At 41.4% G+C, this 273,283-nt stretch overlaps 2 protein-coding genes, 1 long non-coding RNA gene and 2 pseudogenes across 3 annotated transcripts; 3 read left to right on the forward strand and 2 right to left on the reverse strand.

The window, feature by feature from the left end:
• Positions 1-7,877: 7,877 nt before the first annotated feature.
• LOC133258098 (small ribosomal subunit protein uS12-like) lies at positions 7,878-8,354 on the forward strand (annotated as a pseudogene).
• Positions 8,355-13,194: 4,840 nt separating this feature from the next.
• On the forward strand, positions 13,195-172,095 carry LOC133258040 (ATP-binding cassette sub-family C member 4-like). The gene is given in 33 exon segments (XM_061434375.1): positions 13,195-13,201; positions 14,114-14,417; positions 24,309-24,419; positions 24,978-25,098; positions 34,829-35,053; positions 39,156-39,245; positions 40,539-40,702; positions 41,830-41,955; positions 42,867-43,116; positions 45,349-45,450; positions 52,963-53,052; positions 55,466-55,657; positions 64,854-64,945; positions 65,167-65,253; positions 71,498-71,594; positions 75,360-75,557; positions 76,930-77,070; positions 77,997-78,034; positions 78,727-78,821; positions 81,147-81,293; positions 85,011-85,090; positions 98,162-98,249; positions 98,252-98,311; positions 104,410-104,529; positions 106,208-106,318; positions 113,524-113,624; positions 115,229-115,420; positions 128,575-128,730; positions 136,887-136,976; positions 149,359-149,531; positions 149,972-150,077; positions 159,647-159,781; positions 168,007-172,095. Coding segments are annotated over 33 exon segments (4,197 nt in total). The 3' UTR covers positions 168,115-172,095.
• Positions 49,005-52,219, reverse strand: LOC133258112 (sialomucin core protein 24-like; annotated as a pseudogene).
• LOC133258099 (small ribosomal subunit protein bS18m-like) lies at positions 54,618-55,053 on the reverse strand. The gene is made up of 2 exons (XM_061434405.1): positions 54,899-55,053; positions 54,618-54,813 (listed from the first exon to the last, which is right to left on the reverse strand). Exons 1-2 carry the CDS (start codon positions 55,051-55,053, stop codon positions 54,618-54,620), a joined length of 351 nt encoding a protein of 116 aa, XP_061290389.1.
• Positions 172,096-210,344: 38,249 nt separating the features above from the next.
• Positions 210,345-213,359, forward strand: LOC133258060 (uncharacterized). The gene is made up of 3 exons (XR_009739784.1): positions 210,345-211,905; positions 212,887-212,924; positions 213,311-213,359. It is a non-coding gene; the product is annotated as an uncharacterized LOC133258060 (long non-coding RNA).
• Positions 213,360-273,283: the final 59,924 nt, after the last annotated feature.

The raw sequence follows: 273,283 nt of genomic DNA on the forward strand, positions 1-273,283 counted from the left end.
CAGTACTTTTGCCTGGAAAGTCCCTTGGACAGAGGAGCCTGGTAGGCTGCAGTCCATGGGGTCGCTAGAGTCAGACAAGACTGAGGGACCTCACTTTTACTTTTCACTTTCATGCATTGGAGAAGGAAATGGCAACCCACTCCAGTGTTCTTACCTGGGGAATCCCAGGGACAGGGAAGCCTGGTGGGCTGCCGTCTATGGGGTCGCACAGAGTCGGACATGACTGAAGCGACTTAGCAGCAGCAGCAGCAGTGTTACAGTTTCTCCATTTCCTACTCCTTATTTTCAATACTTGTCAAGCAGAGTTTCTAAAACATAGGGATTACAACCTGATATTAACATCCAAATTTGTTGTGCTCATATTATGTGTGAAAATGAGAAACCCTTGGGCTGACAATATTAATAGATTTCCCAGCCTTTTTGTCACCCTGTGTTTATCTCCAGGCTTTGAGTTAGTAAAATGATTTTACTTATCAATTTGCTCTAGTGATAAAACTTATTTGTTAATCAGAATGATCAGAACTCTAGTGGATCTACAGGTTGTTTGGCATTAAGTTCAGCCCCACTGAAGGTTCTAATGGGGCTACTTCCTCCATAGAATAAACACACCCGTCATTTTAAATTGTGTCTCCAGTAGTAATATGATTTGCTTCAAATGAAGAAGTGGACCTAGAAATGTGTTGCCTTAGGAGAAGGACTTTAAAACTCTCAAACATTTTGTTTTTGGCTTTCCCCACCCCCAGGTGCATTTTGAAGGAAATAGCCAGATATCACTCACAGTGATTGTGTGGTTTTATGAATGTTATGAATGTCCAGTGGACAGCACTCAGCCTTAACAATTTTTTAAAATATAAATTTATTTATTTTAATTGGAGGCTAATTACTTTACAATATTGTATTGGTTTTGACATACATCAACATGAATCCACCATGGGTGTACACATGTTCCCCAACCTGAACCCGCCTCCCACCTCCCTCCCCATACCATCCCTCTGGGTCATCTCTGTGATTCTACCATGACTTCATGTCTATTCCAAAGGCATTTTTCCAATAGGTTTTTGCACTGCATAAATTATATTATACTTTTTTTTTTGCATTAGCAACAAATATTTACGTATCACAAGATGTTTATTTTTTTCTATATTTTTTTCCTCCACCTTCACTCAGTGATTTCAAGCTCTTGCAAACAGATTTATTATCTTTATTTATATCTTACAGTATTTTCTTTTTTATCCAAATCAGAGTGCAGGCCACCAATAAACCTGTCTCCCAGGTTTTGTGTCTTGAGAGACTCCAGAGCCAAACTCATTTTCTAAGATTTGAGAAAAAGTTGTCACAGATTTTTTTTTTTTTTTTTTTTACTGTTTCCAGAATTACATATTACTTTCCAATTATGTCAGGGCTTCTGTTTACTTGAAGACTGTGTGAAGTTGCTGTTTTGTGTCACTACTTCCTTTAACACTATGATCCATTTTTCCACTCAAAGATCTCTGGTTAAAATACTAGAGATAACTAATAGGAAAAACATACGATACGTGGAGTTTAAGTGACATTATAGGAAAGAGAGGTGTTGCCCTCCAAAAATAAAATATGGTTAAAATATAGAGCAATATTTTATGTTCGTCTCCTGTGTCCCCTGCATTGCAGGCAGATTCTTTACAATTGAGCCGCTTGGAAAGCCCTCTAAAAGAGAAGAAAGAGAAAATATGCTTTCTCAAAGTAGGAACCCTTCCTGGGATTTGCTCATGAAGCACAAACGTGTGCTAGACTGTCTTCTAGATACAAGATTTAATTTTTTTTTACATTAAAAAAAATGTGGTAAAACATATATAACATAAAATTTGCCATATAACCACTTTAAATCATACAATTCAGTGGCATTAATCATGTTTACAAGGTTTTGCAACCATCTTGTCTAGGTAACTTTTGGTAAAGGTTAGATTGAACCATGTGGAACTGCTAACATCCAGTCTTTTTATAAGCTATAAAATGGCACTTTCATATGGTTGAACATAATCATTTTCTTTTGTTATTAATATATAACAATTTCATTTTGGTCAGACCACATTAGATTGTGGATTTTAAACCAAAGGTAACCACATTCACACAAAAAGTCCTTGTTTCTACCATTTTGTATTTTATTTGGGGGTCTTATAATGTTATAAATATGTATGTAACCAGTAATTTTCAAATAAAAATGCTCCCCAAATACTGGAATGTTTTCTGATACATGCAGGTTAGTTCTCTAGGATGCAGACTCAGATGAAGTTTAGTGCTGGAATGTGTATCAGGGGTACCCTTGGGGTCAACACTGTGGAATCAGGAGGGACGAAACGGGATAGGGCAGAGGAACACTGGCCAGATGACCTTAGCTGACCACATAGGGGTCTGGAGTGATGATGGCTTTCCAGGGTTGTCCTGACACATCCGTTGGCCAGGCTGCCATACCGCTTCCTGTATGGGTAGTGCACATAGGCTGCTTCCAGAGGGGCTGGTGGTTTAAACTTGCCCACTGGCAGCACTTCAATGCTGGACAGTGAGTCCTTGAAGGGAGGTCAGGACAGAACATCTCCATGTTCCCCCCACAGCATGTATCACAGCTCAAGAGGTAGGTGATGAGGGTGTACTGTGGGGGAAACTCTTGATGACTGATATCTAAGTCAAACGGTGATTTAGTGATTCTCCTCAATACCCTCTGGTCTGAAAAATAGAGGAGAATGCCCATATAAGGGAGATATCCTCATTCTCTAGGGTCAGCCTAGTTGTCACCTCTTCTAGGAAGTCACCATCCTAGGTAGTTCGTATTTTCTTTCTTTTTTTTAAAAAATTTTTATTCCTTTATTTCTCATGTGTTCCCCATCCTGAACCCTCCTCCCTCCTCCCTCCCCATACCATCCCTCTGGGTCGTCCCAGTGCACCAGCCCCAAGCATCCAGCATCGTGCATTGAACCTGGACTGGCCTCTCGTTTCATACATGACATTTCACATGTTTCAATGCCATTCTCCCAACTAATCTCAAAAATATACTAGCAACTCCTACAGCTCAACTCCAGAAAAATAAATGACCCAATCGTATTTCCCTAGGACCCTGAGTGCCTCTCGTTTGTTAACCATGCTTGGTTAGCGTCCTGTTGTCTCCATCCTGAGACACTTCATCTGTAAACAAGGGGCCTGTTCTTTTCATTGTGCACTGCTTCTATATGATGTAGCCTAGAGGTTAAAGCGTCTGCCTCCAATGCAGGAGACCTGGGTTCGATCCCTGGGTCAGGAAGATCCCCTGGAGAAGGAAATGGCAGCCCACTTCAGTATTCTTGCCTGGAGAATCCCATGGGCGGTAGGCTACAGTCCACGGGGTCACAAAGAGTCGGACATAACTGAACGATTTCACTTTCACTTTCACCCTGATTGTGAGTGTTCACACGTGGTCTGTTTTCTCATTAAATCAAGTGAGAGTAAGACTTGGAATTATGCCCTATCCGCTTTTTAATTACATCTTCCAGCACAGTGCGCATCATGTAGGGGGTGCTCAGTAAATGGTTGTTGAATGAATAAATGTTGACTGAGAACAAACCTTCCTTTTCAAATTTATAATTTTGAAATTCTAAGAGGTAGCCTGGGATAACAGACAGCCCTGGTTTTAGAATCAGTCACACTGACCTACCTGTCAGGTCTTTCTCTGCTCTCACCAGCAGTGTGGGTGCCCAAAGAATGTACTGTCCAGAGTGGGACACTTGAGAGTGATGGGAAACCGATAACCAGCCAAGATTCCAGGGAAATAAACTGGCACCATCCTTAATAAAATGGGCTCTGGACACCCTACAGCCATGTAGACTTAGTTTCATGCTTGGGAGAGTATCTTAACCTCTGCCTCTCAGCTACTTTGTCTGGAAAATAAATATAATTCCTGCTCTTGAACCATTGCTTTGGTTGGGATGATGGATGGACCAGGAGCATCCAATGACACAGGGTGGAATCACTGACCTTGGTGATTCTTAATCACCACGAGAAAAGAGCAAAATGGGTGTGGATGAAGGAGGTTTGTGGACTGTAGAAGGTGTATTTGAGGAGGTCCTCTTCTGATGGGCTAAACAAGACTGTCCCTCTTGTTAAAATGACACCAGCACATGGGGAGGAGCACAAGCTCTGGAGTCAGCCTTCCAAGGACAAATCCGGGCTCCTCTGGACACTAACTGGGTTTAGATACGATGTCAGCTTCCTGCTAATCATGGGCTTTTAAGATTGGGAAGTCCACTGTGCTTCAGCGTCTTTGTCTGAAAGTTGAAGTGGGGATAGTATGATTCTCAGAGGGCTGATGCAAAGATTAACTATGACAGTGACACGCCCAATGTGCTCTGTGCACTAGTGCCACTCCGTTAACTGTTTGTAACCAGGTTAGAAGTACGCACAGGAAATTTAAGAAAGCTAGAAACTCAGAGCCATCAGCTATTGCTGTGACATCCACACTTAGGATGGTGGGATCCTGAACATCCCAGAGACCAGTGTGACTGTTGCACTTGCAGGGGGAGGGGCACAGGGCTGAGTTGCACACTAGCTGTGCACAGTGTTTCAGTGATTAGGTCGCAATGGACTGAAAATGTGAAATTAGATAAAACTGATGCTTAATCCCAGACAGGTGAGAAACACTGCTTTTGAACAATGCTGGATATGTGATTAGCTGTCGATCAGTACTACCCTCTCCAGCTCTACCCTTGTTATTAATTGTTATCATCTTACTTATGCTTAAAATGAGACCATATGGGCTTTCAAAAGGCCATATTGTACATTATCAATATTTTTAATAGCATTAAAAAGTTGGAAATAATTAAATTTCTCTTTACGTTTAGAGGTGCCCCCCCACCAAAGCTAATACTGTGCATGTATTTATACTGATGCTATTCTTGAATTTCCTTTCTTTGAATCAGCAACATTGTCCTAAAGTTGAAGAAGGTACCTGGAAACACAACAGGCTACTTTAAAACTCTTCAGAGTTTTTTAAACACAAGATTTTATGTGTGAGCTCTTAATTTTCCTTTAAAAACAGAAAGAATAGGGATTAACTGAGCTTTTGTTTTTTAAACCTAATGTTCTAAGGAATTTTTTTTTTCTGAAAACTAAAATAGCAATGTGTGTTGAAAGCTGGGATAAACATATATTTATTTGAATTTAGACCTAAAAAATAACATTACAAGAAGGAATAACATGCCCAGCACAATGAAACCTCCATCTGTACTCCAGACCCATCTGACTTGCTTTACGAGTCAAACTGGGATTGTGTGTTTGTGTGTATGTGTGTGACTGTGTGTTTTAAGAACCAAGGTTAAGACACACGAAGAATGTTTTACACAAAGTTTACATTGAATAGTTCTGACTAAATTCACTCTTTCACTCAACAACCATGCTCACAAGTATTCATCCCAATCGGTGGAAGCTTGGGGTATTCCAAAACAGTGTTTGATCCAAAATCTAATCATATTTAATTCTGGAGAACATTATGTGAAAAACATTTTTAAAATTACATTTTGCAGACTATCTAGACAAAGAATGAATCTCTTAGATGTAGTTTAAATCACATTAGAAATGTCATGAGTAATGATAAACAGAGGACTGAGGGTCTTTAAACCCTACATTTCACAACAATAAAAGTTTTTTTAAAATCTGAATTTATATTGATTCCAATAAGACAGAAAATAGGAGGAAGGGAAAGCTCTTTTTTTTGCAGTAGAATGCCAACTCACAAATCTAAACAGATTTACATAAAAGTACCATATGGCAGCTATCATTGTCATAAATAATTCAGGCAAATTTCATCATTGGCTGAATAGACAGTGAATGTTTGGGGGTTGGGGAAGACATGGCATTTTCAAGGACTCAAAATATTTTCTCAGATTAATTCTTTAGGGAAGAATTATATTTTTAAGTAGAAATATCTGGCAAACACCAGGCTAATCAAGTAACCAAAATAAACATTACTATAATGAACCTAATGACACCCTTAGCTTTTTTTTTGTTCGTATAAAAATTTATTTATGTATAGTTGACTTACAATGTGTTGATTTCTGCTGTACAGCAGTGATTCAGTTACACAGATACATACATTCTTTTTCATATAAATTAAATCAGGGTGACAATGTACAGCTTTGTCATACTCCTTTCCTAATTTTGACCCAGGCAGTTGTTCCATATCCGGCTCTAACTGTTGCTTCTTGACCTGCATACAGGTTCCTCAGGAGACAGATAAGGTGGTTTGGGATTCCCATCTCTTTAAGTTTTCCAGTTTGTTGTGACCCACAGAAAGGCTTTAGCATAGTCAATGAAGCAGAAGTAGATGTTTTCCTGAGTAGAGACCATAAGGCCCCCAAAAGCCTGGAAAAACACTTCTTGGTCCTTTACAGGAAAACTCTGCCCACCATGCTCCAGATCCCTGCTATTCTAAGCCAGGCCTGTGGACCAGCGTCCTTGGCCTGCCCTGGGAGGCTGTTAGAACACGGAATCTTGTCTCTAACCCAGACCCACTGACTCAGAATCTCCGGATCCCAGGTGACTCCTGCTCCCAGTACAGTCAGAGAAGTGCTGGTTTAGAAGCCCTGCTCCATCATTCTGTGGCTGCACCCTCCCCAGGGGCAGGCAGAGAGGACCAGGGGGTGTGGCCACCTGGAGCCCCAACCCCTCCAGGCCATACTCTGAGCACCTGGACCCCCAAATCCCTGCTCCCAGAGCCAGTGCCCGCCTCCCTCCCGGGGCCCATGTCCCAGCCCCCGACAGGAGGTAAAGATTCAGCTCTTTAAGGGGCAGAAGAGGGTGGTCTGAGCTTGGTCTTGAAGGCTGAGGGTGCTCTTTCTTGAGCAGCAGATTGTTCAGGGCACAAAGAGGGTCAGAGCCAGAGGTGGGAAGAACAGAGGGAGGGCTGGGGGCTGGGGCAGCCCCTCCCTCTGCTGTCCTGCCTTCTGGCTTGGAGCTCAGTGTCCAAAACCCCAGTCTGCCAGGTTTTAATAGTTAGGAAGGTGTACTTGACAACTTTGATTGACTGATTTATAACTTTTATCTGTTTAAACGTATAGTATGGGCTTCATCTGTACTCTTGACCTGGGGCCACGGATGTGAGTGACAGGTCTGTTAAATGCTTCTCAAAGTTTGTTTAGAGGACCCCCTGCATCAAAACCCACTGGGTTGTTGGTTAAAAATTCAAATTCCCAGGCCCCACTATGTGACCTCCTGGATCAGATCTTTGGGAGTAGAGCCCAGGAACCTGCATTCTGACCCCTCCTCTGGTGACTCTGATCCACAGCAGAGCTACAGGAGCACTTATAATGAAGGAGGGGGGGGTGGGCATGGAGGGGAGCTGCCACAAGTGGTGGGAAGTGTCAGGGAGAGAGAGGGAGTCCCAGGTCAGAGGTAAGTGCTGACCACGAGCTCACTCCCTTCCTTCTTCTCTCCTGATTCTCCTCACAACCTGGCCTGACCCCACCCCTGGGAGCTGGCTGCAGGGAGAAGCTACCAGAATGGGACAAGGGTGTCCTCCTGCCGACCATGGGGCTCTCGGGGGCTGCCCTGCAGAAGGAAGGACCCGAGTCAGGGGCAGTAGGAGCAAAGGGACTGTGAATGCCATGAGGGACCTCATGGGCCCACCCAGGGAGTCAGGCTGAAGCCGCTGAGCAGGTCTTTGGGCAGGGAGAACTCCTGGTCCCGCGGGACACACATGGAGTGGGGACAGAGTGTGGTCCCAGCTGCCTGGGCTCACAGGCTGCATCTGTCAGTTAGGAGTCCTATGACATTGATCAAGGTCTTAAAGTGCTGTGAAATGGGGCTTCTAATACCCTCAGAGCTTGTGTTAAAATTAAACATGATAGTCTTTTGTTCAGGCCCGTGACACTGGCAGAATGAGCAAGTGTCACGGTTTTCATACTGCCAGGAATTTCTGTAGCCACCGACAAGCCCAGAAGTGGCATGGTAAGTAGTACAAGAAAGCCCATTTGGGCACAGCCCTGAAGGCCAACCCTTTCGGAGGCGTTTCTCATGCCAAGAGAATTGTGCTCGAAAAAGTAGGAGTTGAAGCCAAACAACCAAATTCTGCCATCAGGAAATGTGTCAGGGTTCAGCTCATCAAGAATGGCAAAAAATCACAGCCTTTGTATCCAGTGATGGTTACTTGAATTCTATTGAGGAAAATGATGACATTCTGGTTGCTGGATTTGGTTGCAAAGGTCATGCCGTTGGTGACATTCCTGGAGTCCGCTTTAAGGTTGTCAAATTAGCCAGTGTCTCTCTTTTGGCCTTATACAAAGGCAAGAAGGAAAGACCAAGATCATAAATTTGGATGAAGAAAGCATGATAGTAATAACTTTTTATATACCAAAAAATAATTAAATGTGATAGTTAAGTAAAAACACATCCTGGCACACTGAGCAGAATAAGTGGTGGCTGCTGTTTATTGGGATGCTCATCACCTTACACCTTTGCACTTCTTGATGCTCGATATCATAGGCACTTGTTACTGGCTGTGCTCAGTCACATCTGACTCTTTGCAACCCTATGACTGTAGCCTGCCAGTCTCCTCTGTTCATGGGATTCTCTAGGCAAGAATACTGGAGTGGGATGCCATTTCCTCCTCCAGGGTGTCTTCCCAACCCAGACAAGGAACTTGCCTCTCCTGTGTCTCCTGCAGTGGCAGGCCGATTCTTTAACACTGAGGCTGGGAAGCACCTGTCACTGGCTGATAAAACCAATTTCCTCAACCCCTCCAGGGGTGCTTGTGGTAAGGTATCTGCCTGCAACTGTAGGAAACCCAAGAGATGCAGGTTTCATTCCTGGGTCAGGAAAATCCCCTGGAAGAGGAAATGGCAACCCACTCCAGTATTCCTGTCTGGGAAATCCCATCCTCTGCCATGGGGTCCCAAAGAGTCATCATGACTGAATACACACACCACTCAGACCCCAGGCACAGGAAGACTGCAGTCACAGCCCTGTTATAGACTTATGCTTGGCCAGTGGCCTGGAGCTCCTTGAGCTTCCCTATGCAGGAGAGACTCCTGAAGTTACTGCTGAGCTGCTCATCCTGTATGGCTCCTAAGATTTCCCTCCCAGCAAGCCACACCTTGGGACTCAGGCTCAGGTTTGTGGTGAACTAAGGCTGTGGTGGTTTGGTCGCTAAGTCACGTCCGACTCTTGTGAATCCATGGACTGTAGTCTGCTAGGCTCCTTTGTGCATATGGGATTCTCCAGACAAGAATACTGGAATAGGTTGCCATTTCCTTCTCTAGGGGATCTTCCCGAACCAGGGATTGAACCTTGCAGCTTCTGTACTGGCAGGGAGATTCTTCACCACCAGAGCCACCAGGGAAGGCCAACTAGGCTGGGCTCCTATAAAACTTCCAAGGACAACTGTGTTATACTAAACATCACCACCAGGGGGCAGAAGAATCCATGTATCCAGGTGAGCAGCTTGGAAAGGCCATGGAATGAGGGGCCAGTAAGACCTCTCAGCGGGCAACAGGTATCACAGACCCTCACCTCACCCACCTCATACACCCTAGACACAGAATCATCTGATTTGTTTACTCTGTTCCTCGTCCAGATAGAGTCCTTATAGCTAAACATGGCAAAGGCTTGTGGTTTGTAAAATCACGAGGGGAGCTCTGTAAATCCCAGTGCTGAAGCCTCATCTCAGTTACATCGGAATCTTGGGAGAGAGAAAGCAGGAGGCAACGCTTTTTAAAACCCCACAGGTAATTCCACCCTGCAGCCAAGAGAGGACCTCTGTTGGAAGCAAAAGATCTCATTTCTTCCCAAATGGCAGTAACTTTCATTGCTAGAAAATGTTACTCAGTCTTGTCTGACTCTTTGGAACTCCATGGGCTATTAGTTCAGTTTAGTTCAGTTTAGTTCATTTCAGTCACCCAGTCGTGTCTGACTCTTTGTGACCCCATGAATTGCGGCACGCCAGGCCTCCCTTCCATCCACCAGAATTCCATGGAATTCTCCACGTAAGAATACTGGAGTGGGTTGCCTATTCCCTTATCCAGGGGATCTTCCCAATCCAGGGATTAAACCCGGGTTTCCTCCATCGCAGGCACATTCTTTACCATCTGAGTCACCAGGAAAAACAGAGATGGTTTGATTTCTTCCTACTTTGCTACTGACCCTTCCCAGTCAGACCCAAAGTGGGGCTTGGAGTCCTTTAACCAGGTTGTGTGTGTGCTTAGTCACTCAGTCATGTCTGGCTCTTTGCCCTGCAGGCTCCTCTGTCAGTGGGATTTCCCAGGCATTTTTGGAATGGGTTGCCATTTTCAGTTCCAAGGGATCTTCCTGACCCAGGGATCAACGCGAGTCTCCTGCACTGGCAGGCAGGTTCTTTACTGCTGAGCCACCTGGGAAGCCCCTCTGCCAGGTGTGGCTTGTCCCAATAGAATGTGCTCTAGAGGACACACTCTCCTAAAAGCACTCCTGGGACTGCTGTGTGTGATTCCTGTCAGCTAGGGGATGGAGGGGTTCTCACAGGACTGGCTCAGCTGTGCTGCTCGTGGCTCCAGGTCGTAATGCTAGGTCAGCATTTCTGCACACGGCCCCCTTGCCGCCATTTGGAATCATAGATCTGGGCTCAGTCTCTGCATTCGGCCCTGGGGCCACCATCTTGAATCATAATGCTGGGCTCAGCATCTCTCCACATGGCCCCCTTGCTGCCATCTTGAATCACAGTGCCAGGCACAGAGACACACAGGGCCCTCAGACCTGAAGTGTCAGCGCAGCTGTTTCACACCAGGGAGTCTTGTCTGAAGGGCCAGGTGTGAGGCTTCTGCACGAGGTGCCCTGTGAGCAAGTGAAACAAGACTCAGCACAAAGGGAGAGAAAAAAAGTGACACTTTATTTCATTATCCAGATTCTACTTTTACTCCCGGGGAATTGTTGATAGGCTTTGTTGATGACTGTTCCATCACAGCCCAGCCTCCCTGAATATTAAGGTCCCCACCTTACCTTTAATGACTGTTTCCTTTGTTACCTGTGGAGATAATGTTGGTGAAGAGAAAGAGGCCAATTTCTCCCTATTCCTGAATGTTCAATAGGAAAGGTATTGATATAATCAGTTTTGTTTGTTTTGTTTTCTTTAATGCATAAGGTAACTCCCTCTTGGCTGGGGCTTGATATTGCTCCTGAAATAAGTGGGAGTCCCTGGTGCCCTTCATCTGAGGAAGACAACCTGGTATTGCTTAAATGGGAAAGGGAAGGACATAGGCATCAGGATACACAGAGAACCCTGTGTAACCCCATACACAGGTATGGTCTTCAAGATGACAGGCTAAGATGGCCTTGTCACTATGGAAACAATGTATCCATGCTTTTGAGACAGGAAGGAAGAGGGGCGCATATATTGAGAAAAATAGGATCCCACAGAAACTGGCTTGATCCAGCTAATCAAGATGGTGTTGAGCGTGGTCTGGTCTCTGATCCTGCATTATAACACTAAAAGTCACTCCCCTCTCACCATGGCTGGTGCTGTGATAGTTCAAAGGCTGACCATAGAAGGCCAAAAAGTGATACTGAAGGGGTGGGGGGCGTCTGGCTGCTCGGTGCTCAAAAGCCAATAAAGAGACCAGGTTGGTGGAAAAGAACTTTATTTTAGATGCCAGTATGTATGAGTGGGGAGAGGGTGGGCACCTGTCCAAAGGCTGACTGTCCCCACTGTTGACAATTAGTGGACAATAACTTTTATAGGCAGAGGGAGAGGGCTATGAGTATAAAGAGCAGAGTCAGCGCTACAGTCGTCTTGAAATTAGTCATGTTCGTCTGACCAGTGTCACCTTGATTGTTTTAAGTACAGCTAATCTTCAGTTTCTGTGATTGTGGTTTTCAGTCTGTCAGGATTGCTGGGTGAAATATCAATCACCTCAGATATGCAGATGACACCACCCTTATGGCAGAAAGTGAAGAACTAAAGAGCCTCTTGATGAAAGTGAATGAGGAGAGTGAAAAAGTTGACTTAAAGCTCAACATTCAGAAAACTAAGATCATGGCATCCAGTCCCATCACTTCATGGCAAATAGATGGGGAAACAGTGGAAACAGTGACAGATTTTATTTTCTTGGGCTCCAAAGTCACTGCAGATGGTGACTGTAGCCATTAAATTAAAAGACCCTTCCTCCTTGGAAGAAAAGTTATGACCAACCTAGACAGCTTATTATAAAGGAGAGACATTAATTTGCCAACAAAGGTCCATCTAGTCAAAGCTATGATTTTTCTAGTAGTTATGTATTGATGTGAGAGCTGGATTATACAGAAAGCTGAGTGCTGAAGAATTTAAGTTTTGAACTGTGGTGTTGGAGACGACTCTTCAGAGTCCCTTGGACAGCAAGTAGATTCAACCAGTCCATCCTAAAGGAAATTAGTCCTGAGTATTCATTGGAAGGACTGATGTTGAAGCTGAAACTCCAATACTTTGGCCAGCTGATGCAAAGAACTGACTCATTCGAAAAGACCCTGATGCTGGGAAAGATTGAAGGTGGGAGGAGAAGGGAATGACAGAGGATTAGATGGTTGGATGGCATCACCAACTCAATGGACATGAGTTTGAATAAACTCCGGGAGTAGGTGATGGACAGGAAGGCCTGGTGTGTTAGAGCCCAGGGGGTCACAAAGAGTCGGACACAACTGAGCAACTGAACTGAACCAGTTCTCAGACTATAAGACACAACTATGTCCCACAATTAAGTCAATTCTGACACTGTCTGCCTGGAGTTTTTGTTAGACCTTGTATAGGTCTAACAGTCCCACAATACTACCCCTTCTTCTCAACTTCAGAAGCCAGTGGTGAGTCTAGGTGGTTACCTGTTTTTCTTTCAGACTGATCATAAATCAGGATTCCCATAACCTCCTCCTTGGGTTTGTAATTTTCTAGAGTGGCTTACAGCTCAGGAAAACAGTTTACTCAACTAAATCACTAGTTTATTATAAAATGATTCAACTGCAGAACAGCCAGATGGAAGAGATGCAGAGAGCAAGGTAGGGGGGTGGAGCAGGGGCTTCCAGGCCTCTCCAGGTGAGTCGCTCTTCCTGCACCTGCACAGGTGCACTAGCCGGGAAGCTCTGTGAACCCCATCCTATTGGTTTTTTATTGAGGCTTCATAGAAGCATACTTTAGGCAAGACTGGTTAATGCATTGGCCATTGGTAATTCAACTGTTTCCAGTCCTTCTTCTCCCTAGACATGGAGGGTGTGGCTGAAAATGCCAACCCTTTAATCAGGTGTTTGGTTTTTCTGATAGATTAATTTACTAAAACTCAGGTGTAGTTGAAAGGGGCCTGTTATAATTATCAAAAGATACTTCTTCACGCTTACCTTAAAGCACCTAAGGGTGTTAGGAGTTCTGTGCCAGCAACATCATCAAGACTAAATACATATTCTAATTATAAGTCACAACATCACAGTCTTCAAGGTTCATCCACGCTGCGACATGTGTCAGAATTTCCTTCCTTTTTAAGGCTGAGTGATATGACATTGTATGTTTATAGCACACTTTGTTTTTTCATTCCAGAAATATTTCTTTGAATGCATTTATATTCTTCATATATATTCATATGAGGTTCATGTATGGGAAAAATGTCTGAAGTTACTCATTTCCCTCTTGAACTGATACCTGCTTATTGGCTGATTCAAAGTTTATTTATTTGAGGGATAAACAAAGTAAATGTTGACTTTTTGCTTATGTACTTTTCTCTGTGCATCAGTTTACTGCTGAGTAACTGTCCTTCATGTCAGGAGAAGGATGTGCTGTGGTCTTTCCTTTTCCTTCATCTTATCAAAACAGGATTCCTCAGGGCCAGCCTAGCAGTAGAACAGACACTGGGGAGCCTGGGGCTGTCATCTCAGTAGCCTGGCAGCTTTGTGCCCGTCATCTGTGCTCACCTCCACTGACCAGTACTGGCCACTAGTTCAGGGTATCTCGCAGCGGGGTGGGGTCTCTCCCAGGAAGGCCGCCCAGGTCCTGCTGCATTCCAGTTGGAGACCTTCCCACAGTGCCGTTGTTTGGTCCTGATGAGGGCAGCGTGCCCGGAGGGCGGGCTGCTATCTCCTTCTGCCAGCTTTCTCTGGTCTTCACCACAGCTGAGGGGTGTTTCTGCTGCAGCCTGCCCCTCCCTCTCCATCTTCTGGGTGGGGACCCGAGCTCAGAGCGCGCCATCTGGTATACTTGGCGGCCCAGTGCGGGAACGAGGGCGCCTGGGGTCCTGCGCCCCGCACCTTGCGGTTCCCCCACCGCCTCCATCAGCGGCGCCTGCGGCCTCGCCTCTCACCTGCTTGTGGCCCCCGGTTGCCCCCACCCCACGCCTCCGGCCCCCGCGGGTCCAAGCTGGCAAGATGCGGCAGGTGTCCCCGGAGGAGAAGCCCAACCCATTGCAGGACGCGAATTTCTGCTCCCGGCTGTTCTCCTGGTGAGAGCCCGCCTGGGCTGAGACACCGCGCCGCCTCAGGGCCAGTGCCTGACGCTGCTGCGCCTTGCAGGGGCTGAGGGTCGAGGGTCAGGGCGAGGGAGAGCTTTCCGATGGCTGCTTGTAGCGAGTGGGGTCTCCCCACGCCGGCCGCGGGGGTCCCTGTCTGTGCCCTCTGGGTGAGGAGGCGGGAAGGGGTAGCAGGAATGGGAAGAGGGACCTGGTAGGGGGGCGCAGGGTCTCCCTGCCTTGCAGCTCGCTGCCCAGTCAGCGTCCTTAGTCCCTGGAAGCAGGAGGGGTAGCAGGAGCAGGAGGCAGGGAGGCTGAGAACGCAGGCTGCCCAGGGGGGTCACCGCCAGCGGGAGAAGGACAGGACCCGGTCGCACGCCATCCTTAGCCGGCTTCCTCAGTACAGCTCTGGATTCATAGTTCTGAACTAATTCTTACTTTCCCCACTAAGCAAACAGCCCTGAACAGCTTCCTTTATCTAATTAGTGCTCTGCTCCTGTTGCCATCTTCCAATAATGTCCCCTCCTTTCCCCACATTCATAAGGTGACAGCTGAGTCCAACCGCACTGGGTTCCCTTGTCCCTGTGTCTGTGACCATGTCTCCCTGCCTCCCTCTTTCTTTCCGTGTGCATCTCTCACTGTACATCCTGGTATCTAGTTGTGACACATTTCATGTGTGTAAGAACACTTGTTTTTTATTTAATGAACAGGGACATGCTTATTAAACCCATTTTGCTTTTACCTGGGATACATTGAGAAGACTGGAGGATGTATTTGACCAGCCCCTTACCTAACTGTGAATGCCTTGAGAGTCACCCTGGGAATGGGGTCCCTGAAGCCTATGGGGTCTTATCTGCATCTCTAGCCTTTCCAGAAGCAGTGCATGGTCTTGATGCAGGTAGTCCTGCCCAGGAGTCCTCTGGTCCTGAAACCACTGAAGGGTCCCTGGGCTGGGAAGAAACTCACAGATGAGAAGGGACTCAGAGAGATGAAGCTCTTAACTGAAGTTTTCCATCTGGTAGCTGCTGCTGCTACTGCTGCTAAATTACTTCAGTCATGTCTGACTCTATGCGACCCCATAGACTGCAGCCCACCAGGCTCCCCAATTCCTGGGATTCTCCAGGCAAGAACTCTGGAGTGGGTTCCCATTTCTTTCTCCAATGCATCAAAGTGAAAAGTGAAACTGAAGTTGCTCAGTTGTGTCCGACTCTTAGCGACCCCATGGACTGCAGCCTACCAGGCTCCTCCATCCATGGGGTTTTCCAAGAGTACTGGAGTGGGGTGCCATTGCCTTCTCCACAATCTAGTAGCTGGGACCACTAAGTAGGTGGAACCTTTGGGTTTAATCACACTTGAGTGATTATTATATCTTTCGTTCCTGGACCCTAAACCTTCATCTTTCCCGCACATTCTGGTATTTCCTTTGTTGTTATGTGGGAGGGACTTGGGGATCCCTAGGAAACAGAAACTCCTGTGCATGTTTTGATGGTGGTGTATTCAGTGTGTGTGGTTACATCTCTTGGCCGTTTGGTAGCCCTTAAGGAAAGAGGGTCAAGAAGGAAAAATATGGGTGTGGGATTCCCTGTTGACTCAGTGGTAAAGAATTCACCTGCCATAAAAGGAGCCCAGGAGACATGGGTTTGATCTCTGGGTGGGGAAGATCCCTGGAGGAGGAAATGGCAATCCACTTTAGTATTCTTGCCTGAGAAATCCCATGGACAGAGGAGCCTGGCAAGCTATAGTCCATGGGGTTGCAAAAGAGTTGGATATGACTGAGTGACTAAATAACAACAACTGTAAATGATACCAAAGTAGAGACACCTCTCCTTAACTTCAGGCAGGGCAAGGAACTCTCCAGGGATGTTCTATTTGTGGATTTTCAAAAGGTGTGTATGTGGAAATGTGAAGATGAGGACTTCTCATTGATTTGGGTAGACCCCCCATTTCCAATTTTCCTGCTGAAATGGAAGGAGCTATTACCTCTTATTTTATATGTGAAGTCACTTAAGCAGAGAGTTTGAGTAATTTTTTTAAACTTAATTTTATATTGGAGTATAGCCAGTTTACAATGTTGTGAGTCTCATGTGGACAGGAAACGGACTCCGTCATAGTCGTTCAGTTGTGTCCGACTCTTCAGGACCCCATGGACTGCAGCCTACCAGGCTCTTCCATCAATGAGATTTTCCAGGCAAGAGTACTAGAGTGGGGTGGCATCACCTTCTCCGATACATGTATCCATTCTCTCCCAAATTCTAAGAGTTTGAGTAACTTGCCTGCATCACACAACTTAATAGTGAAAGTTGGACCCCAAATCAGGAGCCTGGCTCCCGAGTTTGTGTTGCCCTGTATATAATTGCTATTCTGAGCCACTTCTCTTTGGATACTTGTTCTTAAATGCAGGGAGAAAGCAAATGCAAACACACATTTGATCTTGTAGGCAGGAGTTTCTCAAGGGAAGTTCTTAAAGTTCTTGCTGTTGGAGATGATGCTCATGAAACATCTCTATAATCAAGCTTTAGGGCAGCTGTTCTCAGAGTATGGCTCTCAGACCTGCTGCATCCTTGTCACCTGGGAGCTTGTTAGAAATGCAAATCTCCCTATCAAGTCCTTTTAGACCAATTCTGTAAATTTAGAAATAATGGGGGTGGGGTTAAGCAAGCTCCAGGTGATTCTGATGGAAGGTGGAGGCTGGCTTCTGCTTTAAGCCTCTCCTCCCACTGGCATTGTTCCTTCAGTGCTAACTTTTAAAAGGGGTCCAGACTTTGTGAAGTTAGTTGGTGACCACAATTGCCATCCTGTTTGTGAAGTCTCAGGTACCCTTGTGATTTCCTCGTGTCCCCCACTCGCTGTCCTGGGAAAGTTGAAATGAGCCCAGGCAGGAAGTGCTGCCCAGAGACAAGGCCCAACTTGTAGAGAAAAACTGAATTTTCATCTTCTCATTGGTTGTTTGCTTTTCTTCTCACATTTCATCTGCTTTCTCAACTTGTAAATGATGCCATTAACTAGCTTACTGACTTATACAAATGACCACACTGAGGTTTTAGTGTTTTCACAGCACAGGTAGGACTGAGAGTCTAAGAGAAAGAATACATTTTGACTATTGGTAATTGTGAATTTTAGAAAAGAATATATATATTTTCTATTTCTATAAAAACTTAAAACTATAGAAGAAGGGCCTCCCAGATAGGTGGCACAGAGGTAAAGAATCTACCTGCCAGTGCAGGAGACACAAGAGACGCAGGTTTGATTCCTGGGTTAGAAAGATCCCCCTGTGTAAGAAATGGCAACCCACACTATTATTGTTGCATAGAGAATCCCATTGCAGAGAAGCCTGGTGGGCTACAGTCCATAGTGTCGCAAAGAGTTGGACATGACTGAGCACATACAAGAAGAAAGGAATAAGGATTTGTTTTTATTAACCAGGTCTACCTGCTGATATTTTGGTTATTTCTCAGTCTTTCCCCTAGAAACCTTTGCATATCTACACATACACAGATTTTTTTTAAATTAAAATTATAGCTCATGTTTTTTTAGTCTTGATTTTTATTGGGGTAAGTTGCTTAACCATGTGTTAGTTATGCACCACAATGAGACACCAGGTCACACATGGGGAAAAAAAGGAAGAAACAATAGTGTTGGCAAGGATGTGAAGAAACTGGAACCCTGCACACTGATGGCAGGCTTATAAAATGTGTATCACGAAGGACAAATATTTTATGATTTGATTTATGTGAAGTCCTCAGAGCAGTCAAATTCAAAGAGAAACAAAGTGACCTCATGGTTGCCAAGGGCTAGCGGTAAGGGAAGTAGAAAATTAGTGTTTGATGGCACACCAGTACAGGATGAAGAGAGTTCTGAAACTGGTTGTACAGTAATGTGAAGATAGTTACCAATAATGAACCGTGTGCTTGAAAAATTGCCAAGACGGTAAATTTTATGTTGTGTGCATTTTCCACAGTTTTAAAAAACTTAATGTGAAACAAAAATGGCACCTGATGTGCCTCATTTGGAAGTGTTCCTGTGTTATAGAGTCTAGACTTTGCCACTTCCTGGTTATATGACCGTGAACCAGCCACATAACCTCTCAGTACTGGCCTCAGGAAAGTGGGGAGAAGACCCGGAGAGAACACCTCCCTGGGATGCTGAGAGGATTGGTGATGCTCTGAACAGGACAAAGTCCCCCCAGACAAAGAGCAGTCATCACTACCACAGAGTGCATATCCCATGTGGTCCCCAGTAGAAAGCCTCTGATAACTTTGATAGATGAGGTTACAACAACAGCAGCCCCCAACAGGAAGAAGAGAGACTCCTGTCCTTTCCTGGTAAGGATGCAGGCAATGAAAAGCCATGGACTCTGTAGGAGCCCTCCCAACCTCCTCTTCCCCTCTGTAAAAGTGCTCTCCAGCCCTGGCACTTTGGGGACTTACACTTGGCTCTGCACAAATGCAGACCTCAAACTGCTATTCTCTGCTGATGCTGAATAAGCCCATCTTTGCTGAAGAAATATCTGACAGTCTATTTGTTTCAGGTCAACAGAGGGTAGGGAATCAACACAATGGGGGACCCATGAAAGACTCTGGGTGGAAAATTATCCACTTGATACCTCTGAAAGGATACTAGTCTCAGGCTGATCAGGTGCAGAACTACAAAGACCAAAAAAATCAAGAGTAAACTACAGAAAATAAATTTAAATTTGTTCGGCAGTTTGTTTTGTTGTAAGGACATACCAGTAAATTTGACCATACCTTTGGGGTGTTCTATTTCTTGCTTGAGGCTCTGGTTATTGTATAAAATTACCAAAACTCATCAAGCTAAACATTCACTGGGAACAGGTCAAGGTCAGAGAAAGAGCCCTGGAGAGCTCACTCAGCCTCCATCTACAGCATGTGGATTTCTGACTGTTAATGAACAATAACAGGTGGTATTCTGAAAATGGTGCAAAGAATCATAGTTTGAAATTAAACATTTCTGTCCATTCACAATTGATAGTTACTGAGGACCTAGCAGGACCAACCTCCCTAAATCATCTCAGCACTCGGCCAGTTCACATCCCCCCTCATGTCATCAGCTTCTCTGAAAAGTGTCTCCAGGGAGTCTGTCTTGATACCAGACAGTTTTCACATCCACACTCCCTTTGCAAGGGGACAGTTCACTGAGATGTGGCCAGTGTCAGGGGAGCAAGGATTTAACAGCTTCCTGATGGGCCAAGTGCATCTAGTCCAAGACCCTGCCCCATCCTCATCACTGGGGATAGGTCCTGCACTCACCCCCAACCTGCTGGCCTCTGGGACGAGGGTAGACAGAAATACAGAGCTCACCCCAGAGGCTGCAGTGAGGACAGAGTCTCAAGGGACTAGACAATCCAGTCCCCAGCTGGACACGCTTCATTAACTGTGCTTCTTATTTCCAATAGTGAGGAATAAGAAAAATTCAGTAAACCATAATTGGAGAATGGACTGTTTTAGGAAAAAATGGGGCCTATCCTATATCAAAAACTAAAAAAAAAAAAAAAAAAATTCTAGCTGCCTTTACTGTTAGAAATAAAATAAGAAAAAAGCTATAATAAAACAGAGATTTAGATGATGTTAGGATATACTACAGAAGACATACTACAAAAGCAGCAGGAGAAATGAAAAAGAAAAGCTTGATTTTATTTAATGATATACATAATTTTAAACATCTAAAGAACAAATGAAAATCTGAAAAAGTATTGAATGCACTATTACAAGTTATTTCAAAAATATACTCTATATAAAATATATTAATAGACATTTGAAGAAAGACAAATGATCAAGAGACATAAAAAGTGTTCCATCTTTATGAATCAAATGGCAACCCACTCTTGTATTCTTTCTTGGAAAATCCCAAGGACAGAGGAGTCCGACAGGCTACAGTCCATGGGTTTGCAAAGAGTCGGACAGGACTGAATGACTAAGCATGTATAAGTCAAAAAATTCAAATTAAAACCCTGAATTATTTTTAAATTTAGGCCCAGAAAAACTGTAATTCAGGTACTCAAAGGTTGCAATGAAATAAGCTCACAAACAGCTGTTAAGAGGGCAGATTGGTCTGAACCTAATGGAAAAGAATTCAGCCCTTCACTAATTATTCTACTTATGGGAATTTGGAAAAAGGAAAGATGCACTGAAATATATGGTCATAATATGCATCACATCCTAATTATACATTTCAATTAAATACCACATTTTGACAGAACCAGACTCTCAGACTTTAGAGAATGAACTTATGGTTGCCAGGGAGAGTGAAGGGGGAAAGGGATAGTTAGGGAGTTTGGTAAGGACGTGCACACACTGCTGTATTTAGGATGGATAACCAACAAGGACCTACTGTATAGCACAGGGAACTGCTCAATGTTATGTGGCAGCCTGAATAGGAGAGGGGTTTGAGGGAGAATGATACATGTGTATGTATGGCTCAGTCCCTTTGCTGTCCTCCTGAAACTATCATGTTGGCCATTGGATATACTCCTATACAAAATAAAAAGTTTAATTAAAAAATAAATGTCATGTTTTGCACATTAGATAATTCTCTAAATAAATGTTAAACTTTCCCATAGAAAGTTAGGAAGGAATCTGGATCCAAAGATATTTTGATGTTGAGTATGTTTTCCTCTTCAAGCAGAATTTTAAAGAGGGTCTTTTGTGGGCTTCCCTTGTGGCTCAGATAAAGGTAAAATAATCTGCCTGTAATGCAGGAGAATGTAGGTCAGAAAGATCCCCTGGAGAAGGGAATGGCTACCCACTCCAGTATTCTTTCCTAGAGAATTCTGTGGACAGACCATGGGGTCCCAAAGAGTCAGATGCAACTGAGTGACTAATGCTTTCACTTTGGGGGCAGGGTGTCATCATCTGGGTAAGTCCCAGTGCTAATTCCCTGAGCATTTTCTATAGTGGACAAGTGTGGAATAAATCACCCAACATGTTTCAAACATGCTTAGTGGTAAAGCTCCTAGATGTACACTGTTGTTTTGGAAGGAAACTGAGACCTAGAGATGTTAAAGGTCGTGGAGCTGCTGAACTGGAGTGGAGACGTGGAGCAGAGGACAGCTGAGGCCCTGGATGCTCAGCACCACTGCTGAGACTAGAGTCCAGTCTTCTGACCCCTGGACTGGGGTTCTTTAGGGGTGCCAAGTTACCCAGATTAGCAAAATCTGAAGTTCAGTCTATCTTATCGCTCCTTTAATGAGTCATGGATATTCATACATTCAACAAATAGTTCTTGAGCATCTGTACCTATGTTGTCCTGGGAATAAGAGGAGAGAAGAAATGTAATCTCTGTTGTTGCTATTATTCAGTCGTTCAGCCGTGTCTGACTCAGCGACCCTATGGACCAGCACACCGGGCTTCCTTGTCCTTTACTCTCTCCCATAGTTTGCTCAAGTTCATGTCCATTGAGTCGGTGGTGTCATCTAACCATCTCATCTTCTGCTCTCCTCTTCTCCTTTTGCCTTCAATCTTTCCCAGCATCTGGGTCTTTTCCAATCAGTCAGCTGTTTGCATCAGGTTGGCCAAAGTATTGGAACTTCAGATCAGGCCTTCCAATGAATGTTCAGGGTTGATTTCCTTTAGGAATGACTGGTTTGATCTCTATCCATGGGTTATTATGGTCTGGCCTTGGAATTTTCCTTACCCTGGCAAAATCAGTAAAATGGTATTTACCTATGTGCTGTCTCTGCATTCTAACTATTATCATTTAAATAATGCATAATTGATCTGAAGAGGTTTTTTTGTGGGATCATCTGTACAGTTAGTTTTTTCCCTTTATAATAAATAATTGCAGAGTGGTAAGTTGAGATTATGTAAATATCATCTTTTGCTTCAAACTTTCAGCCAGTTTTTAATTTTCATTGATGATTTTCTTGATCCTTTTTTATTTATTTTTTTGAATTGTTAAACATTTTTATTGTGCAGACTTATAACTTTACAGGACATGCAGGATAAAAAACTGTAAAATATCAGTAAGCATATAAAATTTCAGCAGTCTTTTGGACCAGCACTTGATTTGCACACGGGACTAAGCATCTATCTAGAATAGACATGTCTTGGGACACATAGTTTACAGATTGACTCACAAAACAATTTCCCAAGGGCTTTTCCTAATATAAAGATAAAAAATATCTTACACTTGAAAATTATTCAGTACAGTACATTTTCAGTTATGTACATAGCTTAAAATAACTGATTACTCCTTTTATGTTTGTTTGGATTTGTTTGCAAGAGCTTTCATTTCTCTCCTGTTTACGTAGCACTACGGATTCATGGATTCTTTCATTATTTACTGGGTTAAGGTTAATTGCCATTTGTTTGTTTTGATGCTCTAAGTATCTCAGATTTGTCTAGCAAGAGCCATTCAAGCTTCTCTGTCCTTCTACACATCCTCATGATTCCTTGAGCACTTTCTTATTTTATGGCACAGGATGTCCCAGACCCATCTTGGACTTTCTCTGCCTGTTGATCTTGGCCTGTAGACAGTGAGGCTTTTGCCGGGATTGCCTGGGGCTCTGCTCACCAGGGCTCATACTACTTATGAGCAGCCCCCACAGAAATTCTCCTTTTACAGTCAGTGTTGTGGCTGGACCGGCCCTTGTGGTTCTTAGGATTGTGAGACACATCTCAGCAACAACCAACCATCAGGGAACTTTGATATGCCAAGGTGTATCACTCACATGCCCTGGAGGGTACAAGGCACCCCTGGGGTGACACAGCAAGGTCCTGGGTGGAGAGAGAGAGAGAGCTCATGAGCAAGCTTGGACTTGGGATTCTGCCTTTTTGAGTTTGAGAGTGGGGTGTCTAGGATTTTAAAGGTTCACTCTTTATTAATGAATTTAAAAAATAAGAGCGGGAATTAAAGTGCAGGAAGGGAGAAGCAAGCAGTCAGTGAGATGGTCTGTTATCAGGTCAACCAGAGCTTTCTGAAAGAGGGAACTTCACGGGTGGGGTGGCCTGGCTCTTTATCTCATTGTGTAGCTGTCACATGTTCACCGGAGATGGATGTTTTTGACATGGATGTCTCCAAAGCTTCATGACATGCACTTATATTGCTGTTAAAAAAAAAAACAGAATTATCACATGCTGACACACACAGCCCCAACCTTGGAACCAGCATTTCTTCAGTTGGTTCCTTTTTGGGAAGAAGGATATTAAAAAGCCAAGACCTGGGTGAAGGGGGCCAAAAGACACAAACTTCCACTGTAAAATAAGTTATACAGTAGGATTAACTATAGTCACCAGACTGCACGTTACATCCTCATGAAAGTGAAAGTCCCTCGGTCATGTCTGACTCTTTGCGACCCCATGGACTATACAGTTCATGGAATTCCCACCTGCAATGTGAGAGACCTGAGTTTGATCGCTGGGGTTGGGAAGATCCCCTGGAGAAGGGAAAGGCTACCCACTCCAGTATTCTGGCCTAGAGAATTCCATGAACTCCATAGTCCACCGGGTCGCAAAGAGTTGGACATGACTGAGCAACTTTCACTTTCATGAAGGTGTAACATCCAGTCTGGTGACTATAGTTAATCCTACTGTATTGAATACTTGAAAGGTGATAAGAGAGTAGACCTTAAAAGTCCTTCCCACAAGAAAAAAATCGTAATTGTGTAGGTTAAACAAAACCCCAAGAAACTGGGGCTGGAATGCTCTTTGCTACCAGTGTGTTATTGCTTCTGGGGCTTCTCAGCCTACAGAATTAGGGATTGTGTATGTGTCTGTGTGTGAGTGTGTAAACACATGTCTAATTATCCCATCATATCTCTGTATATTTAAAATATAGTTTTGTTTTTTTTTAACAAAGCCCATCACTGTAGGATTCTAATTAGAGCTGTGTAATTTAGATATATGTCATTGTCCTCTTAATTTTTAACAGGTGGCTAAACCCCTTGTTTAAAATTGGTTACGAACGGAAATTAAAACAAGATGACTTGTACTCAGTGCTTCCAGAAGATCGCTCCCAGCGCCTTGGAGAAGAGCTGCAAGGGTGAGCACAGGCAGCAGGGAGAAGGGGAGGGAGAGGGAGAATTTCCACGTGGGGCTAAAGGTGTGTGTGTTGGGGGGTGTGCTTTGTCTTCCACTGTGTTCTCTGGAGCCTTCTTCCCTGACACTGCACACACACCACCTCAGGCTGACCCCAGGCTTAGCCCACTTTGGAGGCTGGGGGAGCCCATGTTCTCTGTGCATCTGTGGACGTGGAGGGAGCCCACAGCCACGGCCCTGGAGGCAGAGCTCTGTCCCTGGAGGTGGCGCCTCTGGAGGAGGGTGTCTGCACCCATGAGCTGCTCATGATCTGTGAGTCCAGCAAAGCTTGACAGGAACTTGTTTTCTGAGACTGGGACTTTTCCCTCAAAACCTGGTCTGGTGCTTTTACTGGTGCTTCAGTCTACACTGCTCACCCTTCAGGCGCCTTGTGACCCATTAGCCAGCATCTATGGGGCAGCCACAGAGCACTCTGTAGTGAAGGCTCGTCTTCTGCTCTGCCCTCTCCCCCATTTTACCTGTAGCAGGGCTCTTCTTCACTGTGCTCTGTTTCTCATCGCAGGTACTGGGATCAAGAAATTTTGAGAGCCCAGAAAGATGCACGGGAGCCTTCTTTAATGAAAACAATTGTCAAGTGTTACTGGAAATTCTATTTTGCTTTGGGACTACTTATATTTCTTGAGGTAAAAGTTTTTACTTAACTGTGCATTAACTTCTCAGTGTATGCAGATCAGTACTGAGATGGATGAGATGGGGACGAGAGAGGACAGAGCTTTCATGTCTGAAGTTAAAACTTCTCTGTGAATCAGGATGTAGTTCAGCGGTTGTATTTACTTTTAGAATGGACAGGTGCTTAAAGACAAATTCTCCAGGGGATTACTATTGGGTTGGCAGAAAAATTCTTTCAGATTTCCCATAACAGCTTTTGGCAAAACTTGAATGAACTTTTTGCTAAGGCAATATTTTTATTTTAACCAGTTAAAACATAGTATTGTGGAAGGATGGCACTGACATTTTATACCATACTAGGACACTGTTAGTGCTCAGTAAATGATATAAATGCTAAAAGTGATCCTTGAGAAAAAGAAGATCCTACAACCTCAAGGAATATTTGCCTCCTGGTTTGGAGGAAGTAAACTTGGACCTGAGCTGAAAACCTAAGACATTTTATAGTCACTCAGCAAGCAATTGTTAGCTTGCCCAGGACACATCTGAAAAATGCTCTCCCAAGAAGGGATCATTACCTCTCCCATTCCAGTGGAACAGGACCCGGGGCCCTTCATCTGGGCAGGAGCTGCCAGACCTCCAGGAGCACACCATTCCCTGGGCTGCTCCCTCCCCATGGGCCAAGTCATCCAGGCCAGAGACCCCTGTGGGGAGGAGCTCCAGCTTCACCATGAATCGTGGAGAATCCATGCACCATCTGTGCTGGTTTCAGTCCTGACTGTTGAGGTGGTTTGGTGTTTGAAAGGAGTGTCTTAGTATCCTGGCATTGGCAGAGGGTCTAGGAGAGGATGTGCAGGAGAAAACCCAAGGCAGAAAGCTGTGAGGTCAGTGACCTCCATGACCCTGAAGATCCTGGGTCGAGATCCCCCAGTGAGACAGTCCACCTGGGGACACAGTGCCATCAGCGCCCTGTTCTGGCTGAGCCTGCTGGGGGTCTGCTGCAGACCCCCCTGGGTGGCTTGTGCTTTCTGTGTCCCTTAGTGCTGCCTTAGGGACACGGGCGGCGTGTGAGTGTGTGAGGGCAGGAGGGATGGAAGATGCAGTTGCTGTGAAAGGGGTGTTTTAGGTGGAGAAGGTGGTGAGCTGTCCTCAGTCCATAGTGTTGGAGGTGAGGTGGGGGGGCCAGGTGGTTTAAAGGTGGGTGGCATGGCTCTTATTTAAAGGCTGTGTTGTACTGAAGGGCACTGCGGGCAGTGGGCAGGTGGGCAAGTGAAGTCTGACGCACACAACTGGAGAGACAGAATCTGGCAGCTCCCAGGTGACTGGGTGGTCCTGGGAGATGGAGTTCTTGTTGATGACAAAGGTGGGTTGACCATTGTGCCAGAGGGTGGGGCAGGTGTGTGGGGCAGAGTGCCACCTTAGACAGGGCTCTGGCCACCGAGATGCTGCAGTGCCTTGTGAAGGGCGGGCTGGAGTGTTTATTTCAAAGTTGTCCAGCCCTAGTAACACTTCCTGCTGCGGATCCAGGAACGCCAGGCCTGGGGCCTGTGTCAGGTGTCAGTTGGTAGAGCCCCAGCCCCTGGGGCTGGTTGTGGGGTGGTCATGGCAGAGAAGTGGGGAGTCGAGGACCTTGAAAACAAGGTCATTTCAAGGGAGCTCATTCTCTGTAGTACTAGAAGTTCCAGTAGCAGTAACAGAGGCTCCTACTCAGTAGTCAGGGTGGTGGCAGCAGCAGTACTATTAGTAGTGCAGTAGGAACAATGGTAAGTACTCAAAATACGTTATGTATCCGGAACTGCTGTGGGCACAGTATGTGTAATATCACTCTTATTCCTTGGGCTAACTCAATGAAGTTGTAGGTTTCATTTTACCCCCATTTTAGAAGAGAGGACTCTAAGTTCAAGTAGTTACATAGGATGCCCCTGGTCACACGGAGCATAAAGAACAAATTGAGGTTCCACTTCGGGTACTCTGACTTATGAGCCTGTTCACCTCAATGCCTGAGAGCTCATCCAGGGTCAGAAAGGCTTGTCTTTAGAGCTTTGTATTCATAGTGTCAGACACATGCATCCTGAATATTGTCTAAAGATAATAAATAGGATGCTAAGAACTTCCTGGAGCAGGAAGTCAGATTTGGGATCGTAAATGAGGGTAGAGTTCAGGTGACCGTGTCCCCTGGGTGCCAGATTTGACTAGAATATTGATGCTAGAAGCAACATCATGCTGTGTTCAGATAGACCAGGAGCCCTTTAACCTTGCCCTCATTACCATCCCTATGTGGTGACAATTTTAGATAGCAGAATATCTAAACTCAGCTCAGGACTCTCTAAAACATGGACACATTACTTTTGACCTCCTGCCCTCTTTTAATTCCTCTGGTGCACAGAATGACTCATGGGTCACCCATGGTTCCCAGACAGTGCTGTGACCCACCACAGTGCAGGCACTCCTGGCAGCACCAGTGGGAAGAGGCAGGGTGAAACCAGTCTAGGGTGAGGCTTTAAGGGTTAGGATTTCAAAGTGTGAAACCTCTGTCCTGTGAGAATTGAGGAGTGCCCATAATGCTTGGAGAAGCAAGTACCAGGCTAATGTTCAACCTGGAGCACGTGCAGGTCACCCCTAATTAGAACAGAACAGCCAGCGAGTTCCTAGCACGCCTGGCCCCTGTGTGTACTTTCATGGGGATCTTGGGTGAGGAGAAGGAGAACAGGTCTCTGCCTGCCTGGGGCCCTCAGGGTGGAGAGGAGGATCCTAAAGACTCTTCCTGGACCAGAGACACAGAGACCACCCCCCCAGGTCATCAGGGCTTCTCTCTGAGAGATGAGGTGTCCACTTGCTGGTGTGTAAATGGGGTTACCTTGAAGTGCCAACAAAGGTCCATCTAGTCAAGGCTATGGTTTTTCCAGTAGTCATGTATGGATGTGGGATTTGGATGGTGAAGAAAGCTGAGTGTCGAAGAATTGATGCTTTTGAACTGTGGTGTTGGAGAAGACTCTTGAGAGTCCCTTGGACTGCAAGAAGATCCAACCAGTCCATCCTAAAGGATATTAGTCTTAGGTATTCATTGGAAGGACTGATGTTGAAGCTGAAACTCTAGTACTTTGGCCACTCCATGTGAAGTTGACTCATTGGAAAAGACCCTAATGCTGGGAAGGATTGGGGGCAGGAGGAGAAGGGGATGACAGAGGATGAGATGGCTGGATGGCATCACTGACTCAATGGACATGGGTTTGGGTAAACTCCGGGAGTTGGTGATGAACAGGGAGGCCTGGCATGCTGCGGTCCATAGGGTTGCAAAGAGTCAGACAGGACTGAGTGACTGAACTGAACTGAAGAGCCTCAGTGGTTTCACTCACTCCCTACCCTGAGTGGGGAGGAGTGACCGGGGTTTATGTCCTCTTTGTGGGAACCTTAGAAATGGCTGGCCTTGTCTAATCACTGACCTTTGTCCAAGGCCACTTTTGCTGGTTGTGTCGGTTTTAGGTAGAGGCTATAGGAAGGCACATATTTGTATAAATCTTCACCTGGGAGCTCAACTGATGGGCAGGGAGTAAGCAGAATCCTCTGTGTTCCAAAGTGAGCTTTGTGCCTGGACTCAGGGCTGGTTCCCCCAAGAGCTGGGTGGTCTTTGCATTTATTTCCCAACCCTTTCTTCCATGTGTCCCTCACTTCTGCTTAACCCGGGAAGCTGAGGAGTGGCTGCTAGTGGCAGAGATACTGTGGGCTCAAAGCAACCACCAAGGATCACGCACCAAGGGAAAGGAGGAGGGGGCATTGAGCCAAGCAGACAGGGACCTGCAGAGCAGACCTGCTGTGTGCACCCTGCTGGTTCCTGAGAGCTTAGCATTAGCCATTAGGTGTCAGTAATATCCACAGTGACGACCTTGAGACGTATATGAGGGTGGTACTTTTCAATTCATTAAAAAAAAAAAAAAACACTGTATTTTTACTGTCTCATTGAAAACTTTTTTTAAAAAATTGAAGGATGATTGACTTAAAATATTATATTAGTTTCTAGTGTATAGCATAGTAATTCAATATTATTTTTACATTATAAAATGATCACCCTGATCAGTCTAGTTACCCTCTGTCACCATACAAAGTTATTCCAGTGTTATTGACTGTATTTCCTATGTTGTAAATTACATTCCCATAACTGGAAATTTGTGCCTCTTCATCTCCTTCACCTATTTCACTCATTCTCCAATCCCCCTCAATCCATTATCTTTAATAAGTCAAGGAAATAGGTGACTCCTTTAAAAAGATTACTTTCATAATGGTGACAAATTCAAAATTCTGCTTAGAAGTGAAACTTTTAATTACTGTCCAGGAAAGTTGGCTTCTAGAAGTGACTTTTCTTAAGAGTTCTTGTTCTGCCATGATGGCCTGTAAACAGCAGTGAGTTTTCTAAGCCCTTTGTGAAACAGCCTCTGCCATTAAGGATAGAATAGGTCTCGTCCCAGGACTCCTGTCTTTTGTGCAAACTGTAGAAATCATTGCTAATTTTTCACTTTCTGGTGTGATGAGAAGGTTCTGATTTATGGTTACACAAAAGAAGCTGTGCATCTTTAAGTACAAATTTGGCCCAGCCCTGAAATCTCCATTTCTCCAAGCAGCCATGGCTCCTTCTCATTGGAAATGGTATTTAGAGACTATGGTGTGGGCACCAGGGGTGTTCACTGCTGCTGAGTTGGCTATTGTTTCTCAGCTTTTTCACTGGACAAAGATATTATACATTTTTTGTAGTAAACAGACCTTGAGTTTATATGGATATTTCCAGTTGAAGTCAGATTCAGGGCAGTAGTGCTTGTACTTTATCTTTTTACGCTTAGATTGGTATCTCTTTTCCTCTCATCATCTTTTCTCTTTTCTGCCATGCCTAATGGTGGCTCAGATGGTAAAGAGTCTCCCTGCAGTGTGGGAGACCTAGGCTCTATCCTTGGGTTGGGAAGGTGCCCTTGAGGAGGGCATGGCAACCCACTCCAGTATTCTTGCCTGAAAAATTCCATGGATAGAGGAGTCTGGCAGGCTATAGTTCCTGGGGCCACAAAGAGTCAGACACGACTGAGAAACTTCAGCGAATCCCAGTTCTCAATGATACTGACATAATTATTCATTTAAAAATCTTATAATATCAACACTATTAACCATAATGTGACTTTTGAAAGCATATTGTTGTTGTTGTTGTTGCTGTTCATATTGTTCTTAGACAGGCATATCACACAGGGAATGTGTTTTCAATTTTTTTTTTTAAACCACTTTTAACAGTTCTTTATTGTATAACTGCCAGAGAAGGCAATGGCACCCCACTCCAGTACTCTTGCCTGGAAAATCCCATGGACAGAGGAGCCTGATGGGTTGCAGTCCATGGGGTCACTAAGAGTGAGACGTGACTGAGCGACTTCACTTTCACTTTTCACTTTTTTACTTTCATGCATTGGAGAAGGAAATGGCGACCCACTCCAGTGTTCTTGCCTGAAGATTGCCAGGGACGTAGGAGCCTGGTGGGCTGCCGTCTCTGGGGTCACACAGAGTCGGACACCACTGAAGTGACTTAGCAGCAGCAGCAGCATTGTATAACTGCCAACCTACTGGATGGATATAGTTTTTGTTTTATTTTACTCTGAAATTTTATGAATTGATTTTGAAAACTTCATTGTTCTATAATTATAATTCTGTATAATGTTTTCACAATTCCAAAGTCAAATCAACAGAAGAGGCTATTTTTAAAGAAGACTGGTATGCTTGTTCCATTCTAATTCTTCTCCCTCATTAGATATAACATTACAAATTTGATTCATATTTTAATTTTGTAAATACTGTATTTTATAAACATTTATTTTTTTCCCATGTTTCAAATGAAAGGTCTGAATTTCATATTTGGAGTCTCAAGAATTTGGGTTCCTAAGGAATTTTCTTAGAAGTATGATATGTAACACGGAACTCAGCATAAAACCTTCTGTGGTACTTGTAAGTCCTTCAAAGCAGGTTCATGGCTCCTCGAGGCCCAGATGCCATGATGATGCAGGATAATAGCAGATGTTTCCATGGGATGAGATTCTACATCCAGAATCTTCCAGGCAGAGGGAACTTCAGGGTCCATCCTTAATCAGTTGACCTAACCCAGTTTCTGGAGGCTTGGCTTTAGGCCTCAGAGTGCTCTTAACCCCTCCTAGGTGATGCTAAGGTACAGTCAGGATGAAGACCACTGTGTCAGGAGGAGTAAAGTTATATTTAGCATCCTAATGTTATTATTTTCCCAGATTCACTGATTTTCCTCCTTAGCTCTGGATCTGTCTCAGCTCTGCTGTTTGTCACCTGTTCTCCCATTTCTGAAGGTAAATTGCCCCTTCATTTTTCCCACAAGCTCATTTTTCCTGCTTATATATTTCACTCAAGCATTTTTTCTTTGTCTGATATAGCTTGTTTCTGTTTTCTGTGTTTTTTAATTTTTCTTGTGAAGCAGAATTGGTGGAGTTGGGTAAGAAACCTTTTAAGTATGTGTGGAAATGTAATGGAGAAACTATAATGAGTAGGGAAATTTTAGCACTTAATCCTGTGAGAAGTTCCCCTAAGAAGCAGGAAATGGGGCCCAAAGTCAAGTGCTTTCAGGAGGCTGAATACCAAGGACTCTACCAAGAAATGTCTGCCCCAGAGACTCTCAGATTCTTGTAGAAACTTGATCAAATGTTGTTGTATTATAATAGACTATTTTAGAAAATCTTTCATGGTTTCATAGTTGTGAAGAATTTCTATGAAGATGTAATAACTCTATTCTGAATTGGTTTGTGGAAAGAATATTCACAAATCAAACTTAGACTGACGTTAAAGATGAAGAGTTTGAGGGAACAACTTTTGATCTTGTGCCTGCTTATCCAGAATGTTTTAATTTGGTTAGTTTCAAGTTTGATAGGGAATATTTTCTCAGCTGTTTTATTCCTCACTAGTTGAGGATTAGTATCCAGAATAGACAGAAGAGTAGAAGCTATAGGCCATGGACTGGCATTACTCCTTAATGAGGCTGTTTGCTCACCTGGGTTATTAAAGACTGTCTCTCAGCAGATAAACCCAGACACTTAGGCGGTAATGACCTGCCTTTATTTTGCACTCTTTTTTTGCTGAATTTCTTGCATTTATTAGTATTCTTTTAGATGGGTGATATTACTCCTTACTCCTCCTGTAATTGAAATGATATTAGGATCAAATAGATGAGTAACAGACAGCTGAGTAACACCCAACAAAGGTCCATCTAGTCAAAGCTGTGGTTTTCCAGTAGTTATGTATGGATGTGAGAGTTGGACTATAAAGAAAGCTGAGCACTGAAGAATTGATGCTTTTGAACTGTGGTGTTGGAGAAGACTCTTGAGAGTCCCTTGGACTGCAAGGAGATCCAACCAGTCTATCCTAAAGGAAATCCATCCTGAATATTCATTGGAAGGACTGATGCTGAAGCTGAAACTCCAATATTTTGGCCACCTGTTACGAAGAACTGACTCATTTGAAAAGACCCTGATGCTGGGAAAGATTGAAGGCAGGAGGAGAAGGGGATGACAGAGGATGAGATAGGTGGATGACATCACTGACATCAGTTTGAGCAGGCTCAAGGGTTGGTGATAGAAAGGGAAGCCTGGCAAGCTGTAGTCCATGGGGTCACAAAGAGTTGGACATGACTGAGAGACTGAACTGAACAGACAGCAGTGATTTCCAAAGAGAATCACAGTTTTAGGGCATTTTGGGATGGCAGGTGTTACCACTGGGCTTCTGGTGGAGAGCCACAGGTTTGTAGCCTGCAGCACTGGGCTTCCCTTGATCATATCTGGGCTGGGACTGTCATGTGTAGTTTGAATTTTGCTTCTCTGTATAAGTCTCCAGACTTCTATCTCAGTAAACTGTATCAACAGTGTGTTTTACAATCTATGAGGGGCTCTTCTTAAGCTCTTAGTGCCTCCAGGGGTGAATGATGAGGCTTCCTAGAAATGTAACATTGAGCCTTTGTGTTCTTGAGAACTGGTCATGTTCCTCTGATATGGTCATCTTACTCATAATTCTTCCAATAAAGAGTCTTCTCTTCTCTGGAGTAGATGAAAGCTCCTATGACCTTGTGGGAGGTAAGGCAGGTGTTAAGGCCTGTGAACATGTGTGTGTAGAACAAGACAGACGTTTAGGACTTCAGTGTCACATCCTTTTGACAGATGGAGTCAGCTTTCTGTAAATAATCTGATCAGGCACTAGTTAGTTGAGCAGAAAATGCTTTTTAGTTATGCTTTGTGATTTGAGTTTGGGATTCTTCTCCTTCTCTTCCTCTTGTGGGTTCCTCAACATTTTACAGACAGAAGAGAGCTATCACAAACAAACCTGTCAGGGGACTTCCCTGGTGGTCCAGTGGTTAAGAGTCTGCCTTCCAATGCAGGGGTCACGGGTTTGATCCCTGGTCACGGAACTAAAATATCACATGCCTCAGGGCAACTATGCTGGCGCTTTCCAACTAGAGAAGCCTGCACACTGCAATGAAGACCCAACGCAGCAAAAAAAGAAAAAAAAATAGGTTTGTGTTGGAGATTTCTTGGTGGATGATGTTTTACTGTCGAGTAGACCAGTTAAAGTTGATAGAGATCAAATCTAGACATTAATTGAGATTGATTGAGAACAATCAATGTTATGTCCTGTGGGAGATAGCCAACATACTCAAAATATCAAAAAAAAAACAAAACCCTTGAAAGTCATTTCACCATCTTGGTTATATTAATCACTTTGATGCTTGGTTTCCACCTAAGTTAAGCGAGGGAAAAAAAGAAAAATCTTCTTGACTGTTATTTCTGCATGCAATTCTCTACTGAAATGTAACTATTAAAAAAATGCTCCTTTTTAAAAACAAATTGTAATGGGCAATGAAAAGTAGATACTGTACACTAATGTGGAATGAAAGATATCACTGGGTAAGTGAAATGAACCACCACCAACCACACCAAAGTACAGTCTTCATCAAGAGAAGGTGGTGTGTATATGGTGGGACTGGAAGGGAGTCCTCTATTATGACCTTCTTCCAGAAAACCAAACAGTTAATTCCAATGAGTACTTCTCCCAGTTAGGCGAACTTAAAGCAGCACTTGATGAAATGTGTTGGAATTATTCAACAGAAAGTGAATCATCTTCCATCAGGATAATGTAAGACCGCATGTTTCTTTGATGACCAGGCAAAAACTGTTACAGCTTGGCTTGGAAGTTCTGACTCAACTGCCATATTCACCAGACACTGCTCCTTCGGGTTTCTGTTTATTTTGTTTTTTACAAAATTCTCTTAATGAAAAAAGATTTAATTCCCAGGAAGACTGTAAAAGGCACCTGAAATCGTTCTTTGCTCAAAAAGATATAAAGTTTTGGGAAGATGGAATTATCAGGTTTCCTGAAAAATGGCAGGAGATAGTGGAACAGAATTTTGAATACGTTGTTCAACGAAGTTCTTGGTGAAAATGAAAAATGTGTCTTTTACTTAAAAACTGAAAGAACTTTTTGGGCAACCCAATACTAAGGCTTTATTGTCTTTGAATGTAAGATTTTGACTTATGTTAAAACTGTTGTCTGCTTGTCTTACTGGAGAGAGTAGATCTGTGTATTTTTCTTTTAGGTTAGCCATGAATGTAGCATTTTGTCAAGATGGCTTTTTAACATGCTAACAATAAAAGTACAGCTTGTGTTAAGAAAAACTGGCATGACTTGTATTTCTAATTAAGGCTTTTTTTCTTTCAGGAAGGCACCAAAGTAGTTCTGCCCATATTTTTGGGCAAAATTATTAGTTATGTCGAAAACTATGATCCCGACAATTCTGCCGCTTTGCATGAAGCCTACGGCTACGCGGCAGGGCTGAGCGCCTGCGTGCTCGTGTGGGCCGTTCTGCACCACTTGTGCTTCTACCACATGCAGCGCGTGGGCATGAGGCTGAGAGTAGCCATGTGCCACATGATCTACCGCAAGGTGAGTGTCACTCGGTACCACAGTATGTTCCTCTCCTGAAGCATCAGGAACATTTAGTTCTCTGTAAATTAAACATCTTGTAACTGGGATAATTTACACCTTCCTAGAGAAGCTTGCTATTTGCATCAGGCCAATTTTGTTGTTGTCATTTAAGTAAAATTTACCAGTAAATAATGAAAAGTTTTGTATTGAGATCGGGTCAGAGCTGCCTTTGATAAATTTTATCCACAGGTTTTTATGTAATATCCATGCAGCTTGTAATGGAATCTAATTAAAAAATAAGTATAAAAAGTGTCAAGTTGGTTTTCAGTGTTTTCATGCCTTAATCTTGTAGCTGTATTTGTGGCAATTTGTTGTTCATTAAGACCATCTTTTACATCAACTTTGTATTTAAAAGTAAACTTCATTGATCAGATTTATGAAATTAAATCTAGGAGCACAAAATGTATTTGAGAAAGGGAATGATTATATGTTTAAATGACCCATCTAGACATATTGAGTGTAATTGTGTGAACTAAAGAAAAATATAAATGGAATCCATGCCAAACATAGATTCTCTCGCTATATTCTATAGCTATGATTTTTTATAATGGTATTAAAGAATAGAGCTGAATGTTGGGATGAAACTTGAAATCTTATGCAGCTTTTAGTAATTTTGGTGGGAATTTGTTGCTATTCATTCAAGTTATTTTCTTAATTCAATATTTCCTTTTTCTTTAGTATGCATTTTAGCACTTTTAATAAGACCTGACTTGGTGTGTTCAGTGATTTTGTGTTGAGAATCGCCATGGAATTATTCTATAGTTTAACCTAGTCTTAAGTAGTTTAAAAGAATTAAGGATTTTAGCTGTTTTCACAAGGGAATTGCCACAGTGTTAAGAACTGAAGGGCTCTATATAAACTTGACCCTGCATATCTCTTTGCCCTGGGCTGTTCGTTTTTTTCTAGGAAAAAAATTTTATTTAGCTGTATTTTATTCTTGAAATTTGCTGAGAGAATAGATTTTAAGTGTTCTCACCACACACACAGAAGAATAACTATGTGCGATGATGGGTTCGTTCATTTGTTTTCCTACTGTAACCATTTCCCAATGTTTATTTACATCAAAACATCAAATTGCACATAGTAAATATATTTAATTTTATTACAAATGAGTAAAATCCTCAATGAAAGCTAAAACCAGGCGATTTAAATGAAAATTATTGATTCTTTTCCTATTTGTTACTTATCTAGAGCTCCTATTTCTTGGAAATACATTACTGGGGAAAATGTAGAATGTCTTCTCCCATCTTTGCTTGAGCAGACTCTTGTTAAATCTCGGGACTGTGTGGACTCGGAGGCCTGGCATCTCACTGTCTGTGTTTGGCACATGAGCCCAGTTTCTCCTTGGGTAACATATCTTCCAGTTAAGGGTCTTCATTGTCAGCCTTCATCATTTTTGTTATTCTCTTGCACCTTCTGCCATTTAGTAGACAAATACTCAGATGTCCCCACAAATTAGCTAGATGTTCATCTTTCCAGATCATACTTAGCTCCCATAAGTATGCAGGAAATTTCACCAGAACTGCAGTGTGAAAACCTTAAGTTAGATTTGAGATGATGGTTTAGTCAAACAAAGCTCTTTCTTTGCTGCACAAGTGAGCCACTGTTCTGGTTTTTTCCCTCTTCCCACTAACACTTTGGAATGTCTCCTTTGGGGAATCTGATCTGACCTTGTATGTTGCTTATGGGAATGTAAACATCTCCCAAAGTGTTCATTTACTGGCTTAATTAGCCTAAAACAATTGTTTCTTTACAAAGTCAGAAACTGTATACATAACCTGAAATTCCAGAAACATGGGAATTTCCTCGTGCACAGCCTTACATGTAGATTTTGTACTGAGATGCAGAAATAAGACACTTCTTGCAGGTCACAGGTGGACCAATTCCTTAGGGTAAACCTGGTGCTGCCGAGCGGCTCTGAAAGGCCCCTGTGAACATCTGTGGTTCATGCTGAGGCCCTGCCTCCTGATGCCTGGTCCTGAGGAGAAATCAGGTCGGGTGTTGGAAATGGAATGGCTGCTAAGCTCAAAGTCATAGTTTTTAATTTTGAACAGGTATCATGTATAGTGGAGAAGGAAATGGCAACCCACTCTAGTATTCTTGTTTGAGGACTTTCATAGACAGAGGAGCCTGGAGGGCTACAATCCATAGGGTCACAAAGAATCAAACGTGACTGAGCGACTAGTACACACATCATATATAAGATGACTTGTCATTTATTTACCTTTCTGCAGCTTTGATAAAATTGCTTTTGGCTTTGGTTCATTCATTTAAAAAAATTGTGGTAAAATATACACAACATAAAATTTACCATTTTAACTGTTTTTAAGTGCACCGTTTGGTGACATTAAGTACATTCACATTCTTGTGCAGCCATCACCACTCTGCATCTCCAGAATTTTTTCTCCTTCCCATACTGAACCTCTGCACTCATTAAACCCTAACTCCCCAGTCCCCTCCTCTTAGTCATTATCCTTCTACTGCTTCTTTCTATGAATTTTACTCCTCTAGGTCCCTCATATAAATGAAATCATACAATGTTTGTCATTTTGTTTATGCCATGTAAGTACACTGTCTTTAAGATTCATCTGTCTTGGAACAAATGTCAGAATTTAAGTCCTTTTTAAAGATCGAATCATATTCTTTTACATGTATATTCAACATTGTATGTATCCATTCATCTGTTAGTGGACATTTGAGTTGTTTCTACCTTTTGACTATTGTACATAGTGCTGCTATGAACATGGTGCACAAATAATCAGTTCAAGTTTATGCTTTAATTTGAGTACATTCTCAGAAGTGAAATTGCTTTACTATATGTTAATTTCATGTTTGGTCTTTTGAGGAACTGCCATAGTCTCTTCCATTGTGGCTATATCAATTTTAACTTGAGGACTAAATGGAACATTTTTATGAACCATGACATTTTGTTTGGATCGATGGCTACAGCTGGTGGTCTGTTGAAACAGCTCAAGGTGGTCTGTTCCGATTTCTCAGATCTCTAGGGAATTTTTCAGAGCCTTTTATCAAATGAAGGAATTATACAGCATAGGCTGTGCTTTTTGTCAAGTCAGCAGACTGGCGTTAAGAACACAGGTTCCTCACAGGATTAATGTTTTGAATATACGGTTAGTTTTAGAATGAGGAAATTAAGACCAAAGTGTTTAAATGATGTCACACCTCATATTAATCTCTTTCCTTGAGGCAGGCTCTCCACTCTCATCTTGTTGTTGTTGTTCAGGCACTCAGTCCTGTCCAGCTCTTTGTGACCCCGTGGACTGCAGCACACCACCCTTCCCTGTCCTTCAGTGTCTCCTGGAGTTTGCTCAAACTCATGTCCATTGAGTCAGGGATGCCATTCAACCATCTCATCCTCTGTTGTTCCCTCTTCTTCCTGCCCTCAATCTTTCCCAGCATCAGGGTCTTTTCCAGTTTGTCAACTCTTGGCATCAGTTGGCCAAAGTATTGGAGCTCCAGCTTCAGTATCTGTCCTTCCAGTGAATATTCAGGGTTGATTTTCTTTAGGATTGAGTGGTTGAATCTCCTAGCTATCCAAGGGACTCTCAAGAGTCTTCTCCAACACCACATTTCAAAAGCATTAATTCTTCGGTGCTCAGCCTTCTTTATGGTCCAACTGTCACATCTGTACAGGCCACTGAAAAGACCATAGCTTTGACTATATGGACCATTGTTGGCATAGTGATGTCTCCGCTTTTTAATATGCTGTCTAGTTTTTGGCTCAAAATTGCTTTGGTTGACCCCTAAGTCTATATCTATATTTCTTTATCCTTCAGGCAGGTCCAGGTTCACTGAGAAACAGGGTGGAGGGTTTTCCTTCTGTCTCCTGCTCCTCCCTTTGCTGTCCTTGTGGGCAGGGCTGGCGCCACATTGAATCATCAAAGGATGAACAAGGGTCCCTAGAGCCCTGCTTTCAGGCATCATACTGCTCATCCTGACACCACACAAGACCCCATGAAAATACAGTCCATTTTGCTATGTTCTCAGACTGACTTGGTATCACTGCAGAAATCCGATTCTCTATATCTTTCTCTCATTTCAGTCACTTCATCTGAGTAGCTCAGCCATGGGGAAGACCACCACAGGCCAAATAGTCAACCTGCTGTCCAACGATGTGAACAGGTTTGATCAGGTAAGCTGCCTGAGGGATCCTCTTCCATTCCCTATCGTTCTCACTGGATTTAGCTTATTGGGATGCCAGGTGCCAGGGTTTGGTGTCAGCCAGGGTTCAGTTGAGGACATAAAACAAGGGTTCTCTTTATCCAATGCTCATTTTCTGTGTGCAGCTTAGATGTGATAATATGTGTTGTCCTGTAGATGAGGGTTTTATTTTTCTGACATTGTCTGTAACATACCTTAGTAATAGACAGGCAACAGTGTTCTTGCCCAGCTTGGTTAGTGTTCCTAGGGGTCCTCCTGGAGTGGCCCTTCTTGGTACGTGGTGTTGGTGTTGTGGGATTGTCTTCCTCCTCCTCTGGATGATGTAGGCCTGGTGGGAAGGGATTGTTCTTTCTGTGTGCCCTGTACAGTGCCTGCTGCATAGGGAGCCTTTGAGGAATATGCCAAGTGTGTGGTCCCCAGTCAGACACAGCCTCCTCTCTGCTGTCCCATCGTACCCATTTCACACTTACTTTATGAATAAATCATGTTACCCAGAGTGTTGTAGCTGTTGGTCAGGTCTGTATAGACCACTTCTCTTTCCTGGATGATCCTGACCTTTAAGTTTGGGGGCTTCCCTTGTGGCTCAGGTGGTAAAGAGTCTGCCTGCAATGCAGGAGGCCTGGTTTCTATCTCTGGGTCAGGAGATTCCCTGGTGAAGGAAATGGCAATCCACTCTAGCATTCTTGACTGGGAAAATCCCATGGACAGAGAAGCTTGGTGGGCTACAATCCATGGAGTTGCAAATTGGGCATGACTAAGAGACTAACACTTTCACTTCTCCTTCAATTATTTATTCATTAAACATGATGTAAGGCCTCTACTTAATTTGAAGGTGAATAAGCCTTAATTTCTGCACTGGAAAGGCCACAGCCTGTCTGGAAGGTAAATGCACAAGTAGATATTGGAGAGTGTGGTAGGTACCATAATATAGGCTCTTCTATGGAGATGGGGGCTGAATTTTGGGACAGAGAGAGTTTGGGGAAGCCCTGAGCTCATCTGTGTTGTGGACAAAATCAACATCTTCCTTCAGTGCTACTGGTTGGGTTCTCCCTGGCACGTCCCTGAGGCTGGCCCTGTGCTGCCCCAGAACGGCATCATCTGGGGTGGACACTTGGATTTCTGCTTCATCATGAGGTATAAAACTCACTGATATCATTTCTGTTTAGATTCCTGCCTGTTTCTTTAGAACAGATTGTTCTACACTTTGTCCTTACTGGTTTTGATTTTATACAGTTCTAAGAAGGCTTTGTGTTTCTCTTTTAAGGTTACAATGTTCTTGCACTACCTGTGGGTTGGGCCACTGCAGGCTATTGCAGTGACCACCCTGCTCTGGATGGAAATAGGAATATCATGTCTTGCTGGGATGGCGGTTCTCATTATTCTTCTGCTTTTGCAAAGCTGTGTTGGAAATTCGTTCTCGTCACTCAGGTAAGAGAAACACTGGTTTAAAAACTAGGTGATATGTGCTTGGTAACATTCACCATTTGCTCGATGCTTTTCTTCAAAAACAAAACCAATCCTTTTTCTAGTCTCTTCTTTATGTGGATTGTAGGGCCTTCAGGCTTAGCCAGTGGAGGCTCCAGCCCTAAGCTGAAGGCTTATGGTGAAGAGGGAAAGGTGATGGTACTCACTGGCTCCTTCCAGCACCATACCTGAATAAGTCGAGTGTCCTTGAGCAGAAGTTACCTATATTGAAGTTATTTAAGTATTATTAAATAGTAACAATCCTATATGCTCAAGTTTAGCTGCATGTATTTTTGTTATGCAATTTTCAGGTATCTATGTTCATGTCTTGGTTTTAATTCAGTGTTTCCATTAACTTATATGTGCCTCAAAGAAAAAGTCAATCTTAATTTGTCTTTATACAACCGCACAGTCCCAGCAGCATATGTGATAGAACAGTGGCTGGTGATGAAGGGCCTAATGGTGATGAGATAGACCTGAAGCAGGTCCCAGAGGGTTGGAGGTGGGTCATTGTCCAGGTTGTCAGGTGATGGAGATATTGTGCTGTTTGAAGGTTTTTTTCCTTCTTTTTTTGGTGACTTTACATGTGATATTTTTTTCTATTTTAAATTCTCTTTCCTGTCTTGCTGTGGAGAGATGTTTCTTACCCTTCGAGGCCCTGTTGCAGTGCTGCCAGGTCTCTGAAGCTCTTGCTCTCCTTTCCCAGTGGAATTAACAGCCCGATCTTTTCTGCTCACCGGCACTTCATTCTTATTTTATCACCGCACAGACACTGTCTTCCCATTAGATTCAGTGTCTTTTTGCCTTCCTTGCCCAACTGCGACCTTAGGTGGAGAGTTTGTACCTGACTTACTTCAGGTCTTCCTCAGCCAGTACTGAGAGTTCTCCAAGTTACTCCTTGAATTGGGCTGAATGGTTGACTTCCTAGAAGTCTTTTTCTCCATTTGCACTTTGAGAAGGACCTGCCTGTGATGTCAGCACAGAAGAGCTGTAGGGTATCATGGATCCCTGGTCCCTCCCTGTGGCCCCTGCTGCTGCTGAGGAAAGTTGGGCTGTGGTCACTATGGCTCATCTCACGTCTGTCCCGTCAGGAGTAAGACTGCAGCTCTCACAGACGACAGGATCAGGACCATGAGCGAAGTCATAACTGGCATCAGAACAGTAAAGATGAATGCTTGGGAAAGGTCATTTATAGACCTTATTACCAGACTGAGAAGGTAAGTTTTTGTATGTATCACACCATATTTTTGTACTTTCCCCCCTGTTTTTACAGACGGAAATTAGAAGTCTTACCACTTTTCACATGAAGATGAGCTTAAATATTATGAATCCACACCTCACATGTGGCAGGCGGGTTAAGTGGAAGAGGGGAGATGTCATTTTAATCTGCTGTTCCATTTATGATCTTCTTAAAGGCAAAATTGTATATGCTTCTGAAGTCAAACAGTCAATAAACACATGAAAAAAATGTTCAACATCACTCTTTATTAGAGAAATGCAAATCAAAACTACAGTGAAGTATCACCTCACACTGGTAGGAGTGGCCATCAAGAAAACATCTACAAACAATACCCTTTTGCTCTGTGGTGGGAGTGCAAATTGGCACAGCTATTATGGACAACAGTATGGAGATTCCTTTGAAAACTAGGAATAAGGCTACGTATGACCCAGCCACCCCACTACTGGGCATATGCCCTGAAAAAAACCAGAATTCAAAAAGACACATGCACCTCAATGCTCATTGCAGCACTACTTACAATAGCCAGGACATGTGCTTCCAGAGGGGCCATGGTGCCTGCCTCTGTCTGATGTCTTGGTGTCTCACAATTTTGGGGTGTCTTATTCTCTTCCCCCACAAGTTCATGAGCTCCTGGAGGGGATGGACTGTGTCTTTCTGTCATCAGTGGGGAGCCCCGCCCAGGACTTGTGGTTATGAATGCTTGTTGAATGAATGTTCAAACCCAGTCTGATTGACCCACAGTGTTTAAAAGGGTGACAGGAAGCCTCTGCTTAGTTGGAAGAGTGAAGCAGTGATGAAGTGTGTGGTCCTGGTGTTGGGACAGAGCCCTCGAGGTGGACTTGGATATCAATGCTTCTTTTAAAACCTATTCCGTTCTCTCTTTTCCAGGAAGGAAATTTCCAAGATTCTGAAAAGTTCCTACCTTAGGGGCATGAATTTGGCATCATTTTTCGCTGTGAGCAAAATCATGATTTTTGTCACCTTCATCACCAATGAGCTCCTTGACAACCTGATCACAGCCAGCCAAGTGTTTGTGGTGGTGACGCTGTTCGAGGCTCTGCGGTTCTCGAGCACCCTCTACTTCCCCATGGCTGTTGAGAAGGTGTCAGAGGCCGTCGTCAGCATCCAAAGAATCAAGGTTTAGTGAAAAATAACTTTTTAAAGTTATAGGCAGATTTTACCTAAAATAGCTCCTTTATGTGGTCTCACTGTGTGCCAGTTAGGTGAGATTTAACTCTCCCAGTGCCAAAGCTGGCAGACTTCCCAGAATGTTGTAGGTATTCTCTTCTTTTATTAGGTAGAGTGTGTTACAGATATCCTAAAACTGGTTCTCATGTAGGGCCAGTAGTATATATAGATAGCAGTGGCACAGGGCTTTTGTGTAGTGATGCCTGCAGAGTGACTAAAATGTCTAAAAGCAAGAGAAGCAAACAGATTGCATCTCCTGTGCTGACTCCGATGACTAGGCAGTGACTGCACAGTCCTGGGGTACAGAGTTCCTCTCTGGACAGGGAGGGGAGGAACTTGCTGAGAGCTCTGTGCTGCTTGTACATGAAGAGTGGCCTCAGATTCACTTAATTCTCTGTGTTCAAAAATGAGTTCTTTCCTCCACAGATGTTTTGCTTGTTGGTATCTGAGCCTGCCTTTTGTATATCTGCCTTTTCATCCCTGCCCCCTTTTAATTACTGCTTAATCCTCTCTCTAACTGCCCTCTGCTTTTCAAATTTGTAATTCCCACCTTTATGTGAACTAAGAACTTCCACATGAACAAGATGGATTTAGAAAGGCATAGGAACCAGAGATCAAATTGCCAACATCCATTGGATCATAGGAAAAGCAATATAATTCCAGAAAAAGCATCTACTTCTCCTTCATTGAATACACTAAAGTCTTTGACTGTGTGGATCACAATGAACTGTGGACAATTCTGAAAGAGATGGGAATACCAGACCATCTTACCTGTCTCCTGAGAAAACTGTATTCAGTTCAAGAAACAACAGTTAGAACTGTTGCTGGAACAAGGAATGGAACAAAGACTGGTTTCAAATTGGTAAAGGAGTACCTTAAGGCTGTATATTGTCACCTTCCCTCAAGGCTCAGTCAATGAAGAATCTGCCTGCAATGTAGGAAGCCAGGGTTTGATCTCTGTGTTGGGAAGATCCCCTGGAGAAGGGCCTGACAACCCACTCCAGTGTTCTTGCCTGGAGAATTGCCATGGACAGAGGAGCCTGGAGGGCTACAATCCATGGGGTCCCTAAGAGTCAGACATGACCGAAGCAACCATGTGAAATGCCAGGCTGGATGATGCTCAAGTTGGAATCAAGATTGCCAGGAGAAATATCAATAACCTCAGATATGCAGATGACACCACTTTAATGGCAGAAAATGAAGACAAACTAAAAACCTCTTGATGAAAGTGAAAGAGGAAAGTGAAAAAGTTGGCTTAAAGCTCAACATTCAGAAAACTAAAATCATGACATCTGGTCCCATCACTTCATTGCAACATATGGGAAAACAATAGAAGCACTGACAGATTTTATTTCCTTGGGCTCCAAAATCACTGCAGACGGTGACTGCAGCCATGAAATCACAAGACGCTTGCTCCTTGGAAGAAAAGCTGTGACAAACCTAGACAGCATTATTAAAAACCAGAGGCATTACTTTGCTGACAAAGTCCATATAGTCAAAGCTATAATTTTTCCAATAGTAATGGACAGATGTGAGAGTTGGACCATAAAGAAGACTGAGCGCCAAATAATTGATGCTTTGGAATTGTGGTACTGGAGAAGACTCTTGAGAGTCCCTTGGGCTGCAAAGATTTCAAACCAGTCAATCCTAAAGTAAATCAAATCCTGAGTACTCAGTGGAAGGACTGATGCTGAAGCTGAAGCTCCAATACTTGGCCACCTAATGCCAAGAGCTGACTCATTGGAAAAGACCCTGATGCTTTTTGAAGATTGAAGGCAAGAGAAGGCAGCAACAGAGAATGAGATAGTTAGATAGCGTTACTGACTCAATCAGCATGAATTTGAGCAAACTCTTGGAAATAGTGAAAGACAGGGGAGCCTGGCGTGCTGCAGTCCACAGGGCTGCAAACAGTTAGACATTACTTGATGACTGAACCACAACAAATGCACTGTATTATATGATTTTATTGATATATACCATGAGCTGTAATAACAGTAAATATTATTCCATATGTTATTTAATATGTTCTGATGTGAACTAATGCTTTAAGTACAGTTGGTAAAACATTATTTAGATTGTACAAAGGTTTTTATTGCAAATCCCAGGAAAGCAGTTGTTTTTTGTTTGTGCTTTCTTCCACAGTTTAACAATATGTTTTGTTTGTTTGTTTTGTTTTCTGTAGAATTTTCTGTTACTTGATGAGATACCAGAGCTCCACCCTCAGCAGCCATCAGATGGTGAAAGGATAGTGGACATGCAAGATTTCACTGCTTTTTGGGATGAGGTAACAAGTCTTCCATTCCAGGATCCTGACTTCTAACAGCAACTGTGACATGGATTTACTGGAGAATTTTTAGATTTTATGTGTGGTGTAAACTGTGAGTTGCTCATTTACTGAAAGTATGTTCTAAAAATTCTCAAAATTGGGACTAAAGTTGTATCTAATGGAGATTAAGTATAAAATCAACCTAAGACCTTTGACTTATTGCTTGCTCTCTATCTCATTTTCAAGAGAGATTTAAAAGTATTAGCACCTTTTGAACTTAAAGTACATACATTTGTAATGTTAGCATTTATATAAATGGACAGACAAAATGCTGCAGTGTGGAATGGGTTAATTGCACAACTGGTTGTTTAAGAGGCTTTGGGGAGTTAGTGTACAATTTTGCCTTGATTATCAGATCACATTATTATACATAGAGTGAGGCTGTGATCTGGACTTTGGCTGGGGTAGGGTGGGGACTCCCCCATCCTGAGCTTCTGGATGGTTCTGTACACTTTGTTGGCAGCCAAGGGCAGGAGGAGACAGCCCATGGGCATAGTGAGCACCAGTGATTCCTAGTTAAAGATTGCACTTGATGACAAGTTAACAGCGTTGTTGACAAGTTGATGACAAGTTGGTGGTTTCCAAAACTTGGTTTATTTGTTAGTTGCAGGCAATGAAAAAAAAAAAAAGACCGGGTCTGGTTTCAAGAAGCTGTCAGTATTGCACACCCAGTGCAGGCCCTTTGCCAACGGAAATGCTCCCCCCACCCTAGGTTTCATGGTCCTCTGTGCTCACCCTCCTGCATCAGTGTGGATTAGTCAGGAAAATTGAATCCCACCATGGGAGAGGGAGTTCCATGCAGGAAGTTAGTTACGTAGGTGATAAAAGAGGGAGGAAAAATTAGAAAGGGTAAAACAGTAGTGCATGAGACAACCCGGAGATTAGCAATGGCAGGAAGCTGCCCTCACGTCCAGCGCTGGAGGGACTCAGGGAGGAGACACCTCCACCAGAGGGTCCACCGTCCAGAGCAGAGCCCAGGAACCGGGCTGTTAGAGTGGGGACCACAGAGCATGTGTCCTGACTGTAAAGTCACCCTGTCTTTAGTGCCTGTGACTCTGTGGTGCCACCTGCATTGTGTTCACCTGATTCTGACTCAGCACCTGCCTTCTCCACCGTCAACACAGTGGTTTGTTCCCAGATACATGAAACCACATCCCTGCACCTTCTGTACATGGAAACTCACACACGGTGCCTAACCTTCCCTGATGGTTTCTCCTACCTTAATATAGTAGATTTATCTCCTGCTTGGTGTTTCTCAGCATAATGCTCTTGAAGCATTTATAGAAAGCACCACTAAAATTCCATTTTAAAGGCCACTCTATGTGAATGCTAACATATCCTTTATATGACTCATTAGCAGATTTCTTTTTTTCCCAGTAAACACATAGATTTATCATTTATTTATTTTTTGTAGATTTATTTTAAAACAGTTTGATATATGATACAGATTGGTTCTGCAGTTTTTAATGAACTAAAATAAAAGTATCTATATACAACAGTATATGCCTGTGCAACAAATATCTGTAAGGTAAAATAAGGGATTTTAGTTGTACTACAGTCTATGTGAAAAAAATCATGTGAAAAATCTGAAAAGGTTTCTATATACCTTCTAGAGTAAAAAAAAAAATCAAACTATTAATAACTCAAGGTACTAAACTCCTAAAGGAAGAGGAACAAGGCTGTGAGGCGTTTCTTGTAAACTCTAATTCCATATTATGGTTTTGTTAGAGCAGCATTCAAAATTACAGGAGAGGCTTCATCAGCTACATTTTCATAGAAATAGCTACAGTGTTAACATTACTGTGTGGCAAGGTGTTCCTGTGTACCTAAATGACAATGATGCCATTGCAGCTAATATTTTCCACTTTGGGAGAATGGAAATTCTATGTATTCTCAACTAAATCTTGTATCTTATAGCACTCACTAAAAACTAACAGTCATGGCACTATTGTGAGGTACCTAGGTTGTTACTACTGGGGGAAACACAAAAATGTAAGCCTGCCTTTCCCCAGAAATCTCTGAAGCTAGAAATTTTAAACAATTAAGGCCCTTGAAAACACTAGGGATATGTACAGATTTGCAAGGAAAAGAAACTCTAGTTGTACCAGCAAGTTATGAAGAAACAGTTAATCTTCATTTTATGAACCTTTAATTATCTAAATGTAAGGAAATTTGGCTTAAAAAATGGACAAAAGCAATTTGTCATTTCTTGCCATAAAATATTTAAAACCAAGTACTAAATTCAACTACTATAGATTAAAGAAACTAAAACAAAAAAGCCTTAGTAATTGGAGCCTTAATGAGCAAAAGCTCATTTTAAATTGATTTGAACCCCTGAACTAATCCTGTGTGTCAAAGTCAGGGAAGAGGGATCCCTCTATACCTGAAAAAACTAGTGCTTCATAAGGAAACTAAAAAAATGAAAGTATGCATGTTATCACACCACAGGAATTGAAACTGGTAAAGGATGGGAGAGAAGAAAGAAAAAGTATGATCTGTTTATCCAGGGCAATCATCATTAAAAATCCACAGTAATCTGACCAACTAAATTTTTTTCTGAAATTACACTGCTCACATTTACTGTGTTAAAACTTAAAATGATTGTCTAATTAAAGAGTAAATGATTCTAAAACAACTTCTTTCTTGCCTCATAGAAGTTATTTTTCAAGAAAGCTTGGTGGAAATCTTTTTGAGGCACAACAGTGTTAGGATAATTTTTTAAAGTACAGAGGAAAATAAAATTAAATCAACTTTATACTTTTTATTAGCCATTAGAAAACTTTTGGGTGGTTCAATAGATGAAGGCTTTTGACTTTGTATAACATCGTTTAAGTCACTTGGGTTTTGAATAAAATAGGGATGTTTTCAATTAAATGCTAACACTTAAGTATCTTAAAGCAGGTTTTTTACTACCCACATCAACAGTTACATCCTCCAACCAACTTTTCCCTTCTTTAATGTGAAATGTCGAATCACCATTTGAGGCACTGTTTTTTAATTTCTCAAACATATAAGGTGCTTTACAAGTATGAACAATAAGCTGCTATACTTTACTATTTTTCTTGTTTCTATGTAGAAAGAATAACTGTTATTAAGCACAGAATTTTGCTCTAAGGCTACTAAATTTATAAATCTATTCCACTTTGGAAATGATAGCCAAAAATCCACCTGCTTGATGCTGCTTCAGCATATTCTTCTGAATTCTGATCACTAAACTACATCCTGAGTTTGCATAAAAATAATGCAGCTTTCAGGCTTTAAAATGACAACATTAAAACTGCCAAGAGAGTCATGGGGTTGTCTGCACAGGACAGTGTTTTCTGTCACTTACAGAGTCACAGCTGACATGTCAAGAAGAGAGAACTAATACCACAGCAACAGTCATTTAAGGTAAAAAAAGACACAAGGATTCATGCAGAATGTTTTAAATATTCCCTTGAACAAAGTGATTTAACTGATTCTTCTTCAAGGGCGATGCTTATAAGGGAACAATTAAGGGTCGTAGAATAACATCTTCCATGTGCGACATATTGAAAGAAAATATTGTTTCAGTTAGTTACACACCAGTACTTGTTAATTTAGCAGGTCTGTTTTCATAGTGTAGTAGTTTTGTTTTTTAGATCTGAAGAATTTATAGAGAAAGAAAATGACACCCTGCACACCCAAGACAAAGACATTTCTTCTAAAGAAGCTGGATGTGTCAAAGGCAGACTTTGGCACAGGTTGGGAGGTCGGAGTTAGAGTGGTGTTACTTGTACCTGACTTGGTCTCTGTGGTGGGAGCTGAGGAGGGGAAGGCAGAGTTGTGGATTTAGAATTGGTTGGTGTTGGTTGGCAGTGGGCACAGAACAGAATTCAGCACCTGACAGTCACTAATGTTGAGTTATCTGAATAGTAGCTTTTACCTTTCATTTTTTCCAAAAGAAGTTAGTATTAGCAACCTTAGCATCAAAACAGGAAACACAGCTGTTGTGGTTTCCCAGATTTCTGGTGCTGAAGAGGTGCCTCTGAGGAGTGGCGGCACTGGGGCTCTCATGGTGGTGCTCAGTAAAGCCGGGCTATAATCACATCAGGGCCAGGGTGGTGCCCTGAGCTGGTCATCACACAGAGCGTGGCCAGGCAGCCCACAGCCCAGGGCAGCGGGTGGGAGAGCCTGGACATCACGTCCTCCATGCAGGTGTTCAAGTGGACCCATCACTGCGTCTGTCCTTCTGTCCCCTGCACCCTCCCCCCCAGTGTGTGCAGGTGTCCATTGAATTGCTTCTGTACCAAACTATGTAGCATTTTAAAGTGAACTATCTTGTTTTCAAGAGCTTAATAACATGGTCACAGACTTCTGTGTAAATTGCACTGTAGTCCAGAACACCCTGTTCTGTTGTCCTGGCCTTGCCTATGGAAGCACTATGCCCCCTGTTGGGGTCATTAGTGATTAGGGCTGTCAGGTTAGGTCACGGATGAGAGAGCCCTAGGAGGGGAAGGGGAAGACATTTGGGTTTTGGAGAGAAGCTGAGTCTGAATGAAGCCCCTGCTGGGCTGGGAGGCAGGAGACAGACATGAGCTCAGTAACCTGCTCCCCTAGACAGCCAGGTGGGCAGGTGGGGAAGGTCTTGGGGACTCAGGTCTCATTCATGGAATGATGGGACTTGGTCACAATCTTTATGCTTTAAAATAAATGGTTCCAGGACTTCTCTGGTGGTCCAGTGGTTAAGAATCCACCTGCTAGTACAGGGGATGTGGGTTCCACCCCTGGTGAAGAACTAAGATCTCAACATGCTATGCAGCAATTAAGCCCACACACTGCAACAAAGACCCAGAGCAGCCAAAATAAGAAAAATAGTCCTGTGGGAGCCTGCAGATCTCACGGGACCGGGGTTTCAAACTGCGTCTGCACAGAGTTGGGGCTCAGATGATAATCCTTGAGTCAGTGTCCCCCAGCCTGGTTAACCAGTGGGGGAGGGGACCCAGCAGCCATGGACTGTTGAGTGCTGCCCCTTTCTGGTCACCGCAGAGCAGTGTCGGATCCTGAAGCCTAAACAGGGAGGGAACCCTGCCTGGCCCTGACAGAAGGTTCAATTCAGTTCAGTCGCTCAGTTGTGTCCAACTCTTTGCAACCCCATGGACTGCAGCACACCAGGCTTCCCTGTCTATCACCGACTTCCAGAGCTTACTCAAACTCATGTCCATCAAGTCAATGATGCCCTCCAACCATCTCATCCTCTGTCATCCCCCTTCTCTGCCCACCTTCAATCTTTCCCAGCCATCAGGGTCTTCTCAAATGATTCATTTCTTTGCATCAGGTGGCCAAACTATTGGAGTTTCAGCTTCAGCATGAGTCCTTCCAGTGAATATTCAGGGCTGATTTCCTTTAGGACGGACTGGTTGGATCTCTGTGCTGTCCAAAGGACTCTCAAGAGTCTTCTCCAACACCACAGTTCAAAAGCATCAATTCTTTGGTGCTCAGCTTTCTTTTCTCACATCCATACATGACTCCTGGAAAAATCATAGCTTTGATTAGGTGGACCTTTGTTAGTAAAGTAATGTCTCTGCTTTTTAATATGTTGTGTAGGTCGGTCATAGCTTTTCTTTGAAAGAACAAGCATCTTTTAATTTCATGGCTGCAGTCACCATCTGCAGTGATTTTGGAGCTCCAAAAATAAAGTCTGTCACTCTTTCCATCGTTTCCCCATCTACTTGCCATGAAGTGATGGGACTGGATGCCATGATCTTAGTTTTCTGAGTGTTGAGTTTTTTGTTTTTTGTTTTGAGTGTTGAGTTTTAAGCCAGCTTTTTCACTCTCCTCTTTCACTTTCATCAAGAGGTTCTTTAGTTCTTCACTTTCTGCCTTAAGGGTGGTGTCATCTGCATATCTGAGGTTATTGATATTTCTCCCGGCAGTCTTGATTCCAGCTTGTGCTTCATCCAGCCTGGCATTTGGCTTGAAATGACAGACTGAGGGGCTGCAATAGGAGGCTGATGTCTGCAGGTGGTTCACTATTTTGTAGTCATAACGGAATGAAAAGTAGTAAAATAGGAATTCCAAGCATCAGGCAGGAGAGAGGAGTGGAGAAGCTTAAAAAGCTTAAAAAATATTTCTTGTGTATTAAAATCTAGCTTCCTATTGATAATTTGTCATTCCCCAAATCTGAAACTAGTTTTTTTTGGTGATGAAAAATCATTGTCATTATTTTAGTATGTGAGTATTATATAATCAGTTCAATTCTTTCCAGAAAATATTTTCAGTTTGAAGAGTATCCAGACTTTTAATCCAGACTCTGTGCTTTTAGTCTTTAGGGTATTTTACTGAATCACATGTAACCACTATTTTTTTTTTTTTCTTGACACAGCAGTTACTGGCAATTTTATTAACACTTTGAATATGTAGAGACACACACATACCCTTAAGTCTACCAGGAATACAACCTGTGATTGGCTTGATGAGTACTTTGTCCTCCCTCACATTGGAATGTGCACTGTTGCGTGTACCTTCACGTTTTGTTTTTCTTACAGTACAAATACTTTATTGCTCCTATTTAACCAGGACAGGTAATGAATGTAAGACATAGGAAATTGAGGCTTTATCACTTTATCCCATAATGGCATAATTAATTTCTTTATTCCCCAATTGTTGTTGTGTTTGTGCTACAGTATAGCTCTCATTAAATGAGAGCTTTGACTGTTACTTATAAGAATTAATTTACCAAGAGTGACTTCTTCATATAAAGTGCCATTTTGCTTGCTGAACATTATTGAGGTTCATTCTATATTGAATGAAAATGGAGACATTTGTGGATATTTCAAATTATTTATTGAAGGGCCAGGCACACCAGGTACTTATGCTGCCACCTTGTGGATTAATGAGACAGTTAAAACCAAGGGTCATGATGAAAACTTGAAAAGGAAGTGCAAGTGTTAGCCCCTCAGTCGTGTCCAACTTTTTGTGACCCCACCGACTGTAGCCCGCCAGGCTCCTCTGTCCCTGATATTCTTCAGGCAAGAATACTGGAGTAGGTTTCCATTCTCTTCTCCAGGGGATCTTCCTGACCCAGGGATCGAACCCAGATCTCCTACATTGCTGGAAGATTCTTTACCATCTGAGCCACATGATTAAAAACCTCCCACACTGAATATTGTATTAAGTACATTATTTTAATAAACTAGTGTGCATGCTTCAGTTTGCATTTCAGGTAGGTGCCTTGTCATCTCTGCTATTTAAAATCTGTGGGTGTCTAGAGCTGTGTCCAGAAATCTGGTAAAAGAAGGAGCCTTCCTAAAGGCAGCTAAAACTTCTTCAACACCCTAAAGATATAGGATTGGATGAAAAGGCCTTTTGAGCACAGTATATTGAAATAGGAAGGAGAAAATGTTGGTTAATGTGAGCATATCAATAACTATTACATTTTTTCTATTTTCTAAAGTAAGGTGTATGTTACTTTATTGAAATGGGTACATTTTTATAAACTTTAATTTGCAGGAATCAGAAACCCCAACTCTACGAGGCCTTTCCTTTACTGTCAGACCCGGTGAACTGTTAGCTGTGGTTGGACCTGTGGGAGCAGGAAAGGTAAGTTGTGATGCCCTTGATGCAACACCACAGCCCTTGTTAAATTCTCAAGAGTGAAACCCGGAGCTGAGTGTGACACAGTTTGAATTGGCTGTATTTAGAACGGTGTTTCTCTATGTGTGTTCCATGCAATATTAGTTTGTGAGAAGGTTTCGTGGCCACATAAACCTAGATAAATGCACACTGTGTTTTCCTTCTTGGTGCTTTACGTGGCACAGTTGTGAATTGGTGTCAGGAATTTGGACATCTCAGTGAAGGGGATTATCTATGTGACAGCTGTTCAGGTTGGATAGAGACAATGGGGGCTTCTTTTTGTCACAGTGGCCCCTCCAGGAATTCTGGAGGTGGTAAAGGCTCTTCTAGGAAGCTCTGAGCATTTCTTTACGTGACTTGACTTGGTCCCATCGGTACACATGCAGTGAAGGTGCAGCCACGTGCTGGAGATAAAGGTACAGACTTGAGCAAGATCCCGACTCTGCCTTTCAGAGGCAACCAAGTTCCAGGGCAAGACAGATATGCAGGCAGGTTATTTCAGCCCAGTGTGGTGAGCACTCTGATGGTATGGACACGGATATGTCATTTCTGTGTGTTACAGGAGATTTGAAGGGCATGTGTAGATGCACTTAGTGTCCTGTGTTTTGTATGACAAAATGCAGAAACCCAAATGTGGGATGTGTACAGGACAGGGTGATGATTTCCTCCATGAAGGGCTTTTAAAATTTTTATTTTTTAAAATTGGAGAATAATCGCCATACATCAACATGAATCAACAGCCATAGGTATACAGATGTCTCCTCTCTCTTGAATATTTTTCCCACCTCTCACCCTGTCCTACCACCCTAGGTTGTCGCAGAGCACAGAATTTTGAGCTCCCTGGGCATGATGGACTTCTATTCTTCAAATGCAACTAGCTCAGAGTTCTTTTAAATAATAATCTTTGGATATATTCTTCACACAAAGCTTTAAAAATTTTTTAAAATATATTTTAAAATTTATTTGGTTGCATTGGGTCTTGGTTGCAGTGCCTGGGGTCTCTAATTGTGGTATGTGGGCTGAGTTACCCAGGGCCACATGGGATCTTAGTTCTCTGACCACAGAACTGACCACAGGGGACCACAGGGGACCACAGATCTGACCAGAGCCTCTGTCATTGGAAGATGGATTCTTCTTTTTTTTTTCAGTGTTTATATTCTGAATGTAGTTATTATTTTTTTAACTTTTTGTTTTATATTGGGTTGTAGCCAGTTAACAATGTACTGATAGTTTCAGGTGAACAGTGAAGGGTGTATGTCAGCCATATATATACATGTATCCATTCTCCCCCAAACTCCCCTCCCATCCAGACTGCCATGTAACATTGACTAGAGTTCCATGAGCGATAGAGTAGGTCCCTGCTGGTGATCCATTTCAAATATAGCAGTGTGTACCTGTCCATCCTGAACTCCCAAACTATGCCTTCCACCCATCCTGGAAGGCGGATTCTTAACCACTGGACCACCAGGGAAATACCCACATAACTTTTTTTCTTGTTGCAAATTATGTTTATTGATGATAGCTTTATATAATTACTCCCTATATTCGATGTTACAAACTTTAGGGTCTTTGAGATAGGCAGGATACTTGTATGTAACTGGTATAAACCCCCAAATTTGAGCTCTCTTAATTGCTTTTGTGATTTCCTTTTGTTTGTTCCCACAAACACCTGTTATGTGCCTTCCATAAATGCATCCAGTAAATGGAGAAATAAACTGGGATAAAAGCTGTAGATTCTTATAATCTACACATTTTTAATACAAGATACATTTTTTTCAGAGGCTCCTTATAAGGATTTTCCATTGGAATAGGCAGGTCCCTGTTGCTGGTTACCTGTTTACATTGTGAACAACTTCTTCTCCACAGCACTGCATGAATCCCAGGATTTATGAGGCAGACAACAGCTGTTGTAAAATGCGTCAACTTTCTCTTCCCTAGCCCACTGCAAAGAGCTACCATAGTGGCCATGGTTCTTTGCTCCTCTCCTCCCCACATAGTTTTTTAAGAAAAAGTATTTGTCAAGAAAAAGATAACAAATGCAAGAACAACTGCATTACACATCAGATACAGAAAGTACACATCATGCTGGTCTGCTCTGCTAGTGAAGGATGTTAAGCATTCTTAGTCTTTGCTGAGTAGAGCACTTCATTTGGGGGAAACTCTGGCAGAGTGGATTGTTACAGTATTAACATTCCTTACCAACCTTTAGTCTACGTTGACCAATAGTGCTGTTTTCCATTTTTTTCTGCAACTTCCAGAGCTGTACTTTATCCTGTTCTGATATCATTTATCAAGCACCAGGGTGGGGTTGGCTATGCTGTGGGGTGTGTTCCGTCCTGAGTGCTGCCTGTTCACGCATGTGTGTTGCCTTCTGTTTCAGTCATCACTGTTACGTGCTGTCCTCGGGGAGCTGCCCCCAAGACAGGGGAAGGTCAGAGTGCATGGGAAGATCGCGTATGTTTCTCAGCAGCCCTGGGTGTTTCCAGGAACTGTGAGGAGTAATATTTTATTTGGGAAGAAATATGAAAAAGACCGATATGAAAAAGTAATAAGGGCTTGTGCTTTGGAAAAGGTGAGTAATGACTCTTGAGTTGCATGTACTCAAATTTCAAATAATGATAATATTGGTTTAAGCTCTAAGATTTGTTGAAAGTTCTTTTTATTTGATTTTGAAAGGTCTTTTATTTGTTGCTTTAAGCTGGACTTCTGCGTAAGTATGCAGTCATATGCATTGTTGTTTTAATTCTGGTGTGATAATGATGGTCACAGAATGCCTTTGTTTCATTTGGTGGTTTCATTCACTTTTAGATTCTTTTTTTAATGGACAATTAACAAAAATTTGTAAGAATAGAGAGCACTGTGTAATGAACCCTCATGTTCCTACCCCCAGGTTCAGCTGGGGTCAGCTGGTGGCCAGTCTTGCTGGGTCATTACCCCTGCCCTGGGCCACCCCTCCACCTAACACCCCACCCCATCCCCCAGTATTCCAGAGCATATACTAGACCTCAGGTTAGTTCATCTGTAGACATTGTTGTTCAGTCACTAAATCCTGTCCAGCTCTTTTTGACCCTATGGAGTACAGCACTCCAGGCTTCCCCATCCTTCACCATCTCCTGGAGCTTGCTCAAACTCATGTCCACCGAGTCAGTGAGGCCATCCAACCATCTCATTCTCTGTCATCCCCTTCTCCTCCTGCCTGCAGTCTTTTCCAGTGTCAGGGTCTTTTCCAATGAGTTGGCAGTTCATACAAGTGGCCAAATTATTGGAGCTTCAGCTTTAGCATCAGTCTTTCCAATGAATATTTAGGGTTAATGTCCTTTAGGATTGACTGGTTTAATCTCCTTGCAGTCCAAGGGACTCTCAAGAGACTTCTCTAGAACCATAATTCAAAAGTATCAATTCTTTGGCACTCAGCCTTCTTTATGCTCCAACTCTAACATTCATACATGACTACTGGAAAAAACCATAGCTTTGACTATATGGACCCTTGTCAGCAAAGTGATGTCTCTGCTTTTTAATATGCTGTCTAGGTTGGTCATAGCTTTTCTTCCAAAAGAGCAAGCATCTTTTAATTTCATGGCTTCAGTCACCATCTGCAGTGATTTTTCTTTTTTTCATCTGCAGTGATTTTTGAGCCCAAGAAAATAAAATCTGTCACTGTTTCCACCTTTTCCTCACCTATTTTCTGGGAATTAACTTATATGCAGAGTACATCATGAGAAACGCTGGACTGGAGGAAACACAAACTGAAATCAAGATTGCCGGAAGAAATATCAATAACCTCAGATATGCAGATGACACCACCCTTATGGCAGAAAGTGAAGAGGAACTCAAAAACCTCTTGATGAAAGTGAAAGTGGAGAGTGAAAAAGTTGGCTTAAAGCTCAACATTCAGAAAACGAATATCATGGCATCCGGTCCCACCACTTCATGGGAAATAGATGGGGAAACAGTGGAAACAGTGTCAGACTTTATTTTTCTGGACTCCAAAATCACTGCAGCCATGAAATTAAAAGACGCTTACTCCTTGGAAGGAAAGTTATGAACAACCTAGACAGCATGTTCAAAAGCAGAGACATTACTTTGCCAACAAAGGTTCGTCTAGTCAAGGCTATGGTTTTTCCTGTGGTCATGTATGGATGTGAGAGTTGGACTGTGAAGAAGGCTAAGCACCGAAGAATTGATGCTTTTGAACTGTGGTGTTGGAGAAGACTCTTGAGAGTCCCTTGGACTGCAAGGAGATCCAACCAGTCCATTCTGAAGGAGATCAGCCCTGGGATTTCTTTGGAAGCAATGATGCTAAAGCTGAAACTCCAGCACTTTGGCCACCTCATGCGAAGAGTTGATTCATTGGAAAAGACTCTGATGCTGGGAGGGATTGGGGGCAGGAAGAGAAGGGGACGACAGAGGATGAGATGGCTGGACGGCATCACTGACTCAATGGACATGAGTCTGAGTGAACTCCGGGAGATGGTGATGGACAGGGAGGCGTGATGTGCTGTGATTCATGGGGTCACAAAGAGTCGGACACGACTGAGCGACTGATCTGATCTGATCTGAATGGGACCAGATGCCACATAAATCAACAGTAAACATATTCTGTTACCATAAGCAATATAGTATGTAACATTTGACTGTCTATTATCCTTAACCACTTTTAAAAACTTAAAAAAATTTTTTTATAAAAAGCTTTTAAGGATTTTAAAAAATTTTAGGCATTACATTGAGGTATCATGCTGATAAATTCTAGTTTGATATTTTCCCACATAGATTGCTTGACCTTACAAATCCGTCTTGTATGCCTGTAAGTTTGTACTTTCATCTTATATTTACACATTCCTGCCAACTTGGACATTTTCTTTTCAGACTGCCTTAACAATCATAGGATAACAAGTTAACTGATCATTCTGTGTCTAGGTATAGATGCCTTTGACACTTGAGTTATTTTAGCGTTGCCTTCATTTCAAATATAATCTTTGGTTACCACCTGGGCATCATGGTGTGAAAGAGCATAAGGCTATGAACTGGTTCAAAAGGACATGATCTGGTTCAGATTCCAGCTCTTCTGTTTAGCAGTTGACCATCCTCAGACCAGTGATATGGCATTACTTTGTCTAAGTTTCCTCATCTGTGAAATGGGGCCAGGACTTCCCGTGAGGTTGTTGTGAGGATTAGAAATAATAAGTGTCAGGGTCCAGCACAGAGCTTGGTGCACAGATCTTACTCCCCAGGAGCTGAGAGAAGCTGTGTGCACGTGTACAAATGATGAAGCAGAAAAAGACGGTCCTTCGTGAGAGATGAGAGATGTAAACAGAGCCTTAGGAACCCAGCAGGAAGGGATGAGTCCAGGATAGTTCCATGGGAGAGGGTGCTTGGGATGAGCCTGGGAAAATGGGCAGAATATTGACAGGCCGTGAGAGGAGGGGCGATTCCACATGGGAAAAAAGCTGTGAAGGAAGACAGGGCTCCTGCTGCTCGACTCTAGAGTCCATCCCTCCTTAGCCAGGGCCTCATGTCCGGACCCACATTTACCATTTCAGCAGTCTTCTCCGTGGTGCTTCTACTGTAAGTCTCCACCACTGCTGAAGGGCCCTAGATGTGCTTCTGGATGGATGGCACCAAACCAGCATCGCCATTTCCTAGTTTGCCTCTAGTTTGTGTGTCTGCTGTTCAGTAAGAATTGGGGAAACTTAGCTTAAAGGAAAATAACGTGAATAAGAACACCTTTCTGTCAGTGGGGGGAATTGTAGTCTATACTCAAGTCAGGCTTTTCCCTTTAACCTAATCAGAAAATAGTGGCTGGGAAATTAGCCTGACTTGGATTTTATTTCAAATCCTGTGAAATGTTTTTCCCATTTGCGGCCGGTCCATAAATAATCGTCAGAGTCAACAACACACTTACAGTACTGCTACCAGACTCAGAGAGCCTGTTTCTTGTGCCCTAACTGTGCTAAGTGAATGAGTGGATTTAGGTGCCTTTTCTAGAACATGGTTAAGATTGCTGTGCTATGATGTGTTACTATTTTGAGAAACAAAATGAAAGAACATAGAATCAAAGCATAAAAACTAAGTGGAATAGTTTGCAAGGATTTGAACAGTGAAATACAGGCCAACAACTCTGTGTGCGTGTGCGTGTGAGTGTGTGTGTGCGTGTGTGTGTGTGTAGGGCTGGGAACCTGTCTTAAAATGGCTCACTGTTGTTCATGAAAACCAAAGCAATGGATGGTAATAACTTCTGAACTCAACAAAGAAAGAAGGTGAAATAATGATGAATTTTCATGACAGACCAATTGCTGCCTTTCATTGGATGTACCCCAGTTAAGCTTTGAGTGAGCAGGGAACCTGTGTGTCTGTGTGCCTGTCAGGGAGGGTTACGATGAAGACACCTTCTTTCTTCTCTTTATCGTCATGTGCTTTGCATGTTATGACCCACACTGTGAATGTGGTCCCACTGTTGGTTTGATGGGAAAATAGGCATCAGCCACCAGTAGCAAGTTATAATCAATTTCAGTCCTTTTCCCATTGATAGAGGTTGTTCTCACTTTTGAATTTAGTGACTTGTTTTTGTAGCACATTCTGTAGAAGAGGAATGTGGGACTTAGGGAGATCAAAGGACTTGTTTATCATGGAGACTCTAGTGTGCTACCCACTTTCTCCCCAAATTTGCTAAAGTAGAGACAGAGAGTGAGGGCATCATCTGCAGAAAAGTACTGCTATGTATCTTAGGTTGATGCCTGAGGGGTTTAGTAGATAATTCAAAGATTTCTGACATAATGATCTCTGTTCGTTTCCAAGGCAAACCATTCAATATCACTGTAATCCAAGTCTATGCCCTAACCAGTAATGCTGAAGAAGCTGAAGTTGAATGGTTCTATGAAGACCTACAAGACCTTTTAGTAACACCCAAAAAAGATACCCTTTTTATTATAGGGGACTGGAATGCAAAAGTAGGAAGTCAAGAAACACCTGGAGTAACAGGCAAATTTGGCATTGGAATATGGAATGAAACAGGTCAAAGACTAATAGAATTTTGCCAAGAAAATGCACTGATCATAGCAAACAGCCTCTTCCAACAACACAAGAGAAGACTCTATGCATGGACATCACCAGATAGTCAACACCAAAATCAGATCCATTATATTCTTTGTGGGCAAAGATGGAGAAGCTCTATACAGTCAATAAAAACAAGACCAGGAGCTGACTGTGACTCAGATCATGAACTCCTTATTGCCAAATTCAGACTGACATTGAAGAAAGTAGGGAAACCACTAGACCATTCAGGTATGACCTAAATCAAATTCCTTATGATTATACCGTGGAAGTGAGAAATAGGTTTAAGGGACTAGATCTGATAGATAGAGTGCCCGATGAATTATGGACAGAGGTTCATGACATTGTACAGGAAACAGGGATCAAGAACATTCCCATGGAAAAGAAATGGCAAAAAGCAAAATGGCTGTCTGAGGAGGCCTTAGAAATAGCTGTGAAAAGAAGAGAAGTGAAAAGCAAAGGAGAAAGCATCTGAATTCAGAATTCTGAAGAATAGCAAGAAGAGATAAGAAAGCCTTCTTCAGCGATCAATGCAAAGAAATAGAGGCAAACAACAGAATGGGAAAGACTACAGATCTCTTCAAGAAAACTAGAGATACCAAGGGAACATTTCATGCAAAGATGGGCTCAATAAAGGACAGAAATGGTATGGACCTAACAGAAGCAGAAGATAAGAAGAGGTGGCAAGAATACACAGAAGAACTGTACAAAAAGATCTTCACGACCAAGGTAATCATGATGGTGTGATCACTCACCTAGAGCCAGACATCCTGGAATGTGAAGTCAAGTGGGCCTTAGAAAGCATCACTATGAACAAAGCTAGTGGAGGTGATGGAATTCCATTTGAGCTATTTCAAATCCTGAAAGATGATGCTGTGAAAGTGCTGCACTCAATATGCCAGCAAATTTGGAAAACTCAGCAGTGGCCACAGGATTGGAAAAGTTCAGTTTTCATTCCAATCCCAAATAAAGGCAATGCTAAAGAATGCTCAAACTACTGCACAATTGCACTCATCTCACACACTAGTAAAGTAATTCTCAAAATTCTCCAAGCTAGGCTTCAGCAATATGTGAACCATGAACTTCCAGATGTTCAAGCTGGTTTTAGAAAAGGAACTGCCAACATCTGCTGGATCATGGCTAAAGCAAGAGAGTTCCAGAAAAACATCTATTTCTTCTTTATTGACTATGCCAAAGCCTTTGACTGTGTGGATCACAATAAACTGTGGAAAATAAACACCAATACAGTATACTAACGCATATATATGGAATTTAGAAAGATGGTAGCAATAACCCTGTGTACGAGACAGCAAAAGAGACACTGATGTATAGAACAGTCTTATGGACTCTGTGGGAGAGGGAGAGGGTGGGAAGATTTGGGAGAATGGCATTGAAACATGTAAAATATCATGTATGAAACGAGATGCCAGTCCAGGTTCGATGCACGATACTGGATGCTTGGGGCTAGTGCACTGGGACGACCCAGAGGGATGGTATGGGGAGGGAGGAGGGAGGAGGGTTCAGGATGGGGAACACATGTATACCTGTGGCGGATTCATTTTGATATTTGGCAAAACTAATACAATTATGTAAAGTTTAAAAATAAAATAAAATTAAAAAAAAATTCTGAAAGAGATGGGAATACCAGACCACCTGACCTGCCTCTTGAGAAACCTATATGCAGGTCAGGAAGCAACAGTTAGAACTGGACATGGAACAACAGACTGGTTCCAAATAGGAAAAGGAGTACGTCAAGGCTGTATATTGTCACCCTGCTTATTTAACTTATGTGCAGAGTACATCATGAGAAACGCTGGGCTGGAAGAAGCACAAGCTGGGTCAAGATTGCCGGGAGAAATATCAATAACCTCAGATATGCAGATGACACCACCCTTGTGACAGAAAGTGAAGAGGAACTAAAAAGCCTCTTGATGAAACTGAAAGTGGAAAGTGAAAAAGTTGACTTAAAGCTAAACATTCAGAAAACGAAGATCATGGCATCTGGTCCCATCACTTCATGGGAAATAGATGGGGAAACAGTGGAAACAGTGTCAGACTTTATTTTTTTGTACTCCAAAATCACTTCGGATGGTGATTGCAGCCATGAAATTAAAAGACACTTACTCCTTGGAAGAAAAGTTATAACCAACCTAGATAGCATGTTGAAAAGCAGAGACATTACTTTGCCAACAAAGGTCCATCTAGTCAAGGCTATGGTTTTTCCAGTGATCATGTATGGATATGAGAGTTGGACTATGAAGAAAGCTGAGCACCGAAGAATTGATGCTTTTGAACTGTGGTGTTGGAGAAGACTCTTGAGAGTCCCTTGGACTACAAGGAGATCCAACCAGTCCATTCTGAAGGAGATCAGCTCTTGGATTTCTTTGGAAGCAATGATGCTAAAGCTGAAACTCCAGTACTTTGGCCACCTCATGCAAAGAGTTGACTCATTGGAAAAGACTCTGATGCTGGGAGGGATTGGGGGCAGGAGGAGAAGGGGATGACGGAGGATGAGATGGCTGGATGGCATCACTGACTCAATGGGTGTGAGTCTGAGTGAACTCTGGGAGTTGGTGATGGACAGGGAGGCCTGGCGTGCTGCGATTCTTGGGGTCGCCAAGAGTTGAACACGACTGAGCGACTGAACTGACTAACTGAACTGAAACCTGATTTTTATCTTGTCATTTGGGGGATATTGTTGTCATTTTTTTTTTAATTTCCCCAGATGCTCTGGGGAAAATAGACTGATTTGTCTATTTACTTCTTAAATAGCATTCAAATATAACTTATGGTAGATTCCCAGATCCTCAAGTCAAAGCTTCATATCCTTCTTAACTTTGAGTTTTTCCTGCTTTCACAGACAAGCATCTACTTAGTCCAGCTGATCTGCTTGGTGTACTTCAAGCACACTGTTTCCTTCCTTTTGGTTTTCCTGCCCAGCCTACTCTTTCTGGTCCCATTTCTTGTACGGACCTCATCTATCAAACTCGACTTGCCTTAAGTATTACTGTGAAGACATTGGTCAGGTGTTATCCCTTCTCTGAAAGTGGGAAGCAGAGACCAAGATCAGCAAAAGTGATAATTTAAGATACAATAAGTCCTGTGCCTTCACCAGCCTGGGCCACCAGCTCTCACACCTGTGTCGCTGGCACAGACCTTCACACCTGCATGTCCAGCTGCACTGGTGGCACTCGGTGGCATCACCAAGAGGTCATCTCAGCTTGTCCACAAGAAAAGCCTCCTAAACCTGCATCTGCTATCTTCCTCAAGTCAGTAAATGGAGACCCTGTCTTTCCCCTTCTTCAACCCAAACACCACAGTCCTCTTCTCTTAGAGCCAACACCCATCCTGTCAGTAGGTCTTACAGACTCTGCCTTCCAAATATCTCTGCAGTGTGACCCTGTCTCTCCATTCCCACTGTTTTCTAGCTTATTCCAGTAATGTTCTCACTTGTATCTGCCTTCATCCTTCCCCACTTACTTCCTGGTTTCTGCAAAGCACAGGAGTTTCCTTGTAAACCTCAGACAATGTCAATCCTCCCCTCCCCTCCTCCTCTTATTGGAGTGCCCCTAGGCTCCTCCTGCTCTGTCTCTGCCCTCACTCCCCTCATTCTTATTCTGATCTGCTCTCCTGGCCTCCTTGCTTGTCCTGAACCCCTTGTGAATCTCCCTGTGGCCCCTGCACCCTGTGTGGAGCAGCCTCTCCAGGTCTGCCTGAGGCCCTCCGCTTCCCCAGATCTGCTCACAGCTCCTCTGAGCAGAGCCCTCACACCCCAGTGTGGACTCACTTCCTCCTTCACTCTCCATCCCCCTGAGCCGGTTTGCTTTTCCTTCTTGTCCTCAGTTCTTGTGCTCGGGTTAATTTTCCATATCATCATCGCCCACCATGGAAAGAAATTCTAGGGGTCTGTTTCCTCGTGGCTGAATTCATTGTGCCCAGAACAATGCCTGGTGTGTAGTCAGTCCTCAATAAATACCTGTTAAAGTGGTCAAATGCATAAATGCTTCGAAAAAATACAGAATGAAAACAAATGAAAAGCCCTAAGACGTTTTTTTAATTTTCCTGGTTACAGTTTCAAAGTCAAGTTGCTCAGTCGTGTCTGACTCTTCGCGACCCCATGGACTGCAGCCTACCAGGCTCCTCCATCCATGGGGTTTTCTAGGCAAGAGTACTGGAGTGGGGTGCCATTGCCTTCTCAGATTTTGTAGGAATAGCAGAAAAAAGCATCTCTAATAATAGTTTTATATATATATATATATATATATATATATATGTGTGTGTGTATGTGTGTGTGTGTGTATGTGTGTGTGTGTATCTGTGTGTGTGTGTGTATGAAAGTTGACTTAAAGGTCATTAAATTGAAATGATTCAAAACCTTTGAATCAGGAGTGAACTGAAGAGAGGGAAAGAGGTTTTTCTCACAATCCACTTCTAAGAATGAAATTTTTTGTGTGTTTTTGAGGAGAAAAAATAAAAGGTCATGAAATTTTTTGTGTGTTTTTGAGGAGAAAAAATAAAAGGTCATCCTTACAGTCTCTGGACTGGGATGGGTTCCTTGGATCATACATAAAAGCACAAGTTACAGTTTAGTCACTATGAAATAAGCCCATTGCTGTTGATTAAATACTTGTATGAAGAAATGATGCTAAAATGTTAGGATGACAGGAGAAGAGCACGTTTTAAGTCTTTTTCTTTTTTCCTTTTCTATCTCCATGCAGGATTTGCAGAATTTGAAGGAAGATGTAATTGTGAGAGGAGATGGAGGAACCCCGCTGAGTGAAGGAGAGAAAGCCCGGGTCAGCCTCGCCAGGTAAGTGGGGTTTCAGTTGTCATCCTGCCCCTCCTCCTCCGTGGCTCCTAGTGGACATGAGCATGCAGACCCCGCTCACCGGGTGGGCCTGTGTGAAGCAGGGTCTTGGTCTTTCCCTTGGGTTCTTGGAATGAACATGGAGTTGTTGGATGCCATAATGATTCAGAGACGAGACATAGGGAGTGTGAAGTGTCCTCTCCTGACGTGTCTCTGTTTCCTAGAGCCGTGTATCAGGATGCAGACGTTTACCTCCTGGACGATCCGCTCAGCGCAGTGGATGCAGGAGTCAGCAGGCACTTGTTCGAACAGTGAGTTTGCTTCTGTTTTCTATCATTTCTGCTTTCCAAGAACACTGTAGAGAAGGGAGCTCAGGAAAGCCTTTGTGCTTTAGGAGTCTCAGCTCGCTCTGCCTTGGTGTTCCACCCTCCCCTCCCTTCCCTCCACACAAGATCCATCATAGAGATGTTTTGCATCATGATGAGGTCAGGACAGGAAAATACAGCAGATGCTTCCAATGTGTGAAGGACATTGGGGTCTGTGCTTTAGGGAGTGAGGGATAGATGGCTGATTGCCCCATGACTTGCAGGTAATGGATCCAAACCCTAGGGATAAGAATAATGTAAAAATTTTAAATCAAAGAGTAGGCCTTGGGAACCTAATAACTGAATGCCAATCCTTTTCCTCCATCATGTGTTGAAGAAACATTAGAAGTGAAGTTTTCAGTACCAACATAGGGCTTCCGTGGAAAGACTGTTGGTTTATTAATCCATTGGTTTGGAAATACTTAACAAAGTCTAGAATTTACAAATGATTTATTTCACATCTGAGTATGACTCAGGTGTTTAACATTGCTTCATGGATCCTTACTAGAATTAATTCTTAGACCCTCATGTAGGGTTACCTTGAATTTGAAACTCGGTATCTTGGTTGAAGTCCTGACTCTCACTTTGTTCTGCAATTTGTTGTCAGTGGCTCTTTCTTGGCCACAGAACTCCTGAAAGTGGACAGCTCTGATGCCTCTCTGTCCTAACACATGCTGACCGAGGCCTCTGGTGGAGTCTAGACTGACCTCTTTGAAAGCCTCATGAATTTGCTCTTTCTGAAGCAGCCTCCACATCTACCCCACAGTTAGTTCTCTTGCAATTGTTCACCTTGTTAAAGCCAATGAGCCTTCCAGCTGCACTTATTAACACCCTACTGTGTACACTGAGATTGATGCCCTTACAGATGTTACTGCACAAAACCTCTCAGTTTACAAGGAGGACAGTGAGCCAGGAGAGAGGAAGGACCACACACCGAACAAGGGAGACTAGGATGCCCAGCTGTTATTCCTGCCTCTGAGGAACCTGTCTCTATGTGGCGCTTGATAAGACAGATGCCTGGGGAAAGGTCAGCTGAGTCAAGGTTTAGAGAGTTTCCATACAAGGTAGGAAATAACAAATGGAAGTGTCAGCTGGAGGCTTTCACTGAAGTTGGAAAGCTCCTTGTGCTGGGGCTGGGCGAGCAGTGCCCTGGGGCCCTGCAGGCTGGGCAGGTGTGTGGAGGCTGAGAAGAGGACCCAGTTCTTTGCTGAAGGAAGGGTAGAAGCTCAGGTGTGGAGGGAGGAGGAAGCAGGGCTGTGAGGAGGACAGCAGGCACGTCCTCCCTGGAGGAGGTGGGGTGTTTGGCAGAGAGAAGCTGTTTGGAAATTCTCGCTGTCTTGTGTCAATTTGCTGGGGCTGTGTCCGTCCAGGCTGCTCTCACAGGAGACCAGAGCCTGGGCGGCTTAGAAAGAATGGAAGTTTATCTCTCTTGGTTCTGGAGGCTGAGAAAGTCCAAGGTCAGGGTGCTGAGAGATTCAGCGTCTGGTGAGGGTCTGATTCCTGTGTCCTCACGTGGTTGAAGGGTGAGGGAGTCAGGTAGTTCCTATCAGTACACCAATCCCATGTATGCAGGTTCCACCCTCATGACCTAATCCTCCCGATGGCCCCACCTCCTAATACCAACACAGTGGGAATAGCTTTTAATGCATTAATTTTGAGGACAAAAAACATTCAGTCTATAGCAAGTTGTCACAGATGGGAGTGCTTGAAGAATAGAAATTGATTCTCTCACGGTTCTCGAGGCTGGGAGTTCAGCGTGCAGGCAGCTTTGGTCTCTGCTGAGCATGCTGTCCTTGCTCACTGGCAGAGGCCACCGCGTGGTGTCCTCAGGCGATCTCCCCTCTGTCCTCGAGTGCCCCCATGTCTTTGTCCCTTTGTTTTAAAGTTTCTATTGAGATATAGTTGATATTATGTTAATTTCTTTGTACAGCAAAGTGGCTCAGTTATACACATATATACATTCTTTTTAATACTCTTTCATTCTGGTTTATCTCAGGATATTGAATATAGTTCGCTGCACTATACTGTAGGACCTTGTCCATTATACACGTAACAGGTTGCATCTGCTAACCTCAAATTCCTAGTCCATCCCTCCCCTCCACCCCCTCCATCCATGCAACCCCACGTCTGTTCACTATGTCTGTGAGTCTGTTTCTGTTTTGTAGATAGGTTCATTTTTGCCTTATTTTACATTCCACGTATAAGTGATATATGATATTTGTCTTTCTCTTTCTGACTTACTTCACTTAGTATGATAAAGTCTAGGTCCATCCACATTTCTGCAAATGGTATTCTTTCTTTCTTTGTATTTTATGACTGAGTGGTGTTACATTGTCTATATGTATCATATCTTCTTTATCCATTCATTTGTCTATGGACATTTAGGTTATTTCCATGTTTTGGTTGTTGTGAATAGTTTTGCTATGAACATAGGGGTGCATGTATCTTTTTGATTTATAGTTTCCTCCAGATATATGCTCAGGAGTGGGATTACTGGATTATAAGGTAATTCTGTTTTTAGTTTTCTGAGGAACCTCCATAGTGTTTTCCATAATGCCTGCGACAACTGATATTCCCACCAGCAGTGTAGGAGGGTTCCTTTTACCCCACTCTCCCTCAGCCACTGTTATTTTAATAATGACCATTCTGATTGGCATGAGGTGACACCTCATTGCAGTTTTGATTTGCATTCTTCTAATAATTCAAAATGGTGAGCTTCTTTTCATGTGCCTATTCGCCATCTGTATGTGTCCTTTGGCGAAATGTCCATTTAGTTCCTTTGCCCATTTTTTGATTGGATTTTGTTGTTGTTGTTGCTGTTAAGTTGTATGAACTGTTTGTATATTTTAGAAATTAAGCTCCTGTTGGTCACATCATTTGTAGTATTTTCTCCCATTTTGTAAGTTGTCTCTTCATTGTGTTTATGGTTTCCTTTGCTGTGAAAAGCTTGTAAGTTTGATTACATCCCATTTGTTTACTTTTTTAATTAAAAATAATTATTTGTTTATGGCTGTGCTGGCTCTTTGTTGGTGGGGGTTTCTCTCTGTTGTGATGAGCAGGGGTTTCTCTCTAGTTGCAGTGTGTGGGCTTCTCATTTCAGTGGCTCCTCTTGAGCAGAGCACCGGCTCTAGGGTGTGTGGGCTCAGTAGCTGAGGCTCCTGGGCCCCAGAGCACAGGCCCAGTAGTTGTGGTGCATGGACTTAGTTGCTCTGTGGCATATGGGACCCTCCTGGACCAGGGATCGAAATCATGTCCCCTGCATTGGCACACGGGTTCTTTACCAGTGCAACACTAGGGAGGCCCCCATTTGTATATTTTTACTTTTATTTCTATTGCCTTAGGAGACTGACCTAAGAAAACATTGGTATAATTTTGTCAGAGAAAGTTTACCTCTAATCTCTTCTGGAGTTTTATAGTGTCACATCTTGTGATTAAGTCTTTAAACCGTTTTGAGTTTATTTTTGTGCATGGTGAGAGGGTGTGTTCTAACTTCACTGATTTACATGCCTGTGTCCATGTCCTTATGTCTTAGTCTCCTCTTCATCTAAGCACACCAGTCAGATTAAATTAGGTCCAGTATAATTAAGGGTAATGGTTACCTTTTAAAAGTCTCTGTCACTGAATTCTACAGTACTGATGGTTAAAGTGTCAAATGAATTTGAGGGGACTTATTTACAGCAGGTCCAGAATATCAAAGTGAAGAGACTTCAGCAGAGTCCAGTGTGTGAGAGGAAGATGTGTGAGGAGCTCTGAGCTCTGGAATCGAGGAGCTGGGATTCCACGTCCACTAAACAGGGGTCGTTAGTCTTTGATGGGACCTGTCCGTATGTAAAATGTGCTGAGTGTTGAGGTGATGAAAGAGTTGTGGAGATGGATGGTGGTGATGGCTGCACAACTATGTGAATGTACTTAATGCCACTATCTTAATGTCTTCCCATCTAAGACAGCAGCCCCCCTTGCTTTTTTTTAGAGCACACATCACGGCCCATTAGTGCATTTTCAGTGGTCCCCCTATGCACGGTGCAGAGTATTGTCTTCTATCTTGACTTCAGTGTATCTTCAGCACCTAAGACAGTGCTTGGCTCCTCAACAAACCTCTGCCCATTGAATGAATGGAGGTGGGGCCTCTGTCTGTTTCATTTGTGTCCCCTCCACCACAGGATGTGTCCTGTCTTAAAGTGAAAGTTGCTCAGTCGTGTCTGACACTTTGCGACCCCATGGACTGTAGGAATTCTTCAGGCCAGAATACTAGAGTGGGTAGCCTTTCCCTTCTTCAAGGGATCTTCCCAACCCAGGGATCAAACCAAGGTCTCCCTCATTGCAGGCAGACTTTTTACCAACTGAGCTATCAGGGGCCAGCCCTTATATATGATTATATGTAAGGTTATAGGATTAACACAGTCTTTATATCAGAATAACAGCTAAACAACTGGTTGCTGACTCAGTAATATCTATGTCATGACTAGGAAATTTTTAATCTACAAACTTGGAAAATAGTGTATCTTCCTAATGATTTGGATAAAAGCATTTTTTTAGGAAAAAATATAAAGCCACCAATTGATCACTTCATTAAAATTATGTAACCTCATCTGTGATGGGCTGTTGAGAAAACATTTTAAAACTTTTGTGTTGGTCCATCTTGGACGTAACAGCCCATTGGATTTGATTAACAAATCCAATCTTCTAACAATTAACGAATCATCTGAGACTGCTGGCAAGTAATTATGAATTAAGGAGAAAAAATTCTATTTAAATGCTTTAGTACAATATCTGAAAAAAGTGTTAGTCAAGAAACTTAGTATGAACGCTGAACTAACACATGTTAAAGGGTAAAAATGAATCCTTTTGGACTTAATGAAGCAATGGTTTGTGTGTCTGAGTCCTGGGGTCCTGATTCTGATCATAGACCCAGTGTCCAGAGCGTCCCCTTAGGAATCCTCTGTACTGAATCCAAAGCACGGGACCACTTTTGGTTAGGGAAGAGCAGAGAAGGGGGCTGACGTTTACTGAGTGTGTTGGTGGTTTGATTTCTCAGAACGTGTGGATGACGTTATCATTGACATTCTGAGATGAAGAAACTGAGGTTTAGTCTCTTGTCTGATGTTGTCAGGCTCCGGAGAGGGACTGAGCTGCAGTCTGCTGCCTCCAGACTCTCCATCTGACTCACTCACAGGCTGAGCTCTGGCCCAGGTTCCTGAGATTTTCTCTATGAGGGGATGGGGCACTCAGACCTGCCTGGGATCACTTGGGCCTGGACCTGGGGCACTCAGACCTGCCTGTGATCACTTGGGCACTTGCTTCCCTAGAGGGGTTGTTGTGGACGCTTTGGGGTTAGGCTGGGCTGAGTTCCTAGGGGTCTGCATTTAAAATGTAGGAGGAAGGTTTTTTTTTTTTTTTTCTCCTGTAAAAAAAATTTAAGGTTGAGTAGTAAGGGGGATCTTGACTATAGAGAACTGGCACGTGCTCTGAGACCTTGGGTGATTTCCACTGTGATTCGGGCCATTTGGATTCCGTTCTTTTATGTTCATGTTTGGAAAGTGTTCAGTCCTAATGGAAGAAGACTTGCTTCCTGGATGGAATATTCCTCTGGAATATTGCAGAGACTAATGGAAGCCACGCTGGCATTCATTTTTTATCTAACATTCTTTGGGAACAAGTGTCTAGCAAATGCATTGTGGCAAAGATTACTTAGAATCTATTAGTTTTTTTTTTTTATTGTTGTTAATATTTACATCATTAATTATAATCACCTAGAAAGCTGTCTAAGAATGTACACATTTTTATATTACATAGATCCCTCTCCTCCCATTCCTACATAACAATAGAATAGTGTTTTAGTTCAGTAGAATTCGGAATCTCAGTATTACTCAATTGTTTTTCTTTATGAAACATGTATATAATTGTTAAGCTGAATTTTATTAAAAAACTGTAGCTGTTTGTGCCTCCTTCAGTGGACTGCTTTTTAAAATTTTTTAAGCAGAGTTAGGTTCAAATTTCCTGCTGATAAATTTAAGACCCTAGTCGGATTAATGGATTTATGTTTACTTAATATTTATTATCGATTAGGTATTTAAACTGCAGATCTTTGACTGCTGTGTGGTCTTTGTCTTATTCTTTTCAAAATATAAGTTTCCAGTTTGAACCACCCCCATTAACGTGCTTTTGCATACTGTACCTTTTACATTTGTAGGTGTATTCGTCAGGCCTTGAAGGAGAAGATCACAATCTTAGTGACTCATCAGCTGCAGTACCTAAAAGATGCAAGTCAGATTCTGATACTGAGAGATGTAAGTAGTTTATAGAAGTCTGTGGAATTGCTAGCACTCAGGTGTGTCCAAGGACAGACATCCCCGCAACTCACTTTCCTCGCATTCATGGTAAACACCCTCTTCTCGATGAGTTTTATGCCCTCTTCTCCCTGAGTTTTATGCCCTCTTCTTCTCAGAGCTGCTGTTCATGCCTTGAAGGATGAATCCAAAGACCTGTAGCCCACCTGGCTCTTCTGTTCTTGGGATTTCCCTGGCGTGAATACTGGAAGGGGTTGCCATGCCCTCCTCCAGTGGATTTTCCCGACTCAGAAACTGAAACTGAGTCTCTTATCATCAAACACTGTCTCACTGGCAGGCAGGTTCTTTACCACTAATGCCACCTGGAAAGCCCAGAAATATCACTACTACACTCTAAGCCTACACTCTAGGGCTTCCCTTGTGGCTCAGTTGGTAAGTAATCCTCCTGCAATGTAGGAGACCTGGGTTTGATCCCTGGGTTGGGAAGGTCCCCTGGAGAAAGGAAAGGCTACCCACTCTAGTACTTTGGCCTGGAGAATTTCATGGACTGTATAGTCCATGGCGTCGCAAAGAGTTGGACATGACTGAACGACTTTCACTTTATTTCACACTCTAAGCCACATAAACCCTAGGTTACTAAATCATCACTCTTCTAATGAAATCTGTTAAGTGTAATGTTTATTTAGAATTTTTTATTTTCTTCTTCCATGACTTAAGTCAAAGTGTATTACTTATAAATTAGAGATACTAATACCTGTTTGTATCTAGGTGATTGTTATACCTAGTTTGCTTCAAGAGCATCTACCATTAACACGAGAAGCGAGCTTGGGCCCAGATCAGAGACGCCCACTCTGCTGGTGTCTCCATTGCTGGTCTCCCTGCCCAGGTCTCTATGTGTCCAATATGTGTGGGAATCTGTGCAGCAGGAGGACAAGGCCCTACCTTCACAAGGCTTATGGGGAGGATGAGACAGAGAGAGAGGTGGGTGGGCTGACATCCTGGCTGCCTCCCTGAGGAGCTGATGCCTCATGGGGTCTGAGTAACATGAAGGTAGGGGGACCATGCAGTCACCTGGGGGAGGGGGTCTGAGGCAGGGGGTCCTCAGGAAGGAGTGACCTGGCAGGTTTGAGGAACAACAGGAAGACCAGTGTGTCTGACGAGAGTGAGCCGAGGAGCAAAAGGGAGGTGGTCTCCAGGCAGGGAGCAGGGACCAGAAGTAGGATGAAAGCCTTGCACAGTCCGGAGCAGAAAAGGGATGTGGTCTGATGTGGGAGTTATGAGATTCCTCTGATGCACTGGAGGGGCAACAGAAGAAGCAGTTAGGAATCTTAGTAAAGCTGAGAAGACAGAAGTGTGGGCTCAGGCTAGAGTATCAGTTTTTAGAACTACTGTAACCTAGTACTGCAAATTGAGTGACTTATAATAGCAGAAGTTTATTGTCTCCCTGTTCTGGAGGCTACAGATCCCAAATCCAGGTGCTGGCAGGGCCGTGCTCTCCCTGAAGGCTTTAGGGGACAATCCTTCCTTCCAGCCTCTGGTGTTCACGGGCCTTGCTTGGTGTTCCTTGTCTTCCAGTTGCAGCACTGTGGTCTCTGCCTCTGATGTCACATGGTCATTGTCCCTGTGTCAGTCTGGGTCTCTTCTCATAAGAACATCAGTCATATTGGATGTAAGGTCACTCTGCTCCAGTGTGACCTCATCTTAACTTGATTACATTTGCAGAGACCCTGCTTCCAAATAAGGTCACATTCACAGGTGTCATGTCTGAACATATCCTTTTGAGGAGGGAGCACCATCCAACCCACAGCTCCTAGCATGGTTGAGAGTGGGGTGGAGATTAGTGAGAAGTGTTCAGACTTAGTGGTCGTTTGATGCTTCACTCCTTGGCTTTTTTACTTCTAGGTCTCAGCACCTTTGTTGTTAACCCCTGAGTGCTCCACAGGCCCTTGGTCAGATCCCTGACTTTTGAAATGAATCTCTGCTCCAAGAAAGATTATTGAAATACAGAACCCCTGCCTCTCTGGAAGCAGTTCCATGTGTCAACTCTTTCTCCACTCCTCTAGAAGGGGCTAAGGTTTGCAAGGTTGAGAGCAGTTGATTTCATGTGCAGAGGGGGCGACTCTAGTGTGTAAACCCCAATGTTGACAGTGTTATGAACATAGGATCAATAAGGAGGAGTATAACCTATTTACCCTGTCCCTAGATGTTTTGGGGCCCCCTTATTGCTTCCTTTGAGGACACTACCCCCCAATTTTAGTACTAATAAAACAACTATTTGTCCACTGGTGAGCACTCCTGGATGAGTTGGGAACCATCTTTAAGGAATGATGCTAAAGCTGAAACTCCAGTGTCATGTTGACTCATGGGAACTGCATCTTCACTGTTGGTCCCTCTCACAGCAGAGCAGGTCAGGTCCAGCTCTCACAGCAGAGAGGGGTCCTCTCTCACAGCGATGGCTGCCCCCTTGTCCCTTGGAATTGCCAGCGCTTGACTGCTGAGAGAAATTGCTGTCTTTGTACTACCAGTCACTTAATTGTGCATATTACAGATTTGATGTGGTGAGTGGTGATTTCATTAAAGAGGTGTGTGAATTTTGCCTCCCAAGTGGAACAAGACACAGTACATTCTGCATCATTTTCTAGTTCTCCAGTATCAGATGGTACTCAGATGCTTCTCTGCATTTCTCCCAGTGGACCCCTTTGGGGAGAGGGTGAAAGGGGTCCCAGCAAGAGTCCTGGGCCAGCTCCCTCCACCTGAGGTGCCTCAATCAGAGCTCCTCTCATTTGATGAGTTTTGCATCCTGACATTTTTTTCCTCTGATGTTTTATTTGCTACTAAATGAATCAGCTGAGTTTGGTTTCATGGGGTCAGAAAATAGCAAAAAATTTTCACATTATTTTATATGACTTTGGAAGGGAGGGAAACTGTGCAAGGATGTGTCACATGTGTTCAAAGAAAGTGATTTGGTTAGCTGTAGCTTAAGCAGTTGCCTGATTTGGGGAAACCTGGTTGGCTGCTTGTGGTTGGTTGTTCCTAAGTTTTTTCTTGGATCTGAGTGCATTGATTCTGGCTGAGGTTTTGGTTTGTGGGCACAGACTGCCAAGGCTTTAGAGCCACTCCAGCCCCATGGCCTCCTTGTTTAATTACTTTATCAGGTGGAATATTGACTTTTCAGTTGGGAACTTGCTGAGTGTGTGGGGGAAGTTGTAGACCAAGGAGAGGCCTCTCATGGATTTTCTGTCCGGGGCTGGCTCCTATTATCGCAGCCGGGCACATGATAGTGTGACAGTGACAGTGGTCAGTGAAGATTTAATGAGTGACTCTTACCCATATGCAGATGTGCTTGTGCCCACCTCTGGGTTAAGTTTAAATTCCTTTCCTGGAATTGCCACATGAGGCTTCTCTCAATTCCCATGTTGTCTAAAAAGACTGTGCCGATCCTCCCACCAACCTCTGTACTTCTTGCTTTCCTAAGTGCCCAGGGTAGTTGTGTCAGTGGCCTCCATTTTAACACATGAGAACACGTTTCTTTCACATCCCCCAGCACCTGACACAGGGACAGGGTTTGGCAGAGAATACAATGCTCAGTTGTGTACTGAGCTGAGTGAACTAGATTTCTTAACAAGAATTCTAGACCCAGGCATCATTTTTTTTTTCTTCAAAAATCATAATTTAAGACCAGATAACTTTTCTTGATTAGTATTTAGGTTGGTTTAATATTATCAAATATAAATTAATTTCTCTCAATTTTTTTTTTAATTTTAGGGCAAAATGGTGGAAAGAGGAACTTACTCTGAATTCCTGAAATCCGGGGTAGATATTTTTTCCCTTTTTGAGAAGGGGAATGAGCAGTCTGAACCATCTCCAGTTCCAGGAGCTCCCACTGTGATCTCTGAGTCTTTGGTTCAGTCTCTCCAGTCTCCCAGACCCTCATTGAAAGATGCAGCTCCAGAGGACCAAGATGTGAGTTTCTCATCCTGCAGTGTGCCCGGGTCTGTGTGCTCTTGGTGGCCTCATGGACCTTCAGTCTGCTTGTGACATCTTCATTTGTCCCAAAGTAGACCCTAAGTTCCCAAAGTCTTGTTCAATGGAATTAGTAGAGTTAGAAGAGCATGAGGGGAGCAAGCCTGCTTGGGGTTCCCCTTTGGGTGTAGGATGGAGAATCTTATGGAGAGTAGTAGCAGGTGCTGTGCTATGAATTTCGGAGTGCATGTGGCTCACACTGATTGTAAGCCACTTCAGTTTACCTTAGTAAAGGTATCCTAGTCATGCTGGTGGCCCCTGGCTTCCCTTATGTATCCAGAGGCTTAATGTGAAGACCCTCTTAGACTGAGTCCTGCTGTTGCCATGTTAAATTAGCTACTTTTCCTATATGTTGGAATGTTCTGGCACTGCAGGTGACTGATGGTAGTGTTTTGCCTCAATGTCAGATGGTTTGTGATAGGTCAGAGGTAATGTGGGCAAAGGACCTGACACATGGTAAACACTTTGGTGTTAGTTCCCATCCTCCTTTCTTACCCTTCATGACTAAGAATCACGTCTTATCAGCCTTGAACCCCAGTGGCCAGGGCAGAGCCGAGGACACACTAGGCTCCTGTGATGTTGTAATGCATTCTAAGTCCTCCAGACAGAGATGAGGAAATGCACTAGATCTCCCATAAAAACATACACAGATATTCCCTTGATAGCCAAACTCTCAACATCCAAACCCAGGAGCCTTGAATGGTTCTATAAGTATTCAGATTAGCTGTTCACTTTCTAAACTCAGGAATCACTCTCTGAAACTTAGGAACCAAATAGATTCAGATCATATGCTTGCAATGTGCTATCCAAACTCATATTACTCCAGCTCTCTCTGTGAACTCAGTTTACTGTACTTGGCTAGTATTTTGAGCCCCAAGAGTATTTTATGTTTCTATCATTGAATGACACAAGTCATCTAGAGGGATACATTAGCTCCATATCATTTTGTGTGTTATCTTAGATCAAACTTCTGCATTTATATGTTAATTGATTTTGTTGTGTGTTAGTTGAGAGTCATGATGTATTTTAAGCAAAACTACCCAACGCTGAATGAATGAACTCATGCGAATGACATTTCCTTATTTCTAACAGATTCCTAGAAGTAGGATGGCTGAGTCCAAGTGTAAACACATATGTGGTTTGGCCAGATAGCCCCCCACCTTTCTCTGTAGGAGGTGGACCATCCTGCACTCCTACCAGTGTATGAGATGTGTGTTTCCCACAGCTTTGCAGTGGAGGACATTGCTGAGCTCTAAAATTTGGGATTCATTTTTTAAAATTTCATCTCTTACTGCCATTTTTTCCATTCTAGACTGAGAATATACAGGTTACACTACCTCTGGAGGACCATTTGGAAGGAAAAGTTGATTTTAAGACATATGTGAATTACTTCACAGCTGGTGCTGGCTGGCCTGTCATCATCTTCCTTATGCTAGTCAACATCACAGCTCAGGTACATAAGGGTGTTTATTTTGGTTTGTGCACTCAGCTTGATATTTATGTACTATTTATACTGTGTTTTATAATTATTTATTTATATACAATGGGGAACATGTGTGCACCCATGGCGGATGTGTGTTGATGTATGGCAAAACCAATACAATATTGTAAAGTAAAAAAATAATAATAATAATAAATAAATAAATAATTTTAAAAAAACACAAAAACAAACAAAAAAATAAAATAAAATGTAATTATTTTTAAATATATATATTAAGAGATTTATCTCGAAGACTTTGCTCATGCAGTTCTGGGCCTATCTGGGCGAATGTGAAATATGAAAGGCAGGCCTGCAGACTGAAACCTTAGAAAGGAGCTGACCCTGATGTCTTGAGACAGAATTTCTTCCTCCTCTAGGAAGCCTCAGGGTTTGCTCTTCAAGCCTTCATCTGACTGGATGAGGCCACCACAGTGTTGAGGGTGGTCTCCTCTCCTGAAGTTCTGATGATGGATGTGAACCACATCCACAAAATACCTTCACAGCAACATCTAGAAGAGTGTTTGGTTGATCACTGGAGACTGACCTAGCCAAGCTGACACCCAGAACTCACCATCAATGTACCTGTCAAGCTTTTTCTTTGAAAAAAATCTGAACATATGTACTGTTATTACTGCCTTTTGCAGTCCACTTGGATGTGCATTGATGTACATTATATTTGGGGAACAAAGTCTTCTAGGGAAAAGGAGATTTCTTTTAAAGATATTAACATGTAAGATGCCCTCCCCTGACCTGTGGTCATCTGGGGTGTGGGGTTTGGTGGAGACCTGAGGTGGAAGGACCGTCTCAGTGTTCTGGAGCCTTTCCATCCCCCATCCTAGTGAGCAGGGTGTGAGGCTCAGTGACGTCAGTGTGTGAGTGACCGCTGTTTCCTGCTCCAGGTTGCCTACGTCCTGCAGGACTGGTGGCTTTCCTACTGGTGAGTGATTCCTGGTCTGACCCAAAGTGCTGCGAAATCTACACAAAGCCCCCTTTCCCACAGAGTCAGGGGGAGAGATGGGGCAAGTTCAGCCTCCTCTTCTGACCCTCACTTAGTTTCCCTGAAGAAAGATAAAAGTTCCTGTGGGTGGTGTGTGATCCCCTCATGGTCTCTCCCTATGTCCCTCCCTTTAGCAGCTTCTTTACAGACAATTCTTTTTCTTTTTTTGATCTTTTAATATTGTATTGGGACATGGCTGATCAACAATGTTATGATAGTTTTATATGAACAGTCAAGGGACGCAGCCATACATATATAAGTACCCATTCTCCCCCAAACTTCCCTCCAATCCATGCTGCCGCATAACATTGGGCAGAGTTCCATGTGCTATACAATAAGCCCTCATTGGTTACCTGTTTTAAACAGCAGTATGTGCATGAACATCCAAACATTCTATCTATCCTTCCCTTCAGCAACCATAAGTTCATTTTCTAAGTCTGTCTTCACAGATAATTTTGAAAACTGAAAGTCATGATTCAGATTTTTAAAAGGGAGACACACAGAGGGCCTTGTGAGCTGGGAAACACTTTCCAGTATAAAATACATTTCTTGAATTGAGGTAATTTTTTGTGATACTTTTATAAATTCTATGTATATCTATAGTGTAATATTTTTTATTTCCTGTTCTATAGGGCGAATCTACAAAGTGACCTGTATTCTAGGGCATTAGTAAAAGAAGATGAAGATGTAGTGTTTGTTCTGAACTGGTACTTAGGAGTTTATTCAGGTAAAGTTGAGTCATCTGCTCTATAATACCAGAGTTTAAGGTGATTACAATGAGTCTGCGTGAGCAAGAGGGCTTCCAGAGTAATTCAGTAATGTCTTAATAGATTAAGTATATGAATCATGTTTACTCTGTGAATTAATTAGAATAGCTATTTTAAAGATCTACTAGAAGAAAAGAGGTTGAATGGAGACTCTTAAGTTGGTCCATACTGGATTTTGGTAGTTAAACCAGGATTGAATATTGAGAAAATCAGCCACTGGAAATATGTAGCTACTGTGTATTCTAATAGGTGCTTTAACTAAATCTTATATCACTGTATGGATGGATAAGGGGATTAGAAATGGATCCCCATCCCATGGTTCACGTTGTTCTGATTCTGTCTGAATAAACCTTGGCTTTTATTGATGTTGGATGAAATCCTCTGGCAGCAAGGACCCCAGGTAAAAGCATTATTCCCTCCCAGGTATGCAAAGCTCCCATTTGCACACTGCTCATCTCCTGGGCTTCACTAATAACTTGAGAAGCTAAACAGGAGAAGTCCAGTGTCTGGAATTAGGATTCCTTCTCTTTCTTACCCTGAGATCACAGTGTTATCTCCTCCCCAACTGTGTGATTAATTCAAAATTTGGCTTGCCAGACTAATATTATCATGACTGTCTCTATTCACAAGAGTATTTAGAATATATATAGCATAGCATTCAGTTCAGTTCAGTTCAGTTCAGTTGCTCAGCTGTGTCTGACTCTTTGTGACCCCATGAATCGCAGCACGCCAGGCCTCCCTGTCCATCACCAACTCCTGGAGTTCACTCAAACTCACGTCCTTCGAGTTGGTGATGCCATCCACCCATCTCACCCTCTGTCATCCCCTTTTTCTCCTGCCCCCAATCCCTCCAAGCATCAGAGTCTTTTCCAATGAGTCAACTCTTCACATGAGGTGGCCAAAGTACTGGAGTTTCAGCTTTAACATCATTCCTTCCAAAGAACACCCAGGGCTGATCTCCTTTAGAATGGACTGGTTAGATCTCCTTGCAGTCCAAGGGGCTCTCAGGAGTCTTCTCCACCAACACAATTCAAAAGCATCAATTCTTCAGCACTCAGCTTTCTTCACAGTCCAACTCTCACATCCATACATGGCCACTGGAAAAACCATAGCTTTGATTAGATGGACCTTTGTTGGCAAAGTAATCTCTCTGCTTTTGAATATGCTATCTAGGTTGGTCATAACTTTTCTTCCAAGGAGTAAGTGTCTTTTAGTTTCATGGCTGTAGTCACCATCTGCAGTGATTTTGGAGCCCAGAAAAATGAAGTCTGACACTGTTTCCACTGTTTCTCCATCTATTTCCAATGAAATGATGGGACCACATGCCATGATCTTAGTTTTCTGAATGTTGAGCTTTAAGCCAACTTTTTCACTCTCCACTTTCACTTTCATCAAGCGGCTTTTTACTTCCTCTTCACTTTCTGCCATAAGGGTGGTATCATCTGCATATCTGAGGTTATTGATATTTCTTCTGGCAATCTTGATTCCAGCTTGTGCTTCTTCCAGCCCAGCATTTCTCATGATGTATTCTGCATAGAAGTTAAATAAGCAGGGTGACAATATACAGCCTTGACATACTCCTTTTCCTATTTGGAACCAGTCTGTTGTTCCATGTCCAGTTCTAACTGTTGCTTCTTGACCTGCATATAGGTTTCTCAAAAGGAAGGTCAGGTGGTCTGGTATTCCCATCTCTTTCAGAATTTTCCACAGTTTATTGTGATCCACACAGTCAGAGGCTTTGGCATAGTCAAAAAAGCAGAAATAGATGTTTTTTGGAAGTCTCTTGCCTTTTCCATGATCCAGTGGATGTTCGCAATTTGATTCCTCTGCCTTTTCTAAAACCAGCTTGAACATCTGGAAGTTCATGGTTCACGTAGTGCTGAAGCCTGGTTTGAAGAATTTTGAGCATTACTTAAATTAGCTACTTGTATAATTATCTGTCTTATAAGTTTTATTAGAACTTGTAATTGAATTAGGCAAGCCTAGAAGGAAGCTGTAGTTTACACTTATTTACCCCCCACCCCGTGTTATTTCTATTTAGTGAGAGGAAAACAGTGATTTTTACAATTTTCTTCAGAAATGTATTTTTTGAAAGCATTGAACTCTTAGAGAATCTACTTTATATATATATATGTTTTTTATTCTGTATTTTATATATGTAACCCTCTATACAAATTTGATTTATAGAATAAAATACACAGTATATTTTTAAACTGCCTGCCATGCTTTACCATGGTTGAGGATCAGACAGAGATCTTGTGCTGAGTGATGTTTCTTTATTTCAGGGTTAACTGTGTCTACTGTCCTTTTTGGCATCACACGGTCTCTGTTGATATTCTACATCCTTGTTTATTCTTCACAAACTTTGCACAACAAAATGTTGGAGACCATTTTAAGAACTCCGGTATTTTTCTTCAATAGAAATCCAATAGGTAAGTCAGACACCAAATTTTTTAGTGAATATATCTTGTTAACACATTAAGTGCCTGGTTACATTTTCATATTTGAAAATGGAAGAGATGCTTGGAAGAAAATCACTGTGTATGTTTATTCATTTTCTACAAAAAGCTTCACTGATAATTTTTCCTGCCAGAGAAAATCTGAATATAGGAGCATATAAGCTTTTATTCCAATTTATACATGTCTATAAAAATACATGAATGTTTACTTTGCAGGATGATTTAGAAGTCCATTTGTTATGTGGCATGTGAAACACCTAAAGGATGATGCAAATGTGTTGAAATGTTTTTGATTCATTGTTGAAACATTGGCTGTGTTACATAGTGTTAAGCTAACTAGGAAGGACCTACTTCCAGGAAAATCTCTACTGAAGACAAGCTGTGTGTTTCTTTCTTTCATTGTCCATCCATTTCTGGGACCACAGAACTCTGACATGTGCCCATATTTTGAGTTTTACCTAAATGGTAATGTAAGATTAATTAAAATACAAGATCAGTGAAATATAAACATCCTCTTTAATAAAATCAATCCTCTAGTTTTACAATGGACTTTTGGTTACGTTTAAGAGGTCTTGTGGTTTATAGCAGGTGGATCCTCAGTATTGAGTGTCCCTGAAGGTTTCACAGTGATTGCTTCCTCCTCCCTGAGGCCTTCAACCTGTCTTGCTTCTGAAGGTAGTCTCGTGACCTAGGTTCCAATGAAGAGTTAGTTCATCAGCCTACATGCCCACTCTGTTCATTTGGTTAGACTTGTGCTGAGGCCCAAGGAGGCTTTGTTTTTGCAAGTGATGATTGACAGGACCTGTTGAGGCAGGGATGTGACTGGAGAGAGGACAGGAGTAGCCTTGGCCTGGCCATCAACTAGCTGTGTGATCAAGGCCAAAGTAGGTGGATACTACTGGGCAGGCAAATCTCCAGGCAGGATGTTGTCATGGTTATAAGTATGGACCCTGGAGCCAACTTCTGGGTTCAATCCTAGTGCTAGTTATTAATAGTGGTAGCCAATTATAGTTATGTTAATACTTATATGCTAGTTATTTAATTTCTCTGTGTTTCAATATTTTTACCTATAAAATGATGATACTATTCACACACTTACCAATATCTTGACGTTGTGGGCATTAAGCAAGTTAATACATTCACAGCACTTAGCACAGGGTCAGTGCATAATGAACCTTAGTGAGGATGATGGCATGGTGTCTGGGAACTTCTCTCCTGTGAAATGGGAATAATTGGTGCCCTTCCTGTTTCACAAGACTGTTGTGAGGATTAAATAAGACTGTTTAATTCAGCATCTTGTGCAGATTTATTCAACACATGTTCCTTAGTCCAGGCGTTGTGAGGAGCACAGCATGGTAAACTGCAGAGGCCCACAGAATCTCATCTTATAGTGAAGCTGGAGTGAGGAAGTGATTGGAAGAGTCTTTGCTATTACAGCTGTGAGGTCTCTCTACTTTGCCTGTTAACATGAAAACTACAGTCATAAATTTGCGAGCATCAAGTGTGACTGAATTTCTGTTATCACAGCCTCTGAGTGGTTGTGACCACTGTTAACCAGGCTCTTAATGACCTGTAGGCTTCTCCAGATGCTGATTTATTTTTCAAGGATTTGGAACCAAGTTTAAATCTTTAAGATCACTAATCCTAGAGCAGCAGGCATACCAGTGTGTATCTTGTTTCCCCCTCCTGTGTCTATTATCAGAAATTCATTCCTTCAAGAAAATAGAAGCCCAAATAAGTATTGCAAAGATAGGACCAAAGGTTTAGGGGCATCAGTTATTTACTCTTTTAGAAGTATATTAAATTGAACTCTTCTCTGTGTTTATTTTCAAAAGTAGAATTTTTAGTAAATGATTTATGGTGGTCTTTGTTTCTGGTATGTGATGTCAAGAAGAGAAAAACCACATATAGTGGTATTACTTGTTACCAAGTTCAAGCTTGCTCTGCTTGTCTCACAATGCCAATAAGTCTTATAGACGACATGTTAAGGCAAAGAATAATGACTTTATTTGGAAACCTGGCAGACTGAGAAGATGACAGACTGATGTCTCAAAATAACCATCTTACTGGAGTCTGGATGCCTGGTTCTTTTACAGAACATAGGGGAGAGGAAGCGAACGAGGAAGTGAAGTCAAAAGGCCAGTTATCTTGTACAATAAGAGGGCAGTTTTTCTGCAGCCATTCACAGGTGGTGAGAGTCAGATTGTCTCCCTGTGAGCTGATAAAAGCCAATTTAGTTTAACATTCAGGCAGGAGGGCAGGGTTCCCTGACAAAAACAATGCATAGCAATGGTCAAAGAAACAGATCCAGCATGGAGTCAAAATTGGCTCCTCCCTGCTACAGTTCCTTTGGTGTGGCCCTCCCCTGTCTGGGGCCAGTGTCCTGCTCTTTCTCATCCTGAGTCTCCTCATGGTGCACCATCCTTGAAGGGGTGGCTGCAGAGTCCTGATGGCTGCAGCATCCTTTGTTTAATGATGTAACAGGTGACATTTTTAGTTCACACGAGATATTTACCAGAAATTCTCATATTCTATCCTGCAGCCTTAAGGATATACTATTATTGTGGATTCTGAGAAGAGAAGTAAAATCAATGATAAGTGACTCTTGGTCATTTAGTAATATTTTAGTTTTCCTGCCTACATCCCTCTGGTCTTCTTAGATGCTTATTCATAAGTCTGTGCTTGTCACATCTGGTATACCTCTGAAAATAGCAGCTTATTATCCCAGTAGTAAACTTACAACTTGGAAATGGCCACAAGCCATAATTTCCCAACATGTGAGCTGCTGTGAGCCATCTGGAGGGGAAAAAAATTGCAGAGAGGTTATAATTATGTTTATTTAAAAAGTATCACTTGGCAAAATTAATCTTGATAATTAAAGCAAAATTGGTATAACAATTAGGATTAACTTAGGTATTTTGCAACTATTTATTTACCAATTTAGCACTCGGAGTAAGTCTTAGATGGGTTGGATCTAAAGGGAGGGAACATTCTCAAATCCACCAACCCTTCCTGTTACTGCCACAAGATTCCCCCATTATTGTAGAAATCAGGACTCAATTTCAATTCCCCATCCACTGCCATTTGGTCATATTTTTGTTTCTCTTTAGGTATCATCCTGTTTTGTCTTTATTTTTACCACTGACATTGGCTTATTTCATATGAATTTGTAATATATTTAATTTGTTGTTGTGTTACCACTAAGTCATGTCTGACTCTTTTATAGTCCCATGGACTGTAGCCTGCCAGGCTCCTCTGTCCATGGGATTTCCTAGGTTAGAATACTGGAGGGGGTTGCCATTTCCAACTCCAGGGCATCTTTCTGACCCAGAAATTGAACCCCTGTCTCTTATGTCTTCTGCACTGGCAGGTGGACTTTTAAAAAAATATTTATTTATTTTTAGGTGCATGGGTCTTTGTTGCTGCACATTGTTGTCGCTTTTTCTGTTGCAGAGCTCAGGCTCTAGGCACATGGACTTCAGTAGTTGTGGTGCACAGGCTTAGTTGCTCTGTGGCATGTGAAATCTTCCTGCACCAGGGGTCAAACCCATGTGCCCTGCACTGGGGACATTGTATTACCAGGAAAGTAAATACAATACTTCAAAAATATTGTTTTGATCTGTTCATGAATTATTTCTCTTAAAACTCCTATCTGAGGAAATGAGTAATTTTTGTATCCTATTCTTGCAGGAAGAATTTTAAATCGTTTCTTCAAAGACATTGGGCATATGGATGACTTGCTGCCCCTGATATTTCAAGATTTCATCCAGGTAATGTACCAGTCCTGCTGTACCAGTCCAGAGTTCTCACAGGGAAGAGCAGAGTGCCTGTTTCTCAAGGATTTTTCACAGGGACTGGAGGTGGGCCTTTCACCCTGGTAATGTGTCCTGTTATCTTCTGTAAGAGGCTGTGTTTTTGAGAGAGAGGTGTGGCTGTGATTGGGAGGCTGAGTTAACATGAGTAACCCCTGGGGCAGGAGTGGCTACACAATCATGTCAATGTTCCTCTGAAGCAGCGACATGCTGGGTAAATGGTTCTCCCTCTGCCTTCCAGGTGTCTGGTGTGGATTCCCTTTACTGTGAGCACATTTCATAACAGAGAGACAGTCACTCACCTCTCATGGAAAGATAACCTAGATTAACTAAATTATGCACTGTATTGGGCTTCCCAAGTGGCTCAGTGGTAAAGGATTTACCTGCAAATGCAGGAGATGCAAGAGACATGGGTTCAATTCCTGGGTTGGGAAGATGCCCTGGAGAATAGAATGGCAACCCACTTCAGTATTATTGCCCAGAAAATTCCACAGACAGAGAAGCCTGGCAGTCTATAGTCCATGGGGCTGCAAAGAGTTGGACACCATTGAGCACGAGCATGATGCGTTGTAGTCCCACAGGGGACAAATATCTGCTGCACCATTTTATTTGGATAAAGCCAGGTGTGGTTACTTACAAATAAAAGATTGGTTAAAAATAAGGTGAAAATAATACTTTAACAAGGACAATGTTGTTTAGTTGCTAAGTTGTGTCCGACTCTTCTGTGACACCATAGACTGCAGCCCACCAGGCATCTCCATCCATGGGATTTCTCAGGGAAGAATCCTGGAGTGGGTTGCCATTTCCTTGTCCAGGGAATATTCCTGACCCAGAGATCAGACTTGTGTCTCCTGCAGTGTAGGCAGATTCTTACCACTGAGCCACCTGAGAAGTCCAACAAGTTTAACAGCGAGAAGCTTTGAAGATATGAAGGCTTTTAAGCCAGTAATTCGATTATGGGATCAAAGTCATCTCAGAAAATGTCTTTTGTTTTTGTAGACAGTTTTTCTTTTCATAGGCTGATTGCTCTGTGCTAAGGTGTCTTATTGCCAAATTCAGACTTAAATTGAAGAAAGTTGGGAAAACCACTAGACCATTCAGGTATGACCTAAATCAAATGCCTTATGATTATATAGTAGAAGTGAGAAGTAGATTTAAGGGACTAGATCTGATGGACAGAGTGCCTGATGAACTATGGATGGAGGTTCGTGACATTGTACAGGAGACAGGGATAAAAACTATCCCCAAGAAAAAGAAATGCAAAAAAGCAAAGATATCTTACAAATAGCTGTGAATAGAAGAGAAGTGAAAAGCAAAGGAGAAAAGGAAAGATGCACCCATTTGAATGCAGAGTTCCAAAGAATAGCAAGGAGACATAAGATAGCCTTCCTCAGTGATCAGTGCAAAGAAATAGAGGAAAACAATAGAATGGGAAAGACTAGAGATCGCTTCAAGAAAATTAGAGATCCCAAGGGAACATTTCATGCAAAGATGGGCTCAATAAAGGACAGAAATGGTATGGACCTAACAGAAGCAGAAGATATTAAGAAGAGGTGGCAAGAATACACATAACTGTACAAAAAAGATCTTCGCGACCCAGATAATTACAATGGTGTGATCACTCACCTAGAGCCAGACATCCTGGAATGTGAAGTCAAGTGGGCCTTAGGAAGCATCACTACGAACAAAAATAGTGGAAGTGATGGAATTCCAGGTGAACTATTTCAAATCCTAAAAGATGATTCTGTGAAAGTGCTGCACTGAATATGCCAGCTGTAGCCACAGGACTAGAAAAGGTCAGTTTTTATTCCAATCCCTAAGAAAGGCAATGACAAAGAATGCTCAAACTACCGCACAATTGCACTCATCTCACACGCTAGTAAAGTAATTCTCAAAATTTTCCAAGCTAGGCTTCAACAATACGTGAACTGTGAACTTCCAGATGTTCAAGCTGGTTTTAGAAAAGGCAGAGGAACCAGAGATCAAATTGCCAACATCCGCTGGATCATCCAAAAAGCAAGAGAGTTCCAGAAAAGACATCTATTTCTGCTTTATTGACTATGCCAAAGCCTTTGACTGTGTGGATCACAATGAACTGTGGAAAATTCTTCAAGAGATGGGAATACCAGGCCACCTGACCTGCCTCTTGAGAAATCTGTATGCAGATCAGGAAGCAACAGTTGGAACTGGACATGGAACAACCAACTGGTTCCAAATATAAAAGGGACTATATCCAGGCTGTATATTGTCACCCTGCTTATTTAACTTCTATGCAGAGTACATCATGAGAAAGGCTGGGCTAGATGAAGCACAAGCTGCAATCAAGATTGCCAGGAGAAATATCAATAACTTCAGATATGCAGATGACACCACCCTTATGGCAGAAAGTGAAAAAGAACTAAAGAGCCTCTTGATGAAAGTGAAAAAGGAAAGTGAAAAAGTTGGCTTAAAGCTCAACATTCAGAAAACTAAGATCATGGCATCTGGTCCCATCACTTCATGGGAAATAGATGGGGAAACAGTGGAAATGGTGTCAGATATGTTTTTTGGAGCTCCAATATCACTGCAGATGGTGATTGCAGCCATGAAATTAAAAGACACTTACTCCTTGGAAGGAAAGTTATGAACAACCTAGATAGCATATTCAAAAGCAGAGACATTACTTTGCCAACAAAGGTCCGTCTAGTCAAGGCTATGGTTTTTCCAGTGGTCATGTATGGATGTGAGAGTTGGACTGTGAAGAAGGCTGAGCACCGAAGAATTGATGCTTTTGAACTGTGGTGTTGGAGAAGACTCTTGAGAGTCCCTTGGACTGCAAGGAGATCCAACCAGTCTATCCTAAAGGAAATCAGTCCTGAATGTTCATTGGAAGGAATGATGTTGAAGCTGAAACTCCAATATTTTGTCTACCTGATGCAAAGAGCTGACTCCTGGTTCAGGAGGTGGAAGAAGCTTTTAGGAGGTGACCTTTGATCCCAGATGAGAGGGAAAGGCCGCTGTGAATGGTGGGGCAAAAGGTGCTGGTGGAAGCCAAATTTCTGTGTGGGACCCAGTCTTTCTTTCTATCACCAGCTCAGGGGGGAAAGGGAAGGGGCTGGAAGGTCCTTTTTCAGCTATGTTAGCATACTTGTGTTCAAACTCATTTTTTATGATTTTGCTTATCCCTGTTGTATTTGATAAACCTTAGAAGATTCTTGATCATTTTTGTTTTTATGAGATGGCTGGATGGCATCACCGACTTGTTGGACGTGAATTTGAGTGAACTCCGGGAGTTGGGATGGAAACGGAGGCCTGGCATGCTGCAATTTATGGGGTTGCAAAGAGTTGGACATGACTGAGCGACTGAACTGAACTGAACTGAAAGTGTTTACTCCATACAGTTTCCCTCATCTAATTCCTTCTCATTCCCTTAAATGAAATTTCAGATAATTTATTTAATATTTGGTGATAGTGATGCCACCTGTGGCTAAGGAAAACCCTGGACTCTGAGTAGTGGTCTACACTGCAGGACAGTCCACCCCCTCAGGTGATTTCACTCAGAGACCACATTCCAACAGACAGACGATCATGAGTTTGTGCACCATCCTGTGCCCTGACTCGTAACAGCCACCAGCCTGTTCAGTCACATTATATAAGTGGTTGGGCAAATTGGATCTGTCCACCATTTCAAAGGATGAAGGAGAGCAGCATAAAAAAGTCAATTTATGTGGTGTGATTGTACCTGATAATTATTCATTATGTCAACAGCCTTAAAGTGTGGCAGTGCAGAGCCCCACAGTCTCCCTTTCCAAGCCTCCATCCGAGCTCTCCCTCTTACCATCTCTGCCCCACAAAGCCACACTGTCCTTTCTGTAAAATGGAGAAAATAACATCCACTTCCTAAGTTTGTTGGAAAGATAAAATGAAATTCATTTTAATATTATTTTTTGCATAACATCTAAATGCATGTTGAGCACTAAGTATCTATTTTTAAAATACCACATGTGTGTTTTAGGTAAGAGAAATAGTCTGATGACAGTGGTATTTGCTGTAGTTCAGTTGCTAAGTCATGTTCAACTCTTTGTGATCCCGTGAACTGCAACACACCAGGTCTTCCTGTCCCTCACTATCTCTTGGAGTTTGCCCAAGTTCAGTGTCATTGAATCAGTGATGTTATCCAACCATCTCATTCTCTGCTACCCTCTTCTCCTTTCGCCTTTGGCAAAGTGGCATTATTTTGCATTAAAGTTATTATCAGAGACAGTTTCAAGGCCCATAAATATCATCTCATGAATTTGTATCACAGAGATTCCAGGTTTGTAATCCTTGAAGATATTGATGGATACTTTCTTATATAGACTCACAAAATAAAAATAAGTTGTTTTCAAGATAGACCATTGAGCATTAACTATTTCAGAGTAATGTAATTTTCAAACAATTTGCCAAAGTCCCAAAAAAACACTGAGTAAGAAGTCTAAATTATCTACAATTCTTGTCATTGAAATCATCATCTCCAAGGAGTCTTCCTACTGCTAAAACAAGTGAAAATGAAGGTGAGATGTGGAAGTTAGGCTTAGGCATTGTAATTTTCCAAAGAAAAGGTTTAGGACTGCTCTGAGCATGTGAACTTGCACACAGCTGCTCTCAGCAAAATACTGTAATTTATTGAGGAAAACTAAGTTGCAAAACGCTTATTCCCCACACATCCCTCATTCAGGAAAAAAAAAAAAAAATCAGCAGCTTGGCAGAGCTGAACTAGTCTTCACGTCCTTGCATGGTCACAAAGGGCTAATCCTGAGGGCACTTGGGTGACCAATGGCGGCCATGGTGGGACCACCAGGGACCGTGTCATTCCCTCCTCAGCACACACAGAATGCACTGACTGCAGTTTTATAAAGTGAAAATGCCCAAGAAAAATAAAATGTGAAGGAGGTATCCTCAGTCATTTCTTTCCAGAGAGGGGAGTTCAAAACAACAGGCCACTGCATCTGGATATTGAGAATGAAGCCTGAGACTCAGTGTAATAGGTTATTATGGGTCACTTGCTTTTGCAGCCTTTACTTGTCTCAGCACCACTGACCCTTGCATTTCATTGTGTGGAGATGTCAGGGAAAGTGTGTACAGAGTATCCAGCCTCTCCCACTGAACAATGAGTTTGTCATTTTGAGATCTCTGTGGGTGTTGATCCCTTTCCCAACCCCTTCCTCAAATTCCCCTTGGGGATGTTTATTTTTAATATATATTTAATGCTAGTCCTTTGTGGATATTTTATTCCTGTCAGTGGCTTGCCATTTATATCCTTAGTGGAGATCAAGGTTTAATTTTGATGAAGTCTAATGTTTACCTTTTTTTTTCTTTCGTAGTTGGTGTTTTTGTATCCTAAGAAATCTTTGCATATCCTTAGGAGTGTGAAGATAATTTTCTGTGTTCTAACTTTTTCGATATTGATGCATCTTGCACTAATTTTTATATGTGAAAGAGTAATTAGTGGTTGAGTTTTATTTTTTCCAATTATTCTGGACATGTTTGCTAAAGACTTTTATGCATTGGATTAAGGAAATCTGCATCTGTATAATTTATTTTGTTCCTCAGTAGTTGCAGGTTATGCCAATATTTTGATCCTTATACCAATACTGCATTCTTAGTTACTGTACATTTTAATAAGAGATGAAACCTGTAGTTTAAATTGTCTAACTTTGTGCTTCTTTGTCAAGTTTGCTTTGATCATTCTGGATTCTTTACTTTTATGTGTCAGTTTTAGAAGTCTTTCAATTTGTTTTTAAATAAAAGCCTGAAAATTTTATTAATGTTTCCTTTTAGCTATAGAATATTCAAGAAGTCTGAGTCTTAACAATGTTGGATCTGCAATTACTAGTATTTGTCTCTCTCTGCTTATTTAGGTCTTCTTTAATTTTAGAAATATTTTGTAATTTTTAGTATAGACATATTACACTTCTCTGGTTAAATTTATTCATGCATATTTGTTTTTCATAGTATTATTGGATTGTTTTTTTTAATTATTTATTCATTTATTTTGGATGCACTGGGCCTTCTTTGCTATGTATGGGCTTTCTCTAGTTGCGGTGAATGGGGGTGACTAGTTGCTGTGGGTGAGCTTCTCATTTAGCTTTTCCTATTGCAGAGTATGGGCTCTAGGGTGCATGGGTTTCAGTAATTGTGGCACATGGGCTTGGTAGGTGCAGCTGTCTGGTTCTAAAGCCTGGGCTCAGTGACTGTGGCACATGGGCTTAGCTGCTCTGCACATGTGGTTCCCAAACCAGGGATCAATCCCATGTTCCCTGCATTGGCAGGTGGATTCTTAACCACTTGGACCACTAGGGAAGTCTTGTTTCTGATACCATTATTCACTTGCTTGTTGCTAGTCTATAGAAATATAGTTGATTTATTTGTGAATTAACTTTGCATTGCCTGGAGTCAATAGTGGCATGTTTTTTATTTTTTTTAATTCTATAGGATTTTGTCCATATGCAATCATGTCAGCTGTAAATAATGGCAGTTTTGTATCTTCATTTCCAATATCTATGACTTCTATTTCCTTTTCTTGACTTGTTGTGGCTAGAGTTTCCAGTTAGTGTTAAAGAGAATTGGTTAGATAAGATAATCTTGTATTCTTAGGGCAAAATCTTTCAGTAAATTTTTCATTACAAATAATATTGATTGCAATTTTTAGGTAGGTATCTGTTATCAGATTGAAAATGTTTCTTTTAATTTCTCAATTGTCAAGAATTTTACTTTTTTAAAAAAATGAAAATAGGTATTGAATTTTAACAAATATTTCTTCTACATCTCTTCAGCTGGTCATACAATTATTTATCTTTACTCTTTTAATGTGAATTATAGTGATTGGTATTTGAAAGTTAAACTTAACATTCCTGGAAAAGAGTTTACTTGGTCATAATGCAGCATCTTTTTTTCTGTATTGCTGTATGTAGTTTGTCAAGAATTTCTGGACCTGTTGTTCATGAAGGATATTGGTCTATAATTTGCTTTACTTAAAATATTTTGTCAGCTTTTGTTATCAGAAGTATGTCAGTCAGTTCAGTCGCTCAGTCATGTCCAACTCTTTATGACCCCATGTACTGCAGCATGCCAGACTTCCCTGTCCATCACCAACTCCCGGAGCTTATTCAAACTCATGTCAATCGAGTCAGTGATGCTATCCAACCATCTCATCCTCTGTCATCCCCTTCTCCTCCTGCCTTCAATCTTTCCCAGTATCAGGGTCTTCTCTAATGAGTTAGTGCTTTGCATCAGGTGGCCAAAGTATTGGAGTTTCAACTTCAACATCAGTCCTTCCAATGAATATTCAGGACTGATTTCCTTTAGGATGGACTGGTTGGATCTCCTTGCAGTTCAAGGGACTCTCAAGAGTCTTCTCCAACACCACAGTTCAAAAGCATCATTTCTTATGTATCTTCATGAAAATACATGGGAAATATTTCCATTTTTAATGGTAAGTTTAATGTCAGCTTGACCAGACTACATTCCTCAGTTATTCAGTCAAAAGGTGATCTGTGTGTTGCTCTGTAGGTATTTTGTAGATGTTTTGGAAGTCCATAATTAGTTGATTTTAAGTAGGGACAAAGCCTCCCTGAAATAAAAAGAAATTCTGCTTGTAGAGAACAGTATCAGCTCCTGCCCAAGGGTTCCACCCTGTCCTTTGTTACAGGAGACCCTGAGTATTTTGGACTTGCCCAGTCAAGTTAGATTGTGGAATATTACCTTTTTATATTGCTAGATTCAGTTCATTGGTATGTCATTTAATATTCCAAGACAGTTTGGTTTGCAATTTTTCTTTCTTTTAATGTCTTTATCTGGTTTTTATATCATGATAATGCTGGACCCTGGAAAAGTACCGGGAAAAGTTTGGTAAAACTTTTCTGCACAGTGTTTTTGTGAAGCCCTCTGAACTTACAGTCTTTTCTTTGAGAAATTTAAAAATTATGTATTCAGGGAATTCTGTGGTAGCCCAGTGGTCACGACTTGGTGCTTTCACTGCTGCGGGCCTGAGTTCGATTGCTGGTAGGAAAACTAAGATCCCACAAGCTGCATGGAATGGCCAAAACAATAAAATAAAGTAAAATTTTAAAAAAGAATTCAAATTCTTAGATCAATATGCATTTATTATGATTTTCTATATCATTATGTTAGTTTTATATGTCATTTTTTAAGACATTTGTCCTTTACATTAAAATTTAAAAGTTTATCTGCACAATGTTTATTATAGTCTCTTTGTAATGCTTATGTTATCTTTTGTATTAAAATGAAAGCTGAAGTGTTAGTTCCTCAGTCATGTCTGACTCTTTGTAACCCCATGGACTGTAACCTGTCAGGCTCCTCTGTCCATGGGATTCTCCAGGCAAGAATACTGCTATAGGTTGCTATTCCTTTTCCAGGAGATCTTCCCAACCCAGGGATCAAATGTGGATCTCCCCTATTGCAAGCAGATTCTTTACCATCTGAGCCACCAGGGAAGCCCAATCTTTTGTGTTATCTTCTTTTAATTCGTGTGAATTGTAAATTTTCTCTCTCTCTTTTTTTTTTTTTCCTTTTGCATTTTGTGGTGATTTCAAAGAACCACGCTTTGTGTTTGTCGATTTTTCTGCTTAGTTTTCTTTTTCATTCAGGTCTTTTGTCATTTAGTTGCTTAGTTGTGTCTGATTTTTTGTGACCTCATGGACTGCAGCACGCCAGGCTTGCCTGTCCTTCACTATCTCCCAGAGTTTGTTCAAACTCGTGTCCATTGAGTTGATGATGCCGTCCAACCATCTCATCCTCAGTCGCTCCCTTCTCTTCCTGCCCTCAGTCTTTCCCAGCATCAGGGTCTTTTCCAGTGAGTCAGTGCTTCACATCAGGTGGCCAAAGTATTGGAGCTTCAGCATCCAATCTTTCCAGTGAAAAATCACCATTGATTTCCTTTGAGATTGACTGGTTTGATCTCTTTGCTGTACCAGGGACTCTCAAGAGTCTATTTTTTTTTTTTCTATTTTCATTCTTCTACATACTTTAATATGCTGTTTTCTTTCTTTTATTTATAAGATGGATTTCAAAACCCTTGATTTTAACTTTTTTTAAAGACTTTTTTCTTTTTTAAAAATTATTTTAATTTTATTGGAATATGGTTGATTTACAATGTTGTATTTGTTTCAGATGTACAGCAAAGTGATTTAGTTATACATGTACCTATATTCATTCTTTCTTAGGTTCTTTTCTCATATAGGTTATCACAGAATGTTAAATAGATTTCCCTGTGATATACTTTTATAGTGCTCTTCTTTTTAAGGTGTACCATGATAAATTATAAAATAAGAGGACTCCAGTCTTAAATTTTGTAATATCGTTGAACTCTGACAAAAGTAGAAAGGAATCTATTGATCAGTGAGATACACTAAACATGAGGGAAGAGATACACCATGTTTCCCTAAAGCTTCCTATCATGCTGGTTAGCAAACTGTGAACCAAACCCCACTACTCACTCTTCAGTGGAGTTAGCTATGACTCTAAGTTGGGAGTGAATTGAAGGATATCCAGGTCCCAGAGCTTACGTGGTTGTGAAAAGACCCAAGGCAGTCAAATGAGGGATGAAGAATGTGATTAATATATCCCAAGCAAAGGCCAGGTTTAGAAAAGCTTGGTCTTAGGGTTTGTACGTGGGTGTGTACGCTTGTTAGTCATTCAGTTGTGTCCGATTCTTTGCAGTCTCATGGACTAAACTGCCAGCCTCCTTTGTCCATGGAATTCTCCAGGCAAGAATTATGGAGTGGTGTGCCATTCTTTTTTCTAGGGGATCTTCCCAACCCAGGGATTTTGTGTGAATTTTTCTGAATTATGAAAAATCACCATTTTCTCTCAAGTGAAAGATTTCGTCTAAGAATTTTTTATTTGATTATGTGGATTCATAGACTTTGGATAGAATTTCCCAAATGGTGTAGTCCAAATGGGAAATATATAAAAATAATGATTCTCCTTATCTGGGGAATATCAGGACTTGGGTCACTTGCTTCTGGGTCAATATGCTTCTTTCTATATACTCATCACTGTCTCTGTTCCATAGTCTGACAGAGGTACAGAAGCACAGGCCATGGTGATGTGGTCCATCAGATGGGCCTGGAATCCAACCAGGTGGGGGTAACTGTGTGTGTAGCTTGAACTGGGCTTTTTGGCATTCCCGAGAATGTAGGAGAAAGAAATGAGGTTGGCTACAAGGAAGGGATTTATTGTGTGTTTATTGTACACTAGGATCTTTTGTTTCCTTCTTCAGATGTTAACTTCTTGCTTAGATATTATTTTCATCTTCTATAAACTTCTATAAAGGGTTTGAGATGGCTGGCAATAAAAGATTCACAAATGTACATAAATATAAAAGTAAAAGTTCTCAGTCATGTCCAACTCTTTGGGACCCCATGGACTGTAGCCTGCCAGGCTCCTCTGTCCATGGGATTTTCCAGGCAGGAATACTGGAGTGGGTTGCCCATCCCTTCTCCAGGGGATCTTCCAAACCCAGGGATCAAACCTGGGTCTCCTGCATTGCAGGCAGATTCTTTACCATCTGAGCCACTTGGGAAACCAATACATTGTGTGTGTGTGTATGTATAATAAAGCTGTTAGAGGCACCCTCCTTGAATTGCTTTAGAATTTAGGGCCATGAAATCTGAACCTAACTCCAGAGTTTCTGAGAGCATTAGTAATGGGTCTTCAGTGGGTACCTAAGGAAAAAGCATTGGCACAGCTTCCATGGAGCCCTTCATTTTCATCTTACCTCTGCTTCCCAGGCTACGTGCCAGGCTGGGTTAGTCATAAAAGGCCCTCACCTGGAGTGGTTTAGTCACTCAGTCTTGTCTGACTCTTTTTGACCTCATGGACTCTAGCATGCCAGGTTCCTCTGTCCATGGGATGTCCCAGGCAAGAATACTGGAGTCAGTTTCCATTTCCTTCTCCAGGGGAACTTCCTCACCCAGGGACCAAACCTGGGTCTCCTGCATAGCAGTCAGATTCTTTAATGACTGATCCACCAGGGAAGACACCTGGGGAGAGCCAGATTATTGAAACGGATGAATGTTGTTCATCAAATGATGCAAATCTGCTAAAAACCAGTAATTTGGATTTTTTTCTTTTAATAATTAACACTTTAGGTGTAGTTTTTTGTTTTTGACAAAAAACAATGCAAGTCAAGTGACCTAAAGGCTAGACATAGAAGGAGCTGGAAGGACCCCTCCATATGAACATGAAGGTTGTAGCCTGGTAGGATGCACAGTCAAGCCAGTGGCTGAAAGAAATTGTTTTCTGTAGGTCTAATAGGAGGGCGGTCAGACAGCCCTATTTTTCTCCACTTATGATTAGCATTTATTCATTCAGAACTCCATGCTCTTCACTCTGAGTTTTCTTTTGATACCACAGCAGAGACAGGGAGAAACAGGAAAAGCACATGGGTCTCTATCCAGATCATGCAGTTTGGTTCCCAAGGGCTCCTGGCCAAAGAGTCACAGTTCTGGTTGTTTGTTCCTCCTACCTGCAGCTGTGGCTCTGGGATTCCCTGATTACAAACTGCTCCTCTCTTTCTCCAGGATAAGCAATACCTTACTGGGAAACTTTAGGACAACCACTTACCCTCCCAACTTCATCATTTCTTATCTTAAAGAATAGCCAGTGTTAACTCAGACAAGCATCTCAGCCTTCTCATTCCAGCTCCTTTTTTGTCAAAATTTCCATCAACTGTGATTACTGCCTGCAAGTCATTCATGCCATTCTTTCTATTTGTTAAAGAAGCCTATAAAATCAGTCATGAGTCTTAGAATTGTCTAAAAATATTGAGGTATTCTTCGCTGTATTTCCCCATCCCCCTGTGCAGATCACCATGAATTTGTATCCACCTGAGACAAACTTCAGAGACCCTGGCCCAGACTGGGTGAATCTGCATGCCCCCACTACCTCACCTCACTTTTGTAGCAGGCAGATGCTAAATGTTGATTGCATTCTTATTGCCTGATACTGTCCTCCAGAGTATCATCATACTTTTCCTGATAAAGATGGATGCTTAAATCAGCATCAACCAATGATTTCATTTATTGTTCTACCTGCTGTCTTTTTTAGACCTAGATCATTTCCTATGAGAAAATCATCTCAGGGGATATTTTTGTGATGATTAAGAGAATGCTCATGGAACTCAGCACAGGGCCTTACACACAGTACACACACTGTAAATGGAATCTGGTGTTGTTATAATAGTTAACCTTTGGAATGGGCATTTTAAATACTTAGTATAATGATAGAAAGATGGCTGTATGTTGGGGGCAAGCTTAAATATGTCATAATGGCTCATGACATGGGGTTCCCAGCTCCGTGACTTAGGCTTTGCAGTTTCCATCAAGTTACTTTTCCTCTCCCTGTGCCTCACTGTCTCCATTTGTAAAATTAGATAATACTGTTACTAGATACATTACACTGAATTTGTAATTTGTAATTGCTGCTGCTGCTGCTAAGTCACTTCAGTCGTGTCTGACTCTGTGCAACCCCATAGATGGCAGCCCACCAGGCTCCCCCGTCCCTGGGATTCTCCAGGCAAGAACACTGGAGTGGGTTGCCATTTCCTTCTCCAATGCATGAAAGTGAAAAGTCAAAGTGATTAACCACTTCTTTATCCCTACATGGATAGCTGAAGCATCTGGATTCCTCATCTGTAATGCTTGCTCACTCCTCTCTCTAGTAACACCCGCTGACTCCTGATAGTTTGAGATGCAGCTCCTACTCTCTGAGCCTCAAATAGTCTCATCTGTTAAAAATAATAATTCCTGCCTCAAAAGGCTACTGAGTGTATCACAAGAGCTGATACCTAGAAAGTTCTTATCAGAGTGTTTGGTGCATGCAATAAACATCATGAGGACCACCTATACTTCTATTTCTTTGGAAGGGAAAGCATTCCCTGCTGTTTCAACAAGTTTCAAGGAAAGGAGTTTAATCCTAACAGATCAATAAAATTTATCTTTGAAAAGTATCCTTGACATGAAGGCCTCTGTATTTTCTCTATTTCAGACATTTCTACTTGTGATTGGTGTGGTGGGCGTGATGGTGGCTGCAATTCCTTGGACTGCTATACCTGTGATTCCCCTTGGCATCATTTTCTTTTTCTTCGGCGATATTTCTTAGAGACATCACGAGATGTGAAACGCCTGGAATGTACAAGTGAGTACCAGGGCTCTCAGGTTGGGATGGCAGTGCAGTCTATCTTCCATTTATGCCTCAATTAACCAGACCCCTGAAACTCTGCAGACTGTTCTATGGTATTTCTCACTGTTAACATTAGGTGATTGAAAGTTATGGACCCTGAGAGTAGGTTTGGCCCTTAAGGCAAATGGAGCTGGCAGCGGGTCAGCTGCCCTTTGCATTTTATCCCAAGGAGGATGGATGTGAGCACCATGAGGACAGGAACCATTTCTGTCTTGTTCATGACCTATGTCCTAACACAGAGTATCCACTCTGTTAATACTATTCTTGAAAGTATTTAATCATGTTGGAACTAATGTAGAAGGAAAATAGAGAATTGTTCTTCAAAAGAAAGTTGAGCGCTGAAGAATTGATGCTTTTGAACCATGGCGTTGGAGAGCAGACTCTTGAGAGTCCCTTGGACTGCAAAGAAATCTAACCAGGCCATCCTAAAGGAGATCAGTCCTGAGTGTTCATTGGAAGGACTGATGTTGAAGCTGAAACTCCAATACTTTGGCCACCTGATATGAATAGCTGACTCATTTGAAAAGACCCTGATGCTGGGAAAGATTGAAGGCGGGAGGAGAAGGGGATGATAGAGGATGAGATGGTTGGATGGCATCACTGACTCAATGGACATGAGTTTAGGTAAACTCTGGGAATTGGTGGTGGGCAGGGAGGCCTGGCGTGCTGTGGTTCATGGAGTCGCAAAGAGTCAGACACAACTGAGCGACTGAACTGAACTGAACTGAAAGTTACCAGAAATGACAAGGAAAGGAAAAGATTAGGGAAAGGAAAGGAGACCTCAGGAAACATATGTCAAAAGTGATATATTTGAAAAAAATATTCTTTCACATGTTCTAGTAAGTTGCAGTTGTTAAAAGTATTGGAAAGATGTGTGATAGTCGCTTAATCACGTCTGACTCTTTGAGACTGCATGGTTTGTAGCCCATGAGGCTCTTCTGTCCATGGAATTCCCCAGGTAAGAATATTGGAGTGGATAGCCATTCCCTTCTCCAGAGGATCTTCCTGACCCAGGGGTTGAACCCAGCTCTCCTGCATTGCTGGTGGACTCTGATATCTAAGTCACCAGGGGAGCCCTATTGAAAAGATAAGCCCTTTTATTTTCATGTCTGCTCTTTGTCATTTTCAGTATTTGGGGTGATAACCACACTGTTTGAAAGCTGAGTGGTGAAGAATTGATGCTTTTGAACTATGGTGTTGGAGAAGACTCTTGAGAGTCCCTTGGACTGCATGGAGATACAACCAGTCCATCCTAAAGGAGATCAGTCCTGGGTGTTCATTGGTAGGACTGATTTTGAAGCGTTTGAAACTCCAATACTTTGGCCACCTGATGCGGAGAGCTGACTCATTTGAAAAGACCTTGATGCTGGGAAAGATTGAGGGCAGGAGGAGAAGGGGACGACAGAGGATGAGATGGTTGGATGGCATCACCGACTCAATGGACATGGGTTTGGGTGGACTTCGCGAGTTGGTGATGGACAGGGAGGGCTGGCGTGCTGCGGTTCATGGGGTCACACAGAGTTTGACACAACTGAGCGACTGAACTGAATTGAACCACACTGTTTGTGTTCCCCTTTCTGAAAGCTATTCATAGAAGTGATGCTGAAAATAATCCCCTAGGAGAACTCAGGAGGGGGATCGGTTCAGTATGTATTTAGTTGATAACTCCATTCACCTTCCTAGTTTTAGAATAATGGGGAACAGAGGCATCCTTGGTGGTCCTGTGGTTAAGACTCTGTGCTTCCACTGTGGGGGCAACCAGTTTAGTCCTGGTTGGGAAACCACATCCTGCAAGGTGCAGCAAAAAACAGAATAATGGGGAACACATTTTATGATTCATTAGTCTATTCTACAGGTAATCACAGATGATGAAATAATCAAATTTTTCTCTTATTATTGCACACATTTCATAAGTATTAAAACAAAAATAAGGAAAATAGATTGTTATATATTTTTAAAAGTTATAAAAATAACCAAAAAGTAAGGAGAGAATATGTTTGCATCAGAGACCTCAACCTTGAATAATTATTGGAGATTAATACCAACTTAACCTTCTAGAAACCAAGCCAAGAACAGACGCATGTTGAGTCTCATGCTTCTCTGTATCTACTAAGTGGAAAAAAATCTCAGTTCATCCAGTCAGAGGAGTTTTATTGTGGCATTTGTATGTTTTGTTTTTAATAATAAACACTTGAGGTACTTACCTTTATTTGCAAAAAGAATAGTGATCATCAGTTTCATAAAATCTGTAGAAGACATTTTCACTCATCAAGAGAAGCAGCTAACGTCCTGTGAGGTCGAGTTTGGCGAGGTGTTTGGATGGATGGGGAGCAGTAGAGTCCAGGTGTGTGTGCAGTTCTACCTATATGACTCAGTGGGATGGTAGGACCTGGGGAGGCAGAAGAGGAAGTGATGAGCTCCATCCAGTCTTCTGTGTAGACAGGGTTCAGACGTTTTATGGTTTGAGGCCACTCATGAGATGGAGTCATTCAATAGTCTTGTCACAAAGCAGGTTCTCTGGCACATTGAGAGAGAGGTTGTTCCAGAAAGAATATTTGACAGAATTTTTGCATGGGGCAAGGGCTATTTCCCATTCACATGGAAGTGGAGAAATGGGCTCCTTCTGAGGCTTTTGTCAAGAAGGAGTACACGATTTTCCCAGTATTTGATCTGGAGAGTCTGAGAACTTTGGCACCATCACTGTGGATTATTTGGATTTTTTGCACCGAGTAGGCTGAAACAAGTTAAGTTCAGTTCATTTCAGTGGCTCAGACGTGTCCGACTCTTTGCGACCCCATAAATTGCAGCACGGCAGGCGTCCCTGTCCATCACCAACTCCTGGAGTTCACTCAAACTCACGTCCATCGAGTTGGTGATGCCATCCAGCCATCTCATCCTCTGTCGTCCCCTTCTCCTTCTGCCCCCAATCCCTCCCAGCATCAGAGTCTTTTCCAGTGACTCAACTCTTCGCATGAGGTGGCCAAAGTACCGGAGTTTCAGCTTTAGCATCATTCCTTCCAAAGAACACCCAGGGCTGATCTCCTTTAGAATGGACTGGTTGGATCTCCTTGCAGTCCAAGGGACTCTCAAGAGTCTTCTCCAACACCACAGTCCAAACACATCAATTCTTTGGTGCTTAGCTTTCTTCACAGTCCAACTCTTACATCCATACATGACTACTGGAAAAACCATAGCCTTGACTAGACGGACCTTTGTTGGCAAAGTAATGTCTCTGCTTTTTAATATGCTATCTAAGTTGGTCATAGCTTTCCTTCCAGGGAGTAAGCATCTTTTAATTTCATGGCTGCAGTCACCATCTGCAGTGATTTTGGAGCCCAGAAAAATAAAGTCTGTCACTGTTTCCACTGTTTCCCCATCTATTTCCCATGAAGTGATGGGATCAGATGCCATAATCTTCATTTTCTGAATGTTGAGCTTTGAGCCAACTTTTTCACTCTCTTCTTTCACTTTCATCAAGAGGCTTTTTAGTTCCTCTTCACTTTCTGCCATAAGGGTGGTGTCATCTGCATATCTGAGGTTATTGATATTTCTCCCAGCAATCTTGATTCCAGCTTGTGCTTCATCCAGCCCAGCATTTGTCATGATGTACTCTGCATATAAGTTAAATAAGCAGGGTGACAATATACAGCCTTGATGTACTCCTTTTCCTGTTTGGAACCAGTCAGTTGTTCCATGTTCAGTTCTAAGTGTTGCTTCCTGACCTGCATACAGGTTTCTCAAGCGGCAGGTCAGGTGGTCTGGTATTCCTATCTCTTTCAGAATTTTCCATAGTTTATTGTGATCCACAAAATCAAAGGCTTTGGAATATATAGTCAATAAAACAAGTTAGACAATACATTTAATCCAGGTACCCCATCCTGCATACCTCAGATAACCATATGCGGTAGCCAGTTGATTAGAATGTTTATGTTCTCTATCTAGGTGGTGGTGGTGGTTGTGTTCAGTCCCTCAGTCGTGTCTGACTCTTTGACCCCAGGGACTACATGCAGCATGGCAGGCTTCTCTGTCCTTCACCATCTCCCAGAGTTTGCTCAAACTCATCATGTCCATTGAGTTGGTGATGCCATCCAACCATCTCATCCTAGGGCTGAGTGGATTGTCACCTGGCCCCTAGCCCATGCTGTCCTCCCCCAGCCGAGGGTCTCCCATTCTCTCTTAGCCCCAGTGTCTCACAGAAGGAAGCCTGCCTCTTCCTTCCTTATAGAATTGGGAACACTAAACACAAGAGGAGGTTCTGTGTCTTTACCTATTTGTACCTCAACCCCTCTAAATGTGCAGTGCCCAGATGCATGTTGGTACTGGCTGAACTGTCATCAGACAGGCATTCAGATACTGGACTAAAGAGTGAGAACCTGAAAACAGTTTGGAGTTTCACCCTTGATTCTTTCCCCATAATTTTATAAAATCTCTGAAGCCTCCTGTAAGATGCATTACTAACTTCCCATAAACAACCTAATTGTACTAACAGGTCTTCTCTAGGAGACACACAGGTAACAAAGTGATGTCAGTATTTCCTGCTGATACAGCACAAGTTATCATTCACCCCCAGACAGGGGTCACAGGCTCACTATGTGTCCCTGACAACAGCAAGTTACAGCCTCATTCATTGGAGGAATGAAAACCCCACCAGAAGTGTCCTCCCTGCTTGGCAGCCTGCAGCCCACCTGTTCCCTGATGTGCAGGAGCCTGACCTTGATGCTTGTGGTCAGTGTGCTCTTAGAAAAGAAGGCAGGAAATGAATGGTCAGTCATGTGACACTAGGCCCAAACCCACATGTAGTCACTCAAAAGAGAATGGCCACTAAGGCCACTGTCAGATTCTAAAAGATTGATGTGGATGTCACACGCCGCAGTGACCTCAGAACACCAGGACAGGTATCTAGCAGGCAGTTAATAAAATGTCCATCAGGTTCCTGGAATGGAAGTCAAGACTGTTCAAAGGCTCCTCGTCTGCCAGGTCCTGTGGGCACAAAGGTGGTGCAGCACCGGGTGATCCGTGACCCGCACAGAGGTTTCTGGCGCAGGTGCAGGGAGAGGCCCAGGACAGGGGAGGCAGCAGACTGTCCACTCCCCTTACTCGTCTCACCCTGTCCTGTGTCTGGCTCTGGTGCAGGGTTGGGGATGTACTGACTCTATCCCAGCCCTTATGTTACTCATCTGAGGTGGAGACGGCCCACAGGTTACTCAACAAAATTCAGTGTGGTGAGGACTCTAATTAGGAATTAAATTTTAAAAGGCTACTGATTCAAAAATTAGTGAATGGTAATTCACTACCATTATTCTTCACTTCACTACCCAATAGTGAAGGGTAATTACTCACCCATGAAAAAGAATGAAATATTAGCATTTGCAGCAGCATTGATGGACTTAGGGAATATTATTATTTGTAAACTAAGTCAGAGGAAGATAAATACGACATCACTTATATATGGATCTGTATACAAAATAGAAATAGACTCAGAGACATAAAAAACAAACTTACAGTTGGCAGAGGGGATTGGGAAAGAGGGAAGAACAAGTTAGAAGTATGGGATTAATAGACATACTGCTATTAATGTGTCAAATAGACAACAACAGGGAATTACTGCAAAGCACAGGGAATTTTATTCAGTATCTTGTATTAACCTGTAATAAAAATATAATCTGAAAAAAAATAACTGAATGACTATACTATATACCTTAAACTAGCACATTATTGTAAATCAACTGTACTTCAATATATTTTTTAAAAATTGTCAACAATTTCCACCTGGTGAGATGCCAGAAAAGTTTGGAGGGAGGCGTGTGTGAGAGGGTCTTGATGAAAGAACAAGAATTTCTTTATCTAAATCTAGCTGTGGTTTGAATTTGATCAAAAATAGTTTCAAGGAGAATCTTTCATTCCCAGGTCATTAAAGTGAGGCTTGGTGTGGGCAGGAATTTGAGGGTCACATGGAGGATTCCCTTTGATGGGATGTGTGACCACAGAGCCCGGGAGGCAGTGGGTTTCCTTGCATCCAGCCTTCTTGACCTTCTCTGTCTCTGCTTCCCCAGCACGGAGCCCGGTATTTTCCCACTTAGCATCTTCTCTCCGGGGACTCTGGACCATCCGGGCGTATAAAGCTGAACAGAAGTTTCAGGAACTGTTTGATGCACACCAGGATTTGCACTCAGGTCTGTAAGTTTCTGGAGATGGTTTCAAAGGATGGGATGTGCTCCCTTCTGAGGCTGGCCTCCCTCTCAGGTGGCCTGGCTGCCCACACCTCTCTCTGTGTCACCCCTCATCCCCCTCTGCACACCTGCCTCCCCCACCCCTTCCTCTCAGCATCCCCTTAGTGCTCCCTTCTTCCCTGTCATCCCCTGCTTTTCTCCCCTGACTGGCTCGCATTGTCCTTGCATCACTGTGCCCTGTAGACTTCTGTCTCTTTAGGGTAAGAGTCAGCAAACTTCTTTTTTGTGAAGATCCAGATAGAAAATATTGTAGGCTTGTGTGCTGTACTGTGTCTGTTGCAACTACTCACCTTTGCTGTTGTAGCACAAAGACAGGCAAAGATAATACATCAGAAAATGGCAGTTTCTGTGTTCCAATAAAACTTTATTTACAGAACCAGGTGGTAGCTGTTCTCACCCTCCAGACTGCGGTTTGCTGACTCTCTTCAGAGAGTGGAGGGTGGCAGATGTGATTGAGGAAATAATTTCCTGATTTGCCACCCACTTGATTATGTTTTTATCAGTGAATTTTTTTCCCTAGGTAGAAAATTCAGAATTTCCTCTAAGTCTATAAAATCCAAGCTAAACTTTCCAATAATTATTGTATTTTGAAGATAAAAATGGCATTTTGAAAGTCACATGCAGGTACATATACACAATGGAGTATTACTCAGCCATTAAAAAGAATACATTTGAATCAGTTCTAATGAGGTGGATGAAACTGGAGCCTATTATACAGAGTGAAGTAAGCAAGAAAGAAAAACACCAATATAGTATACTAACGCGTACATATGGAATTTAGAAAGATGGTAACAATAACCCTGTATGCGAGACAGCAAAAGAGACACAGATGTATAAAACAGTTTTTTGGACTTTGTGGGAGAGGGAGAGGGTGGGATGATTTGGGAAAATGGCATTGAAATATGTATAATATCATATATGAAATGAGTCGCCAGTCCAGGTTCAATGCATGATACTGGATCCTTGGGGCTGGCGCAATGGGACGACCCAGAGGGATGATATGGGGAGGGAGGAGGGAGGAGGGTTCAGGATGGGGAACACATGTATACCTGTGGCAGATTCATTTCGATATATGGCAAAACCAATACAATATTGTAAAGTTAAAAAATAAAATTAAATTAAAAAAAAAAAGAAAGTCACATGCAGTTCCTGTTAGCTGATGGTCACATAGACATTCTCTCCTAAGAATAAACACTGCAGGGCCCTGTGGTGAGGGCAGAAGGTGCTGGAAACAGTGTGAGCTGTGCTCTCTGCTGTGTGAGAGCTGGGAGCAGTTGACCCTGTGAGAGGATGATCTTCACGCTGAGGCCCAGCACTGCAGAGAATGCACAGATGAGATGATTTTCCATCTTCCTTCTTGTGATCTTATTTCTGTTGATAACCTGTGGGTTGAAATTTTCAATGCATGCTTCCTGGACTGATTCCTGTGTGTCCCATACATTCATTGTCTTGTGTTAGAACCTAGTTTTATAGAATCTTCAGGTTCCTTGGGTATGTAACTTTGCTGTCCTACCTGTGTAAAATCTTCTGTAGCTCAACTGAGAAAATATTCTCCCTCATGAGAAGCAGCTAACATGGTTTTTCTGTTTATATATTACACTTATTATGGTTCCAAATCCAGAGGCTTGGTTCCTGCTTTTGACGACGTCCCGATGGCTCGCTGTGTATCTGGATGTCATCTGTGCCATCTTTGTCACTGTTGTTGCTTTCGGGGCCCTGATTCTGGTAGAAAGTAAGTACAGATATGAATACTTGTGGTATGTTTACACTTTTTAGCTTTTTTTTTTGTAGTTATTAAACTCTTGTCATCTATACTCTTTATAGATGTCTAATACATACTCTTTGATTCTAATGAATTGTATTAAAGTGTCTGCAGTATGTGACTCTACAGTGTGGTCCATGAGAAGTTGTTTGTGTCTTAATGAGAACTTTTATCTTTTTTTTTTTTTTTTTACTTATTTATTTACAGTAGGTCTTTTTGAGGCCATTAAAAAAAAAAAAAAAGATTGGCATGTGGTTGATTTACAATGTGTTAGCTTCAGGTGTACAGCCAAGTGACTCTGTTATACATATATCCACTTTTTAAAGATTCTTTTTCCATACCCCATGAACATTGGGGTGAATGTATATTTTTTTAAGTAATTTGCATTTTGATTACTACTTCAAATGAACTATCTTTTAGAAAAGAATTTCTATTTTTCACTTTCAGAATCCTTAGGAGCAAAGTCCAGGTATGACGTGCCTGCTCCAGCAGACCTTTGGTGCCTTGGGCCCCTGCTTTGGCTCGCTCAGGACATTCTTTCATTTTTATTTTAAGTTTTATTGGGGTATAGTTCATTTACACTGTTGTCTTAGTTTCCAATGTACAGCAAAGTCAATCTGCTATGCATATACATATATCCACTCTTTTTTAGGTTCTTTCTCATGTAGATCATTACTGAGTTCTCTGTACTTTACAGTAGTTTCTTATTAGTTATCTATTTTAATATTTTATATATAGTAGTATTTATGTGTCAATCCCAGTCTTCCAATTTATCCCTCCCCTCCCTTATCCCCTGTTAACCGTAAGTTTATTTTCTACATCTGTTACTCTACTTCTGTTTTGTAGATAAGTTCATTTGTAGCCTTTTGTTATATTCCATATATAAGCAATATCATATTCTCTTTGTCTGACTTACTTCACTCAGTATGAAAATCTCTAGGTCCAGCCATGTTGCTGCAAATGGTATTATTTCACTCTTTTTTATGGCTGAGTAATATTATACTATATGTATAATAGCGCATCTTCCTTATCCATTGCTCTGTTGATGGACATTTAGGTTGCTTCTATGTCCCGGCTATTGTAAATAGTGCTACAGTGAACATAAGAGTGGATGTATCTTTTGGAATTATGGTTTTCTCTGGATATATGCCCAGGAGTGGGATTGCAGGATCATATGGTAGCTCTCTTTTTAGTTTTTAAAGGAAACTCCATATTGTTCTCCATAGTGGCTTTACCAGTTTACATTCCCACCAACAATGTTGGAGGGTTCCCTTTTCTCCACATCCTCTCCAGTATTTATTGTTTTGATGATGGTCATTCTGACTGGTGTGAGGTGAAACCTCACTGTAGATTTTTGCTTTTTTTTTTTTTTTCATTTTTTTTCACTGTAGTTTTGATATACATTTTCCTAATAATTAGAGATGTTGACCATCTTTTCATGCATTTTTTTTTTTTTTTTGCCATCTGTGTTTCTTCTTTGGAGACATCCTCTTTTAATCTTCTGCCCATTTTTTGGATTTTTTGTTTATTTATTTATTTATTTTATATTGAACTGCATGGGCTGTTTGTATATTTTGGAGAGTCATCCCTTGTAAGTCACTTTGTTTGCAAATATTTCTCCCCATTCTGCAGATTATCTTTGGTATTTTTTATGGATTTCTTTGCTGTGCAAAAGCTTTTAAGATTAATTGGGTCCCATTTGTTTATGTTTTATTTATTTTCATTACTCTAGGAGGTCCTTCAATTTATGTCAGAGAGAGTTCTCCCTATGTTTTCATCTAAAAGTTTTGTAGTGTCTGGTCTTACATTTATGTCTTTAATCCATTTTGAGTTTATTTTTGTGTATGGTGTTAGGGAAAGTTCTAATTTTATTATTTTACATGTAGCTGTCCAGTTTTCCCAGCACCAGTTATTGAAGAAAGTCTTTTCTCTGTTGTATATTCTTGCTTACTTTGTCATAAGTGATCATAGATGCCTGGTGGTTATCTCTGGACTTTCTGTCCTGTTCTGTTGATCTGTATTTCTGATTTTGGTGCCACTTAGCATTTGGTACCACTTTCAGTTACTGTAGCTTTGTAATACAGAGAAGGCAATGGCACCCAACTCCAGTACTCTTGCCTGGGAAAGTCCCATGGACGGAGGAGCCTGGAAAGCTACAGTCCATGGGGTCTCTGAGGGTCGGACACGACTGAGTGACTTCACTTTCATTTTTCACTTTCATGCATTGGAGAAGGAAATGGCAACCCACTCCAGTGTTCTTGCCTGGAGAATCCCACGGATGGGGGAGCCTGGTGGGCTGCTGTCTATGGGGTCGCACAGAGTCTGACACAACTGAAGCGACTTAGCAGCAGCAGCAGCAGCAGCTTTGTAATATAGTCTAAAGACAGGGAGCGTGATTCCTCCTAGCTTCATTTTTCTTCTTTGTTTTTCTCAAGATTACATTGGCTATTCATGGTATTTTGTATTTCCATACAAAATGTAGATATTTTTGTTCTAATTCTGTGAAAAATGCCATTGGCAATTTGATAGGGATTACATTGAATCTGTAGATTGCTTTTGAGTAGTTTGCTTGTTTGTTTACAGTAGGTCATCATGGAGATCTTTTATCTTTTTATCTTTCTTTGAATGGGTTGAGGTCTATATAACTGTAGAAGGATGACTTCTGAACATCCCAGGTAGTGTCCTGTAGTTGGATAGAGAGAACCAAGTTTACTATTAAGCTTTCTGTACAGCTTAGAAAAGGCTGAGGAACTAGAGATCAAATTGCCAACATCCGCTGGATCATGGATAAAGGAAGAGAGTTCCAGAAAAACATCTACTTCTGCTTTATTGACTATGCCAAAGCCTTTGATTGTGTGGATCACAGTAAACTGTGGAAAATTCTGAAAGAGATGGGAATACCAGACCACCTGACCTGCCTCCTGAGAAACCTATATGCAGGTCAGGAAGCAACAGTTAGAACTGGACATGGAACAGACTGGCTCCAAATAGGAAAAGGAATACATCAAGGCTGTATACTGTCACCCTGCTTATTTAACTTCTATGCAGAGTACATCATGAGAAACGCTGGGCTGGAGGAAGCACAAGCTGGAATCAAGACTGCTGGGAGAAATATCAATAATCTCAGATATGCAGATGACTCCAACCTTACAGCAGAAAGTTCAGTTCAGTTCAGTCGCTCAGTCGTGTCTGACTCTTCGCGACCCCATGAATTGCAGCACGCCAGGCCTCCCGGTCCATCACCAACTCCCAGAGTTGACTCAGACTCACGTCCATCGAGTCAGTGATGCCATCCCACCATCTCATCCTCTGTCGTCCCCTTCTCCTCCTCCCCCCAATCCCTCCCAGCATCAGAGTCTTTTCCAGTGACTCAACTCTTCGCATGAAGTGGCCAAAGTACTGGAGTTTCAGCTTTAGCATCATTCCTTCCAAAGAAATCCCAGGGCTGATCTCCTTCAGAATGGACTGGTTGGATCTCCTTGCAGTCCAAGGGACTCTCAAGAGTCTTCTCCAACACCACAGTTCAAACACGTCAATTCTTCGGTGCTCAGCCTTCTTCACAGTCCAACTCTCATATCCATACAAAAAACCTCTTGATGAAAGCGAAAGAGGAGAGTGAAAAAGTTAGCTTAAAGGTCAACTTTCAGAAAACGAAGATCATGGCATCTGGTCTCATCACTTCATGGGAAATAGATGGGGAAACAATGGAAACAGTGTCAGACTATCTTTTTGGGCTCCAAGATCACTGCAGATGGTGATTGCAGCCATGAAATTAAAAGACGCTTACTCCTTGGAAGGGAAGTTATGACCAACCTAGATAGCATATTCAAAAGCAGTGACATTACTTTGCCAACAAAGTTCTGGCTAGTCAAGGCTATAGTTTTTCCAGTGGTCATGTAGGGATGTGAAAGTTGGACTGTGAAGAAAGCTGAGCACCAAAGAATTGATGTGTTTGAACTGTGGTGTTGGAGAAGACTCTTGAGAGTCCCTTGGACTGCAAGGAGATCCAACCAGTCCATTCTAAAGGAGATCAGTCCTGGGATTTCTTTGGAAGGACTGATGCTGAAGCTGAAACTCCAGTATTTTGGCCACCTCATGCGAAGAGTTGACTCACTGGAAAAGACTCTGATGCTGGGAGGGATTGGGGGCAGTAGGAGAAGGGGACGACAGAGGATGAGATGGCTGGATAGCATCACTGACTCGATGGACGTGAGTCTGAGTGAACTCCAGGAGTTCGTGATGGACAGGGAGGCCTAGCATGCTGCAATTCATGGGGTCACAAAGAGTCAGACAGGACTGAGCAACTGAGCTGAACTGACTGTTTAGGTTATAGATTTTAGCCTTAGGGCTACTTGGATCTCTTGGTTGTAGGGGTCTGGTGTGCTGGTGTTAGAAAGAGTCTCTGTAGCAAAAACAGTATCCTCACTGCTGTGTGCGTCACAAATGAGCAGTTGTTGGAATGTGTGTCATGAATTCACCATCCCTCACTATTCCATAACAATAACCCTGAATCACAGTCTTTAATGCAAAAATGAGATTAATTTGTTAGATTTAAAAGCATTGCCTAGTTTTGCAAAACCCATTGTCTTGTTTTTGTGATTTCAATAGCAGATACATTGAACATACTGAAATTACATAATGATAATTGAAGTATAAGGATAAAAATCTGAGCAATGGCATCCTCACCTATGTTATACTGTCAAGTGTATCTCAATCCAGGTGGGATTAATATGATAAAGGATGAAAATGGTAAGGATCTAAGAGAAGCAGAAGAGATTAGGAAGAGATGGCATGAATACACAGAATAACTGTACAAAAAAGATCTTAATGACCTGGATAACCATGATGATGTGGTCACTCATCTAAGCCCAGACGTCCTGGACTGTGAAGTCAAGTGGACCTTAACTTCAAAGCTTTACTACGAACAAAGCTAGTGAAGGTAATGGAATTCTAGCTGAGCAGTTTAATCTCCTAAAAGATGATTCAGTTGAAGTGCGGCACTTAATATACCAGCTAATTTGGAAAATTCAACAGTGGCCACAGGATTGGAAAAGGTTAGTTTTCATTCCAATCCTAAAGAAAGGCAATCCCAGAGAATGTTCAAACTATGATACATTTGCACTCATTTTGCATGCTAGTAAGGTTATATACAAATTCCTTCAAACAAGACTTAAGCAGTGCATGAACCAGAAACTTCCAGCTGGACAAGCTGGGTTTACCAAAGGTAGAGGAACCAGAGATGAAATTGCCAGTATCCCCTGGATCATAGAGAAATGAAGGGAATTCCAGAAAAACATCAGCTTCATTGACTATGTGAAAGGCTTTGACTGTGTAGATCACAACAAACTGTGAAAAATTCTGAAAGAGATAGGAATACCAGACCATCTTACCTGTATCCTGAGAAACCTGTATGCAAGTCAAGAAGAAACAGTTAGAACTGGACAAGGAACAATGGAGTGCTTCAAAACTGGAGAAGGAGAATGACAAGGCTGTATATTGTCACTATGTTTATTTAACTTATATGCAGAATACATCATGCAAAATGCTGGGCTGGATGAAGCACGAGCTGGAATCAAGATTTCTGGGAGAAATATCAATAACCACAGATATGTAGATGATACCATTCTAATGACAGAAAGTGAGAAGCCTCTTGATGAAAGTGACAGAGCAGAGTGGAAAAGCTGGCTTGAAACTCAACATTCAAAAAACTAAGATCATGATATCTGGTCCCATCTGGGGAAAAATTAAAAACAGTAACAGATTTTATTTTCTTAGGTTCCAAAAATCACTTCAAACTGACTGTAGCCATGAATGAAAAGATGTTTGCTTCTTGGAAAGAAAGTTATGACAAATCTAGACAGACTATTACAAAGCAGAGACATCACTTTGCCAACAAAGATCCACGTAGTGAAGGTATATTTTTTCCAGTAGTCATGTAAGAGTTGTCAACAGATGTATGAGCTGGGCCATTAAAAAAGGCTGAGGACCAAAGAATTGATGCTTTCAAGCTGTGGTTTTGAGAAGACTCTTGAGAGTCCTTTGAACTGTAAGGAGATCAAACCAGTCAATCCTAAAGGAAATCAACCCTGAATATTCACTGGAAGGACTGATGCTGAAGGCGAAGCTCCAATACTTTGAGCACCTGATGAGAAGCGCTGACTCATTAGAGAAGACCCTGATACTGAGAAAGATTGAAGGCAGGAGAAGAGGGGAGTGGCGGAAGATGAGATGGTTGGATGGTATCACTGACTTGATGGACATGAGTTTGAGCAAACACCAGGAGATAACGAAGGACAGGAAGCCTGGTGTGCTGCAGTCCATGGTGACACAGAGTCAGACATGACTTAGTGACTGAACAACAACTTTGTTCAGTTCAATTGCTGAGTCGTGTCTGACTCTTTGTGACGCCATGGACTGCAGCACACCAGGTCTCCCTGTCCATCACCAACTCCCGGAGTTTTCTCAAACTCATGTCCATTGAGTTGGTGATGCCATACAACTATTTCATCCTCTGTGGTTTAACAGCTTTGTTAGTTCTTTCTAAATTCATAATATTCTTAAAAAATTACTTATTTATTTGGCTGTACTGGGTCTTAGTTGGGGCATGCAGGATCTTCAGTCTTAGTTGTAACAGGCAGGACTTTAGTTGCAGCATGTGAACTCTTAGTTGTGGCATGTGGAGTCTATCTAGTTCCCTGACCAGGGATTGAACCTGGACCCCCTGCATTGGGAGCTCGGAGTCATAGCTATTGGACCACCAGGAAAGTCCCTCATAGAGTTTTTTTTGTTTTTTTTTTAACTTTATTATTGTCTCATACAACAGAAGTAATATTATGAGTAATACTATCATTACATGCAAATGATTTAAATATTATAAAGGAGTCTTCTCACTACTATATATAAAATAAATAACTAAAAAAGACCTACTGTATAGCACAGGGAACTCTATTTAGTACTCTGTAATGATGTATGTTGGAAAATAATTTTTAAAGAGCAGATTACATATGTCTGGCTAATTCACTTTATTGTATACCTGAAACTAACACAACTTTGTAAATCAACTACACTCAAATAAAAATCATAAAAATAAAGGAGTCTTCTTTGTAGAGTGACAGAAGGACCTGTGTGAAGGGTTGAGAAGGAGACTGACTTTCTTCTTCTTCTTCCTCATTTAGCTTTGGATGCTGGGCATGTTGGCCTCGTCTTGTCACTAACCATCACACTTATCAGTATCTTCCAGTGGTGTGTCAGGCAAAGTGCGGAAGTTGAGAACACGGTGATGTTTATTTTTCTGTTCTTAGCCTTTTCAGGTCTCCTTGCTGTTATATGACATAAAAGCAATTCTTACGTAAAATAATAAAAGTGTTATTTTTACATCATTTTACGAAGTTTTTTTACATTCTCCTCCATCTTTTTAAGGGCTTCTCTGGTGGCTCAGAAGGTAAAGAATCCTCCTGCAATGCAGGAGCCACAGGAGACTCAGGTTCAATACCTTGGTTGGGAAGATCCCATGGAAAAGGGAACAGCTACTCCAGTATTCTTGCCTGGAGAATCCCCATGGACAGAGGAGCCTGGCAGGCTACAGTCCATGGGGTTGCAAAGAGTTGGGCATGACTGAGCAAGTTTCACTTTCACTTTCCATGTGCTTAAAGTTAATGTAAAATAAAATATATACATATTTTTCTCAGTCATGTGTATGCCATGTCAGAAGGTTTTGTATTCATCACAAACTGTCTCCAAATACAACCTCCTGTAGGAGGGAGGTTCTGAAATTCTGGAGACAATATAAGCTCATTTCTTAGCAGCCTGTTTACATTTGTTTCTTAATGGGTAATTCCTCATTTTTGGTAAAATAAAATAATCCAATATTTTGAGGTTTATTTAATTACTATGTTCCCCCACCCATCCCCCATTTTATCATTTATTTGTGTGTGTGTTGAACACCGAACGAATTTGCTGGTGGCCCTTCTTCCTGGTAGGATAGGCTCCCTCTCAGAATATGCTTTCTAAGGTGTGGAGTCATCGTTCTTTAGAAGAAACATTATACACTTTTGAATATTTGTACCTTTTCCTAAAGGGAGAAAAACAATAAAAATGAAATTTTTCCATATCTTTCTTCTAACAGAGTAGAAATAGTGAAAGTCGCTCAGTTGTGTCTGACTCTTTGCGACCCCATGGACTATATAGTCCATGGAATTCTCCAGGCCAGAATACTGGAGTGGATAGCCTTTCCTTTCTCTAGGGGTTTTCCCAACCCAGGGATCAAACCCAGGTCACCTGCATTGCAGGAGGATTCTTTACCAGCTGAGCCACAAGACAAGGCCAAGAATACTGGAGTGGTTAGCTTATCCCTTCTTCAGGGGAACTTCCCAACCCAGGAACTGAACCAGGGTCTCCTGCATTGCAGGCAAATTCTTTACAAACTGAGCTATCAGGAAAGCTCATAACAGAGTAGAAAATTACTGATTATTAAAATGAGGTTTGATGACCATCCAGTTCTGTTCATCTATAACACGTGGCCCTTCTGTGGCCACACATTACTAGTTGGTGTCCAAAAGTATTATTTTCTTTGAAAATATTCTTTTTTTTTTTTTAATTCAGATGTGAAAGGAGGATCAATAAAATTTTACCATGCATTTCTTTAATTTTTTAGCTTTAATATAAAATTGAAGGAAATAGTCATATGTGAAAGAGTTGAAGATGATGAACAAGTTTTTAAATCATCCAAGGCCTTATCAGACTCCTACTTCTGTCCTTTGTGGATGCTGAGATCTAGGTTGTTCTGAACTATATAGAAGCAGAAGGTTTCATTTACAATCTCTGAACATCCATAAACAAGACCCTCTGATACTAACTCATGAGATGTCATACATGTTTCAGATGATTTCAGTAGAAAGGGTGATTGAATACACAGACCTTGTGAAAGAAGCATCCTGGGAACTTGAGTATCGTCCACCACCATCCTGGCCCAACGAAGGAATGATTTCCTTTTACGATGTGAACTTCAGGCATACGTCGGACAGGCCTCTGGTATTGAAGAATCTGTATCCAGACTTTCACCCAAGACAAAAGGTTAGTTTAAGCCATTTGCCTTTTTAAAATCTGGCTAAAGATTTAGCACCACATCTGCTCTTGACTTCTTTGGCAGTGTGTCAGGGGGACTGTTTCCTCCTAATGGATGCAGATTAGATCAGTGACATTGTAGGTGAATCTTTCTTGGAAATTGACCATGGAATGGGGATACCAGGAAACTTCTTCTCTGTGTTGTAAGTTCCCTCATAATGGTTGATGGGCCTTGGGATCCAGGGCTCCATCTTAACCTGACTCAGGACACTATATGTGACATCTGATTATTCATACAAAGTCTGGGACGTCAGCCTTGTCTTCCTGGCCCTAACTCTCCAATATCTCATTCCTTTCCATCTTTTCTTGTTTGTATTTCTGAGATCTCCTCCTCCTCCCATGGTGCCCTGTGGTTGCAGCCTCCCTCTCTGTCCCTTAGCCCTTCCTGTAGCCTTGTCCTCCACTCACCCACACTGAGCTGCCATCCCCCTGCCCTCCCCCCACAGACTGCTTCTTTCTTTAGCACAGATCTGATCCTTACTGGGCTGTGTGAGCTGCTGCTGGAACCATAGCATAGCTTCAAGTCCACTCCAGCAGGGGCCATGGGGTGAGCTTGTGTCCACCAGAGAAGAGCCTCAATAATGACCCAGTCAGGAGTGAGGAACCAGGGCCTCAGATAGAGGTAGGGTCTAGAGACTGGCTCAAAGTCAAAAGCAAATTGATGGGAGCAGAGAAGATCCATGTGGGAGACGGCAGAGAAGCTTGTGACCTGGACCTGTCAGCATCCATGTCTGCTGGTGATGTTCCTTCCACACTCAGCTTGAGGCCCTCAGCTGGGACCAGGACAGAGTCTTGAAGAAGACACTAAACCAGAACAGACAAGGTGTTAGGAGCTCTTCCCCACCTCTCTGCAGCCAGTTTGTCTGACACACACACACCCCTGAACTCGGATTGTGTGTAGTTTCTCCCAAAGCACCACGTCCTCCCTGTTCCCAGTGCACATGCTGCCCCTCAGCCTCAGAGACCCAGGCCCTCTGTCATCTGGATGGTGAAAATCTCCTCATTTTCGGAGTCAACCCTAATGCATCTTTGAGACTCTCAGTTCTTCCTTAGTGTCTTATATATTCTTTCAAGATAGCATTTATGGTACAGCTATATTTATAGCAGCCAAAAGTTGGAAGGAACTAAATACTTATGTAAAGTATTATTCAGCCTAAAAAAGGAAGAAAATTCTGACCTGTGGATAAACCTTGATGACATCTTGCTAAATGAAATAAGCCAGACACAAAAGAAATGAATACTCTCATTCCATTTATGTGAGATTCCTAGAGAGTCAAATCCAAGAAGACAGGAAGTAGGATGGTGGTCTCCAGCGACTGGGGGAGGGGAAATGGGGAGCTGTTTATTTAATGGGTATGAATTTCAGTTTTACAACGCCGAAAAAAATTCTCAAGCTTGGTTGCACAGGAATGTGAATGTACTGAACACCGAACTATCCACTTAAAAATCGTCAAATAGTTAAATTTCATGTTATGTGAATTTTATCATAATTAAAAGAAAAGATAGCACCTGTGGCATGCTTTGTAATTTGGGATCTGCATCTCACAGTACTTTGAGGCTTTTTATAATCAGGGAGCATCTTGTTTTCATATTTGTTCCCAGAAAGTAGCATTTTGCAAGGCACAGAGAGGGTGCTGAGGGACTGCTGGTTGTGAGGGTGAGTGAGTTACACAGGTGTGAGCAAGCAGGAACCAGCACACACACATGACAACTCTGTAAATAACTGAAAGAACTGCTCTTTAAAACTCTTACCACCCCACAGACCCATCTAGTGGAAAATAGCTATAATTTAATGCATTATTGATTATTGCAACGCCTTTGACTGTGTGGATCACAATAAACTGTGGAAAATTCTGAAGGAGATGGGAATACCAGACCACCTGACCTTCCTCTTGAGAAACCTATATGCAGGGCAGGAACCAACAGTTAGAACTGGACATGGAACAATAGACTGGTTCCAAATAGGAAAAGGAGTACATCAAGGCTGTATATTGTCACCCTGCTTATTTAACTTATATGCAGAGTACATCATGACAAATGCTGGGCTGGAAGAAGTGCAAGCTGGAATCAAGATTGCAGGGAGAAATATCAATAACCTCAGATATGCAGATGACACCACCCTTATGGCAGAAAGTGAAGAGGAACTCAAAAGCCTCTTGATGAAAGTGAAAGAGGAGAGTGAAAAAGTTGGCTTAAAGCTCAACATTCAGAAAATGAAGATCATGGCATCTGGTCCCATCACTTCATGGGAAATAGATGGGGAAACAGCAGAAACAGTATCAGGCTTTATTTTTTGGGGCTCCAAAATCACTGCAGATGGTGATTGCAGCCATGAAATTAAAAGACGCTTACTTCTTGGAAGGAAAGTTATGACCAACCTCAGTTCTGTTCAGTTCAGTTGCTCAGTTGTGTCTGACTCTTTGTGACCCCATGAATTGCAGCACACTAGGCCTCCCTGTCCGACCAACTTGATAGCATATTAAAAAGCAGAGACATTACTTTGTCAACAAAGGTCCGTCTAGTCAAGGCTATGATTTTCCAGTGGTCATGTATGGATGTGAGATTTGGACTATGAAGAAAGCTGAGCACCGAAGAATTGGTGCTTTTGAACTGTAGTGTTGGAGAAGACTCTTGAGAGTCCCTTAGACTGCAAGGAGATCCAACCAGTCCATCCTAAAGGAGATTAGTCCTGGGTGTTCATTGGAAGGACTGATGTTGAAGCTGAAACTCCAATACTTTGACCACCTCATGTGAAGGATTGACTCATTGGGAAAGACCCTGATGCTGGGAAGGACTGGGGGCAGGAGGAGAAGGGGATGACAGAGGATGAGATGGCTGGATGGCATCACCAACTCCATGGACATGAGTTTGGGTAGACTCCGGGAGTTGGTGATGGACAGGGAGGCCTGGTGTGCTGCGATTCACGGGGTCACAAAGAGTTGGACACAACTGAGTGACTGAACTGAACTGAACTGAATGAATGAAACCCTTTTAACATAATAGAATATTCAACTTAATGCCTAAATGTTACCCAGGGAGCAGCTTCAGTTAGTCACAGGGCAAAAGCTGGTCCTAATTATTTCCAGTTCCATTGTAGGTCAGGAAAAAGGTGAACTACTGTGTTGGGAAAATATTAATCACAGCTCTTGATACAATCTTGTCCCTCGGAGCACTGTGTGTGATGGTTGCTTATACTCAGACAATGTGTCTGTCAGATTTTCTGTTGTAAATGTAATTTTGTTAACCTCTACTTGTCTTAAATTTTCCCCAAAGCCATAAAATATGAATTATCTAAGAAACTCTGTAGGACAACTTAGAAACATAACAGATTCTTCTTCTTCCTTCTTAAAACCTGTAAATCATAGGATCATTAAGATTCTAAAATGTTTGAGGGAAAATTGAATTTGGAGACTGAATTAATAAATTCAGTAACTTGACTTTTGATCTGTGCCTTGGTCCACTCTCAGTATCACTATTAGCTTCATTTCTGTTTTTGGAGATGACACCCAGGCAGCGTGTTCATGAATTGATTTCACTCTGCCTGTGTACATCCCAGGCTCCGTCTCCTGTTCACCTGTCCCAGCCCTAGTCACTCCAGGACCCCCTTTTGGTATTGGATTTGATTGAGAGAGGCTGTTGTCGGAGGGTTGGGGATGGGGACATGGGAGTGAGCCAGCCCAGCAGAAGGGGGGCTTTATTTTCTTTCCCCCATTTCTTCTTCTATCCCAATTCCTAGAAGTTACAGTCAGTAGGAGAGTATGTTAGGTACTATGCAGAATTTTAATTCACAGAAGAAATAGCAAGTGAAAATAAAGAACTAGGACTTCCCTGGTGGTGCAGTAGATAAAAATTTGCCTGCCAGGGCAGGAGACACTGGTTTAATCCCTGGTCTGGGAAGATTCCACATGCCACTGAGCAACTAAGCCCTGCACCACAACTACTGAGCCTACATATCACAACTACTGAAGTCTTTGCTCAGCAACAACAGAAGCCCCCTCAGTGAGGAGCCTGTGCACTGCAGGAGTAGCCCCCACTCATCACAACTAGAGACAGCTCGTGCAAAGCAATCAGGACCCAGCACAGCCAAACAGAAAAAAAATCAACATGAGGTAAATAGCACCCTAGACTTCCTAGGTTAGAGTCTGAACATGGGCTGCATTTTTCATTTAGATGATTTTGTGGTTGATTTGATCATTTTACAGAGTCCTGAACAATAAAGTATTGTCCAGTTCTTGAGGTAGATTAATTTTGCTTTGTTTTTGCTCACAGCTATTATTTGGATGATACAGTTTTACAGATGCTTAGTAGAACATGCTATAATGTGCAAAATTATTAGTTTCTTACATTTTCTCCTTTTTTACATAATATTTTCTTAAAAGCCACTCTCCTTACTCCCAGATTGTCCCCCTTCCCCTGCTGCTTCCTAATTCCTTGTGACTCAAACTGTGGTGCCAGAGCCAGCAGCACCTACATCTCCTAGAGCTTCTTAGAAATGCAGAGTCTCAGGATCACCCAGACCTCTTGACTCAGATTCGTATCTGAACATGACCTCTTCCTTTCTCTCCCATGGACAGTTTTTAATGAGTGATAACCTGTGATTCTCAAGAAATGTTCTTTGACAGTTTGAAATTGAACTCAAGAATTCCTAAATCTCTGTTGTGACTGAGCAGGAGGCTCTAGAATATTCTGTGCCACTAGATTTTCTTACCTTTATGCTCTATAAATTTCACTTTTACATTATAATCTAATTCTGTGTGATTCCACTGCATTATTTGTGTCTTTCCAGTGGAGTCTGTCTTCATTACAGGCAGTTTTCATCCTGCTGTCTGTCCTTCCCCACACCAGCCTCCTGCAGGGACTGGAGGGATTTCCCACAGGCTCAGCCCTGTCTGGACCTGGAGTCAGAGACAGCCCAGTGCAGCAGCGTATGTGTGGCTGTTTCACCATCTGATGGGATAAAAAATGAGTCTTGCTGCCCCTAGCAGGGCATGAGGTCTGTTTGACCTGTTCCCCAGGTACCATGTGTCCCACTTATGCAGATTTCTCTCTCAGCCCGGCTGTGGGTGCCGGTTCTTCCTGCTAATGGCTGGTCCACCTGCCCACAGGTACCCTCTTCGCTCTCACTCACCACATATATGCCTGTGTCCACATTATGCTTTAACTCTCCGACCGTAAGATCTCTATGGTAGGCCTGTTCCTTTAACTACAACTATACCTCTCCCCACTTTCTCTGTTCTGTCTACACAGAGGGGCATGATAAGTTGTCAGGCCATCCAGGGGATAAGGAGGCCCATCAGCAGATGGAAAAGAGGCCAACATATGTGGATTTGAGTCACATCCTGCTACTTATTAGCTCTGATATTCAGACAGACTAATTTATCTAAGCCTAAATCTTTTCTTATGCAAAATGGAAGTCAAAGGATGTAACCTGTAGGCCTGATGTACAATTTAAGATAAGACATGTAAAGCACCAAGAGTAAATACTTGGACAAAAATGGTCATCATTTTCATAGGGTGTAAAATGACCATAACCACTTGCATTGCAGAAAGTGTTGTCTGTCCCATGAAAATGAGCTGTTGGCCATTTGAAATTCTATTTATGGCTATAGGATCCATCTGCTGTATCTGTCTCTGTCTGATTTATCTTATACCTAAATAAAATGGTAATAGATTTTTTCCATAAATTTCTCTGGCCTGAGTTAAAAATCTCAGCTCCCAGTGGAAGTTTCTTTGTCTCAGGACACCACAGGTAATACAAATAAGAAAAAGTCAAATCCAATACAGATTCTGATGTCAATGTATACAGTCTAGTTGAAGAAACAAGAAAATGACTATATTAACTTTGTAAGCTAGAAGGAGGTCATGATTTTTATAGACATTTATATAAAATGACATAACATCAGCTAGAGTTGGAACAAGCCCACATCAGGAGACAGGGAGAGCATTTTCAAGGAATTAGACATGTGAGACAGACTTAGTGATGTGTGGTTAGGGTTTCAGCAGGTGGGAATGCATGTGAAAGGCATTCCAGGAGGTGGGACCAGCATAAGCAAAAGTATGATGTCCTGATACAGTGAATGAAGACCTAGACACCTGCAAAGCACTCAGGAAAATGAACTACAGAGTGTGTAACACACATTTTTACATTCAACCCTCAACACTACCTACTGGTGCCAAGGAAGCTGACTCGTGTACATGAAGAATGGAGAGGTTAGAGAGGACAGTTTTGTAGAAGAGACATCCTAGGGTGGAGTGTTGAGTGCTAAGCTGGAATTCAGAAGTTTAATCTGAGAAGTGAGAGCACATGGACCAGAGTAGGCAGGTGCAGGGGACGCAGAGCCAGGAGCTGTTATGCCTCCAGCAAGACATCCTGGAAATGTAATTCCACTTCTTGGAATCAAATTGATGTCGATTAAAACAAAACTATATCACCTGGATTTGTGAACATGCAGGGAAATGGGTGGGAGCAGAAAATGGTATTATACTTCTGCGAGTAGGTTAGCAGTTTAACAGCTTCCTCCTGAAAATGTTCATACCTTGTTGTTGTTCAGTCACCTAGTCATGCCTGACTCTTCATGACCCCATGGACTGATACACACCAGGCTTCTCTATCCCTCACCATCTCCTGCAGTTCGCCCAAATTCATGTTCTTTGTATCAGTGATGCCATCCAACCATTTCATCCTTTGTCCCCTTCTCCTCCTGCTTTCAATCTTTCCCAGAATCAGGGTCTTTTCCAATGACTTGACTCTCTGTGTCAGGTGGCCAAAGTATTGGAGCTTCTGCATCAGTCCTTCCAATGAATATTCAGGATTGATTTCCTTTAGGATTGACTGATTTGATCTCCTTGCTGTCCAAGGGATTCATACTTGCTGTCCAAGGGGTTCATACTTGACTCTCAGCAGTTCCAAATCTGAGAATTTATGTGAAGGAAATGCTTAAGGTTGTTTGCAAAGATTTAGCTTCAGGGATATTTAAGACAGTTATTTATAATAGCTAACTGTTTGATGCTGCATAAATATCAAGCAGTAGCTGCTGCTGCTGCTGCTAAGTCGCTTCAGTCGTGTCCAACTCTGTGTGACCCCATAGATGGCAGCCCACCAGGCTCCCCTGTCCCTGGGATTCTCCAGGCAAGAATACTGGAGTGGGTTGCCATTTCCTTCTCCAGTGCATGAAGGTGAAAAATGAAAGTGAAGTCGCTCAGTCCTGTCCGGCTCTGAGCGACCCCATGGACTGCAGCCTACTGTGCTCCTCCGTCCATGGGATTTTCCAGGCAAGAGTACTGGAGTGGGGCGCCATTGCCTTCTCCGACCAAGCAGTAGAGGATTTGTTAAATAAATGATCACATGTACTACAATATTATGAAAGCATTACAAAATACTAAATGAAAACACATATAACAGTATGTTCACATCAATCCCATTTTGCTTAAATATGTGAACTGTGTCTTTAAGAACACATACAAAAAAATACAGAAACAACAAAAAGAACACATGCAGCAGCCTAGAAAGTAAAAATATAATTTTAAGAATTTTTTTCAGAGTGCTGGGCTATAGCTAGTATTTATTTACTTTTCAAATTCATTTGCACTGATTGTGATTAAGGAAAGAGTTTATTTTGTTTTTTAAACACTGTGAGCCTGGGAAAAATGTAATGAGAGTAAGTGGGGGAGACAGATGAAGGAGTGGTTTTGTGTGGAGCATTGGGTGTTGATTATGTTGAGTTTGGTGTGTGAAGAGAGATCCAAAAGCAAGTGTGTAATAAGTTGTGTCATCATCAGAGACCAACCTGGTTGGAAAAACAGAAAGGGGCCACTGCAAGCAAATAACAGAAGATTTTCTTTAAGAGTCTTTATAATTGTATCTATTTCTTTATTTTTGGCTGGGCTGGGTCTCTGCTGCTACTCGGGCTCCTCTCTAGTTACTGTGTGTGGGCTTCTCACTGTGCTGTCTTCTCTTGTTAAGAGCATGGGCTATAGGGTGAGAGGGCTTCAATAGTTGTGGCACATAGGCTCAATGGTTGTGGTTCATGGATTCTAGAGTGCAGGCTTAATAGTTGTGGCGCACGGGCTTAGTTGCTTTGCAGCATGTGGGATTCTCCTGGACTAGGGATTGAACCCACGTCTCCTGCATTGGCAGGCAGTTTCTTTACCACTGAGCCATCAGGGAAGACACCAAGTGTCTTTAGATTGAAGAATGTAAGCTTACTGATACTGGTGACACTCTTCATGGGCAATTGGTAGAACCCTTTGGTTACTCAGAAAAGACATTCAGACTATAGCTTTGAAGACTGAACTCTGGAATAATTAGAGTCAGGTTTTCTGTGAGTTGCTTTTTTCTTTTTGGGGTGTTTGGGGCCATGCAGCATGTGTGATCTTAGTTCTCTGACCAGGGATCGAATCCATGTCTCCAGCAGTAGAAGCACAGACTCTTAACCCCTGGAATGCCAGGGAAGTCCCCTGGTTTTTTAGTCCTCTTCACTGGAGTTTGGAACTCACAGTCCTGTGGTAATGAACAGCCCTCGGTGCCCTACATATCTCAGTCCATTTACGCCAAGTTTACAGATGTTCCCATTTGCACAGATGGATCAGTTTTGGTGGAGCTGATACCATGAGAATATACACACATTCTCACAGATCAGTTCTCACCTGTGTTCTGATGTGTGTTGATTTATGTATGAGAACACACAGAAATATAGGCACACCTGTTTAACTGTGCTTCACAGATAATGCTTTAAAAAAAATGGACATTTATGGCAACGCTGTGTCAGGCAAGTACACTGGCACCGTTTTCCCTATAGCATTTGCTCACTTCATGTCTCTGTCTCATTTTGATAATTTTTGCAATATTTCAAACCATTTCATTATTATTATATTTATTATTCTGATCTGTGATCAGTGGTTTTTAATGTTACCCTATAAATGCTCAGATGGTTAGCATTCTTTTAGCAATAAAGTATTGGAAATTAAGGTATGTACTATTACCTTATATAATGCTATTGTACCTCATTAGACTACAATATAGTATAAACATAACTTTTATTTGCACAGAGAAACAAAACATTCATATAACTTGGTTTATTTTGATATTCAAAATATCTTTGAGGCCTGCTTGTACACAGAACAGATGAGCCACATATATATACACTACAACCTGCCTGCATGCAGAGAATGGCACATCTATATTATATGAATTAGGGTTTAACATAAGGTACAAAATGTCCTGATAAGCCTGTATGCAGATCAAGAAGCAACAGTTAGAACCGGACATGGAGCAATGGACTGGTTCAAAATTGGGAAAGGAGTACCTCAAGGGTGTATATCATCACCCTGCTTATTCATCTTAATGCAGAGTACAGCATGTGAAATGCTGGGCTGGATGAAGCACAAGCTGGAATCAAGACTGCCAGAAGAAATATCGGTAACTTCAGATAAGCAGATGATACCACCCGAATGGCAGAAAGCAAAGAGGAACTAAAGAGCCTTTTGATGAAAGTGAAAGAGGAGAGTGAAAAGTCTGGCTTAAAGCTCAACATGCAAAAAACTAAGATCACAGCATCTGGTTCCATCACTTCATGTCAAATAGATGGAGAAACAATGAAAAGAGTGATAGACTTTATTTTCTTAGGCTCAGAAACTCACTGTGGATGGTGACTGCAGCCATGAAATTAGAAGACACTTGCTCCTTAGAAGAAAAGCTATAACAAATCTAGACAGAATATTAAAAAGCAGAGACATTACTTTGCTGAACAAATGTGCGTATAGTCAAAGCGATGGTTTTTCCAGTAGTCATGTACGGATATAAGGGTTGGGTCATAAAGAAGGCTGAGCACTGAAGAATTTATATTTTTGAACTCGGGTGCTGGAGAAGACTCTTGAGAGAGTCCCTTGAACAACAAGGAGATCAAACCAGTCAATCCTAAAGGCAATCAGTCCTGAATATTCATTGGAAGAACTGATGCTGAAGTTCCAATACTTTGGCTACCTGACACAAAGAGCCAACTCATTGGAAAAGACCCTGATACTGGGAAAGACTGAAGGCAGGAGGAGAAGGTGACAACAAAGGATGAAATGGTTGGGTGGCATCACAATTCAATGGACATGAGTTTGAGCAAACTCCAGGAGATAGGGAAGGACAGGGAAACCTGGCATGCTGCAGTCCATGGGGTTGCAAAGGGTTGCACTACTGAACAATATCAAAATATCTTATAGTCATTGCATTATCTTTATCAGATCAGATCAGATCCATCGCTCAGTCGTGTCCAACTCTTGCAACCCCATGAATTGCAGCACGCCAGGCCTCCCTGTCCATCACCAACTCCCGGAGTTCACTCACCTCACGTCCATCGAGTCAGTGATGCCATCCAGCCATCTCATCCTCTGTCGTCCCTTCTCCTCCTGCCCCCAATCCTCCCAGCATCAGTCTTTCCAATGAGTCAACTCTTCACATGAGGTGGCCAAAGTACTGAGTTTCAGCTTAGCGTCATTCTTTCCAAAGAAATCCCAGGGCTGATCTCCTTCAGAAAGGACTGGTTGATCTCCTTGCAGTCAAGGACTCTCAAAGTCTTCTCCAACACCACAGTTCAAAAGCATCAATTCTTCGGCGCTCAGCCTCTTCACAGTCCAACTCTCACATCCATACATGATCACAGGAAAAACCACAGCCTTGACTAGACGAACCTTGTTGGCAAAGTAATGTCTCTGCTTTTGAATATGCTATTTAGGTTGGTCATAACTTTCCTTCAAGGAGTAAGTGTCTTTTAATTTCATGGCTGCAGTCACCATCTGTAGTGATTTTGGAGCCCAGAAAAATAAAGTATGACACTATTTCCACTGTTTCCCCATCTATTTCCCATGAAGTGGTGGGACCAGATGCCATGATCTTCATTTTCTGAATGTTGAGCTTTAAGCCAACTTTTTCACTCTCCACTTTCATCAAGAGGCTTTTTAGTTCCTCTTCACTTTCTGCCATAAGGGTGATGTCATCTGCATATCTGAGGTTATTGAGATTTCTCCCGGCAATCTTGATTCCAGCTTGTGTTTCTTCCAGTCCAGCGTTTCTCATGATGTACTCTGCATATAAGTTAAATCAACAGAGTGACAATATACAGCCTTGACAAAGTCCTTTTCCTATTTGGAACCTGTTGTTCCATGTCCAGTTCTAACTGTTGCTTCCTGACCTGCATACAAATTTCACAAGGGGCAGATCAGATGGTCTGGTATTCCCATCTCTTTCAGAATTTTCCACAGTTTATTGTGATCCACACAGTCAAAGGCTTTGGCATACTCAGATGATAAAATTAGCTGAACCCACTTTTCTTACGTTTAATCTCTATAAAGATAAATTCTTTTTTGAAGTGCCATGATTGTTTTTACAGACTAAGATGTGAAACTTCAGAGGTTTTCAAATCAGGAAACATGAAAAGTTCTAAGCATTCTGATTATATTACTCAGAAAGATTTATTTCTTCTTTATTTAAAGCCAGAAGTTTTAAAACTTTACTGATTTACAAATGATTCAAGCATATCTTACACTCTCATCAATTCCAGATTTTACATAGAGATGAAATCATCTCTTGGAAAGCTTCCTTCAGAAAATTTGCAGTTGGGCTTCCTGGGTGGCTCAGACAGTAGAGAATCTTCCTGCAAAATAGGAGATCTGGGTTCCATCCCTGAATCAGAAAGATCCCCTGGAGTATGAAATGGCAACCTACTCTAGTATTCTTTCTTGGAGAATTCCATGGACAGAGGAGCCTGGCAGTCTACAGTCCAGGGGGTCGCAAAGAGTTGGACACAAGTGATTAATACTTTTTTTCACTTAAAAATTCATTGGTAAAAAAGGCCAGTTTCTGCATATATATTTGAATGCAGTTTTATTCCTCACCAGCATTTTACATGGGAGAAGGAAATGGCAACCCACTCCAGTATTCTTGCCTGGAGAATCCCATGGACAGAGGAGTCTGGCAGGTGACAGTCCATGGGTCGCAAGAGTCAGACACGACTTAGCGACTAAACCACCAGCCACCAGCATTTTACCTACTCTGTACTGATTCTTGAATCTTACTGTTAGTGCGTTTAATTTCTCTCTGCTCTGGTTTTAGTAAATAGACTGACACCTGACATGTGTTTTTCCAAGGTTCAATTTTAAGTATTAATGTATTAATAAAATGCCTTTTGACCTGCTCCGATGAAAGGTCCCATGTAAATAGCAAACATTATTTATATCATTGTTGATCTCATTATGGAAATTTTGTCTACTGGCCTCTTTCAAGACTGAGACCTGCATTTTATATTTGAAGATGTTTCCTTTCAAGATAAAATGTAATTAAGGTATTTAATATCAGGAAGTGATTTCATTTTTCTACCGAAGAATAATTCCTCTTAAATAAATAAATACCCCTGAGAAAGTGAATACTTGTTGTTGTATAATCCTTCTGACTTGACTTGTTGATATCTCTGTAAAATTACCCATGTAATTCTCAAGGTCAAATTACACAGGGAGTAGGAATAAAACTAATTTAAAATTGACTTCTTATGGACTACTTAGGAGACTGCTGGGTTTTCACTACAGTCAGGTTATTTAAGTCATCTTCTTCCTTTATTTATGGATGTTAGTTACATACATACACACACACACATATATAACACATACACATACATGTCTCCCCCTCTAACATACCACATAATGGATACTATGTGATAATTATAGAAAACAAACAATTTTCTGCATATTAAGCATTTACTCAGGAAATCTGAGTAGAAGACATAAAAGTCACTATACTTTATATTGTGTATTCTAGAGATGATGGTGGTCTCATTCAGGGACATTTGTGAATTTCTGTCATTTTGGTTACCACAGTTTTGAGTGTTGCATCTGGTATCTAGTGGGTTCATAACTACTGTTACTCATCCTACAATATACAGGACAGGCCCCTGAGCCTCAACAATGAATTATCTGGTCCAAAATGTCAGCAGGGCCTTGCTTGAGAAACTTATAGACTATTCTTTACATATAATAGAACTATTAAAATTCATCTTCAACAATCAGGGTTCTCCTCGGTTTTGTGCATCCTGTTAATTCTTCATCCCCCCTGGGTCTCTTTACAGATTGGCATTGTGGGAAGAACAGGAGCTGGAAAAAGTTCCCTCATTGCTGCCCTTTTTCGATTGTCAGAACCTGAAGGTGGCATTTATATTGATGGAATCTTGACAACCAGTATTGGACTGCACGATTTAAGGAAGAAATTGTCAGTTGCACTTCAGGTACGCACAGCAGAGCACTCTCACATGTTCTTTTCATAAGGTGTCTAAAGTTTAAGTGCTTTTAATTTGATTGTTTTTTTCAAATTAAGTGAATGAGTTGATCCTTTTTTACCCAATAGAGCATATTTTTAGCAGGAGGTATTTTCAACAAACACTTTCATTGGATACCAGGTTTTGTTTTGTTTTGTTTTCATCTGTTAGTTTTGTGTATGTGTGATTTAATAACTTACTGAGATAGATTTCTGGACTCAGACTTCCTCAGTTTCCACAATGTTATCCACTGATAATCACATAATTCTGAGAACAGAAGGATAAATTGTTTAGCGCTGGAGAGGTTCCTATAGGGAAACATGAATTTTGTTAATAAGTGTCTTACAGATGTAATTTTGTTGTGGGAAACCAGGACATCTTTTAAAAAGTGATATCTCCTTGGAGAACTTTCTGTGAAATTGTGGGGCTTTGAGAATTATAGGATATATAGAAGCTTTGGGGAGACTGACAATTTAGCCATTAATGAATAATTTTCACCAGGGAGGCAGTACAGAATAATAAGGAAGAGCAGGGGACTCAGAATTCTGTCTCCGTGTATCTTGGTTTTCTCTGTCTTACAAGGCAGATAACAGGACCAACCCCTCAATCTGTTGTGAGGATAAAATAGGTCAATGAGTGTGAAGTGTTTCATGTAGACCCATATGTGCCTGCTGTGATGGTGGGGTGTTGAGTTGGCCATCTCTTCCTGGGCTCTGATTCTGTTCTCTTTTCTTCTTCTTTGTAAAGTAATATAACTTTCAGGGAGAGTTTTGGAGACTGGATTATATGGATGGGTAGACACTCCTGTCTTTCCTTGTGGTTCATTCACTCAACATAATTCTGTGATATTTACTGAGAGATTACTATCCTCCAGGTATATAGCCAAGCGCAACCTTGATCCTGTGTCCTCATCTATCATCCTGCCCTCTGCTTTTACAGACTTGCTTATTAAAAAAAAATTGAGTTTTTTATTTATATACTTAGTAATCATTTGCCCATCAAAGGAAGCTCAGAAAAATACCCTCTTGAGATGAGAAACAGAGAGGAGAGGAGAGAGAATGAGCCAGGCAAATGTGCTTCCTGGAATGTGGGTGTAATGTGTCCTGAAATACCTGTTTATCAGGAAGCATGTACAACATGGCACCCAAAGGACGGTGAATGTGGACTTGGGGACAGCTGTTGCTACCTGCCCGTGACCTCAAAAATACCTGGAATTACTCTAAATAATTTTAAAACCAAGATATTCTTTTCAGACTCTAGTGAAATGCCACCTCACACCCCTTAAGATGTCTGCTATCAAAGAAAAGAGAGAGAAAAATGAAAATGATAAGTATTGTCAAGGATGTAGAGAAATTAGAACCCATGTTTATTGCTGATAGGAATGTAAAATAGTCCAGCTACTATGGAAATCAACTTGGTGGTTGCTCCGAAAAGTTAATGATGGAATTATCATCAGTTCAGTTCAGTTCAGTCTCTCAGTTGTGTCCGACTATTTGCGATCCCATGAATCACAGCAGGCTAGGCCTCCCTGTCCATCACTGACTCCCACAGTTTACTCAAACTCTTGTCCATCGAGTTGGTGATGCCATCCAGCCATCTCATCCTCTGTCGTCCCCTCCTCCTCCTTCCCCCAATCCCTCCCAGCATCAGGGCCTTTTCCAATGAGTCAACTCTTCGCATAAGGTGGCCAAAGTATTGGAGTTTCAGCTTCAGCATCAGTCCTTCCAATGAATACCCAGGACTGATCTCCTTTAGAATGGACTGGTTGGATCTCCTTGCAGTCCAAGGGACTCTCTCAAGAGTCTTCTCCAACACCACAGTTCAAAAGTACCAATTTTTCAGTGCTCAGCTTTCTTCACAGTCCAACTCTCACATCCATACATGACCACTGGAAAAACCATAGTCTATTACCTAGCGATTCTCCTTTAGAGTATAAACCCAAAAGAATTGGAAGAAAGGTCTTGAAGAGATACTGGGACATGCATGTTATAGCAGAATTCTCAACAGCAAAAAGGTGGAGGCACCCAAGGGCCCATTGACAGATGAATCAACAATCAAAACGTGGTGTGCATACATACAGTAGAATATTACTCAGCCTTAATAAAGAAGAAAATTCTGACACATGCTACAGCACAGATGAACCTTGAAAAAATTAAGCTAAGTGAAATAAGTCATTAACAAAGGACAAATACTGTATGATTCTACTAATAGGAGTTACCTAGAGTAGTAAATTCATGGATACAGGATGTAGAATGGTGGGTGCCAGGAGTGGCCAGGAGAGGGGAGTTGTTGTTTAATGGGTACAGAGTTTCAGTTCTTCAAGATGAAAGGAGATCTACAGCTGGATGGTGGTGATGGCTGTACAACAATATGAATGTATTTAGCATCACTGGACTGTGCACTTAAAGTGGTTAATCCAGCAAATTTTATGTATATTTTTTCACAATTGAAAAAATTTTTTTCAAAGGTATCCCTTTCAGGAAAAATGGGAAGAACGTTTCAGCACATTCAGTCCCCATATTTAAAGATTTCCTCTGGCTATTAGATTTATGACTTATGGTTACAGTAGAAAATAAATGAGCTTAAATTCCCAAGTTTTATGTTTTGATAGTACTCATTGCTGAAATGTTCATGTGACATTAGTTAGTAGAAATAAAGGGCATGTCTGTAAAGTCCTTTCATATCCTTGAATGCAAAGCTTTAGAAACATGCCCTGTGTTATTTTTAATGCTTCTTAATAGGAAAAAGTTGCATGCTTGTATACATAAAATAACTCTGTAAATAAATAACATTAGTTGATTCTTGGCTCTGCCAATAATGTTTGGAAGCACATCTGAGCAAGGACTAAACATGCCTTGACCTCAGCATGTTTTGGTTCTGTTCTGTTGGTTTCCATCCTTCCTTGGAGCATGTTCTAGGTATACACTCCAGAGAGTGTGTTTACAGAATAGTTGCTAAGCTTTGTATCCACATAGATTCCACGTTATATGCCTTTGTCTCCAAGGTGCAGTGTTGGTTGATTAAAGAAAAAGAATCTGGAGAGAACTTGCAATGTGTAAAGATTCCCAGGAAGCCATTCAGGAGGCAGATGGGGCTAGAATGGTTAAGAGTGTAGACCCAGTGTCAGTGTGACCCACAGTTTATTCCTGCTCTGCCTCTTCGACTGTGGGGCCTTGATGATGTAACTTGGCTGCCAAGCGTCAACATCCTTGTCCTTAAACCCGGTCTGGAAATTATTGACCCACAGATTTGTGAAGATGTAACTTAGTGAGATAGTGTTTGTGCCCATGTCTCATTCTTAGGAGTGCTCAGTCATCAGGAACTGTTATTATTCTTAAGAATAAGGGCACTGGCCTTTTGGGCATTGTTTCTACTTAAGTACAAAGAGTAACACCTTCTGAAATGAGTTTTCTCTTTAATTTCTGTTTATGTGTTCATGGTCTTTGGTGATTTTCTTTATATTTATTGCTTAATAATAAAAACTAAATTGTTACATAAAAATTAATAGTAAGGCAAAGAAACAAAAACAAACAAAAAGACACAATAGGAATTTTGGGGAAAAGCATAACAGAGAAATGCATCTAACATTTTCCACCAAGAGCAAGAAATAAGACTAAAATTTTTTTGTATTTTGATTTCTGGCTTTCCTCCCACCAGCTTCTTTCCTGACTATCACCTTATACATGCTCTTACTTTCCAATCCCCCACCAAGACCTCCAGCCTTTTTCTCAGCCCTCCTCACACTCTGGACTATTTTCTTTCTCTCTTTGAGGACAGGGCCTATATCTCTCATTTCTGTTCCTCTAGTGCTTGTTACAGTCCCTGACAAGTTACAAGAATATTAATAATAATTCCTAATGATTATGGAATTGTTAATGCATTTTAGTTTCTTATCCCATCATTTCCTGCTTAATCCTCACAATTTGTTGTTATCTTTATCTGACAGATTTAAAAACTGAGTTACTGGGAGCTTATCCTATTTTTCAAGTAAGGGGCAGAACCAGGATTCAAATTTTATGCGTGACTATTTTTTTTAATTGAAGTATAGTTGATTCACAGTGTTTCAGTTATATAGCGAAGAGTTTCAGTTTTATCTCCAAAGACTCCCATTGCAGCAGAGTAAAATCCAAAGTACTAGTCATATAACAGAGACCTACGCTCTCCAGTCTCCACCTTGTCCACTTCTCAGTCATGTCCGACTCTTTGTGACCCCATGGACTGCAACACACCAGGATTCCCTGTCCATCACCAACTCTTGGAGCTTGCTCGAACTCATGTCTATCGAGTTGGTGATGCCATCCAACCATCCCCCTCTCCTCCTGTCTTCAATCTTTCCCAGAATCAGGGTCTTTTCCAGTGAGTCAGCTCTTCACATCAGATGGCCAAAGTTTTGAAGCTTCAGCTTCAGTATCAGTCCTTCCAGTGAATATTCAAGGTTGATTTCCTTTAGGATTGACTGGTTTGATTTCCTTTCAGTCCAAAGGCCTCTCAAGAATCTTCTCCAACACCACAATTAAAAGCATCAATTCTTCAGCTGTCTTGTACTCATCAGATATTTTTGCCATTTTCCTACCATCCCACTTGAAAGGACTCCCCAAACCATAGCAAGAGTGAATAAGCATAGAACAAAGCCAGAAGATACTACTCCTATTGCTCTGTCCCTCATTTGGAAATATCAGTTTAGAAATGGGTTTATGCACTTGTATGTCATGGGTTGATATGTGTCAGGAGAAGATACTCAAAATCTTATCCCTCCCCAACCAAGAGCCCTTTGTCTTTACAGTGTCTTGCTAGCTGCAGAGGTGGAGATCATCTGTTAGTTTGGTTGCCTGAATTTACTTGTCTAAGTGCAAAAACTTACATTCCTCTCCCCCCCAAATGAGTAGGAAGCATTGATGCTTGTGTCCCAACACCCCAATTTAGGGAATTTAGGAAGCTGAGAGCAGACTCTGCAGAAGAGGAGCCCAGTGCTGTTTCTTTGAGTTGCCTCTCTTAGGTGAGCCAGGCCCACACCATCTTCCTTGGATCCCTGGTCCCTGTGATCCTGGAAGTAGCAGGGAGCTTCCATGGTGTTCTCTCTTCCTCCCAGGCTCATCCCTGTCACTGCTTACCCTGCATGAACAGGTCAGAACTGGGGAAGATGTGATGATAACAAGGACCTGGGTAGGAGCAGAGACAGGGGAGTGGGGACATAGACCATCAGTCCTGGGGGGAACTTTCAAAGATGAATACTGTGTTATTAAGAAGGTACTCCTCAACTTCTGTTCAAAATTTTAGGAATAATCTAAAACGAAAGTTCTTCTTAACAAATTTCCAGAAACACAACAGGTAGCTGAAGTATGTGTGTTCTTTATGCTTAGGATCTGAAGTAGTTAAATATGTCCCCCAGAAAGACCACCGGTTGAGATTATATGCAGGGAGTAGCCTGCTTACTTGAAAGAACCTAGAAAATGGAGGGAAGATGGAGAAGGGAAGGAAGAAGAATATTGGGGACCAGCCTCCCCTCGCCTGGCTATGTCGCTTGTGTAAACCCCATGGAGACATGCAGAAGATACCTGCATGTGGGAATCTTAAGGTTGATAATTACAAGAAGTAACAAGTTTTTATAAAAATCTGAAGTAGAATTATGGTTATTCCCATGAAAAGGAACATGTTTATTTCAAGGTCCAGGTTCTCTTTTATACTTTGACAAAAGCATTAGGTCAGAGGTTTGACATTTTCAGTTCCCCCTCACCCAGATTAATTGTCTCATTGTTGCCCTTCAAACAGAGTTCCTGCCTCAGTGATTCTCTCAGAATGGTGTTTATTTGTGATTGCATTGTAACTCATGCTTGTGTCTGGGTTGCATACCACATTCCTCAGTTTATTTCTTATCTTTCTAAATCCTGCTTGCCCCTAATTTCCTAAGCTCACTATCTCCTATAATGGCTTCTAGCTATTAATATCTCTAAAATTCCTAATCCCTAAAAGCTATAGTAAAATATGCTAACACTACAACATTTCTAAACTTTTAGCTTCTAACTATTCTTAACTATTCCTAAACCCTAAACTCAGCAAACTTCCTTTACCATAAACATTTCCCTCACAAACAGGTCTCAGATAACAATCCTTCCCATGGCCTCAAGCTGCGGCCTACATGCTCATCCTGGAATGCTCTTTGTAAAGGTCCTTGAACAAATGTCAGTGGTTAACTTTATGGATTATTCTCTGGGCACAACTGCAGAAGGCTTTGTGCCTTCTCACGCTCCTCTCAAGAACAATAACCACCTTAACATTCTTTCCAGCCAAGTCAACCGAAGAAAGGAAAAAACAAGTCAGAATCACAGGACCTAACTCCTTCATCCAAGGCCATACCTGCATGGTGAGGATGAGAGGGGGTTGGGGCCGTGCCTCCATTTTGTTAGCAATGCCTAATGCGGCTCCCAACAAGTACTCATTCTGAAATATTGTATGACTAGTGATATTCAGTGCTTTGGAGGCATATTGGCTACTTAATCAACTTTGTGCGAATAAATCTCCCTTTATAATGTCTTTTTAATTGTGGATTTGCTCAGATATATCTCTTTTTTGGTGGCACATCCTGAGTTTTCTGTATTCTTTCCTCTCTCACCAGACTTAAAACTGAGACGATATTGAAGGAAGGTTTGGAAGGCTTCCTGAGTATCATTCTTCCTCATGATTAGGGAAAAGAAATGTCTGTCTTCTTCATCTTTCCTCTCAGGCTTTTGTGAAGTGATGAGGAAAGTCCAGCCCCAAGTCTGCGCAGGATTTGAACATGGTGATTCTGAGCAGTTCTGGGCATTTGTGGAAGAGTCAGGTCTCCTCTTGTTCCCACACATGTGCCTCCCCTTGTCCTGCCCCCTTCACTGAAAGGAGCCAATTGGGCTCTTCTCTTCTGCCCATATTCTTATGACCTGGCTTACTGAGCCTTCCAGAAGAAAATGTAAATGGCCTACATGAGCTTATGTACAGGATTCTCTCTTGAGGCCAAGAAGAAACATATATTCCCAGATTAATTTACTTGTGGCTCCTCCTGAAGCAGAGGAATAGGAAGACCTATTTAAATTAAAGTATCATGACACAGCAGAAAAGGCAATGGCACCCCACTCCAGTACTCTTGCCTGGAAAATCCCATGGATGGAGGAGCCTGGTAGGCTGCAGTCCATGGGGTCGCGAAGAGTCCAACACGATTGAGTGACTTCACTTTCATTGTTCACTTTCATGCATTGGAGAAGGAAATGGCAACCCACTCCAGTGTTCTTGCCTGGAGAATCCCAGGGACGGGGGAGCATGGTGGGCTGCCCTCTATGGGGTCGCACAGAGTCGGACACAACTGAAGTGACTTAGCATAGCATAGCATAGCATCATGACAGAGGTCACAGTGGGTTTCAGGTCCTCCTGGCCTTGCAGTTAATAATGAAGTTCTGTGAGGCAGGCCATCCTAACACACATGTGAGAGAATGTGGGGGCCAGCTGATGCCAAAATCAGAGGTGATCTCTCCATGGACAGAGATGCTGCAGACCCCAGGAGCTGATGTTCCCCTTGCACATGTGGATTTCATGTGCTGTTCATTTCACACATGTGGAGAGATTCCAGATCCTAGAAGACAGTCTGACCAACGGAGAAAATAGCCTAGTTTAGTCTTTGGTGCTAATGTGTAAATATTTAATGGTTTGCTTTGAGGCACAAACCTGTACTAATCATGCTGTTGGTATTTCCCAGTAACACCAGAATTGACAGTTAATTTATGTAGATCTTGATGTTAAGTTTCTCATGTAATTATTTCCTCAGTTTGTGTGAGTCTTTAAACAGATATTTATTATCAGAGTGGTATTTTTTTTTTAATCAAATATTCCTTTGTCTTCAGTTTTTTCCTTTAGATGAAAAAAACTTCTTCAACACTTTCTTCTGTTAGTGTTCAGTAGTTCAGAAGATATTTTGTAGCACACTTTGTACAATGGAAAATTATTTTAGAGATGCTTTTTTGTAATCATACATTTGCAACTATGTTATTAATAATTAATGAATTTAGATGTTTCTGCATTTTAATTTTGACATTCTGTACACATTAGAATAAAATGAAAACAGGTTAAGGTAATAACATTCACTGTTTTGGGGTATTTAGGAACCTGTTTTATTCACTGGAACAATGAGGGAAAATCTGGATCCCTTTAATGAGCATACGGATAATGAACTGTGGAATGCCTTAGAAGAGGTAATTTATTAATAGTAACTGTAATTAACTTGTTAGCATCTGTATATGTGTGTTTACATTTAGAGCTTTGCAGATAATTAAGGGGAGCGTGTCAGTTTCAGTGACTTGGTAATAGGAAAACACTGATGACATGGGTGTGCTTAAAAATGTGTGTATTGATGATGATGAAAATCAACAATATAATGCAACATGTTTTCATTTTAGCTGTTTTCCTAGAACCCTGAACAAATTAAATACATTATCTTTTCCTTAGCAGAGTACTCAATTAGATGTTAAAACTGTGGGATCAAATTCTACTAGTGACCTAGTGAATTAATTACTCCATTACACTCCAATATTCATTTTATTCCTCTGGTCTTAGGAAACATCTCCTAAGTGGAGACAATAGTAGTTTTTTCTTATTAAAACTAAAAGATATAAATAAGATCATACTAATAAAATGTAGAAGTTTCATAGGAAAGTGTTTATAAAGGCAAATTATATAGTCAGAATTAATGATGATTATTTATTGGCAATTATGTCATTTTAATGCTGTAGCATGAATGCAGATAACAGAACCCTGGAACATCTGCTCAGTTTTTACATGGGAGGTTCATTTCTAGAGAATTTTCTGTTATTTGTGTCATGTTTTCCCTTGCTCCACTTCTTTGAATTTCCTCACCCTTGCATGAAAAAAATTTTGACTATTAAGTTGCTGTCAGTTTGTATTTTAATACAGACTATTTTGTGATTTTGCATTCCTTTTACAAATCAGTTCTACTGATGGCAGAAACCCTAGACTTCTTTTTTGTAATTTATTTATTTTAATTGGAGGCTAATTACTTTACAATATTGCAGTGGTTTTTCCATACGTAGTCTTTTGCTTTTAAAAAGTAAGAATGAGCATTCCTATACACTAATGATGAAAGATCAGAAAGAGGAATTAAGAAAACAATCTCATTTATCATTGCAACAAAAATAATAAAATACCTAGGAATAAACCTACCCAAGGAGACAAAAGACCTGTGCTCATAAAACTACAAGATACTAACAAAAGAAATCAAAGATGACACAAAACAGATGGAGAGATATACCATGTTCTTGGATTGGAAGAAACAATATTGTGAAAATTACTATATATCCAAAGAATCCACAGATTCAGTACAATCCCTGTCAAACAACCAGTGGCATTTATCATAGAATTAGAGCCAAAAAATTTACAGTTTTAATGGAAACACAAAAGAATCCAAGTAGCCAAAGCAGTCTTAAGAAATAAAAACAAAGCTGGAGAAATTAGATTCCCTGACTTCAGAATATATTATTGAGTTGGCTGAAAAGTTTGTTACATAAGATTTTATGGAAAAACTTAAATGAACTTTTTCACTAGTTTAATACAGAGCTAGAGTAATCAAGATGGTATGGCACTGGCACAAAAACAGAAATATAGATCAATGTAATAGGATGGAAAGCTCAGAGATGAACTCACATACCTGTGGTCACCTAACCTATGACAAAGGAAGCACGAATATACAATGGAGAAAAGGCAGTCTCTTCAGTAAGTGGTGCTGGGAAAACTGGACAGCTATGTGTAAAAGAATAAAATTAGAACACTCCCTGATACCATATACAAACCTAAACTTTGAAAATCTAAATGGAAGACCAGATACTATAACACTCTTAGAGCACAACACAGGGAAAATACTCTACCTAAACAACTACGAAGTGTTTGATTGATCTTTTCATTTCAGAGAAGTGTGGCATATATATTTTTTAATCTTTGTTGTTGTGGTTGTTACACAAATCTGAGAGATTGATTGTTCATGTTGGTTTGAATTGGTGTGTTTATCATTTAGTGTCACCCTTCCAGGGAAGCTCTGAAATCTGTAATATGCAGATGAGCCTTGACTGTAAGCAGGCAGATTTGGAGGTATGACCATTTCCAGCCAGTAATTCTGGTTTCTGAAGGATGTCACCACTGAGTCTTTATATACCCACCCTGCTTTTCAGCAGCATGTGGATTTTGTTTTCTTAAATTGGGTCAATTGCTTCACCTTCTCTTGCCTGAAAAACAGTGTACCTCTGATTTCCTTTAAGTTTGTGAGTCTTTTATGCTGGAGTCCAGCTCCAGCAACCAGGGATTCAACCTGAAGGGGTGAGCGGTGTCAGCGAGAAATGATGCAGCCTCTCAATTTTCTTGGACTGCGTATTTATTTCAAACTTATGATTCTCTTTTGTACTTTTACAAAAGCATTAGTTTGGAGGTTTGACATTTTCTATTTCCCCTCACCCAGATTTGTTATCTCCATAAATCACTGTTGCCCTTCAAACACAGTTCCTGCTTCAGTGATTCTCTCAGAATCAACTTTACTTCTATTATCTACTTCCTTTTATATGTCCTATAGTTAACTTGTGATTACATTGTAACTCATGCTACATTCCTCAGTTTATTTCTTATCTTTCTAAATCCTGTTTGCCCCTAACATCCTGAGCTCACTATCTCTTAAAAAGACTTCTATTAGTATCTCTAAAATTCTTAACCTCTATAAGCTATAATAAAATATGCTAACATTACATTTCTTAAATCTTTAACTTCTATTTTAATTATTCCTAAGCCATAAATTCAGTAAACTCCTTTGCCATAAACATTTTCCTCACAAATAGGCTTCAGATAGCAATCGATCCCATGGCCTCAAGCTGTAGCCTATGTGCTCATCCTGGAATACTCTTTTGTAAAAGTCCTTGAACAAATGTCAGTGATTAACTTTATGAATTATTCTCTGAGCACAGCTGCAGAAGGCTTTGTGCCTTCTCATGCTCCTCTCAAGAACAATAAGAAGCTTAATATTCCTTTTCAGTCAACTCAGCCAAGTAGAGGAAAAAACAAGTCAGAATCACAAGGCCTAACTCCTTCATCCCAGGTCTGTGCGTATGGGACAAGGAGAGGGGGTTGGGGCCATGCCTCCATTTTGTCAGTAATGCCTAACACAGCTCCCGACACTTTTGCAGTAAATTCTACAAGAGAAGAGGTGTGTAGAGCATTTAACCATTACATGCAAAGAACGATAGGATGATCCATTATTCTTGAATTCATAGGACAAATTTAATGGTGAAATTGGGACACATCTTAAAAAAGTAACTGGAAGTACTGGTAAATTATTTTTTTTAATTTGTTTCCCAGATTGAGACGTTTTTTCACAGATTCACAGGTAGCATTACTCTAGAATTTTAGAACACATTGTTCCATGGACAGAGAGGCAATCTAAATTGTAAAAATGCTTAAGTACTAGATAATACTAAGATCTACTTCTATTTAAACTACATTTGGAACTCTCTATAAAAAAAAGAAATGTGAGTTTATTTCACTAAGTGAAGTGTGTGGTTTCCATGTATTGCTTCTGGAATTAACCCTGTTAATTTTGATGATATCACTTAAAGAAATCATCCCATTATTATTCTTCTCTAGGAATTGATTCCTTATGACTATTTTAAAAGAAACCTTACCAAATCATTCATTGAAAAACATACAAATGTGATAAAGAAATAATTCCTAGAGGATCTGGATAAAGGGGTGATTTATCATTCTAAGTTATTGTTGTTCAGTTGCTAAGTCACCTCTGACTCTTTGTGACCTCATGGATTGCAGCATGCCAGGCTTTCCTGTCCCTCACCATCTCCTGGAACTTGCCCAAGTTCATGTCCATTGAGTCGATGATGCCATCCAGGCATTTGATCATGATCCCTCTTCTCCTTCTGCCTTCAATGTTTCCCAGCATCAGAGTCTTTTCCAAAGAGTCAACTGTTTGCATCAGGTGGCCAAAATATTGGAACTGCAGCTTCAGCATCAGTCTTTCCAGAGAATATTCAGGGTTGATTTCCTTTAAGACTGACTAGTTTGATCTCCTTGTTTTCCAAGGGACTATGAATAGTGTTCTACAGTACCACAGTTCAAAAGCATCGATTCTTCAGCTCAGTTCAGTTTAGTCATTCAGTTGTGTCTGACTCTTTGCAACCCCATGAATTGCAGCACTGAATTTCAGCACGCCAGGCCTCCCTGTCCATCACCAACTCCCGGAGTTCACACAAACTCATGTCCATAGAGTCAGTGATGCCGTCCAGCCATCTCATCCTCTGTTGTCCCTTTCTCCTCCTGCCCCCAATCCCTCCCAGCATCAGAGTCTTTTTCAATGAGTCTGTTCACATGAGGTGGCCAAAGTACTGGAGTTTCAGCTTTAGCTTCATACCTTCCAAAGAACACCCAGGACTGATATTCTTTAGAATGGACTGGTTGGATCTCCTTGCAGACCAAGGGACCCCCAAGAGTCTTCTCCAACACGACAGTTCAAAACCGTCAATTCTTCAGTGCTCAGCCTTCTTCACAGTCCAACTCTCACACCGATATATGACCACAGGAAAAACCATAGCCTTGACTAGATGAACCATTGTTGGCAAAGTAATGTTTCTGCTTTTGAATATGCTATCTAGGTTGGTCATAACTTTCCTTCCAAGGAGTAAGCGTCTTTTAATTTCATGGCTGCAGTCACCATCTTCAGTGATTTTGGAGCCCAAAAAAATAAAGTCTGACACTGTTTCCACTGTTTCCCCGTCTATTTCCCATGAAGTGATAGGACCAGATGCCATGATATTCGTTTTCTGAATGTTGAGCTTTAAGCCAACTTTTTCACTCTCCTCTTTCACTTTCATCAAGAGGCTTTTTAGTTCCTCTTCACTTTCTTCCATAAGGGTGGTGTCATCTGCATGTCCGAGGTTATTGATATTTCTCACAGCAATCTTGATTTCAGCTTGTGCTTCTTCCAGCCCAGCGTTTCACATGATATACTCTGTATATAAGTTAAGTAAGCAGGCTGACAATATACATTCTTGACATACTCCTTTCCCTGTATGGAATCAGTCTATTGTTCCATGTCCAGTTCTAACTCTTGCTTCCTGACCTCTATATATGTTTCTCAAGAGGTAGGTCAGGTGGTCTGGTATTCCCATCTCTTTCAGAATTTTCCACAGTTTATTAATGTGATCCACACAGTCAAAGGCTTTGGCATAGTCAATAAACAGAAGTAGATGTTTTTGTGGAACTCTCTTGCTTTTTCCATGATCCAGCGGATGTTCGGAATTTGATCTCTGGTTCCTCTGCCCCTTCTAAAACCAGCTTGAACATCTGGAAGTTCATGGTTCATGTACTGCTGAAGCCTGGCTTGAACACTTTTGAGCATTACTTTACTAGCGTGTGAGATGAGTGCAATTGTGCAGAAGTTTGAGCATTCTTTGGCATTGCCTTTCTTTGGGAGTGGAGTGAAAACTGACCTTTTCCAGTCCTGTGGCCACTGCTGAGTTTTCCAAATTTGCTGGCATATTGAGTGCAGCACTTTCACAGCATCATCTTTCAGTATTTGAAATAGCTCAACTGGAAATCCATCACCTCCACTAGCTTTGTTCGTAGTGATGCTTTCTAAGGCCCACTTGACTTCACATTCCAGGATGTCTGGCTCTAGGTGAGTGATCACACCATCGTGATTATCTTGGTCATGAAGATCTTTTTTGTTCAGTCCTTCTGTATATTTTTGCCACCTCTTCTTAATATCTTCTGCTTCTGTAGGTCCATACCATTTCTGTCCTTTATCAAGCCCAATCTTTGCATGAAATGTTCCCTTGGTATCTCTAATTTTCTTGAAGAGATCTCTAGTCTTTCCCATTCTGTTGTTTTCCTCTATTTCTTTGCATTGATCACTTAGGAAGGCTTTCTTATCTGTCCTTGCTATTCTTTGAAACTCTGCATTCAGATGCTTATATCTTTCCTTTACTCCTTTGTTTTTCACTTCTCTTCCTTTCACAGCTGTTTGTAAGGCCTCTCCAGACAGCCATTTTGCTTTTTTTCATTTCTTTTCCATGGGGATGGTCTTGATTCCTGTCTCCTGTTCAGTGTCACAAACCTCCGTCCATACTTCATCAGGCACTCTATCAGATCTAGTCCCTTAAATCTATTTCTCACTTCCACTGTATACTCATATATGAATTTGATTTAGGTCATACTTGAATGGTCTAGTGGTTTTCCCTACTTTCTTCAATTTAAGTCGGAATTTGCCATTAAGGAGTTCATGATCTGAGCCACAGTCAGCTCCTGACCTTTTTTTTTTTTTTTTTTCTGACTGTATAGAACTTCTCCCTCTTTGACTGCAAAGAATATAATCAATCTGATTTCAGTGTTGACCATCTGTTGATATCCATGTGTAGAGTCTTCTCTTGTGTTGTTGGAAGAAGGTGTTTGCTATGACCAGTGTGTTCTCTTGGCAAAACTCTATTAGCCTTTTCCCTGCTTCATTCTATATTCCAAGGCCAAATTTGCCTGTTACCCCAGGTGTTTCTTGACTTCCTAATTTTGCATTCCAGTCCCCTATAATTAAAAGGACATCTTTTGGGGGTGTTAGTTCTAAAAGGTCTTGTAGGTCTTCATAGAACTGTTTAACTTCAGCTTCTTCAGCGTTACTGGTTGGGGCATAGACTTGGATTACTGTGATATTGAATGGTTTGCCTTGGAAATGAACAGAGATCATTCTGTTGTTTTTGAGATTGCATCCAAGTACTATAGATTGCACCCAAGGACTATACAGTCCATGGAATTCTCCAGGCCTGAATACTGGAGTGGATAGCCATCCCCTTCTCCAGGGGATCTCCCCAACCCAGAGATGGAACAGTCCATAGTCTAATCGATTCTTCAGTGCTCTGTTGTCCAGCTCTTGCATCTGTAGATGACTATTGGAAAGACCATAGGTTTGATTATCCAGACCTTTGTCAGCAAAGTGATATCTTTGCTTTTTAACACACTGTCTAGTTTTGTCATAGCTTTCCTGCCAAGAAGAAATCATCTTCTAATTTCAAGGCTACAGTTACCATTTGCACTGAATTTAGAGTCCAAGAAAAGGAAATCTGTCACTGCTTCTATCTTTTCCCCTTCTGTTTGCCATGAAATAATGGGACTGAATGCCATGATCTTAGTTTTATTAATGTTGAGTTTTAAGCCACTTTTTTCACTCTCCTCCTTCACCCTCATCAGAGGTATCACTCAATCAATGAAGTCAGTTTTTAAGTGAACCAAAACCCCTAGTTATTAATTTGTAAATGATGCCTAACTGGATATGTGAACCCAAACTCACAGAGTTAACCTGAGAATGAGTAGGCGAGAACCACTATATTTTCCCCTTTATGAACTTCAGTTAAAAGGAAAATATGGCTTAAAATTTTTTTAATGTCCTCTAGTTCTCTTTCTTCCTTTTTCCTTGGCAGAGATGGACAATCAGAAGGAAGACAGTCCTATGGATGCTGCCTGTCTCATTTTGTTTATTTTTCTAAATATGCTGAAAATACATTTTTCCTGTACTGAAAACTTGCCAAATTGCTGAAAACTGATAAAAGTTCATCAGAAATTAGTGCTATTGGGGTGCTAAAAAGCAAAGGCAGCTCCAAAAATATAACATGAGTAGTGCCTGAAGATGAAGCACTGTATCATTCAGAGGTTAAAAGGTCATAGTAGATAAATCTCTGGAAGTGAATCATTGATGTGTTGCTTCCATTAAAAAGCAAAAATGAAACACCTTAGATACTGGGATTTGGAATTAAGAGTAGAGTATGGGGGCTTCCACAGTTGCTGAGTGATGAAGAGTCTGCGTGCAATGGAGGAGAAGTGGGATTGATCCCTGAGTTGGGCGAATTACCTAGAAGAGCAAATGGTAACCTGCTCCAATATTATTGCCTGGGAAATCCCATGGACAGAGGAACCTGGTGGGCTATAGTCCATAAGTTTCACAACTTAGCAACTAAACAATAACAAAAATGTCCTGTCAAAACTGGGAAGAAATAGTACAGGTAAATGTCTGACATTGATAGTGTCTCTGTTAGGACACAAGTGTGTCACATCACACAGGAAACCGAGATACAGAAATCTGGGCGTCAGCAGCCGATACATCAGGAACCATGTGGTTCAGTCCTTGAGGTGGCAATAGGTCACATGTCCATTTCCCCGGACCTTGTGTTAGGTGAACTTCCTTTACTGCTGGCCCTGCTCTGGTAAAAGCTCTTCCCCATCTGTTGATTGCATTTCAGTGTCTCCTTCTGAGCCACACCAGATTTTCTTCTTGAAAAGTAAGAAAGTTCCACAAAATGTGGAAACCACCTGACCTCTGTGTTCCCCTCCTGTGAGGGGTGACAGCACCTACTACACAGAGTGCACACAGCGATGATGGAGACAGGATGCCTTAAAGTCCAGTTTATTATTCTTCAGTTTTGCTATATTCTATTATTTTCCCAAGCTCAAAAACAATCTGAAGTATTCTATATTGAGATGTATAGTTTTGAATAGTAGTTATTTGTTCTATTTTCCTTAAATTATAACTTTTTCAGTGCTTTCCTTTATTTAAAGTGTGATATGATATCTTGGAGCCAGTTAATTGTTATAAGAATATATCCTTTTTACAATTACACTTACTAAGGAAACAGTGTTAGAATACTGGAGTGGATTGTGATTTCCTTAGCCAGGGGATCTCACCCAGAATCGAGCCCAAGTCTCCTGTTTGGCAGGTGGATTCTTTACCACTGAGCCACCAGGGAAGCCCACCTTCATCCAGCCAACAAATATCTACTGAGAGCTTGTTAGGCAATGTTGCAGGTTCTGGGGCTGTCACAGTCATCAAGAGACAAAATGTCTGTCCTTCTGGAGCTGAAATTCTCCTGGAGAAGTTGAAAATCAAGCCAATCATATGTAACAAAATGTACATATGTAACAAAATCTCAGTGCTGATACATGCAAAGTAGAAAAGTGAAGCAGAACTTGAGGAAGGGTGAGCTGATAGCATTATTAATAATGGGCAATATATATTGATCTGTTACAAATTCTGCATGTACTGACTGACTTAATATTCTTAACACTGTTAGGAGGTACACACCTTCATAATTATGATATTATAGTCTTACTTAGAGTTTAGGAAGATAAGATAGAGTAGGTTCAGGAACTTACCCAGTTGGCACAGCCAGGTAAGACTTATCCCCAGGCTGCCTGGCTTCAAGTCTCCAATTTATTTTTGTTTGGCTGGAAAAATAATATTCAACAAAAGTCTAAAATGTGGTATTTTGGTGCAATCACAAAAATTACAGAGTGTTCTCAGTTCATTTCCAAGGGAAACCATTCAGTATCGCAGTAATCCAAGTCTATGCCCCAACCACTAATGCTAAAAAAGCTGAAGTTGAACAGCTCAATGAAGAGCTAGAAGACTTTCTAGAACTAAAACCAAAAAAGATGTCTTCTTAATCATAGGGAACTGAAATGTGAAAGTAGGAAGTCAAGAGATACCTGGAGTAACAGGCAAGTTTGGCCTTGTAGTACAAAATGAAGCAGGACAAAGGCTAACAGAGTTTTGTCAAGAGAACGTTCTGGTCATAGCAAATACCCTCTTCCAACAACACAAGAGACAACTCTACACATGGACGTCACCAGATGGTCAATACTGAAATCAGATTGATTATATTCATTGCAGCCAAAGACGGAAAAGCTCTATACAGTCAGCAAAAACAAGATGGCAGCTGACTATGGCTCAGATCATGAACTCCTTGTTACAAAACTCAGGCATAAATTGAAGAAAGTAGGGGAAACCACAAGGCAATTCCGACATGACCTAAAATAAATCCCTTACAAATTATACAGTGGAAGTGACAAGTAGATTCAAGGGATTAGTTCTGAAGTGCCTGAAGATCTATGGACAGAGGTTTGTAACACTCTACAGGAGGTGGTGAACAAAACCATCCCCAAGAAAAAGAAATGCAACAAGGCAAAATGGTTGTCTGAGAAGGCCTTACAAATAGCTGAGAAAAGAAGAGAAGCTAAAGGCAAAGGAGAAAAGGAAAGATATATCCATCTCAATATTGACTTCCAAAGAATAGCACAGAGAGATAAGACAGCCTTTCTAAGTGATCAATGCAAAGAAATAGAGGAAAACAATAGAAAAGGAAAGACCAGAGATTCCTTCAATAAAATTAGCAATACCAAGAGAACATTTCCTGCAAGGATGGGCACAATAAAGGACAGAAACAGTATGGACCTAACAGAAGCAAAAGAGATTAAGAAGTGGTGGCAAGAATACAGGGAAGAACTATTTCTAAAAAAGGTCTTAATGACCCAAATAGCTACAATGATGTGATCACTCACTTAAAGACAGACATCCTGGAACACAAAGTCAAGTGGGCTTTAGAAAGCATCATAATGAAGAAAGCTAGTGGTGACAGAATTCTAGCTGATCTATTTCAAATCCTAAAAGATGATGCTGTGAAAGTGTTGCACTCAATATGCCAGCAAATTTGGAAGACTCAGCAGTGTCCACAGGACTGGAAAAATGTCAGTCTTCATTTCCATCCTAAAGAAGGCCAGTACTAAAGAATGTTTAAATTACCACACAATTGCACTCATTTCACATGCTAGCAAAGCAATACTCAAAATCCTTCACGCTAGGCTTCAATAGTACATGAAGCAAGAACTTCCAAATGTACAAACTGTATTTAGAAAAGCCAGAGGAACCAGAGATCAAATTGCCAACATCCATTGTGTCATCAAAAAAGCAACAGAATTCCATAAAAAAAAATCTACTTCATAGACTATACTAAAGCCTTTCACTGTGTGGATCACAACAAATTGTGGAAAATTCTTTAAGAGATAGGAATACCAGACCACCTTACCTGCATCCTGTGAAACCTATATGCTGGCCAAGATGCAACAGTTAGAACCGGACATGGAACAGCTGTTCCAAAGCAACAATTTGGACTGGTTCCAAATTGGGAAAGGAGTACGTCAAGGCTATATGTTGTCACCTTGCTTATGTGACTTATATGCAGAGTACATCATGCAAAATGCCAGGCTGGATGAAGCACAAGCTGGCATCAAGATTTCTGGGAGAAATATCAATAACCTCAGATATGCATCTGATACCACCCTAATCACAGAAAGTGAAGAGGACTAAAGAGCCTCTTGATAAAAGTGAAAGAAGAGTGTGAAAAACCTGGCTTAAAACTCAACATTCAAGAAACTAAGATCATGCCATCCTGTCTCATCACTACATTGCAGTAGATGGGGAAACAGTGGAAACAACGACAGACTTTATTTCCAAAATCACTGCAGATGGTGACTGCAGCCATGAAATTAAAAGATGCTTGCTCCTGGGAAGAGGAGTTGCAAGAAACCTAGACAGAATATTAAAAAGTAGAGACATCACTTTACCGACAAAGTCCATATAGTCAAATCTATGGTTTTCCCAGTAGTCATGTACCAATGTGAGGGTTGGACCATAAAGAAGGCTGAGTATTGAAGAACTGATGCTTTTGAACTGTGGTTCTGGAGAAAATTGTTGAGTCCCTTGGACAGCAAGGAGATGAAACCAGTCAATCCTAAAGGAAATCAACCCTGAATTTTCCTTGGATGGACTGATGATGAAGCTGAAGCTCCAATACTTTGGCCACCTGATGTGAAGAGCCAACTCATTGAAAAAGACCCTGATGCTGGGAAAGATGGAAGGCAGGTGGATAAGGGTACAAAAAGAAGACAAGGTGGGTGGATGGCATCACCAACTTAATGGACCTGAGTTTGAGCAAACTCCAGGCAATAGTGAAGGACTGGGAACACTGGTGTGCTGCTGTCCATGGGGTTGCAAAGTGTTGGGCATGACTCAGCGACTGGATGACAATAACCTCTATCCATATGCTTTGGGAAATAAGATGTTGTGTTTTCTTTTTCATGTGTTTTCATTCACAAACAATGCATTTAAGACACTGAAGAAAATGCACTTGACTGGTCCACTATTTGTAGGATTAAACTTGGGAAAGAACCATCATCAGAATGGGCTCCAGGATTACTAATGTATAAGTGGCAGTTTGCTATTGCTGGAACTTGCATATATTAAACTTTAGAAAATAGTAAAGGGCCAATAAGCTTATATCTTCAGAGAACCAGATTTTCTGTAAAATTTTTGAAAACTTTTCTCTAGTGTACGAATTCTTATGCAAAATGTACTTTAGGAAGCTTGACTCAACCATAAAGATCCTTTTAACTTTTCTGTTTCAATCATATTGGGAGAAATAGCTTCACTTTTTGAGAAACTTCCTTAACTAACCCCTGGGGGGGGTGGTTTGGTGGATGTCCTGTGGTGGGAAAGGGGGACACTGAGATCTTTTTGTCCTGAGTTGACTCCACAATCTTTCTCAGTGAACACTCATTGGAAGGAGCTCTCCCCATCACCTGGCTGTACATGTAAGATACGTAAGAAGTCCTGAGGATGTCAAAGCTCTAATGTCTAAAAGGCATGTCTACTTCAGTAGCAGTTTGCTTAGAAAAATGTCATTCTTTCTGTATCCACAGGTACAACTCAAAGAATCCATCGAAGGTCTTCCTGCTAAAATGAATACTGAATTAGCAGAATCTGGATTGAACTTGAGTGCTGGTCAGAAACAACTGGTGTGCCTTGCCAGGGCTCTTCTCAGGAAGAATCAGATATTGATTCTTGACAAAGCCACATCATACGTGGATCCAAGGTGTGGAGCTGAGCCCCAGGAAATCTTAAACTGACTTGTAAATGTGGTAAATGGAAAACATTTAGTGAATCTTAGAAATGTTTCTAAGTGCTCTTTTGGCCTCATGGATATCTGTTGATAATATTAATTCCAGAAAATAAACATAAAAACCAAGACATGTTATATGGTGTTAATATTGTTATGAAGCACCCTAAGAAAGCTGAATTCCTAAATCCAGCTCCTGATAGTTTCAAGCAATTTTGAGGGAAGACTAATTTTCCATCATTTTATGAAAAATAGTAAATTTCTAAGTAGACTTTTTATACTTAGTTTTTTAGGAACAAGACTATATGTTAAAGTATTGATTTTTAAAAACATTGTAAAAATATCATAGAATATTTTTAAGTCTTAAGTCTGCTTTTCCTGTCTTTACTGAATTAAATCAACTTCTTTGTTTCTAGAACTGATGAGTTCATACAAAAAAGAATTCGTGAGAGATTTGCCCAGTGCACTGTGCTGACCATTGCACACAGGTTGAGTACTGTTATTGACTGTGAACGGATAATGGTAAGACCCTCTCCATTTTAGCTGTTTCCATTTATGTTCAATTTTCAATATATCCTTCCATGTAAAATTTGATAGGAACGTCCATTAATTTTTCTCTTAGTTTCTTCTCTCATTCCTGAAAATTACTCAAGTACTTAACTATACTTTTAGAATGCACTATTAAGTAATATATCCAATAATCTTATATTTTCATATTAAAAGTTTATTTGAATTGTCATTTTTTTATGATCACCAACCATTAAAATATTTCAAACCTAAGTTATAACTCCATATTTTAGTGGGGCAGAACACCACCATTTTCACTGTATCATAGAAATTTCAGCATTTTTGGATTCTCTTATCAAAAAATTTGGCTCTAATTTAGACTGCCAGGAGGTTGATGGCTAAAGTTGTAGAATTTCTCAGGAGTCCATGAGAAGAAAAAGCCTAGTGAGAAAAACAGTACTTTAACTGAAAGGATTTCATATAAGAAATGTATTACATATGGATTAGAGGGCTAGAAAAATGAAACACTGGGGTAATGATTTTAGAAAGCAGCTACCATATACTCGGACAGATCTCCAGACCTGAGAATTCAGAAGAGAGGCCCTAAAATATTGATGCTCAGACCTCCAAGGAGAGGTCACTGCCCGGTTGCTGGTCATATTTGTGAGGGGGCAAGATGGGACTGGTTCTCCAGGTGCTAATAGCTGGGAGCTGGAGTCAGGTCCCAGTGCTGAGGTGACGCTATCAAGTAGAACATTAGCGGTGTTTCCCACCTTCAGTCTCCCTCTAGTGCCCCCTACTGGCAACCTAACAAAGGCCACCTGGCAAAATAGTCTGAACTGCTGCAGTGACTTGCAGAGACCCAGCTTCTGCATCACAGATGAGAGTTTGGAAAGAAAGGCAAATCAGGGATGAGAGACTAATTAAACAACCAGCGAGTTTCTTACACAATAGCTCTGTTCTGCACACATGGCAAGTTCTAGGCTTTGGTCTCTGGTTATCTGTCTAGTATATTCTTTCCAGGTTTGGTTGGCTCTTTCTTCCTTAGTAATTTAATATTTCCTTCCTTAGCTTCATTTCCTTCCTCCATCTATTCCTTTTCTCTCTCTTTTTCATTTTCTATCTTTCTTTGTCCTTTTCCTCTGTTGCTTGCTCAGTTTCAATACATGTTAGGATGTGCCTTTATAAAACAAGAAAAGCATTCTTCAAAGGATAAACTTTGGCAGCAAATAATCTCAAGGAATGCAAGATACTTTGAGGTATTTTGATGGTCCATACAAAACAAGTAATAATCACTAATGAGTGGTCAGTAATACCCACAGTTCCTTATGTCTAAGGATAATAGTACCATCTCTTTTGACTTCTTGGGCAGCTTCTGGAATATCACCTCCTATCCTACTTCACGTGCATTGTCAGATGGGATCATCAGTGGGACACTGAGAAGATACCAGGCTGTCAGCATTGAGGCAGTACCTGTAGCCTCACACCCCAAGCTGGATGTGCTCAGGAGTGAGCTCTGGGGAGGCAGATGAAAGGAGTGGGACATCCTGTTGTCTAGGCTCCAAGCAGTGTGTCTGGTCATGTGGACTAGATATCACAGTAGGAAGTGGGCTCTACCTGCAGACTTTCATGAGGCATGGGGTGACATTCAAGACTACCCAACAGTGACTCTTAATTTCTAGAAATGTTTTGTGTCAGTCCTTCATTTTGTGTTCTTGAATGCTAATTGGAAAAGTAACCTTTTGTTTCTAGTTTTTACCTGTCACTTTGTTGTTCTTACCTCTCAACACTGTATTTCAAAGACTGTCCCCCAAAGCACCATTTTTCCATAATAAATAAATGATGCTGTGAAATGTACCTGTTTTAAGCCCTTTGTCAGGCTTTAGACATAGCAGCAGAAAGATGGCTTGATCTCCAGCTCAGTTAAGGGTCTGTTCAATTAAATTCTTTGCTCCTAAATGTACCCTAAAGATTTATTTTTGGGTTTTGGTATTATAGCATTAATGGTAGCAGATTCTTTTTATTTTCTAATTCTTAGAAATACTGTCACCTTGGAGTGTGTGGTTGGTTAGGGAAACTGAAGAGGCACAGAAATGGAGGACATGTCTCCTGATCAGTCCTAAACTGTTATCACTCAGCACCTGATCTGCAGATGTGAACATATGTATCCTCTGAACAAAGCAGCTTTGTTGCTATTATCAAAATATGTTCATTTATTTAATGCTTTACTTACCGATTTGTTGTTTAGTCACTCAGTCATTTCCACCTCTTTGTGACCCTATGGACTGCAGCATGCCAGGCTTCCCTGTCCTTCACTATCTCCCAGAGCCTACTCAAACCCATGTCCATTGAGTCGGTGATGCCATCCAACCATCTCATCCTCTGTCATCCCCTTCTCCTCCTGCCCTCAATCTTTCCCATCATCAGGGTCTTTTCCAGTGAGTTGGCTCTTCACATCAGGTGGCCAAAGTATTGGGGCTTCAGCTTCACCATCAGTCCTTCCAGTGAATATACAGGGTTGATTTCCTTTGGGATTGACTGTTTGATCTCCTTGCTGTCCAGGGAACTCTCAAAAGTCTTCTCCATCACCATAATTCAAAAGCATCAATTCATTGGCTGGCACTCAGCCTTCTTTATGGTCCAAATCTCATATCTATACATGACTTCTGGAAAAATCATAGCTTTGACTATATAGGCCTTTGTCAGCAAAGCAATGTGTCTCCTTTTTAATACATTCTCTAGGTTTGTCATAACTTTTTTTTCCAAGGAATAAGCATCTTGGAATATCTTATCAATATCTCCTGGTAAATTTCCATAATCTCAAATTTTTCTCTCTTGATGAATGCCTATGAACAAATTAAAGAACTTTTATGAAACAATGTCTGGCCAGTCCCTCCCCAACTTTCTAGTTTTGTCCCACTCTGCTCACCCTCCTTCCTTTACAGCTAAAATCACACTGATGGTCTTTCAGTTCTACAAATTCAGTATTCACTATCTTACAGTGTGCCCTCTCTAGACTTTTGGATTAGTCTAAGATGACTGTGGTGGAAATGGTGAGATGGTGGGGCTTGGGGTAGATAAGGAAGTGGAGCCAAGTGGACTGTGTGATGGATTGAACATGGGATCTGAGGAGAGAGAAAGAAATTGATGTTGGTTTCTGGGTACAGAGACTGAGCATCTGGGTGAGTAGGGAAGACAGAGGGAGAAGGGAGATGCTAGGGTTCTCTTTGGAGCCTGTCACCTTTGTGATGAATGACCTTGTTTCCAGAAAGGATCTTACCCTTCACTGTGGAGCTTCCCTTCTCACTCCTGTGTTGGGAGACCTTCAGTGTAGGACTCCCTGGTTGCGTTCATCATTGATGTCACAGGGAGGTCCCACCAGGAGATGTAAGCTTGGCCCTGTGTTTACATCTCAGTCTGAGCTGGTTGTAGTTGCTGACTCCTCTGGTAGGAATAACAGGATTAGACCTCAGGGCACCAAGAGACAGGCATCCCCCAGCTTCAGGGTTGCGGATTGTCCTCTGTGCTCCATTCACCCCAGGTGTAAAGCCTGTATGTTATTCTAGAGCTTCTAATTACCAGTTGGCTTTCAATGTAGTGAAAACATCACAAATAATGTTCTCTCTCAAACCTTCAATTTTTGAGGCAATCTCATTTTTATTGCTTGCTTTAGAACTGTAGACATATTTTGTTTTATTGTGCTTCCCAGATACTGCATTTTTTACAAATTGAGAGCTTGTCATAAACCTGCATTGAGCAAGTCTATAGGCACCGTTTTTCCATCAGTATCTGCTTATTCCATGTCTCTATGTCACCTTTTGGTAATTCTCACAATATATCAGACATTTTCACTATCAGTGCTGTTGCTTTGGTGATCTGTAACATCAACAATCTTTGATATTACTACTGTGACTTACTGAAGTCTCTGATGATGGTTAATATTTTTTGGCAATGCCTTATTTTTAAGTTCTGTACTTTTTTTTTTTTCAGACATAATGCTATTGCACACATGCTTGGGTACACAATAATGTAAACAAAGCTTCTATGTGCCCTGGGAAACCAGAAAATTCACATGACTCACTTTACTGCAGTATTCAGTGTATTCTGGTGTTCTGAAACTGAAGCTGCAATAGCTCAGAGGGATGCCTATACCAGTTCCTTTCTGGAAAGCAAGTGATTGTTTGTTCTTAAAGCTTTAAGGATATAAAGACAAGTCAGAGTCAATCTGCTACAAAGCGTGATGCTTCACAGGGAGGGCTGCTAGCCTGGGGGAGAGGCTTGGGGAAGTGACAGATGCTGATGAAGGGCATAACCAACAGTGCTGTCACCATAAAGTCCTGTCACTGCAAGTGTTAAGGTGTAATAATTACATATTGTTGTACTGATGAACACTTCGGCACAAAAATAGATGGATATTTTCTTTTATTCTGTTTTTTAAAATGAAGAGCCTAACTCATAAAAACATATATTTTGTTACAAAAAGGCAATAAATGTGCAAGGTACAAATAAGAAAATTTTTTTAAATCTCATAAAGGGAAGATTACAAAATACGCACCACCAGAAAGTAACAGTTGTATAGTGCTATAATATTATTTGGATAAAATTAGAACTATTAATAGTTTGGTAATTAGTCTTATGCAAAACAGAGTATTTCATCAGCAGAATTTTTATAGCAACAATATATTCTTAAAATCCCCCATGTCATTAATTAATTTTCTATAGCACAGTTTTAATAGCTGCCTAAAATTCCATCTTAGAGATCAAGTATAATTAATCTGAAACTTTGACATAATATGGGCTTCCCTGTAGTTTCAGACTGTTAAGAATCTGCCTGCAATGCAGGAGACCCAGGTTTGATCCCTGGATCAGGAAGATCCCCTGCAGAAGGGAAGGCTACCCACTCCAGTATTCTTGCCTGGAAAATTCCATGGACAGAGGAACCTAGCAGGCTACAGTCCATGGGGTCACAAAGAGTCGGACATGACTGAGCAACTAACACTTTCACTTTAGAGATTATATATTTTTTAAATTGTCACTTTTATTCAAAAATCTTGAAATGATTAGATGTATATGGTTTTGCTTAGTGTAAGTGAACAAGAGAAAAGGCTTGTTGGGAAACAACTGTGACCTAGTTAATAGCTTTGTGTATGTGTTGGCTCTCTGAAGGGATTTACCTAGTTTTGGTTCGTTAAACCATTTCAGAATTTTATTTTCCAAAGAAATTTTATGAATTTTAAGTATCTTAAAGATGTCATAACAGCATCTAAGTTATGATTAAGCATAAAAGTCATAACAGCAACTAAATTAATCATCCTCATTTGCTCCAAAATAGTGGAGTGAGACAGATAAATTAGAAATCCTTTTTCTCCTTATACTCACTTCTGTCTATATTAGAGGGTTCTTCCTATAGATTTTAGGATTAGCTGGGTGCTTGTGACCTGCTTTCTCTGCAGCCAATAGCACAGCTGTTGCCTCTAATTCCTGAACATTTCAGTCTTCATGTCACCTGAATCCTCCCTAGAACCATGAACAGAGAAGCATGTGACAATCTGCACTTGCATTAACAGTATTGTTGTCTGTGGTCAACATTTTCACTGTCTGCAGTTAGAGAATTCTTTGGAAATGAATGATGAAGAACCAAAACCAGGGACAGGAAACTCAGATTCCACCTCTTTTGTTTACAGTCAATCTTATGATTTTGTTTTCTGTTTCTTCCTCAACACAAATCTCTTCTCAGTAGAATTTTCCCCAGGGAAATCAAAACCAGAAACTGTTGTAACATCCCCACCTGGAAAGCACAAAACAGCTCATGTCTAACTAGACTTTTACTTAAATTCTGTTTTTCACCTTCATGGAACATTTCTTTCAGAAGCCTACATGGCTGTAATTAGAATATTTCAGAAGAGAAAACTCCTTCAAAAACTCCAAAAGATTTCACTCAAGTTTTCAAAGGAAAATAACTAATATGGATGTAGAAAGCACAGTTGGGAAGAAGAGATACTTTAAGAGGGGAGCGCTTATAAGCAAAGGCAGCAGATTTGGGAAAGTGACTATGGAAGTGACTATAACCCAGCCTTCATCACCCCCCTGGTGAGAAACTAATTTATTATTTAATGGTCTAGGAAAGGATTTTGAATTAATACTTGCCATGTTGCCCAGTCACTGAGAAAATCACGGGCACCCATTTTACCAATGAGGGACCCACTATGCAAGTTTGGACAACTGTCCCTTTGTCATCACCTGGCGACCAGAAACAGAGATATGACACAGACCTTCCCCTTGCAACTCTACTTGTCGCTAAGTGGAGGTCTATCTCTATTGTTGCCATCATTTCTTATAGGGCTTTAACTCCATCCTCTCCTGCCCCCCACCTCTCCAGGCACTCACCCACCTCTCCTTGCATTCCTCTTTTTCACTGATGGCATCTTGCCAATGAATGGATCAAGTTATCTTGCAGTGGGTCCATTTAATTTTTATGTCTAGACAGCTACCAGGAATATCTGCACATAAACAGGTTTGATAAACACATCTTCATTGAGCTTATGTAACTCACTTACTTGTCCAACATAATGTTTTTTTACTTAACCTACTAGAGCTTGATAAGTAATTCAAGGTTGGGGGTTCCTGGAGAGATCCTGGGGTTCAGGGATTATTATCACACCAATTTGAATGTGTGATTTAGTATATAGTTTAACTAGTGTTACAGCAAGGGTGGGGACATAGTGGAAAATGTTACAACGTTATTTTTATAAGGGATGTTAAAAATCTAAAACTATACCTATTTTTCTGAACACAAAGAGAATTTAGATTTGCTTTATGTTTATTTATTCTGAAATATCTAAAATGTTTGATCAAGCCAGTAAATATAAAGGCTAAGTTGGTAAAATTCTGTTTCCGGCCATTTTTCAGTCTATGTCCCATCTTAGCTCTTGAATCCCCTAATGTGAGTCTTGCCTTTTAGGTTTAATTAGATCCAGTTTATTTTTGCTTTTATTTCTTTGCTTTGGGAGACTGATAAAAGAAAATATTGCTGCATTTTATGTCAAAGAGTTTTTTGCCTGTGTTTTCCTTTTTGTTTATAATGCCCAGTCTTATCTTAGGTCTTTAAACTATTTTGAGTTTATTTTTATGTGTGCTATGAGGGAGTTTTCTAATTTCATTCATTTCCAGGTATGAAGCTTTCCCAGTACTACCTAGCAAAGAGACTGTCTTTTGTTCAATATATACTCTTACCTAATCTTTCATAGATTAATTGAACATAGATATTTTGAAACCTGTGTTTTAAAACTGCAGTTTTTCTTCTTCAACTTCAGGAGGAGCAGTTATGTTCTATTATACTATGCTTAAGTAAAATTGCACATTCAGGGCATCTAAATTGGCATGCTCAATTGGCATACAGAAAATTAATTATGTAGATGAGACATTCAATTATTCTTGGACTCTTTTGAGATAGCTGCTCTTAACAATGATTCACAGTATAAATAAAAGATTAATAGAAATATGCCCTTTGTGAGACTTAAAAAATGTTTCCAATTAAATAAAAAGGATGAAGTTAACTGTAATACCTACGTGTGGAAAAAATAACTTGTGTCTTGTTTAGAGTTCCAGCATATTCTCTTCTTTTTTAAAAAAATAATTTTATTAATTTATTTTTGGCTGTGCTGGGTCTTTGACGCTGTGTGAGCTTTTCTCTAGTTGCGACAAATGTGCAGACTTCTCCTTGCAGAGGCTTCTGTTGTTGTGGAGCACAGGCTCTAGGCGCTCAGGCTTCAGTAGTTGTGACATGTGGGTTCAGTAGTTGTGGTGCATGAACTTATTTGCTCCACAGCATGTGGTGTCTTCTTGGATTAGGGATCAAACCTGTGACTCCTACATTGGCAGGCGGACTCTTTTACCATTGAGCCACCAGGTAAGCCCATAACACATATTCTCTTTAGATGCATTTACTTTAAATATGACCTAAATGAATAATTAAATTCCACTTAACATCAGAACCGGAGAAGGCAATGGCACCCCACTCCAGTACTCTTGCCTGGAAAATCCCATGGATGGAGGAGGCTGGTTGGCTGCAGTCCATGGGGTTGTGAAGAGTTGGACACGCCTGAGTGACTTCACTTTCACTTTTCACTTTCATGGTTTGGAGATGGAAATGGAACACCCACTCCAGTGTTCTTGCCTGGAAAATCCCAGGAATGGCAGAGCCTGGTGGGCTGCCATCTATGGGGTCGCACAGAGTCGGACAGGACTGAAGCGACTTAGCAGCAGCATCAGTAACATCAGAACTGTTTTTGTAGTTCTATTATTTGGATCAATTATTTCAGGTACTTTTTCCTCCTCCATAACCATTAACCAAGGCATAAGTAGAAAGGCAAACTTAAGAGCCCCTTCCTCTCCCTTTCAGTTTCCAATTAGCAGGTTTATTGATGAGCAATAAAAGGGGTGAAAGACAGGCAGCTTAACAAAGCAAGAGAAAGAAGCAAATGAAAGTAATTTGTGAAAACAGATTCAGGTCCTAGGCAGTTCAGGTTGGGCTGCTCTATGTGCTGTGCAGGCTGTGATTGCTTCAGTTTGGAGCTCAATTTCTTATGTGGTTTTATAGTCTTACCCAAAAGAAAACTGCATTTCTAGAAATGCCTTCTGTGCAGAGCAATTCTGCAAAAGCTGCTTATATAACAGCTCTTTTTGCTAGCCTTCCACTCTCATAATAATAAACTACAACCACAGCCAACGTCAAGAAGCATCTTAACCTCTTGGACAAGGGATTCTGCCCCTCTTGTTGTTCAGTCGCTCAGTCTGTCAGTTTCCGACTCTTTGCAACCCCATGGACTGCAGCATTCCAGACTTCCCTGTCCTTCACTACTTACTGGAATTTGCTCAAACTCATGTCCATTGAATTGCTGATGTCATCCAACCGTCTCATCCTCTGTTGTCCCCTTGTCCTCCTGCCTTCAGTCTTTCCCAGCATCAGGGTCTTTTGCAGTGAGTCAGCTCTTCCCATTAGATGGCCAAAGTAATGGAGTTTCAGCCTCACATTTAGTCCGTCTAGTAGGGGCTGACGTTATCCAGGACCCTAAAGAAATTCCGGAAGCATTTACTTTTTCCCCCTGAAATATTGCTCAGATTGTCAAATCAACTTGATGATTAATTTGTTGTCAGTACATTGCCATGTGATTTGTATGGTGTCAACCTACTTTTTAGATAAATGCAGTCTGATTTTCTTGAATCAAGACATTTCCCAACTCTGTATATCTGTATAAATAGCCCTCAAAGCTCAGAGTCTGAGAGCTAAAAGCACTAACTAATGATAACAACCCCAAAGGCCCTGGGCAGAATATAAAACGCTACAGAGTGTTCAGTTCCAGTAATCATATTCTAAAATTTTCATTTTCTTCCTTTCCTATAACCATATAATAATGAAAGGTCGGGTTGGGCCATTGTCTACCTAGTAAAACAGAATAATCAAACCATTTAATTATCAGTCCTACCACCCAAATTCTCCCCGACCTGCCCCCTTTTGAAATATTGTCTGAGTTATGTTACTGGGGTATACTATGTGCTAATGGGTTTCTTTCTGCTGTTAACAGGTTTTGGATTCAGGAAGACAGAAAGAATATGATTGGACACATAATTTGTTGCGAGATAGAAACAGCTTATTTTACAAGATGGTGCAACAACTGGGCGAGGCGGAGGCTGCTGTCCTCACCAATAGGGCAACATAGGTGAGCCTGCTGTGGGGAGCTGTAATTAAAATTCGCCTCCAGGGTTCACTGTTCACAACATCTCCACCAAGGATCTGGGAATAAGCACTCTGTGCTCTTTTCAATTAGTAGCCACCAGAGAGGAAGTTTCATGACTGGGTCTTAACAACATGTGGCAGGTGGAAGGCAGGTCTGCTGAGAATCTGCAGCAGTGCTGGGAGTGGGGTTGGGATGTTGTGAACCCTTCTGTGTGCACACACATGTGCCTGAGACAGAGATTTTGGATTCAACTTTCCACATGTTTGGACTCTGAGTTGAGATTCTCATGGAGCACTGAACAACCTCATTTTGAAGACCTTTTACATTCATTCTGATTGGTGTTCAGCACATTTGTGATACAAGTTCTGTTGAGGAATATCCAGGAAATTTGAGAGTTTAAGGGGAAAAATCTTGAAATATTTTGATTCTAGGTAGATCTTCCAGAGAAAGGTGTAGGTCTCTTCTGTTTCCTAGTCTGTAAAGAAAATTCTTACCTGAAATTATCACTTTCTACCTAATTCTTTGTTGTTTAGAGTTAGGTCCATTTACGCCCCCCTCCACATTTCCTCTACCTTCTGGACGATGAAATTGTCAACAGGACAAATCAAGAACTCACAATAGCTTCACACTGTAGTCTGAATGGTGCCTGAAGGTTTACAGAGCACTTTCTCATAGATGAGGTGTGTGAGGCACTAAGCACTGTGTGTGGTGTGAGGAAGGGGCTCAGTGAGTAACATGCAGGTCACGTGGTATCTTTCTAACAGAGGTGTACTGGTAACCAAGGTCTGGTTTAAGAGGCTTAGCCATTGTCATGCAGCCAGCTGTAAGTCTTTCTGGGACCAGGTGGGAGTGGGATTGGGGTTGATGGGAAGATAGAGGAAGGGAAGGAAGGTCTGGTGTTCTTGTCCCTTAACATGTGTGACTCAGGGTGGGATGTGGCTTCCCCATCGAAAATTTATCTCTGGGTGTTAAATTATAGATGTATATTCCATTCTTCATACTTTTCTATCTTCCCAAGATTTTCACTTTTAAACAGAATAAGATTATTTGTATAATATTTAAAATGCCTTAAAGAAAACATGTTCCAGTATCTTAAGTACTTGTATATGAAAGATTTATCTAAAATGTGGCCTGAGTTCATCACTGTCTCCTCTCAATCCTCTGTAGAAATGAGGAAATGCAGAGCAGGACCTTCCGCTGCTCATCGGGTAGACTTCCTGGGTCCCAGAGCTGGCTGAAGAGTTGACAGAACTGGAGTTCATGCTTAGGTTTAGGGAAAAGGAAGTCTGTGTTTTGAACTTTTCATGAGTACTTACATTGTGTGCAAATGTTAAGAAGCTGAACAAGGGACTCTGTAATTTTTTTATGCCTGAAATTCACAGAGTGCTTTGATCCACTAGAGTGTCTCCCATTCGGACCATCCCTCCTGAGACCTAGAGAGCCAGGAATCTCCCAAACTCTTTTGCTGTTTTGTCCTTAGGCATTTCACATCAAAAAGTGGTGTTCCCACCTGTATGTCAAAGTCTTCATTTTAAAACTATATTATCATGACATTGAGTAATGAGAAATAGAACACAGAATTTTAGATTGGTCCAGATAATAAGATAATAGGATTCAACCCTCTCTTTGTACAGGTAAGGAAACTAAGGTGCTTTAGAAGGAAGGTGGCCCTATGTATGTAACTGGTGTTAAGCTAGTGCAGCAGACACAGAATTATAAATTTGTTCTTTCAGTAAATATTTTAAATCAAGTGTAACATACATAATGAAGCAGACATAGGTCATAGAATTAGAAATCTTGTGATTTCAGGTCTAGTAATCCTGCACCTACTCTAACAATATTAATGGTAAGTTACATTTGTGTAGTTCTTCATAATTTATTTTATATAGTTCTCTCATGTATGATTTCACTTACTCTCCTGATGGTCCATTTTTATTCCATGTCATGAATGAGGAGAGTGTGTTCTGAGTGCACCCAAGGTCACAGAGCTGGTCCAGGGAGCACAGAGCGGGAATTGCTGGGAGGCTGGGTGCTGTCCTAGGTACTGCACTCTGTGTTGAGCCTGAGAACACTGCTCCTGTCACCTGGTAGCCAAGGTAGGGCCAGTCACCGAAGTTCATGGTGACAGAACCTCTCTCTTGGATTTCATTCCTGCCACTGGCTCAGGTCCCTCTACAGAAAAAAATACATTTCTGAATTCTCATGCCATCTTGACATTATTTCTGCATACTCTGCATCCTCTTAGGAGTATAAACTATCAGATTATCAGTTTTTTGAGTGTGCAAGAGTCAGATATCAATGCATTGTTCAGAGCTATAACATGGGGAGCATTAGCCTAAGTCATAAGGTTTTCACTAATAAAACAGAATTCATTCATCTGAAAAGAAAACCCAATATCTGGGAGAAGGTGCTTCCACATCACAGTTTGTTGAACTCGTAGCTCAGGTGAGCTTATCACTGTCTGACCGACCCTTTTGGATGATCCATGAAGTAGAGAAAGTACCTTTTAGATACATAAAGCTAGAGGGGGCTGTAGTTTGCAAGGGCTGCCATACAAAGACCAAAAAGAAGGAGACTTAAACAGCAGAAACATATATCCTCACAGCCCTAGAGGTTGGAAGTCAGAGGTGAAGGTGTCAGTACGGTTGATTTCCTCTGGGGTCTCTCTCCTTGCCTTGTAGATACCATCTTCTATCTGTGACCTCACATGCTCTTCCCTCTGTGTGAGCCTGTGTCCTGGTCTCTTCTTATAAAAACTCTAGTCTGTTAGATTAGGACTCACTTGTATGATTTCATTTTAACTTTATTGCCTCTTTAAAGATGCTATCTCCAAATACAGTCAAATTCTGTTGTACTGGGGGGCTTAGGACTTCAACATGTAAAATTGGAAGTAAGAGGGTAACAGGCAAGAAGACCAGGGGGCTCCAAATGGAGGGAGTTGGTTGCAAGTATCAGACATTTTTTATCTCTCTCTTAAGCTGCAGGAGGAAACAAACTACTAGTGATATATTTTTTCCCCTTGTCTATACAAATTTATATCCACAGAAAAAGAAATGCAAAAAGGTGAAATGGGTGTCTGAGGAAGCCTAACAAATAGCTGAGAAAAGAAGAGAAGTTAAAGGCAAAGGGAAAAAGGAAAGATATACCCATTTGAATGCAGAGTTCCGAAGAATAGAAAAGAGAGATAAGAAAGCCTTCCTCAGTGATCAGTGCAAAGAAATAGAGGAAAACAATAGAATGGGAAAGACTAGAGATATCTTCAAGAAAATTAGAGATACCAAGGGAACATTTCATGCAAAGATGGGCTCAATAAAGGACAGAAATGGTATGGACCTAACAGAAGCAGATATATTAAGAAGAGGTGGCAAGAATACACAGAAGAACTATACAAAAAAGATATTCGACACCAAGATAATCATGATGGTGTGATCACTTACCTAGAGCCAGACATCCTAGAATGTAAAGTCAAGTGGGCCTTAGGAAGCATCAGTAGGAACAAAGCTAGTGGAGGTGATAGAATTCCAGTTGAGCTAATTCAAATCCTAAAAGATGATGCTGTGAAAGTGCTGCACTCAATATGCCAGCAAATTTGGAAAACTCAGCAGTGGCCACAGGACTGGTAAATGTCAGTTTTCATTCAAATCCCAAAGAAAGGCAATGCCAAAGAATACTCTAACTTCCGCACAACAGTACTCATCTTACAGGCTAGCAAAGTAATGCTCAAAATTCTCCAAGCCGGGCTTCAACAGTATGTTAAACATGAACTCCCAGATGTTTAAGCAGCTGGATTTAGAAAAGGTGTAGGAACCAGAGATCAAATTGCCAACATCCGCTGGATCATCAAAAAAAGCAAGGAAGTTCCAGGAAAACATCTACTTCTGCTTTATTGACTATGCCAAAGCCTTTGACTCTGTGGATTACAACAAACTGTGGAAAATCCTTCAAGTGATGGGAATACCAGACCACCTTATCTGCCTCCTGAGAAATCTATATGCAGGTCAGGAAGCAGCAGTGAAAACTGGACATGAAACAACAGGCTGGTTCCAAATCAGGAAAGGAGTACATCAAAGCTGTATATTGCCACCCTGCTTATTTAACTTATATGCAGAATATGTCGTGAGAAACCCTGGGTGGATGAAGCACAAGCTGGGATCAAGATTGCTGGGAGAAATATCAATAACTTCAGATATGCAGATGACACCAGCCTTATGGCAGAAAGTGAAGAACTAAAGAGCCTCTTGATGAAAGTGAATGAGGAGAGCTAAAAAGTTGGCTTAAAGCTGAACATTCAGAAAACTAAGATCATGGCCTTTGGTCCCATCACTTCATGGCAAATAGATGGGGAAACAGTGGAAATAATGATAGGCTTTATGTTTTTGGGCTCCAAAATCACTGCAGATAGTGACTGCAGCCATGAAATTAAAAGACACTTTGCTCCTTGGAAGAAAAGTTATGACCAACCTAGACAGCATATTAAAAAGCAAAGACATTGCTTTGACAACAAAGGTCCATCTAGTCAAAGCTATGGTTTTTCCAGTAATCATTTATGGATGTGAGAAATGGACAATAAAGAAAGCTGAGCACTGAAGAATTGATGCTTTTGAACTGTGGTGTTGGAGAAGACTCTTGAGAGTCTCTTGGACAGCAAGGAGATCAAATCAGTCAATCCTAAAGGAAATCAGTCCTGAATATTCATTGGAAGGACTGATGCTGAAGGTGAAACTCCAATATTTTGGCCTCCTGATGCGAAGAACTGACCCATTTGAAAACTCCCTGATGCTGGGCATTATTGAAGGCAGGAGGAGAAGGGGATGGCAGAGGATAAGAGATGGTTGGATGGCATCAGTGACTCAATGGACATGAGTTTGAGTAAGCTCTGGGAGTTGGTGGTGGACAGGGAACCCTGGCATACTGTAGTCCATGGGGATGCAGAGTAGGATAGGACTGAGCGACTGAACTGAACTGATACAAATTTAAAAAGAGGTTTCTTTTAAAATTCTGTTTGCCATGAAGATACCTCGTTCCACCTGAAGTTAACTTTTCTCAAACTTTGAGCTAACCAATGTGTTTTTCCTATTGAAATGTTTATCTTAAGCTATGTTAAGGAACTATGCATTTACCCTAGACTCTGTCTTCAAGTGGGCTCCCCCTAAGACTCAGAACAGACTTGACAAACCAGTATGTTTTACTCATACAAATGTTCTCTTAAGCTATGTCAGTGAGACTATATTTGCTTGGAAACCTGAGTTTCCTCAAGATTCATGTCAATCATCTTATGGCCAGGGACAATTCACTTTGTGCCAATGTTATCTCAAAATTCACATTGTTTGTGAGGGGCCTGGTGCCAGTCTCTGAGTTCTGAGACATTTCCTTTCTCTAATTAGCAGACTGCTAGCAGCTATATGGCTCTTCCCTGTAGCTCAGACGGTAAAGAATCTGCCTGCAATGCAGGAGACCTGGGTTAGATCCCTGGGTTGGAAAGATTCTCTGGAAAAGGGAATGACAATCCACTCCAGTATTCTTGCCTGGAGAATCCCTTGGACAGAGAAGCCTGGCAAGCCATAGTCCATGTGGTCGCAAAGAGCCAGACACAACTGACTGACTAACACTGCTACTACTAGTAGCTATATAACATCCACCTAAAGACTAGCAGGGGGCACTCTTTCTGTCCCCTTCTGATGTCTATGTCAGAAGCTTTCTCTATCTCTTTTTTTTTATACTTTAAAAAAACTTTATTACACAAAATCTCTGAATGATTAAGCCTCGTCACTAGCCCCAGATTGAATTCTTCTCTTCTGGATGCCAAGAATCTCAGTGTCTTTCATGATTCAGCAACAGCCTTTCAGAAGGGACACAGTTCGGCTCCAAGAATAAATACCTATCATCCATTCTGTTCTGTGATGAAACAGATGTGGTTGAGGATTTTTAAAGTTTCTTTGTTCCCGGTGTGTAACAGAGGTGTCATTTTGTCTATATGAAATCACCTAATACAGCCCAGAAGTTATAAAATTCTCACATCCTAGCTCTAGGCACCTGGCCCAGTTGGATAGATGGAGCAGGCACTTAGCATCCATGTGGCCTTGTGTCCCCCAGGGCCTCTGAGCCTCAGGTCCTCACCTGTGTGTAGAGCAAGATTACAGCCCTGCTAGCTTCTTCACACTTATCACAGGGATCAGATGAGAGAGCACATGCTTAAGTGCTTGAAGAATATAGAGCATTTTACGGTATAAAAGTGGGGTCATTTTGTTAAAGGCTGTAGGTAGAAACCTTGCCTCCCAATAATAAAACAAATATACCCATAGTTCTTCTAGGTCGCTTTTAAGACTCTAAATCAGGGGTCCCCAACTGCTGAAGATCCTTTGCAGTATTCAGGTATTTCAGACCATGAACCAAAGTCCTTTTCAGTTAAAAGTTGCTAAAAACAATATTTTCTTTATAAAAAAATTGTATTGAGAAGGGTTATAGAGAAAGGAACCAGATGATTTTGGAAAGAATATTAAGCAGTAGAAAATGAATTTTCTTTTGTTCCTTTAACTCTTTTTAGTTTCACCAAAAGAGTACATACATATATAATCACAAAATATGTCTAGCTTAAGAAAATGGAGGGTTATGATATGCAATTAACCACCCTCCCCACTCCCACCAAAGGTTTTATTACTAAATGCTTCCATTACAATGGAAATAGCCTCAGATTTCAGCCAGTGCAGCCAGTGGCCCCAAGCATTCTTGGAGGGTTTATTTTTCTCCTTAAGTGACATTTAAATATATAGCATTTCATGTGCAGAGCAGGATATGTTAGCAACAAGAGAGTAAGAAAGTGCACTTACTATGAAGGTGGGTGTCCTAGTGCTTTTATGTTCATTTTTTTAGTTCATTCCATCTCATGATAACTTTGTTTACAGCACCCAGAAATGCACTTGCGGTCAGGTTTTATGAAAGAGATCTGGGATCATATGAGTCGGACACGACTGAGCAACTAAACTAAACTGAACTGAAGCAACCCGGTTTGTGAAAGGAGTCAGCCTCTGATAGATGATACATTTTCTGTTTTAAAAACTCAAATGAAACTTTCACATTCTTCTTTGAGGATACAGAGTTACACTTGAAGTAGTTTTTTTGGCCAAACATGTTTAGAGATAAGGCTTCACAAGCCCTGACATTATTTTATTTTGTTATGGGCACTGTAAAGAACCGAGATACAATATAGCTACTAAAAACTGATGATTGTGGAACTTGACAGCACTTCCTTTCCTTTGTGTTCTGATTATACACTGAGAAGACCTGTATCTCTTCCAGTTCAGCTAGAATCTGGTAGAATTCAAGAGCTCAAAGGTCTGGCACAGATCTGTCCTGTTATTGGGTATCATCTTACATTTTAGAGAAGTCTCTTTGTTGAGTCATTGTTAGCACTTTTGATTCTCTTTTCATTCTTGGCACCCACTATCCACAGATCACATCTCTACAGGCTCTATAACTGCTTTGCCACATAAATTAAACACCAGGATATTTCATACATATATGCCAGTGTTTCAGTGCCTGTCAATCAGAGTTTATAAAATATAAAGATAATAACCCAATATTAATATCCAAATCTGTTATGCTCCTTTTATGTGTGAAAATGACAAACCCTGTTCAGATACTAGATTTCCTATCCTCTTTGTTACTGTCTTTAATTTATTTCAGGGAATAAAATGATTTTTCTTATCAATTTATTGTAGTGATAAAGCATATCTGTGAATCAGAATGATCAGAAATCTAGTAGATCTACAGGTTATTTGGCATTACGTCCAGCCCCACTGAGGGTTTTAATGGGGCTGCTTCCTCCATAGAATAAATACAGCCCTGGTTTTCTTTTTTTTTTTTCTTTAATTTTATTTTATTTTTAAACTTTACATAATTGTATTAGTTTTGCCAAATATCAAAATGAATCCGCCACAGGTATACATGTGTTCCCCATCCTGAACCCTCCTCCCTCCTCCCTCCCCATACCATCCTTCTGGGTAGTCCCAGTGCACTAGCCCCAAGCATCCAGTATGGTGCATCGAACCTGGACTGGCATCTCATTTCATACATGATATTTTACATGTTTCAATACCATTCTAGTGATATGATTGCTTCACATGAAGAAGGAAACCTAGAAATCTGTTGCCTTAGGAGGAGGACTTTAAAACTTTTAAACATGTTGTTTTTGTCTTTTTCTCCCTCAGGTGTACTTCAAAAGGAGACAGCCAGATATCACTCACAGTGACCATGTGGTTATGAATGTTTCCAGTGGACAGTCCTCAGCCTTCACAATTTTTGAGTCAACACTGTGATTCTACCATGAGTTCATGTCTATTCCAAAGGCTTTTTTCCAATAGGTTTTGCACTGCATAAACTATATTCTACTTGTTTTACACCAGCAACACATATTTACACATTACAAAATGTGAGTTCTCCAACTTCACTCAATGATTTCAAGCTCTTGAAAAAGGATTTATTATGTTTACTTAAATGTTATATTACTTTCTTTCTTATCCAAATTAGAGGTGCAGGCCACCAATAATAGCCATCTCCCAGGTTTTGTGTCTTGAAAGACTCCAGAGCCAAACTCATTTTCTAAGTTTTGAGACAAAGTTGTCACAGGTGTTTTTTTGTTTGTTTGTTTGTTTGTTTTTTTACTGTTTCCAGAATTACATATTACTTTCCAGTTATATCAGGGATTCTGTTTACTTGAAGACTGTGTGAAGTTGCTGTTTTGTGTCACCACTTCCTTTAACATGACTAGGATCCATTTTTCCACCAAAAGACCTCTGGTTAAAATACTATAGAGAAAACTGATAGGAAAACATACAATATACTATAGTTTAAGTGAAAGAAAGTGAAAGTGAAAGAAAGAAAGTGAAAGTGAAAGTGAAGTCCTCAGTTGTGTCTGACTCTTTGCAACCCCATGGACTGTAGCCCACCAGGCTCCTCTGTCCATGGGATTCTCCAGGCAAGAATACTGGAGTGGGTTGCCATGCCCTCCTCCAGGGGATCTTCCCAACCCAGGGATCGAACCCAGGTATCCTGCATTGCAGGCAGACGCTTTACCCCCTGAGCCACCAGGGAAGCCCTGGTTTAAGCCTAGTTTAAGTAACAAAAAAAATTAAAAAAAAGTAGATATATGGTTAAATACAGAAGGACAATATCATATGTTCTGAAAGAGAAGAAAGAGAAAATACGCTTTCTTAAAATAGGAGCCCTTCTAGGGGATTTGCTAATGAAGGACAGACATGTGCTAGACTGTCTTCTAGATAGAGGATTTTAGTTTTTTTTTTTTTTTTTTACATTACAAATGATGGTAAAGTATATATAACATAAAATTTACCATATAATCATTTTTAGTCACATAATCCAGTGGCATTAATCACATTGACAGTATTGTGAAGCCACATTGTCTGGGTAACTTTTGGTAATTATGTTTTTTCCTATTCAGTGTGTTATTTTGCAGAGTCATTTTGATAACTTATTTCCTGTGAGTTTTTCTTGATTGGCATACATTTATTCACAATGTCTTATATGTTTAATCTCTGCAGCATCTCTAACTGTGTTCTTTTGGCTTTTTAATTTTATTTTAGCCTTCTTTTTTATGAATTATCTTGTATAACTTTTTCATGTTTTCAAAGAATCAACTTTCTCCTTGATTGATACTCTCTTTTTTCCCCAGTTCATCATATCATTCTTTCCTTCAACTTTTCGTTAACTTTGAGGTTTTTCCTCTAAATTCTTAAATTGAAAAGCGATTACTAACACCATTATTTTTCTAATATAAATATATAAAGCTGACTTTTCCCCCCTAAAATCCACTTTAGCTACAATCTGCAAGTTTTGGTACTCACCACCGTCAATAGCCATAGTATTATGTATTTTCTAATTCCTAATTTAATTCATTAACTATATCTTTTACCCATGAGTTATTCATAAGTTTAATGTTCTCTAAATTTTAAATTCGAATGGATATTTTTAATTAGATTCAGCCATGTGGAACTGCTAACATTCAGTCTTTTTTATAAGTGATAAAGTGGCAGTTTCATATGGTTCAACATATAGTTTTCTTTTGTTATTAATATATAACTTAATTTCATTTGGTCAGACAACATTAGATTGTGAATTTTAAACCAAAGGTAACCACATTCACACTAAAGGTCCTTGTTTCTACCATTTTGTGTTTTATTGGGGGGTTTTAAAATGTTATAAATACATGTGTAACCAGTAATTTTCAATAAAAATCCTCCCCAAATACTGGAATGTTTTCTGATACGTGTTGCAGGCTGGCTTTCTGGGATGCAGACTCGGATGGAGTTTAGTGCTGGGATGTGTATCAGGGGTGCCCTTGGGGTCAACACTGTGGAATCAGGAGGGAAGAAACAGGGTAAAGCAGAGGGAAGGATCAGGCTGGATCACTGGCCAGACGACCTGAGCTCACCCCATGAGAGTTTGGAGTGATGCTGACCTTTCAGGGTTGTCCTGACACATTCAATGACCAGGCCTTTATACCTCCATCTGGATGGATCATTGCACTTAGGCTGCCCCCACAGGGGCTAGTGGTTTAAGGTTACCCACTGGCAGCACTAACAGCTGCTGGATAACAAGTCCTTGAAGGGAGGTCAGGACAGTATGTCTTCATGTTCTCCCTGGGCATGTATCACAGCTCCAGAGGTAGGTGATGAGGGTGTACTGTGGGGGAGACACTTGATGACTGATGTTTAAGGCAAAATGATGACTCAGTGATTCTCCTGAATACCCTCTGGTCTAAAAAATAGAGGAGAAGGTCCATGTAGGGGAGATATCCTCATTCTCCCAGGTCAGCCCAGTTGTCACCGCTTCTAGGAAGTCATGTTATGATCAGTAGTCATCCTAAGTAACTCGGACTTATGTATTACCCTGAGCACCTCTCGTGTTAAACTGAACCATACTTGGTTAGTGTCCTGTTGTCACCATCTTGAGATACTTTATTTTTAAACAAGGGGCCTGTTCTTTCTGTTATGCATGTAGCCTGCCCTGAGTGTGAGTGTTCACACGTGGTCTTTTTCTCACTAAACTAAATGAGAAAAAGACTTGAAACTGTGCCCTGTTCACTGATTATGGCTTCCAGCAGACTGTCTATGCACAGAGGGTGCTCAGTAAATGTTTGTTGAATGAATAAATGATAACCTAGAGCAAGCCTTCCTTCTCAATTTTATAATTTTGAGCTTTTAAGAGGTAGCCTGGGATAACAGAAAGCCCTGGTTTTGGAGTCAGCCACACTGATCTGTCCTTTCTCTACTACTCACTAGCACTGTGGGTGTGGGAAAGCAGTAACCAGCCAAGGAGCCAGGACATTAGAATGGCACCATCCTTGACAAAATAGGCTCTGGACAGCCTACAGCCACGTAGTCTTAGTTGAGATGCTCAGTTAAGCATCTCAACCTCTGAATCTCAGCTTCTTTGTCTGGAAAATGAACAGTTCCTGCTCTTGAACCATTGCTTTGGTTGGGATGATGGATGGACTAAGAGCATCTAAAGACACAAGGTGCAGTCATTGACCTCGGAGATTCTTATCACCAGGAGAGGAGAACAGAATGGGTATGGATGAGGGAGGTTTGTGGAATGTAGAAGGTGTATTTGAGGAGGTCCTCATCTGATGGCCTAAACCAAACTGTTCTTCCTTCACATGTAGTTAAAATGACACAAGCACACGGGGAGAAGCACAAACTCTGGAGTCAGGGACGAATACTGGCTCCTCTGGGCACTGACTGGGTTTGGATTCAAGTTCTGCTACCTGGTGAGTGTGGGCTGTTAAGGTTGGAAAGCCCACTGTGCTTCATAGTCTTTGTCTGAAAGGTGAGGTGGGAATAGCCTTCTTGATTCTCATAAGGCTGCTGCAAAGATTAACTGTGACAGTGATCCTCACAGTGTGGACTGTGCACTAGTGCCAGTTCATGACCTGTTTGTAACCCAGTTAGAAGTAAGTACAGGAAATTCAAGAAAGCTAGAAACTCAAAACCATCTGTATTGCTGTGATATCCACCCTCATGATGGGTGGGATCCTGAACACCCTGGGGACCAATGTGAGGGTTGCACAATGGGGGTAAGGGCCCATGGCTGAGCTGCACATTAGCCGTGCACAGTGGATCATTGATTAGGTAGCAATGGGCTGAAAATGTAAAATTAGATAAAACTGTTATTTAATACCAGACAGGTAAGAAACAATGCTAGATATGTTCAATGCTTTTGAACAATGCTGTATATATGATGAGCTGTCAATCAGTACTACCCTTTATAGCACTATCCACTTTATTAATTGTTACCATCATATTGAACTTAAAATTAGAGCACACAGGCTTTCAAAAGGCCCTACAATACATTATCAATATGTTCAGTTCAGTTCAGTCACTCAGTCGTGTCCAATTTTTTGTGACCCTATGATCCGCAGCATGTCAGGCCTCTCAGTCCATCACCAACTCCCAGAGTTTACTCAAACCCATGTCCATTGAGTCAGTGATGCCCTACAACCATATCATCCTCTGTCGTCCCCACCTCCTCCTGCCTTCAATATTTCCCAGCATCAGGGTCTCTGCAAATGAGTCATCTCTTCTCATCAAGCATTGGAGTTTCAGCTTCAACATCAGTCCTTCCAAAAAACACCCAGGACTGATCTCCTTTAGGATGGACTGATTTTATCTCCTTGCAGTCCAAGGGACTCTCAAGAGTCTTCTCCAACACCACAGTTCAGAAACATCAATTCTTTGGTGCTCAGCCTTCTTTCTAGTCCAACTTTCACATCCATACATGACTACTGGAAAAACCATAGCCTTGACTATATGGACCTTTGTTGACAAAGTAATGTCTCTGCTTTTTAATATGCTGTCTAGGTTGGTCATAACTTTCCTTCCAAGGAGTAAGTGTCTTTTAATTTCATGGCTGCAATCACCATCTGCAGTGATTTTGGAGCCCCCAAAAATAAAGTCAGCCACTGCTTCCACTGTTTCCCCATCTATTTGCCATGAAGTGATGGAACTGGATGCCATGATCTTCGTTTTCTGAATGTTGAGATTTAAGCCAACTTTTTCACTCTCTCAGTTTCATCAAAAGTCTCTTTAGTTCTTCTTCATTTTCTGCCATAAGGATAGTGTCATCTGCAGATCTGAGGTTATTGATATTTCTCCAGGCAATCTTGATTCCAGCCTGTGCTTCCTCCAGCCCAGCGTTTCTCATGATGTACTCTGCATATAAGTTAAATAAGCTTGGTGAGAATATACAGCCTTGACGTGCTCCTTTTCCTATTTGGAACCAGTCTGTTGTTCCATGTCCAGCTCTAACTGTTGCTTCCTGACCTGCATACAGGTTTGTCAAGAGGTAGGTCACGTGGTCTGGTATTCCCATATCCTTCAGAATTTTCCACAGTTTATTGTGGTCCACACAGTCAAAGGCTTTGGCATAATCAATAAAGCAGAAATAGTTTTGCTTTGTTTTGTTTTGTTTTCTGGGGCTCTCTTGCTTTTTCGATGATCCAGAGGATGTAGGCAATTTGATCTCTGGTTCCTCTGCCTTTTCTAAAACCAGCTTGAACATCAGGAAGTTCACGGTTCACATGTTGCTGAAGCCTGGCTTGGAGAATTTTGAGCATTATTTTTCTACCCTGTGAGATGAGTACAATTGTGCAGTTGTTTGAGCATTCTTTGGCATTGCCTTTCTTTGGGATTGGAATGAAAACTAACCTTTTCCAGTCCTGTGGCCACTGCTGAGTTTTCCAAATTTGCTGACGTAACAGCATCGTCTTTTAGGATTTGAAATAGCTCAGCTGGAATCCCATCATCTCCACTAGCTTTGTTCATAGTGATGCTTCCTAAGGTCCACTTGACTTCACATTCCAGGGTGTCTGGCTCTAGATGAGTGTTAGTGATTACACCTTTGTGATTATCTGGGTTGTGAAGATATTTTTTGTATAGTTCTTCTGTGTATTCTTGCCACCTCTTTTTAATATCTTCTGTTTCTGTTAGGTCCATACCGTTTTTGTTCTTTATTGCACCCGTCTTTGCATGAAATTTTCCCTTGGTATCTCTAATTTTCTTGAAGAAATCTCTAGTCTTTCCCATTCTATTGTTTTCCTCTATTTCTTTTCATTGATCGCTGAGGAAGGGTTTCTTATCTCTCCTTGCTATTCTTTGGAACTCGGCATTCAAATGGGTATATCTTTCCTTTTCTCCTTTGCTTTTCACTTCTCTTCATTTCACAGCTATTTGTAAGGCCTCCTGAGACATCCATTTTGCTTTTTTGCATTTCTTTTTCTTTGGGTTGGTTTTGATTCCTGTCTCCTGTACAGTGTCATGGACCTCCGTCCATAGTTCATCAGGCACTCTGTCTATCAGATCTAATCCCTTAAATCTATTTCTCACTTCCACTCTATAGTCATAAGGGATTTGATTTAAGTCATACCTGAATGGTCTAGTGGTTCTCCCCACTTTCTTCAATTTAAGTCTAAATTTGGCAATAAGGAGTTCTTGATCTGAGCCACAGTCAGCTCCCAGTCTTGTTTTTGCTGACTGTATAGAGCTTCTCTATCTTTGGCTGCAAATAATAGTAAAGCATCTGTCTACGATGTGAGAGACTTGGGTTTGATCCCTGAGTAGGGAAGATCCGCTGGAGAAGGAAATGGCAACCCACTCCAGTACTATTGCCTGGAAAATCCCATGGACAGAGGAGCCTAGTAGGCTACAGTCCATCGGGATGCAAAGAGTTGGACACGACTGAGCGACTTCACATTCACATTCAATATAATCAATCTGATTTCCATGTTGACCATCTGGTGATGTCCATGTGTAGAGTCTTCTCTTGTGCTGTTGGAAGAGGGTGTTTGCTATGACCAGTGTGTTCTCTTGGCAAAATTCTACTACACTTTGCTCTGCTTCATTCTGTACTTCAAGGCCAAATCTGCCTGTTACTTATTCCAGGTGTTTCTTGACTTCCTACTTTTGCATTCAGTCCCCTATAATGAAAAGGACATCTTTTTTGGGTGTTAGTTCTAAAAGGTCTTGTAGGTCTTCAAAGAACCATTCAACTTCAGCTTCTTCAGTGTTACTGGTTGGGGCATAGACTTGGATTACTGTGATATTGAATGGTTGCCTAGGAAACAAACAGAGATTCCTCTGTCGTTTTTGAGATTGCATCCAAGTACTGCATTTCAGACTATTTTGTTGACCACGATGCCTATTCCATTTCTTCTAAGGGATTCCTGCCCACAGTAGTAGATATAATGGTCATCTGAGTTAAATTCATCCATTCCAGTCCATTTTAGTTCTCTGAGTTCTAGAATGTCAACGTTCACTCTTGCCATCTCTTGTTTGACCACTTCCAATTTGCCTTGAATCATGGAACTGACATTCCATGTTCCTATGCAATATTGCTCTTTACAGCATCAGACCTTGCTTCTACCAGCAGTCACATCCACAGCTGGGTATTCTTTTTGCTTTGGCTCCATCCCTTCATTCTTTCTGGAGTTATTTCTCCACTGATCTCCAGTAGCATATTGGGCACCTACTAACCTGGGGAGTTTCTCTTTCAGTATCCTATCATTTTGCCTTTTAATATTGTTCATGGGGTTCTCAAGGGAAGAATACTGAAGTGGTGTGCCATTCTCTTCTCCAGTGGACCACCTTCTGTCAGACCTCTCCACCATGACCCGCCCATCTTAGGTTGCCCCACGGGCATGGCTTAGTTTCATTGAGTTAGACAAGGCTATGGTACTAGTGGGAGTGGTCTAAGTTGATTGTTCAATTCTCTATTGATCTAGCTTTTCTCATTGAATTATATCTAGCATTTTCAAGGCAAGATGGAGTTTTCTTGTATGTGTTTGTCAGCTTTGTAGCAATTTATAAGACTTTGTTTTCTTCAACTACGACTCTTTGCAACCCCATGAATCGCAGCACGCCAGGCCTCCCTGTCCATCACCAACTCCCAGAGTTCACTCAGACTCACGTCCATTGAGTCAGTGATGCCATCCAGCCATTTCAATCTCTGTCGTCCCCTTCTCCTCTTGCCCCCAATCCATCCCAGCATCAGAGTCTTTTCCAATGAGTCAACTCTTCGCATGAGGTGGCCAAAGTACTGGAGTTTCAGCTTTAGCATCATTCCTTCCAAAGAAATCCCAGGGCTGATCTCCTCCAGAATGGACTGGTTGGATCTCCTTGCAGTCCAAGGGACTCTCAAGAGTCTTCTCCAACACCACAGTTCAAAAGCATCAATTCTTCGGCGCTCAGCCTTCTTCACAGTCCAACTCTCACATCCATACATGACCACAGGAAAAACCATAGCCTTGACTAGATGAACCTTTTTTGGCAAAGTAATGTTTCTGCTTTTGAATATGCTATCTAGGTTGGTCATAACTTTCCTTCCAAGTAGAAAGCGTCTTTTAATTTCATGGCTGCAGTCACCATCTGTAGTGATTTTGGAGCCCAGAAAAATAAAGTCTGACACTGTTTCCACTGTTTCCCCATCTATTTCCCATAAAGTGATGGGACTGGATGCCATGATCTATGTTTTCTGAATGTTGAGCTTTAAGCCAACTTTTTCACTCTCCACTTTCACTTTCATCAAGAGGCTTTTGAGTTCCTCTTCACTTTCTGCCATAAGGGTGGTGTCATCTGCATATCTGAGGTAATTGATATTTCTCCTGGCGATCTTGATTCCAGCTTGTGTTTCTTCCAGTCCAGTGTTTCTCCCAGTCCAGTGTTTCTCATGATGTACTCTGCATATAAGTTAAATAAACAGGGTGACAATATACAGCCTTGACGTACTCATTTTCTTATTTGGAACCAGTCTGTTGTTCCATGTTCAGTTCTAACTGTTGCTTCCTGACCTGCATACAAATTTCTCAAGAGGCAGATCAGGTGGTCTGGTATTCCCATCTCTTTCAGAATTTTCCACAGTTTATTATGATCTACACAATCAAAGGCTTTGGCATAGTCAATAAAGCAGAAATAGATGTTTTTCTGAAACTCTCTTGCTTTTTCCATGATCCAGTGGATGTTCGGAATTTGATCTCTGGTTCCTCTGCCTTTTCTAAAACCAGCTTGAACATCAGGAAGTTCACGGTTCACATATTGCTGAAGTCTGGCTTGGAGAATTTTGAGCATTACTTTACTAGCGTGTGAGATGAGTGCAATTGTGTGGTAGTTTGAGCATTCTTTGGCATTGCCTTTCTTTGGGATTGGAATGAAAACTGACATTTTCCAGTCCTGTGGCCACTGCTGAGTTTTCCAAATTTGCTTACATATTGACTGCAGCACTTTCACAGCATCACCTTTCAGGATTTGGAGTAGCTCAACTGGAATTCTATCACCTCCACTAGCTTTGTTCATAGTGAAGCTTTCTAAGGCCCACATGACATCACATTCCAGGATGTCTGGCTCTAGGTCAGTGATCACACCATCATGATTATCTGGGTCATGAAGATCTTTTTTGTACAGTTCTTCTGTGTATTCTTGGCATCTCTTCTTAATATCTTCTGCTTCTGTTAGGTCCATACCATTTCTGTCCTTTATCGAGCCCATCTTTGCATGAAATGTTCCTTTGGTATCTCTGATTTTCTTGAAGAGATCCCTAGTCTTTCCCATTCTATTGTTTTCCTCTATTTCTTTGCATTGTTCACTGAGGAAGGCTTTCTTATTTCTTCTTGCTATTCTTTGGAATTCTTCATTCAGATGCTTATATCTTTCCTTTTCTCCTTTGCTTTTAACTTCTCTTCTTTTCACAGCTATTTGTAAGGCCTCCCCAGACAGCCATTTGCTTTTTTGCATTTCTTTTCCATGGGGATCGTCTTGATCCCTGTCTCCTGTAGAATGTCATGAACCTCATTCCATAGTTCATTAGGCACTCTGTCTATCATATCTAGGCCCTTAAATCTATTTCTCACTTCCATTGTATAATCATAAGGGATTTGATTTAGGTCATACCTGAATGGTCTAGTGGTGTTCCCTACTTTCTTCAATTTAAGTCTGAATTTGGCAATAAGGAGTTCATGGTCTGAGCCACAGTCAGCTCCTGGTCTTGTTTTTGCTGACTGTATAGAGTTTCTCCATCTTTGGCTGCAAAGAATATAATCAATCTGATTTCAGTGTTGACCATCTCTTGATGTCCATGTGTAGAGCCTTCTCTTGTGTTGTTGGAAGAGGGTGTTTGCTATGACCAGTGCATTTTCTTGGCAAAACTCTATTAGTCTTTGCCCTGCTTCTTCCCGTATTCCAAGGCCAAATTTCCTGTTACTCCAGGTGTTTCTTGACTTCCTACTTTTGCATTCCAGTCCCCTATAATGAAAAGGACATCTTTTTTGCGTGTTAGTTCTAAAAGTTCTCGTAAGTCTTCATACAACTGTTCAACTTCAGCTTCTTCAGCGTTACTGGTTGGGGCATAGACTTGGATTACTGTGATATTGAATGGTTTGCCTTCGAAACAAACAGAGATCATTCTGTCGTTTTCAAGATTGCATCCAAGTACTGCATTTTGGACTCTTTTGTTGACCATGATGGCTACTCCATTTCTTCTGAGGGATTCCTGCCCGCAGTAGTAGATATAATGGTCATCTGAGTTAAATTCACCCGTTCCAGTCCATTTCATTTGGCTGATTCCTAGAATGTTGACATTCACTCTTGCTATCTCTTGTTTGACCACTTCCAATTTGACTTGATTCATGGGCCTGACATTCCAGGTTCCTATACAATATTGCTCTTTACAGCATCGGACCTTGCTTCTATCACCAGTCACATCCACAGCTGGGTATTCTTTTTGCTTTGGCTCCATCCCTTCATTCTTTCTGGAGTTATTTCTCCACTGATCTCCAGTAGCATATTAGCTACAAAGTGGTGTAGAAGATAACAAGAATTTAGAGGTGGGTGCAGCTATTCCTGCTGTGGAGGAAAGAGGGCATGGACTAAGAAGAGGCAGTGCTTCTGAAAAGTTGCTTGTGAAATATTTTTTAAGACATAGAAACAACACATTTTAATTTTTAGAATGATGACTTAGTAATAGTTAATGACGAGCAGTGATGTGGTATTGACACACACGAGGGGGAAAGCAGAGTATACATGGTTTGCACTCAGAATCTCTGTCGTTGGTCTTGTGTTCTCAGCCTGTCCTGTGCCACCTGCTTCCTGATGGCCTGGGGAGGGCCTTCCTCTCTGTGTTCTAGCAGTGTTGCATGGTGCTTGGCACATGGTGGGATTCAGTTAGTATTTATGAAATAATTTTCTACCAGCTCACCTATTTATTGTTGGTAACACAAAAGTAAAACAATAAAAATGTCCAGTTTCTAAATGTATTAGAGTTTAAAGCCATATTTTCTTCTTAGAGAGGAACCAGTACACTTGTTGAGAAAGTAATAAAGATAGCCTCATGGCCAGGAATTCTTATTTATTTATTTTATACACACACACAGACACACACACATACATACTCTATATATGTGTGTATATGCTATGTTTTATATATATATATATATATATATATATATATATATATGCTATACTCTATTATATACTTAGTTGTACATATAATAATGATATATTATATACTATATACTATTTAATATTTCTCATGTGAACCAAGACCTAATAAAATACAGTTGTAAAATGATAGGTAGGTATAAATGATAGATATAAAATTTTTTATTACCAATTTCACAGAAGCAGTTGTTTCGTTTGTGCTTTGTTCCTGCAGTATAAACAATCTATGTTTTGCCTTTTTTCTGTAGAACTTTTTGTTACTTGATGAGATAACACAGTGCTACCCTCTGCTGCCATCAGATGGTAAAACAATCGTGGATGTGCAAGCTTTTACAGTTTCTTGGGAGAAGGTAAGAAACTTTGCTTTCTAAAATTATGACTGCTAAAAGATAACTGTGACATAGATTTATTGGAGAATTTTGAGATTTTACATATACTGTAAAATGTGACTTGCTCATTTACTTAGAATATATTATAAAAATTCTTGGAATCAGGGATGAGGTTTGCAATGAATGGAGATTAAGTGTAAAATCAGCCTGAGGCATTTGACATGTTACTCTTTTCTCATTTTCAAGAGAGCTTTCAGTGTATTAGCACATGTTGAACTTAAAGTATATAAATTCTTCTGTTAAATTTTAGTTTATTTTTCATCATGTTTTATTACAGAGTATTTAATATAATTCCCTGTGCTATACAATAGGATCACCTTAAACAAAAGATATAGAGCACAAATAGCTTTTCTTGAAAACCCAGATCTAATATTTTGAGATGAAGTGTGAAGTGTCAGTTGCTTCACTTGTCTCTGAGTCTTTGTGACCCTATGGACTGTAACCCACCAGGCCCCTCTGTCCATGGGGATGGATGCCTACTCCAGCATTTCTGTTGTTGTTGTTCAGTCGCTCAGTCATGTCCAAATCGTATCGACTCCATAAACTTCAGCATGCTAGACTCCCTTGTGCATCACCAACTCAAGGAGCTTGCTCAAACTCATGTCCATTGAGTCAGTGATGCCATCCAACCATCTCATCTTCTGTTGTCCCCTTCTTCTCCTGCCTTCAGTCTCTCCCAGCATCAGTGTCTCCCAGCATCAGAGTCTTTTCTAATGAGTCTACTCTTCGCATAAGGTGGCTGAAGTATTAGAGTTTCAGCTTCAGCATTTGTCCTTCCAATGAATATGCAAGATTGATTTCCTTCAGGATTGACTTGTTTGATCTCCTTGCTGTTCAAGGGACTCTCAAGAGTCTTCTCTAACACCACAGTTCAAAAGCATCAATTCTTCAGTGCTCAACCTTCTTTATGGTGAAAACTGTCACATCCATACATGACTACGGGAAAAACCATAGCTTTGACTAGATGGGCCTTTATCAGCAAAGTAATGTCTTTGCTTTTTAACACACAGTCTAGGTTTGTCATAGCTCTTGTGCCAAGGAGCAAGCATCTTTGAATTTCATGGCTGCAGTCACTGTCTGAAGTGATTTTGGAGCACAAGAAAATAAAATCTGTCACTGTTTCCACTTTCTATTTGCCATGAAGTGATGGGACCAGATGCCATGATCTTAGTTGTTCGAATGTTGAGTTTTAAGCCAACATTCACTCTCTTTCACTCTCCTCTTTCACCTTCATCAAGAGGCTCTTTATTTCCTCTTCATTCTCTGTCATTAAGTGGCATCATCTGCATGTTTGAGATTATTGATATTCTATCAGAATTATAGATTCCATTTTGTGATCATCTAGCCGTTTTGCATCATATAATCTGTATAAAAGTTAAACAAGTAGGGTGACCATATACAGCTTTGACATACTCCTTTCCTGGTTTTGAACCAGTCTGTTGTTGCATGTCCAGTTCTAACTGTTGCTTCTTGACCTGAATTCAGGTTTCTCAGGAGGCAAGTAATGCGGTCTGGTATTCCTATCTCTAGAAGAATTTTCCACAGTTTGTTGTGATCCACACAGTCAAAGGCTTTAGTCAATGAAGCAGAAGTAGATGATTTCCTGGAATTACCTTGCTTTTCTGTGATTCAACAGATGTCGGCAATGTGATCTCTGGTTCCTCTGCCTTTTCTAATTCCGGCTTATACATCTGAAAGTTCTCAGTTTACACACTGCTGAAGCCTAGCTTGAAGAATTTTGAGCGATAGTTTGCTAGGACATGAAATTAGTGCAATTGTGTGGTAGTTGGAAAAAAGAAGGAAACTTCATAAAGTGAGTTAAGCTACCTCAAATCCCCAAAGAGATAAAATTTCATGAAGAGGTCTCCAGGACACAATATCTTAAAATAGGAAAGAGAAAAATATGGGTTATATTTTGCATATCAATTATGTTGATTATTGTTATATTTTCCACTTTCTAAAAAAATTGTGTTACTTTATTAAAATGGGTAAACAGGTTCGATGCATGATGCTGGATGCTGGGGGCTGGTGCACTGGGACGGCCCAGAGGGATGGTATGGGGAGGGAGGAGGGAGGAGGGTTCGGGATGGGGAGCACATGTATACCTGTGGCGGATTCATTTTGATATTTGGCAAAACTAATACAATTATGTAAAGTTTAAAAATAAAATAAAATTAGAGAAAAAAAAATTTTAATTTGTAGGAATCAGAGATCCCAACCCTACAAGGACTTTCCTTTACTGTCAGACCTGGTGAACTGTTAGCTGTGGTCGGACCTGTGGGAGCAGGAAAGTTAAGTGAATGATGTCTTTTGTCAGCTTGATGCAACACCACAGCTCCTGTTAAATTCTCAGAATAGAGCCCAGATCTGTGTGTGACTCAGTTTGAATTGAGTGTATCTAGAACAGTGTCTCTCTAGGTGTGTTCATGGAGCATTCATTTTACAACAATGTTTCATGACGAAATAAATCAGGATAAATGCACACTATCTTTTTGTCCTTAGTGCTTCCTGTTTCCCAGTTAGGAACTGCCTGTGTGGAATTTGGATGTCTCAGTGAAGGAAATTATTTATGTGACAGCTGTTCTGGATTAAATTAAATTAAATCAGACTTAAATTGAAGAAAGTGGGGGAAACCAATAGACCATTCAGGTATGACCTAAATCAAATCTCTTATGGAAGTGGAAGTGAGAAATAGATTTAAGGGACTAGATCTGACAGAGTGCCTGATGAACTATGGATGGAGGTTCATGACTTTGTACAGGAGACAGGGATCAAGATCATCCCCATGGAAAAGAAATGCAAAAAGGCAAAATGGCTGTCTGAGGAGGGCTTACAAATAGCTGTGAAAAGAAGAGAAGCAAAAAGCAAAGGAGAAAAGGAAAGATATACCCATTTGAATGCAGAGTTCCAAAGAATAGCAAGGAGAGATAAGAAAGCCTTCCTCAGCAATCAATGCAAACAAATAGAGGAAAACAATAGAATGGGAAATAATAGAGATCTCTTCAAGAAAATTAGAGATACCAAGGGAACATTTTGTTCAAAGATGGGAACAATAAAGGACAGAAATGGTAGGGATCTAACAGAAGCAGAAGATATTAAGATGAGATGGCAAGGATACACAGAAGAACTGTACAAAAAAGATCTTCATGATCCAGATAATCATGATGGTGTGATCACTCACCTAGAGCCAGACATCCTGGAATGTGAAGCCAAGTGGGCCTTACGAAGCATTATTATGAACAAAGCTAGTGGCGGTTTTGGAATTCCAGTAGAGCTTTTTCAAATCCTAAAAGATGATGCTGTGAAAGTGCTGCAGTCAATATGTAAGCAAATTTGGAAAACTCAGCAGTGGCCACAGGACTGGAAAAGGTCAGTTTTCATTCCAATCCCAAAGAAAGGCAATGCCAAAGAATGCTCAAACTACCGCACAATTGCACTCATCTCACATGCTAGTAAAGTAATGCTCCCAATTCTCCAAGCCAGGCTTCAGCAATATGTGAACTGTGAACTTCCAGATGTTCACGCTGGTTTTAGAAAAGGCAGAGGAACCAGAGATCAAATTGCCAACATCTGCTGGATCATCAAAAAAGCAAGAGAGTTCCAGAAAAATATCTACTTCTGGTTTATTGACTATGCCAAAGCCTTTGACTTTGTGGATCACAATAAACTGTGGAAAATTCTTCAAGAGATGGGAATACCAGACCACCTGACATGCCTCCTGAGAAACCTGTATCCAGGTCAGGAGGCAACAGTTGAAACTGGACATGGAACAACAGACTGGTTCCAAATCATAAAAGGAGTACTTCAAGGCTGTATATTGTCACCCTGCTTATTTAACTTGTATGTAGAGTACATCATGAGAAATGTTGGGCTGGAAGAAGCACAAGCTGGAATCAAGATTGCTGGAAGAAATGTCAATAATCTCAGATATGCAGATGACACCACCCTTATTGCAGAAAGTGAAGAAGAACTGAAGAGCCTCTTGATGAAAGTGGAAGAGGAGAGTGAAAAGTTGGCTTAAAACTCAGCATACAGAAAACTAAGATCATGGCATCCAGTACCATCACTTCATGGGAAATAGATGGGGAAACAGTGGAAACAGTGGCTGAGTTTATTTTTGGGGCTCCAAAATCACTGCAGATGGTGATTGCAGCCATGAAATTAAAAGATGCTTACTCCTTGGTAAGAAAATTATGACCAACCTAGACAGCAGATTAAAAAGCAGAGACATTACTTTGTCAACAAAATTCCATATAGTCAAGGCTATGGTTTTACTAGGGATCATGTATGAATATGAGAGTTGGACTATAAAGAAAGCTGAGTGCCGAAGAATTGATGCTTTTGAACTGTGGTGTTGGAGAAGACTCTTGAGAGTCCCTTGGACTGCAAGGAGGTCCAACCAGTCCATCCTAAAGGAGATCAGTCCTGGATGTTCATTGGAAGGACTGATGTTGAAGCTGAAACTCTAATACTTTGGCCACCTTATGGGGAGAGCTGACTCATTGGAAAAGACCCTGATGCTGGGAAAGATTGAAGGCAGGCGGAGAAGTGGATGACAGAGGATGAGATGGTTGGATGGCATCACCGACTCAATTGACATCAGTTTGGGTAAACTCTGGGAGTTGGTGATGGACAGGCAGGCCTAATGTACTGTGGTTCATGGGGTTACAAAGAGTCAGACATGACTGAGCAACTAAACTGATACTGTTCAGGATAGACAGAGAGAATGGGGACTTCTTTTCATCTTAGTGGCCCTTCCAGGATATCTGGAGATCTTAAAGGCTCTTCTCGGAAGCTTTGAGCATTTCCTCCTATGACTTGACATGATCCCATCAGTGCATGTGTAGTGAATGTGCAGCCATGTGCTGGAGATAAAGGTACAGAAGTGAGCAAGACCCTGAATCTCTGCCTTTCAGAGGCAATCAGGTTGTGGGGTGAGACAGATATGCAGTCATATTATTTCAGCCCAGTGTCATGAGCACTCTGATGGTGTGGATACACACATGCCACATCTGTGTGATGTTGAAGATTGAAAGAAAAGGTGCACATACCCTTGGTCTGAAACAACAAAATACAGAAACCTAATGTGGGATGTGGGCTTCCCTGATGGCTCAGTGGTAGAATAATCCCCTGCTAATGCAGGAGACACAGGTTCGGTCCCTAGTCTGGGAAGTTCCCACCTCCCAGTTGTGGAGCAACTAATCCCATGCACCACAACTGTTGGGCCTCTGCTCTGGGGCCTGGAGCTGCAACAACTGAGCCCACGGGCCACAACTGCTGAAGCCTACCCACTAGAGCCTCAACAAGAAAACCCCCATGCACTGCAATGACGACCCAGTGCAAGCAAAAATAAATAAAATTAGAATTGTGGTATGGCAGAAACCGACACAACACTGTAAAAAAAATAAATGAAAAAGGTAAAAGAACTAAAAATAAATACAATTATTTTTTTAAATGTGGGATGTGTATATGAAAGGGTGCTGATTTCCTCTGTCATGGACTTTTGCTCTGCAGACACAACTTACTTGAGAGTTCTTTCAGTTGGCTATATTCTTCACACATAGCTTTTTAAGAACAAGTGTTTGTCAAGTAAAGGATACCAGATGCAGGAACAATTGCACTGAACATCAGATATATCAAATACACATCCTGCTGGGCTCTGCTAGAGAAGGATGTTGCTACTGCTGCTAAGTTGCTTCAGTCATGTCCAAATCTGTGTGACCTCATAGACAGCAGCCCACCAGTCTCCCCAGTCCCTGGGATTCTCCAGGCAAGAAAACTGGAGTGGGTTGCCATTTCCTTCTCCAATGCATGAAAGTGAAAAGTGACAGTGAAGTCACTCAGTCATGTCCAACTCTTAGCAACCCCATGGACTGCAGCCTACCAGGCTCCTCCATCCATGGAGTTTTCCAGGCAAGAGTACTGGAGTGGGTTGGCATTGCCTTCTCTGACAGAAGGATGTTAAACAGTCTCAATTATTCTTTGCTGAGTAGAATTTCATCTGGGGGTATACTCGGGCAGAGTAGACTGTTTATACTATTAATACATTCCTTATCAGTCATTTTCATTGACCATTTGTGTTATTTTTACTTTTTTTTTTTTTGTTTGTTTTGGTCTCAACTGTGAGGGCTGTACTTTATCCTGTTGAAGGAAAGGGTTCTATCATGTATCAAGAGCCAAGGTAGGGTCAGCTGTGCTGCGGGGCGTCTTCCATCCTGAGTGCACCCTGTTCACGTGTGTGTGTTGCCCTCTCTTTCAGTCGTCACTGCTAAACGCTCTGGGGGAGCTGCCCCCAAGCCAGGGACAGGTCAGCATGCACGGGAGGATCGCATATGATTCTCAGTAGCCCTGGGTGTTTCCAGGGACTGTAAAGAGTAACATTTTATTGGGGAAGAAATATAAAGAAGACAGATATGAAGAAGTAATAAGAGCTTGTGCTTTGGAAGCGGTGAGTAATGACTTCTGAGTTGCATATACTTGAATTTCATTTTTTAAATATAAATCTATTTATTTTAATTGGAGGTTAATTACTTTACAATATTGTATTGGTTTTGCCATACATCAACCTGAATCCATCACGGGTATACACGTGGTCCCCATCCCAAACCCCCCTCCCACCTCCCTCCCCGTACCATCCCTCTGGGTCATCTCAGTGCACCAGCCCCAAGCAACCAGTATCATGCATCAAACCTGGACTGGCAATTCATTTCATATATGATATTACACATGTTTCAATGCCATTCTCCCAAATCATCCCACCCTCGCCCTCTCCCACAGAGTCCAAAAGACTGTTCTATACATCTGTGTCTCTTTTGCTGTCTCGCATACAGGGTTATCGTTACCATCTTTCTAAATTCCATATATATGCGTTAGTATACTGTATTGGTGTTTTTCTTTCTGACTTACTTCACTCTGTATAATAGGCTCCAGTTTCATCCACCTCATTAGAACTGATTCAAATGTATTCTTTTTAATGGCTGAGTAATACTCCATTGTGTAAATGTACTACAGCTTTCTTATCCATTCATCTGCTGATGGGCATCTAGGTTGCTTCCATGTCCTGGCTATTATAAACAGTGCTGCGATGAACACTGGGGTACATGTGTCTCTTTCAATTCTGGTTTTCTCGGTGTGTATGCCCAGCAGTGGGATTGCTGGGTCATAAGGCGGTTCTATTTCCATTTTTTTAAGGGATCTCCACAGTGTTCTCCATAGTGGCTGTACTAGTTTGCATTGCCACCAACAGTGTAAGAGGGTTCCCTATGATAGTAGTTTACACTATAAGGTTTGTTAAAAGTTCTTTTTAAAAAATAGATTTTTGAATGTTGCTTAACATTTAAGTTGGTCTTCTGGATAAATTAGGTGCTGCTGCTGCTGCTGCTAAATCACTTCAGTCGTGTCCGACTCTGTGCTACCTCATGGACTGCAGCCTAGCAGGCTTCTTCGTCCATGGGATTTTCCAGGCAACAGTACTGGAGTGGGGTACCATTGCCTTCTCTGGATAAATCAGCAGGCTTACATAAATAAGCATATGTATTTACATATTCTGTCATTTTAATTCTTATAGGTTAGTAACACAGAATACATTATCTGGAGGGGGGATTGTTTCATTCTGTGAAGTTTTCATTCACTTTCAACATTTTTTAATGGAAAGTTATAAATATTTACAAAAACAGAGAGCATGGTGTAATGAACCCTCATGTACCCACCCCCAGCTTCAGCCAGAATCAGCTGGTGGCCAGTCTTGCTGCATCTTTACCCCTTCCAGCCCCATCCCAACCCGAGTATTGTGGAGCCGATCCTAGACCTCAGATCAGTTCATCTGTAAACATTTCATTATTTTTCTCTAAAAGATAGGAAAGCTTTGGGGGAAAAAATCACTACTTTATTTCATCTGAAAAATACCTCAAATTCCTGAATATCACCCACCTGCTAGTCTGTGTTTACATGCTGCTGATCATCTCACTGGGCAGTCTTCACCATTGTTGGAAGCCACACAAGGTCTGCCCCCTGCACTTGGCTGATGCCTCCTTGATCCCATTTAGTCTGTGAGGTTCTCTCACCACTTCATTTTTGACTTGTAATTTATTATTTAAGGAAACCAGAATGGTTTAAAATTTCTTTTTAATACTGCGTGATTTCACTGAGGGAGATTGTTTTCAGAAATGGCATTGAGTTTCACAGAGAATGGTAAGATGAAAGGTTTAACTGTATTTTGGGAATTAAATAAGATTAGTGAGTAAACGATGAGACCTAAACTTAAGTGATAGGAGAATACAATTGACAAAAAGCAAGGAAAAAGAGTAAATAATGTTAAATACTATGTTACTCTCTTGGGTTGTAAAAAGCAGTGAATTCTATCATTAAAGGTCTCCCCTGGGGTCTCTTCCGTGCAGTCTGGACATCTGACTGCTCTTTTGTACTGTAAGGAAAAGACAGGGACAGATTTTCAAAGGTGTGGTATTGAAGGCTCCAGACCTGCTTTGTGAGGAAATTGTGATTCTCCTGGAACAAGGGCTTGAACATCATAGGTTGCATCAGGTGTGTGTGTTTATACTAAATCACTTCAGTCGTGTCCAGCTCTGTGGCCCTATGAACTGTAGCCTGCCAGACTCCTCTGTCCATGGGATTCTCCAGGCAAGAATACTGGAGTGGGTTGCCATTTCCTTCCCCAGGGGATCCTCCCAACCCAGGGATCAAACCCAAGTCTCTGTCTCCTGCATTGGCAGGTGGGTTCTTTACCACCAGCTCCACCAGGGAAGCCTTGCATCAGGTGAGCAGCATTTCACAATGATGTGGACACACAGAATTGCTTGTTTAATGGGCTCTCTTCTTTACTCCAGGTTCTTGTTCATGGGTGACTATACACTTGCAGAAATGATGTCAAGTTAGCAGGAATTAGCTAGATTTTTATTAAATAGTCTAGATACCATATACAGAGAAGGCAATGGCACCTCACTCCAGTACTCTTGCCTGGAAAATCCCATGGATGGAGGAGCCTGGTGGGCTGCAGTCCATGGGGTTGCTACAAGTTGGGCACGACTGAGCGACTTCACTTTCACTTTTCACTTTCCTGCATTGGAGAAAGAAATGGCAACCCACTCCAGTGTTCTTTCCTGGAGAATCCCAGGGATGGGGGAGACTGATGGGCTGCCGTCTATGGAGTCGCACAGAGTCAGACACGACTGAAGGGACTTAGCAGCAGATACCATATAAGAAGGGAAAGCAAATGCACAACAGTGAGAACAGTAGCTCCCATTAATTCAGAGTCCATGTGCAAATCATTTTTCTGCCTTTCACACATGTGCATGCACACACCTAAAAAGGTTTATGAGTTATTCATTCTTTATGAGTATCTTCAATATTCCCATCTTCATTTTACAGTTAGTAAAACTGAGACCAGGACAGATGAGACACCTCATCTCTACATTTGTAGCTCAAGTTCAGATCCTCAGGACCAATGCTTTGCTGCAGGCTCGTGGGGTGACTGGACCTCAAATGTGGGCAGTGTTCTGGGGCTTCACCCAGTGGGGCATGTGTACAGCACAGACTTTGCTGGAAGGGGCCCTGTAGGACTGGGATGCACAGCAGTTCTTCTGTACATGATTTGACGTCTATAAACATGGACTGCTCTCACATTCTGCTGCATAGTTGGGACACGGAGTTGGGGTCCTTTGTGCCCATTCCCTCCTTGGCAGGAAGGGAGGCCGAGCATGGAGAAGTAGCGGAGAGGGTTCATCACTTGCCTGCTGTCACTCTGGACATGTCCTGTTATCTGCCTGGACCTCTGACATTTCTGCAGTAAAATGAAGACATTGGGTCAGAGGGTTTTGTTGCTGCTCTGAAATGTCATCTATGACTCTGATTAACAAGAGGTTAGCAAGGTCTTTATGACACCTGGGAATTAGTAAGTTATGAGAGCATCTGCTTATCTCCTTTTGGATTCCAGGTCTCAGTGGATGGACATAAGGCAGGCACAGGAAATACTGGCGTCCTGTAGACACAGAGACGGCATAGACAGTGCGGTAGAAAAGGCTTGGCCTTTGGAGAGAAACAGTCCTGGGTAGTGACTCCAGGTGTTTGTCTCAGTTTCCTTTCTTATTAAATGAGGGAGGGGGGATAACTGTATAAATTACAGAAAATGCCTGTGAAATGTAAACAAACCAGGGTTTCAGTAAGTGGTGGCCATTGTTGCTATTTCTAACCTTTTTCTCTCCATCCATCTATCCATGCATACAAATATAATAAAGATTTCTCCTTACTCTCACCTCCCCAAATCCTGGAGGAAAAGTCATAAAAAAGCAACATCTATTTATTTATTAAAATGTCATATTTTAATTGGAGAATTATTACAATACTGTGATGATTTTTGCCATACATCAACATGAATTTGCCATGGATATACATATCTCCCCCCAGTCCTGAACCCACCTCCCACCTCTCTACCCACCCTATCCCTCTGGGCTGTCCCAGAGTATTGACTTTGGGTGCCCTACTTCATGCATCAAACTTGCACTGGTCATCTATTTTACATATGCTAATGTATATGTTTCAAGCTATTCTCTCAAATCATCCCACTTTCACCTTCTTCCACTGAGTCCAAAAGTCTGTTCTTTATATCAGTCTCCTTTACTGCCTTGCATGTAAGATCATCATTACCGTCTTTCTAAAAGCAACATTTTTTATATAACGTATGTTAAAAACAACTAGTTTAATTAGGTCCCAGTTGTTTATTTTTGCTTTTATTTCCAATATTCTGGGAGGTGGGTCATAGAGGATCCTGCTGTGATGTATGTCGGAGAGTGTTTTGCCTATGTTCTCCTCTAGGAGTTTTATAGTTTCTGGTCTTACGTTGAGATCTTTAATCCATTTTGAGTTTATTTTTGTGTAAGGTGTTAGAAAGTGTTCTAGTTTCAGTCTTTTACAAGTGGTTGACCAGTTTTCCCAGCACCACTTGTTAAAGAGATTGTCTTTAATCCATTGTATATTCTTGCCTCCTTTGTCAAAGATAAGGTGTCCATATGTGTGTGGATTTATCTCTGGGCTTTCTATTTTGTTCCACTGATCAATATTTCTGTCTTTGTGCCAGTACCATACTGTCTTGATAACTGTGGCTTTGTAATAGAGCCTGAAGTCAGGTAGGTTGATTCCTCCAGTTCCATTCTTCTTTCTCAAGATAGCTTTGGCTATTCGAGGTTTTTTGTATTTCCATACAAATTGTGAAATTATTTGTTCTAGCTCTGTGAAGAATACCGTTGGTAGCTTGATAGGGATTGCATTGAATCTATAAATTGCTTTGGGTAGTATACTCATTTTCACTATATTTATCCTTCCAATCCAAAAGCAAAAATAAACAAATGGGACCTAATTAAACTTAAAAGCTTCTGCACAACAAAGGAAACTATTAGCAAGGTGAAAAGGCAGCCTTCAGAATGGGAGAAAATAATAGCAAATGAAGCAATGGACAAACAACTAATCTCAAAAATATACAAGCAACTCCTACAGCTCAACTCCAAAAAAATAAATGACCCAATCAAAAAATGGGCCAAAGAACTAAATAGATTTTTCTCCAAAGAAGACATACAGATGGCTAACAAACACATGAAAAGATGCTCAACATCACTCAGTATCAGAGAAATGCAAATCAAAACCACTATGAGGTACCATTTCACGCCAGTCAGAATGGCTGCGATCCAAAAGTCTACAAGCAATAAATGCTGGAGAGGGTGTGGAGAAAAGGGAACCCTCTTACACTGTTGGTGGGAATGCAAACTAGTACAGCCACTATGGAGAACAGTGTGGAGATTCCTTAAAAAACTGGAAACAGAACTGCCTTATGATCCAGCAATCCCACTGCTGGGCATACACACTGAGGAAACCAGAAGGGAAAGAGACACGTGTACCCCAATGTTCATTGCAGCACTGTTTATAATAGCCAGGACATGGAAGCAACCTAGATGCCCATCAGCAGATGAATGGATAAGAAAGCTGTGGTACATATACACAATGGAGTATTACTCAGCCTTTAAAAAGAATACATTTGAATCAGTTCTAATGAGATGGATGAAACTGGAGCCTATTATACAGAGTGAAGTAAGTCAGAAAGAAAAACACCAATACAGTATACTAACGCATATATATGGAATTTAGAAAGATGGTAACAATAACCCTGTGTACGAGACTGCAAAAGAGACATTGATGTATAGATCAGTCTTATGGACTCTGTGGGAGAGGGAGAGGGTGGGGAGATTTGGGAGAATGGCATTGAAACATGTAAAATATCATGTATGAAACAAGTCGCCAGTCCAGGTTCGATGCACGGTACTGGATGCTTGGGGCTGGTGCACTGGGATGACCCAGAGGGAGGGGAGGGGAGGGAGGAGGGAGGAGGGTTCAGGATGGGGAACACGGGTATACCTGTGGTGGATTCATTTTGATATTTGGCAAAACTAATACAATATTGTAAAGTTTAAAAATAAAATAAAATTAAAAAAAAATAATAAATAAAGCTAAACTAAAAAAAAAAAAAAAAGCAACTAGATGTATTATAATAGATCTTATTGAAGTAATCGTTTAAGTTCATTGAGCTGAAAGCTTTTCTGTAACAAAATAGTGAGACATGAAGTAATCACACTGGCAGTATCAATTCAGGTTGATGACATCAACTCCACGGTCTAGGAGTCAGAAGGTTCAGGAATTGAGTCCCAGTTTCTCTGTTGATTAGGTGTGTGGTTTTGACTGTTTGATCCTTACAAGCCTGTTACTTCATCTGTAAAATGGAGATAATAAGACTATCAACCTCATTAGGTTGTTTTGGGGATGAAATGTGGTTGTGATTTTAAAGCACCTGCTTGCTAAGGACATAACAGGCACTCTGTAAGTATTAGAATGGTTTTGAAAATAAATTAGTTTTTAATTATAAGCTCAGTCAGTTTCTGGTAAAATTACATCCATAAAATGTGACATGTAAGAAAGAAGGTATTTGAGTATTAACTTCCATTGTTTGAGTTGGTATTTCTGTAGGTGCTCTACCACAGTATATTATATAAATCAACAATAATAATATTCTGTTACCATAATATAAGTAATATTGTGTGCAACATTTGTCTCCATGTTATCTTTAAGGCTTTTGAAAATGTTTAGTGAACACATATTTAAAGGTATCAAATTAATAAATTCTAGTTTAATATTTTTCCACGTAGATCACTTTCTTAGCCATAGGACAGTAAGTTTATTGACACTTACATGTCTAAGTGTAGAGGCCTTCAAGTCTTGAATTACTTAAGTGTTGTCTTCATTTCAAATGTACCTTCAGTCACCACCTGGGCAGCATGATGTGAAAGAGCAGAAGACTCTGAACTGACATGAACTCATTCAGATTCCAGCTCTTCTGTTTAAAAGCTGACCGCCCTCAGACCAGTGATGTGGTCAGAGTTTCTCAGTTTCTTCATCTGTGAAATGGGGCCAACACTTACTGTGAAGCTCAGGTTCCAGAACAGAGCTTGGTGCACAGATCTTACCCTCCACGAGCTGTGAGAAGCCATGTGCACGTGTACAAATGATGGAGCAGAATAAGACGGGTCCTCCACGAGAAATGAGAGATGTAAACAGAACCAGCAGGAAGAGAGACAAGTCCAGGATGGTTCCATGGGAGAGTGTGCTTGGGATGAGCCTGGAAAGATGGGCAGGATGCTGACAGGCCGTGAGAGGAGGGGTGATTCCCCAAGGAAGAAAAGCTGTGAAGGAAGGAGGGCTCCTACTGTTTGACTCTAGAGTCCAGCCCTCCTCTGCCAGGGCCTCATGTTCAGCCCATGTTAACCATTTCAGCAGTCTGCTCCGTGGTGTCTCTACTCTAAGTCTCCACCATTGCTGAAGGGCCCTTGATGTGCTTCTGGATGGATGGCATCAAACCAGCATCACCATTTCCTAGTTTGCCTCTAGTGTGTGTGTCTGCTGTTCAGAATTGGTTAAATTTTGGGGCTTCCCTGGTGGCTCAGACAGTAAAGAATCTGTCTGCAATGCAGGAAGACCTGGATTCACTCCCTGGGTTGGAAGGATCCCCTGGAGAAGAAAATGAGAACCCATTCCAGTATTCTTGCCTGGAGAAGTCCATGGACAGAGGAGCCTGGTAGGCTCTAGTCCATGGGATCACATAATTGGACTCGACTAACTAGCACTTACTTACTTACTTAACTTAGAGGTAACAAATATGAATAAGAACACTTTCCTGTCAGCAGAAGGAACTGTAATATATGCCCAACTCTGGCTTTTCCCCTTTGATCTAATCAGAATGTGGCAGCTGAGAAATCAACTGTACTTGCTTTTACTTCAAATCCTCCAAAATGCTTTTTCCCCTTGGTGTCTTGTTCATATATAATTTGCAGAGTCAACAACACTCGAAGTGTTACTACCAGACTCAGAGATAGTTTCTCATGTCCTGGAAAGAGAGGCTGTGAGTGCTTTTTCTAGAATGTGGTTAAGATTGCTGTATTACAACGTGGTGCTATTTTAAGATGAAAACCATTTTAACAACATGAAATCAAAGCAGAAAAACTAAGCAGAACAGTTTGCAAGGACTGTGAACAGTGAAAGAGAGGCCAAGTAATTCTGTGTGTGTGCTTGAGGCTGAGAACTTAACACAAAGCTCATTTTTTTTTTCAATGAAAACACAAAGCAAGAGATGGTATTAATTTCTGAGCTCAAGAAAGAAAGAATGTGAGGTAATTATAAATTATCACAACAGAACATTTGCTGTCTTTCCTCAGATGCCCCTCTATTAAGATTTGAGTGAGTGAAGAACCTGTGTGTCTGTGTTTTTGTGGTTGTCAGGGAGGGTTACGATGGAGTCTCTTTCTTCCATTGTGGTCATATGCTTCGTATGTTATGATTCACACTGTAAACAGGGCCCTACTGTTGGCTTGGTGAGAAAATAGGGATCAGTCACCAACAGCAAGTTATAATCAACTCATGTCGTTTTTTTCATTTGTGGAGGTGTTCACACCCACCTTTAGATTCTCACAGCATTCTTGAGTTCAGTGACTCTGGTTTCTGCAGCACATTCTATAGAAGAGGAAAATGAGACTTAGGGAGATCAAAGGACTTGTTTGTCATGGTGGCACCAGTGAGCTACTTGCTTTCTCCCCAGATTTGGTGTAGTAGAGACAGAGAAGTGAGGGCTTCATCTGCAGAAAAGTACTGCTGTGCATCCTAGGTTGATGCCTGAGGAGTTTAGTGATAAAAACTCCAAAATCTGTCTATGACATAATGTGCCAATTGACAATTATAGGCAACCTAAGGCTTCTAATATAATACCATGTAACTCAAGTCTAAGGCAAAGGACCCAGAGATCAAATTCCCAACATCTGTTGGATCGTAGAAAAAGCAAGAGAATTCCAGAAAAGCATCTACTTCTGCTTCATTGATATGATAAAGCCTTTCACTGTGTGGATCACAACAAAGGGTGGAAAATTCCTAAAAGAGATGGGAATACCTGACCACCTTACTGGCCACCTATGAAACCTGCATGGAGATCAAGAAGCAACAGCTAGAACTGGACATGGAACAACAGACTGATTCCAAATTGGGAAAGGAGTACATCAAAGCTATATATTATCACCCTGCTTATTTAACGTACATGCAGAGTACACCATGTGACATGCCAGACTGGATGAAGCACAAGCTGAAATAAAGATTGCTGGGAGAAATATCAATAACCTCAGATATGCAGATGACACCACCCTTATAACAGAAAGTGAAGGGGAACTAAAGAACCTCTTCATGAAAGTGAAAGAGGAGAGTAATAAAGTTGGCTTAAAACTCAACATTCAAAAAACTAAGATCATGGCATCTGGTTCCACCACTTCATGGCAATAGATGGCGAAACAATGGAAACAGTGACAGACTTTATTTCCTTGGGCTCCAACATCACTGCACATGGTGACTGCAGTCATGAAATTAAAAACGTTTGCTCCTTGGGAGAAAAACTATGACAAACCTAGACAGCATATTAAAAGGCAGAGCCATTACTTTACTAACAAAGGTCTATATAGTCAAAGCTATGGTTTTTCTAGTAGTCATGTATGGATGTGAGAGTTGGACCATAAAGAAAGCTGAGTGCAGAAGAACAGATGCTTTCAAACTGTGGTGTTGGAGAAGACACTTGAGAGTCCCTTGGACTGCAAGGAGATCAAACCAGTCAATTGTAAAGGAAATCAACCCTGAATATTAATTGAAAGGACTGATGCTGAAGCTCCAGTGCTTTGACCACCTGATGGGAAGAACCAACTCATTAGGTAAGACCCTGATGCTGAAAAAGATTGAATGCAGGAGGAGAAGTGGATGACAAAGGACAGATGGTTGGATGGCATCCCTGACTCAGTGTGTGTGAATTTGAACAAGCTCCAGGAGATGGTAAAGGACAAGGAAGCCTGGAGTGCTCCATTCCTTGGGATCACAAAGAGTCAGACACAACTAAACGAGTGAACAACTACTTAAGCCTGATTTCTATCTTATCATTTTGGGAATGTTCTCATCATCTATTCTTTTTTTTTTCCCCATGGTACTCTGGGGGAAATAGGCTGATTTGTCTATTAACTTCTTAAATGATATTCAATTATAATTTTTGATTGATTCCCAGATCCTCAAGTTACAACTTTATTTCCTTCTTAGTTTTGAGTTTTTCCTGCTTTCACAGACAAGCATCTGCTTAATCTAGCTGATTTGCTGGGTGTCCCTTGAGCACGCCATTTCTTTCCTTTCGATTTTCCTGCCCAGCTTGCTCTTTTTTCTCTCATTTCTTGTACAGACCTTATCTGTCACTTACTTTAAGTATTACTGTGAAGACTTGGGTCGGGTGTTATCCCTTCTCTGAAAGTGGGAAGCTGAGGCAGAGATCAACAAAATGTCTTTTTAAGAGACACTCATTCCTTGATAAAAACAAGTCCTGTGCCTTCTCCTCCTGGGCCACCAGCTCTCACACTTGTGTCTCTAGCACAGCCCTTCACACCTGCATGTACAACTGCAACATGACACCACTGGGAGGTCATCTCAGGTTGTCCATGAGTGAAGTTCCCTAAACCTGCATCCACCACCTTCCCTAACTCAGTAAATGGAGACCCTGTCCTTCCCCTTCCTCACCCCAAACACCACAATCCCCTCTTCTCTTACAACCTACACCCATCCTGTTAGCAGGTCCTTTGGACTCTGACTTCAACATGTGCCTGGAGTGTGACCCCATCTCTCCATTCCCACTGCTTTCACTCTGGTCCTGACCACCGTCATCTCTCTCCTTGATTATTCTGGTAGCCTCCTCACTTGTATCCACCCTCACCCTTCCCCACTTACTGTCTTTTTCTGTAAAGCACAGGAGTGATTTCTTAAAACCTCAAACCAAGTCTGTCCCCCTCCTCCTCTTACTGGAGTACCCCCAGGCTTCTCCTGCTCTGTCTCCACCCTCACCCCCTCATTCTCACTCTGCTCTCCTGCCTCCTTGTCCTGAACCCCTTGGGCATCTCCTCATGGCCCTTGCACTCACCCCTCCCTCTGTGAGGAGCAGCCTCTCCAGGTCTGCCTGAGCCCCCCCGCCCCAGATCTGCTCACACCCACTCTGAGCAGAGCCCTGCCCCCCAGTGTGGACTCACTTCCCTCCTTCACTCTCCATTCCCCTGAGCCAGCTTCCTTTTCCTTCCTGTCCTCAGTACTTGTGCTCAGGTTAATTTTCCATATTGTCTGTCTTCCATCATGGAAAGAAACTCTAGGAGCTTTGGTTCTTCACAGCTGAGTTCATTGCGCCCAAAGCAATGCCTGTCATACAGTAGATCGTCAGTAAATATCTGTTAAAATGGTCAACTGCATAGATGCTGTGCAAAACTACAGAATGAAAACAAATAAAAAACACTGATAGGTTTTTTTTTAATGTTCAAGGTCACAGTTTAGTTATTCTGACTTATACCCACTGCTCTAGCTTACCAGGTAGCTTGGTGGGAAAGAATCCACCTGCCAGTGCAGGAGACTCAGGAAACACTGATTTGATCCCTGGGTCAGGAAGATCTCCTGGAGGAGGAAACAGCAAACCACTCCAGTGTTGTTGCCTGGAGAATCCCATGGACAGAAGAGCCTGACAAGCCCTAGTCCATGGGGTTACAAAGAGTTGAATACGACTTAGTAGCTGAGCATGTATGAATGTTAATCAAATACTTGTATGAGGAACTAATGCTAAAAGTGTAAGGTGGTAGTAAAGGACAATTTATATCTTTTTCTTTCCCTCCTTTTCTATCTGTATAGGATTTACAGATTTTGGAGGAAGGAGACCTAACTGAGATAGGAGACAGAGGAACCCTGCTGAGTGAAAGACAGAAAGCCCGGGTCAGCCTCGCCAGGTAAATGGGGTTTCAGTTGCCATCCTGCCCCTCGTCCTCCGCGGCTCCTAGGGGACATGAGCACGCAGAACCCACTCACAGGGTGGGGCAGTATGAAGCAGGGTCTTGGTCCTTTCCCTGGGCTTATAGAAGGCACTTGAAGTTGTTGGACACCATTATGATTCAGCGATGAGACCCAGGGAATATGAAATATCCTCTCCTGATGTCTCTCTACGTTTTCTAGAGCCATGTATCAGGACGCAGACATCTATCTCCTGGACGATCCGCTCAGTGCAGTGGATGCAGGAGTCAGCAGGCACTTGTTTGAACAGTGAGTTTGCTCCTGTTTTCTATCGTTTCTTCTTTCCAAGATCCCTGTAGAGATGAGGGGAGAGAGCTCAGAAAGGTCTTTGTGCTCCAGGAGACTCAGCTCCCTCTGCCCTGGTGTCCCTCCCTCCCCTCCCTTCCCTCCACAGAAGATCCATCGTAGAGAAATCTTGCCTCATGAAGAGGTCAGGACAGGAAAATACAGCAGGTGCTTCCAGTGTGTGGGGCCAGTGGGGTCCATGCTTTAGGGAGTGAGGTATAGATGGCAGTTTCCCTCCTGCTACTTGCAGTTGATTACCAGACACTCCGGGTGGATACAGATGTCAGGAATAAGATGATGTAGGGTTTTTAAATCAGAGAGTGAGACTCTATAACTTGGTACTTGGCTGCCAGTTTTTTTCCCCCATCATTTGCTTAAAGCATGTTAGAAGCGAAATTTTCAGTACTGACATAGGGCTTCCATGGAAAGACCCTGTTGGTTTATGCTTGTTATTCTATCACTTTGGAAATAAAGTCTTTATTAAGTCTAGACTTAATAAAGTCTAGAATTTGAGAATCATTTATTCCACATCTGAGTATGATTTCAATTATTTCATGTTATTTCATGGATGCTTACTAGAATTAATACTTAGACACTACAATGTAGAGTCACCTATAATCTGGCTTGAGTCTTGACTCTCATTCCTGTTTCTAAAATGTAGAACTTGTCAGTGGCTCCTGGTTGGCTACACAATGACTAAAGTAGAACAACTCTGATTCTTTTCTGTGTATAATGTGTCCTAACACACACTGACTGAGGCCTCTTGTGGAGTCTAGACTGGCCTTTTTGAAAGCCTTGCGAACTTGTTTTTTTCCTAAAACAGGCTTCACCTCTCCCCCATGGTCAGGTCGCTTGCTGTTGTTCACTTTGTTAAAGTCAATGAGCCTTCCAGCTGCACTTATAAACACCCTGCTGTGTGCACTGAGATCAATGCCTTACTGCACAAAACCGCTTAGTTTACAAGGAGGACAGTGAGCCAGGAGAGGGGAAGGACCCACACTGGGCAGAATAAGGGAGACTCGGATGCCCAGCTCTCATTCCTGCCTCTGAGGAACCTGTCTCTACATGGAGCTTGTTAAGACAGATGCCTGGGGAAAGCTCAGCAGAGTCAGGGTTTAGAGTGTTTTAATACAGGATAGTAGGTGCTGAATGTAAAGTGGAAGTGTCAGCTGGAGGCTTTCACTGAAGTTGGAAAGCTCCCTGTGCCCAGGGCTGGGCAGGAAGTACCCTGGGGGCCTGCAGGCTGGGCAGGTGTGTGGAGACTGAGATGAGGACCCAGTCCTTTGCTGAAGCAAGAGTAGAAGCTCAGGTGTGGAGGGAGGAGAAAGTAAGGCTGTGAGGAGAATAGCAGGCACGTCCTCACCTGGAGGAGGCGGGGTGTTCAGCAGAGAGAAGCTGTTTGGAAATTCTTGCTCTCAGGTCCTGTGTTAGTTTCTAGGACTGTGTCTATCCAGGCTGCTCTCACAGGACACCAGAGCTGAGTGGCTTTAGAAATAACAAGTTTTTATTCTCATGGTTTTGGAGTCTGGGAAAGTCCAAGTCAGGGTGCTGAAAGATTCAGTCTGGTCAGGGTCCGATTCCTGCGGCCTCATGTGGTGGCAGAGATGAGGGAGCCATATGATTCCTTTTATCAGAGCACCAATCCCTTTGTTGGAGGCTCCACCCTCATGACCTGGTCCCTCCTGACAGCCCCACCTCCTAATACCAACACAGTTGAGATTAGGTCTCAATAGATGACTTTTGAGGAGTAAAACATTCAGTCTATAGCAAGTTGTCACAGATGGGGATGCTCAAAGAATAGAAATTAAATTTCTCACAGTTCTTGAGGCTACAGGTTCAAGGTGTGTGTGGTCTGGTTTCTCCTGAGACCTCTCTCCTTGGCTTCTGACCACATCCCCTCGCTGTGTCCTCACACGGTCGGGGTTTTCTCTAGTTGCAGTGAGCAGGGGCTACTCTCTCGCTGTGGTGCATGGACCTCTCATTGTGGTGGCTTCTCTTGTTGCAGAGCCCAGGCTCTATGGTGTGTGGACTTAGTAGTTGCAGTTCCTGGGCTCCAGAGCGCAGGCTCAGCAGTTGTGGTGCATGGGCTGAGGTGCTTTGTGCATGTGGGAGCTTCCTGGACAAGGGAGGGATCCTATGTCTCCTGCACTGGCAGGTGAATTCTTTACCATTAAGCCACCAGGGAAGCCCCCATTTGTATATTTTTGTTTATATTTCTATTGCCTTAGGAGACTGACCTAAGAAAACATTGGTATAATTTACATCAGAGAATGTTTTGCTTATAATCTCTACTAGGAGTTTTATGGTGTCATGTCTTATGATTAAGATTTTAAGTCATTTTTAGTTTATTTTGTGCATGGTGAGAGGGTGTGTTCTAACTTCATTGATTTACATGCCTGTGTTTCTGTCCTTACGTCTTAGTCTTCTCTTCATCTAAACACACCAGTCAGATTAAATTAGGTCCAGTATAACTAAGTGCCGGGGTCCAGCCCCAGCAGGATCCAGGGGTACCCTCAGGATGACGGCTTAGGCGATAAGGATAGCAAAGCGGAGAGCAGGGCTTGATCTTCCTTGATAAACACAGAAAGCCAATAAAGCTCCTGTGTTCCAAGGAGTCATCCTGAAAGAAGAACAGAGAGAGAAAAGGAGGGAAAAGGAAAAAAAGAATGACATGGGGAGACCAAGCTTTGGTGAGTGAGGCCCATAATTTTATTTTCAAAAGGAACTTTTATACCTTGACTTGTACATAGAAGTAAATGAAAGATGCAAAGTCATACAGAGTCAGCCCAAACATTATATCTGTTTTGTCTTTATCAAAACCAGGATTTTTTCTGCATACCTTTCCCATAAACAATATTGTGTACAATATCTTCTGGCCTTGGAGGCCTGTGGACATTTTATGACCCTTTTTTGATAAAGGCTGATCAGCCAGAAAACTTATTTTCCCTTGAAGTGTTTTTTCTTTATATTTCTAATCTATGTCAGCCTCAAAAAGTGCTAAACAGAGTTACATTCTCACAGAGCAAAGGTACAGTGGGTCACAACAAAGAAAGAACCAATTAGCTCAAAGGTCTGATGTGGTTAATTCCAAGGCTACTGCTTGTTTTTCTTACATTCCAACTATGTTAACTAATGCACTCCCAGGTGCACAATGGGTAAGGGATATGGGAACTTGGCAGCAAGCATTGGCCCAATAATGAAGCCCTTTACCAATACTATCTATTCTAATAATTTTTCATCCCTTAAAGGACTCTATGCTCATTAGGACTTTTAGAAGGCTTTGGCTTCCTGTGCCTTTCAAGGTTGGGGAGTTGTGAACAATCATGTGTGTTAATTACAAGAGTATGGATAAACCTGTTAGGCAAGCTAGAATGCCAACAGAGGGGTTAAAACAGAAATATTCCTTTCATGCCCAAGAGACTTATTAACTAAAGCCCTAAGTTGATTTTTTCCAGAGGAAGGTGATCGGAGATAGCCCCCTGTTAATGTCAGAAGAGTTGGTTAAAGGCACAAAATAGTAAGACAGACAGATTCTGGTTTGGGGGTAGATGCTCGAGCAGATTCAGGGGGTCCCTTGAGGCCTGATCCACCTTTGCCTGTCAGGTTCTCTCTGCATGACCTTTGTCATGGGTGGGATCTCCCATGGTGGCTCCCGGCAACTAAGGGTGATCATTATTTCTTTAAGGTCCTTGTCACCAAATTCTAAGGTACTAATAACTAAGGTGTCAGCAGGTGAATCTGAGGGGACACGATTGATTTACAGAAAGTCCAGAATAGCAAAGTAGAGACTTAGCAGAGTCCAGTGTTTGAGAGGGAGACGTGTGAGGAACTCTGAGCTCTGGATATGAGGAGCTGGGATTCCACGTCCACTAAGCAGTGGTCGTTAGTCTTTGGTGGGATCTGCCCGAATGTAAGACATCCTTAGTTTTGGGGTGATGAAAGATTTGTGGAGATGGATGATGGTGATGGCTGCACAACAATGTGAATGTACTTAATACCACTGAGCTCTATGCTTAAAATGACAGAAATGGTAAATTTCACATTAGGTGTATTTTACCACAATTAAAAGAAAACCGCATAGTATCACTGAATCTTTCAGAACATGAGTGAGCAGGGCAGCTGACACATGGCATGGCCCCCAGCTCCCTGATCTGACTCTCCTTTCCCACCTTCTCCTGATCATGACTTGATGAGTTTTCCCTTAGAGAAGTGCCTGTGTCTTGTCATGAGTTCAGCAACAGGAGCTAGTGCTGTGACAGGGATTCCACACCCCCACCCTCCTGGCATTCTAAGTATAGCAGCCTTCTTGTTCCCAGCGCCCCACCCTGAACTCACAAATATCTGTCACCCGTCTTGTGAGCATCTGCACAAGTTCCCCATCAGGATCTGCTAGTCATTGCATCCGTGTCACAGGGAGGGAAGAGCAGGCATTTTAGTACCAAGTATAGTGTGCTGATCACAGAAGTTCTCCTGAGTTCTTTTTCAAACACAGGAGACATTTATAAAATCCTCTCCAATATTTTGGGTGTACCACTTTGGATACTTGAGAGAAGCAAGCTTAAGATTGTTGTTTGCTGATCAAAACCACAACCTCTAGAGTGATTTAAAGCAGAGAGCATGAAAGCAAATTAGGAAATCACTCAGCAGCAACTGGAGGGTGTTCTCAAGTTAGAGAATTGGATGGAACAATATGCTGTGAGAGATGGTGGTCACGTGCAAGCTTAGTCATGGGGAGGGCTTTGTATTAAAAGTGGATGAATCACACTGCTGCTTGCCATTAACAGTTTCCTTCAGTCATTAATCTATATCCAAGGTCATTGAGGTTTGTGAGTTTTACAACTTTATTCTGTGAGCACTAAGTGGGTTCTGTCACCTACAGAAGGTGAGAGGCCTTGGATGAGCTGATGCAGTCTCATCATGCTGTGGATCCCGTCCTGGTTCAGCCCCACGTCCCAGACCCCCACCTCCTGCATCATCAGCTCTTCAGGTGTGTCCTGATCAGACTCCCACGCTGCTATCTACACAGCTCACCCTCCTGTCTACACAGCTCACCCACCTGCTTCATCCCTTCATGGACACCCCCCATCCCCACCCCTTCATGTTCGGGAAGCAGCTCCAGGTCCTCAGACAGAACAGGATTCTTCTGCCCGCATCAGCCTTTCCAGCTCGTCCCCACACCCACTCGGTGTCCAGCTGTGCTGGCTCTGTGGGGGTCCTTTCTCACCCCCGTCTGTCTGTACATACTGGTCCCTCTGTCCCAGAGCCAGGGAGCAGTGCCCCAGGACACAGAAGGAAGGTGGAGGATGGGCCCTGCCATTCCCTCCTGCTCCTCTAGGGGGCGCCCGTGCCCTCTGTCTTCCCCCAGCCCTCAGTGGGTGCACTTGACAATTTATGAGTCTCCACCCCACTCCAGTACTCTTGGCTGGAAAATCCCATGGACCGAAGAGCCTGGTAGGCTGCAGTTCATGGGGTCGCTTAGAGTCGGGACACGACTGAGCGACTTCACTTTCACTTTTCACTTTCATGCATTGGAGAAGGCAATGGCACCCCACTCCAGTCCTCTTGCCTGGAAAATCCCATGGATGGAGCAGTCTGGTGGGCTGCAGTCCATGGGGTCGCTAGGAGTCGGACACGACTGAGCGACTTCACTTTCACTTTTCACTTTCATGCATTGGAGAAGGAAATGGCAACCCACTCCAGTGTTCTTGCCTGGAGAATCCCAGGGACAGGGGATCCTGGTGGGCTGCTGTCTATGGGGTCTCACAGAGTCGGATACGACTGAAGTGACTTAGCAGCAGCAGCAGCCACCTCTCCTTCAGTCTTTCCCAGCATCAGGGTTTTTTCCAATGAGGGAAAGATTGAAGGTGGCAGGAGAAGGGGACAACAGAGGATGAGATGGTTGGATGGCATCACTGACTCGATGGACATGAGTTTTAGCAAGCTCCGGAGTTGGTGAGGAAAGGGAAGCCTGGTGTGCTGCAGTCCATGGGGTCCAAAGAGTCGGACACAACTGAGCAACTCTACTGAACTACCCCTCCTAAGCTGTGAATGCAGGAATGTGACTCAGCCTACCTTGTTCTGTCCCAGGACCTCTGCACCTGCTGTGTGTTCTTCCAGGATATTTCCCCAGATAGTCTCAGGGCTACTGTGTCTCCCCATCTAAGACCGCTTGCTTTTCCTTCAGAGCACAGGTCACAGTGCAATAGTGCATTTTCTACACTCACTCAGCGGGTCCCCCTGTACACAGTGCAGAGTACTGATTTCCATCTTGACGTGTGGGTGTGTCCTCTGCACTTAGGACAATGCCTGGCTCCTCAACAAACCTCTGCTGATTGAATGAATGGAGGTGGGGATTTTGTCTGTCTTATTTGTATCCCCTTCACCATGGGATGTGTCCCCTCTGAACACAGCCCTTATATAGGATTATATGTAGGATTATAGGATTAACACATCCTTTATATAGGAGTAACAGTTAAACAACTAATGATTGCTGATTCAATCATTTGTATGACATGACCTGGAAATCTTTCCTTTAAAAATTTGGAAAATAGTTTATTTTTCTAGTGATTGAACAAAAGCATTATTTAGGAAAAATTCAAAGCCATCAACTGATCATTTCATTGTATTTATGTATATTACCTCATCTGTGATGGAAAGTGAGGAAGAAAATATTTTAAAACTTTTGGGTTGGTCCATCTTGCACATAATAGCACATCACATTTGGTTAACACCCACCTTCAGGGACTATTGGCAGGTATTTATGAATTAAGGAGAAGAATGCCATTTAAATGCTTTAGTACTAAGTCTGAAAAGGTGACAGTCAAGAAACTTAGGTATGAACACTGAGCTAACACAGGTCAAAAGGTACTCCTTTTGGACTTAATGAAGTGATGGTATATGTGTCTATATCCTGGAGTCTTGCTTCTGATCACAGACCCAGCGTCCAGAGTGTCCCCTTAGGACTTTTCTGTCCTGAGTCCAAAGCACAGGGCTACTTGTGGTTAGGGAGGAGCAGAGAAGGGGACTGATGCTTACTGAGCATATTAGTGGTTGACTTCTCAGAACGTGTGGATGAAGTTGTCATTGACGCTGTTTGAGATGAAGAAACTGAGGTTTAGTCTCTTGTCCAATGTCATCAGGCTTGTGAGAAGGACTGAGCTGCAGTCTGCTGCCTCCAGACTGTCCATCTGAATCACTCACAGGCTGAGCTCTGGCCCAGGTTCCTGAGATTTGCTCTGCGAGGGCCACGGGCTCCCAGAGAACCTGCCTGGAATCCTGCCTGGGGTCACTGGGGCCCCAGACTCAGCTACTTGCTTCCCTGGAGGGGTTGTGGACCCTGTGGTTGAGCCTGGGGCTGAGTCCCTAGGGGTCTGCAGGGGAACACATGTATACCTGTGGCGGATTCATTTTGATATTTGGCAAAACTAATACAATTATGTAAAGTTTAAAAATAAAATAAAATAAAAATAAATAAAATGGAGGAACCGTTTTTTTTGTTTTTTGTTTTTTTTTTTTAACAGTGAATAAAATTTAAGGTTGAATAGTGAGGGGGAGTCTTGTCTGTAGAGAACTGGTGGGTGTTCTGAGCCACTGGGTGATTTCCACTGTGATTTGGGCCATTTGGATTCCGTTTTCTATTCTTACATTTGGAATGTGTTTGGTCCTAATGAAAGAAGACTTTCTTCCTGGTTGGAACTGGGAATGTTGTAGAGACTGATGGAGGCCAAATTGGCCTTCACTTTCTGTCTAATATTCTTTGGGAACAAGTGTCTAGCAAATGCTCTCTGGCAAAGGTTACCAAGAATCTATTAATTTTTTGTTGCTAATATGTGCATCATTCATTATAAATAATAATCTAGAAAGCCGTTTAAGAATGTACACATTTTTATATGACATAGATACTTGTCCTCCCATTCCTGAATAGTGATAAAATAGTATTTTAGTTCAGTCAAGTTTTGGAATCTCAGTATTACTCAGTTATTTCCCTTTATGAAGCATGCAAATAATTGTTAACCTGAGTTTTAGGGAAAAAAAGCTTGGCTGTTGGTGCCTTCTTCACTGGACTGCTTTTTAGAATATTTTAGCAGCACTAGATTCAAATTTCTTGCTGATAAATTTAAGAGCCTAGTCGGATGAATTGATTTATGTTTATTTAATTTTTATTATTGATTTGGTATTTAAACTACAGATCTTTGACTGCTGTGTGATCTTTGTCTCATTGTTTTCCACATATAATTTTTCAGTGTGAAGCACTCCCGTTAATGTGCTTTTGCATACTGTACCTCTTACATTTGTAGGTGTATTCGTCAGGCCTTGAAGGAGAAGATCACAATCTTAGTGACTCATCAGCTGCGGTACCTAAAAGATGCAAGTCAGATTCTGATACTGAAAGATGTAAGTAGTTTATAGAAGTCTGTGGAATTGCTAGCACTCAGGTGTGTTGAAAGCCAGACCTCCTAGCAGGTCACTATGCTTGGATTCATGGTAAGCACCCTCTTCTCCCTCAGTTTTTCACCCCCTTCTTCTCAGAGCTGATGTTCACGCCTTGGAGGATGAATCCAAAGACCTGGAGAAATGTCACTGTGATACTCTAAGTCACATAAACCCTAAAGTGTATGAAAGTACAACCACAGGGTTAATTACATTGTCACTGTTCTAATGAAATTTTAAAAGGATAATGATGCTATTTTATTTAGTCAAAGTGTACTTTTTAGAAATTAGACTTAAGTCAAAGTGTATTATTTAGAAATTAGGGACACTAAGACCTGATTGTATCCAGGTGATAGTTATACATAGTTTGCCTAAAGAGCATCTTCCATTAACATCAGAAGTGAGGTTGGGTAACTGAGCACCTGGGTCAGAGATGCCCTCTCTGCTGGTGTCTCCAGTTGCTGGTCTCCCTGCCCAGGTCTCTATGTGCCCAATACGTGTGGGAGCCTGTGCAGCAGGAGGACAAGGCCCTGCCTTCACGGGGCTCCTGTTCTTATGGGGAGGATGTGACAGAGAGAGGTGGGCTGACATCCTGGCTGCCTCCCTGAGGAGCTGGTGCCTCATGGGGTCTGAGTGACATGAAGGTGGGCACCACACAGTCACCTGGGGGAGGGGGTTGAAGGCAGGGGGTCCTCAGGAAGGAGCTGACCTTGCAGGTTGGAGGAACAGCAGGAAGACCAGCGTGTCTTAGGACAGTGAGCAGGGGGATGGAAGGGAGCTGGTCTCCGAGCTGTGGGCAGGGACTGGAAGTGGGATGGAAGCCTTGGATGGTCCAGAGCAGAGGAGGGATGTGGTCTGATGTGAGAGTTAAGAGAGTCCTCTGATGGTCACTGGATGGGGGACAGCAGAAGCAGTTACAAGTCTTAGTAAAGCTGAGGAGACAGAAGTGTGGGCTCAGGCTAGGGTATCAGTTTCTAGAGCTGCTGTAACAAAGCACTGCAAACTGGGTGACTTTAAAAAGCAGGAGTTTATCGTCTCCCTGTTCTGGAGGCTACGGGTCCCAAATCCAGGTGCTGGCAGGACTGTGCTCTCCCTGGAGACTCCAGGGGAGAATCCTTCTTTCCAGCCTCTGGTGTTCACCGGCCTTCCTTGTGTTCCTTGGCTTCCAGCTGCAGCACTGTGCTCTCTGCCTCTGATGTCACGTGGCTGTAGTCCCTGTGTCTGTCTGGGTTTCTTTGGTCTTATTGGATGTAGGGTCACCCTGCTCCAGCGTGATCTCATCTTGAGTACATCTGCAAAGACCTTGTTTCCAAATAAGGTGTTTATGGGTGTCATGTTTGAACCTATCTTTTTGAGGAGGGGAGCACCATTCAACTCACAACTCCTAGCATGGTTGAGGGTGAGGTGGAGACTAGTGCGAAGTGTTCAGACTTAGCGATTGCTTGCTTCAGCCCTTTGCTTGTTGGTCTCTGGACCTCAGGACCTCTATTGTTAACCCCTGACTGTTCCAAGTTGACTGGATCAAATCCCTGACTTAAGAAATGAATGTCTGCTCTAAGAAAGATTATTAAAACTCTTGCCTCTCTATATTATTATTAACCCCTGCCTCTCTAGAAACAGTTCCCTGTGTGGACTCCTCTCCACTCCTCTAGGAATGGGGTGGGGGAAGGGCTAAGGTTTCTCAAGCTTGAGAGCAGTTGGTTTCACGTGCAGAGGGGGCGACTCTAGTGTGTAAACCCCAGTGTTGACAGGGTTATGAGCACAGAATCAGTGGCAGGAGAATAACCTATCTTACCAGTCCCTAGATGTTTTAGGGTCCTCTTATTGCTTCCTTTGAGGATGCTGCCTCCAGTTTTAGTACTAACAAAGTAATCATTTGTCCACTGGTGAGCACCCCTGGATGGGTTGGAGTCCATCCTCACTGTCTGGTCCCTCTCTCACAGCAGAGGGGGGATGGCTGCCCCCTTGTCCCCTGGGAATTGTCAGCACTTGGCTGCTGAGTGAAACTGCTGTCTTTGTACTGTCATCTCATTGTACATATTACAGATATGAAGTGGTGAGTGGTGATTTCATTAAAGAGGTGTGTGAATTTTGCCTCCCAAGTGTAACAAGACACAGTATATCCTGCATAATTTTCTAGCTCTGCAGTATCACATGGTACCCAAAGGCTTCATTGGTTTCCTCCCAGTTGCTCACCTCAGGGGCTACAGTGAGAGGGGTCATCTCCCTCCACCTGACCTGCTGTAACCAGAGCTGCTCTCATTTGGTTAGTTTTGCATCCTGAGTTTTGTTTTTTTTTTTTTTTCCTAATGTTTTATTTGTCACGGAGTGAATCAGCCACATCTAGTTCATGGGGTGAGATAATAGTGAAACATCTGTACATTATTTTATATGACTTTGTAAGGAAGGGAAACTGTACAAGGATGTGTCACACGTGTTCAAAGAGCATGATTAGATTCAGTTCAGTTCAGTCCCTCAGTCACTGGAAAAATGATTAGATTGGCTGAGGTTTAAGCAGCTGCTTGATTGGGGAATCCTGGTTGGCCGCTTGTGGCTGGTAGTTCCTAAGTTTTTTCTTGAATCTGAGTGCACTGATTCTGGCTTAGGTGTTGGTTTGTGGGCACAGACTACCAAGGCTTTAGAGCCACTCCGGCCTCATGGCCTCCTTGCTTAATTACTTTTACAGGTGGAATATTGAATTCCATTGGGAATTTCCTGAGTTTATGGGGCAGTTGTAGAGACCAGGGAGATGCATCTCTCTGTCCAGGGCTGGTTCCCTGTATGTCTTGTCCCACCTGGGACACATGATACTATGGCAGTGGTCAGCAAATATTTGATGAGTGACTCTTACCTATATGCAGGTGTGCTTGTGCCCACCTCTCTGTCAAGTTTAGCTTTCTTTCCCAGAATATTCTTCCCAATTGACTGCTTTTTTACAATCCTACTTCTTACATGAGGCTTCTCTCAGTTTGCATGTTGTCTAAAAGACTGTGCTGATCCTTCACCAACTTCTGTACTTCTCGCTTCCCTGAGTGCCCACAGCAGTTATGCCCATGTCCTCCATTTTTAATGCATGAGCCCACATTTCTTTCACATCCTCCAGCACCTAACACAGGGTTTGGCAGGGAACAGAATGCTCAGTTCTGTGTTAAGTTGACTGTACTAGATTTCTCAACAAGAATTCTAGACCCATTTTTTCCCCCAAATTATAATTTAAGACCAGATAACGTTTCCTGATTAATTAGGTTGGTTTAATATTATTGACTGTAAATTAATTCCTCTCAAACTTTTTTATTTTAGGGCAAAATGGTGAAAAGGGGGACTTACACTGAGTTCCTGAAATACGAGGTAGATATTTTTTCCCTTTTTGAGAAGGGGAATGAGCAGTCTGAACCATCTCCAGTTCCAGGAACTCCCACTCTGGTCTCTGAGTCTTTGGTTCAGTCTCTCCAGTCTCCCAGACCCTCACTAAAAGATGCGGCTCCAGAGGACCAAGATGTGAGTTTCTCACCCTGTAGTGTGTCGGGTCTGTCTGCTCTTGGTGGTCTCAGGGACCTTCAGTCTGCTCTGCTCATGTCTTCATTTGTCCCAAAATAAACCATAAGGTTCCCAAAGTCTTGTTCCATGGAATTGGTAGAGTTAGAAGAGCATGAATGGAGCAAGCCCTTAGGGTGTAGGATAGAGAATCTTATGGAGATCAGGAGTGGGTGCACTGCTGTGAATTTCTGGGTGAATGTGGCTCACACTAACTGAGAACTCTTCAGTTTACCTTAGTTACATCCTAGTCATGCTGGTGGCCCCCGGCTTCCCTTATGCATCCAGAGGCTTAATGTGAAGACCCTCTTAGACTGAGTCCTGCTGTGACTGCATTAAATCAGCTACTTTTCCTATATGTTGGAATATTCTGGCACTACAGCTGACTGGCTATATTATTTTGCCTCGGTGTCAGATGGTTTGTGATTAGGCCAGGAGGCCTGGTGGGCTGCCGTCTATGGGGTTGCACAAGAGTCGGACACAACTGAAGCAACTTAGCAGCAGCAGCAGCAGTGTGTGTAAAGGACCTGACTCACAGCAGACACTTTGTAAATAGTTCCCATCTTCCTTTCTTACCCTTCAATGCTGAGACCTACATTTTGTCCACCTTGAATCCCAGTGGCCAGCATAGAGCCCTGGACATCCTTGGTCCATGAAACTGTATAATCCATTCTGAGTCCTCCAGACAGAAGTACAGAAATGGACTAGATCTCCCTTAAAAACATCCACAGGTATTCCTCGATGTCCAAAGCTTCACTATCCAGACTCAGGAGCCTGGATGTTTCTGACTTCTGTTCAAATTAATCCCTCACATTCCACACTCAGGAATCACTCTCTGAAATTCAGGAACCAAATAGATTTGGATCATATGCTTGTCCCTTGCTATCCAAACTGATATTAGTCCAACTCATTCTGTGAACTCAGTTTACTGTATTTGGCTAGTATGTTGAGCCCTTAGTATGTTGTATGTTCCTGTCATTGAGTGGCACAGTCATCTGGAGGGATACACTAGCTCCATATCCTTCTGTGTGTTATTTTGGAAGAAGCTTTTGCATTTATGCTTGAATCAGGGAGGCTGTGCTTATGCTCAGAGTCTTGATCTACTTTAAGCAAAGCTACCCAAACGTGAATGACCTCATGCAAATGATGTTTCCTTATTTGTAATAGGTTCCTAGGAGTCGAATGGCTGGGTCCAAAGGTAAATGCACACGTGGTCTCACTAGATATTCCCACATCCTTCTCCAGAGGAGATGGACCATCCTGCACTCCTGCCAGAGCATGAAATGTGTCATTTTCTCCACAGCTTTGCAGTGGAGGGCATTGTTGAACTTTTGAAATTTGGGGGTTCTTTATTTAAAATTTCATCTCTAACTGCCATTTTTCCCTCTCAGACTGGGAATATACAGGTTACACTACCTCTAGAGGACCACTGAAAGGAAAAGTTTGTTTTAAGACCTATGAGAATTACTTCACAGCCAGTGCTGGCTGGCCTGTCATCATCTTTCTTATTCTAGTAAACATCACAGCTCAGGTATGTAAGGGTGTGTTTTCTGGTTTGTGCACTCAGCTTGATGTTTATGTACTATTTATACTGTATTTTGGAGAAGGCAATGGCACCCCACTCCAGTACTCTTGCCTGGAAAATCCCATGGATGGAGGACCCTGGAAGGCTGCAGTCCATGGGGTCGCTGAGGGTCGGACATGACTGAGTGACTTCACTTTCACTTTTCATTTTAATGCATTGGAGAAGGAAATGGCAACCCACTCTGGTGTTCTTGCCTGGAGAATCCCAGGGACGGGGTATCCTGGTGGGCTGCTGTCTATGGGGTTGCACAGAGTCAGACATGACTGAAGTGACTCAGCAGCAGCAGCATACTGTATTTTATAAATATTTTAAAATATGTGTATTAAGGGATTTGTCTCAAAGAACTGGCCCCTGAAGTTGTGAGATCTAGCTGGGTGAATGTGACATTGCTCTAAGGGCCTTTGACTGACTGGACAGGGCCACAACAGTGTTGAGGGTGATCTCCTCTACTGAAGTTCTCATGATGGATGTGAACCACATCCACAAAATAGCTTCAAGGCAACATCTAGACAAGTGTTTGGTGAATCACTGGAGACTGGCCTGGCCATGCTGACACAGAAGACTGACCATCACAGTACCTGTCAAGCTTTTTCCTTTGAAAAACCTCAGCATCTATATTGTTATCATTGCATTTTGTAGTCCACTTGGATTTGCTGTGAACTATGTTTTCTGTGGGGACCAAAATAAGTGAGGCTTACTGATGTGTGTACATGACAGGTTGTGTGGGAAAAGGGGATATGTTTTAGAGAGATTAAAATGCAGCATGCCCTTCCCTGACCGGTGGTCATCTGGGGTGTGGGGTTTGATGCAGGCCTGAGCTGGAAGGACCGCCTCCGTGTTCTGGAGCCTTTCCATCCCCATCCTAGTGAGCGGGGTGTGAGGGCTCAGTAATGTCGGTGTCTGAGTGACTGTTGTTTCCTGCTCCAGGTTGTCTACGTCCTGCAGGATTGGTGGCTTGCAGACTGGTGAGTGATTCCTGGTCTGACCCAAAGTGCTGTGAAATGTTTATGAAGCCTCACTTTCCCACAGGCAGGGGGGAGGTGGCGCTTGCTCAGCCTCCTCTTCTGACCCTCACGTAATTTCCTGAAGAAAAAGTAAACTTGATGGTGAAATGTGACCCTCCCATGGTGTTTCCCCATGTCTGACCCTTTAATAGCTTCTTCACAGACAATTTTGAGAACTGAAAGTTGTGATTCAAATCTTTAAAAGGGAGACAAACACAGAGCCTCATGACCTGGGAAACACTTTTCAACATAAAACATGTCTCTGGAATCAAAGTATTTTTTTTCTTTAATTTTTGTGTAAATATTTATATCTATAATGTAATATTTTTTTCTTCCCTGTTCCATAGGGGGAATATACAAAGAGACCTGTATTTTAGGGTATATGGAAAAGAAGACACAATTTTTATCCTCGATCTGAACTGGTACTTTACAGTTTATTCAGGTAAAGTTGAATCTTCTAGTCCATTATATGAGAGTCTGAGGTGTTTACAATGAGGCTGTGTGAGTAACTAGGGCCTCCAGGAGTAATTCAGTAATGTCTTATGAGACTAAGAACCTGAGTTGCATTTACACTGTGAATTAACTAGAATAATTATTTTTAAAATCTAGAAATCTAGAAGAAAGAGGTTGAGTAAAGACTCTTAATTTACTGTGCACTGGGTTTTGGAAGTTAAACCAGGATTGCACATTATGAAAATCAGCCACTGGAAATATGTGGGTATTGTCTATTCTAATAAGTCACTTTAGCTAAATCTTGTATCATCGTATGAATGGGCAAGGAGATTAGAAAGGGATCCCCATCCTGTGGTTCAGAGTGTTCTAATTTTGTCTGAATAAATCCTAGCTTTTATTGATCTTACATGAAATTATCTGGCAGCAAGGGTCCCGAAATAAAAGTGTTATTGCCTTGAAGGTATTCAGACTTCCACACTGCTCCTCTCTTGGGCTTCACTAATTACTTGAGAAGCTAAACAGGAAGTAATCCAGTGTGTGGGATTATTTTTTTTTTATTTTGTTAATATAAATTTATTTATTTTAATTGGAGGTTAATTACTTTCCAATATTGTATTGGTTTTGCCATATATCAACATGAATCTGCCATACATGGAATTTAGAAAGATGGTAACGATAACTCTGTATGCGAGACAGTGTGTGGGATTAGAATTCCTTCTCTTTCTTACCTTGAGATCACAGTGTTATCTCATCCCCAACTGTGTGATTGATTTAACATTTGGCTTGCCAGACTAATAAAATGACCCTCTCTATTCACAGGAGTGTTTAGAATTTATATAGCATTCATCTTGACCTAAAATTTTAAATATCTTCTTCCATTCATCTGTTGATGGACATCTAGATTGCTTCCATGTCCTAGCTTTTGTAAATACTGTTGCTGTGAACCTTGAGGGCCATGTGTCATTTGGATTATGGTGTCCTCAGGATATTGCCAGTAGTGGGCTTGCTGGGTCATATGGTAGTTTTATTCCTAGTTTTTTAAAGAATCTTCATACTGTTCTCCATAGTGGCTGTATCAATGTACATTCCCACCAACAGTGTAAAAAGGTTTCCTTTTCTCCACACTGTCTCTGGCATTTATTGCTTGTAGATTTTTTGATGATGGCCATTCTGACTGGTGTGAAGTCCTACCTTATTGTAGTTTTGATCTACATATGGATGTGAGAGCTGGACTATCAAGATAGCTGAATGCTGAGACTTGATGCTTTTGAACTGTGCTGTTGGAGAAGACTCTTGAGAGTCCCTTGGACTGCAAGGAGATCCAACAGGTCCATCCTAAAGGAAATCAGTCCTGAATATTCACTGGAAGGATTCATGCTGAAGCTGAAGCTCCCATACTTTGGCCACCTGATGCGAAGAACTGACTTCTTGGAAAAGACCCTGATGCTGGGAAAGACTGATGGCAGGAAGAGAAGGGGACAACAGAGGATGAGATGGTTGGATGGCATCATCCACTTGAGAGACTTGAGTTTGAGCAAGCTCCAGGATTTGGTGATGGACAGGGAAGCCTGGCAGCCTGCAGTCCATGGGGTCACAAAGAGTCAGACACAACTAAGTGACTGAACTGAATTGACCTGAAAAATTAAGTGATGTTGAACATTTTTTCATGTGCCTTTTGGCCATCTGTCTGTCTTCTTTGGAAAGTGTCTATTTAAGTCTTCTGCCCATTTTTTTTATTTTTTTTTTTTTTTAGTTACATGAGCTGCTTGTATATTTTGGAAATTAATCCCTTGAAAATTGCTTAGTTTGCAGATATTTTTCTCATTATCAAGGTTGTCTTTTCATCTCATTTATGGAGCATATATACACTGGCATATTTTTGTTATTCAGTTGCTAAATCATGTCTGACTCATTTTCAACCCCATGGACTGTAGCCTATCAGGCTCCTCTTCCATGTGGTTTACTAGGAAAAAATACTAGAGTGAGTTGCCATTTCCTTCTCCAGGGGGTCTACCTGACCCAGGGATTGAACCTGCATCCTCCATTGGCAGGCAGGTTCTTTACCACTGAGCCACCAGGGAAGCCCACACTGGAATATTACTCAACCATAAAAAGGAACAAAATTGGGTCATTTGTAGACATGGATGGACTTAGAGTCTGTCATACAGAGTGAAGTAAGTCAGAAAGAGAAAAAAAAATGCATAATTAACACATATATGTGGAATCTAGAAAAATGGTACAATATAGATGCTATTTGCAACAGTAGGAATAGAGACCACTGAGTTATTTCTGGTCTGACCCAAAGTGCTATGAAATCTACATGAAGCCTCACTTTCCCACAGGCAGGGGGGAGGTAGCACTTGTTCAGCCTCCTCTTATGGCTGTCATGTAGTTTCTCTGAAGAAAAAGTAAACTTGATGGTGAATGTGATCCTCCCATGGTGTTTTCCCACGTCTTGCCCTTTAGCAGCTTATTCACAGATGATTTTGAGAACTGAAAGTCATGATTCAAATTTTTAAGAGGGAGACAAACACAGGGCCTTGTGAGCTGGGAAATACTTTTCAGCATAAAATACGTTTCTTGAATCAAAGTATTTGTTAAATATTTGTGTAAATTCTCTTTATATATATAAAATTTAATAATTTTTAGATGTAAAAATGTAGAGGTAAAGAATAGATGGTTGACTCTGGTTAAGGGGGTAAGTTAGAAAATTAGGATTGACATATCTACACTACCATGTGTAAAACAAATATCTAGTGGGAAGTTGTTTTTGTATAGCTCAAGGAGCTCAGCTTGGTGATCTGTGGTGACCTAGAGGGGTGGAAATGGTGGTGGGGAAGGAGGTCCAAGAGAGAGCGGATATTTGTATACATGTAGCTGATTCACTTCCTTGTTCAGCAGAAACTAACACAACATTGTAAAACAGTTATACCCCAATTAAAATTTTTTTAATTTAAATATTCCCACAGTTTATTTTTGTGTATGGTGTTAGAAAGTACTCTAGTTTCATTCTTTTACAAGTGGTTGACCAGTTTTCCCAGCACCACTTGTTAAAGAGATTGTCTTTAATCCATTGTATATTCTTGCCTCCTTTGTCAAAGATAAGGTGTCCATATGTGCGTGGATTTACCTCTGGGCTTTCTATTTTGTTCCATTGATCTATATTTCTGTCTTTGTGCCAGTACCATACTGTCTTGATGACTATGGCTTTGTAGTAGAGCCTGAAGTCAGGCAGGTTGATTCCTCCAGTTCATTCTTCTTTCTCAAGATAGCTTTGGCTATTCAAGGTTTTTTGTATTTCCATACAAATTGTGAAATCATTTGTTCTAGCTCTGTGAAGAATACCGTTGGTAGCTTGATAGGGATTGCATTGAATCTATAAATTGCTTTGGGTAGTATACTCATTTTCACTATATTGATTTTTCCAATCCATGAACATGGTATATTTCTCCATCTATTAGTGTCCTCTTTGATTTCTTTCACCAGTGTTTTATAGTTTTCTATATGTAGGTCTTTAGTTTCTTTAGGTAGTCCTAAGTATTTTATTCTTTTCGTTGCAGTGGTGAATGGAATTATTTTCTTAATTTCACTTTCTATTTTCTCATTATTAGTGTAAGGAATGCAAGGGATTTCTGTGTGTTGATTTTATATCCTGCAACTTTACTGTATTCATTGATTAGTTCTAGTAATTTTCTGGTGGAGTCTTTAGGGTTTTCTATGTAGAGGATCATGTCATCTGCAAAAATAAACTCAAAATGGATTAAAGATCTAAATGTAAGACCCAAAACTATAAAACTCCTAGAGGAGAACATAGGCAAAACACTCTCCGACATACATCACAGCAGGATCCTCTATGACCCACCTCCTAGAATATTGGAAATAAAAGCAAAAATAAACAAATGGGACCTAATTAAACTTAAAAGCTTCTGCACAACAAAGGAAACTATAAGCAAGGTGAAAAGACAGCCTTCAGAATGGGAGAAAATAATAGCAAATGAAGCAAATGACAAACAACTAATCTCAAAAATATACAAGCAACTCCTACAGTTCAATTCCAGAAAAATAAATGACCCAATCAAAAAATGGGCCAAAGCACTAAATAGACATTTCTCCAAAGAAGACATACAGATGGCTAACAAACACATGAAAAGATGCTCAATATCACTCAGTATCAGAGAAATGCAAATCAAAACCACTATGAGGTACCATTTCACGCCAGTCAGAATGGCTGTGATCCAAAAGTCTACAAGCAATAAATGCTGAAGAGGGTGCAGAGAAAAGGGAACCCTCTTACACTGTTGGTGGGAATGCAAACTAGTACAGCCACTATGGAGAACAGTGTGGAGATTCCTTAAAAAACTGGAAATAGAACTGCCTTATGATCCAGCAATCCCACTGCTGGGCATACACACTGAGGAAACCAGAAGGGAAAGAGACACGTGTACCCCAATGTTCATCGCAGCACTGTTTATAATAGCCAGGACATGGAAGCAACCTAGATGTCCATCAGCAGATGAATGGATAAAGAAAGCAGTGGTACATATACACAATGGAGTATTACTCAGCCATTAAAAAGAGTACATTTGAATCAGTTCTAATGAGGTGGATGAAACTGGAGCCTATTATACAGAGTAAAATAAGCCAGAAAGAGAAACACCAATACAGTATACTAACGCATATATATGGAATTTAGAAAGATGGTAACAATAACCCTGTATACGAGACAGCAAAAGAGACCCTGATGTATAGAACAGTCTTGTGGACTCTGTGGGAGAGGGAGAGGGTGGGATGATTTGTGAGAATGGCACTGAAATATGTATAATATCATATATGAAATGAGTCGCCAGTCCAGGTTCGATGCACGATACTGGATGCTTGGGGCTGATGCACTGGGATGACCCAGAGGGATGGTATGGGGAGGGAGGAGGGAGGAGGGTTCAGGATGGGGAACACATGTATACCTGTGGCAGATTCATTTTGATATATGACAAAACCAATACAATATTGTAAAGTTAAATAAAATAAAATTAAAAATAAAATATTAAAAAAATTAAAAAAATAAATATTCCCACAGGAAATGTTTGTACAAGCTTTCTACAAAAAGTGATTCATATGAAAATCCACTCGTTGAAATTTGGTATTTATTTTATTGATCACTTGCTAAGAAACTTAAACCCATTAACTGTTTACCTTCTGAATTGGTTGATTATGTGGACTTAAAAAGGAGGAAGGGATTCTGTTACATATTCATATAGAATGATAGGCAGCAAATGCCTGTTGATGGAATTCAGGAATTTGAGCAGCTTTCAGAATTTAAATAACACTGATGTGTCATCTGAATGGAAAAAAAGTACTTGATGGACTATTTATTATATTTACTCTATTTACCCACTCTACCATTGTGAGCAGGAGAGATGTTTGGAGGGCTGTTTTAATTCATAGCTGTCTGATGCATAGTAGTGATCATTTATGTCATTGAAAAGACATACATTTAAATGATGATATTTATTTACAAATGCTTTATGTTTCTATAAATCACTTAGAGATTAATTGCTAACTTAGATTAATTACCTCATGTCAAAATCTAATTTGTAGTTCCTTCCAATTCAGTTGTTTAAGGGATGGTCCACTTACAACTTAACATGATCTTTTTGTACTCTTTAAAGCTACTTGGGCATAGAAGTAGTTACTTTATTATTTATTTTTAAAAGTTTTACTAATTTTTATTACAGTATAGTTGTAGCATAACCATGTTGTGTTACTTTCTGCTGTTCAGGAAAGTGAACCAGTTATACATATACATATATCCTCCCATTTTTTGATTTCTTTCCCATTTCAGTCACCACAGAGCACTGAATAGACTTCTCTGTGCTGTACAGTAGGTTCTCAAGTAGCAACTTTACATGAAAGTAAATAGACACTTACTTGTAATTAGATGTTTACAAGGAAATGCTAAGTCTTTTCTCTTGTTCCCTGTTAATTCATCTGTTGGCTGTAAGGCATACCAGAGTTTTAGATTATGGGACATACTGTAAGTAGTGATATTTGAAATGAGGGGAAAGGAAGATCAACTACTTTTTATCAGTTTAGTTCAGTCTCTCAGTTGTGTCCGATTCTTTGTGACCCAATGGACTGTAGCATGTCAGGCCTTCCAACATCAGGCCCTTTAGCATCACCAACTCCTGGAGTTTACTCAAACTTGTGTCCATTGAGTCAGTGATGGCATCCAACCATCTCATCCTCTGTCATACGCTTCTCCTCCCACCTTCAATCTTTCCCAACATCAGGGTCTTTTCAAATGAGTCAGCTCTTCACATCAGATGGCCAAAGAATTGGAGCTTCAGCTTTAGCATCAGTCCTTCCAATGAATATTCAGGACTGATATCCTTCAGGATGGACTGGTTGGATCTCCTTGCAGTCCAAGGGACTCTCAAGAGGCTTATCCAACACCACAGTTCAAAAGCATTGAGTCTTCGGCATTAGCTTTCCTTTGGTCCAACTCTCACATCCATACATGACCAATGGAAAAACCATAGCCTTAACTAGATGGACATTTGTTGGCAAAGTAATGTCTCTGCTTTTTAATATGCTGTCTGGATTGGTCATTAGTTTTCTTTCAGGGAGTATGTGTCTTTTTATTTTGTGGCTGCAGTCACCATCTGCAGTGATTTTGGAGGCCCCCAATAAATAAAGTCTGCCACTATTTCCACTGTTTCCCCATCTATTTGCCATGAAGTGATGGGACTGGATGCCATGATCTTAGTTTTCTGAATGTTGAGCTTTAAGCCAACTTTTTCACTCTCCTCTTTCACTTTCATCAAAGAGGCTCTAGTTCTTCATTTTCTGCCATAAGGATGGTGTCATCTGTGTATCTGAGGTTATTGCTATTTCTCCTGGCAATTTTGATTCCAGCTTATGCTTCATCCAGCCCAGGATTTCTCATGATGTACTCTGCATATATGTTAAATAGGCCAGGTGACAATACACAGCCTTGACATGCTCCTTTCCGAATTTGGAACCAGTCTATTGTTCCATGCCCAGTTTTTTTTTTTTTTTAATTTTATTTTATTTTTAAACTTTACATAATTGTATTAGTTTTGCCAAATATCAAAATGAATCCGCCACAGGTATACATGTGTTCCCCATCCTGAACCCTCCTCCCTCCTCCCTCCCCATACCATCCCTCTGGGTCATCCCAGTGCTCTAGCCCCAAGCATCCAGTATCATGCATCGAACCTGGACTGGCATCTCATTTCATACATGATATTTTACATGTTTCAATGCCATTCTCCCAAATCTTCCCACCCTCTCCCTCTCCCATAGAGTCCATAAGACTGTTCTATACATCAGTGTCTCTTTTGCTGTCTCGTACACGTGGTTATTGTTACCATCTTTCTAAATTCCATATATATGCGTTAGTATACTGTATTGGTGTTTTTTCTTCTGGCTTACTTCACTCTGTATAATAGGCTCCAGTTTCATCCATCTCATTAGCACTGATTCAAATGTATTCTTTTTAATGGCTGAGTAATACTCCATTGTGTATATGTACCATAGCTCTCAAAAATATACAAGCAACTTCTACAGCTCAACTCCAGAAAAATAAATGACCCAATCAAAAAATGGGCCAAAGCACTAAACAGACATTTCTCCAAAGAAGACATACAGATGGCTAACAAACACATGAAAAGATGCTCAATATCACTCAGTATCAGAGAAATGCAAATCAAAACCACTAGGAGGTACCATTTCACACCAGTCAGAATGGCTGCGATCCAAAAGTCTACAAATAATAAATGCTGGAGAGGGTGTGGAGAAAAGGGAACCCTCTTACACTGTTGGTGGGAATGCAAACTAGTACAGCCACTATGGAGAACAGTGTGGAGATTCCTTAAAAAACTGGAAATAGAACTGCCTTATGATCCAGCAATTCCACTGCTGGGCATACACACTGAGGAAACCAGAAGGGAAAGAGACACGTGTACCCCAATGTTCATCACAGCTCTGTTTATAATAGCCAGGACATGGAAGCAACCTAGATGTCCATCAGCAGATGAATGGATAAGAAAGCCATGCCCAGTTTTAACTGTTGCTTCCTGAGCTGCATACAGATTTATCAGGAGGCAGGTCAGGTGGTCTTTTATTCCTATCTCTTTCAGAAGTTTCCAGAGTTTATTGTGATCCATACAGTCAAAGGCCTTGGCATAGTCAATAAAGCAGAAATAGATGTTTTTCTGGAACTCTCTTGCTTTTTCGATGATTCCGTGGGGGTGGCAATTTGATCTCTGATTTCTCTGCCTTTTCCAAAACCATCTTGAACATCTGGAAGTTTATGGTTCATGTATTGCTGAAGCCTGGCTTGGAGAATTTTGAGCATAACTTTACAAGCGTGTGAGATGAGTGTCATTGTGTGGTAGTTTGAGCATTCTTTGGCATTGCCTTTCTTAGGGATTGGAATGAAAACTGACCTTTTCCAGTCCTGTGGCCACTGCCGAGATTTCCAAATTTGCTGGCATATTGAGTGCAGCACTTTCACAACATCATCTTTTAGGATTTGAAATAACTCAACTGAAATTAATTATCTTTTTTCTCCTGAGTTTTTATTAGGACTTTTAATTGAATTAGGAAAACCTAAAATGCGCCTGCAGTTTACACGATTTCCACCCTCCTCTGTGTTGTTTCTATTTCATGAGAAGAAAATAGTGTTTTTTATATTGTACTTTATAAATATATTTTGTGAAAGCATTGAGCTCTTACACAATCCATTGTATATGTGTAGTTACATATATATATATATATAAATTTATTGATTCTATATTCTATATATGTAAATTTATGTATAAATTTTACTTATAGAATAAAATACACAGTATCTTTATAAACTGCCTACCATGCTTTAGTGTCATTGAGTATAAGGCAGAGATCTTGTGCTGAGTGATGTTTCTTTATTTCAGGGTTAATTGTATCTACCATCCTTTTTGGCATCATAAGATCTCTGTTGATATTCTGTGTCCTTGTTAATTCTTCACAAACTTTCCACAACAAAATGTTGGAGTCCATTTTGAGAGCTCCGATATTGTTCTTCAATAGAAATCCTATAGGTAAGTCAGACACCAAGTTTTTCTATGTCTTAACACTTTTAATGCCTAATTATGTTTGATAGTTGAAAATGGAAGAGATGCTAGGACAAAAATCACTGTGCATGTTGATTAGTTTTATATAAAAAGTTTCATAGCTATTTTTTCCTACCAGAGGAAATCTGAATATAGGAGTGTATGAGCTTTTCTTGCAATTTATGTGTGTCTGTAACTGAATCAGAAATTGTCCTCAGAATAAGAGTGCTTTATTTTATAGTAAGCAGGCAAAGAAAAAGCTATTAGAAAGAATGAAACAAAGAATCAAGACTTTTCCCCAAAGCAACATTTTAATAAGCTTTAGTTATAATCATCCATTCCTTTTTAAAATGGAAAGACCTTTAAGTTCTTAAGCTAGGGATGTGATTTTCTATAAACTCTTAATATAACTTTAATTTGAAAACATTTTGATTTTGAGAAGTCTATAATGAAAGGAAAAACCATGATTCCCTTAGCTGTTCGTTAGTTATTTGTGAATCATTATTTTCTGCATCTTTCATGGTGCACAATAGGACTTTTTTTTTGTAATCCCTTACAATAAAGCCTTAATAGCCATTTGCTAAACTATATGCAAAATGAGATTAGCACAGTGCATAATTTTATTTGTTAAAAGACAAATTAAAAGTTTTAATTCCTTCTGTGAATTATAGAGTTCAGCAGATCAATTCATCCAATATCCAAATAATCTTATAATCTGTTTTACTAGTGGTTCATCTTGGGTTCTGTTGAAGAAGTATAATATAAATGTTAGGTGAGTCCTAAACTGCTAGTTTGGAGAAGGAAATGGCAACCCACTCTAGTGTTCTTGCCTGGAGAATCCCAGGGACGGGGAGCCTGATGGGCTGCCGTCTATGGGGTCGCACAGAGTCGGACATGACTGAAGTGACTTAGCAGTAGCAGCAGCAGTAAAGATAAATGAATGTATATTTTGCAGGATGGTTTAAGGGTCCATTTGTTGCGTGGCATATGAAACATCCAACAGATAATGATAACATGTTGAAATGTTTTTGACAAGTTGTTGGAATGTTGGCTGTGTTACATGGTGTTAAGCTTACATGGTGTTAAGCTAACATGGTGTTAAGAAGGACCTTCTTCCAGGAACATCTCTATAGGAGACAGGCTGTGTGTGTCTTTGTTTCATTGCCCATTCATTTCTGGGACCACAGAGCTCTGACATGCGTTCATACTTTGAGGTTTACCTAAATGGTAATGGAAAATTAGTTAAAACACAAGATCAGTTAAATGTATACATCCTCCTCAATAAAATCCACTCTCTAGTTTTGCAATGGACTTTTGGTTATATTTAAGTGGTCTTGTGGTATGTGGCAGGTGGATCTTCAGTGTTAAGGAAGAGTGTCCCTGAAGGTTTCCTAGTGGTTGCTTCCTCTACCTTGAGGCCTTTGACCTGTCTTGCTTCAGAGAGTAGTCTCCTGACCTGGGTTCCTCTGAAGGCTTAGTTCATCAGTGGACATGCCCACGCTGTTCAGGTGGTTAGACTTGTGCTGAGGCCCAAGGTGGCTTTGTTTTTTTGCAAGTGATGATTGACAGGACCTGTCAATCAGGGATTGTTTCTGGGACAGGCAGGGATGAGGGCTGGAGGGAGGATAGGAATAAGCTCAGCCTGGTCATCAACTAGCTGTGTGACCAAGGATAAAGCATGTAGATACTACTGGGCAGGCAAATCTCCAGGCATGATGGTGCCATGGTTATAATTATGGATTCTAGAATGAGCTGTCTTGGTTCAGTCCTGTTGCTAGTTACTAATAGCAGTAGCCAGTTATAGTTACGTTAATCTTTATGTATGTGCTAGTTATTTCATTTCTCTGTGTCTCGATTTTCTAACCTATAAAATATGAGGATACTGTTAACACACTGGCAAAGACTAGAGGTTGCTTCAAGAAAATTAGAGATATGAAGGGAACATTTCAAGCAAAGATGGGCACAATAAAGGGCAGAAATGGTACAGACCTAACAGAAGCAGAAGATATTAAGAAAAGGTGGCAAGAATACACAGAAGAACTATACAACCTTCATGGACTAAAGGACTAAAGAACTAAAACACCTTCATGACCCAGATAACCATGATGGTGTGATCACTTACCTAGAGCCAGACTTCCTGGAGTCTGAAGTCAGATGGGTGTTAGGAAGCATCACTACAAAAAAACTAGTGCACAATGGAGTATTACTCAGCCATTAAAAAGAATACGTTTGAATCAGTTCTAATGAGGTGGATGAAACTGGAACCTATTATAGAGAGTGAAGTAAGCCAGAAAGAAAAACACCAATACAGTATACTAACGCATATATATGGAATTTAGAATGGTAACAATAATCCTGTATACAAGACAGCACAAGAGACACTGATGTATAGAACAGTCTTGTGGACTGTGGGAGAGGGAGAGGGTGTGATGATTTGGGAGAATGGCATTGAAATACGTATAATATCATATATGGAACGAGTTGCCAGTCCAGGTTCAATACACGATACTGGATGTTTGGGGCTGGTGCACTGGGACGACCCAGAGGGATGGTATGGGGAGGGAGGAGGGAAGAGGGTTCAGGATGGGGAACACATGTATACCTGTGGCGGATTCATTTCGATATTTGGCAAAACCAATACAATATTGTAAAGTTTAAAAATAAAATAAAACTTAAAAAAATAAAACTAAAAAAAAAAAAAAGCTAGTGCAGTTGATGGAGTTTAGCTGAATTACTTCAAATTCTAAAAGATGCTCCTGTTAAAGTGCTGCAGTCAGTATGCCAGCAAATTTGGAAAACTGTGGAAGTGGCCACAGGACTGGAAAAAGTCAGTTTTCATTCCAATCCCAAAGAAAGGCAATGCTAAAGAATGTTCAAACTATTGCACAATTGCACTCATCTCTCACGCTAGCAAAATAATGCTCAAAATTCTCCAAGTGATGCTTCAACAGTACCTGAATCAAGAAATTCCAGATATTCAAGCTGGTTTTAGAAAAGGCAGAGGAACCAGAGATCAAGCTGCCAACATCTGTTGATCATCAAAAAGGCAAGAGAGTTCCATAAAAATATCTACTTCTGCTTTATTGACTATGCCAAGGCCTTCGACTGTGTGGATCACAATAAACTCTGGAAAATTCTGAAAGAGACGTGATTACCAGACCACCTGACCTGCCTCCTAAGAAATCTGTATGCAGATCAAGAAGCAACAGTTAGACCTGGACATGAAACAATGGATAGGTTCCAAGTTCGGAAAGGAGTACTTCAAGGCTGTATATTGTCACCTTGCTTATTTAACTTATATGCAGAGTACATCATGTGAAATCCTGGGCTGGATAAAGCTCAAGCCAGAATCAAAATTGCCAGGAGAAATATCAATAACCTTAGATATGCAGATGACACCACCATTATGGCAGAAAGCAAAGAGGAACTGAGGAGCCTCTTGATGAAAGTGAAAGAGGAGAGTGAAACAGCTGAGTTAAAACTCAACATTCGGAAAACTAAGATCATGACATCTGGTCCCATCATTTCATGGCAGATAAGTGGGGAAACAGTGGAAAGAGTGAGAGACTTTGTTTTCTTGGGCTCCAAAATCACTGCAGATGGTGACTGCAGCCATGAAATTAAAAGATGCTTGCTCCTTGGAAGAAAAGCTGTGACCAATCTAGACAGCATATTAAAAAGCAGAGACATTACTTTGCTGACAGAAGTCCATCTGGTCAAAGCTATGGTTTTTCCAGTAGTCATGAATGGATGTAAGAGTAGGGCCATAGGAAAGCTAGTGCCGAAGACTTGATGCTTTTGAACTGTGGTGTTGGAGAAGACTCTTGGGAGTCCCTTGGACCTCAAGGAGATCCAACCAGTCCGTCCTAAAGGAAATCAGTCCTGAATATTCACTGGAAGGACTGATGCTGAAGCTCCAATACTTTGGCCACCTGAAGTGAAGAGCTGACTCATTTGAAAAGACCCTGATGTTGGGAAAGATTGAAGGTGGGAGGAGAGGGGGACGACAGAGGATGAGATGGTTGGATGTTATTATCGACTTGATGGACATGAGTTTGAGCAAGCTCTGGGAGTTGATGATGGATAGGGAGGCCTGGTGTGCTGCAGTCCATAGAGTTGCAAAGAGTCAGATATGACTGAGCAGCTGAATTGAACTGACTGATTCACACACTTGTGAATATCTCAGTACTGTGGGCATTAAACAGATTAATACATTTGCAACACTTAGCACATGGGCAATGCCTAAGGAACCTTAGCGAGGATGATGACATGGTGTCTGGGAACTTTGTCTCCTGTGAAATGGAAGTAACTGCTGCTCTTTCCTGTTCCACAAGACTCTTATGATAATTAAATAAGACTGTTGAGGTCAGCATCATGTGTAGATTTACTCAGCACATGTTGTTTGATCCAGGCAGGAGCAGAGTATAGGATAATAAACTGCGGAGGGCCACACAGATCTCATCTTATTATGAAGCTGTAATGAGGAAATGATTCGAGGAGTCTGTGCTTTTATGGTTGTGAAGTTGCTCCACTTTTGTCAGTTAATTTGAAAACTACAGTCATGAAGTTGGGAGTATCAAGTGGGACTGGATTTCTGTTCTCAAAGCCTTTGAGTGCTCATGACCACAGTTAACCAGACTCTTTGGTATTCAAGACCTGTGGGTATCTCCAGATGCTGACTTATTTATTATTCAAGGATTTGGGATGAAGTTTAAATCTTCAAGGTTACTAATCCTAGAGCAGATAGCACACTCGGGTATATCTTGTCTCCCCTCCTGTGTCTATTAACATGACTTCATTCCTTCAAGAAAATAGAAGCCCAACTGAGTACTGCAAAGATAGACCGAGTTTGTGCAAAAGGTTTAGGGGCCATAAATTAATTACTCTTTCAGTGGTAGGTATATTAAATTGAACACTTTCCTGTGATTATTTTCAGAAGTGGAATTTGCAATAGATTATTTATGGTGGACTTTGTTTCTGGTATGTTTTGTCATGAAGAGAAAACCACATATAGTAGTGTTACTTGTTACCAATTTCAAGCTTGTTCTGCTTGCCTCATGACAGCCCAGTAAGTCTTACAGATGAGGTGCGGAGGCAAGGAATAATAACTTTATTTGGAAAGCTGGCAAACTGCGAAGATGGCAAACTAATGTCTCAAAATAACAATCTTATTGGGGTCTGGATGCCAGGTTCTTTTATAGAACAAAGAGGAAAGCAGGCAAGGAAGTCAAGTCAAAAGGCCATTTATCTTGGAAAATTGGAGAGGGATGTGTTCATTTCTTCTTTGCTGCAGCCATTCACAAGTGGCCAAGGTCAGACTGTCTCTCTGTGAGCAGAAAAAAGCCACTTTAGTTTAACATTTAGGCAGAGAAGTAGGATTCCACAACAAAAGCGATGAGTAGCAAAAGCCAAAGTCAAAGAGATCCAACATGCAGTCAAAAATGGCTCCTCCCTGTTACAGTTCCTTTGATCTGCATCTCCGCTATCTGGGGCCGGTGTCCTGTGCTTTCTCATCCTGAGTCTCCTCAGGGTGCACCACCCTTGCAGGGGTGTCTGCAGAGTCCTGATGGCTGCAGCATCCTTTGTTTACTGATGTGACAGGTGGCATTTTTAGTTCACACCACATATTTACTAGAAATTAGTTATCATCATCTAACCTTACAGCCTTTAGGATATACTGTTGTTGTGGATTCTGAGAAGGGAAATAAAATCAATGATTATAAGTGATCCTTAGTCATTTAGTAATATTTCTGTTTTCCTGCCTACATCCCTCTGGTCTTCTTAGGTGCTTATTCACAAATCTGTGTTTGTCACACCTGGTACACCTATGAAAATAATGGTTTACTACCCTAGTATTAAACTCACACTTGAAAATGGCTGGAATCCACAATTTCCCAAAATGTGAGGGGACGTGAACCATCTGGAGGGGAAAAATAATTACAGAGAAGTTATGTTTATTTAAAAAGTATCATGGCAAAATTAATCTTGATAACTAAAGCAAAATTAGTGTAACAATCAGGATTGACTTAAATATTTTGCAGGTGTTTATTACTGACTTAGCACTTGGAGTGAGTCTTAGATAAGAGATCTAAAATGAGGGAACATTCTAAAATCCACCAACCCTTCCCAGTACTGCCACAAGATTTCCCCCATTCTTTTGAAAATCAGGGCTCAATTTCAACTCCCCACCCACTGACATTTGGTGATATTTTTGTTTCTCTTTTGGTGTCATCCTATTTTCTCTTTCTTTTTACCACTTACATCTTCTTATTTCATTTTATGTGAATTTGTGTTATGTTAAATTTGCTGGTGTTGTTTAGTCGCTAAGTCATGTCTGACCCTTTTGTGTCCCCATGGACTGTAGCTCACTAGGCTCCTCTGTCCATGAGATTTTGCAGCCAAGAATACTGGAGTGGGTAGTCATTTTATTCTCCAGATGATCTTCCTAACCTAGGGATTAAACCCATGTCCCCTGCATTGGCAGGCAGATTCTTATCCACTGTACCACCAGGGAAGCCCCTAAATACATATGCTTTAAAAAATATTGTTTTGATTATTTCATGAATAGTTTCTCCTACCTGAAGAAATGAGTAATTTTTTATATCTTGTTCTTGCAGGAAGAATTTTAAATCGTTTTTCGAAAGACATAGGTCAAATGGATGACTTACTGCCCTTGACATTTCTTGATTTCATCCAGGTAATGTAGCAGTCCTGTCAGAGCTCTCACAGGGAAAAGCAGGTGCCTGTTTCTCAAGGCCTTTTCACAGGGGCTGAGAGTGGGCCTTTCAAACTGGTGATGTGTCCTGTTATCTTCAGTAAGAGGCTGTGTTTGTAAGAGAGAGGTGTGGCTGTGATTGGGAGGCTGAGTTAACATGAGTAACACCTGGACAGGAGTGGCTACACAGTCACGTCAAGGTTGGTCTGAAGCAGCGACATGCTGGGTAAGTGGTTCTCCCTCTGCCTTCCAGGTGTCTGGTGTGGATTCCCTGTACTGTGAGCACATTTCATAACAGAGAGACAATCATCTCTCACAGAAAGATAGCCTTGATAAACTAAATTATGCATTGTATCGGCCTTCCTAGGTGGCTTAGTGGTAAAGAAGTTTCCTGCAGAAAAAGGAAACACAAGAGACAAGAGTTCAGTCCTTGGGTGAAGAAGATCCCCTGGAGAAGGAAATGGCAACCCACTCCAGTATTCTTGCCTGGAAAATTCCATGGACAGAGGAGCCTGGCAGGCTGTAGTCTATGGTGTTTCAGGGACTCAGACATGACTGAGCACCAGCACGATGCATTGTATTACCACAGAGGGCACATGTTTACTGCATGGTTTTGTTTGGATAAAGCCATATGTGGTTACTTACAAAGAAAAGATTGGTAAAAATAAGTTGAAAATAATACTTTAGCAAGGACAATGTTGTTGTTTAATCACTAAGTTGTGTCCAACTCTTTTGTGACCCCATGGACTACAGCCCTGCAGGCTCCCCTGTCCATGGGATTTCTAAGGCTAGGGTACCCCAGTGGGTTGCCATTGCCTATGGGATCTTCCTGACCCAGCGATCAAACCTGTGTTTCCTTTATTGGCAGGTGAATTCTTTACCACTGAGCCACCTGGGAGGTCCAACAAGGACGACAGAGAGCAGTTATTGAGGGTACAAAGCCTTTAAGCCAGTAATTTGATTCCGGGATCAAAGTTATCTCAGAAAATGTCCTTTGTTTTTGTAGGCTTTTTTTCTTTTCACGGGTTGATTGCTCTGCCTTGAGATGTCTTAAAGAAAGGAGAGAGAGAGAGAGAGAGAGAGAGAGAGAGAGAGAGAGACCTATGGAACACCTTCTATCCAGCCTCTCTTTTGTCTGTGAACTTGAGGTTCTAAAGAATGATGTTGTGTCATCTCCGCTCTCATCTCATTTAGTATTGTTGCTCACATGGGCTGTTTTTTTCTGTTATTTAATTCTGTCTACTTTTCAGTGATTAAGTTTGCGGGGAGTTTTCCTTTTCTTCCCAAGTGTTAATTTTGGAAATTAAATGGATTATGAAGGACTGCACACAGAAATGCAGCAGTGAACTTCTCAGTGCAGACAGCATAGCCTGTGGGCAAGGCTTCCACTGTTACCAATGTGAACAAAGCTGAGAGGCAGAGGCAGAGGACTTGTACTGCAAAGATGTCCGATAGTTTTCTGTTTTGCAAACTTATTTTATAAATGTGTCCTGCTGGGTTTAACTATGTAATTTATTCCCAGAAACAATTTTTTCCTAAAAACAGTGTCACATTTTAACAGTGATGGTGAATTACTTTGAAAAGATTTTGTGAAAGGTTCTGTTTCTTTGCTATGGCAAGGTAGGCCAAGGTTGGGTTTCTGCCATGTACTTAGCTCATGGTGAGTTAGTGGTCATATCAGAATTGTCACATATTTTTGCATGACAGATAGAGACAGGGATAAATGCTACCTGATTTCAGTAGGAAACATTCTCATTAAAGAGGAGAGAAAAGTCTAGTCTTGCTGATTTGCAACCGCAGCTCTGCCACTTGTAGTTCAATTATCTTGAAGTTGAAGGTGGAGGTGTCCTGTAGGTCATTGGAAGTAAGAGTCTGGTGTTTGAGGGGGAGATCTAGGATGAGCATGGAGCCTGTGTACCCTTCACTGAGCTGTAGTAGCTGAATCTGTGAGGATGACAAGATAGCCCAGAGAGAGGGAAGCATTTTTAGGGGCCAAGATAAGAAGACTCGATATCAGAGAGTAAGTAGAGAAAGAAAGAGGAGGAGAGGAGACTCACAGTGAACAGCAAGGGAGAAAGAAGGAGGTAGGTTGTCGAATCAAGAAAGGACAGGTCTTCTCAATGCAAATGAGAAGGTGAGTCCATGGAAAGTTGTTGGTTGATTTGGAGTCAGGAGATGTCAGTGACCCGAGAAGCAGGTTTCAGATGTGAGGAGGCCAGAGTGCAAAGGGCTGAGAATCCAGGAGGTGTGAAGGGAGTTGAGGTGAAGACAGGCTACTCCTGGAAGGAGTTTGACTGAAGCAGGAGAGAGACCCATCTGGAATGTAGGGTCTGAGGAGGTGTTGCTGGTTGTTGGGGTGTACAGTTTGTGAGTTGGGGGTGTGTGTGAGGTGGTGGGTGTTTTTTTCCCTCTCTCCCTCCTTCCCTTCAACAAACAAGGGTTAGAGTTGAGGCCCTGAGGTACAGGGGTGAGTCAGGCATGAAGCCCTCCCCTCATGGGTCTCCTCCAGCTCCCCCAGAGAAGGAAGACATCCAGAAACTCACCCCTTGCTCCTTGGGAATCCTAATTGTGGGAGCCCTGTGGAGGAAGTCCTGGAAGGCGAACTGGATGTGGAGGCTGGAGGCAGTTAGGGAGCCTGGTCCAGGAGGTGGGCGGAGCTTCCAGGAGGTGACCTTTGATCCCAGATGAGAAGGAAAGGCTGCTGCTGTGGATGTTGGGGCTGGAGGTGCTGCTGCTTCCTGTGTGGGAACCAGTGTTTCTATCACCAGCTGAGAGGGGGAAGGGAAGGGGCTGGAAGGGAATTGTTCAGTTTGTTTTAAAGGACATAGTTCATGCTGAGAGTCTCCAAACTCATTTTTGATGATTCTGCTTATCCTTGGTGTATTTGATAAACCTTGGAAGATTCTTGATCATTTTTATTTTTATTACTTCTAAAGAGTCCAATTTCGATAAGCATCTCTGAGCACCAGTTCCCTGCTTTGTAAATGGAGAGCATAATCCCTCCTTGTATTGATGTAAGAATGAGATTACATAAAGCCTGTGAAATACTTGAGGTTGGGACTCATGGCAAGTCTTATAAAATGTCTTTTGTAATTTATATTTGAGAGCATGGGGTAACCATCACTTTTTTGCTTTTTGGCTAGTTTTAGAGAACTGTGGAACTTCTGTGTTATGAGAAAACTTGTCATGGCCTCTAGCAATAAAGCAATGTCTTATTTTTCAATTTTTTTGTTTGGACAGGCTTTTAAACAAGACCTTTAACATTTTCACAAGCATTATTTTCTTTTCTTTGCTGCTTTTTTGAATATTTCATTTACAATTCATTTAGATGCCATTGCGGCTTGTCATAAACAGCTGTTCATAGCACAGTATCCTTTTGGAGAATGAAAGGTGCTCATGAGACTTCCTTCTGTAGGTAGTGGTGACATGTCCTCTGCTTTAGTCATCCTGACATCCTAACCAGGCTTCTTGCTTCCACCAAGAATGCCAGACTGGAGTGGACACAGTTGAATTTCCTGAGATTCATGAGTTTACAAAATCTAGATTTTGTCCTTCCACTGGTATCAATATACCAGTTCATGGTGCAAGAAATAGAAACTGTCAAATTGTTCTCTTTGGATTATATTGAATAATCTGGTTTTGTATTGTTGATTCAGAGGTGCATCATTTTGTCCCTACAGTTCAGTCACTCAGTCATGTCCGACTCTTTGTGACCCCATGAATCACAGCACGCCAGGCCTCCCTGTCCATCACCAACTCCCAGAGTTCACTCAGACTCACTTCCATCGAGTCAGTGATGCCATCCAGCCATCTCATCCACTGTTGTCCCCTTCTCCTCCTGCCCCCAATCCCTCCCAGCATCAGAGTCTTTTCCAATGAGTCAACTCTTCGCATGAGGTGGCCAAAGTACTGGAGTTTCAGCTTTAGCATCATTCCTTCCAAAGAAATCCCAGGGCTGATCTTCAGAATGGACTGGTTGGATCTCCTTGCAGTCCAAGGGACTCTCAAGAGTCTTCTCCAACACCACAGTTCAAAAGCATCAATTCTTCTGGGCTCAGCCTTCTTCACAGTCCAACTCTCACATCCATACATGACCACAGGAAAAACCATAGCCTTGACTAGACAAACCTTTGTTGGCAAAGTAATGTCTCTGCTTTTGAATATGCTATCTAGGTTGGTCATAACGTTCCTTCCAAGGAGTAGGCGTCTTTTAATTTCATGGTTGCAGGTACCATCTGCAGTGATTTTGGAGCCCCAAAAAATAAAGTCTGACCCTGTTTCCACTGTTTCCCCATCTATTTCCCATGAAGTGATGGGACCAGATGCCATGATCTTCGTTTTCTGAATGTTGAGCTTTAAGCCAACTTTTTCCCTCTCCACTTCCACTTTCATCAAGAGGCTTTTTAGTTCCTCTTCACTTTCTGCCATAAGGGTGGTGTCATCTGCATATCTGAGGTTATTGATATTTCTCCCAGCAATCTTGATTCCAGCTTGTGTTTCTTCCAGTCCAGTGTTTCTCATGATGTGCTCTGCATAGAAGTTAAATAAGCAGGGTGACAATATACAGCCTTGACGTACTCCTTTTCCTACTTGGAACCAGCCTGTTGTTCCATGTCCAGTTCTATTACTTCCTGACCTGAATACAAATTTCTTAAGAGGCAGATCAGGTGGTCTGGTATTCCCATCTCTTTCAGAATTTCAATCAACTGTGGATCATAGTTTATTGTGATCCACACAGTCAAAGGCTTTGTCATAGTCAATGAAGCAGAAATAGATGTTTTTCTGGAACTCTCTTGCTTTTTCCATGACCCAGCGGATGTTGGCAATTTGATTTCTAGTTCCTCTGCGTTTTCTAAAATCAGCTTGAACATCAGGAATTTCATGGTTCACATATTGCTGAAGCCTGGCTTGGAGAATTTTGAGCATTACTTTACTAGCATGTGAGATGAGTGCAATTGTGTGGTAGTTTAAGCATTCTTTGGCATTGTTACTTACTGCCTTCCAAAGATTGATAAACTTAGCGACATGGCAGTAAGTAACATTTTTTGAGATGTTTCTTTCCTTTTTTAATTTTTTTAAAGAGACATTTCTTTTCTTATTCCATATCTTCTTTATCTTTCAAGTTATCCTTTGTCTTAGTGAAGACTTACCGTTTTGACACTACTAAGTATTTATGGGAGACTAAGGGACAAAATAGCCTTCTTCAGCAATCAATGCAAAGAAATAGAGGAAAACAACAGAATCGAAAAGACTAGAGATCTCTTCAAGAAAATTAGAGACACCAAGGGAACATTTTTTGCAAAGATGGTCTCGATAAAGGACAGAAATAGTATGGACCTGACAGAAGCAGAAGATATTAAGAAGAGATGGCAAGAATACACAGAAGAACTGTACAAAAAAGATCTTCACGACCCAGATAATCACGATGGTGTGATCACTGACCTAGAGCCAGACATCCTGGAATGTGAAGTCAAGTGGGCCTTAGAAAGCATCACTACAAACAAAGCTAGTGGAGGTGATGGAATTCCAGTTGAGCTATTTCAAATCCTGAAAGATGATGTTGTGAAAGTGCTGTGCTCAATATGCCAGCAAATTTGGAAAACTCAGCAGTGGCCACAGGACTGGAAAGGTTAGTTTTCATTCCAATCCCAAAGAAAGGCAATGCCAAAGAATGCTCAAACTACCACATAATTGCACTCATTTGCCTTTGTAGTAGGCATGAAGTTAATTGGTCATATTATTTTAAAATAGACCTCTGATTTGATTTTCACTGTGACCAAAGAAAAGCCACAGTCACTTTGGTACATGTGACATCATCACCTCATCTAGGAAAAGTAGAACCTGCTCTGGTATGTCTCTAGATAATAGTAAGCTGTTCTAGTAGTTAGAATGAGTAGTCTATTAGGGCTCAACTTCATGAGATTCTTAATATTTGGGGAGCTCATAAATCTATGAATATCTCATCCCTCCTCCCCTGGCTGCTGGCATGCAGAGCACACTGGAGGGTGGTGATGATGGAGTTAGAGTTACTATTTGTTATGCTTAAACTGGTTAGAACTTTACGTATATTACATAAAGTGTAATGTACATCATTAAATTCTTACCACCATTCTTTTATGTTTTTGGTATATCCCAGTTTTTACTAAGATTGAGAGTGGGTGTAGATTCTTACCCTCCCTGTTAATAATATTCAGGAAATTTAGCCCTAAACCCTATCTCAGCACAATACTGGGCTAGTGGAATTTCCCCTCCATGTATAGGCTGTCAGTCTCTGCAAACTAAAGAATTTTTCTGAATTGTTAAAAATCACCATTTTCTCTCCATGAAAGATTTCATCTAAGAATTTTTTTTTTCATGTGGATTCATAGACTTTGGTTAGAATTTCCCAAATGGTATGTATGCTCCAAATGGGAAATATTTAAAAATAATGATTCTCCTTACTTGGGATGCATCAGAACTTGAGTCACTTGCTTCTGGGTCAATATACTTTTTTCTATATACCCATCATTGTCTCTGTGCCTGTGAGACAGAGGTTCAGAAGCACTGGCTATGTTGGTGTGGTCCATCAGATGGGCCTGAAGTCCAACCAGATCAGGAAATTATGTGTGTAGCTTGAATTGGGCTTTTTGGAATTCCTGTGAATGTAGGAGAAAGAACAACAAAAGAGTCCGAAATACAGTACTTGGATGCAATCTCAAAAAATGACAGAATGATCTCTGTTCGTTTCCAAGGCAAACCATTCAATATCACAATAATCCAAGTCTATGCCCCAACCAGTAACAATGAAGAAGCTGAAGTTGAACGGTTCTATGAAGACCTACAAGACCTTTGAGAACTAACACCCAAAAAAGATGTCCTTTTCATTATAGGGGACTGGAATGCAAAAGTAGGAAGTCAAGAAACATCTGGAGTAACAGGCAAATTTGGCCTTGGAATACGGAATGAAGCAGGGCAAAGATGAATAGAGTTTTGCCAAGAAAATGCACTGGTCATAACAAACACCCTCTTCCAACAACACAAAAGAAGACTCTACACATGGACATCACCAGAGGGTCAACACCGAAATCAGATTGATTATATTATTTGCAGCCAGAGATGGAGAAGCTCTATACATTCAGCAAAAACAAGACTAGGAGCTGACTGTGGCTCACATCATGAACTCCTTATTGTCAAATTCAGACTTAAATTGAAGAAAGTAGGGAAAACCACTAGACCATTCAGGTATGACCTAAATCAAATCCCTTATGATTATACAATGGAAGTGAGAAATAGATTTAAGGGCCTAGATCTGATAGATAGAGTGCCTGATGAACTATGGAATGAGGTTTGTGACACTGTACAGGAGACAGGGATCAAGACGATCCCCAAGGAAAAGAAATGCAAAAAAGCAAAATGGCTGTCTGGAGAGGCTTTACAAATAGCTGTGAAAAGAAGAGAAGCAAAAAGCAAAGGAGAAAAGGAAAGATATAAACATCTGAATGCAGAGCTCCAAAGAACAGCAAGAAGAGATAAGAAAGCCTTCTTCAGCGATCAGGAAATGCAAAGAAATAGAGGAAAACAACAGAATGGAAAAGACTAGAGATCTCTTCAAGAAAATCAGAGATACCAAAGGAACATTTCATGCAAAGATGGGCTCGATAAAGGACAGAAATGCTATGGACCTAACAGAAGCAGAAGATATTAAGAAGAAATGGCAAGAAAACACAGGCGAACTGTACAAAAAAGATCTTCATGATGCAGATAATCACAGGGGGATCACTGACCTAGAGCCAGACATCCTGGAATGTGAAATCATGTGGGCCTTAGAAAGCATCACTACGAACAAAGCTAGTGGAGGTGATAGAATTCCAGTTGAGCTATTCCAAATCCTGAAAGATGATGCTGTGAAAGGGCTGTGCTCAATATGCCAGCAAAATTGAAAAACTCAGCAGTGGCCACAGGACTGGAAAATGTCAGTTTTCATTCCAATCCCAAAGAAAGGCAATGCCAAAGAATGCTCAAACTACCACACAATTGCACTCATCTCACACGCTAGTAAAGTAATGCTCAAAATTCTCCAAGCCAGACTTCAGCAATATGTGAACCGTGAACTTCCTGATGTTCAAGCTGGTTTTAGAAAAGGCAGAGGAACCATAGATCAAATTGCCAACATCCACTAGATCATGGAAAAAGCAAGAGAATTCCAGAAAAACATATATTTCTGCTTTATTGACTATGACAAAGCCTTTGACTGTGTGGATCACAATAAACAGTGGAAAATTCTGAAAGAGATGGGAATATCAGACCACCTGATCTGCCTCTTGAGAAATTTGTATGCAGGTCAGGAAGCAACAGTTAGAACTGGATATGGAATAACAGCCTGGTTCCAAATAGGGAAAGGAGTACGTCAAGGCTGTATATTGTCACCCTGCCTATTTAACTTATATGCAGAGTACATCATGAGAAACAGTAGAATGGAAGAAACGCAAGCTGGAATCAAGATTGTCGGGGGAAATATTAATAACCTCAGATATGCAGATGACACCACCCTTATGGCAGAAAGTGAAGAGGAACTCAAAAGCCTCTTGATGAAAGTGAAAGTGGAGAGTGAAAAAGTTGGCTTAAAGCTCAACATTCAGAAAAGGAAGATCATGGCATCTGGTCCCATCACTTCATGGGAAATAGATGGGGAAACAGTGTCAGACATTATTTTTCTGGGCTCCAAAATCACTGCAGATGGTGACTGCAGCCATGAAATTAAAAGACACCTACTCCTTGGAAGGAAAGTTATGACCAACCTAGATAGCATATTCAAAAGCAGACATTACTTTGCCAACAAAGGTTCATCTAGTCAAGGCTATGGTTTGTCCTATGGTCATGTATGGATGTGAGAGTTGGACTGTGAAGAAGGGTGAGCGCCGAAGAATTTATGCTTTTGAACTGTGGTGTTGGAGAAGACTCTTGAGAGTCCCTTGGACTGCAGGGAGATCCAACCAGTCCATTCTGAAGGAGAACAGCCCTGGGGTTTCTTTGGAAGGAATGATGCTAAAGCTGAAACTCCAGTACTTTGGCCACATCTTGCAAAGAGTTGACTCATTGGAAAAGACTCTGATGTCGGGAGGGATTGGGGGCAGGAGGAGAAGGGGACGACAGTGGATGAGATGGCTGGATGGCATCACTGACTCAATGGACGTGAGTCTGGGTGAACTCCAGGAGTTGGTGATGGACAGGGAGGCCTGGCGTGCTTGCCATTCATGGGGTAGCAAAAAGTCAGACATGACTGAGAGACTGATCTGATCTGATCTGATCAAGGAAGCGATGTGTATTGCACACCAGAATCATTTGTTTCCTTCTTCAAATGACTTTTTGCTTAGATACTATTTTCATCTTCTGCCAACTTCTACAAAGGGTTTGCAATCAGATCAGATCAGTCATATATATATATATATATATATACATATATACATATACATATATATATATATATATATATATATATATATATATATATATTCAGTCCACAATTTGGAGAAGGCAATGGCAACCCAATCCAGTACTCTTGCCTGGAAAATCCTATGGACGGAGGAGCCTGATAGGCTGCAGTCCATGGGGTCATGAAGAGTCGGGCATGACTGAACGACTTCACTTTCATTTTTCACTTTCATGCATTGGAGAAGGAAATGGCAACCCACTCCAGTGTTCTTGCCTGGAGAATCCCACTGACAGGGGAGCCTGGTGGGCTGCTGTCTATGGGGTGGCACAGAGTTAGACATGACTGACGCAACTTAGCAGCAGCAGCAGCATAGTATTATCTATAAGTAGATGTTAGAGACATCCTCTTTGAATTGCTTCAGAATTTGGGGCATGGACTCTGAAGGATGTAAGCTAACCTCGGAGCTTCTGAGAGCATTAGTAATGAGTCTTCAATGCATACCTAAGGCAAATGCATTGGCTCAGCTTCTGTGGAGCCCTTCATTTTGATTTTCCTCTGCTTCTCAGGTTATATGACAGGCTGGGTTAGTCTTAAAAGGCCCTTACCTGTGAAGAGCCAGATTATTGGAACTGATGAATGTTACACATCAAATGGTGTGAGTCTGCTAAAAAAGCTGTAATTTGGATTTTTTATTGACATTTTAGTAGATTTTTTTGAAAACCAACAATGGCAAGCCAGGTGACTTAAGATCAGACATAGAAGGAGTTGGCAGGACCCCTCCGCATGAGCATGAAAATTGTAGCAGATGGAATGCAAACTTAATGCAGTGGCTGTGAGCAATTGTTCATTTGTAGGTCTAGTAGAGTGTGGTCAGTCAGGCCTATATTTCTCCACTTATGACTGTAATGTATTCCTTCAGAATCCCATCCTCTTCACTTTGAGTTTTATTTTGATAACATCACAGATATGGGAGAAATAGGAAAAGCACATGGGTCTCTATCCAGATAATAGAGTTTGGCTCCCAAGGGCTCCTGGACACAGAGTCACAGCTCTGGACGTTTCCTCCTCCTTCCAGGCTCCTCCTGCCTGCGGCTGTGGCTCTGGGATTCCCTGGGTACAAACCGCTCCTGTCTTTCTCCTTGACTTGCAGTCACTCCTGGGAAAACGTAGGACAGCCACTTGCCCTCCCATCTTTATGTCATATCTGTAAATGAAAGTGAAGTTCTTACTTTTCTCATTCACAAGATGGTTATGAAGATCCTCTGAAAAAACTGATCAGGAAGAACAGTGAAATGATAACCCGAGTCTCTGTGATACAGACGTTACCCTCCTAACCCATCCCTCAAAGACGCACCTGGGCCAGCTGCCCTGGTTGACAAGGTAGGGAGGCCCTGGGGTGGTGAGCATGGGATGTAGGTTCTGGTTCTGAGAGGACCCAGAACAACCAGTGTTAACTCAGACAGGCATCTTAACTTCTCATCTCAGCTCCTTTTTGGTCAAAATTTCCATCAATTCTAGTTACTGCTCACAAGTTATTCTTGCCGGTCTTTCTATTGTTAAACCAGCCTGTAAAATTCAGACATAAGTTTCTTCTTAGAATTGTCTAAAAATGTTCCTGAATTCTTCCCTTTGTTTTCCCAGCACTCTCTGCCTTGTGCAGGTCACTATGGATTTGTATCCACCTGAGATCACAAATTTTGGAAACCTTGGCCCAGACTGAATCTGCACATACCCACCACCCCACCCCACTGTCATAGCAAGCAGATAACTGTTCATTGCATTCTTAAAAAGTAGGGGTATCATAATTTTCTTGATAAAGATGGATGCTTAAATCAGCATCAACCAATGATTTTGTTTTCTATTCTACCTTCTGTCTTTTTTTGATTGAGATCATTTCCTAAGATAGAATCATCTCATGGGATAATGTGATGGTTAAGAGAACATTCATGGAACTCAGCACAGTGTCTTACATACAGTAGACACATGGTAAATGGGATCTGCTGTTGTTATAATCATTAGCCGTTGGAACAGGCATTTTAAATACTTACTATAATGATAGAAAGATGGCTATATATTGGGGGCAAGCTTAAATATGTCATAAAGGCTTATGACATGGGCTTCCCAGCTTCATGACTGAGGCTTTGCAGTCTCCATCAAGTTGATTTCCTCTCCCTGTGCCTCACTCTCTCCATCTGTAAAATGAGACAATACTGTTACTAGATAGAACTATTATGAGGATTAATCAGTTAATACACGTGAAAGTTTGAAGGTATAGCTCTGTACACAGTCAACATTTAGTATATGTTAACTATGGATAGTAAATTCTAGAAAGAGGAATCCCTACATCTGAAGGTCAGCATTTAAATTTTGTCCTACTTTTCTGGACACTGAATTTGTAATTAACCACTTCTTTATGCCTCCATGCATTGCTGAGGCTTCTGCATTCCTCACCTGTGATTGATACCTGCTCACTCATCTCTCTAGTACCACCTGCTGACTCCTGACAGTTTGGGATTCAGCTCCTACTCTCTGAGCCTCAAATATTCTCCTCTGTTAAAACTAGTAATGCCTGCCTCATAGGGCTACTGAGTGTATCACAAGAGCTGATACCTAGAAAGTTCTTATCATCGTGTTTGAGTCATGCACTAAATATCATGCCAGTGAGTAAAGTTGCACAGTTGTGTCCGACTCATTGCGATCCCATGGACTATAGCCTACCAGGTTCCTCCATCCATGGGATTTTCCAGGTAAGAGTACTGGAATGGGTTGCCATTCCTTCTCCAGGGGATCTTCCTGACCCAGGGATTGAACCCAGGTCTCCCACATTGCAGGCAGACGCTTTACTGTCTGAGCCACCAGGGAAGCCCTAAATATCATGAGGACCACCTATAATTTTATTTCTTTGGGAGGGAAAGCATTCCCTGCTGTCCCAACAAGTCTTTTTGAGGAAAGGAGTTTAATCCCAACAGAACAAACCCATTACAATTTATCTTTGAAAGGACCCTTCATAAGGAGGCCTCTGTATCTATTTTTGCTATGTCAGACATTTCTTCTTATGATTGGTGTTGTGGGCGTGATGGTGGCTGCAATTCCTTGGACTGCTATACCTGTGATTCCCCTTGGCATCATTTTCTTTGTTCTCCAGTGGTATTTCTTAAGGACATCACGAGATGTGAAACGCCTGGAATGTACAAGTGAGTACCGGGGCTCTCAGGTTGGGATGGCAGTGCAGGCTGGCTTCTATTTATGCCATAATTAACAAGACCCCTGAAATTCTACAGACTCTGTCTTCTGGAATTTCTCACAAGTCAACATTAGGTGATTGAATGTTATGGCCACTGTGAGTCAGTGTGGTTCTTAAGGCAAATAGAGCTGGTGGCAGGTCAGCTGTGGCTTTGCATTTTAGCACAAGGGGGATGGATGTGAGCATCATGGTACAGGGACTATTTCTGTCTTGTTCATGACATATTTCCTAACACAGAGTATCCACTCTGTAAATACTTTTCTTAAAAATATTTTTTTCATGTAGCAACTAATGTAGAAGGAAAATAGACAATTTTTCTCCTCCTGAAGTTAACAGAAATGACAAGGAAAGGATGAGGTTAGAAAAGGAAAGAAGACCTTAGGAAATTTATATCAGAAGTGATATATTTGAAAAATACTTTTTTTTCACATGTTCAAGTAAGTTGCAGTTGTTAAATGTATTGAAAAGACATATGTTAGTCACTCAGTTGTGTCTGATTCTTTGCGACCCCATGGAGTGTAGTCGACCAGGCTCCTCTGTCCATGGAATTCTCCAGGCAAGAATACTGGAGTGGGTAGCCATTCCCTTCTCCAGAGGATCTTCCTAACCCAGGGATTGAAGCCAGTTCTCCTCCACTGCAGGTGGTTTCTTTACTGTCTTATCCACCAGGGAAGCCCTACTGAAAAGATAATCCTGTTATTTGCAGATTTGCTCTTTATCATTACTAGTATTTGGGGTGATACCAAACTGTTTGTGTGCCCCCCCATGTCTTAAAGCTATTCATATAAACGATGCTGAAAAGAATCCGAGGACACAAGGGTGGGATCTGTTTAGTATGCATTTAGTTTATTACCCCATTCAGCTTCCTAGATTTAGAATAATGGGGAACAGGGATTTCCCTGGTGGTCCTGTGGTTAAGACTCTGTGCCTCTGCTGTGGGGAGCACAGCTTCAATCCCTGGTCAGGGAACTAAGAACCTGAAAGTTGCAGCAAAAAAAAAAAAAAAAGAATAATGGGGATCACATTTTATGACTAATCATTCTATTGTGCAGGTAATCACAGAGGATGAAATAATTGAATTTATCTCATTATTAATGAATATATTTCATCAATGTTAAAACTAATAAGGAAAGTAGAATTACTATAAATTTTTAAAAGTTATAAAACTATAGCCAAAAAGTAAGAAGGGAATATGTCTGTATCAGAGACGTGCGAATTTCAGTAGTAGTAGTTTAGTTGCTAAGTTGTCTCTGACTCTCTCGACCCCACAGACTGCAAGCCTACCAGGCTCCTCCGTCCATGGAATTCTCCAGGCAAGAATACTAGAGTGGGTTGCCATTTCCCTCTCACAACCATAAATAATTCTTGCAAATGAACACCAACTTAACCTTCTAGAAACCAAGCCAAGAAGAGAAGAATATTGAGCCCCAAGTTTCTTTGTGTATACCAAGTGGAAAAAATCTCAGTTCATCCAGTCAAAGGAGTTTTTTTCACTGTTGCATTTGCATGTTTTGTTTTTATAATAACACTTAAGATGCTTCCTTGGTTACTCAGACAGTAAAGAATCTTCCTGTAATACAGGAGACCCTGGTTTAATCCCAGGGTCAGGAAGTTACCCTGGAGAAGGAAATGGCAACTCACTCCAGTATTCTTGCTTGGAGAATTTCATGGAGAGAGGATCCTGGTGGGCTACAGTCCATGGAGTCACAAAGAGTTGGACATGACTAAGTGACTAACACTTTCATTTTTTAAAGAGATATTTATTCTAATTAATTGCAAAAAGGATAGTGATCATCCGTTTCATAAAAGGTATAGAAAAAATTTTCAGTCATCAAGAGAACCAGCTCAAGATTTGTTAAGGTCCAGTTTTGTGAGGTTTTTGGATGGATGGGGAGCAGTAGAGTCCAGGTGTGTTTGACGTTCTGCTGATGTGACTTGGTTGATGGTAGAATCCAGAAGGCAGAAGAGGAAGTAATGAGCTTCATCCAATCTTCTGTGTAGACAAGGCTTTAGATGTTTTATGGTTTGAGGCTGCCCATGAAATGGGGTCATTCAAGAATCTTGCTGAAAAGCATCTCTCTGGTATATTCAATGAGGGGTTGTTCCAGAAGGAACACTTGACAGGGATTTTTGCCTGAGGAAGGGCCATTTCCCATCCATATGGAAGTGGAAAGAAGGGCTCCTCCTGAGGCTTTTTTCAAAAAGCAGTACAGGATTTTCTCAGTATTTGAGCTGGAGACTCTGAGAACTTTGGCACCATCTCTGTGGAATATTTGGATTTTCCTGCATCCTAGTAGGCTGCAATAAGTTAGACCCTAAATTAAATCCATATACCCCCTTCTCCACACCCCTGATAACCACATGTGGTGTCCAGCTGATTAGAACTGTCTATGTTCTCTCTGGATGGTAGGTCTGTGCCCTAAATGATGACACCACTGTTTTCTCTAAATAGTAACTGATCATATGTTTTAGGGTTTCCCAGGTGGCTCAGTGATAAAGGAATCTGCCTGCCAATGCAGGAGACACAGGAGAAATGGGTTCAATCCCTAGGTTGGGAAGGTTTCCTGGAAGAGGAAATGGCAACCCAGTCCAGTATTCTTGCCTGGATAATCCCATGAACACAGGAGCCTGATGGGCTACAGTCCACTGGGTCAGAAAGAGTCAGACACAGTTGAGCGACTGAGTGAGTGAGAGTATATCTTAAGGTCCCTGCTGGAGCCACCAGCCAAATGAAGGACACCTGATTGCTGTGACCAGAAGGCATAAGCCTGCTTCATCCTTGTGCTCTGAAGGACTACTAATGTCCTGAGGTTTCTTTTCATATCCTACTGCCTAACTGCCTCTGGATGCTTCAGTTCAGTTCAGTTTAGTCACACAGTCATGTCTGACTCCTTGCGACCCCATGGATTGCAGCACGCCAGGCTTCCTTGTCCATTACCAACTCCTGGAGTTTACTCAAATTTATGTCCATTGAGTCAGTGATGCCATCCAACCATCTCATCCTCTGTCGTCCCCTTCTCCTGCCTTTAATCTTTCCCAGAATCAGGGTCTTTTCAAATGAGTCAGCTCTTCACATCAGGTGGCCAAAGTATTGGAGTGTCAGCTTCAACATCAGTCCTTCCAATGAATATTTAGGACTGATTCCCTTTAGGATGGACTGGTTGCATCTCCTTACAGTCCAAGGGACTCTCAAGAGTCCTTTTCAACACCACAGTTCAAAAGCATCAATTCTTCTGGAATCTTAGGTTGACATTTTCATCTTCATGGCATATTGGTAGCTAATTATAATAGGGTTTTGAGGGGCAAATTTTTGCAAAAGTGAGCATAACAATGGTCAGTCATGGATGGACAAGTACATAAAACCAAGGTAGCATTTGATTGCATTTCTCTAACCAGCTTTTTGATTTGGCAGTGCCTGAATGATGAAGCCCTATCCAAATTCTGTCTGAAAAAGTGCTGGGATCAACTAGCAATGTCTGCTACGAGCATTGCCAGGGAAGGGTTAGCACGTGTGTCAGATGTATTAGGACCATAGATCATCATCGAGTCTGCTGTTTTAAGGAGTTCTTATACTAGATTACCAGGAACTTTGTTCAACCTCAGGTGCTTAATAAGATGTGAAGTAGTGGTGAAGGCTGTTGGATGTTAGCTGAGTAAGATTTGAGGGTTTTCTGAACATAAATAACAAAATCTGGAGAAAAATGCTCATTATCACACATGGGCATCCTTCACCCTGATTATTCTCCCTCTGAGACACTGCTGTTATGATTAAAAGCATAGCCTTGGGAATCAGAAAGTTGGGTCTCACACCCAGATCTATCACTTAGGTGGGTTCATATAGTTAATCTTCGCCACTGATTGCTCTTACTCCCTCAGTCTCTGGGGTTCTCATGAGGATTTCTTGAATCAATGCTTGTAAAGTACTTGCTGGCCATGACCAAAGGCACTGGAACCTTGAACACGAGGGAATCAAGACACTTACTCACAACTAGAGGTCTCACATAGCTTGAAATATAACCTGTAGCAGTGCTGTCAGCCCAAGGTCCTCCTGCCCAGGAAGATCTGTAGTCCTGGTGGGGTGTGTCCCCAAGTGTCCTCAGGGTTGTGGGAAACACAGGCATCAGTCATGTGAACTGTAGGGTTACACGTGTCTGTGACTGCGGACTGACACCATGACTGTGACATAGTTGCTTCGGATAGCGAGCTCAGTGCTTGTGGGAAAAATGATATTTTGGGCAACATACACCGGAACCTTACATCCCCTATCCCCTATTCTAGCTAATTTTCTTTTCAGTTCCGCCATTTCACTCATCCTGGCATCCCGCTCAGCCCTAAATGGGGTTTGAGAGAAGCAGGATGGCTTTTCATGGGTCCAGATTACCCCAGCCCTCTTGGGCATGAGGTGAGGTTGGTGATGGGATGTTTGGTTCCCTGGTGTTCAAGGCTGAGATGACACCTGGTTTCTAGTCAACTCTGCCCTCCATCCCTGCTGGAGAGAATCAGCTGCACTTTGATCTCCTGACAGGGAAGCAGGTGAGGGAGGCCACGCTGAAGAGTTCACTCCAGGACTCTCCCTGGGTAAATAGCCCCATCTGCTTCCTGCTCAGAAGCCTTGTCTATGATGAATAGTGTTGATGTTACCTCATTTGCTCAGGAAGTGAGAGCCTGGTTTTAATGAGTTTTCTGTGCTCTCTGGAGCTGGACTCTCGGCATCCTCCTGACAGGGTGATGGGCCCCAGAATTCACCTGTATCATCCTTGTGAGCACCCAGTGTCCAGACTGATGAGTTCTGGAGGTGGTTGGGACACCTGCTGGGCTGAAGAAAAGGCCTGAACAGAGTCCCTCGCCTTTATTATTTGGAGCATGAGCTCAATCTGAGTTTATGTTGCTCTTATAAGTGCAAATTTATAGGAAGCTAAGAAGTTAGTCAGTAGAGTGAAGAGAGAGCAGTGTGGAAGCTGGAATGAGAACATAGGCACACTACTGGATGATCAAAAGCTCCATGAATCACTTTCAGCTCTTTGCCTAAACAGCGTACAAAGGGGAAGTGTTAGATGATGTCGCAGTTCAGAGATCCAGCAGAGCAGTTATGAAAACATCCATCAGGCTTCCAGAGTGGAGGTCAAGACTGTTCAAAGAATCCTTGGTTGTATGAGTCTTGTGTGCACAAGGGCAGTGCAGAACCAGATGTTCTGTGACCTGCACAGAGACTCCTGGTGCAGGTGCAGGGACAGGCCCAGGATGGGGGAGACGGCAGACTGTCCGCTCTCCTTTCTCATCTCCCACCTCTCCTATGTCTGGCTCTGGTCCACTGTGGGGGATGTACTGACTCAATCCCAGCCCTTAGGTTACTAATCTAAGGTGGAAACAACACACAGATAGCTCATCAAAATTCAGGGTGGTGAGGATGCTAATGAGAATTAAATTTTAGAATGCTACTAATTCAAAAATTAGTGAACAATAATTACCCATGGAAAAGAATGAAATATTGCCATTTGCAGCAACATGGATGGATTTAGAGAATATTATTCTTAGTAAAGTAAGTCAGAGAAAGAAAAATATTTTATCACTTATACATGGAATCTAAAAGTAATACAAATGAATCTGTATAAAAATATAAATAGAGACATAGAAAACAAACAAATTTACAGTTACCAGAGGGGACTGGGAGGGAGGGAGGAACAAATTAGAAGTATGGGGTTAACAGACATACCACTATTGATATGTCAAATAAATAAGCAACAAGGATTTACTGTAAAGCACAGGAAATTTTATTCAGTATCTTGTAATAACCTGTAATGGAACATAATCTGGAAAAAATAACTAATGACTATAAAAAAATAACTGAACGACTATACTATATACCTGAAACTAACACATTATTGTAAATCACTATACTTCAATATATTTAAAAAAAAATTGAAAGCAGTTTCTATCTGGAGAGATGCCAGAAGATTTTGGAGGGAGGTGTGTTTGAGAGGATCTTGATGAATGAGCTAGTTAAGATATTCTTTGTCTAAATCTAGCTGTGATTTGAATTTGGTCAAAGGTAGTTTCAAAGAGAATCTTTCATTCCCAGGTTGTTAAAGTAAAGCTTGGTGTGAACAGGAGTTTAGGGTCACATGGAGGATTCCCTGTGGCAAGACATGTGACCACAGAGCCTAGGAGACAGTGAGTTTCCTCACATCCAGCCTCACTGACTTTCTCTGTCATGTATCCTTCTCTGCTTCCCCAGCTTGGAGCCTGGTGTTTTCCCACTTAGCATCTTCTCTCCGGGGACTCTGGACCATCCGGGCGTACAAAGCTGAACAGAAGTTTCAGCAGCTGTTTGATGCATACCAGGATTTGCACTCAGGTCTGTAAATTTCTGGAAATGATTTCAAGATGGGATGTGCTGCCTTCTGAGGCCTGAACTCCCTCTCAGGTAGTCTTGCTGGCCAGCATCTCTCTCCATGCTGCCTCTCTGCCCACCTGCCTTCCCAACCCCTTCCTTTCATCATCCCCTCTGTGCTCCCCCTTCCCCCCTCACAGCCCTGCTTTTCTCCCCTGACTGGCTTGCATGGTCCTTCCATCACGGTGCCATATGGATTTCTGTCTCTTTAGGTCAGAAGTCAGCAAACTTTTCTTTTTTGCAAAGATCCAGGTAGGGAATATTGTAGGCTTTGTGTGCTGTCTGTGTTGCAACACTCACCTTTGCTGTTGTAGCAGAAAGACAGGCAAAGATAATACATCAGCCAATGGCTGTGTTCCAATAAAACTTTCTTTTTAGAACCAGGTGGTCCCTCTTCTTGGCCCCCAGACGGTGGTTTGCCAACTATTTTCAGAGCATGGAGAGTAGCAGACATGATTGACAAAAATAATTTCCTGATTGGCAGCCCACTTGATTATACTTTGTATCGGTGAATTTGTTTTTCCTAGGTAGAAAATTCAGAATTTCCTCTAAGTCTATGAAATCCTGGTCAAACTTTACAATAATATTGTATTTTGAAGATAAAATGGCGTTTTTGAAAGTCACATGCAGATCCTGTTAGCTGATGGTCATGTAAACCCTGGCCCTTAAGAATAAACATCGCAGTGCCCTGTAGTGAGGGCAGAAGGTGCTGGAAACAGTGTGAGCTGTGCTCTCCGCTGTCAGAGAGCTGGGAGCAGTCGGCCCTGTGAGAGGATGATCTTCACGCTGAGGCCCAGCACTGCAGGGAACACACCAATGAGAGGATTTACTGCCTCCTCTCTTATGATCGTATTTTTGTTGATAACCTGTGGGTTCAAGTTCTCAAGCCTTGCTTCCTGGACTGATCCTCTGTGTCCCATATGTTGTCTTGTGTTGGAACCTAGTTTTCTGGAATCTCCAGGATTCTTGGGTGTGTAACTTTGCTATTCTACCTTGTGTAAAATCTTCTGTAGCTCAACTGAGAAAATGCTCTCTGTTATGAGAAGCAGCTAACATGGTTTTTCTGTTTATGTATCATGCTTAACGATTCACAAATGCAGAGGCTTGGTTCCTGCTTTTGACGACGTCCCGATGGCTCGCTGTGTATCTGGATGTCACCTGTGCCTTCTTTGTCACTGTTGTTGCCTTTGGGGCCCCGACTCTGGTAGAAAGTAAGTACAGATGTGGATATTTGTGGTTTGTTTACAGTTTACAGCTTTGTTTGTAGTTTTTAAATTCTTGTCATCATGTCTAATATATACTCTTTGGTTCTAATGAATTGTATTAAAGTGTTTGCTGCATATGACTCCTCAGTTTGGTCCATGTGAAGTCATTTGTGTCTTGATGAGAACTTTTATCTTTTTTCCTATTTATTTATTTATTTACAATAGGTTCTTGTTGAGATCTCTCTTTTTAAAAAAAATTGATTGGCATTTGGTTGATTTACAATGTGTTAGCTTCAGGTGTATAGGCAAGCGAATCTATTATACATATCTCCACTTTCTTAAAGATTCTTTTTCTGTACGCCATGAACATTGGGGTGCATGTATCATTTTTTTAGTAATTTGCATTTTAATAGATACTTCACATACATTGTCCTTTAGAAAAGAATGTCTGTCTTTGGCTTTCGGAATCTTTAGGAGCAAAGACCAGGTATGAACGTGCCTGCTCCAGCAGACCTGTGGTGCCCTGGGCTCCTGCTTTGGCTCATTTGGTCCATTCTTTCATTTTTAAGTTTTATTGGGGTATGGTTGATTTACACTGTTGTCTTGGTTTCAGATGCACAGCAAAGTGAATCTGCTGCACATAAAATATAGCCACTCTTTTTTATATTCTTTTCCCATATATGTCATTAAAGAGTTCCCTGTACTTTACAGTAGTTCCTTATTCAGTTCAGTTCAGTTTAGTTGCTCAGTCGTGTCCGACTCTTCGTGACCCCGTGAATTGCAGTACACCAGGCCTCCCTGTCCATCACCAACTCCCGGAGTTCACACAGACCCAGGTCCATCAAGTCAGTGATGCCATCCAGCCATCTCATCCTCTGTTGTCCCCTTCTCCTCCTGCACACAATCCCTCCCAGCATCAGAGTCTTTTCCAATGAGTCAGCTCTTTGCATGAGGTGGCCAAAGTACTGGAGTTTCAGCTTCAGCATCATTCCCGCCAAAGAAATCCCAGGGCTGATCTCCTTCAGAATGGATTGGTTGGATCTCCTTGCAGTCCAAGGGACTCTCAAGAGTCTTCTCCAACACCACAGTTCAAAAGCATCAATTCTTCAGCACTCAGCTTTCTTCACAATCCAACTCTCACATCCATACATGACCACAGGAAAAACCATAGCCTTGACTAGATGGACCTTTGTTGGCAAAGTAATGTCTCTGCTTTTGAATATGCTATCTAGGTTGGTCATAACTTTCCTTCCAAGGAGTAAGCGTTTTTTAATTTCATGTCTGCAGTCACCATCTGTAGTGATTTTGGAGCCCAGAAAAATAATGTCTGACACTGTTTCCCCATCTATTTCCCATGAAGTGATGGGACCAGATGCCATGATCTTCGTTTTCTGAGTGTTGAGCTTTAAGCCAGCTTTTTCACTCTCCACTTTCACTTTCATCAAGAGGCTTTTTAGTTCCTCTTCACTTTCTTCCATAAGGGTGGTGTCATCTGCATATCTGAGGTTATTGATATTTCTCCCGGCAAGCTTGAATCCAGTTTGTGTTTCTTCCAGTCCAGCGTTTCTCATGATGTACTCTGCATATAAGTTAAATAAGCAGGGTGATAATATACAGCCTTGACGTACTCCTTTCCCTATTTGGAACCAGTCTATTGTTCCATGTCCAGTTCTAACTGTTGCTTCCTGACCTGCATAGAGGTTTCTCAAGAGGCAGATCAGGTGGTCTGGTATACCCGTCTCTTTCAGAATTTTCCACAGTTTATTGTGATCCACACAGTCAAAGGCTTTGACATAATAAATAAAGCAGAAATAGATGTTTTTCTGGAACTCTCTTGCTTTTTCCTATCCATTTAGTATTTTACATATAATAGTATGCATGTGTCAATCCAAGTCTTCCAATTTATCTCACCCCTGCCTTTTCCCCTGGTAACCATAAGTTTATTTTCTACATCTGTAACTCTACTTCTGTTTTGTAGGTTAAGTTAATTTGCAGCGTTTTTGTTAGATTCCATATATAAGTGACATCATACTCTATCTTTCTCTGTCTGACTTACTTCACTCAGTACTAAAATCTCTAGGTCCAGCCGTGTTGCTGCAAGTGGCATTATTTTGCCCTTTTTATAGCTGGGTAATATTCCATTGTATGTATGGTACCACATCTTCCATATCCATTGCTTGTTCATGGACATTGAGGTTTGTTCCATGTCCTGGCTATTGTAAATAGTGCTGCAGTAAACATTAGGATGGATGTATCTTTTAGAACTATGGTTTTCTCTGGGTATATGCCCAGGGGTGGGATTGCTGGGTCATATGGTAGCTCTATTTTTAGGTTTCTAAAGGAATCTCCGTATTATTCTCCATGGTGTTTGTACCAGTTTACCTTCCCACCAACAGTGTTGGGGGGTTCCCTTTTCTCCACATCCTATCCAGTATTTATTGTTTGTAGACCTTTTGCTGATGGTCATACTGATTGGTGTAAGTTGAAACCTCACTGTAGTTTTGATATTCATTTCTCTAATAATTAGAGATTTGATCATCTGTCACATGCTTTTTGGCCATCTGTATGTCTTCTTTGGAGACTGTCTGTTTTAACCTTCTGCCCATTTTTATGATTGGGTTGTTTCTTTATTTTTGATATTGAGCTGCATGAGCTGTATTCTTTTGGAGAGTAATCCCTTGTCAGTCACTTTGTTGGGCAAATATTTTCCCCCATTCTGCAGGTTGTTTTGGCATTTTTATGATTTTCTTTGCCATGAAAAAGCTTTTAAGCTTTATTAGGGATAAAGTTTAAAAGCTTTAAGCTTTTAAGCTTTAAACCAAATTTTTATGTTTAATTTTATTTTCATTGCCCTAGGTGGTGGGTCAATAAAGAGCTTACTGCACTTTATATCAGAGAGAGTTCTCTCTTTGTTTTCATATAAGAATTTTGTAGTGTCTGTTCTTATATTTATGTATGCAATCTATTTTGAATTTATTTTTATGTATGGTGTTAGGGAATGTTCTAATTTTATTCTTTTACAAGTAGCTGTCCAGTTTTCCCAGCAACACTTACTGATGAAACTGTCTTTTCTCCACCAGATATTCTTGCTTCCTTTGCCATAGGTGACCACAGGTACATGGGTTTTTCTCTGGGCTTTCTATCTGGTTCCATTGATCTGTATTTCTGGGTTTGGTGCCAGTAGCATACTGTTTCAATTACTGTAGCTGTGTAGTATAGTTTAAAGACAGGGAGCCTGATTCCTCCCAGCTTCATTTTTCCTCTTTGTTTGTTTCAAAACTGCATTAGCTATTCATGGTATTTTGTGTTTCCATACAAAATATAAAATATTTTGTTCTAATTCTGTGAAAAATGCCATTGGTAATTTAATAGGGATTGCATTGAATCTGTAGATTGCTTTGAATAATTTATTTATTTGCAGTAGGTCTTTGTTGAGATCTTTTATTTTTTATTTTTCTTGAATGGTTTGAGGGTCAATACAACTGTAGCAAACTGATCTTCTGAACATTCCAGGTAGTGTCCTGTAGTTAGGAGTTGAGAATCAAGTTTACTATTAAGCTTTTTGTACAGCTTAGATTTTAGCTTTGAGTCTACTTGCATCTCTTGTTTGTAGGGGTCTGGTGTACTGGAATGAGAAAGATTCTCTGTTACAAAAACAGTATCCTCACTGTTGTGTGGGTACCAGGTGAGCAGCTATTGGAATGTGGCATGAATTCACTGTCCTTAACTACTCCATACTAATAACACTGAATCTTAGTCATTAATAATGAAACAGTGAGAGTCATATTTTATTTTTTTTTTAGTTAATCCATATTGATTTATTTATTTATTTTTAAATTTTATTTAATTTTTAAACTTTACATAATTGTATTAGTTTTGCCAAATATCAAAATGAATCCACCACAATTTAGATTTAAAAGCGCTACCTCTTAGAACCCGTTGCCTTGTTTTTGTGGTTTCAATTGCAACTACATTGGATATAGAAAGTGAAATTACATAATGATAATTGAAGCCATAGGGACAAAAATCTGAATAATGACATGATCTTCACCTATGTAATACTGTCAAGTGTATCTCAATCCAGGTGGGATTAATATGACATAGGACAGAAATGATAAGAGAAGCAGAAGAGATTAGGAAGAGATGACAAGAATACACAGAAGAACTGTACAAAAACGAACTTAATGACCTGGATAACCATGATGGCATGGTCATTCACCTAGAGCCAGACATCCTGGAGTGTGAAGTCAAGTGGATTTTATCAAAGCATTACTATGAACAAAGCTAGTGAAGGTAATGGAATTCCAGTTGAGCTGTTTAAAATCCTAAAAGAAGATACTGTTGAAGTGCTACACTCAATATGCCAGCAAATTTGGAAAACTCAGCAGTGGCCATAGGACTGGAAAAGGTCAGTTTTCATTCTAGTCTCAAAGAAGGGCAATGCCAAGGAATGTTCAAACTACCACACAATTGCACTCATTTTGCATGCTAGTAAGGTTGTGCAAAGAGTTGACTCATTGGAAAAGACCCTGATGCTGGGAGGGATTGGGGATAGGAGGAGAAGGGGCGACAGAGGATGAGATGGCTGGATGGCATCACCGACTCAATGGACATGAGTTTGAGTAAACTCTGGGAGTTGGTGATGGACAGGGAGGCCTGGTGTGCTGCTATTCATGGGGTGCCAAAGAGTCGGACACGGCTGAGCAACTGAACTGAACTGATGGTTGTGCTCAAAATCTTTCAACAGTATGTTTGCTGGGAACTTTCAGATGTACAAGCTGGGTTTAGAAAAGGTAGAGTAATTGGAGATCAAATTGCCAACATTCATATGATCATAGAGAAAGCAAGGGAATTCCAAAAGAGCATTGGTTTCATTGACTATGTGAAAGGCTTTGACTGTGTGGATCACAACAATCTAGAAAATTCTGTAAGAGATAGGAATACCATACCACTGTACCTGTCTCCTGAGAAACCTGTATGGAGGTCAAGAAGAAGCAATTAGAACTGAACGTGGAAGAGTAGACTGGTTCAGTATTGGGAAAGGAGTATGAAAAGGCTGTATATTGTCACTGTTTATTTATTTTATATGGAGAGTACATTATGCAAAATGCGAGGCTGGATGACTCACAAGCTAGAATCAAGATTGCCAGGAGAAATATCAACAGCTTCAAATAGGCAGATGATATCACTTTAATGGCAGAAAGTGAAGAGGAGATAAAGAATCTCTTGATGAGGATGAAAGAGGAGAGTGAAAAAGCTGGCTTGAAATTCAACATTCAAAATACAATGATCATGGCATCCTGTTCCATCACTTCATGGCATATATATAGTAAAAAGTGGAAGCAGTGACAGATTTTATTTTCTTTGTTTCCAGAATTACTTTGAACAGTGACTACAGCTATGAAATTAAAAGATGTTTGCTTCTTGGAAGAAAGCTATGAAAAACCTAGACAGAATATTAAAAAGCAGATACATCATGTTGCCAACAGAAGTCCATATAGTCAAAGCTATGTTTTTTCCAGTAGTCATGTAAGGACGTAAGAGTTGGGCCATTAAGAAGGCTGTGAAGTGAAAGTTGCTCAGTCATGTCTGACTCTTGGTGACCCCATGAACTGTACAGTTGATGGAATTATCCAGACCAGAATACTGGAATTACTGGAATGGGCAGCCGTTCTTTTCTCCAGGGGATCTTCCCAACTGAGGGATCAAACCCAGATCTCCTGCACTGCAGGTGGATTCTTTAACAGCTGAGCCACAATGGAAGCCCTTAAGAAGGCTGAGGGCTGAAGAATGGATGTTTTTGGATTGTGATGCTAGAGGAGACTCTTGAGAGTCCTTTGGACTGTAAGAAGATCAAAGCAATCAATCCTAAAGGAAATCAGTCCTGAATATTCATTGGAAGGACTGTTGCTGAAGCTGAAGCTGAACCTCCCATAGTTTGGCCCCCTGATGCAAAATGCTAACTCACTGGAAAAGACCTGGGAAGACTGGGAAGGGAAAGACTGAAGGTAAAAGGAGAAGAGGGCAGCAGAGGATGAGATGGTTAGATAGCATCACCAACTCAATGGACGTGAGTTTGAGCAAACTCTGGGAGACAGTGAAGGACAGGGAAGCCTGGTGTGCTGCAGTCCATGGTGTTGCAGAGTCAGACATGACTTAGATACTGAACAGCAGCAAAAACTTTGTTAATTCTTCCTAAATGCATAATATTTTTAAAAAATATTTATTTTTTTGTCTGCACTGGGTCTTAGTTGGGGCACAGGGGATCTTCAGTCTCATTTGAGAGAGGCAGGACTTTAGTTGCAGCATGTGAAGTCTTAGTTGTGGAATGTGGAATCTAGTTTCCTGACCAGGGATTGAATCCAGGCCCCCTGCATTGGAAGTGTGGAGTCTCAGCTATTGAACCACCCAGGAAGTCCCTCATAGTGGGTTTTTCTTTTTTTTAAACTGTTTTATGGTCTCAATCAACAGAAGTAATATTATGAGTAATACTATCATTACATGTAAATGATTCAAATATTATAAAGGAGTCCTCTCACTGCTATATAAAATAGATAACTAAACAGTATCTACAGTATAGCACAGGGAACTCTAATTAATACTCTGTAAAATCACTGCAGATGGTGACTGCAGCCATGAAATTAAAAGACACTTACTCCTTGGAAGAAAAGTTATGACCAACCTAAATAGCATATTCAAAAGCAGAGACATTACTTTGCTAACAAAGGTCTGTTTAGTCAAGGCTATGGTTTTTCCAGTGGTCATGTATGGATGTGAGATTTGGACTGTGAAGAAAGCTGAGCACTGAAGAATTGATGCTTTTGAACTGTGGTGTTGGAGAAGACACTTGAGAGTCCCTTGGACTGCAAGGAGATCCAACCAGTCCATTCTAAAGGAGATCAGTCCTGGGTGTTCTTTGGAAGGAATGATGCTAAAGCTGAAACTCCAGTACTTTGGCCACCTCATGCAAAGAGTTGACTCACTGGAAAAGACTCTGATGCTGGGAGGGATGGAGGGCAGGAGGAAAAGGGGACAACAGAGGATGAGATGGCTGGATGGCATCACTGACTTGATGGACATGAGTTTGAGTGAACTCTGGGAGTTGGTGATGGATAGGGAGGCCTGGCGTGCTGCGATCCACAGGGTCGCAAAGAGTCGGACACGACTGAGCAAATGAACTGAACTGAACTGAATGACATATATGGGAAATAACTTTAAAAAGAGTAGATTATATGTGTATATATCTGGCTAATTCACTTTATTGTACACCTGAAACTAACACAACTTTGTAAATCAACCATACTCTAATAAAAATCATAAAAATAAAGTAGTCTTCTTTGTAAAGTGACAGAAGGACCTGTGTGAGGGGTTGAGAAGGAGACTGACTTTATTCCTCTTCTTCCTCATTTAGCTTTGGATCTCGGGGAGGTTTGTCTGGTCCTGTCTCTCACACTAATGGGGATGTTCCAGTGGTGCGTTAGGCAAAGTGCTGAAGTTGAGAACATGGTGATGTTTATCTTTCTGTTCTTAGCCTTTTCAAGTCTCCTTGCTGTTAAATGGCATAAAAGCAATTCTTATGTAAAATAGTAAAACTATTATTTTTGCATTATAGTTAACAAAGTTTTTTTTTTTTTTGTATTCTCCTCCATCTGCTTAAAGTTAATGTAAAATTAAATATATACATCTTTCTCAGACTTATGTATACCATGTCATAAAATTTTATATTTATCACAGACTGACTTCAGATACAATAAATGTCTCATAGGAGAAAAGTCCTGAAATTCTGGAGAGAATACAGGCTAATTGTTTGTTAACTTAGCAACTTGTTTACCTTTTTTTCTTAATGGGTAATTCCTCATTTTGGTAAAAGAGAAGAATCTGATATTTTGAGGTTTGTTTAATTAATATGTTCCTCCACCCCTGCCCACATTTTAGCATTTATTCTTGTATGTTTTGAACACCTGAATTTGCTGGCAGCCCTTCTTCCTGGTAGGATAGGCTCCCTCTCAGAGTGTGCTCTCAAAGGTGTGGGGTTATGTAAATTATACATTTTGAATTTTTCCTAAAGGGAGAAAAACAAAGTCTTTCCATGTCAGCCTTCTAACAGAGTAGACAGTGACTAATTATTAAAATGAGTCTTGATGACCGTCCAATTCTGCTCATCTGTAACATGTGACCCTTCTGTAGCCACACATACTGATGGGTGTCCATAAGTATTCTTTTCTTTGAAAAAATTCTCTTGTGTTTTCTTCAAATGTGAAATGTGGATCAATAAAATTTTACCATTCACTTTCTCTAATGCTTTTAGTTTTAATATAAAGTTGAAGGGAATAGTCATAAGTAAAAGTGTTGAAGATGATAAACAAGTTTGTAAATCATCCAAGACCTCATCAGACTCCTACTTCTGTCCTTTGCGGATTCTGAGCCTGGGATGTTCTGAACCATAGAAAAGCAGAAGGTTTTACTTACAGTCTCTGATCATCCATAAATAAGACCCTCTGACACTAACTCATATGATATCATATGCATTTCAGATGATTTCAGTAGAAAGAGGGATTGAATACACAGACCTTGAGAAAGAAGCACCCTGGGAACTTGAGTATCGCCCACCACCATCCTGGCCCCAGAGTGGAAAGATTTACTTTTCTAATATTAACTTCAGGTACAGCTTGGATGGGCCTCTGGTATTGAAGAACCTGGGAATGTCCTTTGACTCAAGAGAAAAGGTTAGTGTAAGCCATTTGCCTCTTTAAAATCCAGCTAAAGTTTTAGCACCACTTCTGCTCTTGGCTTCCTTGTCCGTGTACAGGGGGACTCTTTGTTCCTAACGGATGCAGATTAGATCAGTGACACTGTCCCTGAATCTTTCTTGGAAACTGACCATGGAATGGGGATATCAGCATTTTTTTTCTCTGTGTCCCCAGCTCCTTCATGGTGGTTGATGGGCCCTGGGATCCAGGGCTTGATCTTAACCTGACCCAGGACACTATATGTGACACTTAATTATTTGTACGAAGTCTGGGTAGTCTGCCCTGGCTCTCTGTTCCTAACTCTCCAATATTTCATTCCTTTCCACCTTTTATTTTTTTTAATATATATTTATTTATTTATTTGGCTGTGCTGGCCTTAGTTGTGGCACACAGGGTCTTTGATCTTCATCATGGCATGTGAACTCTTAGTTGCAGTATGTGGGATCTATTAATAATTCCCTGATCAGGAATCAAACCCAGGTCCCCTGCAATGGGAGCACAAGTTCTTAGCCACTAGACTACCAGCAGAGTCCCCCATCTTTTTTTCTTTCTGTTTCTGAAATCTTCTTTTCCTCCCATGGTGCACTCTGGTTGCAGCCTGCCCCTCTGTCCCTGGGTTTTTTCCGTGGACTTGTCCTCTACTCACCCACACTGAGCTGCCATCCCCCGTCCTCCCCCCAAAGACTGCTTCTTTCTTTAGCACAAATCTGATCCTTACTGGCCTGGGTTGAGCTACTGCTGGAACTGGACCACAGCCCTAAGCCCACTCCAGTGGGGGCCGTCGGGTGAGCTTGTAGCCACTAGAGAACAGCCTGAATCATGATGCAGTCAAGGGTGAGGAATCAGGGCCTCAGATGGAGGCAGGGCCTGGAGACTTGCTCAAAGTCAAAAGCACCTTGAAGGGAGCAGGGAAGATCCACATGGAGATGGCAGAGAGGCTGTGACCTGGACCTGCCAGTGTCCACGTCTGCTGGTGATGTTCCTTTCACGTTTAGCTTGAGGCTCTCAGCTGGGCCAGGATAGAGTCTTAAAGAAGAGACTAAACCAGAGCAGGCAAGGTGGTAGGAAGCTCTTCCCCACCTCCCTCTGAAGCCAGTATGTCTCCTGACTTACGCACACCCCTGCAATCAGGCCGTGTGTAGATTCTCCCAAAGCACCATGCCCTCCAGTTTTCAGCGTGCTCTCTGAGCCTCTACCTCAGAGACCTGTTCTTTCCATCATCTGGCTGGTGAACATCTCCTCATTTTCTGAGTTGATCTAATGCATCTTTGAGACCCTCAATTTTTCCTTATTGTCTTATATTTTCTTTTAAGATAGAAATTATGATATACCTGTTTTCACAGTAGCCAAAAATTGGAAGGAACTAAATCCTTACAATGAAATATTATTCAGTTTTAAAAAGGAAGAAAATTCTGACCTATGGATAAACCTTCATGATATCTTTCCAAATGATATAAGCCAGACACAAAGGGAATGAATACTCTGATTCCACTTATGTGAGATTCCTAGAGTAGTCAAATTCAGGAAGACAGGAAGTAGGATGGTGGTCTCCAGGGACTGGGACATGGGAAATGGGGAGTTTGTTTGTTTAATGGGTAAGAATTTCAGTTTTAGCAGGCAAAAAAATTTCTTGAGCTTGGCTGCACACCAGTGTGAATATACTCAACACCAAACTGTCCACTTAAAAATTGTTATGTAGTTAAATTTTACATTATGTGAAATTTTCTGTAATTAAAATAAAAGCTAGCACCTATAGAATGCTTTATAATTTGGAGTCTGTATTGCACAGTAAGTTCCTTGAGGTTTTTTAAAATCAGGGAGCATCTTGTTTTCATCTTTTTTCCCCAGAAAGTGGCATTCTGCAGGGCACAGAGAGGGTGCTGAGGGACTGGTGGTTTCAAGGGTGAGTAGCACACAGGTGTGAGCAGGCAGCAACCAACACACACACATACACAAGACAGCTCTGAATAACCGAAAGAACTGCTCTTTAAAACTCTCACCACCACAGACCCATCTAATGGACTGTAGCTGTAATTAAATGAATGATATCCTTGTAACATGAAAATGAAAAAATAAATATTCAATTTAATCCCCAAATGTTACAAATGAAGTTGAGAGCAACTTCAGTTAGTCACAGGGCAAAAGCTGGTCCTAATTTCCAGTTCCCTTGTAGCTCAGGAAGAAGGTGAACTGCTGTGTCAGAAAAACATTAACCACAACTCTTGATACAATCCTGTTCCCTAGAGCACTGAAGGCAATGTTTGTTTACTCTCAGATAATGTGTATTTCAGATTTTCCATTGTAAATGTAATTGTGTTAACTTGCTTTTGTCTTAAATTTTCCCAAAAGGCATAGAACACGAACTATCTAAGAAACTCTGTAGTACAATTTAGGAACATAAAAGATTCTTATTCTTTTTTCTTAAAGTCTGCAAATCATAGGATTATTGAGATTCTAAAATGTTTGAGGGCAAATGGAGACTGAATTAATGACTGCAGCAACTTGACACAGTATTGCCATTAGCCTCATTTTTGTGTTGGGTGATGAAACTCTTCATGAAGCCATTTCACTCCACCTGTGTACATCACAGGTTTCCTCTCCTGCTCAACTGTCCCCGCCCCCACCAGTCCAGGACACCCTTTTGGTGTTGGACTTGATTGAGAGAGGCTACTAGGGAAGGCAGGCAAGGGACATGGGAGTGAGCCAGCCCAGTTAAAGTGGGGCTTTATTCTCTTCCCCTCGTTTCCTCTTCTGTCCTGATTCCTGGAAGTTAGAGTCAGTAGGAGAGTATAGTAGGCACTATGCAGGATTTTAATTCACAGAAGAAATGACAAGTGAAAATAAAGAACCAGGACTTCCCTGGTGGTGCAGTGGAGAATAATTCACCTGCTGATGCAGGGGACACTGGTTCAGTCCTTGGTCTGAGAAGATTCTACATGCCGCAGTGCAACCAAGTCTGTGTGCCACAACTGCTGAGCCTACATGCCACAGCTACTAAAGCTTGTGCTCAGCAACAAAAGAAGCTACCTCAATGAGAAGCCCATGCACTGCAACAAAGAGTAGCCCTCACTCATCACAACTAGAGACAGCCTGCACACAGCAATCATGACCCAGTGCAACCAAAAATTAAAAAAGAAAAAAAAAGCATGAGGTAAATAGCATCTTAGACTTCCTGGTTTTCTCAACATGGGCTGCATTTTTTATTTGGGTGATTTCATGTTTGATTTGATCATTTTAGAGAGCCCTGGGCCATATGAAAGCATTTTTCAGCTCTTAAGGTACATTAATTTTTTTTTCTTCCCCCACAGCTATTAGTTTGATAATAAATTTTTACAGATGCTTACTAGACCTTGCTATAATGTGCAAAAATACTAGTTTTCTATATTTTCTCTTTTTTTATGTAATGTTTTCTTATAAACACCTCCTTTCACTCTGAGCTTGTCCCTCTTCCCCCGCTGGCTTCTTCATTCATTGTGACTCAGACTGTGGTGCCAGAGCAGCAGCACCTGCCTCTCCTGGAGCTTCTTAGAAATGCAGGTTCTCAGGCCCATTCAGATCACTTTCTCAGCATTGCGTTTAAACAGTACCTCCTACTAAAGTCCTTTCTCTCCCACAGTCAGTGTTTTATAACTGATAACCTGTGATTTCCAAGAAATGTCCTTTGACAGTTTGAAACTGAGCTCATGAATAACCCAAACCCCTATTGTGACTGAGCAGGAGGCACTAGAAAGATCTGTGCCACTTACCATACAGATTTACTTAGTTTTATATTCTATAAATAGCATATTCAAAAGTAGAGACATTACTTTGCCAACAAAGGTCCGTCTAGTCAAGCCTAAGGTTTTTCCAGTGGTCATGTATGGATGTGACAGTTGGACTCTGAAGAAAGCTGAGCGCCAAAGAATTGATGCTTTTGAACTGTGGTGTTAGAGAAGACTCTTGAGAGTCCCTTGGACTGCAAGGAGATCCAACCAGTCCATTCTAAAGGAGATCAGTCCTGGGTGTTGTTTGGAAGGAATGATGCTAAAGCTGAAACTCCAGTACTTTGGCCATCTCATCTGAAGAGTTGACTCATTGGAAAAGACTGTGATGCTGGGAGTGATTGGTGGCAGGAGGAGAAGAGGATGACAGAGGATGAGATGGCTGGATGGCATCACCGACTAGATGGACATGAGTTTGGGTGAACTCCGGGAGTTGGTGATGGACAGGAAGGCCTGGTGTACTGCAATTCATGGGGCCGCAAAGAGTCGGACATGACTGAGCGACTGAACTGAACTGATATTCTATAAATAAGGCCTTTACAGTAAAATCTAATTCTGTATGATTCTACTGCATTTCTTTGTGCCTTATCACAGGCAGTTTTCATCCTGTGTCCCACCTTCCTCACACTGGCCTTCTCCAGGGACGGAGGAGTTTCCCACGGGCTCAGCCCTGCCTGGAACTGGAGTCAGAGATAGCTGAGCAAGGTAATCAGAGATTGCTGAGCGTACGTGTGGCTCTTTCACCACCTGACAGGATGAAATATGAGTCTTGCTGCCCCAAGCAGGGCACGAGGTCTGTTTGACCTGTTCCCCAGGTACCATGTGCCCCACTCAGCTGCAGGTTTCTCTCAGCCCAGCTGTGGGTGCCGGTTCTTCCTGCTGGTAGCCGGCCCACCTGCCCTCAGGCACACTCTTGCTCCCACTCACCAGATACATGCCTGTATTCACATCATGCTTTAACTCTGTGGTTGTAGGATCTCTATGTTAGGCCTGTGCCTTTAACTGCAGCTACACTCCTCCCCATTTTCTCTGTTCTGGCTACACAGAGGGACATGATAAGGTGCCAGGCCATCTAGGGGATAAGGAGGCCATCAGCAGATGGAGAAAAGAGCCCGAGGATGTGGATTTGAGTCCCATCCTGTGACTGATGGGCTCTGATATTTCAGGCAGACTAATTCATCTAACTAAGCCTCAATCTTTTCTTTTGCAAAATGGGAGAAGTAGGATGTAACCTGTAAGGTTGTTGTACAACTTAAACAAGATAAGACATGTAAAGCACCCAGCATGGGGATCAGAGTAATTGCTTGGATAAAGATGGCCATCATTTTCATTAGGTGTAAAATGACCATAACCACTTATACTGCAATGGTTGTTTATCCTATGAAAAAAGAGGTGTTAGCCATTTGAAGTTATATTTACAGCTGTAGGATCCATCTACTGGGTCTGTCGTTGTCTACCTTATCATATACTAAATAATATGGTAATAGATTTTCCATAAATTTCTCTGGCCTGAGTTAAAAATCTCAGCTCCCAATGGAAGCTTCTTTGTCTCAGTACACCACAGGTAATACAAATAAGACAGTCAAATCCCATACAGAGTCTGCTGTCAACATGTACAGTTCATCTGAAGAAAAAAGAAAATGGCTATATTAGTCTTGTAAGCTAGAAAGTGGTCACAATTTTTATAGAAGTTTTAACAAAAATGACATAACAACTTTTATGGTTGGGACAAGCCAAGATGAGGGGAGAGGGAGAGCATTTCCAAGGATTTAGGCATGTGAGACCGACTTAGTGATGTGTGGTTAGGGCTTCAGCAGGTGGAGATGCATTCAGTGGAAATGCATATGAATGTGCTTTAGGAGGTGGGGTCAACTTTAGCAAAAGCGTGATGCCCCGATCCAGTGAATGAAGAACTAGGCACCTGCAGAGCATTCAGGAAAATCAGCTACGAGGTGTGCAGCAAATATTTTCATGTTCAATCCTGACAACTCCCGAGTCACCCCAAGGAAGCCGACTTGTGGATATGAAGGATGGAGAGGTCAGTGGGAACAGTTTTGTAGAAGAGAAGTCCTGGGGTGGAGTGATGGGCTCAGACCCGACCATTGGGAGTTTAATCTGAGAAGTGAGTTTAATCTGGGACCAGAGTGGGCAGATGCGGGAGGCGGGGAGCCTGGAGCTGTTGTGCCTCCAGGAAAATGTCCCTGGAAAGTGATTGTACTTTTTGGACTCAAACTGATGTCGATTAAAGCAAAGATATAACACCCACTTTTGTGAATGTGCAGGGAAACGAGTTGGTATCTTATTTCTGGAGAGTAGGTTAGCAGCCTAACAGCTTCCTCTGAAGCTGTTGATTGTCAGCAGTTCCATATCTGAGAATTAATCTGAAAAAAATGATTGAGAGTATTTGCAATTTAAAAAAAAGATTTAGCTTCAAGGATATTTAACAGAGTTATATATAATAGTAAATTATTGGAGATTGCCTAAATATCCAGCAGTAGGGGGTTTGTTAAATGATCACATATACTGTAATATTTTGTAGCCATTAAAATAAATATTCTTATGAAATACTAAAAACACGTAACAGTATGTTCATATTAATCCCATTTTGTTTATATATGTGAACTTGTGCCTTCAAGAACACATAGAGTAGACTAGAAAGTAAAAATGTCATCTTGAAAATGTTTTTTTCAGAGTGTTGAGGCTAGCTAGTATTTACTTTTCAAATTCATTTGCACTGATTATGATTAAGGATCATAATCATAAGACATAGTTTTTTTTATAAATCGTAAAATAAATCATGAAACAAAGTTTGTTTTAACTTGTTTTTTAAAGGGTAGTGCAGCCTGGCACTCCGGTGCTGACTGTGGATCTTAAAATGAGGAACTGAGTCACAAAACATTGCAAGAGTAGAGTCTTCAGGGCTTGGCTCCATGCTGGACACAGGGAAGTAAGGTGGACAGTTCAGCCCGAGTCTGGGAAAGAAATAGTGACAGTAAAGTAGGGAAGATGGAGGAAGGTGTTGTTTTGTGTGGGGCATTGGGTGTTGAATATGTTGAGTTTGATGTGTGAAGAGAGATCCAGGTGCAAGTGTCTAACAAGTTGGTGTCATCATCAGAGACCAACCTGTTTGGAAAAACAGAAAGGGGCCATTGCAAAGCAAATAAAATAAGATTTTCTCCAAGTGTCTTTATAATTTATTTATTTATTTATTTTTGGCTGTGCTGGGTCTCTGTTGCTGCTCGGGCTTGTCTCTAGTTGTGGTGAACGGGGACTCCTCTAGTTGTGGTGCCTGGGCTTCTCATTGTGGTGGCCTCTCCTGTTACAGAGCACAGCCTGTAGGGCTTCAGTAGTTGTGGCATGTGGGCCCAGTGCTTTTGGTTCTTGCATTGTAGAGCACAGGCTCAATAGTCGTGGTGCATGAGCTTAGTTGCTCTGTGACATGTGGGATTCTCCTGGACTAGGGATTGTCCCATGTTTCCTGTACTGGCATGTGGATTCTTTACCACTGAGCCACCAGGGAAGCCCTCCAAGTGTCTTTAGATTGAAGGATGTAGGCTTACTGATACTGGTGACACTCTCCACCCTTTGGTTACCCAGAAAAGATATTCAGACTATAGTTTTGATGACTGAGCTGTAGGATAGCCGGAGCCAGATTTTCTTTGAGTTGCCTTCTTCTTTTTGGGGGCCTGTGGCCATGGAGCATGTGGGATCTTAGTTCTCTGACAAGGGATTGAATTCACACCTCCTAAGATTCTGTGGAAACACAGAATCTTAACCAATGAACTGCCAGGGAATTTCCCACCAGCACCCCCCCCCCGCCCTTTTTTTATTCTTCTCACTGGAGTTTGGAACTCACAGTCCTGTGGTCATGAGCAGTCCTTGGTGCCCCAACATTTCTCAGTTCATTTACCCAAAGTGTAAAAATGTTCCTGTTTGCACAGATGGGTCAGTTACAGTAGAGCTGGTAACATGGGAACATACACACATTCTCACAGATCAGTTCTCACCTGTGTCCTGATGTGCGTTGATTTATGTATGAGAACACCCAGAAATACAGGCACACCTGTTTTATTGTGCTCCACAGATAATGCATTCTGTTTTTAAAAAAACAAATGTACATCTGTGGCAATGCTGTGTCAAGCAAGTACACTGGCCCCGTTTTTCCCACAGCATTCGCTAACTTCATGTCTTTGTGTCACATTTTGGTAATTCTTGCAATATTTCAAACCATTTCATTATTAATGATATGTGTTATTCTGGGATCTGTGATCAGTGTGTTTTAAGGCTCAAATGATGGTTAGCATTCTTTTAGCAATAAACTATTGGAAATTAAGTTGTGTATATCTTTTTAATATATAATGCTATTGTACACTTAGTAGACTACAATATAGTTCAGTTCAGTTCAGTCACTCAGTCGTGTCTGGATTTTGCATATAAGTTGAATAAGCAGGGTAACGATTTACAGCCTTAAGGTACTCCTTTCCCAATTTTTAACCAGTCTGTTGTTCCATGTCTGGTTCTAACTCTTGCTTCTTGACCTGTATACGGGTTTCTCAGGACATTTTGTACCTTATTTTAAACCCTAGCATATATAATACAGATGGACCATTCTCTGCACACTGGCAGGCCATAGTGTGTACATATGTTGCTCACGTGAATCGCAGCACGCCAGGCCTCCCTGTCCATCACCATCTCCCAGAGTTCACTCAAACTCACGTCCATCAAGTCGGTGATTCCATCCAGCCATCTCATCCTCTGTAGTCCCCTTTTCCTCCTGCCCCCAATCCCTCCCAGCATCAGTGTCTTTTCCAATGAGTCAATTCTTCTCATGAGGTGGCCAAAGTACTGGAGTTTCAGCTTTAGCATCATTCCTTCCAAACAACACCCAGGGCTGATCTTTATTTTTTAAATTTTTATTTTCTTTTCAATATTTATTTTTCTTTTTTAAATTAATTTATTTATTTTAATTGGAGGCTAATTACTTTACAATATTGTAGTGGTTTTTGCCAAGCATCCACATGAATCAGCCACGGGCGCACATGTGTTCCCCATCCAGAAAACCCCTCCTACCTCCTACCCCATCCCATCCCCCAGGGTCATCCCACTGCACTAGCCCTGAGCCCCCCGTCTCATGCTGGATCTCCTTGCAGTCCAAGAGACTCTCAAGAGTCTTCTCTAACACCACAGTTCAAAAGCATCAATTCTTCAGCGCTCAGCCCTCTTCACAGTCCAACTGTCACATCCATACATGGCCACTGGGAAAACCATAGGCTTGACTAGACAGACCTTTGTTGGCAAAGTAATGTCTCTGCTTTTCAATATGCTATCTAGGTTGGTCATAACTTTTATTCCAAGGAGTATGTGTCTTTTAATTTCATGGCTGCAGTCACTATCTGCAGTGATTTTGGAGCCCCCCAAAATAAAGTCTGTCATTGTTTGCACTGTTTCCCCATATATTTCCCATCAATTTATGGGACCAGATGCCATGATCTTCATAAAGTTATTTGAATGGAGAAACAAAAAATTCATATAACTTGCTTTATTTTGTGATATTCACATGATTGGGTTTGTCTGGAACCAAATGCAGGATATCATTTAGTTCTCCCTGTACACACGTGAGCCACATACGTACACACTATGACCTGCCGGTATGCAGAGAATGGTCCATCTGTATTATATATACTAGGGTTTAAAATAAGGCACAAAATGTCCTGAGAAACCTGTATACAGGTCAAGAAGCAAAAGTTAGAACCAGACATGGAACAACAGACTGGTTAAAAATCAGGAAAGGAGTACCTCAAGGCTGTAAATCTTTACCCTGCTTATTGAACTTATATGTAAAGTACATCATGTGAAATGCTGGACTGGATGAAGCTCAAGCTGGAATCAAGATTTCCGTGAGAAATATCAGTAACCTCAGATGTGGAAATGACACCACCCTTGTGGCAGAAAGCGAAGAACTAATGAGCCTCTTGATAGAAGCGAAAGAGGAGAATGAAAAAAACTGGCTTAAAACTCAAAATTCAGAAAACTCAGATCATGGCATCAGGTTCCATCACTTCATGTAAATACATGGGGAAACAATGGAAACAGTGACAGACTTTATTTTCTTGGGATCCAAAATCACTGTGGTCAGTGACTGCAGTCATGAAATTAAAAGACGCTTGCTCTTTGGGAGAAAAACTATGACAAACCTAGACAGTGTATTAAAAAGCAGAGACATTACTTTGCCAACAAAAGTCCATATAATCAAAGCTATGGTTTTTCCAGTAGTCATGTATGGATGTGAGAGTGGAACCACAAAGAAGGCTGAGCACCAAAGAACTGATGCTTTCGATCTGTGGTGTTGGAAAAGACTCTTGAGAGTCCCTTGGACTGCAAGGAGATCAAACCAGTCAATCCTAAAGAAAATAAACCCTGAATATTCATTGGAAAAATTTATGCTGAAGCTCCAATACTTTGCCTACCTTTTGAGAAGAGCCAATTCATTGGGAAAGACCCTGATGCTGGGAAAGATTGAAGGCAGGAGGAGAAGGGGATGACAGAGGATGAGATGGTTGTATGGCATCACCAACTCAATGGACATGAGTTTGAGCAAGCTCTGGGAGATGATGAAGGACAGAGAAGCCTGGCATGCTGCATTCCATGGAGTCGCAAAGAGTCAGACATGACTGAGCAATTAAACAACAACAACAAAATATCTAATAGACATTGTATTATCTTTGTAAGATAAATAGCTAAACCCAGTTTTTCTTATGTTTAATCTCTATAAAGATAAATTCTTTAAATTGCCATGTTTGATTTGACAGACTAAGATGGGAAACTTTAGAGATTCAAATCAGAAAATATGATTAAAATATGAAAAGTTCCAAGAATTTTGATTATATTGCTCAGAAAGATTTAGTTGTTTTCTTTAAAGCTATGAGTTTTAAAATTTTACTGATTTAAGCAACCTAGATGTCCATCAGCAGATGAATGGATAAAGAAAGCTGTGGTACATATACACAATGGAGTATTACTCAGCCATTAAAAAGAATACATTTGAATCAGTTCTAATGAGGTGGATGAAACTGGAGCCTATTATACAGAGTGAAGTAAGCCAGAAGGAAAAACATAAATACAGTATACTAACGCATATATATGGAATTTAGAAAGATGGTAACAATAACCCGGTGTATGAGACAGCAAAAGAGACACTGATGTATAGAACAGTCTTATGGACTCTGTGGGAGAGGGAGAGGGTGGGAAGATTTGAGAGAATGGCATTGAAACATGTAAAATATCACGTAAGAAACGAGTTGCCAGTCCAGGTTCGATGCACGATACTGGATGCTTGGGGCTAGTGCACTGGGACGACCCAGAGGGATGGTATGGGGAGGGAGGAGGGAGGAGGGTTCAGGATGGGGAACACATGTATACCTGTGGCGGATTCATTTTGATATTAGGCAAAACTAATACAATTATGTAAAGTTTAAAAATAAAATAAAATTAGAAAAAAAATTTTTTACTGATTTACAGATGATCTAAAGCATGTCTTACACTCTCATCAATTCCAGATTCTAAACAGAGGTGAAATCATCTTTTGGAAAGCTTCTTTCAGGGAATTTGCAGTTAGGCTTCCCTGGTGGCTCAGATGGTAAAGAATCTGCCTGCAAGGCAGGAGATCTGGGTTTCATCACTGGGTCAGGAAGATCCCCTGGTGTAGGAAATGGCAACCCACTGCACTGTTCTTGCCTGGAGAATGCCATGGTCAGAAGAGCCTGGAGGGCTACATTCTCTGGGGTCGCAAAGAGTCGGACAAGACTGAGTGACTAATACTTTCTTTCACTTTCAAACTCATGGGTAAAAAAGGCCAGTTTCTGCATACATCCATATGTGCAGTTTTTTTCCTTACCAGCATTTAACCTGCATTGTATAGATTCTTTAATCTTATTGTTAGTCACTTAATTTCTCTCTGCTTTGGTTTTAATAAATAGACTGACACTTGACATGTATTTTTCCAGGGTTCAGTTGTAAGTATTATTAATAAAATTCCTTTTGTACTGCTCTGATGAAAGGTCCCATGTAAAGAGCAAATTTTGTTTATGTGGTTTTTTATCTCATTATGTGCATTTTGTCTACTGGCCTCTGTCTTTTAAGATTCTGCATTTTATATTTTAAGAAGTTTCAAGATAGAATATAATTAAGATATTTAATATCAGGAAGTGACTTCATTTTTCTTTTTTTTAAATATGAATTTATTTATTTCAATTGGAGGTTAATTACTTTACAGTATTGTATTGGTTTTGCCATACATCAACATAAATCCACCACAGGTATACACGTGTTCCCCATCCTGAACTCTCCTCCCTCCTTGTACCATCCCTCTGGGTTGTCCCAGTGCACCAGCCCCAAGCATCCAGTATCATGCATTGAACCTGGACTGGCGATTTGTTTCATATATGATATTATACATGTTTCAATGACATTCTCCCAAATCATTCCACCCTCTCCCTCTCCCACAGAGTCCAAAAGACTGTTCTATACATCTGTGTCTCTTTTGCTGTCTCGCATACAGGGTTATTGTTACCATCTTTCTAAATTCCATATATATGCGTTAGTATACTGTATTGGTGTTTTTCTTTCTGGCTTACTTTACTCTGTATAATAGGCTCCAGTTTCATCCAAAGAATAATTCCTCTTAAAAGATACCTGAGAAAGTGAGTACTTGTTTGTGTATCACTTCTGACTTGTTGACGTCTCTGTAAAACTACCCATGTGATTCCCAAGGTCCAATTACCTAAGCAGCAGGAATAAAGCTAATTTAAAAACTGACTTCTTATGCACCACTTAGGAGACTGCTGTTTTATCACTGCCAGCAGATTTTTTTTTTTTTTGTCGTCTTCTTGCTTTAGTTACTAATGTTAGTTACACACATCCATACATATGTGTACACATACACCACACACGCATACATTTCTCTCCCTTTAACATACCACACAATTATGCGATAATCACAGAAAACAATTTTCAGCATATTAAGCATTCCTTCAGGGAAATCTGAATAAAATGCATGGCATCTTAAGAAAGCATAAAAGTCACTCGAGTTTTTATTATATATGCTTGGGTTCATGGTGGTCTCAACAAGGGACATTTGTGAATATCTACCATTTTTGGTTGCCACAATTTGGGGGTTGCATCTGGTATCTGCTGCTGCTGCTGCTGCTAAATTGCTTCAGTCTTGTCCGACTCTGTGCGACCCCATGAACTGCAGCCTATCAGGCTTCTCGGTCCATGGGATTCTCCAGGCAAGAACACTGGAGTGGGATGCCATTTCCTTCTCCAATGCATGAAAGTGGAAAGTGAAAGTGAAGTCACTCAGTTGTGTCTGACTCTTAGCGACCCCATAGACTGCAGCCTACCAGGGTCCTCCATCCATGGGATTTTCTGGGCAACAGTACTGGAGTGGGGTGCCATTGCCTTCTCCATCTGGTATCTAGTGGGTAGAGTTCATGGGTACTTTTAAACATCTTACAATATACATGACAGTCTCCTCACCCCCCAACAATGAATTATCTAGCCCAAAATGTCACCAAGACCATGCTTGAGAAACTACAGACTACTCTTTATATGTAATAGAACTTTGAAAATTCATCTTCAACAATCAGGGTTTCTCCTAGGTTTGTTGTATCCTGGTTATTCTTAATCCCCCTTGGTCTCTTTACAGTGTGGCATTGTGGGAAGAACAGGAGCCGGAAAAAGTTCCCTCATCGCTGCCCTTCTTAGATTGTCAGAACCCGAAGGTGGCATTTGGATTGATGGGATCTGGACAACCAACATTGGACTTCATGATTTAAGGAAGAAAATGTCAGTTGCACCTCAGGTATGCACATCAGAGCATTGTCACATTGTTCTTTTTATAACATATCTAAGTTTAACTGCTTTTAATTTGCCTTTTTTTTTTCAAATTACATCAAAGGGTTGATCCTTTTTTTCCCAATAGAGCACATTTTTAGCATCAGGTATTTTCAACAGACATTTTCATTGGATACCATGTTTTGTTTCTTTGTTCATTTGTTTAGTTTTGTGTGCATATGATTTAATAACTTACTGAGATAGATTTCTAGACTCAGTCTTCCTTGTTTGCCACAATTTTATCCACTGACAACCACATAATTCTGAGAACAAAAGGATAAATGGTTTGTTTAGTGCTAGAGAGGTTCCTATAGGGAAACATGGCTTTTAAGTGTCTTATAGATGGAATTTTGCTGTGGGAAATGATGACATCTTTTCAAAGGTGATTATCTCCTTGGAGAACTTTCTGTGAAACTGTAGAGCTTTGAGAATTCCAGAGTATATAGATCTTTGGGGAGACTTTGACAATTCATCCATTAGTGATAATTTTCACCAGGGAGGCAGTACAGAATAGTGAGGTAGAGCAGGAGACTCAGAATTCTGTTTCTATGTACCTCAGTTTTATCTGTCTTACAAGGTAACTAACAGTACCAAGCCCTCGAGCTGTTGTGAGGACAAAATAGGTGATGAAGTGTGAAATGCGTCACATAGATCCAGGTGTGATTGCTATGATGGGAGAGCATTGAATTGGCCATCTTTTCCTGGATTCTATTTTCTTTTCCCCTGCATCTTAAAGAAGTATAACTTTCAGGGAATGTTTTGGAGACTGGATTATATGCATAGTATCCTGTCATTCCTTATGGTTAATTCACTCAACATATTTCTGTGAATATTTACTGAGAAATTACTATCCTCCAGGTATATAGCCAAAGGCAACCTAGATCCTGTATCCTCATCTTCCATCCTGCCCTCTCCTTTGACAGACTTACTGATTTTTTAAAAAGGAATTTGAATTTATTTTATATACTTGATAATCATCTGCCCATCAAAAGAAACTCAGATAAATACCCTCATGAGATGAAAAACAGAGAGGAGATGAGACAAAATGAGCCAGGCAATCGTGCTTCCTGGAATGTGGGTGTAATATGCCCTGAAATGCCTATTTATTAGGAAGCATATAGAACATGGCACCCAAAGGGAGGGAGCATGTGGGCTTGGGTACAGATGTTGCTACTTCCCCGTGGCCTCTAAAATCCCTGGAATTACTCTTTAAGTACTTTGAAACCAAGATATTCTTTTTGGACTATAGTGAAATGCCACATCACAACCCTTAACGTGTCTACTATCAAAGAAAAGAAAGACAGAAAGAGAATGACAAGTGTTAGCAAGGATGTAGAGAAATTAGAATCCTTGTTCATTGCTAATAGGGATGTAAAATAGTG

This window comes from Bos javanicus, chromosome 12 (genome assembly GCF_032452875.1).
Source record: "Bos javanicus breed banteng chromosome 12, ARS-OSU_banteng_1.0, whole genome shotgun sequence".
In the NCBI taxonomy this organism is placed as follows: domain Eukaryota; kingdom Metazoa; phylum Chordata; class Mammalia; order Artiodactyla; family Bovidae; genus Bos; species Bos javanicus.

What these genes read in the sequence shown, in the direction of transcription:
- LOC133258099 (XM_061434405.1), bottom strand. Translation starts at nt 55,053, where the DNA reads ATGGCCACTATGGTAGCTCTTTGCAGTGGGCTAGGGAAGAGAAAGTTG. An exon ending in GTAACCAGCAACAGGGACCT is followed by an intron (nt 54,814 to 54,898) that starts GCCTATTCCAAT and finishes TAAGAATCTACA; the next exon opens with GCTTTTATCCCAGTTTATTT.